At 36.1% G+C, this 288,358-nt stretch overlaps 5 protein-coding genes and 1 long non-coding RNA gene across 10 annotated transcripts; 2 read left to right on the forward strand and 4 right to left on the reverse strand.

Moving 5' to 3' along the window:
• Positions 1–24,683: 24,683 nt before the first annotated feature.
• On the reverse strand, positions 24,684–51,853 carry SULT1B1 (sulfotransferase family 1B member 1). Of its 2 annotated transcripts, XM_026509009.4 has the most exons (8): positions 51,352–51,853; positions 44,769–44,955; positions 44,356–44,484; positions 37,097–37,194; positions 35,023–35,149; positions 34,306–34,400; positions 30,516–30,696; positions 24,684–26,581 (listed from the first exon to the last, which is right to left on the reverse strand). In XM_026509009.4, the coding sequence occupies exons 2-8, from the start codon at positions 44,914–44,916 to the stop codon at positions 26,469–26,471; spliced, it is 891 nt and encodes a 296-aa protein (XP_026364794.2). In that variant the 5' UTR covers positions 44,917–44,955; positions 51,352–51,853; the 3' UTR covers positions 24,684–26,468. The 2 variants fall into 2 exon arrangements, with proteins under 2 accessions (XP_026364794.2, XP_026364793.2); XM_026509008.4 differs by lacking the exon at positions 51,352–51,853 and having other exon boundaries at positions 44,769–48,486.
• LOC113262556 (uncharacterized) lies at positions 50,593–129,992 on the forward strand. 2 transcript variants are annotated; one of them, XR_007187776.2, is made up of 7 exons: positions 50,593–50,712; positions 51,377–51,492; positions 77,565–77,662; positions 79,098–79,152; positions 108,998–109,118; positions 118,869–118,953; positions 129,778–129,867. It is a non-coding gene; the product is annotated as an uncharacterized LOC113262556 (long non-coding RNA). The 2 variants fall into 2 exon arrangements; XR_003318843.4 differs by lacking the exon at positions 77,565–77,662 and having other exon boundaries at positions 129,778–129,992.
• On the reverse strand, positions 72,455–107,755 carry LOC113262555 (sulfotransferase 1 family member D1). The gene is made up of 8 exons (XM_026509011.4): positions 107,626–107,755; positions 88,752–88,909; positions 82,402–82,527; positions 81,496–81,593; positions 78,863–78,989; positions 77,882–77,976; positions 75,148–75,328; positions 72,455–72,818 (listed from the first exon to the last, which is right to left on the reverse strand). Exons 2-8 carry the CDS (start codon positions 88,897–88,899, stop codon positions 72,706–72,708), a joined length of 888 nt encoding a protein of 295 aa, XP_026364796.1. The 5' UTR covers positions 88,900–88,909; positions 107,626–107,755; the 3' UTR covers positions 72,455–72,705.
• Positions 115,472–129,964, reverse strand: LOC113262557 (sulfotransferase 1E1-like). 2 transcript variants are annotated; one of them, XM_026509013.4, is made up of 7 exons: positions 129,817–129,964; positions 127,197–127,322; positions 125,969–126,066; positions 122,303–122,429; positions 120,341–120,435; positions 119,028–119,208; positions 115,472–117,139 (listed from the first exon to the last, which is right to left on the reverse strand). In XM_026509013.4, the coding sequence occupies exons 1-7, from the start codon at positions 129,962–129,964 to the stop codon at positions 117,027–117,029; spliced, it is 888 nt and encodes a 295-aa protein (XP_026364798.1). In that variant the 3' UTR covers positions 115,472–117,026. The 2 variants fall into 2 exon arrangements, with proteins under 2 accessions (XP_026364798.1, XP_057165899.1); XM_057309916.1 differs by lacking the exon at positions 125,969–126,066 and having other exon boundaries at positions 122,303–122,362.
• Positions 129,993–136,604: 6,612 nt separating the features above from the next.
• On the forward strand, positions 136,605–236,715 carry CSN1S1 (casein alpha s1). 2 transcript variants are annotated; one of them, XM_044380901.3, is made up of 20 exons: positions 136,605–136,762; positions 139,240–139,439; positions 220,999–221,378; positions 222,901–222,985; positions 224,393–224,455; positions 226,130–226,162; positions 226,630–226,650; positions 227,066–227,104; positions 228,218–228,241; positions 228,327–228,368; positions 229,077–229,100; positions 229,530–229,562; positions 230,347–230,370; positions 230,502–230,546; positions 231,383–231,424; positions 232,787–232,804; positions 233,282–233,323; positions 234,534–234,691; positions 235,255–235,296; positions 236,329–236,715. In XM_044380901.3, coding segments are annotated over exons 5-19 (597 nt in total). In that variant the 5' UTR covers positions 136,605–136,762; positions 139,240–139,439; positions 220,999–221,378; positions 222,901–222,985; positions 224,393–224,404; the 3' UTR covers positions 235,256–235,296; positions 236,329–236,715. The 2 variants fall into 2 exon arrangements, with proteins under 2 accessions (XP_044236836.1, XP_044236837.1); XM_044380902.3 differs by lacking the exon at positions 136,605–136,762 and having other exon boundaries at positions 139,355–139,439; positions 228,330–228,368.
• An 11,137-nt stretch (positions 236,716–247,852) lies between these two features.
• CSN2 (casein beta) lies at positions 247,853–251,945 on the reverse strand. The gene is made up of 6 exons (XM_026490790.3): positions 251,895–251,945; positions 251,081–251,107; positions 250,943–250,969; positions 249,879–249,902; positions 249,738–249,782; positions 247,853–248,449 (listed from the first exon to the last, which is right to left on the reverse strand). The coding sequence occupies exons 1-6, from the start codon at positions 251,943–251,945 to the stop codon at positions 247,853–247,855; spliced, it is 771 nt and encodes a 256-aa protein (XP_026346575.2).
• Positions 251,946–288,358: the final 36,413 nt, after the last annotated feature.

The raw sequence follows: 288,358 nt of genomic DNA on the forward strand, positions 1-288,358 counted from the left end.
TTAGCTTTCCCGTTCAGGTTTCCAACTATCGCACACACATGATCGTGGCAATCAGTGAAGGATTTCAAAGCTATTTAATGAAAAATTTGATAATCTTTTCTTCATCTCAAGCTTTCCATACTCCCCCGCCCCCATGGCTAATGTTAATCATTTGTCATGTATTTTTCCTGACTATTCACACACTCCTACACATATGTATCCACATACACTCTAATACGTATGTGTGTGAGGGCACGCATATGTGCATATAGATGCCCACAGATAATATATTTTTTTTTACGATTGGTTGACGTTGTTGCTGTCTATGACATGTTTTTATTAAAGTAATATCACATTATGCACATTATCTTGAGAAAGGAAAAGGTAGCCTTGGCAGCGGTCCTCTGGTCTGTCCTACCCCTATCACCTTGGCCATGTTTCCTATTGAGCACCGGGTCTCGCAGAACCAAAATCAGATGAGGGCTGTCTGTGACCGCCTAAGTGAGCAGAGACACGATCGCTCTGTAATCGTGTCTAAGCCCAGACAAAAAAAAGAGTACCGTGGAACAAAAAAAATGCAATATCCTCTGTCAGCTAACACGGGTGACTGATAGTTCTCTGCAACGACAGCTTTAGCCTCACTCCGTCCCTCCCACCACCTGAATAAAATATTAAGGCATTCGTTACGGAATGCAATCGCTTTTTTTTTCTAACCGGCCCAGGGCAAGACAAACCCCAGCTTCCCAACCCTTTCTCAAATCACCTAAAACAAACCCAAGCACTTTCTCGATGCAGTAAATAACAAAGCTGACTTTTTAAAAAAGTAATGCCTACACCCAACGTGGGGCTCACACTCACAACCCCAGGATCAGGAGTGGCTGCTCTACCGCGTGAGCCAGCCAGGCGCCCCAACGGATCTCACTTTTTTGACAGGTGGCCCTCAGCACTCCACGATTTGCTCATTAAATCTGCTGTACATGAGCCTCCTCAAGGTCGATCTAATTGACCTATTCTACAGTTTCGGTTTACCACAGTTTTTCGTACCGAATCCATACCAGTGGACAAAAATGCAATTTTTTGTTACCACTGCAAACAATGCTACGATAAATACACACTGTTGCCTCTATTTCTTTAGAAGGATTTCCCAGTAATGACATTGGTGGGTTAAAAATATGGTATTTTTAATTATAATAAATTTTCTTGGAAAAACCCTGTTATGGTTATATTCTTATCTTCCACAGTAGATGGCACAATAATTTTCTTTGTCATTATAAAGACATCAGGTGAAAAGATCTTGTCCCGTCTTACTAAGCGGTCTTCTGTTAGCATGCTTTCAAGTCTTTTTCTGTGTCCATTTGTTTATTTAGTCAATCTTATTTAGCACCTGCTACTTCTTATTTTACATGCTGAGCATAAAATAGTATGCAAGCAGATCAAGTTCCTACCCTCCTGGAGTTTATATTGTTGGGGAAGAGACAGACTCTAAACAAATAGTGAAATTAATATGCTTTAGATGATGATAAGTGGTGTGGAGAAAAATTAAATCTGGTGAAGGGAAAAGGAATTGGAGAGTGAGCTATTAGGTTTATAGAGTGTTCAGAGAAGTTCCCTAATAATTAATGACCTTTGAAACAACTGAGGGAGTGAGTCCTCTGGATGTCAGAGGCAAGCAGTTTACAACTACAGAGAAGAGCTCTAACCTGAGGCAGGATAATGCTTAAAATGCTCTAAGAATCTAAGAGGTCAGGCAAGACTGGAGAGGAGAATCAAGGAGCTCAGAGAGATCAAAGAAAAGATACATGGATCCCTGAAGGCTATTACAACAACATTAGTTTCTACTCTGAGTGAGGCATGCAGTGTTACAGGAGAGTTTTAAGCTGGGGGGTAGCAGTATTGGATTCATGCCTTTATGGGAACTTTCTTGCTGCTGGGTGGAGGGCTGAAGGGTGAATGTAGAGGGCAGGGCTGAAGCATAGAGACCTCTTAAGAAATTGTTGCTATAATCAAAGCCATTAGTACCAGAAGTTTGGGGAAAAGTATTCATGGGAGATGTGGGGAGAAGAGATCAGATTTGGGATGTATTTTGAAGGCAGTGCTGGAAATCTTGGGAGAAAGCTGGTAATGATTCTAAGGTTATTCTACCTAAACAACTGTCATGGCAGAGTTGACATTTACTGAAATGAGGCAGGATGCGGTGGAAGCACGTTTGGAGGTTGGACTCAAAAGTTCAGTTTAGGACACATATTTGACATGCTTATTAAACACTCAGGTAGACATACTGGGTATACTTTTGGAGACAGAAGTTTTAAGTTCGAAGGAGAAGTCCAGAATGAAATATAAACTTGGAAGTCATCAGCTTTTTTTTTTTTTTAAAGATTTTATTTATTTATGTGACAGAGAGACAGCCAGCGAGAGAGGGAACACAGTGGGGGAGTGGGAGAGGAAGAAGCAGGCTCCCAGCGGAGGAGCCCGATGTAGGACTCGATCCCGGAACGCCGGGATTATGCCCTGAGCTGAAGGCAGATGCTTAACGACTGCGCCACCCAGGCGCCCCTGGAAGTCATCAGCTTGCAGATGATTTTTATTTTTTTTCATTTTTTTTATAATAATATTTTTTATTATATTATGTTAGTCATCATACAGTACATCCCCGGTTTTTGATGTAAAGTTCGATGATTCACTAGTTGTGTATAACACCCAGTGCACCATGCAATCCGTGCCGTCCTTACTACCCATCACCAGCCTATCCCATTCCCTCACCCTTCTCCCCTCTGAAGCCCTCAGCTTGTTTCTCAGAGTCCATAGTCTCTCATGCTTCATTCCCCCTTCTGATTACCCCCCCTTTCTTTATCTCTTTCTTCTCCTACCGGTCTTCCTACTTCTTATGTTCCATAGATGAGTGAAACCATATGATAATTGTCTTTCTCTGCTTGACTTATTTCACTTAGCATTATCTTCTCCAGTGCCGTCCATGTTGCAGCAAATGTTGAAAAATTGTTCTTTTTGATAGCTGAGTAATATTCCATTGTATATACGGACCACATCTTCTTAACAAATAAATCATAAAATGGGCAGAAGATATGAACAGACACTTTTCCAATGAAGACATACAAATGGCTAACAGACACATTCAGTGATTTTTAAAACAATGAAACCAGATGAGCTCATCTATGAGTAAGTGTAGATAGAGAAGTGATCCTAGAAATGAGTTCTGGAAGACTCCAGTTTTTAGAGGTTGTCGAGATGAAGGGAAATCAGCAAAGGAGATGGAGAGGGAGCAGCCAGCGAGGTAAAAGAACCAACTGGGAAAACAGGCATAGCTCCTTGTATTGCACTTTGCTTTATTGTGCTTTGCAGATATAGCTTTTTTTTTTCTTTCTTTTTACAAATTAAAGGACTGTGGCAACCCTGTGTTGGGCGCCATTTTATAGCTGCTATCATCAAGTCTATTAGCAGCATTTTTCCAATAGCATCTGTTATGTGCCATATTTTGATCATTCTTGCAATATTTCAAACTTTTTCATTATTGTTCTATTTGTTAGTGTGATCTGTGATCAGTGATCTATGATGTTACTATTCTAATTGTGTTGGGGCACCACAAGCCACACCCATACAAGACAGTGAGCTTAACTGATCAATGGCCTATGAGTTCTGACTACTCCATCAACCAGCCATTCCCCCCACGACTCTCTGTCTCCTCAACCTCCCTGTTCCCTAACACGCAATATTGAAAGTAGGCCAATTAAAAATCCTACAATGGCCTCTAAGTGTTCAAGTGAATGCAAGAGTCAATGAGGGAAAGTTGATTGTCATCTTATTTTAATAAATTACCCCAGCCACCTCAGTCTACAGCAGCCCCCACCCTGATCAGTCAGCAGTCAACATTGAGGCAAGACACTTCACCAGCAAAAAGATGACTGAAGGACTCACTGAAAGGTCAGATGTTAGTTAACATTTTTTTGGCAATAAAGTATTTTTAAATTAAGATATGTACATTATTAGACATAATTCTATTGTACACTTAATAGACAACAATATAATGTATATATAGTATACATGTAATGTGTACCGGGAAACCAAAAAATTCGTTTAACTAGTTTTATTGGGATATTTGGTTTATTGCGGTGGTCTGGAATTGAACCTGCAATATCTCTGAGGTGTAACTGTAGTGTTCCAAAAGCCAAAAGGCAGCTTTCAGGAAGAAAATAGCAATTAACTGTGTCCAATGCTGATAATAAGACAATTAAGATTTGCCCTATAATTTAGCAATATGAAGGCTTTTGGTGAACTTGGCAGGAGCAGTCTGATGAAGTGATGGAGGTGAAAGCCTTACTGAGTAGATTCAAAGAGTTTGCTTTAAAGGGAGCAGAGAAATGAAGTGATTGCTGGAGGCTAATAAAGGGGAAAGAGATTTTTGTATTTTTTTTTTAACATGGAAGAAATAACATTCATGGAATAAGGAAGAAATAACATTCATGGGATAAGGGAATGATTGTGCAAGAAAGAGGGAAATACTGGGAGTGACATTCTTGAAGAGTCAAGAGAGTAAGTGAGCAAGGGATAGTGCAGTTCTGGAAGGGATGGCATCATATGGCCACATGGACAGTACATCCACAGGAAAAAGTAGGGAGAACATGAAGAGTTGTGCCTAGGCTGGTTGACTGGAGTCTGTGGAAATTCCCTTCCGATTGCCTTTGTCATGAAATAGGAGGTGGGTTTGGAGGTTTGACAACAGCACAGAAAGTAAGAAATCATTTTCTAGAAGAGTGGAGAAGTGATTAAAACCAGAATACTGTAGAAGTGTCAACTCTATAATCATGATTATGAATATAAATGATACTATTCAACATAATTGTGTGAGTCTTTCCGGCCCCCTTTTGCTGCCAAGATTGGGGTTTTGCCAGAGCAAAATGAGGAGAGGATAGAGGAGCTGACAAGTATATGATCAATACAACAGAGTGATTAATATAATGGTTCATGAAATCTCTGCTGGGTAAATAAGTAAATAAGGATGTGAGAGGACATGATGGACAGTGGCGAGTTGCAAAATCAATGGATTGTTTATCCCAGTGTGTTCAAAGATTGCTGAAATTATAATACTGGAGTGAGTTTAATGAACATTTGAATATCTCCTTCCCCAAAATTTTCTAGTCATATTCTTTTAAAAAAATTTTTTTATTATGTTATGTTAGTCACCATACAGTACATCATTAGTTTTTGATGCAGTGTTCCATGATTCATTATTTGCGTATAACACCCAGTGCTCCATGCAATACATGCCCTCCTTAATACCCATCACCTGCCTATCCCAACCCCCCCCACCCCTCTGAAGCCGTCAGTTTCGAATTTTTCACATTTTTTAAGATTTGTTTTGTCAATTTTCATATTTTTAGTAATAGTCTTTTAACATTCGTATGTGTTACAAATATTTTTAGTAATATAGTACATTTACCTTTTCTATTTTAAGAATACTTTCCAAGCACATTAACATGTATGCTTTATCATTCATTTCATTAGTTTCTGCTCAGCATTGCTCATTTCATCCTCTCCTATTCTGAGATCTTTATATTGGTTGAATTATTTTTGGTATAACTACTTCTAATAATTTCCTCAAAAAATGTAAATGAATGGAACACTTTTTGAACCATTAAATGTTACCAAAATATTTTACTTTGATCTTACAACATGAATAATATTTTGGCAAGGACTAAGACTCTTAGGGCACAAATATTTACTTTTCTAAAAAATTGTAAACATTATAGTTTCCAGCGTTACAGATGAAGACTCCAAAAGTGGTCTGATTTACCTCCCTTTGAAATCAAACCAACCAATCTCTTCTGACAGAACATAAACTTTTCTCTTCAAATTTTGAAATCTTTCCAGTGTGAGCCTTTGTTTCCTAAACTTGCCTTAAATTCACTGGCATATTTCATCTGAAATTTCAATTCATTTCAACACAAGAAAATATTTTTTAAGTAATTTTTTTTAATTATTGGCTTTGTTTTCCCATTTCTTTATGCTTCTGTGAATCCCTTGTTGTTCCTTCCAGAGTGCTCTTTATCTCCTCTCCATCCCTCCAGTACCTTATCTTGTCACTTATATTTTTCTTTTTTTTTTTTCCTTTGGTATTTTTATTTATAGGGTAGTTCTTTCACTTAACTTTTAAGATAACTTGATTTTCATGAATGTCTATTTCTGTTCTGCTGTTGAATTTTTAAATTTGGGAACTATAAATTCTTTAATTGTTCTTTGTCACATTTCTAAGAATTTTTTCATTACATTTTAAAATCTCCTGTTTTGTTTTGTTTTGTTTCCCCATCAAGTCTGTTTAAGTGGGATCTTCTTGCTCTGTAGGTTCTTTCAATATTACTTAAGGAAGGCCTTCTTGGTGTATTTTTCATGTGGCTTTCCTGCTTAAAGAGACTAAATCTCCAAAAGTGTTCTTTCATGACAACTTACTTATGCTGGTCAGGCTGCCCATTTTCTTGTAGCACTGTGTCAAGAATCACTGGCTAACTGGTTCCAGAAATATTTTGCTCTATTTTAGCTTTGGACTCTAAGTACTACGACATGTATTTCTTATTTTCTACACTTCTTACAGATGTGTTTTTCCAATCCCAAAATATTAGTTTGTTTGCTTGTTTTAAAATTTTACAGATTTGATTTTATCCTAGTTCTGTTCCTTATAGATTTTTATGATTATGTTATGCTTAATAGCTAAGTGAATGAGCTATCTGATTTAGTGTTTAATTGTTTAGTCTCTCCATTTGTAAAATGGAGCTAATAATGGACCTATTAAAAAGGGTTTGTTTTTGTTTGTTTGTTTGTTTTAAGATTAAATGAAATGATACAGGGTCAGTCCAGTGCTTGGCATTTGAAAGTAATCCATATTAGTTATTATTGTTACACTTAGGATTTTAATAAGCATATCCTAGAGACTTCAGTTAGTAAACACTTCATGATAGCGCATTCTAATCACCTCCCCCCCCTTGTTTCTTCATTCCGATTTGTTGCTTCTCTCACCCTTCGTCTTACTTGTTTTGCAAAATCCCAACCCTGATTAAATTTAACCTGTTACCTACTTTGTGCCCAAACAAGACTAGAGAAAAAACACACTATCATGGTAACAGGTCCTATTTTAAACTAAAGGCCAGGGACATGCCCCCAGCTGTCTTCCTCTACTTCCCTACCTGCCACTCTGGAAAACTATTTCACATCTCTTTTGCTGTTTACTTCTGCTCTACTCTCCATTTTATTTTTTAAACCCCCCCTCTTCATATTCCTTTTTGTTAAAATGTTTTAACTCATGTTATTCAGAGTATGGTGGGGAAGGTGTGTCAAGCGATATATTTAATATATTTAATCAACTCAATTACATGGCTTTTATAGCAAGTTTACCCAGGTTCAATTTTGTGAGGGCTTCATGGTGATGTAAAATGATTGTACACATTCAGGCTGTTTGTCAACACTTTGAGTAAGACTTCTTAACCATTAGGGACGCAAAATACCCGTAACACACCAGTTTACTCCGGATTCTCAAGGGACTGTTGAGAACTTACTTTTGCAGTCCTTAGTTAGATCCCAGGTCCCACGCCCTTGAATAAGCTCCAGAGTACTGAAGAGAACTGTTAAAATAAAATCATTATAAAAGTGGAAATTTACGTCATATGCCCTGTAACAACAATGGAAGTGCCTACTTCTCCTCATTGTTTTCAATGTAGATAAGGAGAAAGCACTTTTTTTTTTCAAATAAGCATTGTTCTGAAAACTAATTAGCCCAACAGATCAGCAAACTTCCCAGGTATGAAGATACCACCCCTCTTTCTTCATCTTTAATCAAGGGGGCACTTTATCACTAAGCTTTTATTTCTCAAATTTACCTTTAGCATTTTGCAAGATGTATATGATTTACGATGACACAAAGATGAGTCTTTCAAGAATTTCATAAAGACAAGTATTCATTGGCAACAAAAATTTTGAAAGCCTCAAGTATTCAGCCTTCAGGATTCTGACTCAGACAGAAGACCCCCCCAGAGCTCAGAGGCGTCTGGAACCAGACCTAAATTGGCTGGCTTCACCTGAATATCACCGTCCCTCCAGTTTCGTACTGTAGTCTTCTGAAAAGTTTCTATATATAGATGAATTCAAGTTAAATTGTACTATTTTAAACGGAAAAATTTTAAGTGGTAAACTTGTCTTGCTATCTCAGTGCAAGTGACCATGTATAAATCCGTCGTAGCCAAGAAATCCAATTGTAAATCACATATTTTAGAATACATTTTCTGGTCTTACTTGTTCTGTAGTTCTCGCCCAGCCTAAACAGAACACTTTTCCTAGGAATAATTAACTTCATGAAACATTGTGCATAACAAATGATTCTGTATGTCTTAATCACTGTGCAAAAATAACTCTCTGGAATGTGTGCTCTGTTCCAGGTTGGAAGTGCCAAGTGTGGTGGATGTCCCTATTGGTGACTGTACACCCTGTACCTTTTATTCAGACAAATAACAACACAGGCTGAAATATATTAAGATTTCCATCTCTACAGACTCATATATCAGGATAATAAATTAATACACCAGTGTGAAGACAAATTAGGAAAGAAGAGCCATTTTATAAATTACTATTTCTGATTTTTTACGAAATAAAAAAACAGCCTGGAGCTGGCCCACTCCTAACACTTGTGAGTCCAGAACAAGAGCACAAATGGGATCCCTGGCCCACAGCCCCACCTAGCTCCACTTAACCACCTAAAAGGCCTCATATAAATGTGTTTGGATGAACTAAGCATACAACAGAGGTCTGCCCTGGGGAAGACTGCCCTGGGAAGGACTCTTATAGATCTGAGAGTAAATGAGGACTACATGGGCAGGGAATTCCAGAGTTCAAGATTTCTAAGACATGATCTAGAAGGAGGGACAGATTCTTTGGCTCCCCAGACTCCTTGCTGTATAGAGAAAAGTACAGCCAGGAAAAGTCCAAGAGTATGGTTCTCTAAAGCTTGCGAGCAGGTAATGACCAAGAATATATTTCTTCCGGGGCGCCTGGGTGGCTCAGTTGTTAAGCGTCTGCCCTCAGCTCAGGGCGTGATACCAGGTCCTGGGATCGAGCCCCACATCAGGCTCCTCCGCTGGGAGCCTGCTTCTTCCTCTCCCATTCCCCCTGCCTGTGTTCCCTCTTTCGCTGGCTGTCTCTCTCTCTGTCAAATGAATTAAAAAAATCTTAAAAAAAAAAAAAAGGAATATATTTCTTCCAACTAAAGTATGACTAACAGGATGAAAATTCCAGAGGATGAAACATGTGGGAAGATGAAAGGAAAGAACTGTAGCTCCATGAAATCCCAGTCTGGTAGGGCAGAACTTTGCTCCTCCTTTGCCCAGAGCAAAAATCAGCTGTCTTACAACTTACCTGTAAATTTTTATCCCTAAGGAGAGCTCACAGCACTGTTTGCTGTGATTTCAATACTGGCTAGAAAATACAGGGGCAGTAATCAGTAATCCCTTCCTAAAGATTCCATTGTTCTTTTACTTAGAATCAATAGGAAAAAATTAAAATCTAATGATAGTTTTTATTCCAATGAGTGAAATAAAGGGAAATCAAGATTTCTGCTATAATAGGAAATTTTGTCTCAATATTTATCTTTGACACTATTGTAGTGGTTTTAGAAAAAATGGATGTAAATTTTTAATACTCATCTCAATAAGAGTGGTATTCTTTACCTTCCCTAGAGTGTGGGTAGGCTTGTGACTGGTTTAAACAAAAAACCAAAAAACAACAAACAAACAAACAAACAAAAAATTGGAAATAACACTAATTAACTTTTTTTAAAGGATTTTTTGAATTTATTTATTTGACAGAGAGAGAGGAAGTGCACAAGCGAGGGGATCAGGAGAGAGAAAAGCAGGTTCCCCACTGATCAGGGAGCCAGATGTGGGGCTCAATCCCAGGAACCTGGGATCATGACCTGAGCTGAAGGCACTTAACCGACTGACCCACCCAGGCAGCCAACACTCTTTAACTTTTGATGCCAAACCATAAAATGCTATGTAACTGCTACCTTGTTTACCAGAATACTTACTCTTAGAGCCCTGCACTATCATGTAAGAAGTTAAGCTACAATGAGGCTGCCATGCTGTGAGGAAGCCTAAGCCACACGGAAAGAACATGTAGCTCTCTGGTTTCCCTTACAAGTTGAGTGTGGTCTTCATGTCAACACAACCCAGGCTCCTAACCTGAAGTTAACAATACCTCAAGGAAATTTCGGCCCCCAGGTACTTGAGATTTGAGTCTTCCCAGTTGAGTGCCCTAACATCACAGAACAGGAAGAAGCCATACTCTCTTCATTTTGTCTGGATCCCTGATCCACAGTAACTCTGATGATAATATAGTTCTGTTTTCCACCAGTACATTTTTTAATAGTTTGTCACATAAAAATAGGTAATAAACAATAATTGCCTCAGTGTGTGTGTGTGTGTGTGCTGTGAATGTATGAATATATGTCAACTATTACAATAAGTGATTCAGCTATTTATAACTAGCTTATAGAGTCAAATGTATGTGTAACAAAATGGAAGGGACAGGAGTACACTAGCACTAATAATGTAGAAGAAGGGAAATTTGAAAAGAAAAGAAGAAAGAAGAAACTTTCTTCCATTTTAGAATGTTTACAAACAGCCCTTATTCATCTGTATCATGACTTTGCAAATCATTTCACATGGCATTTGATTATCAAAACAAAAAGAGAAAATATACATGAATTCAGTTTGAAAACCATTCACACGTCTATGGTGTTGTATTATATTTTCACTTCAGAAACTTGTCATATTGGCATTCCGAATCCAATAGTTCTTTTGGCTCTAATAAGTAAGTTGTGAAACATAAAATTTGACACTTGTTAATTTCAGGGGTTTCACGTACTCTTCAGAGGATTCATGTGGGAGTGTTAAAAGTTGGCTGCTATACCATTCTTTTTTGGCAATCACATCACAAAGTATCTCATTATTACTTATGTCAGAATGTTCTCACTATCTGGGAAATTTCATTGGAGAAATGCTTTCAACCAAACACACCTTGGTAGTTGAATGGGGCGGATTCAACACAGCTGCAAAACAAGCTCTTGCCTAAGGCAGGTCAGAAATGCCTCCCAGGTCCAGGCATACTTGTGTTTGTCTTCTTTCTTTTCTTTTGCTTTTGCTTTTTTGCTTTCTTTCTTTCTTCCTTCTTCTTCTTCTTTTTCTTCTTCTTCTTCGGAATGCGTTCTTAAGTGTACATTTACACTAGATTAATCACATTTACTTTTGTTTTCCATAGTATACCTATGACAAATGGATTTGATAAGACAATTATGAAGCAATGCTCTTTATATGTTTCCTTAAGCTTCATTTTCTTTCCTAGCTTTTTTCAGAATGAATCATCTGGACACAATTTTCTGTTAAAGGTTTTGGAATTCTCGCATATTAAATTTAAAAGTTGGAAACACAATTCCATCCATTACAATCCATTAAGAATTTAGAATTAAGATTTCAAATGTGGTTCTTCCTTCACAGTATAAATTAGTAGCATGGGGATTAATACTCTCTTTAATACTCATTTTCTCCATGGGAATCTACTGGCTCTGTTTGTATGAGAGTGTGTATTTTCCATTCTGCCATGTTTGTTTTAGGCACATTATCTCATCTTTGCTCTTAGAAAAAATATGTTGCTTTCAGAATTAAATGTGTTTTTGCCAAGCCAGTGTCTAAAGATAGCAATATATTCACTCTCTGAAATGAAATTCCCTCTGGGAATGAGGTCACTAATGAGAAGAGTATCTAACATTTATTGAGTCTTAGTATGTGTGAATCACAGTTCTAAGAGCTTGACATTTGTTTACAAATTTTATCCTTATCACAACACCATGAGTAAGAACTATACTTACGCTCATTTTTACAGAGGAGGAAACAGGCAGAGAGATTAAGTCACCTGACCAACATCATCCTCCCAATAAGTGGCATGGCCATGATTTGAACATAAACACTGAACTCCAAAGTTTATAATCTTACCAATTCTAACATACTGTTTCATTGAATAATTTCAATAAAGTACTACCAATATTAGCAATTACCATTTCTCATGTGCTTTTTATGTACTGTGCATAAGATTTTATGTATTACATAGGAAGTTTTGCATGTACCATGTTATTATTTCATTTTATTCTCAAATAATGTTATGACATATTTTTTAGTGATGGTGAAATGGAATCAGACATACTAACTAACTGGCCAAGGTTCTGTAGCTACTAATTGGAGCATCCAAATGCTGATCTAAGATTTTTCTTCAGAAAAATCTAAAGACTAAAATCATTTTACTTTTGAACTTTGCTGTTTTCTGTTATTTGTTTTATATTTGTGTGTGTGTGTTTCATGATAACAGGGAAGACTTTAGATGGTTAAATAAAATAATAGGTTTCAGCTTCAAATAAAAGATTAAATCTGATACTGCACTGTGCAAATAGAAAATATTGCTTTGAAGGGAACCATATATCTTAGGGAAAAATCTAGATGAGACATTTCTAGACAAGCAAAAAAGCCAAAATGATTTTTGGGGATTAGGAAAGTCACATAAATGTATAAAGCAACAAGAGGGAGTAATGGGGCTTGTGTTGAACTGGAGACTATATGTTCCAGCCACAGATATTCAAATTCTTAAAAAAGTAAAGATCAAACAAACAAAACCCCAGCACTAATAACAGCACCAAGAATTCTGCTGGCCAAACAAAATACTTCAAAAGTTAAATTCCAGACATGAAATTCTAGTTTTCCACCTCATTGCAGACAATAATCAATATCTCATTTTAAAAAGTGAATTATTATATTAAGGATCCAAAAACAAATAGATGAAAAGACTTTTTTTATCCATAAAAAGTATACATTTTATGTATAAATTCTTCAATGTAGTGACAGGAACACCAATTTATTTAAAATAACTTTATGTCTCCTATGAACTAGGGAGGGTCTGCTACTTCCCATGATATTCAAAATTGGTAACCATTTTGATTCAAGTGAAAATGATCACAAATGAAACCTATAAGTATAGATTATGCCCATCTTAGACCGCAATAACATAGGGGTAAAGAAAGGGTTATACACACATTATGAAAACACTATTTTTTCTGTTTTCATTTCATCTACTTTGTAAGAACTTTAGTTGCCCTTAAATTCCTCTGGGATTTTTCTGAGAATTGTCAGGGGATGTCTCTGGTCGAGTCCCAAACTCCTGTTATAGTTTCTGATTTCCTCTCTTTCATCCCAGCTCATGAAGGCATATCCCTTCTAAAGCCAGGTCCACACTGTAATCATTTACAGTGCCCATCTAAAGTCCAAGACTTCTGAAATCATCAGCATTTGCCAGTCTCCATATTCAGTATGCTGATGGGTGAAACCAAGAAGGAGTTTTTTCGGTTATATCTAACCTTGTGGTGTGAAATTCTGAATGGCAAGGATACAGGGAAATCCAAATGATAGTTCCCATGCAACACAAAGAATTTCTTCACCCCTCATACTCTGGCCCACTGTATTAACCAAAGTTTGGGCTTAGACTCTCTTTTGCTATTCAGTAAGCATATTTAAATCTTTAATGCCACTACAGACATAACTATGCAACTTAAATCTGAACTCACTATCTGTATAACCACATATTAGAGGTTCATTATAGTAGAAAGATTTCTGCGGGGGGGGGAGGGTATTTGCCAGTGTTATCTTTTCTTAGAACCTCTACCAATTAAACCCAGGAGATAAAGCTTCCAATTCATAAGTTACAAGCCAACCCATTTATGATCCTTATCAACAAAAATTTGAAAATGTATTTATCCCAAGGTTTAACAAAACAACAGCAACAAGACAATTGTCTTATATTCTAGAATCAACAAAACATATCAATAGTACCTATATCAATTTTCCAATTTATATTTGTAAAAAACTTTACAGTTTACATAAATATATTCAACAACCTTTTAGTGAATGCTTGGCTTGTGACTTTACTGTGCTAGGAACTGGGAAAAAATAGAAATAGATAAGATACACTGTCATTTATTGACAATTAAAACAAATTACTTATGTATCGATGCATAATCCAGAGTGGTAAGAAATACAAGAGGTTAAAAAATGTGTTCTGTGTTTCAACAGGAAAGGATAACGCAATTAACACACTATATGTACACGTATATGGATACTTTCATACTTAAGACTGTGACTTTCCTTTACATTTCCTTCTATCTTATCCAGAAATGTGTATGTGTATAATATGTGACATAAAAAAAGATGGGGTAGTTAAATCAATGGGGGAAGGGTGATCTGATCAATGAAATGGTATTGAGAGAACTATTTAGCTAGTTCACTGCCTTGAAAAAATCACATGCGTTAGAAATGTGGCTAAAAGTCCCAGATTGGGAAAAAAGCAGTAAAGAATGTGGGAACCGTTGTTTAATAGTTGTACCTGGCATAACTGGGAAAAATAATACAATTATGGAAACCAGATATTAAGATCTCTAAGTATACCCCAATATAAAGAATCCCTGTTCCCCACCTAAGTTCTGAAAAAGGACATAAAAGGTAAAGATAAAAGGTAAAATAACTTTATTATTGATTGAAACCAAATCAGTGGATTCAATTTTATATTTGTCAGACAAATGGGCTTGTTAATATTAGCCTTGAAATTAGGCAGACTTAGCTGCAGGTAATTCTGAACTGGGGTACGTCTCTAGGTCCATATGGGGGAAAGGGGAGTAGTCTATACCTGGAGAAGCAGAACAGAATATCTTAGTGTCCAGAGTAGCTGTAAGAAGGTAGAAGAGTACACCTGAACAGAACCTGCCCAGTTATTTTCCCCAAGTTTACTAATTAGATATATGACTTAACCTCAGCTTTAGAATTAATAAAGTAGAAGAAAGAGGCTTTGAGTTAACTATCAGAATTCCTGCCACAGAAAGAAAACACAAAGAAGAGAAAAAAACTCCCTACTAATACTCTTTCAGTATTTGTTCTCTTTTTTCCTTTGGCTTAATCATTAAACTATGAACTACTGGGGATAAGGTCATTCCTCTTGAATGAGGTTAGCAGTTTTATCAGGGCTATCCCAGGGCCGCCTTTGCAAAGCCACTCCTCCAATACCAGTCTATCTTTTGGGACTGCTGGTTGGAAGTTAGAGTTTACCTTTATAAACCTATGAAATTACCCAAACATCACATTAATGAAGTCAACTGAAAGGCCATTCTGTAATTTACCCCATATTCTATTTCTCAACTGAATTAGTCCAGCCTTACTGATTATCATCAGGTTATCAGAGATCCTGCAATGAAACTAAATGTATAATTAGGATAAAAACGCAAAAAAAAAATCTTAAAAAATGCTAATAGCATAAAGGTATCCCAAATTTGACTATGTTCTCACTTCTTCTGTCAAATTCCTAAGGGAGGTTAAAGGCTAAACATTAAATCCCATTGCAACTCCAAGTCCAAAGAAACTAAATACCAAGATAAAATTTTCTTGCCTTTCTGATAGAAGTCCATAATCCAAAGCCCAATTTTCTCTCAATTTGTAATTCTCAAGAGGCACAGCCAGATGGATTCTTAGTAATTTAATAGATCCTGTGGTTCTTTCAGCAGTTGTAACCTAAATTTTGTCATTAGAACTGACCTAGTTTCTTCAGGGTGTCAGAAAACCTAAGGAAAGTTTCTGATGTGCGTTACATTTAGAAGTTCAAAGAGTTAGTAGCACACAAAATAATACCATAATTCCGTCACTGCCTATACTACATTTAGAAAAGAAACTATGCCCTAAAGCAACTATTCCAGGCGAACTTGGGCTTCTGAACCCCAATATTTAGTATTCATCAAGACCTTAACAGAAACTCAATGGTATTCAAGGAAAGAAGAAATTATTCCTTGTTTTAACCTTTCCAGTGTGCCAATTACTTTATGCCAGTTACCCAGATACTATGTGAATTTTTCAGGATTCTCCAGGAAAAACAAAAACCAATATATGCATGTATATATGTGTTTATATTCATACATATACACACACGCACACGTATATCCCTAAATATCCATATATGTGGAAGGAAGTATGTGTGACTGTGGGTATGTGGGTGTGTAAAGAGATTTTTTTAAGCTTATTTATTTATTTTCTAGTAATCTCTGCCCCCAATGTGGAGCTCGAACCCATGACCCCGAGATCAAGAGTCATGCTTTTCTGACTGAGCCATCCAGGCAACCTTGAAGAAATTTATTTTAAGAAATTTATTCACATGATTTTGGGGACCAGCAGGTCCAAAATCCATAGGTTGGCAGACTAAAAATTAGGTAAGTGTTGATGTTACAGTCCTGATTCTGAAATCTGCAGGGGGCAGGTTGAATGCTAGGACAAGGTATCTATGTGCAGTCTTGAGGCAGAATTCTTTTTTAGGGGGGTACCTGGGTGGCTCAGTAGGTTAAACATCTGACTCTTAATTTTGGCTCAGGTCATGATCTCAGGGTAATGAGATGGAGCAGTACCTCGTGCTCCATGCTGAGCATGGAGCCTGCTTAAGATGCTCTCTCTCCCTCTCTTTCTGCCCCTCCCATTCCCCCTCTCTCACTCTCAAAAAAAAAAAATTCATTTTTTGGAAAACCTAGTTTTTCATTCTTAATGTTTTCAGCTGATTGAAAGGGCCCACCAACATTGTGAAGATAATCTCCTTTACTTCAAGTCAACTGATCAGAAACATTAATCACATCAGGAAATACCTTCACAGCACCATTTAGACTAGTGTTTGACCAAACAACTGGGCAACATAGCCTAACCAAGTTGACACACAAAATTAACCATCCCACCAAGCCCTGTAACCTTAAATTAAGCTGTGAACAAATTCCCAGAAAGATGTTGGTTTTCACACAAGTTTAGAGAGAGGTGACTACACGGGGGAATCCGTCTAAGCTTCCCCTTGTTAAATAAGTCAACAGCCAACTTAAAATCATGTCATAGGAGGAGCTTAGCCTTGAGTTTGTGTTCAGCACCAGATGGGTCCAAAGTTAGCTTTTCTACCACTCCTGCGGCCCTGAGAACAGAATAAACTTTGAGTTAATGGTTCTACCTTTGTCTAGATCCTGCTAGAACCTGATTTTTAGAGTATCTGCTTTCTAGAACCTGATTTTTATAACAAGCAACTCAATTGCTTTGCAGTTAAGAAGCAGCCAATACTGTTCTCCCAACCCATGACTAAAAAGCCTAAAGGGATCTTTTCTCTCTATGGCAGGTTTGTCTCAGCTGTTCCAGCTGAGGAAAAGCAGGGCCTGCTAAAGGACCTCAGGGCCATACTTTGTTAAGGCCCTATCTTGGGTGTTCTGTTGTGCCTACAATTGAGTCTTTGACTCTACTAAGACAAAGCAGAAAGCTCTGCTGGCATCTGCAAACTCTGTCTCGCAGGCCTCCATACATTCTCTGAGGCCAGTCATTCGCCTGCCTTTGGCTTGCATTGTCTTCTGGCTTTTACCAAGGCTGTTCTCTTGGACCATACCACCATTGCCCAAGACCTGCTTAAAAAAACCACTCACTTAAGGTTAAATCATATGTAATCTGTGGTTACCTCTAAGGCCCCTGTACCATATGATTGATACAAAGCTTCTCACCAAGGCTGCAAGTGTCAAAACTGGCCCAATACAATCCTTATTCAAGCACCAAGGTCACAAATCTCTCCCTTTATACCAGAGATTAAGGAACAGAAACAAATGCCCTTTCCATTCCAAAAGCCTCTCCTCATGTGTGCTTTATCTAAAATTTTGTTATTTCATTTTTCAATGTTCTCAGTCTAAGCACAACTGGGTCCTTTACACACCAACTAAGACTACTCCTCTTGGCCCAGCTTCTGTACAATATTAAGAAATAAAATAAATGATTAAAGATGAAGCTAAATTATTGCCATTATTATTGACAGAGGCCACGCTGAAAAATGTGACTTTCGGTCTTAGCCAAAGAGAATTACTAAACCACAGAGTTAGAGAGAATTTATCTCTTAACAAAGAGTACAGTCTCACTCCCAGGAGAAGAGAACAGCAATGAGCAAAACATGCCAGCCATTCTCTCAAATTTATTAGTTAGATAAGACACTTCACCCCACCAGGAGAAGAGTGAGTAAGGGAGAAAACAGCAACTCAAAATTAAAATTTCCTTCACTTTGAGGAAATCTCAGAAGTATCCTCATTATCACTGGGCAATACTCATCCATTCACTCACCTGCCCCAGCAGCTAATTTTTTATCATTTTGAGATTTTGGCCAGCGCTAAAGATGGCATGGCCCAATCTGACAGGGTGTTTCCTGGTGCTTAGCTGGAAAGCATGAGAAGCACCATTGTCTCCTGGGAATCACACAGTTGGGAGGAGTTTGGCAGTTCACATATTTCTTGGTTCCTAGTACTGCTAAATCCTTGGAAGGATACTTTTTGAACCTATAATCTAATTCTAATTGCATAGTTAAAGAAAAATAGATTTTATGAAGAAAAGTATCTGAAGAAAAAGCTATGGTGAATGAGATCTATTGGAATAAAATAAAGGGTCAAATAGGTCTTCAGGGACCATGTGGTAAAAGAGTTCCCATAGACCTGAGGCATAAAGTGTAAGAACTATATGACATTCCTCAAATTATTTTTTTGTTGTTATTCTTGTGAGCCCATGAGATTAATTATCAATTAAAAGGGGCACAGACAAACTGGGTCCAAAATAGCAATTTGAGAAATTGCAAGTAATAGTAACAAAAATGATAAAGTGAGAGAATGTTGGACACAGTCTGTAGCCAGTTGTTAGAGACAGATAACAAGGTATGGTGACAATTTTAAAAATCTTTTATTAGATTTCTTTGAAGAAGAATTATTTACTTTGAAGACGATATTTCTACATCTTCAGACTTTCCTCTAATTCTGAGCCCTGAGACTAATTATGAAGTATTATCACAAAAGAAAGAAATAGTAAGTGAGAAAAGAGAGTCATGAATTCACTGTGGGTGAGGTAGTTAGAAGTTTGCTTAGTACATAAGTTGTTTTCCTCTTCTGTATGCAGTCTCCAAGTTTTCTTTGGAATAGAAGTCATGTTTTCACTGTGCAATGTTACTTAAGAAAATAAATTAAGGCCTCGAATCCTCTCAATATATTCTCTGTTAGATCAGTTAAGGAAATAATTATTTCCACATATCTTTGGCAGATAAAAACATATTCATAACTTGTCATGTGCATGATCATGTGAATCTGTGTTTACATATTTTAGTTATTTTCTTACATAGTATTTCAGAGCTAAAAATGTATGCATCTGAACTTCTGAAGACCTTAATTTTTAGCCATGGTTGGCCTACATTCTGTCTGAATGAAATTATTTTAAGTAACATAATAGATAAGCCTGGGAATTGGTAGGTATACTTAGAACTCTTCTTGTGGTATATCTTAAACCTACACATATCGTATATAGTAGTTTAACCCTTAGGTTGAACTCAAGGAAAATGCACCAAAAATATGTATACCAAAAATATGAACAAGAATATTCATAGCAATAGTATGCATAAAAAAACAAACTGGAAACTCTTTCAATGCCCATCAACAGCAAATAAATATTTGTATATTCCCACAATAAAATACGTATAGTAACAAAAATGAACAAAAATCTAATAGTAGAAGCAACATGGATAAATCACGCAATTAGAGTATTGAGGGGAAAATGTCAGAAAACCAAAGAATCCATCTGTATAATTCCAATAACATAAATTTCAAAGAAAAGCAAACCTAACCTATAGTGTTGGAAATCAGGATTGCAGTTTTCATTGTGGGGAATACTGACTGCAAAGGAGTATAACGGAGGGGAAGGCTCTGATACTCTGATATTGTTCTGTTTCTTGAGATGTGGATCTGGTTACCCAGATGTGTTTACTTGGGCACATTTATCAGAATCCTTAAATTTTGTACACTCTTCTGAGTGTATGTTATGCTTCACAAAATGTAAAACTGTGTTGGCAATTGAAGATTCACATATTGTCCTAGAACTTTAACACTGAACATTATGCCCTTACCAGTAGGCTGCATTGAATTTTACTTACATCTATTGACTTTGATATGTATTCCTGCCTTTTTCTGGCTTACTTTCCTTGTGTTTTGGCTTTGTTGTTAGAAGCCCAGTGTGCTTCAAGCATAAGACCTCAAAATATATTAATAAGAACAATTCAGGCAAAAAAAAAATGTGAGAGTAGAGTTTTCACACATACCAATCTATTTAGAAATTCAGCTTTTATCCAACGGAAGGAATAATATGCAAGAAATAAGCAAAAATGTTAATGAAATGGAATTTGCACCAATTGTTTAAGCTAGTGTATAGGTCACACGTTGAGTAAACTGTGCTGGAAAAGTTACTAATTTCTTTTATTTTGAAACATAGTACACATCTGGCTAAAAGTGCATGGTAGAGCTGTATAATTCACTAAACTTCTCCCTTTCAAACTATATTAAATCACCATTTTAAAGTTTTATTTACTTAATTGTTGCATTTCCAAATATGAATCCAGTCAGTATAAAAGAGTGTCTTGATAGCTGTTACATCTATCTATCTATCTATCTATCTATCTATCTATCTATCTATCATCTATCTATCTATCTATCTATCTATATCTATCTATCATCATCTATCATCATCTTGTATTTCTATCTATCATCTATCATCTGTCTCTATCATCTATCTGTATCTATCACCTATTATCTATCTATCATCTATCTACCTATTATCTATCTAATCTATTATCTATCTATATTATCTATTATCTATCATCTATCTATCATCTATCTATCTATCTATCATCTATCATCTATTTATTATCCTATCTACCTATCTATCATCTATCCATCTGGTAGTTACTTGGAAAACAAGAATAGCTCATCTTCATCACTTGGAAGTAGCAATAGGTGATAGAGTCATTGAATTACCTTTGGTGTTTATATAAAATGCACAATCTGAGGTCACTGTCCAGGCTACCCTAGAATCTCTAAGGAGAACCACAAGAATTTTACTTTCTTTACAAACGCTTTCAATATGCTCAAGAATTTTGGCACTCCTGTTAATAGGACTAGAGGAAGAGAGGAGATATAGGGGATACAATTTACAAGGAAGAATTTTGCCTTTCTTTTCCTTTTCCTCCCCTATTCAAATTTGCATGAGAAGTTTCTCAACAAGATTTATGACAGCTTGTTCTCTTCCTCCCTGAATAGGAGAGAACAGGACAGAGTACAGTCAGTCCTCATCTTATGAATAGGCTGTATTACAAAAACTATCTTATTAGTCATGTATTTGGACTCTATGCATTGTACCAGAAACATCCCTTTCCAATTAGTGAGTTTTTAAATCAACACTCAAAACATACATTAATTTAGATGAGCTTGAACTGTGCCATCCTTTTAAAAATGATAAACAAATACCAATTATACCATAGTTTATAAGAGAAAGGCATTTACAAACCTAATCTTTCACAGGTTTGCAGGCAGTGTCCTTGCAACAGTATGTCTCTGAGTGTGGACAGAGCTTGGAACGTTTACATTGTCAGTGTGGGCATCTTTACTTGAATATGTTTATGATAGTATTTTGAGAGTTAATCTAACATCTAATATCTGAAGGAGATTATTTATATATAATTCTATATATTGTCAGAATTGTTAAGAATGACATTTTGGAGTAAAAAAGACTTAGATTGAATCCTAATTTAAAGTTGCAGTTTTCTCACTTTATCTTCTTCCAGTTTTATTAAGCAATAATGGACACACATCCCTGCATAAATTTAAGGCATACAGCATGTAGGTTTGATTTAAATATAATGTAAATGAGTCCAATGGGTCCAGATAAGATCCATATTCTCATATACATACATTGGAAAGAAAAGAAGAAAGGAAAATAAAAAGAAGAAAGGGAAAAAATTATCCTTTAATGAGAATTCTTAGGATATACTTTCCTAACAACTTTCCTATTTATCATAAGCAGTGTTAGCTATAGTCATCATGTTGCACATTACATCTCTAGTTCTTAGTTATCTTATAACTGGAGTTTGTACTTTGAGCACCTTCCTATAATTCCCTCTGCCACCATTCTCTGCCTCTGGTAACCACGAGTCTCATCTCTTTCGCTAGGGGTTTGTTTGTTTGCTTTTTCCTTAGATTCCTCAGATAAGTGAGATCATATAGTATTTGTCTTTCTCTATTTATTCCAGACCACTTGTTGAAAAGACTACCTTTTCTCCAGTGAATATACTTGGCTTCTTTGTCAAATATTAGTTGACCATATATGCTTCGGTTTATTTCTGGGCTTGCAATTCTGTTCCGTTGGTCTATTTGTCTGTTTTTATGCCAGTATCATACTGTTTTGATGACTATAGCTTTGTGGTATAGTTTGAAATTAAGAAGAGTGATATCTCCTGCTTTGTTCTTTCTCAAGGTTGCTTTGGCTACTTGGGATTTTTTTGTCATTCCATATAAATCTTGTGTTTTTTTCTACTTCTGTAAAAAATACCATTGGAATCTTGATAGGGATTGCATTGAATCTATAGACGGCTTTTGGTAGTATTTACATTTTAACAATATTAATTCTTGAAATCCAGGAACATAGGATGCCTTCCTATTTATTTGTGTCCTCTTTGACTTTCTTTCATCAATATATTATGGTTTTCAGCATAGAGATCTTTCATCCCTCTTAGACATTAAGACAACGTATTATTGTAATTACTGGGAAGAAAGTTCTTTCAACATCAGGTGGACTTCAATTCTTTGCTTTCAATACTTAAAAAAAAAGGAAGACCTAATAGAGTTGTCATCCAATAAAATGTTAACATTTTTTATTCTTTTGATGATTTTTGATATTTGATTTTTGTCACATAAATCAGAACCAATGGAGATATATATACACTCACGACATACATACATGTATATATGTGTGTGTTTTATACACATATGTGTGTATATACATATATGCACATACATATATATGTCTGTATCAAGAGATCTATTGCAAAGAGTTGGTCTGTATGATTGTAGGGCCTAGTTAGGCAAGTCTGAAATCTGTAAGGCAGACGCTCAGCCTGGAAAGTCTAACGCAGGAAGTGATATTGCATTCCTTAAATGGAATTTCTGAATTTCTTCCTCCTCAGGGATATCTCAGTTCTACTCTTAAAGCCTTTCAGTTGATTGGATCAAGCCCACACAGATTATCAATGATAAATTCCTTTATATAAAGTCAACTAATGGTAGATATTAACCATATCTACAAAATGCCTATACAGCAACACCTATATTCAAATTCGGTCAAATAGTTGGGTGGCATAGCCCAAACAAGTTGACATATAAAACTGAAGATCACATATGCCAACATCAAATGAATTAATATATCAATATAGTGTTGTGTTAAGAAGGAGTCTGAGACTATAATTTAATCCAGCATAGAAAAGTGCCTTGATCTATTAGTGCAATATATATATGCTATGTTTATTTAATTTGTGTCATTTAATGCATATTGAAATAGATTGTGAATTTGTAAAAAAAAAAAAAGAGGTTTACAAATAAACTTTATTAGATGAGTTCAAGTGACTCTAAATGTCGTCATTCAGAGTATGGAGCGAGCCAAGTACCTACAAAGCTTGCACCAAGCATTGTGGAAGTATGAAAAGGTAAAAGCCAGTCTTTATCTTCAATGAACATAGCTTAATTTGTTGATAGGTATGTAGCTTCAGAGAAATAATGGTGCTTTAGGGTAATGCCGCTTTAGTTAGTAACTGTCAGATAAACTATCCAGGGGACAAATACCAGAAGACTCGGATGGAAGGAGAAGTTTCTTTGTGAGAAGATGGTAAGAGAACTCTTCATTGAAGTGAAATTAGAATTGGGCTTTTAATCTAGGGATGTGGAAATATGACATTCTGGGTGTTTGTGGGAATGAGGTTGGAAGGAAAAAGGCCTGATGTGAACACAAGCACTGGTACAAGAAATACAAAGAACATTCAAGCACTGATGAAAACAGTTTGATAATGGAAGCAGGAGGCAAGTATAGCCACAGAGTTTTAGAATATGGAGGAACCACAAACCAATTACATTATTTTACAGGTGAGAAACTAAAATCTTATTTGCTTGGTTTTCTAAAGTTTAAGCATTTCATGAAAGGAAAACCCATGATTAAAATGTTTTCCCTTTGGGAGTTTCTGTGGCTCTTTTCCTTTTATCAATAGTGGCGCCTACTCTGAACAAGTGCTAGTACTTGCTTCAAATGCCGTGATGAGAAACAATTTTTTAAGACACATTTTGGCTTCTTGGAAAACAGTCTTTGAATTAATTAGTGAGGGGCCATTAATATGGGAGTAATCTCATCATTGCCAGATATTTGCTATTACTATCCTTACAGTATTGTTTTGGTAAGAGAAAAATAGAATGAGATTATTCTTTTTTTGTTGTTGTTTGAAAATTATACAGGTGGTTGTTGAATAGGAAAAATAATGATAAAAGCATTATTTTAGGAAAATTAATTTGGTGGCAGTTTTTTAAATGATTTTAAAGGATATCAGGTACTTCTGAAACCGGAATTCTAGCAGGAGTGCTACTGTGTGGTTCGAAACATGAGTTGATGAGAGTGAACAGGATGTTGGCATTTGGATCAGAGGCAACAACACGTAAGAAAGAAAAAGGAAAATCGAAATTCTGTTTGTTTCTCCACTTTATTTCCAGTGTCCAGAAAAATACCTGGGGCATAGTTAAAGCTTACTCAAACTTTTTGAATAAAGTCCAGTTACAAAAACTATTTCCACAATGGAAAACTAGTGAAAATAGAAATTATCCTATCATACTAGTGAAGGCAGTTAGTGTAGCCAATCTATTACCTAGATTAAAGATAGTTCAGAAAGACACATTTTTTCAAAAATAAACCATATAATCAAATGTATGTATCACATTAACCTATTAATCAATTAGTAAAGCAAATAGATCCATGATTGGCTTTACTTCCTTGTTGTCAAGAGTATTCTAGAAAACTGGAACTAGTTCACAGTATCCTTAGGTATTCAAGATTAACTACTACTAACCATATTTCTCAGGAACACACAAACAATTTCATACTCCGAAATAATTTATAATACATATTATAATAAACCTATCAAAACTATCTCCAAAATCATTCACTCCCAAGAGGTTTGCAGTTGGCATTAGATCAATCCCCTGCTGGGGCTAGTGAAGAGAGAAGATACATGCTACATGTTTGGGGTGCTATTCCAGCTTCAGATTCACCTGTGAAGGCAAAATACTGTCACCCAAATTATCGTAGCTCTCTCAGTTATGGCTCAGGGTGTCTATTATGTGTCAGAAATCTTTTGCAGAACAAGTAAGGCTCAGGGCACTTGAACCAAGCTTGAGTTTGGGAGCTTGGGTGTGGCATACAACTTGGCACATGCTGATAATATCTGCAGGCAAAAGATCTTGCTGCACATGAAGATATAGATAACTACATCCAAGGCAAAGTTGGAGCTGAGAAACAAATGTTCCAAGGAAGCATTTATCAAAGAGTCCAAATTGATAGGCATATGTGTGGGATGGCACACAGAAGGGATATGGAGTCTGGGAGGCATAGTGGAGATTCAGCCCAGACATTCCCCCTTAGGCACCAGTTTGGGAAATTCCACCAAAAAAATTCACAAAATTAAGTAATTGAAGTTTCTGAATGTGGATGAGACCAGGGCAATAGGCAATTCTCAGAATTTTGGAAAAGGCTGTTGAGATCAGAGGACTCTCCACAGAAAGCAAGTTGCGGTCTCAGTCCAGGCTCTCAGAGCAGAGCTGCAGTTCCCAAGGGAGAGCCTTAGGGAGACCAACGTAGGGAGACCTTTCTCCTGTGGAGACCCAGAAATTAGATACTCAGCAATTAAAAATTTGGATGCTTAGACATTAGGTATAGGAACGACATTTCCAAAATTTGAACTCCATCATCTGGGATATGAGCTGTGTTATCCAAATAGTGGCACTGCAAGAAGACAAGCTATGACTCAGGGAACAACTTGAGGCCCAGAGGACAGCAGTGGAACAGAGCGTCCTGGGTCAAGTCTTCAGCAAAGGGAATTGGGGCAGAGCTAGGAAATGTAGTGTCAGCGTGCAAACAGCACTTCTTGGACCATGTTACTAGGGAGGGGAACTTCATTCTAAGCCATAACACACAAAAGGTTGAGTAGGATAAGTACTTTATCTGTTGTCCATACTAGTCTAGGAAAAGGCAGGAATATGCTACAAAAAAGTAACAACTGGCCCTAAATTTAGGGAGTTTGGAAGCTCAGAGTCAGGAGCAAAACTGAGACCTGACTGATGACATGCACAGAAATCCATTTTAAAAGCACATTTTCTCCTTTATAAATCCATTTGACTGCCCAAGTCAGGTCATAACTACCCCATTTTAACAAATTACAGCTCTGTTCTTCTTCAGATTGGTCTCTCAGGCTCTTTAAATCTCTGTGCGGAACTGAAGCTCGGTTCCAGACATTTCTTTCTTGTAAATGACATCAAATTTCTCGTTTTGGGCCACTGTGAAGTGATTCTTCCAGTCACCTGCTGTCCCTAAAAATAAATAAGAAAACATGTGAAGGAATAATGTATTTCCATCATGGTAATGTATACCAAAACAAAAAGTTCAAAGTTAAAGACTTTCCTTGTATTTGAAATACTTTAAAATGCCATTTCTCCTTTACTGGTCATTCCTGCCATCTAGAAATGTGGTTTAGAGCTAAATAGAACCTGACTTTTTTTTTGAAATATAGTTGATATACAATATTATATTTGTTTCCATTGTACAACATAGTGGTTCCACACTTGTATCCATTAAGAAATGATTGCCATGATAAGTGGAGTTGTCATCTGTTACTACAATATTATTGACCATATTCCTTATGTTGCACTCTGTATCCTCATGACTTATCTATTTTATAACTGGAAGTTTGTTCCTCTTAATTCTCTTCACTTATTTTGCCTATTCCTCCACTCCCCTCCCCTCTGGCAACCATCAGTTTGTTCTTTGTATTTATGAGTCTGTTTCTGGTTTGTTTTGTTTTAGATTCCACATATAAGTGAAATTATATGATATTCGTCTTTCTCTGTCTGAGAGAGTGTGTGTTTCACTTAGCATAATAACCTCCAGGTCCATCCATGTTGTTGCAAGTGGCAAGATTGTGTGTGTGTGTGTGTGTGTGTGTGTGTATGTTTTATGGCAAGTAGTATGCCCGTGTATGTATATACCACATCTTCTCCACCCATTCGTCTATTGATGGTCACTTGGGTTTCTTCCATATTTTGCCTATTGCAAATAATGCTGCAGTGAACGTAGGGTTGCATATATCTTTTTGAATTAATGTTTTCACTTTGTTACCCAGTAGTGGATGACTGGATTATACAGTAGCTCTATTTTTAATTTTTTGAGGAACTTTCATATTGTTCTCCACAGTGACTGCACCGATTTACATCCCATCAACAGTGCGTAAGTGTTTCCTTTTCTCCACATCCTCGCCAACACTTGTGATTTCTTGTCCTATTGATACTAGCCATTCTGATAGCTGTGAAGTGATATCTCATTATGGTTTTTACTGACTTTTAAAGATACATTCTGAGAAGGGTTAATTTTCCTGTCTAAATTTATGGAACATTTAATAGTTTCCTGAAAGAGATTCTTTTAGTGTTTCTGTTTGTCATGGGTCATACGGTTACTACTGAACACTCAATCAATGGTCAGGGCAGATTTTATTTCATGAATTAGTTTGGGAAACTATTACAAACAATTGGTCATCAACACAACCATGAACTAGAAAGTTGATAAGTATCACTTCCTATGAATTTATTAATGAAGATGATATGATACTTGAAGGATACCATTTTCCCTGAGTTCACTAGACTTATACTGTATTTGCATTTTAGATGACAAGAATAGCATTTCAAGTCAAACATATAACATTCCTGAGCCATCTCTACAAAAGCAAAACTTTGGGGAACAAATTTGCATTTAATTTCTTATACTTGGATGTTTATAAATATTTATCTGAAAAATAAATTCTTAATATACTGTAAATGTGCTTGGAGATAAACGTTTGCTTTGTTATTTTATGAAATATTAAATATGTCCTGTTGAATTGCAAGCTACATTAACCCATGATGGATTGATGAAGATTTCAAATCTTTTTAATGAAAAACATCCCCATAAACAATGTTATTTCCCTGGTTATTATACCTTGATCTGTGTTCACCAGATGGCAAGAACTCTTTGAAAAGTGAGAGTAAGGTATATTTGAAATAGTCCATCTGTAAAGATGTCATTAAAAACAAAAAGCACAAATTAAACAATAAAGAGTCATATATAAAGTATTCTAATGATTTTCTATTTTGAGTGTTAATTATATAATATATATAATATATATATAATTATATAATATATAATATATAATATACACAAACACATTTGCTTCACAAGAGTAAAGGGAGCAGAATTTTTTTTTTTTTTTTGATAAAGTAAATGCTGGCCAAAGCCCAGATTTTTCTATTTTGTTGCAATTTGGAACATAAGATAAACACTGGACATCATCTGTCCTCTCCCTACTTTTACTATTGTGTGGTTAAATTATGACATTGATTTAGCCAACATGGCATCCCTCAAGACTGAGCGTACTCAACGCTTTGTTCACACATCACTTTGAACCGTGTTATCATCCATTTACATGCATGCCTCTTGCATTGCATTATGAGCTTCTCAAAGCAAATGCATGTGTCATCCATCCTTGCGTGTTCTAGAGAATGTGTGTTGCATACAGGTGTTCATGAAGAGTGTTTCCTAAACATAAATGAGCGAATAAATGGGTATTCTTTAAATGTTTATTGAATGCATGAATGAATAAATGAGTAGACAAATCTTAAGCTATTTAGATTAAGAAGAATGTGCTACTTTTTAATGTATTATTTACAGTCAGAAAAAAACATTTCAAATGCTTACATGTCATTTACCATAATCCTCCCCCAAAACTTATGCCACAGATCTTATTACTTTCTCCATATTTTCAGTGATGTAACCAGACTTCTGGCAGATTGATTAAATGTATTCAAAAACATAGATTCAGGGACTGGCAAAGCCTGGATAAACCCCGGATCAATCTGATGACAAAGGGTATGTTTTTTTATTACTTCCAGAGGGGATGTAAAGACCATCTCTATTATGAGACTAGCACGCAGTCTTTTCTGCTTGAAGTTGGAGAAACCATAGAACCCAGATACTGAGCTTGTTTTATCTACCTCTATACCCTAATGAAGTATCATGGGGTGGTATCAATTTTCATATGACTGAGAATAAAACCTTCCTGGAAGTTACATTCAGATAATCTGAAAAAATAAGTATTGCCTTGTTTAGTAAAGGAGGGTTTTTTCCCCTGATTTTTTCCATCAGCAAAATGTGCGTATGTGAGCATCAGGCTTTGTTTAGACACCATTTACAATGAAAAATTTACTTTGCCTTCTTATACCAGAGGTTAGTTTTGAGAAGTTAAATTTAATGTTTTTTAAAATAATAATAAAAAAACAATTTGAAAACACCAGGACTATTTGCTATTTTGATAAGTAATGTAGAAAAATGTTTTAGAAAAAAATTTAACCATATAACTTTTTGAAAATCAAAGGTTTTCAGCCATATGTTCATATGTACAGTACATTTCTAGGGTTATGTTTACTTCCAAGCACACCAATTGAAATCCTACCCCTTCATCTCTACTTCAACAAAGAATAGTGAAAATAGAGGGTGACATTATTAGGTGGATAGCTTCTCAAGTTTGTTTAAGTTAATAATTTGTTAAATGTATTATTTTTATCATTGATAAAATATTTTTGACACAAATCATATACAATAAGTCACAATATGCAGGAATTGCTTCAGTGGAATCAATAGCAAATGCCATATTCCTCTATTGTTATCTTTTTATGTTAAATTTAGATTCCATGTTTCCTATAATTCAGACAGTATCTTTAGGGAGCAAAATCTTCCCATAGGGTAAAGAAAAGTCCTTTCTCCTTGTGAACCTTTAACAAAGTGACCACTGTTTTCTAAGTAGTGTGGGGTCTTTAAAGTAGATGGTCCTGTACTGAGTGACATTAGTTTATCACTGAGGAGAAGAGGGAGTCCTATGCCTATTTAGGCAAAGATTTAAGATTTAGGAATAACAGTTTTGGAATGACTCACATTGGGATTGACAAAACTACTCCCAGTTAGTACCGTAGTAAACAGAAGAAGAAATATGCATCAAATACCCAAGATATTCTGGTAATGGGTTTATAATGCATTATTTCCTTTAGTAATTTCTAATCTAGTTCAACAACTTTTGTGGTAGGTATTTTTAGTGTCTTTATATTACAGATGAAGAAATTGGTGCCAAAACTGGCTAAGTAAATTTTAGAGATCATTACTCCTCATTTCAGAGTAATTCATAAGAAAATGAAAAGGGAAAATTAAACTCAGCAAAATATTTACCTTTACGCATAAATGAGGATTTGCTATGATCCATCATTGTACTTGGTAGATGTGTATAATTCACCAGAGGGTTATCCTTCATCATTTCAAATGAGGTGTGATGGATAATCTTATTTAAGACCTCATCATTCAAATTCTTCTCTAGAAATCTAACAATCTTCTTGACTTCCCGCTTTGGATCCTATCAATGGTTAACGAGACATACCCAAGAAAATGGTAAACAAAAACATAATTAATGTAATGTGAAATCTATAATATTTATAATCTGTTTCCTTAAATGTTGGTTCATAATATTCAATTCATATTTTGTTGGGTCATCAATGGTTTTTTTAAGTTAATCATAAAAATGAAAAAACCAATAATTTATGTTTGGCAAAAATAGATGAAATATTTTGTTTATTCTAAATTTCATATTTTTAGTTTCATATCAAAAGTGCAATAAGAACAAAGCTTGGTCTAAATATTAACAATATTTGGAGAAAAAATAACAGCTATTTTAAGCTCAAGTTGTAATCGATTTGAACAGTGAATATTTAGGGATCAAGTATTTATTCTTCTTGCCTTTATTTATTTGTTCTTAATCAAAATTCTTTTCTTGTTTTTAATAACAATATTTAAAAATAAAAATAATAAATTCGTGAATAACTTCAAGTATGTTTGCCTTAGAGTACTTATACCTTAGACCTTGTTTGGACATAAATTATTAAAAATAAACGCAGGGCCACCTGTATGGTACAGTTCGTTGAGCATCCAACTCCAGGTTTCAATTCAGGTCATGACCTCAGGGTCATGAGATTGAGCTCCAAGTCAGGTTCCACACTCAGTGCGGAATCTGCTTGAGCCTCTCTCTCCCTCTTCCCCTGCTCACACTCTTTCTTTCTCTCTTAAATAAATAAATAAATAAATAAATAAATAAAATCTTTAAAACAACTCCAATGAAAGTGCATTAAGTTATTCGTTAACTACAGAGAACAAAATCCAAGAAGTGAATCATTTTCCAGATTCTAATGACATTAACTTAATATCTGCAACTTTTAGGAAGCTAAACTAAACTCTATATGGATACGTAAGGAAATATTTTGAGAAGGTGATATCTAAGTTGAAAAAGATTTGTCAGAATATAGGATCTCATAATGTTTTGAAGGGAGAAATAAAAGCAAAGTGCTTGAAGTTAGGTTTGAGTTGTTCATAGAAATAAGAGAGGCTATAAAATTGGAAAGATAAATTGAGGAGAAAATGAGAAAATCCTTGGATGTCCCGCTGAAGGATTTAGACTTTATCTCTTATGCAGGGAAGCCACAGCATTTAATAATGTGTCATTAACACTGTGTGTGTGTTCATGTATACACATGTGTGTGTTTTGGCAGGGAGTTCCTTACAAGGAAAGTTCTGGCAATATATTATATCTCAGACCTTGAAGAGAGCAGAATGAGATGACTAAATAAGGAACATGAGTGCTTGAAATAAGTAAAAGGTCAGAAATTATGATAATGGAAAAAAGTTCAAAAGAAAAGTTAATAGTGGTAGTAGGAAAACCACAGATGGACAGCCAAATAGAGAACAATTTCTATTAGGGATTCGAAGTGTTTGGAGAACAATCTGGCCACTGTCAAAGTGTCAGTGAGTGTTAGTTTATGGTGCAGTAGAAGTGAAAGCAGAGTGCTGGTACCTACTGAATCTCCTTCTGCTGTATTTCTCTTTCACCTCATTGATTGAGAATATATGCAGACACTCAAACCAGTGTCAATTATTAGAATTCTCTTTGAATTTTATTATTGATATGTAACTATAATTTTGTTCTATTGTTGTTGTTAAACTTCTTAATATAACATCGTCTAAAAATAACTGTATGACAGGAGAAAAAGACCATCTATTAAGTATGATAATGTAGCAGGTTTGAGTGGGATTCAGAAGATCTAGATATGCTTATAAAGCTGATTAGGACAAACTGTAAATCAGTTTGAATGAGTGGATTTGAATAATGCATTTTAGCTGAACAGGAGAGAAATGGTTGACACAAGAGTGTCATGTGGGGGGCAGCATGATGTTGGACTCAGAATGTGGACACCAGGCTGGCCCAGAAAGTGTATTTCCCCATCCTATGGAGAAAAAGGGACTATATTTAGAAGTTAAAATTGCTGTTTTCATAAAGTTATTAAGTGCTGCTCTGGTGTCTGGAAAGTAAGGAAAAAGTACAGAAGGAGAATTTTCTCCTTATGAAGAATTCATGACTTAACTCCGGCTAATCAAATACTCAAGGAATATCACCACTTTTTACAAGTGTTTTCATAAAACCACTTCAGTTTCACAGCTGCATGTTGCCAGCAAATTGAAAATTAATTGCTCAAGCCCTGTATAAATGGGCAATCGTAAAGTTCTGACGGTAGATCTCTATGGGCTGCAAACAAGTGTGATGGAAGGTGGGAGCCTGGGCAGAGCAGAAAAATTCAGAGGACTCTTTTTGTTGAGATGTGAGAATACCTTGGGGGTTTCTTAGAAATATTTGGATCAAGGGAAATTTTACATGGGGCAAGGTTTTTGTTATGCAAAGGAAGACCGATGTCTCTAAGATGTTTGTTATTACTGCTTATTCATATATTTATTCATTCAAGCAATCAATTATTCATACAAGTGATTCTATGAGCCGCTATGTATGTGTAAGGTGCTATATTCTGTACTATGAACATAGTTACAAGAATGATAGATACTGTACCTTCCATCATGAACTGAAAGTCTAAAATGTATCCTCATTTGTAAGTCCAATCTTTTTCAAGTAGAGGAACTTGGTTTCCACATATTTCTCAGGGGTGTGTGTGTGTGTGTGTGTGTGTGTGTGTGTGTGTTTGTATTTGCCTAATTTAAGTAAAATGAATAGACCTGGAATTTTGCAGCAATATTTGAATTGATACTAGTTCATACAGGAGACTTGATGAATGCTTATGAATCCCCAAACTAAGAGGGAGATAGTAAGAGAGTAAAGGAGAGGGATTTGAAAGTTATAATAGGTAGGGCCTGTGAACCAATGGGCTGTTCACAATATAGTGGAACCGTATCCACTATGTGGATGTCAATGAGGACAATGTATTTTCAAATTTTGAAAATTAATGGACATGTATGTAAGTGATGAGTCACTAAATTCTACACCTGAAATGAATATAACACTGCATGTCAACTAACTGGGATTTAAATAAAAATTTTGAGGGAAAAAAAAATGAATGGACAAATAACATCATTAACCAAACACAGAATAAAAGAAGAAAAGGATTACATGTTGGAGAGAGAGAAGCAAGATGAAATTAGTTTTGAAGTGTTAAATTTAAAGGTCATTTTAATAAAAACATGGGTCTGAATTAGGGTAGAAGTTAAAATGGAGTTTTGGGGGATCATTACCACGTAAAGAGCTTTGTCAACGGTAGGCATGGGTACGATCACCAAAGTGTAGCATACAGCTTACAGAGAAAGCTGACTAAGTGACAGATGGAGATCCACAGGAAAGCCAGGAGAGTGTGATAGCCTATTAATGTTGGAAAGAATTTCAACAAGAGAAGGTGTTCACAATAAGTACAATGATTAAAAAGTATAAGAAGATAAAAATACCACGGATTTCACCATTAGAAGTTACTAATGATCTTAGCAAGATTTGGGTAAACAGCATTGAGAAGAGGCAAAATAATCACATCATTTTATTTATTTATTTATTTTTACTCCATAGATGAAGTTGAAAATAGATATTAACCTTTACCCCAGGATGTAATGGAGGAATTATCAGAATGAATTTCTACCATTTTACCTCTTTCATATCTTCATAGTACAAGAAAAGTATTGGGCGTTCTTCCTTTTTCTTCCACCAGCTCTTAACATGATTAAACCAGGAGCCATAAGCCACTAAAACCAGAGAAACAGTCTATTACCGTAAGCATTCATCAAATTAAGGTTTGTTTCTAAACAATAAGTTAAATTGTACAAACATTTTGTGGAATTCAGTAATCAAGGGAACTGGATATATAAGACCAATTAAAAATATATATAATCAGCCACGTATGGATGTACAGATTAAAAAATATAAAGAACAAAGGAAGCTTTTCAAATGAAAATACATTGGCCTCCATGTGGGTTTTATTTAGCCTCACATGGAAGTAAACCATTCTACAAAATACTCATATTAACTATTTATCTAAGTACTATAAATATATGTATACCTGATCAAACTAAGGATTTGGGCAAGTTAAACAATTCCCATTGTAACTGGAACTGAGAATGGATTTCTAGCAACTGGAAAAACATTTGAGAATATTTTCATCAGGCCAATGTTAAATACCAAATTTATATATTGATATCATAGTAAAATATTAGATACAGTTGATCAAATTCTTTTAATGCTATTTAAGTGTACTTTTTACCGGCTTGGAAAAGCAAATGTCTTGATAGGAAAAGTCACACCAGTGATAGTTATCAGTATTATTAAAAAGGAAAAGTACTTATTAATTTCAAGCCCAGGCCTACCTACCATTTCCAGTCATGAATCTCTCCAGATATTCTTCCCAGGGACCAGGCACAGGTTCCAAATTATTCATTAAGTCAAAATGGTAATATGAGACAGCAACATCCTTGGCATTTCGAGCCAGATAAATCATCTGCAGGGAAAAAAAGAAAACCGTATGGATTTGAAATCCATGAAATTAAAAACAGGAAAAATTAGAGAAAATTAATGAAACAAAAAGCTGTCTCTTTTTAAAAAAATGAACAAAATTTTTAAACATCTAGCAAGACTAACAAAAAAGAAGACACAAACAACTAATATCAAGAAAAAAACAGGAGGTATCACAACAAATCTTATAGCCATTAAAATTACAATGAGTGTGAAAAGATGCTCCATATCACATGTCATCAGGGAAGTGGAAATTAAAGCAACAATGAGACGCCACTCTTTACTTATTAGAAAGACTAATATCCAGATAACTGGCACCAAATCCTGGTGAGGATGTTGAGCAACAGGAACTCTCATTCATTGCTGCTGGGATTGCAAAAATGGTACTGCTACTTTGGAAGACACTTTGGCAGTTTCTTACAATGCTAAACATGATTTTACCCACAATCCAGCAATCACACTGCTTGGTATTTATCCAAAGTTGAAAAATAAGGTCCACACAAAAAACTGCAAGTGGAGTATAGAGCAGCTTTATTCCTAATTGCCAAAATGTGGAAGGAAACAAGATGTCCTTTAGGAGGTGCGTGAATAAACTGGGATACACCCAGACAATGGAATGTTATTCAGCACTAAAATGAAATGAGCTATCAAGTCATGAAAAGACATGGAAGAATGCATGTTACTAAGTGAAAGGATGCAATTTGAAAAAGCTACATATTGTATGATTCTAAATATATGACCTTCTGGGAAAGCCAAAGGTCATATAGTTAGACCTTCTAACGTATAGAAGGTCTATGTATTTTTTTATTGCCTCCATGAAAACTATGGAGGCAATAAAAAAGATCAGTGGTTGCCATGCTGGGAGGAGAGGGTGATGAATAGGTGGAGTACAGAAGATTTTTAGGGCAGCAAAATTACACTGTAGGATACTATAATGTATATATATGTCATTATACCTTCGTCCAAATCCATTGAATGTGCAATACCAAGAGGGAACCCTAATGTAAACTATGAATTTTAGGTGATAATGATGTGTCGATGTAGGTTCATCAGTTGTAACAAATGTACCACTCTGGTGGGGGATGTTGATAACAGGTAGCTATGCATTTGTTGGGGCAGGGGATATTTGGGAAATCTCTTTGCCTTCTATTCAATTTTGCTGTGATCTTAAAATTGCTCTAAAAATAAAATTGCTATAAAAAACACAGTCTGTTCAAAGAAAGAATAAGAAGAGAATTATGGGGGTGCCTTGATGGCTCAGGCAGTTAAGTGTCTGCCTTCATCTCAGGTCATGATCCCAGGGTCTTGGGATTGAGCCCCATATCAGGTTCCCTATTCAGCGGGGAGTCTGCTTCTCCCTCTCCCTTTGCCCCTCCCTCCTTGCTCTCTCTCACTCAAATGAAGAAATAAAATCTTTTAAAAAAGAAGAGAATTATGAAACACTTTTCGTTACAAAATTCCACAACTTAGAACTCCTCACACATTCCTCACACATCACAAGCTAGCAAAATAAGTTAAGTTGAAATAGATCATCAGAATAGCCCCACAAATATTGAAGAAATTGAATTTCAAATTTAAAAGTTCCCCAGAAGCAAATATCTAGGCACAATGGTTTCACTGGAGAATTTTACCAAATAATCAAATAAGAACTGACATCCTTACGTTGAGTTTTCAGAGAAGGCCAGAATATCTAGGGATAGCTGGGGAATAGCAGTAGCAATATTGTGCTGAGATGGGGATCCTGTTGTTACATACCTTTGGCAAACTTGATTATGTAGGTTTAGACTGAAATACATATATTTTTAATTGAAACACTCCTTATGGAGCTCAGTTCTCATGGTATCAAACAAAACATTTGAGCAATCACTTACTATGGGCATGACTAAAGGGATAGGGTCACATTAAAAAAAACGACTTGCAGTGTAGACTGTACCTTGCAGTTGTTCTCCCAGAAAGACTTAGGAAGGAGATCAATTGGTAGATGCGTCTTCACAAGCCGCGGTGATGGATTCTTCTCTAATTGTTCTATTCCTGGGGAAATTTTAGTTTGGTATATAGATACATTAGAGGCTACAAAGAGCTTGCATTTCCTGATTTTCTCCGACCTTTTAAAATATTTTTGAGCAGTATACCATGCTGCTAAATTTTGGACCAATCACAGGAATTATCTGGATTCTCGGAGGCAATATTGCATAATGGTTAAGGGCATAGTTAGCCTCCTTGAGCTCAAATCCTAAGTCTGTCACTTACACATTGTGAGACATTTGAAACTATGCTAGTCGCTGTGTTTCACTTTTTCTACCTCCAAAATGAGGGGTAATTATATCAGCTTTAGCAATTTGGAGTTTTATCGTAACTTGCATTATTATAAATAATTATGAAAATAGTTTGTTTCTCAAAGAGGTATGGATAATTACCAATTCTCATACAGCTATTGTTTTGCATCTGCTGTTATGGTATAGACAGTGTTACATCTGTAGAGCATCAGCTGTTGCACCTGCATTTTTTTCATTATTTCCTCTATGTGTCATATGTACATACATGCAAAATGAAAATGTTGTGTAACTTTTAGGTGTTAGCTGAACTCACCAAAGGCATACAACTAATATGTGGAAGAATCTGGCTTCAAATCAAGTCATTGGATAAGAGGTATGTCAACTTCCCTGAGACAAAAAATATCCATTTATTTTGTCTAGTCAGAGCAAAAATGATCCCAGGGGCCTGGATCTCACAAATAAGTGACTTGGCTAGTCTGAAGGCACTTCTGGGATAAAGGCACACTCAGAATTCCTGACACAGACTAGGAAGAGTGGGGCCAACCCTTTAAATTTAACTATTCTTTATATGCACTCAGTGGCCTTTATCATATCGCAGATATATCTTTTAATGATGTCATAGCCTATAGAGTCATCAACACCTAAAATCTCCTTCAGATTTCATATCCAAAAAATCTTAGAGTCTTATGCATTTTTTCCACAATATTACTTATATCCAGTCTAACCCCTAGATTACCTGTTAACCCTACATTATCTTCCCACCTTTTGCATACAAAGGCACACCTGCTCAAAATTGCATCTGACTCACTCATTCAAAACAATCTTATGCATCATTTGTTTACAAAAAGTTATTACATATGCTAAAAAGCCACTCAATCTCTATTAAAACATCCTTTAAAATATTCTATATAATACTTATTTTTGTTTCAGTGTATTTACTTGTTTATTTGTTTGTTGTCAGCTCCATGCTTCTTCCCCATCCCCACTCCCACCCCCAAACACACACACTAGAATGGAGATTCCACAAGCGCCAGGATGTAGCCCATTTTGAATGTTCTATAGAGAATAATGCATAGCACGGAGTTGTATTAGCACATAGTTGTATTAGGAAGAATCTCTTAATTTTAATGTGGATAGGGTTGACTGACTTAGGAAATAAAGATCAAGAATCCTAGTTAAATTTGAATTTCAGATAACAACAGATATCTTTTAGTGTTAGTATCTTCCATGCAATATTTGGGATATACTCATGCTAAACAAAATACCTACTTATCTGAATTTCAAATTTAATTGGGTATCTTGAGTTTTATCTGGAAACATTAACTATACACCTATAAAATTCCACCAGATATTTTATTATGCTACTACTAACCTGGTAACTACAGCCACTTTATCCAGCATTTAGAAATGAGAAATCATCATCTTCCACAACCCACTATTCCTCAATGCCCATGACATGAACTTTTACATTTTTTTTTAAAGATTTTATTTATTTATTCGACAGAGATAGAGACAGCCAGCGAGAGAGGGAACACAAGCAGGGGGAGTGGGAGAGGAAGAAGCAGGCTCATAGTGGAGGAGCCTGATGTGGGGCTCGATCCCATAACGCCAGGATCACGCCCTGAGCCGAAGGCAGACGCTTAACCGTTGTGCCACCCAGGCGCCCCATGAACTTTTACATTTTTTTTAAATGAAGTTTTCCCTTTATCTGTTGCTCTCTTCACTCCTTCAACTTCACTGAAAGATTTCCTAAACTCTAGGTTGTAATTGTTTTGCCATGTGAGGTCTTTAAATGAACCCTTAATTGCACGAATATGATTGTTAGGAATATGTAACGACATTACACACATTCATATTCAGGCTCCAGAGTAAATCTGAGTGACAATTTATCCTCTTTTATCTGCTGAATCTCACTTCCTCACTCTCTGGTGATGTTGCACAGACTCACTTCCCACCTCTAAACCCCCATCTCCCACCAGTCATCCCTGACTCCCTGCCCCGCTTACTTTGATTCTATCACTTTTTCATTTCCTATTTTTTATGGCTCTGGAGTCTTATCTCATTCTTGCACTCACTTTGTTTGCTTGTCCCAGAATAATTATTTTAGTTCCAAGATTCATCATTTGCTCTGACTTCAGGCAACCACACGGAAGGAATGACACCCTCACAGTTGGTTCTTCTCTTCCTATGGAAGTAACTAGCTCTGGAAGGGTAGGGAATTTTGATTTTGCTCTTTAAATTGATATAAACATTCACCACCATATTTCTGTCTTCCTATCCCAGGTTTCCAGTGCATTTGAGGGCCAGGTCTCACTTCTTGAGCCCTTTGCATTTGCCTAGAGGACACTATACCCTCTTAGATCACTGAGTAGTTCTTGAAAGCTACAAGCCCTTCATGATCTGTCCCTGTCTAGTCTCTAGTTGTTTTTTATCTCACTTTTCCCCTTTCATTGTTGTTTTCTTCCAGCTTTGTCCACCCTATGAGATTATAGCTCTCTCCCCCACCTTTTTTTTTGGTTTTGGTTTGGTTTGGTTTGATTTTCTGTTGTGGTTTCCAACCACTTCAGATTTGTCTAGGTTGTATTTTGCTTGGGTCATGGTTATTTTGGATTCTGCTCACTTGCTCACCCTAAGTATGGGCAAAATGACTATTAGGAGAAATTCACAACAAAAGAAAGAACCAGAGATGTTCTCTGCCATATTATTAATCGATATGGATATAAGTAAGATGTCAGAGATGGAATTCAGGATAGCAATTATACAGTTAATAGCTAGGTTTGAAAAAAGCATAAATGACAGTAGAGAATCTCTAAGGGCAGAAATGAGATCTAATCAGGCCAAACTTAAAAATGCTATAACTGAGATGCACTCTAAATTGGATGCTCTAACAGTTAGGGTAAATGAGGCAGAAGAAAGAATAAGTGTTCCAGAGGACAGTCTGATGTAAAAGAAGGAAGTTGAGGAAAAGAAAGAGACAATTCAGAGCTCATGAAGAAAGGCCTCAAGAATTTAATGATGCCCTGAAAAGAAAAAAATATTAGAATTATTTGGGTGCCTGAGGGGGTGAAGAGAGAGAGGGGTCCAGAAGGTATATTTCTGAGAACTTCCCTAATCTGGGGAAGGAAACAAGCATTCATGTCCAAGAGGCAGAGGACCCCTCCCAAAAATCAATAAAAATAAATCAACACCCCATATATAATAATGAAGTTCGCAAATTTTAGAGCAAAAGAAGTTATCCTGAGAGCAGATTGGGAGAGGAGGTGCCCTACATATGGAGGGAGGAACATCTTAGAATTACATCAGACCTATCCGCAGAAACCTAGCAGGACAGAAAGGGCTAGCATGATATATTCAGGATACTAAATGAGAAGAACATGCAGCCAAGAATACTTTATCCAGCAAGGCTGTCATTCAGAATGGAAGGAGAGCTAAAGAGCTTCCTAGACAGAAACTGAACGAATATGTGACCACCAAGCCATCCCTGCAAGAAATATTAAGGGGGATACTGTAAGTGAAGAGAGACCCCAAGACTAACATAGACCAGAAAGAAGCAGAGACAAACTACAAAACAGGGACTTTGCAGGCAATACAATGGACTAAATTCATATCTTTCAATAGTTACTCTGAATGCAAATGGGCTAAATGCTCCAAACAAAAGACACAGGGTATCAGGTTGGATAAAAGAGCAAGATCCATCCACATGCTGTCTACAAGACCTATCCACAGAATTTTAGACCTAAATACACCTCCAGGCTGAAGGGGTGGAGAACCATTTACCACACCAATGTATGTCAAAATGAAGCTAGGGTAGCAATCCTCATATCAGACAAATTAGATTTTAAACCAAAGACTGTAGTAAGAGATGTAGAGGGATACTATATCATTTTTAAAGGGTCTATCCAACATGGAGATCTAACAATTGTAAATATTTATGCCCTCAACATGGGAGCAGCCAATTATATAAGCCAATTAATAACCAAAGTAAATAATACCTATTCTTCTGAAGCTGTTTCAAAAAACAGAAATGGAAGGAAAACTTTCAAACTTGTTCTATGAGGCCAGCATTACCTTGATCCTTAAACCAGACAAAGACCCCACCAAAAAGGATAATTACAGACCAATATCCTTGATGAACACAGATGCCAAAATTCTCACCAAGATACTAGCCAATAGGATCCAATCCAATTAAAAGGATTATTCATCACAACCAAGTGGGATTTATTCCTGGGCTGCAAGGGTGGTTCGACATTCACAAATCAATCAACACGATAGATCACATTAATAAAAGAAACAACAAAAACCATATGATCCTCTCAATCGATGCAGAAAAAGCATTTGACAAAATACAGCATCCTGTCTTGATTAAAACTTTTCAAAGTATAGGGACAAAGGGAACATATCTCAATATCATAAAAGCCATCTATGAAAAGCCCACAGTGAATATCATTCTCAATGGGGAAAAACTGAAAGCTTTTTCCTTAAGGTCAGGAACACGACAGGGATGCCAACTCTCACCACTTTTGTTCAACATAGTACTAGAAGTGCTTGCCTCAGCAGTCAGACAACAAAAAGAAATAAAAGGCATTCAAATTGGCAAAGAAGAAGTCAAATTCTCACTGTTTGTAAATTTCATGATACTTTATGTGGAAAACCCAAAACACTCTACCCCAAATTGCTAGAACTCATACAGGAATTCAGCAACATGGCAGGATACAAAATCAATGCACAGAAATCTGTTGCATTTCTGTACACTAACAATGTGACTGAAGCAAAAAAAAAATAAGGAATCGATCCCATTTATAACTGCATCAAAAACCATAAGATAGGGGCGCCTGGGTGGCACAGCGGTTAAGCGTCTGCCTTCGGCTCAGGGCGTGATCCCGGCGTTCTGGGATCGAGCCCCACATCAGGCTCCTCCGCTATGAGCCTGCTTCTTCCTCTCCCACTCCCCCTGCTTGTGTTCCCTCTCTCGCTGGCTGTCTCTATCTCTGTTGAATAAAGAAATAAAATCTTTAAAAAAAAAAAAAAACCATAAGATACCTAAGAATAAACCTAACAAAGAGGTAAAGGATCTGTACTCTAGAAACTATAGAACACTTATGAAAGGAATTGAGGAAGACACAAAGAGATGGAAAAACATTTCATGCTCATGGATTGGAAGAATAAATATTGTGAAAATGTCTATGCTGCCCAGAACAATCTACATATTCAATGCAATCTCTATCAAAATACCATTGACATTTTTCAGAGCTAAGACAACCCTAAAATTTGTATGGAAACAGAAAAGACCCCGAATAGCCAAAGGAATGTTGAAAAAGAAAACCAAAGCTGGGGGCATCACAATGCATGACTTCAAGCTGTATTTAAAAGCTGTGATCATCAAGACAGCATGGTACTGGCACAAAAACAGACACATAGATCAATGGAACAGAATAGAAAGCTCAGAAATAGACCCTCAACTCTATGGTCCACTAATCTTCAACAAAGCAGGAAAGACTATCCAATGGGAAAAAGACAGTCTCTTCAACAAATGGTGCTGGGAAAATTGGACAGCCACATGCAGAAGAATGTGACTGGAACATTCTCTTATGCCATACACAAAGATAAACTCAAAATGGATGAAAGAAAGACCTAAATGTGAGACAGGAATCCATCAAAATCCTAGAGGAGACACAGGCAGCAACTCTGTGGCCTCGGCTGCCCCAACTTCTTGCTAGACACATCTCCAGAGGCGAGCAAAACAAAGGCAAAAATGAACTATTGGGACTTCATCAAGATAAAACATTTCTGCATGGCAAAGGAAACAGTCAACAAAACTAAAAGGCAACCTATGGAATGGGAGAAGATATTTACAAATGACATAACAGATAAAGGTCTGGTATCCAAGATCTAAAAGAACTTCTCAAACTCAACACCCAAAAAACAAATAATCCAGTCAAGAAATGGGCAGAAGACATGAACAGATACTTCTCCAAGGACGAATTCAAATGGCCAACAGGCACTAGAAAAAATTCTCCACATCACTGGTCATCAGGGAAATACAAATCTAAACCTCAATGAGATAACACCTTACACCAGTTAGAATGACTAAAATTAACAAGGCATGGAACAACAAATGTTGTCAAGGATGTGGAGAAAGGGGAACCTTCTTACACTGTTGGTGGGAATGCAAGCTGGTACTGCCACTCTGGAAAACAGTATGGACTTTCCTCAAGAAGTTAAAAATAGAGCTACCCTACAACCCAGCAATTGCACTACTTGGCATTTACCCCCAAAGATACAGTTGTAGTGAAAAAAAGGGGCACCTGCACCCCAATATTCATAGCAGCCATGTCCACAATAGCCAAACTGTGGAAGGAGCTGAGATGTCCTTCAACAGATGAATGGATAAAGAAGATGTGGTTCATATATACAATGGAATATTACTCAGTCATCAGAGAGGATGAATACTTATCATTTACATCTACATGGATGGAACTGGAGGATATTATGCTGAATGAAATAAGTCAATCAGAGAAAGACAATTATCATATGGTTTCACTCATATGTGGAATATAAGAAATAGCACAGAGGATGATAGGGGAAGGGAGGGAAAACTGAATGGGAAGAAATCAGAGAGGGAGACAAACTGTGAGAGACTCTTAACTTGGGGAAACAAACTGAGGGTTGCTGGAGTGTAGGTGGGTGTGGGGATGGGGTAACTGGATGATGGGCATTAAGAAAGGCACGTAATGTGATGAGCAATGGGTGTTATAAGAAACTAATGAATCATTGAACACTAATCGAGAACTAATGATGTACTATATGTTGGCTAACTGAATTTAAATTAAAAAGAAAATCTGGTTTTGAATTTTAAAAATTATAATTAAAAAAAATAATATTATAAAATTATAATTCTTAAGTAGTTTAAACTTACCTGAAGTTCTTAGTCCAGGGACTGCCATTTCCAACATTGGAACTTTAACTGTTATAAAATCCCGCTTACATTTTTCAACATCTCCATTATTTAGAACCATGTCCACAATTTCACTAACCCAAGTGGTTCCTATGGTGAAAGACAACATTTTTTTGTAACCATCCCTTGAATCTGGGAGGAAAAGTCCCTACACGTAGTCTGCCATCTTAATACATTCTATTAGAAACTTAATTCTGCAATTTTCCTTTCTGTGCCCCAAATGCTCATTTTAAATATACTCAAAAGTACATGGCTAAACTGACTGAGAGTAATATTAGTTTTATTTAGGATAATAATGATTTTATAGAGAGAAGTTGATTATGAGGAAACAAAGACTGAAGCCAGATCTGCATCTGTCAGTCCACAAAACTCACCTGATTTGGGGTAAGTGGCTATCACAATGTCATCTGGTCTGCTGTGGAACTGTTCAATCCTTTCCCAGTTGTTTGTAAAAGCGTAGGTCATGGGATAGCCATGAATCAACTTCAGGTTTTTTCTCAGGAAATCTTTTGGGGAAATCATTTTTGTACCAGGTTGTACAAATACTTAATAGAATGTTTTCTGACAGTCCAATCATGGGAAAATAAAGAAGATCAAAATCAGAAGCTGAATAACTAATACTATTCTTAAGACACTGTTACCTGATACAAAGTGAAATTGGCCTTGAACACTCAGCATGCGGAGATCTAAATACAAAGGGCATTTTTGTGGGTATAAAGTTGATTGCAAGAGCAGCAGCTGGCTCAGTGACAAGCAGTACAAAGGTCTTTACTGGAAGCTTTGTACAGAAATGAAACTGCACATCTTAGAATTGAAAATCAGATTTTACAGAAATATGCTAAGAATTATCTGGATTTAAGGCAAAATAAAACTACCAGCCATCAGTACACTTCGGTTGTACCTCATTTTTCCTTTTAGGAAATCCATTGCCTTTCTTACCTTTGTTCTTGTGTACGTAACACACATGTTTTCTCTGTCCACTTCCAAGATTTTCTTCTTTTTTTTTTTTTTTTAAAGATTTTATTTATTTATTTAACACAGATAGAGACAGCCAGCGAGAGAGTGAACACAAGCAGGGGGAGTGGAAGAGGAAGAAGCAGGCTCATAGCGGAGGAGCCTGATGTGGGGCTCGATCCCATCATCGCCGGGATCACGCCCTGAGCCGAAGGCAGACGCTTAACCGCTGTGCCACCCAGGCGCCCCTCTAAGATTTCCTTCTTAAATTATTTTTATTTGAATGTAGTTGACACACAATGTTACATTATTTCAGGTGTACAACATAGTGATTCAACTTCCCTATACTTAGTTATGCTCCCCACAGGAGTAGCTACCATCTGTCACTGTCCAACGTTATTATAATATCACTGACTATATTCCCTATGCTGGGCCTTATATTCCTGTGACTAAGAATTTTTTTCTATATCACTGATTTTGAGCAATACAATAATGATCTGCCTTGGTGTGGTCATTTGTACAAGTTTGCGTGTGTGCGTGTGTGTGCGTGTGTGTGTGCTTCAGGTTTATTGAGCTTCTTGGAATTGTGGGTTTTACAGTCATTTCTTCAAATAATTTTTCTGTCTCTCTTTCCTTCTGGACCCTAAGCCACCCGTGGTTAGCTCACTGACACTCTATTCGTTTTTTAAAATCTTTTTCTCTCTTTGTGTTTCATTCTGAATAACACCTATTGCTATGCTTTCATGTTCACTCACCTTTTCTTCTGAAATGTGTAATCTGATGTACCTCAGACATAGTTTCCCCCTCTAGACTGTCATTTTGGACATGATTATATTTTTATTGTCTCAACTTTTCATGCATATTGAGTACAGTTATAATGACTGTTTTAAAGCCTTTATTTGCTAATTCTAACATCATGTTAGTTCTAGGTTGCTTTCAACCGAGTAATTTTTTTTATTATGATTTCTTTTTTCTGCCTCTTTGCATGCCTGATATTTTTTATTGGATGCCTGCTATTGTCTCCATGAAGCATGGCCTGGGAATTCCTTCAAGGCAGTCATCTGGGGAAATTACACAGTTCAATTTTGTTTGTTTGTTTCCTATCCACTATCTTTCATTTGGTTGCTTCATGCAAAAGGGTCACTCTAGTTCCTGTTACTCCATCTTGCTCAGAAACTACGATGGTTAATTTTAGGGATCAACTTGACTGCACCAGGAGATGCCAAGATATTTGCTTAAATATTATTCTGAGTATTTCTGTGAGGGTGTTTTTGGATGACATTAATATTTAAATTGCTATATCGAATAAAGCAGATTGCCCTTCATAAAGTTGAAAGCCTGAATAGGACAAAAGGGCTGACTCTCCCCCAAATAAGAGAGAATGCTTCTTGCCTGAAAATCTATGAATTGTGACATCAGCCTTTTTCCTGTCTTCTTCAAAGTGGAACTAAAACCTTGACTTTTCCTGAGTCTTGTACCTGTCAGCTTTCAAACTAAAACACCATCGGCCCTCCTGGTTCTTAGGCCTTCAGTCTCAGACTGGACCTAAATCATCAGCTGTGCTGGATCTCCAACAAGACAGCTTATCCTGTTGGATCTCCAACTTGCCTGCCTATAAAACCACATAAACCAATTAGGTATAATAAATCTCTTTATATATATATCCATATATACATGTGTGTGTGTATATATGTATATGTGTGTGTGTATGTATGTACATGTATATATATACATGTGTGTGTATATATGTATATGTGTGTGTATGTACATGTATATATGTGTGTGTGTGTATATATATCCACACACATATAATGTGCATTTGTATATATGATAATATATATTATATAATGTACATATGTATATATAATAAAAATTGCAAACTCTTTAGTAACTATTCTAATCATAATCATACTAATAATATTAACTCTGACTTAGAATCTCATTGCTCTGCTAAGTCTTCCAAAATTTTTGAGTCCTGGGAGGAAACTATATTATTATTCTCTATTCTCTAGAGAAACAGACCAATATTACATATTATTTGAGAGAGAGAGAGAGGGAGAGAGAGAAAATTTATTATAAAGAATTGGCTCACGCAATTATGAAGGCTGAAAAGTCCGCAGATCTGTAGATGGCAAACTGGAAACCCAGGATTGCTAACGGTTTAGTTCTAATCTGAAAGCCAGCAAGTTTGATACCCAAGAACAACCAGCGTTTCAGTTTGAGTGTGAAGGCAGGAAAAAAGGGATGTCTCAGCTGAAAGACAGTCAGGCAGGATGAATTCTCCCCCATTCCCAGGAAGGTCAGCCTTTTTGTTCTATTTAGGCTTTCAACTGGTTGGATAAGGCCCATTCACATTAGAAAGGGCAATCTGCTTTGTTCAGTCTACCAATTTAAATGTTAATCTCATCCAGAAATACCCTCAAAGACGTAGAATAAGGTTTGACCAAATATCTGAGTTCCCTGTGGCCCAATAAGGTTGACACATAAAATCAACCATCACTGAGGGCGACTCATTGTTTATTTTTTCCACTTCATCTCCACTGAACTTTGTAAGTGAAACTCTAACTTTGCTTTACTACAGTTTCTCATTTTACAACCCTCCCCACACACAGACAGAATGTAAACATCCTTAAAAATAGAAGGAAATGTAAAATATAGAGGTTATAGGATCCTTCATAATCTATTGTTCCATTTATTTCTAGGATTCTGTCAATCAACAATAATACATAATATATACTACATATGAATAGAGTTTAATAACAATCTGAATTATATAATATCTTAGATGAACTCTTATTGCTGCTAGTAAAATAACTATAACTGGACTTCAAAGATTGCCAACCAGAGGTTTTATCACATAAATACTTTGTAAGTAATTTGGTGATTCCAAAATTCCTTGAAGGTACTTTAAACAGTGACTGTGCTTATTAAGCTTTCAATATTTACTTGTATAACGCGAGCGACAAAGTCACTAATTTAAAAGCTAGCTGCTGCTCAAACTGTTATCCCTAAAATTAGTTTGTATAGAGAGAGGTATGTTTTTGATTAGGAAAATTCTGTTGATACAACTACCTGGTGTTTTAGAGGTAGTTCTTCCACACACCCCCTAAAAAACAGTCTAGAAGAAAGAAATCTGCACATAGATTTCTTCATTTTACATTGTAAGACATGCATTGTATATCATAATTTTATATCTTGTAATTAATAGGTATGCACACAAAAATGTGTGTCTTTTTGTTTCCCCAGTAAAAGTTGTTATTAAATTATGGGTTTGTTCTTAAACATATGGCATCTTATGCTAGAAAAACAGTAAAAATAGTTAGAATTTTGCATCTTGGGGCGCCTGGGTGGCACAGCGGTTAAGCGTCTGCCTTCGGCTCAGGGCGTGATCCCGGAGTTATGGGATCGAGCCCCACATCAGGCTCCTCTGCTGGGAGCCTGCTTCTTCCTCTCCCACTCCCCCTGCTTGTGTTCCCCCTCTCGCTGGCTGTCTCTATCTCTGTCGAATAAATAAATAAAATCTTAAAAAAAAAAGAATTTTGCATCTTTATTATTCCTCATAAAGTAAAGGATCTGGGTCCTTCAGAGGCCTGAAGAATATATTGATGGAAAAGCAGAGGCTCAGCATAGGTAGACACACATAAATTTAATGCAGACAAGATTCTGAGGTGAGATGCTGATGAAAACTGAGTGGCCAGGGCATTTTAGGAAAATTATATTAAATATTCCATATCGAATTGTTGCCTTCTGTATGCTTCTTAATTATCTTCTATTTTGTGGTAAATGGTTGCCTTAGCAGTCCCTGTTAGTACAGGGGCAGAGTTAGCAGAAGAAATTCTCCAGCATGAGTTACTGTGGAATATGTCAGCAGCCTTAGAAGGGAACAAATAATGTGGTTGGTCAGGAACTCAGAAGAAGCAGGAAGTGGAAAGAACTGAAATTGAGTCTGTAAGCTCTGTACTTTGAATGAAATAGATGTTGAATGAACTGAATGAGTGAATGATTGAAACTGCATGTCCCACTTGGAATCTTATAAGATCTTGGGGACAGTGTTACTGGAGATAGATCTATCTCCAAACTGGGAAGTAACACTATATAAATAAATATATATATATATGAATGAGTGACAGCAGAAGTCAACATGGTAAATTTGGATATTACATCTGAGTTACATACAATAAATGAAACAATTTTCCTTGAAACATTTTGTTCTACAAATTTCTTAACTAATTGTTTCTTCCCAGATTATATAAAGGTAAATATTGATCCCAAATATTTGAATGCTTTTGTATGCTGAATTAATTGAGGAAAAGAAGTGAGGCTCTCTTTTTCTTCTCCGGCTCCAGAATATAAAATTTGGTAGTGGTATAATTGCACTAACATACAGATTATTAGGGGAAAGCAAATAAATATTGAGGACACAGTTCCTATTTTTTATACTATCTGCTACAAATCATGTGGGCAAATTTGTTCCCCATTTAGTGGGTGGTTAACATTATTTTATACATTTATAACATCATTCCTGGGTCCATTCATGTCTTCACTCATCCTTCTTTATTTCCTTATTAATTTTGATTTATTTATACTATTTTATATTTATGTAATCAATTCACAATTGCTATTCAAATACAGTTCAGGTACAAGCAACATGTACTATTGGCATTACCTGACAGCTTGTTAGAAGTGCAACATCTCAGGCCCCAATCCGAATCAGAATTTATATTTTCACAAAGTCCCCAAGTAATTGGCATGCTCAAGAAAAGCGGGAAACATGACTCTAAACCACTTTTCATCTACTCTCTAACAATATACGGTGTACATAAATGATTTGCCAAAATGAATTAACGTCTTCTAGAAAATAAATTGTATTGACTGTGCTACCCACCCTGATGATAAGTCTTACTTTCATTTTGTGCATGAGATTAAGGAACAAGTTCAGAGAGTCTGCTCCGAGACATATGACAAGTGAATGGCAACCAGAAATAGACGAGTTTCCCCAGCTCTGAGCACTTGGTCATACCGCAAATCTACCGTGGGCGGGCCTGCACCAGAGTCAAGTGTCTGTGATTTCTCTCATCCAAATCCGTGTGCTCACAATTTCTAAGGAAATCTTACTTTGACAAAGCAAACTTCCTCTGACAAAAACCTCAAGCTTTTCATGTCACAAAAATGTTGTCAGAGAAGCATAGATATGAGTAACAAGATGAAAATAAGGCGGCTGGTTCTGAACACATCCTAGTCACATCTGGGAAGTGGGTGTAACCGATTTAGGAATCTAGGAGTAGTAGTCCTGAACTGCACTTCTCCTTGCGACCCAGGGATGATGATGAGTTCAGAATTACGTGGGGACACGGATGCAGGCGGGTAAGGCTGGAAGACAGAGCATAACTAATGTCACTGAGCCAGATAGTTTATGAGTGATATTTAAAATTATAAAAATTAGTTTATAAAAATCTTTTAAATATTACCAAAAACGGGCAATTTTATGTGGTTATATATGATAGTCTACATGACACTGCGGGTCTTCCTAGTTGAGTGATAGGCTGGAAATTACAATGTCTAGAAGCAGCTTCTAAAAAGATCGATGGTAAAAAAGAGAAAAATGAAAAACAACACCCCTCTTAGGAGAAACTAACCGAGATATCTGACGTTAAAACCGAATGGTTCTTTTAATGAGAAAAGAATATTTTTTCCTTTGTTTCACCTTAATAAAGTCCAATTTTATTCCCTTATGAGGCTTACAGTTTCATAAAAAGACCCCCCAATCCTGGCGTGCTTCAGAAAAGTCCAGTTGAACCTAGAAAAATAAAAGTGATCGCGGAAAGCCTGATAGATTGTGCGCAGCATAAACAATACCGAGTTTCCGGTGGGAAAATAGGAATTCAGCAAAAGCGCTTGAATTGCAAGCATGTGTTCAAAACGGAAATCACTCGAGACACGCAAATGTTCTGCAGATGTCAGACAAAAACTTTAAGAAAAGAGATTTTAAAAAGCAAATTTTACCTCACACTTTAATCTCCTTTTTCAGTTTTCATTCTCAGCCAGCGACGCTGGTGCTGACAAGAACCCTGGGAGCCGGTGGTAGTCCCAGGAAGGCAGGGCCCGGCGAGACTGGGGAGGCTTGCTTCCGTCTCCAGGAGAAAAGTAAGTTCAGGATTTGATGTGAACGTAGTAGTCAGTGTCTTTACAGGTAGTTAAGGTAGAACTATATACACGTACACACACAGAGGCAGGCGCTGCTGTTTCAACAGCTGGCGGAGCCAGGAAGCGCTGAGAAGGAAATGGATCAGGGTGGTGGCCAGAAGCGAGCGCAGTCAGAGTGCCTGGATTTGAAGGTTTGCACAGGGTTTCAAAGGGTCTGCGAGAAATGCACAGGGGAAGAATCTGAAGCATCCATGTATGGAAACCTGTTGCTTCTCTGCAGTTTATAAGAATGTCTTCTAATAATTTTGATCGTGATGAGAAGTCATTGTGTGCGTGAGTGTGTTTGTGCTCATCTGGAAGAAACCTAAGTTTCCAATGTCGTGGAAAGGGCAAATATATACAATTACTAAAGATAATACTAAACGATTTCAGCAAGAAGAAGCAGGGTAGAACTGATAGTTTCTGACACTCTAATCATCTCTACAAACTCTCCGGTTTTGGGGTTTTTTTTTTTTTTTTTGTATGCTGAGTCACATATACACAAAGAAGGATTAAACAAGAAGCTTGTATGTAGAGGGGAAGAAACTTTGCCCCAGAAATATGATCCTGTTCTCTACCCCTGTTATCTCAGCCACCCTGTGAGATTCTCTTATGGTCTAGTTGCTGTAATCAACCCTTTAGGTAAGGGCCCTTAACAAGACAGATACAGCTGTAACCGCCAAGCCCTTGCCATGGAGATTATACCTATGCAGAGCTGGGAAATACAAAAAAGCCCAGAAGGAAACTAGCACGCTCTTTAAGACCCTCCATTTTACTTACAGATCTTTAAGGACATTTTAAAAATGTGTTTGTGTCTTTAAAACATGTCGCCAACAGATTCCTAGTTTTCTTTGAGAGCTGGTGTTTCATTTTTGGTTTGTGTGGAGGGTAGGCGTGTGAGAAAACAGGGAGAAAAAAATGTTCATGTGCAGGGGGTATAGGGCGTCAGGTACACCAATCTGGAGAACATCGAGATGGAGCATAGTAATGCTAACCTGGCTCTCTTTGACTGGGGATCCAGAATTCTGATTTTTCTGAGATCTTCTCTGAGCTAGTTTGTCCATTTTTTTATATGATTTTATGACGCTGTAAGCTAAGGCTTGGATTTTTTTTTCCTTTTGATGACACATAAAGCCCATAAAGCCACTGATTCCCACAAATCACCTTCCCTTCCTGCCACGCTTCGTGTAATCAAATGACACGTTCCAAAGATACAGGGTCAACACAGTTCTTCCACTTGCAGCAGTGGACCACCAAAAACAAAAGCTAATGTCATTGTATTTTCTATTAGGTATACAGATCTATGATTGAAAATGAATTTATTGCTGTTAGTTAAAAACCAGTTAAATAGACAAGATAATAATGGACATCTAGACAACCTGGAATCAGGCAAAATTTAGAGAGCTGTGAAATGGTACCTCAGGAATTATAAGAATTATACCTGCATTTCTTAAATGAACTTATCAGTGAAATAGATGACTGTGCTATCCCAGCTGCAATTAGTGAAGCTATGGAAAACAACATCAGGCAAATTGAAAACAGTGGGAGGAGCAAGAGGGTGGTCTGCAGAACCAGACTCCCTGGGCTTTAAATCTCCAGCTCAGTAATCCACCAGCTTTGTGAATAAGCCCACAATTTCAACCTTTCTGTGCCTCCATTGTGCCATTGGGATGGAGAATGCCATCTTCTTTAGCTTTAGTTGTGGGAAAATACACATCATATAATATTTACTTTATTTATTTATTTATTTATTTATTTATTTATGGAATAAATGGGCAGAGGGAGAGCGAGAGAGAAAATCTCAAGCAGGTTCCATGCCCAGTGCAGAGCCCAATGTGAGGCTTGATCTCATGACCCTGAGATCATGATCTGAGCCAAAACCAAGAGTCTGATGCTTAACCGAGTGAGACACCCAGACACCCCTTAATAATTTTTAAATGTATAGTTCAGTAGTATTAAGGATATTCAACATTGCGGTGTAACCAATGTCCAGAACTTTTTTTCTTACAAAACTGAAACTCTATACCCATGAAGAAACAGTTCTCCACTTCCCCCTCCCCAAGCCTCTGGACTACTCTTCATTCTATTTCTATGAATTTGACTACTCCAGATTTGACATGACACTTACATGTGAGTGGAATCATAATATTTGTCTTTCTGTGATTGACTTATTTTACTTAGTATAATGTGCTCAAAGTTCATTTATATTTAGCATGTGTCAGAATTCTCTTCCTTGTTAAAGCTGAATAATATTCCATTGTATGTATAAATCACATTTTGTTTATTAAGTTATCCTTTGATGAACACTTGGTCTGCTTTTGTCTTTTGCTTGCTAAGAATTATGCTGCTATGAACATGGGTGTGCAAATTTTTCTTTGAAATTCTACTTTCAATTCTTTTGGCTATATACCCAGAAGTAGAATTGCTGGATCATATGGTAATAAATATTTAAAAGTTTTTGAGGAGCCACCAGACTATTTTCAGTAACATCTGTACCATTTTACATTTCCTCTAACAATGCACAAGGATTCTAATTTCTCTATATAGTTCTTCTGATTATTAAATGAGCCCACACAAACAATGTGCTTAAAATCAATCCTGACGATGGCATCTTTCCAAAAAACTTTATTATCATTAACATGCTTGTTAAAATTTCGGCATTTGTTATTACAGAGATACAAATGAGTTGAAACCTTGGCATCTGTCCTGTGAGAAATTTCTAAATAATACCTAATATAATCATACTACCAACAGCATGTAAAATCCAGTCATATGAAGCTTAAAGGAAAAAAAATCACCTGATTTTTTTGTAATTTAAAAAAAAATTAAGGCATAGCATTAATACAAGAAAAAAATTCTAAAAGAACAAATTAAAAGTTGCTTAAGTATTACTTGAAGTCCACATTAGAATGATCTTATGAGTTCATGCGTCATAAGATTATAAGGGAATGGTGGGGCTCCATGCTATAAACATGGGCCATGCTATTGGGGCAGCACAGAGAAAGACGTGTCCATTAGCTTAGTCTGTTGTGTCAAATATATGAGAAGAAAAGAGTACTGGTAAAGAAATTTTCCATATAATAATTAGGCTTTTGTCATTCTTGTTTGTATGTTTGTTTTCGTAAAAAGTGTACAAACTGATAAATATGTGTACATTTGCCCTGATGTAATGAGGTTTTGTACAGAAACCAAACCCTGTGGGTGGGGAGCTTTCACCAAAACCACATGCACACTGCACCCAGAGCCACTGCATGCCCTGTTTCTCAGTGTTGCTCTGTATCGACAAAACCATTGACACGGTTCTACGCTGATGCTCGTTTGGTAAGGTTTCTGTATTTTGGCGGAATTCTCAGTTGTTTGGTTTTGTTTCCACACACAAAAATAATGTTCCAACAAAGAACAAATTTCTAAAACAATACATTAATTTGTCTTTACAAAGCATGTTTATTGAACTTTTATTTATTTTTTTTTTTAAAGAAAAATCTCAATCAACTGCTACAATGCAAATCTAAATTTTGTTTGGTTGTTTTGTATGGGAAAATTGCTGCAAAACAAATTAAATTACAGTTTTGAAAGAAAACTGATTGTGGAAGCTATGAGAAGTTTCAGATTAAATTTAGAATAAAGTAAAGAATGGTATCATCCACAATCTTCCCTTCCTGAAAATATTTTTTATGAATATTTCTAAAGAAAATAAAAATTGACCCATGGGTAACGTTTTAGTAACATTAAAGCACGCCTGAAAGGTCTCCACTTAATAATTATGCACCACTTCTGGCAAATCCTGGACATTTAAGTTTAGGCCTCGTCACGATCACCAAACCAGTAGAAATGATATTTTAACTCTTATACATGTATTTACAAAAGCCTGTATTCTCAAAATATTATAATGCCCAACTATGGAAGTTAAATTGGTTGGAAGTTTTAATCTGTTGTGTATTCTTTTCCAATTCAATTCAGCCAAACTTCTGAAATAGATTCAATGCGAGGAGTCATACCCAATACAATGGTATTTCAACTGATTGAAATAGATTGCAGACAATTTTGTCCTTTTGTCATTTTAAAGCCATGTCTTTTAATTTTAAAATATATATTATGATGTAGAATTAAAATTTTACATAGAATTTAAAACTAAATACAATACTTTGTTTATTTTTATTTTTTATAAATCTTATATCTTTTTAAAAAATTTTTTTATTATGTTAGTCACCGTACAGCACATCATTAGTGTTTTTGATGTAGTGTTCCATGATTCATTGTTTGCGTATGACACCCAGTGCCCCATGCAATACGTGCCCTCCTTAGTACCCATCACTGGGCTAACCCTCTCTCTTCACAGATGACATGATACTTTATGTGGAAAGCCCAAAAGACTCCACCCCCAAATTACTAGAACTCGTACAGCAATTGAGTAATGTGGCAGGATACAAAATCAATGCACGGGAATCAGTTGCTTTCCTATACACTAACAATGGAACTGTAGAAAGAGAAATTAGGGAATCAATTCCATTTACAATAGCACCAAAAACCATAAGATGCCTTGGAATAAACCTAACCAAAGAGGTAAAGGATCTATACTCTAGAAACTACAAAACACTTATGAAAGAAATTGAAGACACAAAAAGATAGGGAAACATTCCATGCTCAAAATATAGCATTTTAAAGACATTGTATTCTTGGCATACATGATTTAGGCTCTGCTTCTAAACTTGCCCTCTCTTCTCTCCCCATACCTAGGATAGCATTTACCTTCATCTTTTGTTGGAGGATTTCAATATTAACTTTGAAAAAGGATGGTAAGTCTGGAGTTGTAAAAGCAAATACCTATGAATAGGGTGACCTATAATTTATCATCCAAATCAAGATACTTTGGAGACAAAGGGAAGACTATGAATAATTATGTGGGACAAAGGTATAAACTGAGTGTGTCCCAGACAAACTGGAAAAATGAGTCACCCATGCATTCATAGACAGTTTGTGAAACAGCTTGAGATTAAGAAAAATGACAGTTCAAGCAAGATAATAAATAATACTCAATCTCTGGAGTGGCAGAATAATGTGGTGATGATGCTGGAGGAGCTAAGGTCCAGCATGTCTTGCCATGCAGAAAAAGAGAGCAACATTTTTTGAGATCTAACTTCTTTTTGTGAAGTGTCTGAATGCTTAATGTTCAAGTATTGACAACCAATTACATGCACCAAATAAATGAACACTTTTGTAAGGCATAGGGCAAAGAATGCAATTTGCAAACTTTGGCATTAGGTGTTAATTTCAGAAGAATTTTACATAGATGGATTGCCTGGCACCTACGTTATCAATGAACTCATCAAAATCCAATCAGTACATACTAATTGAAAAGCAACCTAAGTCAGAGATTTTTAAATTTTAGCATGCTTCAGAATCATATTGGAGGGCTTGATAAAATGCAGATTACTAGGTCCCAATCCCCAGTCTCCAAGGTGTAGCCTGAGAATTTGTAATTTAAACAAACTCCAGGGTGAAGTTGATGCTACTTGTTTGAAGACCATACTTTGAGAACCATGAATAAAAATTTGCTCCTGCTTTCAAGGAGATACTAATATTCTATGGTCAATTCATTCATTAATCCATCTATCCATTCATTGATTTATTTAGTTTCCAAAACTATCATGTTCTAGACACTAGATTAGGGAAAAAAAGAAAGGGATTGTGTTTGCCTTGCTGATTTCTAAATAATTATTGTTTAGGGCAATCTTAATCTGTTAGTAACTCAAATTTTACCTATTAGATTCAGAGATCCTAAATCATTTGGCTAAGGTCTTACAAATAATGTATAAAAAATCAGCTTCAGAAAAGAATTTGTGACTTCCAAGTCATGTAGGCTTAAATAATAGAGATGGTAGAGAGATTAAGAAAGTTTGTGGAAAAGATTCACAGTGAATGTATTCTTTTTTCCTTGAAATTGATCCTGTACATCAACCATTCTAAACAGAAGTTTTTGAGAAATTTAGATTCTTTCAGTGCTACTTTCAGTGCTACAGGCTCTTTCAGAGCCTAATAAAATAAGTAAGTAAGTAAATAAATAAATAAATTCTATGAGGTGTTATAAATATTAGGAAATTCGTTTATGGCAGGTGGGAAAGAAAAAAATTTGAGAGGCACTTAACATTGTATAATAGTTGCTTTTTGTATTTATGAAAATAATATTTGCATATTGCAAAATAATTCTAGAAGTTACAGAAAACATGGACTTAAATTTGTTCTAAATTTCACTTACAGAAACAATCACTATTAATATTTGGGTATTTAAAGAATATTCTAAAAACCTAGAATATTCTTTAAATCCTCCCCAAAATGAAATTATATTATACACAGCAGTTTAAGCTGAATTTTACTTTTTTTTTTTTTTTTTGAAAGAGAGAGAGAGCCTGGGGGTGCATGTCCAGTGGGGAGGATGAGAGGGGAAGGACTGAGGGAGAGGGAGAGAATCCTAAGCAGACTCCATACTGTGTGTGGAACCTGACACGGATCTCCATCTCAGGACCTTGAGGTCATGACCTGAGCCAACATCAAGAGTCGGTTGCTTAACTGACTGAGCCACCCAGTCGCCCCTAGTTTTACTATTAAGAAGAATTATTTCTTCAGAAACATTTTTGGAAGCAGAATTGCTAATCAAAGGTATGTACTTTGTAAAGTTCCTACTAATTTAAATACTCATCAGTAGAACACCAATGCACCTTTTATCCACCCTAGTGGCCAGCATTTGATGTGGCGAAACTTTATGGGATTGTATAATCTTATAGGCAAAAATTGTCAGTCATCTCATTGTTTTAGCTGATATTTCCTTACTTATATCAGGGCTTGACTTTTTTTAGCTTTCCTGATTTAATGTTGTTTTTAAGGGGGTAGGTAAACTTATTAATCTTTTCCGGTTTTTCTATTAAAATATTTATGTTCTAATCATTTTAAGATCTCTTTATATATTAAGGATAATAATCATTTTTCTTCCACAAATAGAACAAAATATTTCCCAAACTTGGCATTTTAATTCTATTTATTTTCTTGACAGGAATTGTGGCATGCAATTTACCTTTGCATAATACCATAATGTTTATTAATAAATTTCAGGTTTTTATTACTTATCTTATAAGAAGGTAAGTTCCTCAAAGACAAAGAATGTGTCTTATGCTTTAAAAAATTGCATGTGCAAAGCAATTGAAAGGAATGCTGAATAAATACTTGCTTTTTATATCAGCATTGATAAGGAAAAGAGCCTCTAAATTGTAACCACACATGCTTACAATGACCGCAATGCACGGTATTCTTCACTGCATATTTAAAAAAATAATATTCTCAAATTGTGAGCCTAGTGATACTGAATAAATGTTCTAAAGTTTTTATTTTTTAAAAAATTTTAAGGATTTTATTTATTTATTTGAGAAAGAGAGCCCCCAAGCATGAGCAGGGGGGAGGGACAGAAGGAGAGGTTGAGAAGCAGACTCCCCACTGAGCAGGAAGTCCCCCATGCATCACAGGGCTGGAGCCCAGGACCCTGAGATCATGGCCTGAGCCCAAGGCAGACACAACTGACTGAGCCACGCAGGTGCCCTAATTTTTCTAAATTTTTTAAAGCGCAAGTTCAAAAATGGAAAGTGAGAGGGAATGTTAGAACTGGAAATGCTTTTTTTGTGATACTTAACTCAGGGCAATGACAGTTTTTCTCAGATTATGTTGTTTTTCCTAGTTTTCTTTTAAACTTTGACCACACTTGTTTTTATTTTCCTTATCCAAGACTGTGCAATTTAATATTCGAATATTTATGTTCCTCAATTTCTTTGTTTTTATTCAGTGGTTTCTGCATGTATATTTTTTTTAGTTACCTCTCTTATGAATGTGTGAGTCCAAAGGAGAAGCCAATCTTTTGTGCAAATTTGCTTCCCTGTAAATTCTTGGGCATAGAGCCATCTTTTCCTTCCATGATAGAAATAATGGTAAGAGTCACTTCCTTGAAATTCCTTGTGTCATCATAGCTCATTTACCTGAGAAGGCAGGGATTAGGAGGGAGATGAATCTATTTCCCTCTCTGAAGGTAGGTTACACTGACATGTCACCAGATGCTCTCTCCTCACTTCCTTCTTCAGAACTGAAGAAGTCTCTCATCTGAATATTGACATCCCTGTATACTCAGTCATCTTTAATGAGCAAGAAGAATGATAGCAGTAGAAGGGTCATTATTCGATAAGAAATATCCACAAGAAATAAAAATTATTGACATTGTGAACTAAGTGAAACTATCCCAAAGTGGGCTGTCAGAATCTGGATCTTCTTTCTTTACATGTCTTCAAAATCAAAGTCATCCACTTGTTCAACACTAGTCAAAGTCCTTTGATGATGGCAAAACCTGGAGCTTACTCCTCTTCATAAACTAATTGTCTTTCAGGGTTTCACTTAGGGACACCAGGTGGTGCACTGTAATATGAATGACCCAGAATTGTGGAGCGCACAACATAAACAACTGTACTTGCTGGTGCTATAGACTAGCACTAATCCCGACCTTTAGAATGCACTTGGTAGGGGTGCCTGTGTGCCTCAGTCAGTTAAGCATCTGCCTTTGGCTCAGGTCATTATCCCAGGGTCCTGGGATGGAGCCCCAGATTGGGTTCCCTGCTCCATGGGGAGCCTGCTTCTCCCTTTCCCTCTGCCTGCCGCTCTGCCTACTTGTGCTCTCTCTTTATCTCTCTGTCAAATAAATAAATAAAATATTTTTTTAAAGAAAGAATGCACGTGTTAAATGTTTTGATGAATGAAAGGCTTTTAGATTTATGTTAATAACCATAGTTAGATGATGTACTATATGAGTTTTTAGTCCTAAATACAGGAAGTGAATTAGTTTTACTTAGACAATTGTGTTTGGTAAATACTAGCATATAATTAATCTCACAATTATTTTTACCTCTAATTGTTAATGTGGCCTAAAGTGTAAGTAATCAGCCTTCAGTGGGAACATAGTACAGTGATGACATCATGAACTTCTGTATCTGGAAGATAAACGAGTTCAAATTCTCCCACTTACTTGTCACTTGTTGGGTAAACCCTGCTGAAACCAAAATGAGCACAGAAGTAAATTCTCATATATAACTGCCACCAATCAAATATATATTCTCTTCTTCCTCAAAAAAGGGAGGTTTTTTGGTTGGGCAAGACAAGGTTCTTGGGGCTGTGTGTATGGATATGTATTCTTTCTTTTTCCTTTTTTCTTTCTCATTGTTAATAAAACTGATTTTACAGAACAATAGACGGTGAATGTCTCAGCACCAAAAGTTGCAATCTTGGGTGTTACCGGAGTGTTCAAAGAGAAAATCCCAGTTTCACAGCTGTGGTTTTTGTATATCACCCTGGCCTTCTCTTGCCCCCGGAGAAGGAAATAAGAAAACCTCCTACCTGATGTCTGGTCTTCTTCCCATTTATCCACACCCCACCCCACCCCACCCCACCCAACACACACACACACACTCCCTTTCTAGGCAGAAAGGGAGGCCAAGACAGCTGCTTTCCTGGGAACCAGGCCAACACACACACACTCTGACTCACAAAAATACAAGGAGCGTAATCCCGCTCTTGTTCATCGTAATGTTAAAGGGCTTGATTTGAAGACCTTCCCTCCTCTTATTCCAAGTGGGGGAAGAAGCAGGTAGAAACACAGGTTAACTCTCTTTTCTTTAACAGACCTGGGAAAGGTGAGCAATTGCTTCCACTGTCCATACTTCTGCCTGTGGCTTCCATTTCTTGAAAAAGAAAGAACAAAAGCTCCCTTGAGGAAGTGAGTTTTTGGCCTGAGACCTCATAGCTGTCTCAGCAAAACATGGAAATGATGTTTTCTGTTAATATTTAATTTGCACTTTAATATCCCAACCTTCGCCCCATCACTTCTCCCTCTCAGATCTGTACAGCTTTGGAAACACCTGCCCCATATCTGAACCTTGTCCACTCTCAGCCTCAGGAAGCATGTGGCTGGGCGAGAGTCCCTACTGAAGAGGATGCATGCTATACATTTTTTTAAAAAATGGATATTTAATAATTTGTGTTTTAGATTGAGTAGTAGTTTTTTGGACATACATCAACAACTGAGTCAAAAATACTATACAACCAATTTTTAAAGATATCTTTAGAAATTATAATTCATAGCTGAACAAGTTCTTAGAAAAGTTTTCTGCTGTCTCTTAATCACCTACCTTCTAGATTTTTACTCAAATTGCTTTTGCAAATAATTGCCATCATTCACTGCTTTAGAAGAAGTTGTATTCTTAATGTTTTTAGGAATTTTAGCTTTCATAACTTGAGGTAAACATATCAAAGAGCAGCTAGTCTAAGATGTTAGCCTTACAACTATTTGAAATATAGAACAAATGGCTGTTTTTATTTTACCTTCATGAAATAAAATATATTTTACCTTTAAAAGGTATATCAATAAAACTTGCATTTTGCTTTTGGTAAAATCAGGGTGATACTATATCTTATAGTTATTGAACTTTTCAAAGTTCAGATTCATTTGCGATCTGTGAGGCCTTTTATGGTTTTGTATATCTCTAAAGAAATAAAGAGCTTACTGTCATGTCACCTGACTATATAGTGTATGAATTGATGCAGCAATTTGAATATACATCCTGTAAATATCTCAATGTACTCAGAAAATAATAAAGAAATTTACTGGGATGTACTATATGGTGACTAACATAATATAATAAAAAATCATTAAAAATAAAGAAAGAAATTTAACCAGGAAGTTAACACAGAATGGTGATTCAAACTTCTGTAAATACGCATGGCTCATGTATTTGCTATCCTGGTATCATTTTTAACTTTTCCTGAAGAATTGTAACTGAGATAGCCTGACTACACTGAAAATCTGTAAGGGGCAAAGGCATAGAAAGCATAGAATGGTGTATTATAACTCACATCCTTACCTCATTCACATTGTCTGAGTCTCTTTTGTCCAGGATATAATCTGTTTTGTTGTGTTATGACCTCATTTTTAAATCCTCTTCACCAGGGCACCTGGGTGGCACAGTCGGTTAAGCGTTGGACTCCTGATTTTGGCTTAGGTCATGATCTCAGGGCTGTGAGATCGGGCTGCAGGTCAGGCTCCATGCTCAGTGGAGATTCTGCTTGAGGTTTCTCTCCCTCTGTCCCTCCCCCTGCTCTCTGTCTCAAATAAATAAAATAAATCTTTTAAAAAAATAAAAAAATAAACAAATCCCCTTAACTATCTGGTCTGCACCATTTTCAGCCAATTACGTTAGAGATTTAGAGCTGAGGGTCAGAACTGAAGATACTTTCTAACCTGGTCTCTGTCACTCTGCTAGCAGGATGGCCTGGGGAATATCCCTTAAATTGTCCAGTGCCAATTTTCTAAGTTAAAAGCACTAACGTTGATCAGCATGAAGTAGGATTGTATAGCAAAGCAGAATTGCCTAGATTTAAAATGGCAGTTCTCCTGCTGGCCATTAGGGAAGCTATATACTATCTCTATATTTCAGTCATGTCTTATACAAAAGGGGACAATACTGTACTAAATTCATAAAGACAATGTGCACATTTCAGAAAGTGTCCCTGAAGTGCTTCATACTGTGCTCCAGTGATAGGCAGCGCTAAGCGAGTATGAACTTTTATCATTATTTTTCCTGCATTCACTTTCTAATTCAATGGCAAGGTAGGCTGGAGCTATGGATATGGCTTATGAGCAGTGACTAGACAGAAATGAGCTATTTCTCTGAATTTTTAACAAGCCAGTTGCAGTTCTCCTCAGAGTTTTATGCACAACAAAAGTAACTTTATTCCACGGAACTGCCATCCACAGCTGGCTTCCCTCTCAACTCTGCTAGATCTACTTTGCTTTAGAGGGCAGTCCCTAGAAATTATGTTTAGGGTTTTCCATTCTATTGTCTCAGGAAGCTCCATCAGGACACCCAACATTGCTACTATGTATCGATGTGTGCCATTAAAGCGTCAGTGCATGTCTGCATTCTTTCCCCTCCTTAGTTTTCTTACTGTCTTCTTTTATCAGCCCAACCCCCAAAACGCAGACACCATAGGAATCCACTGCTCCCTACGCTGTTCACATCTGCTCTTACCAAATTTGTTCTCAGGAATTTTGAAGCCCTTGTAGTGCTTTGGACATAGAAGCTCTTACTACAGACACAACAATAAAAATTGTAACTTCTGTTTTTATTGAGAATTTATTTGCTTTGCAAAGCAAAGCATACCATGGATTGCTGAGTTAAAATATGATTTTGATTATCGGGTCTCATGTTCAAATCTTTAGCAGATATCTAACAAGGTAATGTAAGTGGAGCATGCTTATCAGTGCAAATTATTTGACTGTCCCAACCATATTGGCACGGATGCTACTCTTTTCTTGACATTGCCTTAAATGAGGAGTGTTTGTAGTCTGAGAGTGAAACAGAACATAAGGCTTCATAATTATTAGCAAGAAGTCACTTGTTTAATACAAAACTGTTTCTTTTCTTTTCCCAATTTCACTCCAGCTGAATACTAATGGAGTCTGGTTTCACAGGCACATTTTTTTAAAAAGATTTTATTTATTTATTTCAGAGAGAGAACGGGAGGGGAGGGTCAGAGGGAGAGGAAGAAGCAGACTTCCCGCTAAGCAGGGACCCCATGCGGGGCTTGATCCCAGGATCCCGGGATCATGACCTGAGCAGAAGGCAGACATTTAACCAACTGGGCCACCCAGGTGTCCCTCACAGGCACATTTTTGGGAGTGTGTCTTACAGTAAAAACCACCACAATCTATCATTAAACTCCACAGTGCCGAAGCCAGTGCTGCTTCAAATTGCATTTTTTAATTTTTTGGCAAAGAATGCATAAAATCTTTTATTTTGTGCTATTACGTAGTAACCTCTAGTCACCAGGAGTTGTTAGAAATTAGAAGGAGGGGCGCCTGGGTGGTGCAGCGGTTAAGCGTCTGCCTTCGGCTCAGGGCGTGATCCCAGCTTTACGCGATTGAGCCCCACATCAGGCTCCTCCGCTATGAGCCTGCTTCTTCCTCTCCCACTCCCCTGCTGTGTTCCCTCTCTCGCTGGCTGTCTCTCTGTCAAATAAATAAATAAATAAAAATCTTTAAAAAAAAAAAGAAATCAGAAGGAAAGAATGGAAGCACAAAACAGGATTTTTAACAATGGCAAACTAACATTCAAAAAATCTCTCCAGGATAAAATAAAATTTACCACAACAACTATTGCAGAGCTAATGAAATCAGAGAAACCCAACAACGAAAGATGTCTCTTTGGTAAGACTGTGAGTTGATAATATTAATAATACTGCACTAGAATTTGTTACCATAAGCCTGCCTTCATGTGAGTATGTGATCAAATGGGCACTATTTCCAGACCTGCATAGACCTCCAAAAGCCCAGCTATTAAAGCTGCAATAAAATGATTTCAGGTTCGTAGTGGCCACTGATGCCTGAGAAATGCAAATACAAATATTCTGTAAAGAATAATGTCTTAACTATGGGTCTCTCGGGATTCCCATACGTAAAGTTCACCCAATTATTACCTCACAATAAAATTGCATAGTATAGGAGGAAATAATCCACTACAAAAAAAAAAAAAAAAAAAAAGATCGTGGAAACAAAGATGATGGATCTAAGTCTTTCAATATGTGAAGTGTTGGTTTTATCAGATGGAGAGTTTAAATTAATTATGATTAAGTATTTTAAGAAATAAGATATCAATAAAATTAAACTATTAAAATGGTTATGCAGCTGCAAGAAAACACTGAAACACAATTTTAAAAATTAAAATCATAGAAATACAAAATTCAATAGATGGACATACAACAAAATAGTACAACTGAACAACACTAAAAAACTGAACAGTCCTAAAAAAGAATGACAGCAAGAGAGAATATGAAAGAAAAGAGTAAAAGAACAGAGATGTAGAAAATAAGATAACATGGGAAATTCTAACATATGTGTAATTAAAGTTCCAGCAGGAGAGAATAGAAAGAATAGGGGAAATAAGTTATTTAAAGAAAGGATGGATGAGAATTTCCGGAAATTATGAAATGTGTGGCTTCCTAGGCTCAAGATATACAGCATGTTGCAAACACGATACATATTTTTTAAAAATCCAGTTGTGAAACTGCAGATAACAAAACGAAGAAAATACCTTAAAAACAAGAAAAAAGATGAACCGTAAAGGAGTAACAATTGGACTGCCAATCAAATTCACAATCAATGATAAGAGCTGGGGTCAGTAATATAACACACTGAAGTGTTGTGAAAAAATATCTGTGCAATTTGAGTTGTGTGTAGCAAAATAATTTTTTTAAGAGCCAATTATTAAAAACATTTTGTGCCTTTAACTAAAAGCTGAGAGTTTATCACCAGTGGAACTTCACTACAAGTTAAAGAATAAAATTCAAGAAGAAAGAAAGCAATCCTGGTAGAAAGTTCTGAGGTTCAAGAAGGAATGTTGAGGGACACCTGGTTGGCTCAGTTGGTTAAGCGTCTGGCTTCTGCTCAGGTCATGATCCCAGGATTTTGGGATCGAGCCCCACGTGGTGTTCTCTGGTCAGTGGGGAGCTTGCTTCTCCCTCTGCCTGCTTCTCTCCCTGCTTGTGCTCTCTCTCGCTCTCTCTCTGACAAATAAAAATCTTAAAAAAAAAAAGAAGGAATGCTGAGAAAACATGATGATAAATATAAACAAATTATGATTGTGTAGAACTGAAACAACTTGGGAAGCATAGGATTAATAATAAATGGCAAAACTTAAATACAAGACATATTAGTTGAAGAGATGTGTGGATTGTTACACAGGATTCTAAGTTTCTTTTATTACTTAGAAGGGAAAGTTCAAGATTTTGATTATTTTTAAAACTTGTTAATTATCCATGAAAAATTTTGAGAGGAGTTACTAAACTAATAATAATGATAATAAAGCATATAACTTCCAAACAAGTAGAAGTGGAGGCATGAATAGGGAAAAATCAATCCAAAAGAACCAAGAAATAAGAAAAAAGGTGAAAGGTGACAAAGAAGGAAGATAAGAAAGAGAATAAATATAAGTATAAAATAAAATGGTGGAAATAAATCCAAATGTATCTGCATTGTAACAAAAAATGGGTTAAATTTACCATCAAAATACAGATGACTAGATCAGGAAAAAAGATGCAGCAAAAGTCTTTCACAAGAAAATACATAAAGCATAAAGAAGAGTAAGACTAAAAATAAAAGGATGTTAAAGATATACCTGCAAAATACTAATCAGAAAAAATTATTAGGCACATTAAGATCAGTTAAAACAGACTTGAAGACTCATAGCAATTCTAAAGAAAAGCAAGGCTTGGAAAAGTGATATAAATTTTGTTCTAAAACTGCAAGTTACTAGACACAGACCTTAAACCTTTTAGAAAAATTAACTCAAAATGGATCACCTACCTAAATGTAAAATGAAAAGCTATAAACTCCTAGAACGTAACATAGGAAGACTATCCAGATGAGCTGAGCTGTGGTAACAAGTTTTTAGGTACGACACACCAAAGGTACAGTCCATGCAAGAAAGAACTGATAAACTAGAATTCATCAAAACTAAAAAACTTTTTTGGTCCTTGAAGCACACAGTCAAAAAGAATGAAAAGACAAGCCACAGAGTGGAAGAAAATATTTGCAAAAGACATATCTGACAAAGGACTATTCTCCAAAATGAAACAAAAAACTGTTAAAACTTAAAAGTAAATAAACAAACAACCCAATTAAAAGGGGCCGAAGACCTTAGCATGCACCTTACCAAAGAAATTATAAGGATGGCGAGTAAGTACATGAAAAGATGCTCCACATCATATGTCATCAGGGAAATGCAAAATAAAACATCGGCGAGATACCACTAAAACACCTATCAGAATGACCAAAATCAGGAATCCTGACAACATCAAATCCTGGCAACAGGAACTCTCATTCATTGCTGGTGAGAATGCAAAATGGCACGTCCTCTGTAGAAGACCATTGAGCAGTTACTTCTAAAAGTAAACGCACTCTTATCACATGATCCAACAATCACAGTCTGTGGCATTTTCCCGAAAAGGTTGAACATTTATTTCTACACAAAAATGTGTGCAGGGGTGCTTAGCACAGCTTTATTCATAATGACCAAAAGTTGGAAGCAGCAAAGATATCCTATGGTAGGTGAACGGATAATTAAACTCAGACAATGGAGTATTACTCAGCGCTCAAAAGAATTGGACTACCAAGCCACAAAAAGACATGGAGGAAAACGAAATGCTTATTACTAAGTGAAGGGAGGTAATGGGAAAAGGCTATCTACTATACGATTCTAATTATATGACATTCTGAAAATGGCAAAATTATTGAGACAGTAGTAAGATTGGTTGTTGGTAGAGGTTAGTTGGAAAGGAGATGAATAGGCAAAAGAGGATTTTTAGGGCAGTAAAACTATTCTGTATGAGAATGATAGATACATTAATATATGTTTAATGTAATTATATACAAAAATTATATACATGTGTCATATATTTTATATGTAAATATTATACCCAGTTTATATATAAAATGCAATCCATTTTTTAAGTAATCTTAAAAAAATAAATCTGGCTGTGACAGTATTGGTTAAAATTTTTCAGGGATTCCCCCATACCTTTTGGTTAAAGTTATAAACCCTTACATTTTCACAAGAACTTTGTTAAAGTCCTTGGCTGAGATAAAAAATTTAATATTTTTCCACTTTCTTCAGCATAGTATATATATGTTTTCCCATTTCAAAAAATAAAAATACAGGACATACTAATGGACAGGATTCATAAAGCTAGTTTATTTTTGGTTTAAACTGCTCAAGGAATCACATGTAATTCTATACTTGCTAAAAAGACTTCGAGAGAAATACTGATTTTTTATATTGAAAAATTTTATCTCCCTAAAGAATTGGAAGCGATTGAAGGTAAGTCTCTTTCCCTCTTTGGATGCAGTAGTCTTATAGGAGAGAGACCACATTTATAAAATGGAATTCTCTCTCTCATTCTCTCATTCTCTCTCTCTCTCCTTCTTCTTTCCCTCCTCCTTCTCTCCCTATCTTACTAATTCTTTAAAACTATTTTAATGAATTCTTCCTTTGTTTTCTTTAACATTTAATATGAAAATTCTGGTCCATATCTATTATTGTTTTGATTCTAATAATTCTCTCGACATCTTCCCACTCCCTATCTTTTGGCACAGAGACCAGTGATAGCTAATCGTTTAGAAAGTTCTAATTTATAAAATTCTAAAGAAAAATGCCCCCCCCCTTTCCTACTAGAGACACAAACAATGTTGACAGGCAATATATACTCTGTCTCTCACAGCTGAAAGAATTATCGTATCAGAATTTCAGAGATATTTCATATCTGAACAAGACAATTTAACACTTAATATGTAGTCCTATATCTCTCTTTGACTTATTCATTTGTAAGCTCCCCAAAGAAAGAAGCCATGTGCTCTGCATTTGTTTTTTTGTTTCTAACACTGATTAGTGTAGTGATAGAAACACATATCCCTGTGTTCATTAATTGGTTGATGGAAACCACTGAAAACTAAGTACAGGAAAGTGTGGTTTAGAGAAACATTCCCTTTAATGATCCCTTAAGAATCCTATTTATTTTTATAGTTTTAATTTTTCTAAATGTTGTTGTTCTGAATAGAATATGCATGAATTTGAATCGTATGTATTTTTATTTATATTTCTCTTTCCTAGGAGCAGCTCCAATTTCTTCCTTTCTTTCTTTCAGCTGTATATAAGCAATAAGGCTTCCAAGATATAACCTAGGATGGTACACACATATTATAACATTATGTAGTACAATAATATGGTATTACAATTTTATAATTGATATAATTATTAACATATAATCTTATAATAATATATAGTTACTGAATTTATGAAATACTTTTCACACTTTTTAAAATTATATAATCAACTAGAATAGGTCTATTTATAATTATGTATCAGTAGGATATTAGTTTGCTAAATTAATATGAAAAGAAAAGTGAGTGCATATCATTCACTGCAACATAAAAGCAACCACCTACAGCTCTAATCTTGAATATCTTTTCTTTTTCATTTTACTTTCAAAAGTGTCACATGGCTCTGTCTAGCGTAGTATCACAGCAATTGTCTTATTTGTTTTAGGTGAATGTAAGGTACTCAAAGTATAACTACCACATTTTCTAGTAGAGATTACGAACATGCCAAGCTCACTCACTCAACTACTAATTTACTAATTTCAATAAATTGAGATCCCCTCTCTTCAAATTAGAAGTCTTGATGGTTATTATAAAATTAGAATAGTTGGGAGTTAAAAAGGACCTGGTTGATGAAATCACAGGAGATTATAGTATTTATCAATAAAAAGACCCTTCACATTATTTATAGGTCAAATGGTTTACATCAAATGTAGATTTTAGTTAAGTCCACTTAAACTTTCCATTTCAACTGAGAGTTGTGAGTAGACAATATTTAATATTTTTAAGGTCCAAAGTGTTATTTTTATACTAAGTCAAGAATTACAAGTGCAGCGCTAATGTTTTCTGAATCAAAATACTGGCAACATGATCTGAAAATCGCCTTCACATATATGAGAAAAGGGCGAAATATCTGAAGTGAGAACTGTTATGAAAATCCAGGGTATGTGATTACTGTAGTTCATGGCATTGTTTTCCTTATCAAAGCCTGCTGTGCTTATAGTTGCAGTATTAATATTGAATAGGAATTATGTTTTGTCCACATTTGCATGCGGGCTATGTTTTTTAGAAATTTGAAATGTGTTTGATTCTCCACTGTTGCTCTCCAAAAACAAAATAAAACAAAAACCCCAGAAAACTAGCATATTTTAAGCCAAATATAATATATCTTGATGTATTCAAAACACAATTTTAAATCTTCTTTTTTTTTAATGTTTTTTTTATTATATTATGTTAGTCACCACACAGTACATCCCTGGTTTCTGATGCAAAGTTCGATGATTCATTAGTTGCGTGTAACACCCAGTGCACCATGCAATACGTGCCCTCCTTACTACCCATCACCAGTCTATCCCATTCCCCCAGCCCCTCCCCTCTGAAGCCCTCAGTTTGTTTCCCGGAGTCCATAGTCTCTCATGCTTCATTCCCCCTTCTGATTACCCCCCCTTTCTTTATCCCTTTCTTCCCCTACCGATCTTCCTAGTTCTTATGTTCCATAGATGAGAGAAATCATATGATAATTGTCTTTCTCTGCTTGACTTATTTCACTTAGCATTATCTCCTCCAGTGCCGTCCACGTTGCAGCAATCTTCATTGAATAGGGGGAGCATAGGACATAGAGGATATTGGCAGAAATTTGGGATGACCACTGGTTCATTGATGACATTGTACTGGAAAACCAGTGTCAGTTATTTGTATTATAGAACAAATCTTATTACTTCCTAAATTTATAATTTGGGGAAAATCATTTAAATTCTTTGTGATTTTCTCTATCTTTAAAGTAGTCATAATTAATATTATTTTTAACTATTTTTTATAAGAGCAGGGGGAGAAGCAGATGGAGAGGGAGAGAAGCAAGTCCAATGGGGGGCTCCCAATGTGGGGCTCAATCTCACAACCCTGAGACCATGACCTGAGCCGAAATCAAGAGTCAGGTGCTTAAACAACTGAGCCACCAAGGTGCCCCAGTCCTAATTTTTGAGAATATCTATAAGGTGAAGAAAAGTGAGGACACTTTAAGATCTACAGTAAGTCAAAATAGGAAATAAATATGGATTAAAAGAAATTTGAAAACTCAGTTTGGAGCATCTAATATAGATTCTTTTATTATTAAATCTCTACTATGTGTATATATCATAGTCAAGAAAAAAATAAAAACAAAATCCAAGAATACTTATTATTTATTCTAACTTGAAGATTTTTGAAACAAAGCAGTTTCTCTTATTGCCTCAAAATGTATGAAACTTGAGAACATCTGTTATTTTCCCCATCAGAGAAGATTTTCAGTGATCTTTGTAAATGTAACCACATCTGGGTTAGCTGGAAGTCATGAGGTATGATTAACATTCAATGGCAGGGATTTGAGAACATGGAAGAGGGAGAATACAGGATAAGTTAGTGAGGAATATGGAGATAAGTGTAAATGACTGTTTAAAAAAGATCAGAAACCAAACTGTCCTTTCTTTATACTTTTACTCAATATTTGACATGTGTGGTTAGGGGCACTGTCAGTTTACTAACTAGGAAAATTGGGAAAAATGAGAATATCTTTAAAGAATTGAATGAAGATCAGTTAAAGTAAAGCCATGTACATCGTATAGCATGGTGTTTGGCACATAGTAAGCTCTCAGTAAATATCAGCTCTTGGTATTGTGGCTCTTTCTTATGTTCTTCTTACAATTACTTCTCTGTATATTCTTTTTACTGCTAACCTGTCTTAAAGTTCTTTGAATTCAGGATCCATGTTTTATACTTTGTTTTCTCTGAGGCACATTATTTATACACAATTTATTAGTTTGATATTATGATAACTGGTGATTTTGTTTCTCTGACAGTAACTACTGCATTATTATGCAAGCAATACTTTGGTAACGTTTGTTGATTACTTTCTTGTTGCTGTTTAAGATCATTAACATATAAACTGTAGCAGGAGACTAAGATTGATTGATAAACTATCCAAAATGTAATCTACAGTAAACCATTCTAGGGCAATACTTTTCAGTGAACTCCTTGCACAAAAATGTCATCATCCTTGTATTACACTGGCATCATTCTAAGCATATAACTAGAGAAATTAAAGTCTTTTTAAGGGAATATTTTGGTTCTAATCTATCCATCTTGAAGATCCCCCTAATTATCTTTTTTGCAAGTCCAATGACCCAGAACTTGAATTTAAAAAATAAAGCAGGTATATTTATAGATTTTAAACTTCATTTTATTATTCTGTCTTTAAGAACATTGTCGAAGGTGATTAAAATCATAGCGACAGTATTGGTTTTTCATATGTAGACTTTGAAATTCTTTGAATATTCTATTACAAAGCATAAATATTAGTAAATACAGAAATATCAACATACAGAATTTTTGTCACTAAATGCTCGAAGGAATTGTTTTTCTTTTAATTTAAGTGCCAGCTAAAGGAGTCAGAGAAAGAACAGGATTTCTTAAATCTCTGAACGAAACCGCAGTGTAGACCCTTTCATTTTCTTTTCATAATCTTTTTCAAATCTTTCATACTGGGCTACAGTGAACTGGTTTTTCCAATCTCCTGAAATACCTGTAAAGAAAGATAAAGTGGTACGTTTGAGACTACTATAAAATTTCCTTCTTAGATCAGTTTTCGTTTGAATTCCCACAAGTGTGTTTTTAAACCTTTAACTTTTTCATATCTGCTCCATAATTCCATTCCTCACTCCCAAACTCTTGGACCTTCTTAGTTTTCAAAAAACAAACAAACAAAAAAAAAAACAAAAACAAAAACAAAATCATGGATTTTTCCAGTAGCTTATATAAAGAAGTAATCCCTTCAATATTTCAAGAAATGTCACTGGGAGAAAATCCAGTGTCTCAAAATCTTTATTCTTTGGCCTCAAGAGCTTTGTTACCAAAAAACAGAGAATTTTTCAGTCCTTTTAAAACTATATTTTCCAGTGTCAAGTGATAATTTATGAAAAAAAATTTCTATGATCAAGCAAGATTTGGAAATGAGTGGGTTAAATGTAATTAAACATATATATTATTACAGGATAGCTCAATTTTCAAAAGACTAACCGTATCTTAAAACCTTGAAGGAAGGACAGAGGGTGTAGCATTTGCAAAGAATATCTGATAAAAACAATGCCATTTCTCACAGGTAATCTAGAAGTCATTTGCAAGCCAAGTTTTAGGGGGAAAAAGGGGGCAGGGAAGAAAACATGCCAAGATAACTTTGTTAATCCGTTCCAGAATTTCTCAACTTTGGCATTTTATTTTATTTGTTTATATTGCTGCTGTTGACATCGGCAGCCAGACTGTTGGCTGGGCGGACGTGAGACTGCCCTGTACATTACAGTGTGATTAGTGGCATCCTCAGCCTGTACAGATCAGATGCCTACAGCACACCCTTAGTCATGACTCTCAAAATGTCTTTGGATGTTGCCAAACATTCCCTGGGAACCAAAATCATACCTGGCTGAGATCCAGAAATTCCTAGAAAGACTTGTCCATGGCCTACTTTCTAACTTTCTAAAAAAAAATAAATGAAACAAATCTCTGGGATGCACGAAGACACATCATAATTAATGAAATTACCCTTAATAGTCCCTATATAAGCTGTTACCAAAATACTTGTTTCTCCAAAACTGTCTTAGATTATTTTAATAATTATTCACTCTCTACTGTAAGATTTTACACTTTGCCCACTGACATGTGTTGTGTGATTCCTCTTTGCCTCATTAAGTTTGGGCTTGGATTTTGGATATGCTTTGGTTAATGGAATTTGAATATGTCCAATATATACCACATCTAAACAGAAACTTTAAAGACATTGCAAGTTTCCAACGCCTCTCCTGCTCTTCCTGTCTACTATGATATTGGGCATATCCCACAAATGGGTGCCTTTTTCAGCCTGTGTTTCAGAAAGAGAAGACGTAAGAGGCTGAGACCATGAAAGTCAAGTAAAACTGATCAGAATCAAAAAGAGCAAACAAAACTGCCCCAGCCACTGGTGGCCAACATTCAGCAACATTAGACAAAAAAGAAAACTTGTGGTTTTAAGCCACTGAGATTCTTGGAGTTGTTGTGGGTTTTTGTTTTTTTGTTTTGTTTTGTTTTGTGGCTTTTGTTTGTTTTTTTTTTTTTTTAGATTTTATTTATTCATTTGAACAAGAGAGACAATGAAAGACCAAAGCAGGAGGAGGGTCGGAGGGAGAAGCAGGCTCCCCGCAGAGCAGAAAGCCCATGACCCTGGGATCATGACCTGAGCTGAAGGCAGACACTTAACCTACGGAGCCACCCAGGTGCCCCTTGGAGTTGTTTGTTTTATAGCAAAACAAATACATACACAATTAACAGAACATCTCCTTCTCTCTCTCTCTTTTTCTCTCTCTCTCTTACATACAATTCAACACATCTTTATTAAGGGACTATTTTTGGCCAAGATGCTAGCTATACATTGAGATAATGTTGAGGATGCAATGATTTACAATATCATAACAACCTCAAGGAATTGACGCTTTTCATTATTCATTTGGTATGCTTAACATCATTTAAGCTGGCTACCCACCACAGCAAAAATTTTAAGGAATATGAAGCATATCTAGAGAGTTCAGACAAATGGAAGGCATTCTTCTGATACACCAAAGGATGCCAAGACCCATGCTTATCAATGCATAGGCTCTTGAGTAAACATTTCTCATTAGAAGGTCTGTCTTACCTGTTAGGCTTATAGAAATTATAGTTTATTTGCCACAAATTATTTCCCTTAAGGTTTTTTTTGTTCCTATTTTTTTTCTTGCCAGCATACTCAATCTCTTTCCTTTTCCTATAATATTGCTCTTTGCTTCCCACCTACACTCTCCATAACTGTAATTAGCAAGTTGTATAGAAACTAATATATGATTTCTCACCCTTTCTCATGAAGGGAGATACAGAATGATCCATATCAAAATCTGGTACAGTGCTATAATTTGCACTTGGATTCTGCTTCATCACATTGAAAGAGCTATGATAGAGGATTTTATCCACTGTTTCTTCTGATAGATCTTTGTCTAGAAACTTCAACAACTTCTGAATTTCATGCTTTGGATCCTAAAAAAATTATAAAGAAAAAGAATTATTTCAGGCAGATTTAGTCATGAAATAGGCAATGTATTTAATAAAGTTCTACATATGTCAATGTGGTGAAAGAAAGGATTTTGTATTTTTATGTGCACTGTTCATTTTGCTTTCCAAAGTACACATCCTATTCTTGGCCAGGCAACCATCTGCTAAAAGGAAGAGTAAATTTTGTTTGTTTGGTTTTTTTCTTTTTCAAATTTTTATTCAAATTCTAGTTAGTTAACATAGAGTATAATATTGGTTTCAGATGCATCTCTTACATATAATACCCAGTGCTCATCATAGCAAGTGCCCTCCTTAATACCCATAATTTTGTTTCAAAAAATGCAAAAAAAATCTTTCACACTCAAATAAGAATTAACCTGTAGGATAACAAATGGTAATAAAGCAAGCTACTATTATCATAAGGTATAATTTTCAAAATTCTTGATCTCCTTTTTTAAATCATATCTAATATGAAGAATAGATCACCTACCAAACATTTTTTTAAGATTTTATTTATTTATTTGAGAGAGAGAGATAGTGAGAGAGAACATGAACGGTAGGAGAGGAAGAGGTGCTGAGGGAAAGGGAGAAGCAGACTCTTTGCTGAGCAGGGAGTCAGATGCAGGACCCTGGGATCATGAACTGAGTGCAAAGCAGATGCTTAATGGACTGACCCAGGCACCCTTACCTACCAAACATTTAAAGAATAATTAATACCCATTCCCATGATTCTCGAACTCTTCCAAAAAGTAGAAGAGGGAGTAATAATTCCAAAAACATTTTACAAGGCCAGCATTACCCAAAACCAGATGAGAACAACACAAAAAAATAAAAGGCTAATATCTCTGATGAACATCAATGCAAAAATCCTGAATGAAATGCTAGCAAACAAAATTCAACAGCACATTAAAAGGTTTGTATACCATGATCAAATGGGTTTTATTCCAGTGATACAGAAGTGGTTCAATATCAGCAAATCAATCAATGTGATATATCACATTAACAAAAGGAAGGATGAAAATCTTATGATCATTTCAAAAGATGCAAAAAAGCATTTGACAAAAATAAAACAGGCCATATATGACAAGGTCACAGCTAATACACTCAATGATGGAAAGCTGATAGCTGTTCCTCTAAGATCAGGAACTATAGTATGTTTCAGACTCCTTAGGATAGCATGTAAGAACAGTGAAAGAGTAGCATTCATGCCAAATAGTTTGTGCCCTATTACCCATTGGAGAGGTGATCTTCTTGGTGGCCCAAACCAAACTGAGGTTGGGAGCCAGAATCTTAGTAACCTCGTGAGATCAGGCAGAAAGGTAATCTGTTTAGCTTTATTGAGGTACCCATCCGAATTCATGGAAACAGAACCACAAAGTTTCTATAGTGGCTCTAAAAGAATCTGTTTCTTGTAGAAACAGAAATGAACTTGGTGGAAATCAGATACACATCTTAATTATTCAAGGGGAAGAATCAATCACAGTGAAATCCCAGTTGTGTCAGGTCTATCCTGTGAAAGTTAAATGGAAGAGTGTTGGGGAAAAGGTACATTGCGCAGGCTTGGAATGGGAATATTCGGGGTGGATTTGATGGCACAGTGACTCTGGAACTCTTGAGTAATTTTGAGCCTTTTCCACCAACAGATGTAGATTCTCCTTCCATATTTGAGGAGACTAAACTTCTTTTGCTTAAAGACCTTATTATATCTAATGTGCGAAGATTTCTTTCCAGATAACACCTATCCTCTTCAAGATCCTCCCCAACCGCTACTTGTTGCTTCTAGACACATAATTAGGGTAATATGTCACCCCTTAATCCAGAGTGGCAGGTAAAAAAAATGCTTTAAACAAGATGTAGAAGAAGCTGGGAATTTAACTAACAAATCTGACAGAGGGGGTCACCTTAGCTGGGTAAAGTGGTTTCCCTAGAAACTATAGAACAGATTTCCCAAATAAGAAATGAAGGGTAGTCATTGTTATCTAAAGGAATTTAGGTGTGGACAAGCTTCCTGAAACATTCAATTTAAGAGACATGGAACATTTCTTAAATAGACTATTTAAATAATCAGATCAGGATAAATTTTTTATCAAATTAGAGAGTGAATTAATTTTCATGCTAATAACCAGATAGAAGATGAAAAAATAAAAACAAGATGTTTTATAAATTAAATTACATGTTTTCCCCACTCTAAATTGTCTTAATGATTTTGTATTTCATGTAGAGGCAGAAATCATTGGCATATTTGAAGAAGGCAGTGGGCATACTCTCATTTAGGTTTCAAGATCATTTTCTCTGAGTGGACAACTGAAGGAAAATGAGGTACTCCAAATAAGTCAAGTTAGATGCCTGAAGTAGAGCAGGAGGCAGTAGTACTAGAAAAAAAGTAGTTGAGTAAAAGATCCATTTTCAAGGCAGAGTTACCAGGAGAGTGGATTAGTAATATTTATAGATTAAGAAGAAAGGAAAATGATTAAGAACAAAAAAAAGATGAATCTTAGGTTTCCTTAAAAATAATAAAAAAATTTATAATTGCCTCACCTCTTTCATGTCTTCATAGAATAGGTAAAGGATACGATAATCATTCCTCTTCTCCCACCAGCCCTTCACATGGTCATACCAAGAACCAAAAGCCACTAAATTGGAAGATATAATGTTTGGAAAATTAAAACTATTCACATAAAGAATTGTTAGATATTATTCCAAGTCATCATTATCAACACAAACACACTTATTAGTTCAAGAAAGAGGGATGGCAGGATAATCCCCCCTGTTCTTACTGAATTTGCAATCTATTTGGAAAAGAGTGGCAGGGAAGTTCATAGAAGAAAGAGAAAGGGAGAGAAAATCATAGGGATGTAGAGGTTAAGAAAGGGTTGCAGAGGAAGAAGAGTATATTTGGATCTAAGAAGAAGAATTGGGTTTTGATAATAATAAGAATAAGTAGACATTCTATGGACAGAGAATAGTCCAAGAAGCATTGGGAGTAAAAATTTGCAAGATATTATTGAGATGTTCTTGCCTTGAAAAGATAGTTTTTATAGAAGAATGTTTATATGAAAACTTTAAGTAGAGCTACTACTATTGGCATAAATATGTTTCCCTGAAAGAGAGAATGTACAGGTAGAGAAACAGAAACTTGAGGATAAAATCTTTAGCCAAGAATTTTCAGTGTATATAACAAAAATAAGGGAATGGTAGAGAAAAGAGAGTCCAAGAAATATGCGTAAAATCAAAACAATACAACAGATGCACAGTAAGAGAAGAAAACGGTCGTCACTAAGCACTAACGAAACAATAAGACTAAGAACTGAAATATTTGCATTACATAGTCCCCAAAAGTTCTTAGAGGGAAGAGACAACTATGTATTCTGCTTCCTCTATAGTCTTCCTAAAACAGTAGTAGAGTGTTGGGCACATATTAGGTTTATAATAAACACAGATTTAAATTTGACCTTTCTATCTCTTTGAAAAAAGACTCTTCATAGAGAATTCCTTGATTAAAGTAAGAGTTGGACCCACCATTCCCAGTGATGAATTTATCCAGGAACTCCTCCCAGGTGCCAGGCTCTGGGTGTAATTTTGCCATCTGGTAGAAATAATAGTAAGACACAGCCACGTCCTTAGCATTTCTTGCCACATAGACAATCTGTGGGGAGATATGGGAAGTCATCATTTCACTTATATTATTTAATAGTTTGTAAACTTTTGCTTATCTTGAAAGAATGCTTATTTCTCTTTTGTATTTCCTTTTTAGATTTTGAAAAGAATATCTCTTAAAACACAGAAAACCAAGTATCATAAGAATTACAGTAAGTATTAAATTAACAAAAATGAGCTAATATTGTTCTTAAATTTAGAATATTTTTCTGTATCACTTATTAAAACATACAAAAAGAAACATAAAAGTTACAAAACAAAAAGATAAACTTTTTAAAAATTTTTTCATTATTAATTTTTTTTAAAGAGAGAGAGAGAGAGCATGTGCGCATGAATTGGGGGGAGGTGCAGAGAGAGGGGAAGAGAGATAATCTTAAGCAGGCTCCACGCTCAGCACAGAGCCCATTGTGGGGCTCCATCTCATGGTCCTGAGATGACATGAGCTGAAATCAAGAGTTGGACACTTAACCTACTGAGCCACCCAGGTGCCCCTAAAGTAAAATTTTTAAAGCTGAAAAATGCCCTATTTTTAATTGAAAATAAATTACTATTTGGGTACATTTAATCAATAATGATTAAACCTTCTTCATTCTGTTCATGATCACATAACAAGCATTGCTGATTTGGTGTGATATTAAAATTTATTTTATTATAGAGCCCTAAAATCTGCTTGGAAACAGAAATTTTGAGCATATTTCCCAATAGATATGACATTGTTATGTCTCAGTGGTGATTAGGTTTTCAGACAAGTCCACTGAAATCCATTAAGCTTACTTCTCCCCTAAAGTACATCTAATAATACTGAGGGCCCAGGCACCCACGCAGTAAATAAATCCCTAAGGGAAAATGCATTCAGGAAGAAATCTCCTTTCCTCTAATTAGAAACAGTTTTCTTCTTGTCTTCCAGTTGATGGGAAAAGGAAATGGGAAATTTTATATCCCCGAGTCACTGATAGTAGTTCTCATTTTCTGGGATAAGAAGGGATTGGGTGGAAAGAGGTCTTTCGAAAGATTGAGTATAGAGTTCTAAGAGTTGAGATTGTTGCTGATGTAATTTCTTGAGATAAACATTTCCAATAACTTCCTAGTTTGATACCAAGAGACTATGGTAATGAGCCAACTGTTTTCTTCTAATATCATCACCTCTAAGTTCTTTAGTGAGGACTGCTTCCACTTGCCTCAGTGTAGATAGAATGTGCATTGAAGTACTATTTTAGTTACTGACAACTAGCAACTACCCAACTGTCCATTGATAGTCCTGTGGGTAAGTTGGTTGTGAAATATTCACGTAGACATAATGGAATTCCTTATATTAGTGGTTCTCAAACATGAGCATGACTCAAATTCACCTGGAGGTTTTACTAAAACTCAGATTTCTGGACCTCATTCCCATGATCTTTGATTCAGTAGGTCTGAATTGGGCCTGAGATTTGCTTCTCTCACATGCTACTTTTGCTCAGGGTACCACATTTTGTGATCCAGCAGGCTACATTAAAAACAAAACAAAACAAAACAAAAACAGGGTGACAGCATGATAAGACTTGATCTCATAAATATTGTGTTAAATGAAATAAGTTAAATATTCAAGATTACATACTTTCCTATGACAGGCAAACTATAATAAAAACATTCAGGATAGTGGTTATCTTTGAAGATAGGGATTGTTGCCCAGGGTGTGAAGAAGCAGGGCTGTTGGGGTGCTGGTAATGTTCAATTTCCTGATCTGGGTGCTGGTTTCATGGGAATGCTTACTCTGTAAAAATTCATCAAGCCGTAGGCCTAAGATTTATGTACTTTTCTCCATATATGTTATACTTGAATTAAAATGGTTATTTTAGGGGCGCCTGGGTGGCACAGCGGTTAAGCGTCTGCCTTTGGCTCAGGGCGTGATCTCAGCGTTATGGGATCGAGCCCCACATCAGGCTCCTCCGCTGTGAGCCTGCTTCTTCCTCTCCCACTCCCCCTGCTTGTGTTCCCTCTCTCGCTGGCTGTCTCTATCTCTGTCAAATAAATAAATAAAATCTTTAAAAATAAATAAATAAATAAATAAAAATAAAAATAAAATGGTTATTTTAAAAAGAAGCCTAAAATGAACCCATTATATATATAAATAATATAAAATATATATAATTATAAATCCATATTTGTAAATTATAATTATATTGAATTCATGAAGAAGCAGTTCTAACATTATTTAAATATTTGGATGTTAAATATTTAAAAGTAGATACTAAGTAAAGAGATTTAGACAGAAAGACAGACATTTTAGCGGACAGAATACCTGAGAGATTCTCAGTGCTTGGGCACTAAGTCTATATCTATATATCAATAGCACTGGTGTCCGTCGGTGTTATTTCAATCCTTGGGTATAGGGACCATACTATTATTTTTGCAGTGATTTATCCAGGGATTGTAATATCCCATCATAATTTCTACATAATGAGCAAAGGAAATTTCAACACAAATAAGGATTTTTTTTCTTTAAATGTTGCTACCTTGCAGTTATTTTTCCAAAATGAAGAAGGGAGAAGTTGAACAGGCAGGTGTGTTTTCACTAATCGAGGAGGCTGCATTTTTTTCAACTCCTCCACACCTACAAGTGCAAAAGTTAAACTATATAATAAATGTGGAATCATAGAGGTCAATTACAATAAAATCTAAGACTTTGTAAACATTAACCCCACTGTATGGCTTGAAATAACTATATGGCTTCAGATACATATAAAATCTACCATGAGATCAAAACTGATAAATTCTGGTTAGTGATGCTGTTTTATTTCCTATGTAGAACAGACAATAACTGTCTGTAGAATCTTCAGATATAACACCTTGCTGAGGTAGAAACAGCAATAGGCCAATATCAAGACATCCAAATTTTTCCTTCATTTATCTTTCTTTTTCTCATTTACTATATGGGAAACTTGAACTAGAAGATTTCAAAATCCCTTTCCAGTTTTCTTATATTCAAATTATAAGATCAAAGTAAGCCATGAAGCTCATAACTAATTTTTAAAATTTTAGTAATGCAAGACCATCCATAATTCTGTTTCTTGACTCTGTGAACATCAACTAACAAGCAATAGACATGATTTTATATTGGATCAAACCCTGAATTTTCTGTATATAATGATTGTACATTTAAATGTTGAAGACTTCCATCTGTGCAATTAAGAAAAAATATATACTCATCAAAATCTCCTCTTATGCAGATATTATCCTTGGGTGCAGAAGGACTATAATATGCACATTAGTACAACCGAATTCTTACTGTTCTATTATAGACACTTAGGATTCACTGTCCAAGCTCTGTATATAGCAATTCCTATCATGACTCCCCCAAACACCACAAAATGATAGGAGGATTTATTCCTACGGTAAAAAGGAACATTCAGAGAAAATACCATTCTCGAGTCCAGGAATGATCAATTCCATGAATGGCACTCGTTTGTATATTGCGTCCCGCTTACATTTCTCCGCATCCCCGTTGTTATAGATCAAATCCAATATTTCACTGACCCAGGTTGTTCCTAAGGGCAAAAAAATGAAACAACTATAAACTTTGTCAAAAGGCTGTAAGAGGTTCAATATAAGATCAAAAACAAGGGGCGCCTGGGTGGCGCAGTCGTTAAGCATCTGCCTTCAGCTCGGGGGTGATCCCGGTGATCTGGGATCGAGCCCCACATCAGGCTTCTCCGCTAGGAGCCTGCTTCTTCCTCTCCCACTCCCCGTGCTTCTGTTTCCTCTCTCGCTGGCTGGCTGTCTCTGTCAAATAAATAAATAAAATCTTTAAAAAAATATATTGAAAACAAAACAGTGCTCTTCCTTTCCATCCTCCTTTTTTCTTCCCACTTTTCTGAGGAGACATCCTTATCTAACTTGAACATATACATATGTGTTGTGTGTGAGAGAGTGAGACTAAATTTAATTAAAATAATCATAAAGTAAGTCACAAAAGGTAAGTGAAACACGGATAATTTAAGAGACAGTCATGTAGCACACCCTCCTGAGTGGAATGCAGAGGGAAGGAGCCAATTTCAAGAAATCTGACAGCAGCAATTTGTACAGTTTTTATTAATGTCAAAAATGTGATTACACTTTGGGACCGAAGAGTAATTGAGGCAAAAACATTCCGTGGAGGTGTGAAAAAAGGATAGAAAGAGAACTTTGTGATTGCATCTGTGGAGCCTAGGTGCTACTCAGAAACAAAAGACCATAGATCCTAAGTGAGCGGAGTTAGATGGAGTCCCTGTGGTCGTTATGAGATTGTGTCTCATTAGTCTTGAGAAATGGATCTAAGGTACAGATGGTCCCTCCTTTTTTAATGATAATTTTTTATTATGTTATGTTAGTCACCATACAGTACATCCCAAGTTTTTGATGTAAAGTTCCATGATTTATTACTTGCGTATAAACCCCGTGCACCATGCAATACGTGCCCTCCTTACTACCCATCACCAGCCTATCCCATCCCCCACTCTCCTCCCCTCTAAAGTCCTCAGTTTGTTTCCCAGAGTCCATAGTCTGTCATGGTTCATTCCCCCTTCTGTTTATCCCCCTTCCTTCTTCCCTTTCTTCTCCCAATATTCCTACTTCTTATGTTCCACAAATGAGTGAAACCATGTGATAATTCTCTTTCTCTGCTTGACTTATTTTGCTTAGCAGTATCTCCTCCAGTCCTGTTCATGTTGCAGCAAATGTTGAGAAATCATTCTTTTTGATGGCTGAGTAATATTCCATTGTATATATGGACCACATCTTCTTAATCCAGTCATCTGTTGAAGGGCATCTCAGCTCCATCCATGATTTAGTTATTGTGGACAATGCTGCTATGAACATTGGGGTGCATATGGCCCTTCTCTTCACTACGTCTGTATCTTTGGGGTAAATACCCAGTAGTGCAATTGCTGGATCATAGGGTAGTTCAATTTTTAACTTTTTAAGGGACCTCCACACTGTTTTCCAAAGTGGCTGTACCAATTTGCATTACCACCAACAATTTAAGAAGGATCCCCTTTCTCCACATCCTCTCCAACAATTGTTGTTCCTTGCCTTGTCAATTTTTGCCATTCTAACTGGCGTAAGGTGGTATCTCAATGTGGTTTTGATTTGAATTTCCCTGATGGCTAATGATTTTGAACATTTTTTCATGTGTATGTCATTTGTATGTCTTCATTGGAAAAGTGTCTATTCATATCTTCTACCCATTTATGATTTGTTTATTTGTTTCAAGTGTATTGAGTTTGAGAAGGTCTTTGTAGATCTTGGATACCAGTCTTTTATCTGTAGTGTCATTTGCAAATATCTTCTCCCATTCCATGGGCTGCCTCTTAGTTTTTTTGACTGTTTCCTTGGCTGTGCAGAAGCTTTTTATCTCGCTGAAGTCCCCAAAGTTCATTTTTTTCTTTTGTTTCTCTTGCCTTTGGAGATGTGTCATGAAAAAAGTCGCTGTGGCTGATGTCAAATGGATTACAGCCTATGTTCTCCTCTAGGATTTTGATGGATTCCTGTCTCACATTGAGGTCTTTCATCCATTTGGAATTTATCTTTGTGTATGGTGTGAGAGAGTGGTCAAGTTTCATTCTTTTGCATGTAGCTGTCCAATTTTCCCAGCACCATTTATTGAAGAGACTGTCTTTTTTCCACTGGATGTTTTTTTCCCTGCTTTGTCAAAAATTAGTTGCCCAAAGAGCTGAGGGTCCACTTCTGGGTTCTCTCTTCTGTTCCATTGGTCTATGTGTCTGTTTTTGTGCCAGTACCATGCTGTCTTTGTGATCACAGCTTTGTAGTATAGCTTGAAATCCGGCAACTTGATGCCCCAGCTTTGTTTTACCTTTTTAACATTTCCTTGGCAATTCGGGGCCTTTTCTGGTTAGTCTTATTCAAAAGAATAGAGAAAGGACCCAGATTAATAAAATTGTGAAATAAGGGGAGAGGTCACAGCCAAACCAATGAAATAGGAAAGATCATTGGAAACTTTTATCAACAGCTTTATGCCAATAAATTAAACAACCTGGAAGAAATGGATGCCTTCCTGGAAACCTATAAACTACCAAGACTGAAACAGGAAGAAATTGATTTTTTAAACAGACCGATTAATTATGAAGAGATTGAAGCAGTGATCAAAAACCTCCCCAAAAACAAGAGTCCAGGGCCTGACGGATTCCCCAGGGAATTCTACCAAACATTCAAAGAAGAAATAATACCTTTTCTTCTGAAGCTGTTGCAAAAAAATAGAAACAGAAGGAAAACTACCAAACTCAAACTATGAGGCCAATATTACCTTGATCCCCAAACCAGGCAAAGACCCCATCAAAAAGGAAAATTACAGACCGATATCCCTGATGACTATGGACACCAAAATTCTCAACAAGATCCTGGCTAATAGGATCCCATAGTACATTAAAAGGATTATCCATCATGACCAAGTGGGATTCATCCCTGGGATGCAAGGGTGGTTCAACATTCACAAATCAATCAGTGTGATAGATCATATCAACAAGAAAAGAGTCAAGAACCATATGATCCTTTCAATTGATGCAGAAAAAGCATTTGACAAAATACAGCATCCTTTCCTGATTAAAACCCTTCAGAATGTAGGGATAGAGGCTACATTCCTCAATTTCATAAAAACCATCTATGAAAAGCCTACAGCAAATACCATTCTCAATGGAGAAAAACTGGAAGCCTTTCCCTTAAGATCAGGAACACTACAAGGATGCCCACTCTTGCCATTATAATTCAACATAGTACTAGAAGTCCTTGCAACAGCAATCAGACAACAAAAAGGGATAAAAGGTATCCAAATCAGCAAAGTAGAAGTCAAACTGTCTCTCTTCGCAGATGACATGATACTGTATATGGAAACCCCAAAAGACTCCACCCCCAAACGACTAGAAGTTATAGAGCAATTCAGTAATGTGGCGGGATACAAAATCAATGCTCAGAAATCAGTTGCATTTCTATACATGAACAATGATACTGAAGAAAGAGAAATTAGGGAATCCATTCCATTTACAATAGCACCAAAAATCATACGTTATCTCGGAATTAACCAGAGACGTAAAGGAGCTATATTCTAGAAACTACAGATCATTCTTGAAAGACATTGAAGAAGACACAAAAAGTTGGAAAAATATTCCATGCTCATGGATCAGAAGAATAAACATAGTTAAATATCTATGCTACCCAGAGCAATCTACACTTTCAATGACATCTCGATCAAAATACCAATGATATTTTTCAAAGAACTGGAACAAACAGCCCTTAAATTTGGATGGTCCCCTCCTTATAATGATTTGACTTACGATTTTTTGACTTTACAATGGTGTGAAACTCATAGGCATTCAGTAGAAACTGAACTTTGAATTTTAAATTTTGATCTTCTCCTGGGTTAGTGATAAGCAGCAATCTGAAGGTTTCTGTCATGAAGCTGGACAGCAGCAGCAAGCTGCAGCTCCCAGTCAGCCAGGCAATAATGACGATAAACAACTGATACACTTACAACCAGTCTGTACCCACACAACCATTCTGTTTTTCACTTAAGGTGTAGTATTCAATAGATTACATGAGATCTTCAGCACTTTATTATAAAATAGGCTTTGCATTAATTTTGCCCAATTGCAGGCTAGAATAAGTATGCTGAGCACATTTAAGGTAGGCTAGGCTAAGCTATGATGTTTGGTATTAAATACATTTTCAACTTATGATGAGTTTATAGGGAGGTAACATCATCATAAGTCATAAGTATATAAGGATATGATCTATTTAATTGTCTACAGTATTCAATGATCAGGTTATTGAGGCTGGGCTGAAAAAGCAATTATAAGATAGGAGAACAATATCTTCTTAACTCTTCCCATCCCCTTCCTCTTTACCGAACATGTAATGAATGATAGTCTCTAAATTGAATAATCATGGGTGGAAACTAAAAAATTAAATGAAGTAATTAATCTATGCACTGCATAGATTTTTGGCCAATGAACTGCACAAGGATATACTTTTGGATTGGTTCCATAAATTAGAATACTTTAGGCCTTTTTAGTCCTTTCTTGTGGACAATTCTTCCTTTTCATCCCTAAATCATGAATATGAGACTATCTCCCTCATCCCTTTAACACAGACAATTACAGTGCTAAGAAAAAGGTGAGTCAAATTAATACTATCCTTGAAGATTTTGTTGCCTCATCTGGCTTAGGCTTAAGGAATGATTCATGGGGAAAAAAAGAGACCTAAATTCTAAAGTACAACAGAACACATTTCGTTTCCTGTCAGTGAATGGTTCAAATTATGGCCACTGAAATCTGATAGAAAGAAATACCATTTTAGCTATGCTTCAAATTGGCAATGTTTATTTTCAATAGTTTTTGAAAAAAAAAACCACATGATTTACCTCATATAAGGAGTAAGTTAGCTTGGATCCTTTACAACAAAATTAACAGGGAAATGATATATTATTAACTTTAAGACATGTTCTTAACAGTTTGTAAAGAGAAAAAAAAGCAAAGAAAAAAATGACCAAGAGTATATAATTACTTCATGTGTAGCCATCAAGCCACCTAGCTTTTACTATGTCAGAAGAAATCCAGCTTCAAAGACCACTTTCATAAATAAACTATTTGTATAGTGGTACCTTCCAAAGATGGTCTTCATGGTTCTCTGCCTGTGAACATAGTTTTTAAAATAGCAAAACAAAAAGAGCGTGTACATTTTCAGTAACTGCCCTACCTTTTCTAAAGTTGTATCTCCATAAGGAGATACAGAGTAGTTTTGGTTCCAAACAATTTGGGATTGGTGAATTGCTCAAAGAGCAATGTATGTAGTAAGAAAAGAAAGAAAAAATAAGCTTTTGCCAAAAGAAGCTTGTTTTCTATTTCTTCAAAGTTCTGTATTGTACATTTGTTTATTTCCTGACAGGATCTCTGTGTTGTCATACAGTGTTATAATCTTGACATTAGAATCTCCAAAAATTCAGGTGTTTTCTTCCAGGCTTTGCTACATATCCCCATGAAGTAATTTTAATATTTATCATATAAAAAGATTAGTACTTATTAAAAACTTCTTGTCCGTCAGTCCTTTAAGAAATGAAGCAGAAATATAAAGAAAAGTTGACTTTAGGGAATTTAGCAATTGGAACAGTTGATTGATTATGGGCTCAAGTTAATTAAGTGGATAAAAGGCCAGAGAAAACCCATTCTCTGATCTCTCTGTACATCTATCACTGAGTGAATTGGAAGACTCTGTCATGAAAAGATTTGGAGAAATTAAAATTATGGATTCTTACAGAGGCATCTTAAATTCTCCTTTCTGAGATCATATACTGAGGTCAGCAGCTGTTTAACTTTATAACAAAATATTTCTAAATGCATTTATAAAGTGTTTAAAATAATAAAATATTAATATTTTATGCAGTATAATTAAAATACAATGAACAAAATATGTAAACATTAAAATGCATAGAATGACTATAGATATGCAAATATTCTAATGGACCCAAATCATTTTAGATAAGCAGTTTTAATAATTTTTATTTCAATTTAAAAAGGAAAATAAAACAACAGCATTAATTTTCCCTCAGGTTAGCTCCCATTCAATTGCAGCCTTTTGACAATAAAAAGTGAGTTTATCTGATTTGCGACAAAACTGTCCCAGCAAGTGCTACTGTGTTCCCTTGACCAATGATCAGAAGATCAGTGGGCTTATACATATGGATCTATAACCAATCAGTGAGTAGAAATACATAAAAAGATCTTACCAGATTTGGGGTAGGTTGAGATCAGAAGGTCATCTGGTCGACTCTCAAAGGACTCCACCTGGGACCACTGCTCAGCAGTGCTCCAGAAGAGGGGGACACCCTGAACATCCACTAACTCCCTCCTGTAGACATCCAGCTTCTTGTCCATTTTTCAGAAACTAGATTTTAAACAAAAGGAAGCATGTTAAAAAGTCTTTGTTTTAATAGCATTAATAATAGGGCTCCTGGGTGGCTCAGTCGGTTAAGCATCTGCCTTCGCACAGGTCATGATTTCAGTGTCCTGGGATGTAGGCCCTCATCAGGGCTCCCTGCTCAGCAGGGAATCTGTTTCTCCTTCTCCCTCTGCCTCTCTCCCTCACCTGTGCTCTCTCTCTCCCCTCTCTCTCTCAAGTAAATACATAAAATCTTAAAAAAATAAATTGATATTTTATTGAATAAATTAGTATTTCATTACTATAGATCCAACAGCACTAGATCACTTTCCTGTGGATTATGAATCAGTAGAAGAAGAAAGAGTATACAAACTAAAAAGGCCTTGCAGGATTGATTTCATATACGCTGTTTATATGTGAAATAGCAACACTTTCTTTTGGTATATTGAATTGTACACGATTCCTCGGGCAAAGATTGCTGGGATAGATGAAGAAGTATTGGACTTTGGAGTCAGGGGAGTGTAACCACAGAGCTGCCCATTCATTGCTGGGGAATTTAAATACGCCCTATAATGCACTGGGCCTTCTTAACTGACAACTGAAGAGTGGCCTAACATAGGGTGGGAAAGAGGAACTAAATGACAAAAAAGGCTGGGAAAAGAAACAAACTGGAGGTAGGTGTAGCATCAGAGAGATTGCTCTGATGAACTTTTTAACACTGGCAACATGTGTCATTTTCCATTCTGAGCAGGGCTCTAATAAAGGTAGTTTTATGTCTCTTTAACTATCATATATAAAAAGTGGGTGAGCTTGAAATAGACATCCTAAGTCCTATTTCAAAACATGTTGTTATTTTCCCAATTTTGCAGGGGCCGAAGTAGTTATTTTTCTTTCTCCGAAATTCTATAAAAACAGAGACTATCTAACAAGCTCAGGTTTATAAGACTTCATGAGGTCCTCCGGCACTTACTAAACTTCTCTTCAAGAATTAAAATCAGAAGTCTCTGGAGTCGGTGGCTATAATATAAACTGCACCTTTCCTGATGTGCAATTTCTTACCTTTTTTTTTTTCAAGACCTCTCAGCTCCACTTCTACCCTGCCCCATGCAAATACTTTTTATTTTAAAAGGTTATAAAGTTGCAGGATACAAAATCAATATACAAGAATTTTTGTGTTCCTATGTGCTAACAAACTATCAGAAAAATAAACGAAGAAGACAACCCATTTATAAATCCATTTGCATCAAAAATAATAAAATACCTCAGAATAAATTTAACCAAAGAGGTGAAAGAACTGTACACTGAAAACTATAAGACATAAATGAAGAAGACATAAATAAATGGAAAGATATTCTGTGTTCACGGATTGTAAAAATTAATATTGTCAAAATGTCCATACTACCCAGAGTCATCCCAGCTATGTTCTCCACTATGTCAAAGTGTATCACAGAACAAAAGACAAACTGTACAAGTCCTTGCTTGGCTAGCTACCAGGTTTTTGTTTGTTTTCTAGAACAAGGTGTTGTTGTTACTGATTTTGTTACTTGTTTTGTTTTGTTTTTCAATACACTTGTACATAGTAACATAAAGGACAATGTCGTGAAGGCAAAATTAATTAATTCAAAAATATTTACTGAATATCTGGCTGAAACTGTGCACTGGGAATCTAATGAATATAAAAACTTGTGGCTATCTTCATGGTGCTTAGAAGTGAGGGGGAAAGATAGATACCGACTAAACAATCATACCAATAAATTGAAATTTTCATTGGAGGTAAGGGCTATGAAACAGAGATATATCTATAAATAAAAGGAACTTGACAGTATCAAGCTGCTTAGAAAAGTTTCCCCTGGGAAATAACTAAGAGTTAATTTGGAGAAGAGGCCAACTTCCCAGCCAGGAAAAAGCATGTGCATAGATGCTAAAATGGGAGAGAGAAATAAGGCCTATGAGCGTGGAGTGCTGATGAGGAGGAGTGTGTAAATACTTGCCAAGTTATGTGGTAAGACACTAGAGACTTCAGGATTTTTTCCACGTAATTAAGTGTGTCTGAAATATATGGGGTTTCTGGCTATTCTCTACCCAAACAAGGGAGTCCGCTGACCCACCATGATGTACAGTTTCAACCATAGTTCTGTCCTAATATGAAAGGGTAGTGATACATTAGTGGTTCTGGGATGTTCGTGAGCATCCCTGGGGAGGAGTATATATTCGAATATTATTATTATTCTGCTTTTACCAAAAGTCTTGGGATTTATAAATACCATAGGTTTGCTATACTTCAAAAGTAAACTTATGACAGCACTGGGTTATGATTTGATGGTATTGGTACTATCATATTTCCTGTTAATATTTGCTAATTTTCATGGATATCTGTCTGTGAAAAAAAAGCATAAAAAATGTAAGAAACATAAAGTTTTAAAAGCTCGTAGTAGATGTTGCCCCCGTTCTCCCCCCAGTTGCTAAATAACAAATTCCGATTTTTTTTTAATAGTATTTGCTGGGAAGTTCTGGGTACCACAAGCTGTTTGCAGACAAGAACTGGGGCAGAGAATATGCCATACATTCATAACAACTTTCTTTCTTTCTAAGCACAGAAAGTATATTTTTCAATCCCTCTTGCAGTTGGAGCGGGAGCATCTGACTAAGTTCTGGTCCCTGGGCTATGGGTGATGTAAGTCCTTTCCTTGACCTTCCACTCCTCTCTTCCATGGTCACAGAGCCCTTCTAGTCTGTGCGTTCAGATGCCTAGATCCAAGATTGAGGTGGTTTTCCCACCCTTTATCAGACTGTGACAGTGAAAAGGAATTCTTCATTATGTTAAGCCATCGTATTCCGGTGTCTGCATTTTTTTTTTACTATGGTATAGTCTATATTGTACTTTCCAACATACTGTGGATGCCACAGGAAAATTTGCAGATGAAATATCTATTCTAATGGAGCTTACAGTCCATGTGGAGTTAGACAAAGGAAGAATAGGCATACTATATGGAGATAAGCACCATGAAGAAAAATAGAACCTGGTAAAGTGATAAAGAATGAAGAGTTGAGTAGTGAGAGAGAAATGATAACTAGACTTCATACAGAAAGGACAGATAAATGAGTGTCCATACCTTAAATATGATAAGCCTCAAATGTAGCTTCAGCCTCCTCATCTACTCTGTGAACCCTCCCTATGCTGAGCTACACATGTAAGTGTCAGTATCACCAGCCTGACAAAGACTTCCAGATTCTGAACATTTCCACGAGTGTCCCAACTGCTGCACAAATTTAAAACATTTCAATCCGAGGTCATTTCTTTCATCCCAAATATGTTTATCCTACTGTGTTATCTAGGCCCTACCTTAACTGCAAATCTCTTGAGAAACTCACCAGTAACAACATAAGGGAACGTCTCTCTACTTGCCTGATGGGAGGCTACCCAGTTCATGAATCATTTAATAAATTAGATCTTAAGACATGCTCAGTTGAATTTTGTTAGCAGATTTGAGATCCAAAATGAATGACATTTAGGGACAACTAGAAACAGGGGTGCAGCACCTGCAAGCTCTTTTGAGTCCACTGTTTTTCTTGCCCTTTTGGAGGGCTGTCGGTAAGTCCTCTTGGTTTCAGCTCTGTTTTTGCATTCAAGCTACTGATCTAATTGGCTTTCCAGTCCAGGGTTAGCGAGTCAGTCTAGACTCACAGGAAGCTCTAATGGCGCACCTCCTGAGCCCTTGGTTCAGTCCACAATCCCATGTTGGAATCCCTTCCCCATTCCAGTCTGAGATCCTTATTTACTGGAGTTTGCTGGTTTAGTCCTTTCCCCATTTCCTGTCCAATGGAGTCTGCTGGTTTAGTCCACACTGGGGATGGCTGGTGGTGTGCATGGGGACTTCTCTTGGCCAGCCCACAGTGACATGTTTTGCTTACTGCAGGTGTGTTAAGGTGTACATGTTTGTTTGTCTTATTTTGTGCAAGTAAAGGCTATTGCTAGAGGGATCTTGGAGGCCAAAACGCTGAAAAATTAGTGGGCACAGGTTGAGGTAGAAGACAGCAAAAGGTAAAAATTCTTTTTTTCTTTTTCTTTTTTTTTAAATTTGGATTCAATTAATTAACATATAATGTACTATTAGCTTCAGAGGTAGAGTTCAGTGATTCATCAATCTTATGTAATACCCAGTGCTCATTACATCGTGTGCGCTCCTTAATGTCCATCACCCAGTTACCCCATCCCACACCGCCTGCCCCCCAGCAGTTTGTTTCCTATGATTAAGAGTCTCTTATGGTTTGTGTCCCTCTCTAACTTCATCTTGTTTTATTTTTCCCTCACTTCCCCTGTGTCCCTTGTTTTGTTTCTTAAATTCCACATATGAGTAAGATCATATAATTGTCTTTCTCTGATTGACTTATTTCGCTTAGCGTTATGCCCTCTAATTCCATCCATGTTGATGTAAATGGTAAGCATCCTTTCTGATGGCTGAGTATATTCCATTGTATATATGAAACACATCTTCATTATCCATTCATCTGTCAACAGATATCTTGGCTCTTTCCACAGTTGGCTATCGTGGACATTGCTGTTATAAACCTTGGGGTGCAGGTGGCCCCTACAGATTACTACTTTTGTATCTTTGGGGTAAATACCCAGTAGTGCAATTGCTGAGTCAAAAAGTAGCTCTATTTTCAACTCTTTGAGGCATCTCTGTGCTGTTTTCCAGAGTGGCTGCACCAGCTGGGATTTCCAAGGGTAAGAGGGTTCCCCTTTCTCCACATCCTCATCAACATCCATTTCCTGACTTGTTAATTTTAGCCATTCTGATTGGTGTGAGGTGGTGTCTCATTGTAGTTTTGATTTCTATTTCCCTGATGCTGAGTGATGTTGAGCATTTTTTCATATAGTTGTTGGCCATTTGGGTGTCTTCTTTGCAGAAACATCTTTTCATGTCTTCTGGCCATTTCTTGATTGGTTTATTTGTTCTTTGGATGTTGAGTTTGATAAGTTCCTTATAGATTTGGGATACTAGCCCTTTATCTGATAAGACATTTGCAAATATCTTCTCCCACTCTATCAGTTGTCTTTTGGTTTTGTTGACTGTTTCCTTTGCTGTGCAAAAGCTTTTTATCTTGATGAAGTCCCAATAGTTCATTTTTGCCTTTGTCTCCCTTGTCTTTGGACACATGTCTAGTAAGAAGTTGCTGTGGTAGAGGTCAAAAGGGTTGCAGCCTGTGTTCTCCTCTAGGATTTTGATGGATTCCTGTCTCACATTTAGGTCTTTCATCCATTTTGAATCTATTTTGTGTATGGTGTAAGGAAATGGTCCATTTTCATTCTTCTGCACGTGGCAAAAGGGAAAAATTCCTATCAGAATGAGTTCTTCTTTTTCTTTTTTTGATATTTGCATATAATTTTAATAAAAGATGGATTCCAAATTTCTATGACAATATATTGAGTACAAAAATAAAAAAGACAAGGGGGCAATGTTCATAATTTATCATAATGAATGGCATATATCGTATTCTTAAAAATTACTATTATATACCCAAAATTCTGGTATCTTCTACTTGGCAGTAGTATAATAATCTTGCTCAAAAATCATCATGCCATAAAATAAGTTAACATTAATATTGCAATCCCTGTATTTTTTTTATTTTATTTGTTTGTTTGTTTGGTTGGTTTGGTTTCAAGTTTTTATTTAAATTCTGGGTAGTTTACATATACTGCAATATTGGTTTCAGGAGTAGAATTTAGTGATTCATCACTTACATATAACACCCAGTGCACATCGTAACAAGTATTCTCCTAATACCCATCACCCATTTAGCCCATCCCCCTGACCACCTCCCTTCCATCAACCCTCAGCTTGTTCTCTATAGTTAAGAGTTTTTTATGGTTGACCTCTCTCTCTTTTCCCCCATTCCCCTATGTTCATCTGTTTTGTTTCTTAAATTACACATGTGAGTGAAACCATATATTTGTCTTTCTCTGACTCTTATTTCTCTTAGAATCAATTTTTCCTAATGTCTGCTCGTAGTGCTCAGTAGAGATTACAAAATAAAATGTCACATTGACCTTTTCTTTCCAAATCCAAACCCACTGTTAATTGAATTTTTCTATCCCAGGGAGAGCTGTGGCCTTCTTGCTTGTCTCATTTTCATAATTGTGCTTGGCTTTCTGCTTGCCTGGAACATGCAGGTTGTTGGGGTTTTTTGTTTTTCTTGTTTGTTTGTTTGTTTTTGTTTTTGTGGTGTTTTGTTTTGGTTTTAGGTTTTGATTTTGGTTTTGGGGGGTTTTTTATTTTCTTTTTTTTGGCAATTTTTGTAAGTGCCTCTGGTTTTTGAGAAGGTAATATTTTTTGAACCATCTCTGGGACCCATCTTACATCTGACGGAGATATTCAATATTGCAGAAATATTTAAAATTAAAAATAAGGCTAAAACCTTAAAGTTGTGTTAAATTAAATGATGAATTAGGTTAAATTAATATCTAGAGGGCCGCCTGGGTGGCTCAGTCAGTTAAGCGTCTGCCTTCGGCTCAGGTCATGATCATAATAATTTGTGATCTAATTTAATGAAGTGCTATGAAACTTTTTTAATATTTTTGACAAACTTCTTCAAATGAAATTCTAAATGAAGTCATTTTTCGCTGTAATATTTCAAAGGATTTTTAGATTAATCAGGCTTATTTGATATGTAAATTACATGAGAAGCATTGTCAAAAAGTAATACTAAGCCTTCTTTATACTGTATTTGTAAGATTGTGGCACTTGTACGTAAAGTCCATTCTGTTTCTGCAAAAACTGACCCCTCATGGTCTGACTTTTGCCTTCCTGATGGCCTTGAAACAAGGCAATGGTCTATTCCAAAATCAGAAATTTAGATGAGTAAACAATGGCTGTAAATTAAAGAATGTCAGGGCTCTAGGAAACCCAAGACACCTGTTTGGTTCTCTCCAGCTCCCTGACCAACCCCATTTTTCAGTTTTTGCATTCTTTTACCCACCATAATGCATTTAAGATGACTCAAATTATAAACAGACATTAACGGAGAGATTTCTGCAAAACCGTAAAAATAGCCTATCAACAATGTCTGACTTGTCAGGTCCGTAATCCTGGAAAAACAATCTGTGTCTCCAGAGGCCTCCGACTCCTCCCTCTGGACCCTCTGGACACCCACATCTGGACTTCATTCTACTGCCACTTAGTGTGGGTTATCAACATGCTCTAGTTACTGGATGAGTGTTTCCCAGATGGGCTGAAGCTTTCCCCTGCTGCAAGGCTAATGGCCCCACTGTACACAAGAAACTGTTAGAACGTGTATTCCCCACTCGGGGTATACTGTGCATGATCTCCAGTGATGGAGGAACCCACTTCACCAGACAAATCATATGAGCCTTAACAAAAACCTTACAAACGTCTTAAAATTCTTTCAGTGTACAACTTCCTGCTGGTCCCTCACCATCTTATACTAGCATGACCAAGTACTATAAGTCTCTAATGTCTTATGCTCAAGCCTATCATCAGCATGTTGAAGAAGGCTTTTGGATCTAAATGCATAGGGTCCTGCTGGTCATAGTCTGGCTCCTAATGGCTGGGTATTGTAGAAACATCATCAGAGGAAGACCCATCAGAAAGGACCTTACTGAGTGATCCTGACACTGACACTGCTACAAAACTAAAAAGTATTAAGCCTTGGGTACACATCACACAGCTAAAGAAGGTTGCATGTGTCACCTGGTCCCGTAGAGACACTGAAGACCTCTAAATCAAATGGATGAAGAAGAGAAGTAGCTGACATTGAGGTAGACTGCTTCCACCCAAGACAACAAATCAAGACCTCATACTTTTAAAATGAAACCTTTTCTCCTTTTCCTTTCCTTTACTCTGACCCTGGAAAGATAATGCCCTTATCTGTATCTCCCAGGTCATTGCTAAGGCGGGGAAGGACGGATATAGGTAAACATTCAAAAAAAGAAAAAAAAAGTTTATATTTCAAACCTGATTGAATATAGTAGCATAAAATAATGTTTTTACAAAGATTCAAAAAAGAAAGACAGCAAATGTGGGACATTAGGAAAGACCTGGAATGGTATAATTACATTGAGGTAATATGTGAGGGGTTAGTAGTGTTTTAATGAGCATAGACATTAGGATTATTCATGACAGTGTGCAAGCATGAACAACAGTAAAGGAGAAGAAAAGTATGAGATATGTTCAGGAGAGGATGAGCAGGTCACATTGACTGAAAGTTATACATGTTTAGGAAGTTGCCTCATCCATTCATTGACTTCTTTAATGATAACTGGGAAGTGCCAACCATGTGCCAAAAATTGGCCAGGCAAAAGACTGTAAAGCTTTTTCTCTCCATAAAATGTGCTATCTAGTGGATAATGAAAGACATGGCTGAAAAATTGTCCCTATTGTGGACAGCCGTGAATATTGGAATGCCAAGTGTGTATTCAATTAATAAAGAAACAGAAGGCCACTTCAGATTTTGAACAGAGGAATCATGTAAATGAACTAATAAGGAAATGTGAGGAAAAGAAGTGACAAATGTAAATAAAGAAATTTATATAATTCTCCTTATAACTTGCCAATGCCCTTGCAATGATCAAATACAATATAAATGATTAAATCCGTATGTTCTTCTGAAGTTCTCCTCTCTTGATTTCCATGTTATCACATTCTGACTGATATCCTATCTCTTTGTTAATTCTCAATTTTCCAAAGGAATATTTCTATGGATTGAAGCCAGAAGTGTTGTTTTTCTTTGGATTCCTGTAGTCAGTTCTCTTCAGTTTCCCAGATGTTTTTCAACTTTTTCAAATTCAGTAATCATAGTTGAACTCATTAGCCCTGCTCTCCACTGAACCAGTTCTTGTCCTGGATTTTTTGTGTATCTCATATTCTAGTGATACCGCATTCATCCCACACTCAAGTCAGAAGTCTGTAAGTCATCCTAGATTCTGCTTTCTTCTTGAAGCTCCCAAATCCAGATGGCTCACAAATCTGATTATTTTTATCTTTCAAGTATTCTTGCGAAAAGCAGCTTCTCTTTATGAACTAGCTTAGTGGTTTAGACTGTAAGGTCTCTAGATTCAGAGTTCATATGCCAAATCTGTCATGTACTACCAATTGGACTCTGGATATATCATAAACCCAAGTTTCAATTTCCTAATCTTAAAACAGAGGTAATGATTTATTTAATTTATAGAGCTAGCTTGATGGTGAAATAAGATGATGGATATAATGTGTATATTGATAAAACATGGGATACATTTGGTAAGAGGTAGCCATTATTAATATTATCATTATTATGATTGCCCCCAAATTTGCCTTTATTTATATCTTTTTCATCATCCACCCTGTAGTGTGGCAATGATCTTAAAATTAGTTTTAATTTCTTATCTCCAAGCTCAGTTCCTCCCCTTCCACCTGCCAACTACCAGTATGATCTCTATAACCTAATCACAACCCCAAAGTCGAAAGGATAAAGTTTAAAGAGCTTTTCCCTGATTTTCACATTTAATCTCTATGACTCTGCTTATCTCTTCCTCACTTGGACATTAACCTCCAACAACAAGACAATGAAAAAAGTATCTCTACCTCTATATCTATATCTACAACTATATAGATGGCTCCACCCCCTCACATCTAGCTATTGCACCTGCATTTTCTGTCTTTGAGCTGATACTCCTCTCTTGTGCATCTGGAAAACTCCTATTCATTCCTCAAAACCTTGCACAAATTTCACATTCTCTGAGAAGCCTTCCTAGTGACCTAAGGACAAAATCAATTACCGTCTTTTCTCCATTTCTAAATCCTGAATAGACTGATACTCTTTTCTATATTTCAGTGTGTTGCTATTATCTGTTTACAATATCTGTTTCCATGATTAGAATTTAGATTCATTGTCCCAATATTGGAACATATATTTGATGCTGTAATCCCAAAGCCTTTACTTTATGGATGTTAATAAATGTATATTGAAATGAAATAAAACCTCTGCAATATTCTAGGTGGAATAATCAGGGATTAAATTATTTTATCTTGCCACTGTAATTATAGTTATGAAGCCAGCACTTTAGGATGTGCTGAGAAGTATCAGTAGGTCACACCCAATCAACAAGGAGCTTACATTCTAAATCATTATTCAAAATGCACACACATTTATACACATGTGCACAGACACACACATGGACACACACACAAACACACACAACCCTGCTTTTAGTGCATGTATTTTGTTATTTAATCCTCATAAAAATCTTCTAAGTTAAGTCCTATTATACCCATTTCTCAAGGGCAAAATTAACATAGAGAAACTTTAGTAACTTGCAGAGATCACACTGTCAGTAAGTGGCAGGACTGGGTTTGAACCCAGATAGTCTTGACTGCAAGGCCAGCGATCTTAATTGCTATTCTATCACTACCTTCTAAGTACAAACACTGAAGACTTAACTCCTAATACAAGATGACATTTAAAAGTGCCAAATAATGTGGAGGTGGTCACCTAATCTATAGTACAAGTGGTGTGATTTGATTTTGACCATGAGGTTTGGGTAATTAAAGATACAGAAGAATATTCTAGGTAGAAAAGAGAAAAAACAGTATTCCTTTTTGCTCAACATCTCACACACACTAAAAGTACTTTATAAATACATAGAGATGTCATCTACTAAAATGCATATAAAATGATTTTTAGAAAAACTGAATCTTGCTAATGATTTCTTTTAATAATGTTTATTCTCATTTATTCATATATTTTATCCGATTGCATAAAATTTTATTTGGAACCATTTCTAAAGGGAAAAATTGTACATTTTTAGCTTTGTTTCATCTATGAAAACTGTATAATGAAATGTTTTAATTTATATACAATTTTTTGTTACTTTTGGAATATTTGTGTTTGTAACAATATTTGGCTGTTATAGATTGTACATTAAAGGTGATGTAATCAATGGGTGTATTTTAATATTTCCTAAATCTGATTCAGATTTTGCATGAGTTTAATATTCTAAGTTGGCATCGTGACTCCTAAAAAGCCCCAAGCAAAAAGTATTTGTTGTAAAACATGCAGTCAAATTTAACTTACCTTTAAACTCCTGAGAGCTTTCAATGAATATCCTCAAGTTACGAATCAGAGCCAAAAAATCATTAAAAGAATGACCCCTTTGAGTTGCATATAAGTTACTATGTGAGAGAACTTGAGTTGATGAGAGCTCAGGACATATGGGAAGGTGATTGTTTCCCTTAGGTCTCTTTGTTTGCTTCTCTGAAAATGTCCCTTGAAACATAACTTCCTCTGGAAGATCATTATAACCCCTTGGAACTATTTAATACTCTTCTCACTGATAGAAGCCAATGTTAGTCCATGTTAACTTGAACAAAACAATTGACTTTCATGCCCATTCATGAGTTAAAATAATGAAATATCGTACCTGAGCATATGTTGTGTCTTAATCATAAAAATTAATATTAAACTCACAATAATCAATACATTATTCTCCTTGAAAGTGATAGTATTTTAATATTCAACAGATTCTGACCTTTTGGGACAGATTTTATTAACTCCTTTTTAAATGTGTAAAAACTCAACTGTTTTGACAATACAAATGCTGTATTTGTGGGGCTCTTTGCAGTGCAGCATTGAGAACCTGAAGAGTGACATTTGGGCACAGCTCACTCACAGCTCTCTCTACACCAGCAGTAGAGCCCTGAGCTACTCACCTCATATTTCTGAGCCATGTTTTACCTGTCTAAACAACGTGGGAAATACACAAAATGGTCACTCCAGGTGGTTTCACCTCTAACGTTACACAATTCTAAGTAAAATGAATATTCTTACCAATATGTATGCTTTATGTCACCACAGTAGAAACAAGAAAGAAGGGAGATGTGTAACACAACCCTCCTTATTGCTAGAAAGAATTCCGTTAGGGTACTACTAATTAAAATGCTGCTTCACTTCTATCACAATTCAAAGCGCACATTTCTAAAAACTTCTCATTTATGAAATCTCAAAAATAATACGGAGTATTCTGCATTTCTCACATGATCTTGGCAATTTATCTCTGTAAGAAATTATCCACTTATGTGTCTTTTGACTGTTGTTTTTTGTTTGCTTGCTGTGTACGTACAAATGAGGCCATGTTCTTTTCCCACACGTTGTATCTTATAAATGATCTTAGTTTATATTATCAAATTAAATGGCTAAAATAACATGGATTAACATTAAGGCGTAATATATGAAGAATATTAAGATTTATGAGCACTTACATTCTAATTTCCACATTGTATATTTCCATTTCAACTTAATAGCTTTGACATTCATATTATCATTGGAAATTTTCAGAGTTTAAGCAACTTGCCCTATGATACAAAATGTATATATGGTAAAATCAGATTTCAAATCCTGGGAATACACATCTAATGGTAAAAGCACTCAGCTTTGTTGCTGGAAAAGCCACTGTTCGAAAAATCTCGAACTTACCAACTACGTAGCTTTGGGCAAGTGAACATTTTGTGAGCATAGAATATTTCATATGACCAGATAGCATCCATTTCATAGAATCATTGTCATTGTGTCTTTGTCAGTGTTATAATCTCAAAAATGGAACTAACTGAAGTTTAAATAAAACTTGAAAAAATCTCACAAATGAAACAATTTAAAGTGTATGAAAATGCCGTATGTTGTCTGGCATGTATTTCTAAAAGTGTTATCATATTAGCACCATTTATATCAGCATAATCTCAAAATTCATCCTTTTTGAAAAATTTCAACCCTGACTCAAATCAGAAAAGAAAAAAATACATTCTCTTTCACCTGGAAAACTTCTCTATCCTTGATTCAGTCCCACAAAAAAAGATTATGGGCTGAAGTTTTTACATTTAATCTATGCTTTATAATCAGTCTTGAACAAGTCATCAACCCTAAAAGTGCTTGGCAACTTTAGCCTTTAAGTAGAGATAATTGCACCTGCCTGTCTCCTCCACCTCATACAGATATTCCCAAGTTAAATGTACCCTATTACTTGATATCCTCAGGCAATTCTTTGTACATAGGCAGGAAGTACCAGGCACTCTCTTATTGCCAGGATCTTTTATATTAGTGAGTATTTGATGGTGAAGAGTTAATTATACTCTTCTCCATTTGGGATCCCCAGGGCCTAATAAAATCCAGAAAACAGCTCTCCAGTACCATAGCAATGGAAGAGATTGGTGAAGTCATTGTCTCAGTTCCTGAAAGCATAAACAACTCTGCTTTATAATGAGGCCGGCTTGTTTGAAAGCCTAAATGAAATGTGAGGAATAGGAAAACAAACATGTATCTTCCTTAAAAATGTAATTGTGTTGTGTGTGTTTGTATATGGGTTGTTTTTTTCTTTACCTCTATTTTGTCTTTGTTTCTTTCTTTAAAATTTGGTTTTTCTGTCACCATGGTGCTGTAGGATTTCACCTGAAAAGTAGAAGATTTGGATTTCTCCTGCAGAGAAAGTCAGTATCTGCAGAGTTGGTTAGAGAGTTGAACAAGTTTCCTATTTTGGAAGATCAAAAGTAGGCAAGGGCAGATGGGAGAAGGCAAAGAAAGAAACATTTAAGGAGCACCTACAATGGATTGGAGCCAGTTTTCAAAAGGACCTTTCAAGTGTGATTTTGAATAATTTTTGTAAATTTTCTTTGCCAGATTACCCTCCTCTGTAAAATATGAATCATTTTACATCCCACCATGTTGAATAGTCATAAGAATTAAATAAGTAGGGTGCCTGGGTGGCTCAGTCGGTTGACTATCTGCCTTCATCTCAGGTCATGATCCTAGGGTCCTGGGATCAAGTCCCTTGTCGTCAGACTCCCTGGGAGGCTGCTTCTCCCTCTGCCTGCCCCCCAAGCCCTCCCCTGCTCCTGGTCTCTCTCTCTCTGTTTCTTAAATAAATAAATGAAATTTAAAAAAAGAGAGAGAATTAAATAAGTAAAGTACTTGAAACAATGCTTGACACAGAGTAAAAATCAATAAATATTAACATTAAAAATAACTTTAATAATAATTTACCTCTATAGCAGTATTTGAGATAGATATTATTTCATCCTGTCTTTCAGTAAAGGAAACTGAAACTTGAAGGTATTCTAAGCAATTCCCAAAGTCAAACAACATGTACGTAGTGAAATAGAGAATCATAACCATGGGCAGTAATTTCTCTGACATCAGCCATAACAACATTTTTCTAGATATGTCTCTTAAGGCAAAGGAAATAAATCCAAAAACAAACTATTGGGACTACATCAAACTAAAAAGCTGTTGCACAGCAAAGAAAACCATCAACTAAAACAGAAAGTCAACCTACCGAATGAGAGAGGATATTTGCAAATGATATATCCAATAAGGGGTTAATATCCAAAATATATAACTAATTTATACAACTCAATACCAAAAACATAAACCAACTGGTTAAAAGATGGGCAGAAGACCTAAGTAAACATTTTTCCAAAGAGGACATACAGATCCCTAACAGACACATGAAAAGATGCTCAACCTCACTAATCATCAGACAAATTCAAATCAAAACCACAATGAGCTATCACTTTCCACTAGTTAGAATGGCTAAAATCAAAATGACAAGAAACAACAAGTGTTGGTGAGGATGTGGAGAAAAGGAACCTTTGTGCATTGTTGGTGGGAATGTATATTGGTACAACCAGTGTGGAAAACCGTACGGAGTTTCCTCAAAAAATTAAAAATAGGCATACCATATGATCCAATAATTCTGATACTGGGTATTTTCCCAAAGAAAATGAAAACATCAGTTTGAAAATATATATGTTTATCCTATGTTTAGTGCAACATTATTTACAATAGTCAAGATATGGAAGCAACCTAAGTGTCCATCAATAGACAAATGGATAAAGAAGATGTGGGATATTTCTCAGCCATAAAAAAGGATGAGATTATGCCATTTTAGACAACATGGGTGGACCTAGAGTGTATTATGCTAAGTGAGATAAGTCAAAGAATACCATATGATTCCACTCATAAGTGGAAACTAAAAAAAAAGAAAAGGAGTAGAGTAAAAAAACAAAAGGCAGAATCAGAACTATAAATACAGAGAACAAACTGATGGTTGCTAGAGGGAGGGGTGTGGGGTTGGGCAAAATGGTGAAAAGGCAAGGGAAAAACAGGCTTGTAGATATGGAATGAGTGTATCATGGGAGCTAAAGGCATAGCATAAGGAACAGGCAATGATATTTTGATAGTGATGTAACAGGACAGCTTATAGCTACACTTGTGGTGAACATAACATAATGTATAAACCTGTCAAATCACTGAGTTGTATGCCTGAAATTAATGCAACACTATGTATCATCTGTACTCAGAAAAAATCATAACCAATTTTATGGATTCTGAAGACCATCCTGTTCCTTTTTTTTGTTTTTTGTTTTTCAGTTGAATAATTAGGGTTTTTTTTTTCCTTTGATTTAATATGAAAGCATTTAAAGTTTTGTATTTGTCCACAGTCAGTTTTGGCCAAAGCCCAGAGACTTTAATAATTTTCAGTTTTTATTGTTTACTATATAATTTGTATTTAATTAAATGATAACTGCTAACCCAACAGATTATTTTAAAGAAAATGTATTTGATTTGCTAATTTAATTTGTTGCATTTTACAACACTTTTTAATTACATAGTCTATGTTAATTTGCTGGTCTAGAGAATGTAAACATCATAAATTTTGTATTTTATATCTGATTGTGATTTTGTGTCAATAAATGATCATTTTGTTGCAAATGTTTGTTGCAAAATGATCATTTTGTTACCTATTGGTAGTATAAGCAAAAATGTGTGTATTTATATATGCATATGTACAAATTAATTCAATATCAATATATTTTTAAATCTTTAAATATCTTTTTTAAACAATCTATCAGATAGATTCATATTATGTAAGATTTCCCTCTGTACATGGTTTTTTTTTTTTTTTAAAGATTTTATTTATTTATTTGACAGAGAGACAGCCAGCAAGAGAGGGAACGCAAGCAGGGGGAGTGGGAGAGGAAGAAGCAGGCTCCCAGCGGAGGAGCCTGGTGTGGGGCTCAATCCCAGAATGCCTGGATCACGTCCTGAGCAGAAGGCAGATACTTAAGGACTGAGCCACCAAGGCGCCCCCCTCTGTACATGTTTCTATCAATTTCTATCAAAACTTTTAACATACACTGTATATGAGTTTTTCTTTTTATTTTGAAAATATGCTCTCTAAAAGATAAAATTATGATTGCGTTTATTATGGAATATGATATTTATTATCATAGATTGACTTAACACTTGATCATTTTGTTTTGATTCCTATCTTATGAGACAATAGTATTGGTATTTTGGGGGGGTTTTTGGCCTATATCTGTTATCTGTTTCTTAACTCATCATTTAAAAAATTGATATATATGTGTGAGAATTGAAATATTGGTATATATATGTGTGTGTGTGTGTATACTGATATATGTGTATATGTATACACACACACATGTTTTTTCTGTTTTAATGTTTAAAATAATTTGAGCACTTGTGTTAACAGAAGTATTTCATCATTCTCCTTTGAAATGTTTCCTTCCTCTTCTGCGTGGTTCAGTCAGTTAAATGTCTACCTTCAGCTCAGGTCATGATCCCAGGGTCCTGGGATTGAGTCTCCCATTGGACTCTCTGCTCAGCAGGAAGTCTGCTTCTCCCTCTGCCTGTAGCTCCCCCTGCTTGTGCTTGCTCTCTCTCTCTCTCAAATGAATAAATAAATAAACAAATAAACAAAATAAAAAATAAAGTGTTTCCTTCTTGCCTGTCTTCAACTTCTATAAGTACTGTAATTTTTATAGCACAACTTTTTTTGGAGGCTGGGATACAAAATTCAGTGTCTTTGAGAAATAACAACATTTATATAGGCTGAAAACATTGATTTCTGCTAACTTGAGAAGACTGGAGTTAGATCAAACCTTAAATCCACATTGCCAAGGGCACAGTGGTCCATAGTGGGCTGGATCAGACCTAAAGAAATGTATCTGAGGAATGTCACCAAACCTTCTCCAAAACAACGAATTTCTTTTCACTAGAAAAGATTAGTGTTCTCTCCACTCCTCCTCTTCTCTAAAATCTATTCTCAGGATGTGGTGCTATGAGATGTGATGTGACATGTACATTGTGAAGCTTAGTAAAGCTTCAGTTCTTCACAAGAGCAGATGGTTTTGCCTCACTTGTGCATAGACAGGAACATGTTAGGTTCTGCCTGGACACAGATCCTTGAAAGTATTCTGCAAATTCACAAAAGCTTTGGAAAGCTAGTTCCAAATGACTTTTGAAATCAGTTTCAAACTCTTTTAAGTTTATTTCTATCGTTTCAGAACACAAGAGGAAGTTGCTCTTAGATGCAGTGAAGAAAGATATAAATTTGTCCACATTCCAGAGAAAACAGAGAGTCTAATTGTTGTTGCAAAATACCCTCTGCAGACTCTGAACCATCGGGAGATACTAAATGAGTCATGTGACCGCAAATGAACTTTTTTTTTTTTTAAACCACATAAAATACCTCTTTTAGTACATCTGGAAATGTAGGTATCATATGATACTAAGGCTTCAACTACATTATCCCCAATTTCGGTGGGGGATGTAGTGATTTTAAAGTTCAGTATAGACTTATACATGTTGATAGCTAACAAATCTACATAACATTAAAGTAAAAATATAACTTGGAACATTTTCAGAACAATGGCTTATGAATTTTCATGTATCTGAGGAAAATATTTGTATCTTTTTAGAAAAAAAAGTGACTAAACATTTATCCATTGAAAAACTTGCATTATTTAGGTCAATGTTAATTTAGGTTAGGTTAATAATTTAGGTTAGTCCAACCTACTAGAATTACTTTAATTTAAAATATTTGGATTTAAAATGTATTAAGCTTTTTTGTCTGTTGTTAAAATATAATGCTAAATATTCTCATTACTACAGTAAGAATTTAATGGTATCAAGCAGCTCTTCATTCATTAGGACTTTCTCTACTGATGTGGTGTTCCTAGAATATCCCTTTGATAATAAATCCAAGGTAAAAGTCAAAGAGATATAGAAGAGACCATTCTCAAGTGATTATTCATTAAAGTGACAATAGAAGGGTGCATGTGAAAAAAAACATAGCTCAAATTTTGTTTCAAAACCTTTTAGGAAGTAATAAATTTCTAGAAATTGAAGAACACATCACAGTAGTGGTTCTCTAATTTAAAGATAAAGAAAGATCATACATGTATTGCAGTGAAAAACATGCTATGTAGTCAAATTATTTTTGAAAAAAGGAAATAAAGCAGTCATCAATGGAAAATGCATTTATCTACTATCTATACAATACAATTCTTTGGGAATCTCAAGAAGTACACAAAACCTGACTTGTATCTCTGCCTAGCAGTGGACCATACAAGAATATTCCTTTCAACTAAACAGAAATACTAGAAGGTGGAAGACTAATAACATTTAAAACTAGTTTTTAGCTTTATGAAGCTGAAGTTAGTAGACTACCTCAATGCAATTTTAAATATGAAAAATAATCCTGTGAATTTCTGCTAGAAAACCTGGACCTAAGAATCCCCAAATATTTCTCTTTGTATACCAAAACATCCACACTAGAATTTTCCATTTCACATTTTCTAATTTTTCACTTGTGAAATCCAGTTCTTTACAAAATATGGGCACTTTAAAGACAGAGTTGATAAATCACTTACCAGATGCCTGTCTTGAGGAACTGGAGGTCCAGATTTTGTTTCTACAGGAATTGATTACTGAAAATTTCCCTCTGTATGTTGTTCAGTCAACCAAGACAATCCATCTAAGCATTAGGAAGGCAAACAATGAAGTCCATAGAGCTGTATGAGGTTAATGATTAACTGTAGAAAATCTATTATTGGCTTAAATATTAAATGCTTAAGGACGGCTTTTCGTTGTTACTTGTGGTGGTAGATAGAAACAAAGAGCCCATGGAAATCTCCTAAGCCTGGCATCCGGAATTAACTGCTATCCAATAATTACATGTAGTAAATGGAGGCCCCTTTATTTTACTTTTGCTTCTGATTTCAACTGTAAAAGCCACACAAAACAGACACGTGCTGTTTCATGGCTCCAGTGCTCTTATTAGAAACCCTCACTTAAAGGTGATTTATCTGTGCCTCTAGAACTGCATGGACAAGTTAGACCAGCAAGAACATGGTCCCTGTGTAGGAGCAAAGGAAAAGGCAGGTGGAGCCAAGAAAATTTGTAGTATATTCTGTTCCTTAAATGATGCCTGCACTATCCAGAGGCAGATCTGTAGATCACTTTTAAGCCGCCTGGTAATAGTGGTGACTGTGTAAAAACTCTGTTTCAAAAATAGAAAAAAACTGGTTTGAAACTCTTGCCATTTTCCATATGATCAAAATACGGTTCCTTTTTGTCTCTAGGTCTTTATATTGTGCTGCTTTATATTGTGCTGCTGACAAAAGGCAAAGTTTTTTAAATCTGTGAGTTTATCAATCTGTACAAAAACAGAATTTGAAGTTGAAACCTCTCATTCAACGAAGTATAAAGATGTAATTAAGTATAAAGATGCAAAGTATAAAGATAAATTATCATCCTCTGTGAACATCCCAAACAGTATCTTTGACTCTAAATCTTAAGATTTTATCTTGTAGTAGGTTTCAGGGAAGAAACTAAGAAACAACCTGAATGTCACACTGCTATGGAATTACAGGAAGGCAAAACAACTGGAGACAATTAGATACTTTTTATAGATTAGTCTGAAAAACAGGGAAAAATATTTCTAGTTTGCCTTCCCCTAGGCTTTGCAGCTAGAAAATGATCCTCAGGTTCTTATCATGTCTCCAATTATGTCCCTTGAAAGAGATTGGAGGTTTATGTTCTAGAAAAAGTGTAATTTAGGGATTCAGGATTTAGGGTCACTAGATATTGCTGAGGAAAATGTGTCATTAATGAAAAGAAGGGAATTAAGTGATGAGACCCTTCAAGTTAGTTTGATAAAAAGTATGCAGCCCATTTAATTTGATGTCATAGGAAAAACCCAGGGAAATAATCAACTTAACTTCATTCTCCTTCCTCCCTCAGATCTCCTGCCAAATACAAACCAGAGAGCCCAGCATCTTGTTGATGTAATCCATACACATCAGCCTCCCAGGGCAGAAAACAGGATGGAATCTGGAGGGATAAGCCAAAGATATCCAGCGTGGTAAACTTGCTCCACTTTTCAGAGGGTCTATTTTCCCAAACTCTAATTATTACTTGTCTAAAAAGCATTGTCAATTTGATTGCTGAAACAATATTTTCAATTTTCTTTTCTGCAGGGATACATTTCATAAATAAATATTGTTTAGAAATAAATTTTACAAATTTGCAGAACTTTGTGCATGTATGCACATATAAATGTGTACATATACATACATATGACTATATATAACATCTCTGTGACTATGCACAAAACATATACAGACATAAATCATGATGAAATAAATGTAAAGACATGCTTTAGTCTAAAGATGAATTATACAAAGCATGAGACTATAAGTGTTTGAGGGATGGTGGTAACACATCAGTGGATTTCATCCTACCCTACCCTCTTGGACAAGACTGAAACTTAAGACAAGATATCTCAAAGTTTAAATCTCTGGTTTCTCATACCTGTGTTAGTATGTATGTAATATGTACTCTGGATGATCTTTAAGGTATGGAGCAAGGTATGTATGATAAGCTATGGTATGATAAGGTACAGTAAGGTATGGTACGGTTAAGGTATGGTATGGTAAAGTATAGTATTGGGAATTTCACAGGCCTTTATGTGATGAAGTCAGTGTTATGTGATGAATTCAGCATTTTCACCAGAAGAAAATAAATAACTGACTGAGCTTTAAGTGTGGCAGGGGGTTAAGAGCAAAACTGGGAAATGCTTGAACTCTTCACTATGAAATTCTTCCTGTAGGATATCAAATCAATGTCAACAGTTTTGGTAATAAAAGGCTGTAAAAAGGGGAGAGAAGACCATGGGAGTTGACTATATTAATGTGGGCAAATATTCACTATCCTCTACTTTGGTTATGGAAGGAGGATACTTTCCTGCCCAACAGGAGTAATAATTTCTAGATAAATTATACTAATTTAATTAATTAATTTTTTTAAAATTTAAAATATATATATAATATCGCCACATTTTCTTTATCCATTCATCCATCCATGAGCACTTAGGTTGTTTCCATAGCTTGGTTATTAAAAATAATGTTGCAGTGAACATGGGGGTGTAGATACTTTTTGAGTTAGTGTTTTTATTTTCTTTAAATAAATACCCAAAAGTAGAGTTGCTGCATCAAAAACTCCAGTTTTTGAGTTTCCTCAAAAACTCCATACTGTTTTGCATAATGGCCGCACCAGTTTACATCCCACAACAGTGTATAAGCGTTCACTTTACTGCACGTCCTCCACCAATACTTGCTATTTCTTGGTCTTTTTGACAAAAGCCATTCTAACAAATGTGAGGTGATATCTCGTTATGGTTTTGATTTGCATTTTGCTGATGAATAGTAGGTACCATTTCATATAGCTGTTAGCCAAGTGTATGTGTTCACTGGAAAAATGTCTATTCAGATCCTCTGCCCATTTTTTAATCAAATTGTCTGGTTTTTGACCACGGATATTTTGGGTATTAGTTTTTTATCAGATATATGATTTCCAAATATTTTTTTCCCATTTGGAAGGTTGCCTTTCCATTTTGTTGATGGTTTCCTTGCTGTGCAGAAACCTTTTAGATTGATGTAGTCCTGTTTGTTTATTTTGCTTTTGTTGCCTTTGCTTTTAATGTCAAATCCATAAAATAATCACCAATACTGAAGTCAAGGAGTTTACTGCCTACATTTTCTTCTAGGAGTTTCATGATCTCAGATCTTATGTTCAAATTTTTAATTCACTTTGAATTAGTTTTTGTGTATGGTGTAAGATAGTGGTCCAGTTTCATCCTTTTGCATGTTGCTGTGCAGTTTTTCCAACACCATTTATCAGCATGGCAGCTTTATTTCCTCCTTTACATATGTTTAATTTTTATTTCTTTTTTTCTTGCCTTATTGCAGTGTCTAAAACTTCTATTAGGTTTGAGAACTTAAGTGATGAAAACGGGTATTATTGCCTTGTTTCTGGTTTTAAGATGAAAGGATTCCAAGATACCCTTCAACAGACAAATGGATAAAGAAGATGTGGTCTATATATACAAGGGAATATTACTCAGCCACCAGACAGGATGATTACCCAACATTTGCATCAACATGGAGAAACTGGAGGAGATTATGCTAAGTGAAATAAGTCAGGCAGAGAAAGACAATTACCACATGGTTTCACTTATTTGTGGAAAATAAGGAATAGCAGGGAGAACATTAGGAGAAGGAAGGGAAAAATGAAGGGGGCGGGGAACAGAGGGTGAGATGAACCATGAGAGACTATGGACTCTGGGAAACAAACTGAGGGTTTTGGAGGGGAGTTGGTAGAGGGATGGGTTAGCCCAGTGGTGGGTATTAAGGAGGACACATATTGCGTGGAGCACTGGGTGCTATACACAAACAGTGAATCATGGAACACTACATCAGAAACTAATGATGTACTGTATGGTGACTAACATATCATAATAATTTTAAAAAAAAAGATGAAAGGATTCAGTCTTCAACAACTAGGTATGATGTTAGCTGTAGATTCTTTTTAGAAATTCTGGATCAAGTTGATGTAGTTCTCCTCTATTCCCAAACTGCTGAGAGTTTTTACCATCACCAGACATATGAACTGCATCAGATGCTTTTCCTACATCAATTGATATGATAATTCTTCTCTAGCTTATTAATATAGTGGGTTATACTGATTGATTTTCAAGTGTTGAAACAGCCTTACATATCTGACTAAAATTCCAATTTGGCACAGTGTGTAATTCCTTTTATACTATTAGATGCAGTTTGCTAACATTTTTGTTAAGGAATTTTGTGTGTAAGCTCATGGAAGGGAGTGGTCTGTAGTTTTCTTTCTCTGTACTATCTTCATCTGGAATTTGTATCATGGTTATGCTGGTTTTATAATATGAGTTGGAAATTATTCTCTTCTCTTTTATATCCTGGACGAGCTTATGTAAAATTGATCTCAACTTTTCATTAAATCTTTGGTAAAATTCTGCACTGAACCATCTGAAAATGGGCATTTCTTTTTTGAGAGTATTTTAATTAAAAATTCAATTTTTAAAATGGTTGAGGACTATTCAGGTTATTTATTTCATGTTATGTGAGCTTTTATACTTTATGGGTTTTGAGTAATTTGTTCATTTTTTTCTATGTTGTGAAATTTATGAGCATAAAATTGTTTCTAGTGTTTCCTTATTATTCTTTCATTGGCTGTAAAATTTGTGATGATATTTCCTGTTTTCATTCTTGATATTGGTGATTTACATCTTGTATCTTTTCATCTTAGACATTCTTCCTAAAGGGATATCAGTGTTATCTATTTAAGATCTAGCTTTTGATTTCTTTAATTTTCTCTGTTATTTTCCTGGATTCAATTTCATTTAATTCTGATTTTAGTTTTTATTATTTCTTTTTCTCCACTTCTTTGAGGTTCATTTTACTTTGGTGAACTAATGATAAAATTTTAAAATCCTGGGCCAAAATAGGGAAGAAATAGAATCTACAGAATTAAACTCTGCTATTCTTATGGGCCTTTTTCTGATTTTCTAAAAGGTGACTGAGAAGCTGAACAGAGCTTTTGAGAGCCTGTGGGTTTAGGAATATAAAAGTTGGATTCCAGGTCCCAGAAAAAGATGGGATTGGAGGGGAAGGCCTGTATAACCCTGTGTTTTAAATGAATCCTGAAAACCTTAGGCCACAAAAGTATGCAAATTCCTCATTTATTTCTTTCCCTTGAAAGTGGTAGCATTGCTAAAGGCTAAGAAGCTACTGGGGTCCAGCAGGCAACAGCATGCTTGGAGAATGAGAAAGTGACAGTGAGACCAGAGGTCAAGTAGGGGGAAGGACAGAGAAGGTGGCCAGCATGATCATGGGGTTGGGGGAACTGAGCAAGCAAACAAGTACATTAAAGATGGAACAAATATACAATTTTGGAAAATAAGAAGGCTAGACAATATCCTTGAGGCTTTGGATTGAAATTGTAGGTATTGATATAAACTTGTATTTTTTATAGTATATATACTAGACTTAGAAATAAATATATATCTATATTTATACAAATGCATATGTGTGTATGAATATGTATGTTCTTTGTAAATGCTTAGTCAAATAATTTAATGAAACATTCAGAAAAAGACGCAGCAGGAGAAGAGGAAAGTGAAATACTGGATACAGTGATAATAGATAATTCTCAAATGCTTCCAATGTAAAAGAGAACAGAAAAATGTAGGACTGTCTGGAGGATACTTGATGCAAATATTTGTTTTGTTTTAAGATATTCCAGCATTTTTGCTGATGGGAATTGATTATGCAGGAAGAGAAAATAATGAGGTTACAGAGGAGAAATATCAATTGCTAGAATAGATGACAGTTGAAGAATTCAGGGCACAAGTAGAGAGTTTGCATTATTCAGATACGAAAGACTGTTCATCCTTAGTAAAGGAAATTTAGATTTTTAAGGAAAGAGACATATTTGTTGTTGATGGTGGAGGATCTTTTTTTTTTTTTTTTAATTTGGGATTAGAAGGAATAGGAAAAATCTCTATAGTACCCTTTGTAATTCCAGTACTTGTACTTTTAAAAATGTGATGATTAATTTTGGTAGAGATTAACTCTAGATAAAGATTTTAACTTCCAACAGTTGTCTTAATATACCTGTATACTTAATATAAGCTAAAAGACACTTGCTTCTAGCAATGTGGTTATGAAGATATTTTGAGAGACAATCAACAAAGAGCAAGTAAGTTATGGATAAAATATACCATTTGGTGCATTCCTAAGCCTTCTAAAAATGGAAGGTGTCTCTACACTTCTAAAAATGGGAGAAAGAAAAATTGTTTTCTAGAGGAGAGCCTGGCAAACTATGGCCCTCAGGCCAAATCTGCATTTCCATTTGTTTTTGTAATGAAATTTTGTTTTAACAAAGTGACACACTCATTCGTTTATGTGTTGTTGTCTATGGCTGCCTTCAAGTTACAATGACAGAGTTGAAGAGTTGCAATGATGGCCATATAGTCAGCAAGTTGGAAATACTTACTATGTGGACTTTTACAGGAAAAAAAAATAGTTGCGGAAGAAAAAGAACTCCAAAGAGTTTCTGTATGTTCGGCATTCATTTTCCCTCTTATTAAACTCTAATACTTCCATGGTACATTTGTTACATACTAATGAATCAAAGTTAAATCATTATTATTTACAAAAGGACATTCTTCAGTAGAATTTTATAAATGTTAGCTGAGTTTATTTTCTTGTCCCAGGATCACATCTAGGGTACCAAGTTATACTTAGGAGTCATGTGTCTTTAGACTCCTCTTGACTATGACAAGATTCTCAGATTTTCTCTGTACTTGATGACCTTGATAAAACTGAAGGGTCCTGGTCAGGTATTTTTTGTATTGTTCTTCCTTCAGTTTGGTTTTATCTAATGTTTTTTCTATGGTTATACAATGATGGTAGGTTTTTTGCAAAAAGATCAGCAAGGTTAAGAGACATTTTCATCATATACCAAGGGTATTTCTATGAATACATCTTATCATTGAAAATGTTAACCTTGATCAACTGGCTGAGCTAGTATTTGCCAGGTTTCCCCACTGTAAAGTTACTCTTCCCTCCTCACTCTGGCCTTCATCCTTTCCATACTCTTTTGAAGGAAGTCACTATTGAGTCCTACACTTACGGGATGGAATGGGGAGTTATACATAGCTGGAATTCTTCTTTATGGGATATTTGTATATGTTCCCACACTTAATTATTTATTCAATTAATTTATATCAGCATGGATTCATGGATATTTATTTTATACAGTGGGTTATAATCTAGTACTATTTTATTTATTTTGTTGCCCAGATTGAATTCTCAGGTGATTTAGTCATATAAAGGAACTCTATAGCATGGTTCAAGTTATTATGCAGTTGAAGCCGTCATAAATAAATGCTTACTAAGCACTTTCTGGTCTTAACATGGCATCAATCAGTCAGTCAGTCAATAAGCATTAGTATTTCTAAGTATCTAGCACTTGTCCTGAAGGCATTGTTCTAGAGATTTAATTATTGGGAAACCTTAAACACTAAGGTAATGAGAAATTTCTAGTTTTCCTGGAAGCCCAGAACCAAACCTACCTTGGCTATCCCTGTGACCCCACCACGTGATACTGTCCAAGGCTCTCAATTGTCTCCAGCTCACAGAGATGTTAAGCCCAGCTCAGGGAAGATGACAAAGAATCTCAGAGGGTTTGAAGTTCCTATTTGAATTGTAAACTAGATCCTAGTCTCTTCCTTTCTCCAAAAATATTACAAAGATTTCTGGACAAGCTGTGGGGAAATGTGATTGGTCTAAATTTCAGTCAGGTCAATTTGGAATACACTGTTTCACTAAACAACTAAAGTCAGAAAGATACATGAGTTTATTCTTGTTTAGTTAGATGTAGGCAACACCAAACATCAGTTTTACAAACCAAAAAATTAAAAAGCTATCATTATAAACTGTAATGTTACTGAAAAATAAATCATGACAAAATGGGTATTTAAAAAATAACAACTGTTCCCTTCAGAGATTGAAATTCTACTTCTCATCTTACCCCAACCAAATCTTAATAGTTATCAAGACTCTCCAATTTTTGCATAGTGTGTAACTATGTTATACTTTTTTTAAAAAATAGTTTTGATTCTGAAAAATCATAATTACTGAACAGAGTGTTGAGCAATCTCTAGACTTTTTTCCAAGGTATAAGATTACAAATCATATCAACTTATCCCTAGATTTGACTTTTTAGTTTAGTAATTAAGGATATATAATATCTATAATAGTCTACTAAAGGCACATAGTGAATTTTTCATGACCTTGTGTGTCTTCTGATTTAGAGAAGGGAAACATTGAGTATTATAATAAACAGTATAGAAAAGAAAATCACCATAAAAAAACAGAAAAATAGGAGACACAAGGCAAAACAACATTGCTTAAATAGAAAATAATAATTATTCTTCCCTTACTTTTGTTTTTGTTTTGTTTTACTGGCAAATATCACATTCTTTAAAACTTTAGTTTACAGAACTTACATTCATTACATTGTATATAGGACAGGGGGACCTCTAGAGCATAAATGTTGCAAATTAGTTGAAGATATTCAAGCATAAATAGTACTCATTGGGATTATTTATATACATCTGGAAATCAGTTCTGTTCTGCCCACACTTTATATTAGACTAAGGTAAATTCCAAACTAAGCCATTTTGCAGAAAATGAAAGTAAATCAAAAAGGAAATAGTAGGTATAGTGGTGCCTCCGAATGTATATATTCTTTAGTTTTTCCTCCCAAGGTCTTCAAAGTCCATGCACAGTTATTAATATACATATTTATGCACGTATGTATATATAAACATATTCATATACTAAATGTACTACTAATGAAAAAAGGATTCACAAAAATAAAGAATTTGGAGTGCTTTGTTATTTTAAATGAGATTCTGACAATTCAAACTATATGTGTGTTCCTACATCATACACATACATCATAGATTTGTAATAATTTATAGATTATAGATTTGTGTAATATTTGTAAATAAAAAGAAAAAAGAAAACAAAAAAGATCATAGCAGGGAAAAAATCTTCTTGTTTTTATATGAACATCTTAATAATCATGTGAATCTGATCATGATCCTTCATATGACTTACTTACCAATCTAATTTTTTTTTAGAGAGCCAGCATGAGTGGGGGGAGGGGAAAAGGAAGAAGGAGAGGCTCTTAAGCAGGTTCCACGCTCTGCGCAGACCTTAATGTGGGGCTTGATCTCACAACCCTGAGATCACGACCTGAGCTGACATTAAGAGTTGGACACAACCAACTGATCCACCCAGGCACCCCTCTACTAATCTAACATTTGAAAACAGTGAGGAATGATGAGAAGAAAGCTTTAATCTCAGATATATTAAGAAAACTCTTCTTAGATCTCAGTTCTTAACTTCAGTGTGGAGCCCTTCATTTCCTGCTCATAATGTATATCAAATTTCTCATTCAGGGCTACTGTAAAGTGATTCTTCCAGTCTCCTGCAATTCCTGTAACAAAAGAGAAAACAGTAAATATTATGTTTTCCAGCCAGAATCATGAAATTTTCTAATATTCATTACTTTCATTAACACCTAATATAATCTTCAATTATAAAAACAAAATATATACCAGTGTGTGTGTGTGAGTGTGTGTGTGTGTGTGTATTTGAGCTTGCAAAGCAAGGTTTGTCCTGATTGTTAACAAATAAACAAAACCCAGCAAGTTTATTTCTCTGACTCTTTCCTCTTATGCTACTTTACTTAATTTTTCTTCTCCAATTGCCCCTGAAATGTTGGAGCTCCTAAGATGAGATCCATGTTTTGCCACACTTCCAAGATATTAAATATCATCTTCATACTAGCACTTAAACACAGGCTTACGTCTCCATAGCCAACTGCCTACATGATATTGCCACCTGCATTCCATGTGAGTATCTCAAATTCAACTAGTTCAAAATTAAATCCATTTTCTTTCCCACAAAATTGTGGGCTTTTTTTTTCTGTACTTTTCCATAACCTGATTAATGGCAGCACCAGGTATCCAAAGCATTAATTTGGAAGTTGCCCCTCAAGCACAATATCTAATTTTATACTCATTCAGACTTTCTTCCTATCCATTTCTTCCATTCCATTTTTTGCTGTCACTGACAGGTAAGCTTCTCAGCATCTCCCACCTTGTGCTATTTCAAGACTAGCAGGTCCTTTTCTTTTGCATTCCATCACATCCAACCTTCCCCTGGCAGGAGTATTTTAAGTTAGTAGTTCACTTGCCCCCTTAGTTCAAGGAGCTCTAACCTTTCCCAGTGAAATAGTCCCAAAAGACAGAAAATATGTATCTTGAGAATTAGATAGGCTCTAAGTGTTTGGCACTAAGCAGCCCTTTACAAGCATGGCAACTATTTTAAGTCCATTCTGTTATCTTAAAAGTACATGTGGACCTTATGAAAAAGAAGACTGAGATCATCTGAGAACTAAACAATTAAAATAAAATCCGTATGTTAACTCTTTTTTCAGGGCTTTCTGTGGGTGTCAGTGACAGGTTTGTTATTCTTATTATCTTAAAAACTCCTGACTCTGTCACTGAAAACTCAGCTCAAAGGGCAAGATTTTCTCTGTTCTGTTTCTGCTTCACATATCAGTAGACTGATCTCCCAATACTCTACATATTCAACATGCCTTTGGATTTGTAAACTGATCACATCTCCTCAGAACATTCCTCCTCCCAATAGAATGTCAACTCATTGTATGTTGATATTTTGCCAAATACTGCTGTCTTTGCTAGTAAGTGCTTTGAAACTTTTAAAACAGTTTTAATGAGGTTAACTGATATACAAAGAACTGTACATATTTGCACAATTTGATGAGTTTGGATATTTGCCACTCGGTCTTGAAAAATGTTTGCCATTTGTTCAAGGAAAAGCTAATTGTTCTAGGCTTGTTTCTCATCTCAAAGTAAGATAATAATAGAAATTTTCTTTTGAGTATCTGATTTGAATTTCAAGAGGATTAGAATTTTAAAATTATATACATTTATATTACGTACCAAGGCACACAGACTTTATAAATGACAGCTAGTAGCGTGTGGTATTATTGCTGACAGTGAGGCTGGGGTGGCCGCTGGCCATTCTTACTATGCTGCATATACTAAGTAATCAGCAAGTAGTAGCAATTTAGTACTAGTAGTAGTAGTAGTAGTAGTAGTAGTAGTAGTAACACTACCATTTTAATGCCTCTACAGAACTGGTAACTCAGGAAAAAGATTGCTCAAATGTGAAACAGCTCTGAAGAAAACACACTGGATCCGCAGGCAAGAGCAGACTTCAGTAAGTTTTTGCCTTTAACTATTTCAACTTGTGACTTCCTGTAGCAATCGAGGCAAATTGCATGACTATCTCACCCTTTCTCATGAAGGGAGAAACTTTTTGGTTCATGATTTCATCTGGTAGTGTTGTATAATTGGTAGATGGATTGTTCTTCATCTCCTGGAATGAAGTATGTTGTACAATCTTGTCCACAAGCTCCTCTGATGGCTGCCTTCCCAGAAATTGTATCACTTTTATCACCTCTTTTCTGATATCCTAGGAAGAAAAAATATTTTGAAGACTCAATTACTAAAGTTAAATTCATTACTATTTGGATTTTAAAAAGAGAAAGAGAAAAAAATCTTTCCCCTTTTGTCCCGATTGGTATTGGAATTAGGCTTCTAATGAGGAAAAACGTCTTAGAGAAGTGGTATTTTTTTTAACTTCTCTAGGCATAATTTCCCTTATCCATAAAATGGATATAAAAGTTGCTTCAAAGAGTGTTAGAACACTAAATGAGATGATGTTTATAAAATATTTATTGTAGTCCTTGATGCTTAGCACATGCTCAATAACTGTTATCTATGAATATGAATATATACTCTCAAAGAGTAGCGTCCCCTGTGAAAGAATAAGTTTGGGGCTGAAAATATGTAGATAGTTTTCATTTTTTCTTCTAATTTATTGGTGTACGTACCAAGAAACAAAGTAACCAAAAAGATTAAGAAAAGGTATAAAATCTCAAATATTCAACGTGGAACATCTGATGTATGTGAACGATAGCTACAAACATCCCCATCCCTATATCACTTCTATAGTGTGCCCTATTATCCAGCTCAATCGCTCAATGCAAGTATTTGCAATACCAACTATAATGCTGGTATTGGTACATAGCTCCCTTTACAAAGAATGTTCTTCTCAAATTTTCCATCCTACAAATTACAACTTGCCTGTCAAACTTCACCTTAAGTATCACCCTCTTTGGCATGATTTCTTTGACTATTCCAATTTGAGTGAGATGACCTTATTTTTGCTCTTGTAAATTCCCATGTAAGTCTTTATTCTCATAATTTATTTACTTGTTTGTCTGCTGTTTTGTTTTATTTTATGAACTCAAGTTCTTTCAAATTTTATCTTTGGAATTTTTTTCAATATATTCATTCACAAAAGAGTTTTATTTACTAGCTTCAAATCTGTGCTAAAATATCTGGATTATTGTAACTTTTAGAGGTGGTTCCACCATCTATTTAAAGACAGACTTTTGTATCTAGAGGGTTGTTAAATGCTAGTATTTTAGAAATTACTAAATTAGGCATTTGTTTTCTTTTTCTTCAGTGTTTATTTTATTAACATAAAGTGTTATATTAGTCTCGGGGGTACAATAGCCCATATGTTTTCAATTTCTCACCTCCTTCATGTCTTCATAGAAAAGAAATAGCACATGTGGATTATTTCTCTTTTCCCACCAAGATTTTGCATGTTTATACCAGGAACCATACGGCACTAAAATCAGAGATAAAAACAACGTAAAGGAATCTTTACACGGCTTGAAAATGAGTATTCAAACAACAGTAGCAACAAATAAATATAAAAAAAGGATCACAGAATGAAAACTAGAGATTAGCCTACAGCTTTTTTTTTTAATTTTATTTATTTATTTGAGAGAGAGAGGGAGAGTAAACATGGGAGAGAGAGAGCGTGAGCACCAGTGGGAGGAGAGGCTGAGGGAGAGGGAGAAGCAGACTCCCCACGGAGCAGGGAGGCAGATGAAGGACTCGATCCCAGGACCCTGAAATATGACCTGAGCTGAAGGCACACACTTAACCAACTGAGCCACTCAGGTGCCCCGCTGTCACACATCTTAAGCAAATTTCTCTGCAGCAAGAGAGGCAAAGTATGCTGAGTAATCCACGTACAGAAACATATCCTACACTTTCATCATTATGACATGGTTTATGACACAGAAAAGGTGAAGGTAATCCCCCTCCCATTAACTTGATTCAGAGCTTATAAGAGCATTTTTGAAATGTGTGTGTGTGTGTGTGTGTGTGTGTGTGTGTGTGTAAAGTCAAGCTGTCAGTGAAGAGAGTGGAGTGAGTGGAACTATAATGATCCTATAATCCGAATTCAGTCTAGGTCTGAAGTTTACCATTTACAAACTATCTTTGGCAACTAAAGCCAGGAACTATATAATTTTTTATTATACTACTTGCAGTTTATATAGTAGAGGTGTTTTGTTAGGGACCCTTAGTGTTATCCTCATTTCAAAAAAGTTAGAAGATTTTGAAGATGATATGATATGCTGAAATGCTGTCTCTCTGTCTCTCTCTTCCCTTGTCTCATGCATATCCCAGTGTTTCACTCAATAAAAAGCTGACAGAATAATATAATGTTGTCTGAGTCAAAGTATTCTGCTTTGCATTGTCATCACCTACTACTGTTCTTTGACTCTATTGACAATTGTTCCTAACAGCAAAAGTTATACCATGATATTTATAGTGCCTTATTCATCCATTTTGCAGAGATGCAACATTATCTTTCTCTGCCTTACAGTGGGGGTTTGGACGGTCTCGAGGTATTTGTTTAATTCCTGATGCTTTAGCATAACTTTTTCCAAAATGCAATAAACATAAAGTACATATATTCCACTTTCATTAAGTCAATATTACCTTCTATGGATATAAAGATGGTATTATTATCATTTTTCTTGCAATTCTTACTAGAGGATAAGAATGGCCTTCTTCAGGTAATAGTGGACTCCCCTGAACCCTTTCTTCCTCAACTTTAAATAGTTGCTGTAGTCAACAGTTTAAAGAAAAGTTAAAATTTTTCTGCTCAAGTAACTCTTGTATGGATCTAAGAAATCGAGTTGAAACATTCAGACTGTACCCTGGTGGAAAGAATAAGAACTTTATAGATATTCAGACTTCCTTGTGAATTCTGACCCCAGAAAGCACTTGAAATTTTCCTTGGAAACAGATGGGCATTCTCTCTTCTCTATTTCTTTGACCCCTTATTCAGTAGTGTTGTAATGCTGTGAAATACTTTTCTAACAAAAAGAAATGAGAGAAAAGTGGACACTGAATCTCTGTTGCAGAGAGGAAAACCTGTTACCTCCAACCTCCAAACACACTTTTATATTTTTATTTTTAGGCACTGAACTGGAGTGCCCAAATTCTGCAGTTAGCCATCCACATCTGGAAACCCTGTGCTTGCTCTGGAGTTCAAGGGCTTCTAGAATTTCTGTGTTTTAGTTAAGGATCAGAGAGGATAACAGACCAGAACAGACAACAAAAGTTTTTGCTCAGAAATGTCATTTGTCTTATATCATTTACCTTGAAAGAATTGGGAGTAAGGAAGCTGCTCTTACCTTCTCCATCCATGAATTTTTCCACGAACTCTTGAAAAGATCCAGGATCTGGATGACCAGCTACCATTTGAAAGAAATAATAATAAGAAACAACCACATCTTTGGCATTCCGGCAAAGATAGATCATCTAAAAGGGTGAAATTGTATATGAAATCACAAATTTTTTTCAAACATAGTCTCATCAAGATGTAAAACGAAAACATGTTTTCACCTACAAACATAATACATATTTATTGTAGAAAGGGTATAAAATATATGACAATATAAAGAAGAAAAAGTCTTCAGTAACCTGAAGTGAGAGCCTCTTTTGTGCAGTTGTGGAGGGTTAGTTCTCACTTTTCATTTTTCATGCCATTTTCACATATAATAACTCATTTTAAAGTCACAAATTTCATGCAATCTTAGAGGGAAAAACATGTTTATTGAGGGTCTACTCAAATGCACATTTATCTCAGTAAAAATATAATTTTCACCAACATTGGTGAGTTTCCGTATTACACATAGAACTGCCAGTCTGGCACTAAAAAGTTCTATCATCTTGTGCAAAGCACCAATTTTGGTTCTAAATGTTCTAGCCAATAAACAAGTAAGTTGGCATCTTTATGGTCTCTTCTAAGTCTGATGCTCAGTGCTGCAGGAAAAGATCTGCAGAAGTAAACTCCAATATCCCTGTGGTCTCCACTCCCGCCCTCAAGCACCTGAGCAAAGCTATTAGGGAAGGCTGCTTATGACCCTTCACTATTTCCTGGGTTTGAATTGACTCACTAGCTTGTCTTCACTCTTCAAGTTTCTACACTTTTCAAACAATTTCAATGAAATCTTCTAGTTTATTTTAAGAACTATGGCTCTTCTCTATCTCTGTCACTCTTAAATAAATAAATAAATAAAATCTTTAAGAAAAAAAAAGAAAAAAGAAACATGGCTCTCATTTTTAAGGTCCTGCTAGAAAAACCTGAAATTGCTACCCCACCAAAAGTGAACTTTCTTTTCTTATCAAAGCTATCATTAGCCACATTGAACTTTTCCAATCTAATTTAATATTTTTCCTACTTTTTTGCATATTAGCTGAATGGAACTCTTTGCCACTATATCCATGAATTTACTTCAGAATTTTCACCCCTTGCATTTCTTCAGGCTGGTCCCTCTGTCTTGAATATTCTCTACATCTCAAAATGTGTCTTTTTAAAGCTTGGCTCCAGGTCTCCATGAAACTTTTTATTTTCCCAGATGGTGTTAGGGTGTGAACAAAACTAATCCTTCTTCCCCTAAACTCCCATTAGTTTCTCTTATCTCCATTTTAGCAGATACTATTCTAACTTTTTACCACACATGCTTTTCCCATCTTCGAGGAAAATCTAGGTCTTTCCTAAAGATAGGATTTTGCCTGCAGCTCTCTGAAGTCAAAGTTGCTGGTTTACCCACAATTCACTTGGAATCATAATCCTTTTTAAAAATCCTGCACTTGAAAAGCCCTTGTTCCTGTGATTCTCAGTTCATACCTCTCCCAGCTAAAGCCTTTCTAAACTTGTGGTCCTTCCCTTGCTTTAATTGAAAATGGGAACATCTGCCTCACAGTATTATTCTCCATTCCTAGTCTTGGCTTCATTCAGCATAATTTTAGTATCTGTATGCATGAACCACTTGATTCTCCTGGTTCTGGTATTCATTGATTGTTACTTTTATTTTACTTCACCTAACCACTTTCATGACCAAATCATGAATCTTGTCAGCACCCTAAGGATTTCACTTCTGAAGCCCTATTCTGGAGCATCGTGTTTTCTTCCAAGACAGTCTTACTCTTCCCTTCGTCCTTATCAGTTATTCCCAATATACTTGTCCTGCAACAATTCCAAGACCTCAAATTTATTGGCCTCAATTGTTTCTCTTATCTATTAGTTTGATCCCTTCCCCTTCACACACTTTCTAAAAATCACTTATAGCTTCTGGCTCACCACTCCAAATTCACTTTTACTCATAGTTTCAATCCATCTATCTTCCTGTGCCCCAGTGAATTAGCCCAGAAATAGTCAGGACATGAATCCATCTAACCATTTGATGAATCTCTGAGAAGATAAGCAGTTTTGTGAAGACTAAGCAGTTTAGAGAAGACTAAGACTATTGTAAATGTTTCTGTTTTCATTTGAGAAATGAAAGCGCTACAACCCATTCTCCAAAGGAAAAAAGTGACTTGGTCGAATCTCTTGAAAAAATGGTGATTACACATCTCTTGCAAAATACATAAATGCCATTAACTAGTAAGAGAAAATTTATGTATGGAATGATGTCGGCATGATGTATGCGTTCTATCTAGAATTGCTTTTGATAAAAGTTAAAAAACAAAAAAAAAACATTAGAATCTTCAGAGTTTTGGACCATGGATCACCAGAAAAATATTAAATACACCATGTAACATTAAATAAAAAATAAAAATGTTTCATAATAGTGATAAACCCTCTATTTTGTTATTAAGGCTACATATAGTACATTAATATCTCATATGTATAGGATATATGGGTCATAGTGTGTCCTAAAAAAGCTGAAAAGGTCTTGAGAAACAGCATGAATGATCCAAGACTTAATGTTTTAGGGTCACATGTATCATTCTTTGTCAAAAGCAAAATTGATCATGTCAATCATCAACTTAAAATGCCTGCAACTCATTACCATTAAATAGAGTTCAAACTTTTTAACTTAGCTTCAATGTCTGTTGCCATCAAGTCCTAGCTTATCTCCCTTCATTTATCCAGGCAATGTGTACACTCAACCTTGCAGCTCAACAACCTGTTTCAGTTCCCCACTGGGGTTGCCTCTGGGATTATACAGACTAACTGCTTTACATCTTTTAAATATCAGCTGAGATGTTACTTGCTCTTAGGTACCTCGCCTGCCCTCATTGTCTGGGCTAGAATTCTTCTCCTTACTTAACCTATGACACCTTCTGCATTGTCTCCTTATTTGCCCCTTTCCCCCACTGGATCACGTGATCATGAAGAAAGGATTGCCTGGGTCTTCTTAACCGCTGTATTGCTGGCACATAATAGGCACTCAGTAAATAATTATTATATGATACTATCTGGTTTATCTTTGTCTAGTTCACTTGCATGCTTCATAATGCAAAGCACAATGGTTTGCAAAAAGGAATACATTCGAAACCGTCAGTAATAACAACAAATATAGGGGCACCTGGGTCACTCAGTCAGTTAAGCGGCTGCCTTCAGCTCAGGTTATCATCTCAGAGTTCTAGGATCGAGCCCCACAATGGGCTCCCTCCTCGGGGGAGAGTCTGCTTCTCCCTCTGCCCCTCCCGCTGCTCGTGTACACTTGTTCTCTCAAATTAATAAATAAAATCTTAAAAAAATATATAAAAGTAGCTACCGTTTATTGAATATTTACAGTATACTAGATACCGTGTTAGGTACTTAACAAGCATTATATCATTGAATCCTTATAACACTCCACAAGTAAGATGGTATCATAATCCTTCTCTTACAGATGAGGAAGCTGTGGCTTAGAGTTTACTTTTTTTTTCCAAATCACCTCTAGAGTTGGAGTGAAAGCTAGACTCTGACTATACTGACCTTAATCCACATTTATTAAATGTCTGTAGATTCCATAAAAGTACAAATTAACAAATGCGAAGTTTTAAGAATACTTGACTCTGGTTACCTTACAGTTCTTTTCCCAAAATGAGGCTGGAAGAAGTTCAAGTGGCAAGTGAGTCTTCACTATTCTAGGAGATGCCATCTGTTTTAATTGTTTTACCCCTGATTTTTAAAAAATTAGAGGTTATATAACTTCAAAAATTATAAATATTTATATGGATTTTTATAGACATTTAAAAAATAAAAGTAACTTTAAGATTCATAGTAATAACAATATATGCCATGACAAACTTAGATAGAGGGAATTATAAAGAAAAAAAGATAAAATAAAATTTCACCATTTGGGGAAAATTTTTATTAACATTTTGGTAACATATTAACACAATCATTATTAACACTCCATATAAATACAGCTGACCCTTGAGCATGTGTTTGAACTGCACAGGTCCACTTATATATGGATTTTTTACACTACATTACTATAAATATAATTTCTCTTACTTATTATTTTCTTAGTAACATTTGCTTTTTTCTGGTTTACTTTATTGTAAGAGTACTGTATGTAATACATATATAACATACAAAATATGTGTTAATCAACTGTTTATGTTAGTGGTAAGGCTTCCAGTCTAATAGTAGACTCTTAGTAGTTAAATTTAGGGCAAGTAAAAACTTCTATACAGATTTTTATTGTGTGAGGTGGGATCATCTCTAACCCCACCATTGTTCAAGGGTCAACTATGGATCCATATGACCAGACTAAGAACCATCTAACTACCACACATGCAGATGGAATTTTTAATACTTTCTAATTGATTTTTCTTCAATATATTATACTGAAATAGAAGACGTTCTAAAATTTTTAATGATTTCATAAAGTTATTATGTCACTTTATTCTTCTGTTGATTAACACATTGTTTCTAATTTTTCACAATATTAAAAGAATCTGTGATGAATATCCTTTTGGATATATTCTCAATAAATTTATGGATTTTTTTAGTTTTTAATGTATTATCATATTCAGCCATTATAGGAATAAATGCTTAAATATTACTGGGCTCTACTGAAGGCATATAAGGGCTATTCTCATTCACTCTAGTTCAAACCAATGTTATACCATAAACTCTGCCAAAATTTAAATTTAAATTTACATGCTTTCCATAGAGAAGACATAATACTAATTGCCACTCTTGCTTACAGTCTCTTTCCTTGCACCGTCTATATCTACACTTTAGAATATATGTACATAGCTTTTAAAATTTAAAGTTAAAAAAATCTACTTAAACATCACCATTCATTATCTCTTCTTTTCTGCATTCCAAATAGGGTACTCGATTAAAAATGACATCTTCTTTGCATTTTTCCACATCACCCTCTTTGTAGATCATGTATACAATTTCACTAACCCACGTTGTACCTGTAAAAATTAGACAAATCTCAGGGTTCCACTGACCATGCAGGGCTGACAATACAAGCAGTGTATTTATAGCTGGATAAGGTAGGAATGTCCTAATGCAATATTATTTGAAAGATGTCCGAATAGCCACAGACACCAAGAAATATTTCTTCTCATATTTCATTTTATAAGACCCAAAAATAACCTCAATAAATAGAGATGAACGTTGTAGTAAGACACACCTATGGTAGGAGTCCAAACTTGTCCACGATGAACTGGGACATTGTGCAAGCTGGTAACAGTTTGGGATTTAAATTTTTACATCTAAAAAGTAAGGAGGCTTGAATTATTGAATTCTTACTACACGGAAAGCATTGTATTTAATTAGTCATTATCAGGAAAAACAAAGAGGAATAAGATGTTGTTCCTGACATCTAGAACACATCAACAATAAATATATTTCAGCTGACTAAAGTCGTGCAAGTGAAAATAATACACAATTGAATGCTGAGCTTAATTCAAAGAAAGGAAAGATGAGGATTGGAGTAGGGAGGAGGCTCCCACATCCATGTATGTGCTATTTCTTCAGCCTGGAACACTCTTCTAGGAGCTAAATCTCTCATGTCTCTGCTTTGCTTACCCTAAGAAGCCTCTGAAGAGCTCCAAGAAAGGTGTTCCTGCTATATGTTCTCGCGATACCCTAGTGGACTTCCTTCACCCACAGCCCTTTCATACTGTACTGTCGTCTGCCACTTTACCTACTTATATTCCCCACAGGATTGTAAAAGCTGAGAAGGTAGAGATTAGATGTGTTTTATTCACTATTATATCTCCAGTGGCTAATATCACACTTGACATATAGCAGGAACTCAATAAAAATTTGCTGAATGAATAAATGAGAAAACAGAAATGGAAAAAAATGCAAAGACGTGGTGAAGAGGCAGATCAATGAGACTAGATGGTCCCTACTTCTGGGGGGATAAGGTGAATAGGGAGGTGTCATTCATTCATTCATAATTTTCAACACATATATATTGAGTATATGATAGTCACTATGCTAAATGCCAAGAATACACAATTAAACAAGATATAGACACTACATTAGTGTTCCATCTGTTATGGAGACTTATGCTCCAAACACATAGTTTGAGCATGGATTTGGACTATCTTTTCTGTCTAATAGATACCTGCAAATACTGTACCAAAATAAAAATGTTAATTTTGAAAAAAGAAAAAGAAGTAAGGAGACTTGAATAATAGGTGATTCATTCAAGCATGCTTCAACCACAAAGTTTACTGATAGCTTCTGATGCCTCAAGCTGAGCCTCAGTAGAGAGAATACAGGAAAAAATAGATCTGATCCTTGCCTTCTGGTGCTCAAAGGCACTTTTAGGGTTGGAAACAGTACACAATAATTACAATACTTCTTTTTCCCAAGATGCCATAATACAGGTAGGCACAGGAATTTAAAGAACTGCAGAGGAAGAACATCTAGCTCAGTGTGCTGCTGCCTCTGTGATGTTTCAACAAGAAATGCCTTCAAGACGACATGAGAATTAAACTTAGACCTTAACACATTATTGACATTGGTTCTCCAGTTTTGTAAGGTGGAAAAGGATTCTACCAGGCACAACTGTCTTTTCTTTTTTTTTTTTTTTTTTTTCAATCAAAGGTCAGATACTTAAGAATAGTATAGTGGTGAGGAAAAGAATTGGAAATAGATTATAAAGCCTAAATTGAAGAAGAAATGTGTGGGGAGGAGGCTGCAGAGGCAAGCAGATGGTGAGCATAAAATGCCTTGGAGTTCATCCTAGAGTTCGAGTTTTTGAAAAGTTCTGGAAAGGCAATGACATGCATTAAGCAAGAGAGCAAGATTATGAGGGTTATGTTCTGGAAGAATTCCTCCAGTGGCGAAGTAAGATAACAATGGAGTGAGACGTATTTAGTGTTTAAGATATGGAAGTGTTAAATGTAACAACCAGACGGAGAAGTCTAGGTCAGATCTTCCTGATTTCTAAAGGTCTATGATCGTGAGACTCCAAAACTTTGATTAACAGTTGAGCTCATCTCAGGAAAAAAGACGTTGCAAAAAAAGGGGTTTGGGGGCAGACTTAAGGAGGGAGAGCTAGTTAACTGAAAAATAATTTTTTAAAAGTTTACAAAAATTGCTTATACTTTGTTTTTACAACAATGAAAATAATGACATGAGGTAAGCACAGTCGGTAGTTTGAAATTTTAGTTATGCTTCTGTATTCATCCATTTATACTACATAATTTTCTAAAGGCATCAACAATACCCTTCTGTCAATGTGTGCCCAAGTTCCAGGTACAGACTGTGCTCTTAGAATAAAGCTATAATATCCACTTCTTCTATGTCTTTACCAAAACTACTGTGTCTGTCTTTAATATAAAGAATGAGTGTGGAAGAGGTAACGAGCTTAATACTTACCATTCAAGGTGGGTTTGTCATTTCTAGGTGAAAAGAGAAGAGCGTTGACATAATAAGGAAACTTACCAGATTTGGGATAGGTGACAATGACAATGTCATCTGGTCTTGCCTGGAATGTCTCCACATCATCCCAATATTTCATAAAGTCTTCATACATTAGAATTCCATGGACTTTGCCAAAGAATGTACCATAGCCGGATTTAGAAGAATCCATCCTAAGGCTGGTGCACTGAAAGGAAAAGGTATGTTTTTCCACTTTATATGTACTTCAAAGTGTTTTAAAATTAATAATAGCTCTGTACATTGAGGCTCTCTTGGGTTTCTAGCATTTCTTAGCTATTGAGCATATAGAGGAAGGCATGTTAAAAAAGTATATAACATAGTTTTGGTGCTTTAGAATCTCTAATCCTATTCAGAAGGTAAGTCTAACAATATAAAAGAATAAGAGTGTATAAGACACTGTAAAGTGTTTTTTTTTTAAGATTTTATTTATTTATTTGACAGAAAGAGAGGCAGCGAGATAGGGAACACAAGTAGGGGGACTAGGAGAGGGAGAAGCAGGCTACCCGCCAAGCAGGGAGCCTGATGCGGTGCTGGATCCCAGGACATGGAGATCATGACCTGAGCCAAAGGTAGACGCTTAACGACTGAGCCACCCAGGCGCGCCATTAAAACTATGTAAAAAGTAGGGGCGCCTGGGTGGCTCAGTCTGTTAGGCGTCTGACTCTTGGATTCAGTTCAGGTCATAATTTCAGGACCCTTGGAACAAGCCCCAACTGGGCTCTGTGCTGAATGCAGACTAGTCTTGGGATTCTCTCTAGCTCTGCACACCCCACCTCAGTCTCTCTCTCTGTTTCTCTTTCTAAAATAAATAAATAAATCCTAGAAAGAAAAAAAAAACTATGTAAAATATAATGTGAAGCATTTGTATTATATTTATTTTTGTAAGGACTTTAAAATCTGAGCCACCCAGGCACCCCTGGATAATCTCGACGATTTTTAATAATTTTATTGTACCTTCCTCCATGCACCTAAAAAAACACCATTAGGGACATTTGAGGGGCTCAGTCCCTTAAGCATCTGCCTTCCACTGAGGTCAGGATCCTGGGGTCCTGGGATCAAGCCTGCATCAGGCTCCCCGCTCAGTGGGGAGCCTGCTTCTCCCTCTACCTCTTCCCCTCCCCACCACTCATGCTGTCTCTTGTTCTCTTTCTCAAATAAATAAATAAAATCTATTTTAAAAAACCCATATTTCATTGTCCATCAGTACTTGACAGATAATACAAAATTGTGCATTAATGCTACATACGCATGTGAGTTTGAATTATTTCAGAAGATCAATTTCAATGAATGGTGCCTAGAACTATTTCTAGAAATAGAGGTAGAATACTTTTGTGTGCAGAAATAAAGAAGTAAAAGACTTCTAAAAAATTGTATTATATTTATACATAATATTTATACCTAGCAAATTCCATGATGAATAAAAACAACAGAGCCTTCCATTTCTTTGTCAAAATTGATGGGGTATATAGAAAGACTAAGAGATTCAAAAATACAACAATATTTTGGCAAATAATCACTTAGATTAATGATGTATACATTAACTAACAATAGAAGATTGATGGCCACATTTGATAGCTACTGCCAGATCTCAAAGTCATAGCTTCCTTAATTCCTGAATATGTTTCATTTAATGAAAAAATTCAAATGCTTGGTAAGTGTATTCAAAAGATGAAATTAATGACACTGTAATAAATATATCTAAGAGATGGATTCTTGAGGGTGTAGTAGATTCCTCTGGGACCTCTCACACTACCTTGACTTTTCTCTCTCATTTGATCAGTAAAGTAGTGGATATTCTCATTGACTGACTTCTCTGAAACATATAAGGTTAAACAAGATGGTTATCAATGATAATTCATTTCCTGATCCCATGACAACCCACTTCACGTTCAGGGTTGGGCATAGAATTTTTAATTAAGCAAGCTTTACTTCTTCCACTGTCTTTCCTTCTCCATTCTGAGTTTGTGATATAGCATCTCAACAAATTTTGTCCTTCTTTGTTATTAGATCTCCTTTCTAGATCTCCTTTAATTCATCCGTGTGAACCAGACTAATGCACATCTGCCATGATGACTGCTCTGTGACCGCAGCCTTCTTGAGCACATCACCTCCCCACATGCTTTCCTTTTGTTTAACCATATCCTTAAGTACACCCTCGAGGCAAAATGCCCTTGATCTGCTCTGGAGATATGACTATGACACACACTTATTCTTTCCTTTTTTAAATTTTTTTTTTAAATTTAAATTTTGGGTTGTTAACATACAGTGCAATACTGGTTTCTGGAGTAGACTCGGTGATTCATTACTTACACACAACACCCAGTGCTCATCATAAGTGCTCTCTTAATACCCATCACCCATCTAGCCCATCCCCGAGACACCTCCCTCCATCAACCCTCAGTTTGTTCTCAATTGTTTAATGAGTCCCTTATAGCTTATTTCCCTTTCTCCTTTTTTCCTTTTTCCGCTTCCCATATGTTCATCTGTTTTCTTTCTTAAAGTCTACATATGAGTGAGGTCATATGGAAGTTGTCTTTCTCTACTGACTTATTTTACTTGACGTAATACACTTTAGCTCCATCCATATCATTGCAAATGGCAAGAGTTCATTCTTTTTGATGGCTGAGTAATAGTCCATGATATATGGACATTGGAGATTTTGGCTCTCTTATAGTTTGACTATTGTCGATAATGCTGCTATAAACATCAGGTGCATGTATCCTTCAAATCTGTATTTTTGTATTCTTTGCGTAAACACCTAGTAGAGCAATTACTGGATCATAGGGTAGTTCTATTTTTAACTTTCTGAGGAACCTCCATACTGTTCTCCAGGGTGGCTGTACCAGTTTGCATTCCCACCAACAGTGTATGAGTGTTCCCCGTTCTCTGCATTCTTGTCAACAACTGTTGTTTCTTATGCTGTTAATTTCAGTCATCCTGACAGGTATGAGATGGTAGCTCATTGTGGTTATTTTATTTTTTTAAGATTTTATTTATTTGCCAGAGAGAGAAAGAGAAATACAGAGCATAGGCAGGGGGAGCAGCAGGCAGAAGGAGAAGCAGACTCCCTGCTGAGCAGGCAGCCCTATTCAGGACTCGATCCCAGGACTCTGGGATCATGACCTAAGCCAAAGACAGACACTTAACTGATTGAGCCACCCAGGCGTCCTTCATCGTGGTTTTGATTTGTATTTCCCTGAGTGATGTTAAGTATCTTTTCATGTATCTGTTAGCCATCTGGATGTCTTCTGTGGAAAAGTGTTTATTCATGTCTTCTGCCCCTTTCTTAACTGGATTATTTGTTTTCTGGGTGTTGAGTTTGATAAGTTCTTTGTAGATTCTGGATACTAACCCTTTATCCGATATGTCATTTGCAAATATCTTCTCCCATTCTGTAGGCTGCCTTTAGTTTTATGGATTATTTCCCTTGCTGTCCAGAAGATTTTATCTTGATGGAGGTCCCAATACTTCATTTCTGCTTTTGTTTTTGCCTATGGTGATATGTCTAGTAAGAAGGTGCTACGGCCAAGGTTAAAGAGGTTTCTGCCTGGACACACACATTCTTAAACATTCTCCTCTTGGGTGGTCCCCTATCAGTACTCCCAGCCTCTAGGGCTACCAAAGCAAGTCTTAAAAGAGGTGGGGTTGCAGAGATCTACTCATCTTCTATGACCAAAGACACACTTCAGTCATAAGTCCCCTTAATAAAAACATTTCTTGCGAAGCTGGAGTTGGTCTTTTTCTTCGGTGTTATGGATCCTTCAGCCTTTGGAGGTTGTTTTCGTATACCTCCCTTTCACAAACGTCACCTTGCCCAAAAAGCCACCTGGTAAGTTATATGCTCATACATTTGTAATGGCTATGGCTTTTATTGTCTTTTCCAGAGAGCCTGTAGTATAATAGGAGCCTTCCGGAGGTAGTAGTTCTTTTAGTCACTTAATGTGCTTCCTTTGATACAGAGCATCCCAATTCATGAGAAATGTATTATAAAAAGAAAATGAAATTACAATTATTGTAACAGATCGATTATCCCAACCTAAAAATTTTAGGAAGGTATACAATTTTAGGAAGATAAATCCTACAAATTAAACCAAATGGTTAGACCATTGACTTATTCTGAAGGCTTCTTCCAGTCATGTTTTCCCCACGATATTTCTAGGCTGCGCATTACAGATGGAGACTTTCAGATGTTGCCTCCTAACTCCCCATCACCAGCACCTGACACTAAGTCCCACGGATTAAATCCCTGTCATTTCCCTTGTTTTTCTATATTTGTGCACCCTGCCCTCATTCAGAACCTCTCCCAACTGTTGATTGAATATGAGAGTAGCCTTTCAGCTGACCTTACTGTAAAAAGTTCAAATCTCTTCTTTCTACAACCACCAGAAGAAAGGGAATGGACATTCTTTACTAGGCACTTAGTTTGTGCCAGATTTGAAAAGTTTTCTTTTAAAATCTTATTTATATGTCATAAAATTCTGTGAATGGGGCACCTGGGTGGCTTAGTCAGTTAAGCATCTGCCTTTGGCTCAGGTCATAATCGCAGGATCCTGGGATTGAGCCCCGCATTGGGTTCCCTGCTCAGTGGAAAGCCTGCTTCTCCCCCTGCTGTGCTCTCTCTCTCTCTCTCTTTCTGTCAAATAAATAAATAAATAGAAATCTTAAAATAAATACATACATACATAAAGAAACTAAAATTATGTGAAAAAAGCAGACATCATTATCAATTAGGTTAAGTTTGTCCTGTACCAGACCTTGAAGACAGAAACCATATTTGTTTTACTGAAGGAAAGGCAAATATGCACATATTTACACATACACCTAGGTGTGCTTATATAAATATCCTTATTTTTGACACATGATTGGTGAAAACAAATGAAACATTATAGAGAAAATAAAAATGCTCTCTTTATTCTACTCTCAAAAGATAATCACTCTTGATAGCACTGTATTTATGCTTCCAAATATTTAAATGTGTATAAAGCCTACACACTTACATATCTAATTTAATTTGTATCATATTTTACAAGGCTTTTGCACTGTAATTTTTTGCTATATAATGTGAACATAATTTGGTGTTAATGCATAAATTCTGCTTTTATTCTCATAAATGACATGTGGCAGTCCATAGTATGGGTGTAGCATAGATGACACAATTCTTTACTGATGGAAATTCCTGTTTTTCCCAATTTTTTTAATATAAGTTGCACTGTAATGAATGTCTTTGAGTATGTCTTTTCACACTATCTTTGCAGTGACAATGGAATTGCAAAAATAAAAATTATGTGCATATAAAATATTGTTAAATATTTTTTAATTGCCAAAATTATACCAACTTGCACACTGTATGAAATTGCCTGTATTCTCACATCCTCACTTGTATTGGAAATCATTTGTTGTAATCTTTCATTATTGAAAATATGTATTTAAAATTGTATTTTAGGGGCGCCTGGGTGGCACAGCGGTTAAGCGTCTGCCTTCGGCTCAGGGCGTGATCCCAGCGTTATGGGATCGAGCCCCACATCAGGCTCCTCTGCTATGAGCCTGCTTCTTCCTCTCCCACTCCCCCTGCTTGTGTTCCCTCTCTCGCTGGCTGTCTCTATCTCTGTCGAATAAATAAATAAAATCTTTAAATAAATAAATAAATAAAAATAAAATTGTATTTTAGGGATATTTTATAATTTTTCATGTTTTCATCTTTTATAAGTTAATTGGTTATTTTAATTATTTTGATCCATTTTGTCCACCAGGAGTGTTGCTTTTTCCTAACTGACTTATAGCTAGCAATTTATTGTTGATTTTATATTGAAGATACATGTGGTTTTTCTGTCTTACATACCAGTAATCTTTAAACTGTCTTTTTTTTTTTAAAGATTTTATTTATTTATTTGACAGTTAGAGAGCACAAGCAGGGGGAGTAGAAGAGGGAGACGCAGGCTCCCAACTGAGCAGGGAGCCCCTCATAGAGGGCTTGATCCCGGGACCCTGGGATCATGACCTGAGCCAAAGGCAGACACTTAACCGACTGAGCCACCCAGGCACCCCCTAAACTATCTTAATAAATCTTTTAGTAGCATTTCATAGAAGTCTATTGTTCACATAATCAAATGTGTCAAATTTTTCCTTATGATTGGTATGGTTGCCTAAATATTTAAATGTGCTCATACAATGAGAAACATATATATGTGTTAAAAGTTTTAAATTAATCCTATTAATTTAAAGGATTAATGTGTACATAACAGAGAATAGAATATAGTTATGAAGAGTGTGGGTCCTAAAGTAGACCACCTTGTTTATATCCTAGCTCTGCTATTTGAAATTATATGATCTTGGCAAATTACTTCAGGTCAGCTGTGCTCCATCTTCTCATCTACAAATAAAGGTGATAAAATGATAATACTTACTTGAAACACTGAATGGGTATTATAAATTCCCATTATAAATGCTTAATAAGTATGAGCTTCTATTGTTATTATGCCAAATCCTATATTATGGAAATAGATTATGTTATTACGCCAACTACTATATTATGGTAATATAGAGGAGTGTGGAGAGCAAGATGGAGTCTCTCATGTCAAGCAGGGCCCTGTGTCAAGCAATGACGCAAGGAGGTGAGGTACTGCAGCTAGGAGATATGCCAGGACCAACATCAGCTGACACCCCAGAACTGATAACGAGCAGAACCAGAGGAGGTCTGCCAGGACCCAAGACCAATTAAATCCCTTTAAAAAGGGGAGGATTTTGGCAGCAATCTGTCAGACTCTTCAGACACGACCTCTCTATATCTGACCACTTTAAAAAGGCAGCTGCCACCCAAGGCTCTGGCCCGCTTGCTCTCTGAATAGAGGGACATCCTTCACTGCTTGAACATAATAAGCAGTGAGTGCCAAGAGCTGACCAGACTACACCAAGGCCTTGTCTCAACTGTGCCCCCACAAACTGACTGCAGGTTGGTTCATTAACTTCCTACACCCTTCTGTTGTGTTTTGTTTTTTTTTTTAAGAGAGAGAGAGAGAGAGAGAGAACAAGTGGGGGAGGGGTGGACAGAGGGAAAGGGGGAGAGAGAATCCCAAGCAGGCTCCGTGCTCAGTGAGGAGCCCGACGCGGGACTCAATCTCCAAACCCTGAGATCATGTCCTGAGCAGAAATCAAGAGTCAGATGCTCAACCAACTGAGCCACCCAGGTGCCCCACCATTCTGTTATCTTGTTTGTTGTTGGCTTGTCTTATGTTCTGTTCTATGTGCTGTGTAAAAAGCCAAGTTAATCTCATGGTGAAATCTCATTGAGTTTGAAATCCTGAAACTGTTTTATAATTGTGATTAACTTTGCTTTATGATTGAATAAAGCTGGCATTACGTGTCACCTCATAGCATGCTCATGATAAGGCACTTTGCACCCTCTCAGTTAGAAACAGTACACATAACAGGGTAATGTCTCCTTTAAAGCAGGGAAATATGTGTTGATAAATTCCCAAGAATATATTTCATAAATATAAAATTATCTGGAGAAACTGATAATCAGTAATCTGTGTTCCCACTGGAGAGTGTAAAATCCGTAAACGTACAACGATTTTTACACAAATCTGTAAATTTCCAGTATCATTTTGACACAGCATGACTTCCATTTGCTTCTCTAAAGTTCTTTTGGACAACCCAATATATTTATTTCATTTTGGCCTCAGATTACGCACCAGAAGAGAGACACAATGAAAGAGAGTTATTCATTTGTTTGTTTTTGCCTAAAGAATGTCTTAACATGTGTTTTGGAAACACAGAACAACACTAGTCCTGCATGTTCTCGCTAAATGAAAAAAATACCAGTCCCTAATGGCAGACTCAACTCTTTGAAGACATCCCTCTCAAATATGTTAGCTGTAATCTCATCGAAATTATGAGATTTTGATTATGAATCAGTCTCGTTAATAAATCACCTTGTTGAGCACCTGGGTGGCTCAGTCTGTTAAGCATCTGCCTTTGGCTCAGGTCATGATCTCAGGGTCCTGGAATGGAGCTCTCTGTTCTGGCTCTCTGTTCAGTGGGGAGTCTGCGTCACCCTCCCCCTCTACCCTCCCCCTTGCTCACACTCTTTCTTTCTCAAATAAATAAATAAAAATCTTTAAAAAAATAAGATTAAATTAAATTAAAGGAAAGGAAAGTAAATCAGCTTGTTCCCTAAACCTTCCTTGCTCTCAGAAAATAGAAATCTTTCACTAGAAGAAATGTGTGTAACAGGTGTTACTTGCCCAGCCTATTGATTTGTTTATTCATGTGAACAACTTTCTTGGTGTTCTGCCAAGTTTGCAAATATTGGCTTACAGTCCATTAGGAGTAGCTGCTTTATCATTGGGCACTTGGCTGACTTCTAGCTGCCCCACTCATGGTCAGTTTTGGTGTCAGAGTTAAACTGAGTGGCATATAATTAAATCTCTTTTCTTACTAACTTCTCTTGTTAATTATCTCATATCACAATGTGTGGACTCACCCTTTAGCTGCTCTCTTCTTTTTCAAAAGATGTATTTCAGTTAGAAATTGTCAATTTTATTTTCTAACTGAGTATAAAGGTTACTGTTATCTAGAAACATCAACCAAGAAAAATTGTTAAAGCTGTGCTTTATAAATTCAATTGAATTCAGAAAGATTTTTTCTTTTTCCTCTTCATTTCTTCTTCCCTTCCTGTTTTCTTTCTCCCTTTCTCTATCCTCTCCTTGTCCATCCCCTAGTCTGCCTCTCCTCCAGCAAATACTCTCTGTGTGAGCACCTACCTCATTTCCAGATACAGTGTTAAGTGTCAGAGATACACGCTGAGCACGGATGCATAGAGCTCACTTTCTCCTCACCATCTCCTACTTACTCAGATTTGGGGGAAATGGTTGAAAGCAGGGAACATCCAGCCTCGGCGCTATGTCACAAGGCAGAAGCTCAAAAATAATTGCTAAATGTAACTGCTAGATCAAATCTCTCTGTGCTTTCTCATTTCTATTAAGGACTCCTAGATAAATAGCTACTCTTTTGCAAATAATCTACCTGCCGATGATTGGCAAGGACTTGGATTTCTGCTGTATTTTTTTGATGTCTCTCATCTAAAAGTAACAGTAATGTATAAAAGGCCCATGGTGATATTGGACTGCTTCTGTCACATTTCAAAGAAGCAATCACACTAGAAGTCAGGCTCCCCTTTAACTGTTTCTACCCTGCTGGCTCTGTTTCCTCCTTAGTGAAATGGAGAACATGTCCAGCATTCAGAACTTACCGGGTCACTACGATTCCAAAGTTTTATGTTAGAATTCTTTAAACAACAAAGCACTATATAATCCAAGATTTATTTTTAATGACAAGTGATTTAAAAAGGCTTCAAAATGCTTGACATTATTAAGTAACTAAGTATTAACAACGACTTTCTTCTCTCTGAATTTCCTTTTTTAACAGCTTTGCGATATATAATTTGCATCTAAGTTTCCTATATCAAAGTCTAAATATTAACATCAGTAATGATCGTAAAAATACAACCTGTCCAGATGATCCTGGGGAAAAAAACTGCGTGATCCAGTCCAGTTTTCTGCGATCTCCACTCAGGTTTTAGCCTGCCAAAAAAGATGAGAACCACTTGATCATCTGAAATGTTTCTGGTGAGCTTTTATTCCCAATGCCAGAGAAGGAGGTGGAGGTTCATTGGTGGGTTGGCTTTCTAGAGTCTATGACCCAATGGGGTATCGCAGGTACGGATACATAACCTCTGCTGCATTTAGCCATGGAGTCGTGCTCATTCACACAGAGATGCGGAAAGCCTCTGGTTTATTTCTCATTCTTGGCTCATAATCAAATTCCTAAGTTTGCCAGTAGTAATCAGTGGGTGGGGGAGAGGGAGGGAGAGGAAATGAAGGGGAAATGAGGGAGAGGGGTTTGGAGCAAAATATAAGAGAGCTTGGAAGGGGGGGCTCCTTTATTTACTCACTGATGAATAATAAAATGAGATTGACCTTCAAAAGAATTAACTTCCTGGGGGAGTGAGAGGAGAGAAGAAAAGGAGGGACAAAACAGGAGGGCAGTGAAGACCCTGGATCAGGAGACCTAGCTCAGTTCACTGAGAGCTGTCAAGGAAGGCTTTGTAGTGCCTGGTTGTGTCCTAACAAGTCAATCAGAAAACACCTCCTACTTAAGATCTTTGCTTTTAACTCTGAAGCAGCCCTGAAAATCAAAAACAGATGACAGCTAAGGAAAGAATGTAGACATCATTCACCTTTGGATTATTATTTTTAAAAATCTCACTTCTCTCTGCACCCAATCACATGCGTAATAGGATAGTGTGGAATTTCCGTGTGAAGTTAACCATTGATATCACTGGAATTTAGATAAGAGAATATGAAAAATAAAAATCTAAAGGTTTGTGGAGCCCAAAATTCTCCCTTGCTCCCACCCCTCTACCCTCATCAATACCTCCAACCCAGATAGTTCCAAACCTGACTCTTTCTCATTTGTCTCTTGATTTTAAGGAGATGGCACTTCCTTTAAAAGGCCTGTCATGACTCTTGCTGACCTGACCATCCCTCTAAGTGGCCTTCAGACCCTACACTCTACTCATTAACACTCAGTCCACTGTGTTGTGATTAGAATTTATTTGTGCACCTTCCTAATAGCAGGTTATAAGTTACAGAGAGGGTTTTTACTCAGTAATTACCACACTAGCTGAATGAAAGCGGCCGATGTGTTTGAGACAGAAGAAGTTAAAAAAAAAAAAATTGTTAGCTATAGAAGTTACAAATATCTAGTCCTACCAAAAGTAAAAAAGAACAGTTGAGTGGTTTTGAGAAATGAGGCTTTTCATGATACAAAATCAAGGTATAGCAGGAGTCATAGAGGCTTGAATATAGATTTTAGATTATTTGGTATTCTGTAGTTGTCACTCTCTTTTGTTTATTTTTTCGTTAAATAAAATGTGTGTTAAAAGCATTTGATCATTCTAAAAATTTAATTAAATATACACATTTGATATAGATGATCATTTTTAAACCTGTTGCATAGCTTAACTTTCCATTATTATTTTTTAATAATAAGGATCTGTAAGGCTTCCTTTATTGTTTGCCAAAAATAATCTTTTATCCAAGCAGTCAGGATACAAATACAAGCTAACCTGAGCAGGTTTAACCTTCAGACATCTCTCTTATCTTTCACTTGTAAACAACTGGCCACAGGGATGTTACAAATGTTTCAAAACCATGTGATGCTGGTCAACTCCAAAGACCAAAACACATTCAATCCTAGAAAATCTTATAAATGATGAGGATTCACTTGCTGATCACGATAAAACAATGGCACAATGGCCACTTAACTAACCTTCATCCTCCTCCATGAGCAAGGAGAACAGAAGTTACAAAGTGATTGGGTCTTTGGTCTGAGCTTTCCTCCTTTGTACCCTCATTCTCAGAAAAAATAAAAATGCAGATAAGGACCTATTTTCTTAAATGTCTATCTTGACCCGTAGCATTTGGGCAGAATTGGTATCATACCACTGTCATTCTCCAAAACACCGAAAACAAATGCAAGATGGGCATATCTGTGTGACAAAATGTTCCCAAGGCAATGGTTGTTCCCGACGTGTGGCTGCTGAGCTTTTTCTTTTCCTTCTGTATCACATACTTATTTCTTTTGGGTCAAGTTTGACAAGGTTTCAGCATTAATTGTGAAAAAAATAAATGACTTTTTAAAAACTATTTTGTTAATAGACTTGATTTTTTAGAACAGTTTCGGGTTTACAAAGAAATTGAGCAGATAGTACAGAGAGGTCTCATACAGCTTATCTGCGCTGTACGGTTTCCCTTACTTATTAACATCTTGCATTACTGTGGTACGTTTGTTAGAACTGATGAACCGATAGTGATACATTACTATTAACTGAAGTCCATAGTTTACAGTCAGATTTCCTTTTTGTATAGTAAAGTTCCGTGGGCGTTGACAAATGCGTAATGTCATGGGGCCACCACTATGGTATCATTTGGAATCGTTTCAACCCCCTAAAAACTCTTGGGCTCCACCGATCAATCCTACCTCCTCTCCTCTGAACTTCTGACAACCACTGATCTTTTTACTGTCCCTGAAATTTCACCTTTTCCAGAATGTCACAGAGTTGGAATCAAAGAGTTATGCAGCCTTTTCAGACTGGCCGCTTTGACTTAGCAATATACATTCAAGATTCATCCATGCCTTTTGGTGACTTGATAGCTAGTTTCTTTTTATTGCTCAACATCATCCAATTGTCTGAATACACCACAGTTTGTTTATTGCTTCACCTATTGAAGGACATCTTGGCTGCTTCCAGGTTTTGCAATTATGATCAAAGCTGCTATTAACATTAATGTGCAGGGTTTTGTGTGGACAGAGGTTTTTACCTCACTTGGGTAAATACTTAGGAGTTCAATTGCTGGATTATACGGTAAGACCACGTTTAGCTTTGTAAGGCACTGCCAAAACGGCTTTACTGTTTTGCATTCCCACCAGCAGTGAATAAAAATTGCCGTTGACCCACATTGTCACCAGCATGTAGTGTTCTCAGTTTGGGATATTGTGTGGTGTGGTGCCACAGATCTCAATTTTCTCTAATGTCCTTGTTTTATCTCCCCTTTTATGAGACAGAAAGGCCAGAGGGGCTGTTTTATGTGCTCCCCTTTTTCCAGGTTAGATAAATCTCTGATAATATATTTTTCCATAGCAAGACTTTGTGGTGGAGAACACTCTAGGTTTATTTTTAAATGGTTACTCCCCCCACCTCCTTCTGCCTGAAGCTCAGGGGGAGTTTTCTCCGTTCATTCTTCACCATGATAAGCTGATGAGACTCCCAGAAGTAAAACTCAGGAAAGCACGGAGCCCTTCTAAGACTGGGTCCCCTGGAGTTCTTAACTCTTAAACTCAATCACACTCAGCCTCCAGCATTTCACCAGTTACCACTAATTACTCCAACCAGTTTAAGGTTCCAGTGGCTTCTACTCTCATTGGCTCTTATTCTCTGATTTCTGCCTCACCAGTTTTGGGGGCTGCAGTCTGCCCTGTGACCTCCTTTCTCTGATAAGTCTAAGAATGGTTGGTTTCCACCGCTGTTTCTGTCGTTGTTGCAAGGATGGAGGGACTATTTAAAGCTCGTTATGTGTCAGAGCTGAAACCAGGGGTGTGCCTGTACTCTGGTATATCGATGTAGCCTCACTCTTTAACATTCTGTGAGCTTAAAAAAGCAAGTGACTACAATCTTCTCTCACTCAGAAGAAGTCCCTGGGAGTCATATCACAAAAGAAAGACATAAACACTAACTTTTTAGTAGCACGTAATTGATCACATGGGTACTTTGAAATGCCAGATACATTAATGTCGGGAATTTTTAAATAATTTACAAAACTCAGCATCTTTGTTTAATCTTGGTAGAAGAAAATCTTGAATTCATATATTTTCAAGGTCAAATTTATTAGTTTATCTGTTCATTGTCATTCCTATCAGATATAGTTTTGTTATCCAATCGTTAGAGTTAGGTGTCTTTTTTTCTTTAAAGATTTTATTTATTTATTTGAGAAAGACAGAGAAAGCATGAGCTGGGGAAGCGGCAGAGGGAGAGGGAGAAGCAGACTCCCCACTGGAGCCTGACACAGGACCAGTGCCAGCCAATCCCAGGACCCTGAGATCACGACCTGAGCCAAAGTCAGATCTTTAACCAACTGAGCCACCCAGGTGCCCCTAGAGTTAGTTTTAAAGCTAAAAACAGGAGTTTGCCCTAAAAATTATATAGTTAATTCCGAATTAGATTTATCCAATTATTTTAACAACCTTGCACATTTAAAAAATAATAAGCCACGTGTGAATTAGACTATAATTCATATTCTTTTATTACCTGTGCCATCACATAATTAGCGTATTATTCCTATATCTTAAAAAATGGCACTGATCATTTGGTAAAGACTTTTGAAAATCCTCATATTATCACCTAATTTTTTTGTGGATCTATTTATTTTGTGGGCATTTCTTTCTCTTGAATTCAAGCAAGTATCAGCAGGTTGGAAGATTGTGAAATCACATTTTTCTTTTATTGTTTTGATTCCTTTCCTCCTCAGTCAGTCTAATTCACAAAGATGATACCAATACGTAGGTTTCAGTTTTTTTCACTTTAACCTTTCCTGAACTCTCTACTGCAAATCCTTGGCAAATTATAAAATATTTTGAAAAAATATTAATAGTATACTTACTTTGTAATAACTCAACCGTGTTACTGGTAACATGTTAACCTATATCTAGTTACTGGGCTCTTTCTTTACTCATGCATCTGCGGCAGCAACAATGACTGGAAGAGGAAGAAATAGAAATATACCTACTATATGCCATGCAGTTTATGTATAGTTACCTATGATCATCACATTTCTCATATGGAGGTATGTCCTAGAACTGTGTTCTGAGACTTGCTCAGCAGGTGGATCCTGGAATGATGATACTGTGATACTGGAATCCAGCTATAAGAAGAAGCTTCAGGGTAAAGAGAGAGATGATGGGCTAATCATAAACCCTTTCAATAGGTATCTTCTTCATCTTTAAGATAATATAGATTTGACTTAGATATCTTGATAAAAATAAGTAATAATGATTACACAGCAGATAGGCAGAAGATGCTAGGATGGTGGAATGGAGAGAACATGGTGTAATAGGTAATAGCTATGTGGGCGTCAGGAGTCAGGAATTGGAGCATGGAAGAATCTGTGGTATTCTAAGGGTCAGGCAGTATGTGGACAGCCGCCAGACAGGTTAGGAAAGTACTAAGCAGGTGGTAGAGGTGTTGCGACAAGCCTGGAGCTCAGGAGCCGGACTAACAGAAAAAAAGCAAGTCAAATTCCTATCTGAGAGGAAATAAGGTACTCAGATGAAGATTCAGATATGTGAAAAAAATATGTGAGGAATCTGGGATATAAAGCAGGTTTGGGGTCATGAGAAAAAGTCCCTTGTTTGATTTGTTAAACTGTTAAATCATAACTGAATAATCATAATGATATCTAATGTTTCACAAGGGCTTATTGCTTCTCAGAAACTGCTAAGTGCTGTTCACAGATTATCTCTTTTCATCCTCATAATAGCCTTGCAAACTAGTACTATTATCCTGACTGTAAGACAAAAAAAATGAAGCCCAATGAGGCTAGTTATGTTGCACAAATTTATAGCCACCATGGCTGACTTGGGTTTTGAACCTAAATCAACTAATCCAAGAACTCAATCGTAGACCCCTGTGCCAAAGGACTGAGCAGCTAAGTACCCTTAATCTCCCTGCACCACCCCTAGCTTCGTCCCTCTACTTCTCACTTCCTCCTCAATCCTAGCAGGATTGGCATCAGGGCATGGGAAGACACCAAAGCTGTGGAAACCGGGAAGACACCAAAGCTGTGGAAACCGGAAAGACTTGGACTGGGATTTAAGTGTGTCTTTATGGGACTTCTTTCAGATTCTTGTTGCTAATCTCTGCAGTGATAGATAAGAAATCCTTTTGGGGGATGGGAGGAGATTGCTTCTTAGACTTCTTCCAGTTGCTTAGTCTCGTCCAGTAATTCTCAAACCTGGTGGTATCTGGTGACATTTAAAAATATTCAAGTGCTGCATCATGTCTTTTATATTTTTCCAATTCCCTATAGTTCTATCTCTGATGAAATCACCTAGTTAGACTTGAGTTCTGAAAGGGGCAAGACAGAGCATTAGAATCATTCTCACCTACCTAAGAGCTTTTGCTTCCATATGCAGAGACTTAGGGATAATTCCCACGTTTGAATTGCACCCTCCCTCAAGAATCTTTCCTAGAGCCAACAAGATCAGGGGACTGGTACTCCAGGGGCAAGTCCTGAAGATCTGAAGCTATGGAAATAGCTTACACTCATGCCGGTCCACAGCACCTGTGGATTTCTGCTCTGATCTCCACTCCGTAGTCGGCCCCACTTTCTCCTACTTCACCCACTTCTTAGGAAAGGATTCCATTTGAATCTCAACCCATTCTCTACTTCCTCAATTTCTGGTAAGTTTTATAGTTTATACTTTTGAAAGGTCAGAGACAGGGCAGAAGGAAGAAAAATGGTGCTAGATTTATAATTTGTTTATAAGTGGGGATTCCCCTCCCTACCTGTTATAGGTTGAATTGTGTCTCCCCAAAATAGATATTAAAGTTCTCACCCTTAGTACTTCAGAATGTGACCTTAGGGTCATTACAGATGCAACTAGTCAAGATAATATCCTACCGTAGTGGGAGGGGGTGCTAATCCAATATGATAATGTCCTTATAAGAAGACAATAGTAAAGACACAAGGCAAGGACTCTATGTGAATACAGAGGTAGAGACTGGAGTGATGGACTGCAAGCCAAAGAACACCAAGGTTAAATGGACGCCACCAGAAGGAAGGAATGAACAAGGAAGGATTCTGCCCATAGTCTCAAAGGAAGCATGGCCTTGCTGACATCCTGATTTTGGACTTCAAGCTTCCAGAACTGGGAGAGAATAAATTTCTGTTGTTTTAAGCCTCTCAGTTTGTGATACTTTGCTATGGCAGTCCAAGGAAACTAATGTACTGCCCTTGCTACTTGCAGGTAGAATATAGTTCTCCACTCCGATAATCTTAGAATTGACCACATAACTTGCTTTGTCTAATTGAATATGAACAGAAATGACAATAGGCTATGTCTGAACAAAAGCTTGGAAAATCTTTGCCTGTTTTGGCTGTCACCTTTGTTCTAATCATTTACTGTAAGAACATAATGTCCCAGATAATAGTTCTTCCTTCACCTTCGGTACCCCAATGAGAAGACACATGAAATTCAGCAGAGCCCAGCTATGCCATAATTGAGTGGCAGCCCTCAAGCAGCATGGTCAAGAAATTAATTTTTCTCATTGTAAGTCACTGTTTTGCAGTTGTGTGTTTTTTCCAAAAATGCCAACTAAAAAAGGAGTCCTAAAAAATTAAGTTAAATTTTTCCAAATGAACCTATCTAATTAAATAAATAATGGTTATATCAACATAGATCATGATATGTGATGTAGATTAAGGGAAGAACACTGCATTTTAGCAAAATAGTACAAAAGACACGAAAGTAATCAGGACTTCTGTGCTTTTTGTTCTCTTCTTTTATCTAAGGTAGGGAGCTATAAAAGGCTATGAAAGTTCAGGGCTGATACTTTGAAGATTGGGCAATAGCAATTAATCCAATATTTAGAGTTAAGAACATAGGAATATCAAGGTCAGATTAATATTTCAAAAAAAAAAAAGCATTGGCCCAGGTAGTGACAGGGAGAATGTTCTTTCTAGATTGTAATATTGTAATGTCAAAAAGAACCTCTCAACCCAAGTAAGTAAGAAGGGACATAGTAAGAAGGGACGTTATTTGAAAGAATTATTGCATGCTGCTGGGGCCCTTGGTGGGAGAGGGACTATTACACTAGGGAGAACATTGAGTTCTGTGAGATTAGCAAGCATTTTAAGAGTTAGGCAAGATAAACACTATATGATCTTACTTATATGTGGAAGTGAAAAGTCAAACTCATAGAATCGGAGAGGAGAATGGTGGTTACCAGGGTCCTGGAAGGTAGGGGACAACGGGGAGATACTGGTCACAAGGTACAAACTTCCAGTTTATAAAATGAATAAATTCTGGGGATCTAACGTACAAGATGGTGACTATAGTCAATAACACTGTATTGTACATTTGATATTTGCCAAAAGAGTAGATCTTCAGTGTTCTCACCAAGCACACAAAAAAGGGGGGATAACTGTGTGAGGTGATACAAGTATCCATTAGCCTGACCGTGGCAATCACGTCACCGTGTATACTTATAACAAATCATCACATTGCACACCTTAAATATATACAATTTGTATTTGTCCGTTATGCCTCTGTTAAACTGACAATGGGGTGGGAGGGAGTTACACAAAAGGGATTCTCTTTCATACAAAGAAGTCAACAAGGCTAGAAAGAACCATGCATGGAGAAGTGGGGTGAGAGGATGGCATTGAGGGAAAGCAGATAAGAGAATGTTTATCCTGAGGCCAGCCTATCTATTCTCAGAATGGGCTATTAAGGAAGGGGTTTTAACTGATTCAAGCTGAGGGTTAGCGAGAGTTCAGAGTCCAGGGGGAAGGCAGGAATCTTTTTTACCACTATTGCCAATTTATTTCAAAGGGTATTTTAAAGGAGGTCTGGAAGGGTCTTGAGCATAAGAGCTTCTGTCCCCGTGGATTTGAGGTGTGCCCCCTCCCAGTAGGTGACTGTGTTCCCAACCTGGAAGCTCTATGAACCTGTACTTTCGGGATTTTTATGGAGACTTCATCACTTAGCTGTGATCAAGTATTAACTAAATTTCCATTCCTACCTTCCCTTCTAGAGGATTGGGGTGGGGGTGGGGGCTGAAAGAGCCAAGCTTCTAATCATGGCTTTGTCTTTCTGGTAACCAACCCCCATCCACGAGCCATCCAGGACCCACCCAGAGTCACCTCATTAGAAATAAAACATGCTCCAATCACCCGGGAAATTCCAGTGGATTTAGGAGATGCTTCTATCACTCAGGAAATGATAAGGGTTTTAAAGGTTTTGTGCCAGGAACCAGGAGCAGAAACCAATATATATTTTCTATTATTTCATACTGGAAGGAAGGAATCTTAACCAAAGCTTAGTTAAGAAATATTTTCTTCCCATTGATAGCCGGACACCTGGTCAGCTAATCATTTACATGACAAAGAATAGGAAACTGGGATGTCTGTGTCTGGCCTTGTCTGTAAACAAGGGGCCATCCCTGAGTATCATCTGAGTCCTATGGGGAAGGGTGTTTCTTTGCAGTAAGCCTTTTTCTGGGACACAAAATGGTGAAGGGATTCCTTCAACCTCCCCTTTTTCCCAGGAACGTGGCGTTCAGGTAAATTTCAACATCGTCAGCAGTGTCACAAAACTGTAAATACACTGAGATAAGGAATGAAATGTTCAAGAGGTCACAGTGCCCTCCATGGAACACTGTACAACACAGGATAGTGAATAAGAGCGACCTGATAATGAGGCTGCCCGCCCTGCTTACTATGAACTGAGTGATGCAAAGTAATTACTTTAGTATTTCTTAATATAACAGATTATACTATTTAGCCCCCCTATAAGTGGAAAGGGGTAATTATTACTAAAATTTCTGTAAACTGAAAAACATCACACATGTTATTTTAATATGCGTAGCATGAACGTTGGCTGAACAGAAGAGTGAACGCAGAGATGCAAAGGGACAAGAAGAGCCCCATGTTCTTTCTTTGCTAGTTTGTTAGAACACATTGCTTCCTCTGCCCAAGCTTGCCTCCACATCTTGCTCGAGCAGAAAAGTAATTAAGTTTAACTTGCTAGAACTAGTAACTTTGAATTCTCTGCTGTCCAGTACTTCTCAAAAGCCTGGTTATGATAAGCAATATTTATGGACAGTTGTTTGAAGGGAGTGGATTCTATCTGTTCCTCTGGGTATTTAAAATGTTACCCTTGGATTAGGCCAGGCCACCAAGGAGCTACCTACCTAAACTGAATGATTTGAGACTGAATGCTTCCTTAGCTACCTTAGGAAAAATTGTCAGGTGTATGAGTTTGTGTCTTCCTGTGCAAAATCATAGAATCTTTCAATTACTCAAGTCTTCACTTGCAGCCTTCTGCAGGCTTCATGGTGTTTTCCACAAAGTCTTACGTGATTCCAGCAGTTAGTATGTACAGTGACAAATCATGGTAATAGTGTATGTCCTTGATATGCTGAAATGAAAACAGCACTTAACTGGTGCGGTGCTCCTCCCCAAAACTCACGGCTCCAGTCTAATGATGAGAAAGCGTCAGACAAATCCCACATTCTACCTTCTACCTGACAATTATTCCTCAAAATTATCAAGGTCATCAAAAACAAGAAAAACGGTTACAGCCAAGAGGAGCCTGTGAGACATAAGAGCTAAATGTCATCTGGTATCCTAGATGGGATCCTGGAACAAAAAAAGACACTGAGGAAAACTAAGAATATCTGAATCAAATACGAACTTCAGTAAATAATAAGGTATCAGTACTAGTGTATTAACTGTAACAAATGCACAACCGTCATGCAAGCTGTTACTAGAAGAGAAAATTGGGTTGGGTTATGTGAGAAATCTACTATCTTCACAATTGTTCTATAACTATGAAACTGTTCTAAAATTAAAAGACTATTAAAATAAACAACTAATGAGATAATTCAACTTAAAAGTTAGAAAAAAGAATAGTATATCAGTAAATTTCAAGTATGCAGAACTCAATTACAAACAAGAGTAGAAAATGAAAGACTACTTAGAGAAGAAAAACAAAGGCATACAATCTTTCTCTTTAAGATAAAGATTAAAATGGAAGAAATCAAAGCAAAATGAACAAAGATAAAAATATCACACGTATGAACAATATTGGAAATGCGAACAAGTGATTTATAACACGGAACTGACAAAAACATCTGTGAACAGCTTTGTTTTTGTCAGTAAATTTAAGAAGCAGATGAAATGGAGACATCCCTGACAAAATGATTCTAATCAGCAACAAATACAAAGAAAACATCAAAACATTGTTTTTATTACATTTCTTGATGGTTCTTGAATACTGTGTTACCACGACCTTAAGAAATTTCATAATTTAATAACCAGTTAAATAATACTATAGCCTTTGAAGAAACTTAAAAAGTTATTTAGTACTTTACAGAAAATAAGCATCAGATTTGACAGTTTCACAGGAGAGGTCTATTAAATATTTAAATTAAAAATAATTGTTGATATTTCCATTTCTGATGGTGTTGAAAGTGATGTTCTCTTTAGTTCCAGTAGGAGGAGGTAAAAACCTAAGGATTTTAATCTGAAGCAGCAGAGAAGACACATTGAAAGCTAAGGGCAAATCCAGACTTCAAGATTTAATTCCACACACCTTTGTGAAACATACTACAGGTGTTGAGGCGGGGCCAAGTTTTGCGTTCTAGGTTAGGTGTTTCCTGACCCTTCTAAATGAAGATGTTTGAATTTTGTGTCTGGGGAAGAGTTGTGGTGGCAAAACAATGTTAAATGAATGGACTAAGGGAAACTGCAAAGGATTACCTCTCCTCCCTTCCACTTCCTTCTCCTTACCTTCTCTCTCTCTCTCTCTCTCACACACACACACACACACACATGCGCGCACACGCATGCGCACACACACACAACCAAGGGAGACTTAATCCCCTCTCTACCCTCTAGACTTGAGAAGGGGCAATAGATCTATTTTTATTTTGATTCCCTTCTTTTCAGGAAAGAGGTACCCCCTTTGGGGCACCTGGGTGGCTCAGTCCTTAAACATCTGCCTTTGGCTCAGGGCGAGATCCTGGCGTCAAGGGATCAAGCCCCACATCAGTCTCCTCCCCTAGGAGCCTGCTTCTTCCTCTCCCACTCCCCCTGCTTGTGTTCCCTCTCTCGCTGGCTGTCTCTATCTCTGTCAAATAAATAAATAAAATCTTTAAAAAAAAAAATCTTTCCCAGAAGTGGAATTGCTAGATAATATGGTAGTTCCATTAAAAAAAAAAAAAAAAAAAGAAGTACCCCCTTGATCATTAGGTGGCACCAAAGAGCAATATAATATGCTCAGATAAATGTAAAAGAAAAGCTGAGCATGTTCAGCAATAAATCATCTCTAATTAGGCAGGCAGGACTGGACTGAAATAATATTGAACAGATTTATTACAATTTTCTGAAGGATAACCTCTCAATCACTAAAGATCATAGCAAAATACTTCAGTTAAAAATTCTACAAAGCCTATATGACTATCACGTGAATTATTTTACCTTTGCTAAAAAAAAATAGGCATCGCTAATTGGAATTTGCCTAGATATTTCTATTATCAATGGATCGGGTACTTGATATTTAAAATCATTAGTTACTAGACATCAAAATGCACAAATGAATTCGTTACCTTCATGCATGTCCTTATTCGTTGTCCTGAGTTTATGTCAAGGCTATGGGGTTAGGGATGGATAGCTAATTCAATTTCAGTTCAATTTCTATTTCAAGTGCTAAAGTTGCTGAGGAAACAGTGATGTCTGTCCTTGCCCTCCAAGATTTCACAAATAAGAAGGGAAGACAAAAGTACAAGCAAGCAACTGGTGCTGATAGATTACAATGCTGACCACATGGAAATTAAACACTGTCCAAAAGACCTCAAGGATGGGTCACTTAAACAGTGCAGGGGAAGTGGTAACGAGGCAGTGCTCAGCCAGGAAGAGCAGGGAAGCAGTGCTGTCATAGAACATGGAAACATTCCACGGGGAGGAAATTACGTGCATAGGGTCGGAGGAGTAAGAGCTTCATGCACTCTTGAAAGCACAAGAAGATTGTTGTGGCTGTGTCCTTCAGAAAAGACGAGTGTGCTGGTTGGTGAGAGGTGGCGCTGAAGAAGTCAGCAGTGCTCATATCACGCAGGGATTTATAGGTAAGTTTAGGTGATGAACGATTATCCTATAAGCAATGGGGAGCCAGTGGAAAAACAGGTACCATGGTCAGCTTTGCATTTTGAGAGACTCGTTGTTGCTCAGGTGTGGAACACAGATCAGATAGGAACAATATTAGACACAGTGAGAGGAGTGAAGAGACAACCGCTCCAGAGAGTTGATGGTGGCTTACTGTAGAGAGCAAAATGGAGTCTCTCGTGTCAAGTAGGCTCCCGAGTCAAGCAATGGCTCTGCAGCTACAAGATATTGCTGGGGCCAGCATCAGCTGACACCCAAGCAGAACTAGAGGAGGTCTGTAGGGACCTGAGACGCGTTAAATCCTTTTTAAAAGGGGAGGATTTTGGCAGCTAACTGTCAGACATGACCTCTCTATGTCTGAGCACTTAAAAAAGGCAGCTGCCACCCAAGGCTCTGACCACTTGCTCTCTGAAAAGAACAAAGTTCCTTCACTGCTTGAACATAAGAAGCAGTAAGTGCCAAGAGCTGACCCGGACCAGATGACAGAGGCCGTATCTCAACTGCGTGCCCACAGACTGACTCTGCCTTGGTTCCTTAACCTGCTGCATCCTGCTGTGCTCTCCTTTGTTGCGTGGTTTGTCTATGCCCTGCTCTGTGTGCCATGCAATATGCCAAGTTTCACCACGTGGTAAAATGTCATTGAGTTTGGAATCCTGAACCTGCTGTATAATTGTGATTAACTTTGCTTTACGATTGAATAAAGCTGACATTGTGGAAAGACACAATTCCTGTGTGCGCCTTCACAACTCCTGTGTGCTCATGACGTTCACCGAGATGGGGGACATTTGGTAGGTAGCCTCAAGTCCATTACAGCTAGATTGGCAGTTGGGGAAAGAGATAGAGGTGTCTGACCTGAGCAATCGAGGGAATGATCTAGAGAAACAAGAGCCAGGCTCAGGCAGAGGTGGTGTGTTCCTTCTAGACACCGAGTTTGATGTGCCTATGAGGCCTTCCTCATCTTTTCCTGAGTTGGCTATGTCAGTGGAAGGCTCTAACATCCACGTGTGTGATATTTCCCTTACCCTCCTTATCATTGCTGCAAAGTTCAATCCACATATTCCTCTCGGAGGTCTCTTTAACCTGTCCAGTTCTTTCCATTCCCACCAACCTTCTTATTTAAATATTATCATCTCTTATTTGGATCACTTCAAAAGGCTCTGAACTGGTCTACCTGCTTTCACTCCTCTCTGAAGCCAGAGTGAGCTATTTTTAGTACATAAATCTGATCTTCCTCCCACCATAATCCTACTTAAAACCTTGCAGTAGCTTCCTGTTGTTCTCAGGATTAAGGCCAAATCCTTAAATTGGCCTACAAATCCCTGAATGGCCAAGCTCACATATCACACATCCCCTTTCTGCTTCCCATCCCCCCAGCCCCCTCCACCCCAACAAACAGCCAGTCTGTCAGTCCTCAGCTGCATCCTGATCTTCCCTCAACAGGCTTCGCTCCTCAGGCTCTATTTTTGCCAGAAATGCTCTTCAATACTCATTTCAGCTCTCTCATTCTATTGACTAAAGCTTTAAAAGCCAGTTCCTCAAGAACTGACCTGTCTAGATCAAGCACCTCTGTCACGGCACCCAGAGCGCCATGCACCTCTGCTTTGTGAACTTGTCAAAACTGCACTTTTGCATGTGTTTACACTGATCCTGTCTCCTGACCCACTAAGGGTCAGCGTTCATGAGTCTGATTTCAGCTAATCTTTGGGTTTCTAGAACCTAGTCTGATGTTGGCAGACGGTGAACACATGCTTCTTACTTGTTAAGTGGAGAAATGAACCAGCGAGGTACAGAGCATACTTTATATACAGATGTGAAGATTAAGAAACACATCTGCATGGGTCATATAATTTAGGTGTCTTTAGAATAAAAATAATAATCACAGTCATGGAAATGAATCAGATCACTCGAGAAATGCATGCAGAGTGGAAAAGAAGAAAGATAGGAAGGGAAGGAAGAAGGAGGAAAATCAAGGCTGTATTGATCACTGTTCTCAGTTGCTGACATAAAACCCTATTCTGTGCTTTAGCAGGAAAGGAATGTATTGAACGATTTTTAGGAGTTTACAAAGTTTGGTTCAGAGATCCAGGTCTAGCACTAGATAAGATCAGTGCTAAAACCTAAAACATGATTTTTAGGAGTTTACAAAGTTTGGTTCGGAGATCCAGGTCTAGCACTAGATAGGATCAGTGCTACAACCTAAAACATGGCATTTCTAGGGAAAACACAAGCTCACACAGCATATGCCAGTACCCTGGGGATTTATAGTTCGTATAGACGATACTGGAGAATAAACACCAGAAGGTCTGCCACTCCAGCCAGCAAAGAGCTAGAGCCCTCAGCCATCATCCTCACTAAGAGGTTAATTTCCCAGATACCTGCTTGTTCGTGTTCACTGGATTTCCAACTATAGGACCTCAACAGTGAATCTGACGGGCCGAACCTAGGTCATATGCCTGGCAGTAGTAGCTGGGGGGGCTCACAAAGTACATTTTTAGGTTTCCACCATGAGAAGATGAGGACGCATAAGATGAGAAATTAGCAAAATATAGAGATGGCATTCCAACGAAGTTAAATATCACTCACACATAAAAAGTATCTCCTACAATGGCTCATTAAAAAAAAAAAAAATCCTGAAAATATCAAAATATAAGAGATGGTTAAGGAAATAGAGCCAGAAGAGGAAATCAGAAGGATGTGTTCTTAGGGATGACATATGAAGACAGTGTTCTTTGAAAATAGGAGAATCAGTGACACAAATATGCACAGAAATTTAGCAGCATAGTCTAGGAGTACCCATTGCGAACCAACCAGAAGGAAGTCATTATGGCCCTGAAGGAGGCAGCTCCCGGGGATAATGAGGCAAAGGGCAAATTTATGGTACATAAGGAATGGGAAGTAAGAATGTAAGCAGGGTACGTGTAGGACATTATTCCAAGAAACTTTTGGAGCCCTAGCAATAGAATATGGTATTAAAGATGCCTTTGTTGTTGTTGTGTCTTCCAAAGAAATTCACAGTCCTGGAAAAATAAGTAAATAGACAATATAGCGAGATAAGTGTTGTGATAAGGATAAGCATGAGAGGTTAAGAGTACAGAGGAGAGGCACCTAAATAGCCTTAGGGATTATGGAAGGTTTAGGGGTTTAGGCAGGAGAGTTACATTTTCATATTTAAGCTTTAGAAACATCACTGAAGCTGCAGGATGAAAAGTGAGGTCCAGTCAGGAGGTCACTCCAACCAACCAAGAGAGATGGAGCCTGCGTGAAGGTGGGAAGAAGGGAATGGAGAGGAGGCTGATTTGCAAGAGACTGAAAGGGTAGCTCTGATATATTTGTATTTAATTGAATGTAGGGGTTACAGAAAAGTGACAAATCAAAGATCCCTTGGCCTCCTGAGAACATTCATTGTTAAGAATAGTATCAGCATCCTTTCCTGATTAAAACCCTTCAGAGTGTAGGAATAGAGGGTACATTCCTCAATCTCATAAAAACCATCTATGAAAAGCCTACAGCAAATATCATTCTCAATGGGGAAAAGCCGGAAGCCTTTCCCTTAAGATCAGGAACACGACAAGGATGCCTACTCTTGCCACTATTATTCAACATAGTACTAGAAGTCCTTGCAACAGAAATCAGACATCAAAAAGGGATAAAAGGTATCCAAATCAGCAAAGTAGAAGTCAAAATGTCTCTCTTCGCAGATGACATGATACTCTATATGGAAAACCCAAAAGAATCCACTCCCAAACTATTAGAAGTTATAGAGCAATTCAGTAATGTGGCGGGATACAAAATCAATGCTCAGAAATCAGTTGCATTTCTATACATGAATAATGAGACTGAAGAAAGAGAAATTAGGGAATCCATTCCATTTACAATAGCACCAAAAACCATACATTACCTTGGAATTAACTTAACCAGAGATGTAAAGGACCTATATTCTAGAAACTATAAATCACTCTTGAAAGACATTGAAGAAGACACAAAAAGATGGAAAAATATTCCATGCTCATGGATCGGAAGAATTAACATAGTTAAAATGCCCATGCTACCCAGAGCAACCTACACTTTCAATGCTATCCTGACCAAAATACCGATGACATTTTTCAAAGAACTGGAACAAATAGTCCTTAAATTCGTATGGAAACAGAAAAGGCCCCGAATCGCCAAGGAACTGTTGAAAAGGAAAAACAAAGCTGGGGGCATCACAATGCTGGATTTGGAGCTGTACTACAAAGCTGTGATCACAAAGACAGCATGGTACTGGCAAAAAAAATGACACATAGACCAATGGAACAGAATAGAGAACCCAGAAATGGACCCTCAGCTCTTTGGGCAACTAATCTTTGATAAAGCAGGAAAAAAACATCCGGTGGAAAAAAAGACAGTCTCTTCAATAAATGGTGCTGGGAAAATTGGACAGCTACATGCAAAAGAATGAAACTTGACCACTCTCTCACACCATACACAAAGATAAAATCCAAATGGATGAAAGACCTTGAGGTGAGACAGGAATCCATCAAAATCCTAGAGGAGAACATAGGCAGCAACCTCTACGACATCGGCCAAAGCAACCTTTTTCATGACACATCTCCAAAGGCAAGAGAAACAAAAGATAAATTGAACTTGTGGGACTTCATCAAGATAAAAAGCTTCTGTACAGCCAAGGAAACAGTCAAAAAAACTAAGAGGCAGCCCACGGAATGGAAGAATATATTTGCAAATAATGCTACAGATAAAAGTCTGGTATCCAAGATCTACAAAGATCTACTTCTCAAACTCAATACGCGAGAAACAAATAAACAAATCATAAAATGGGTAGAAGATATGAACAGACACTTTTCCAATGATGACATACAAATGGCTAACAGACACATGAAAAAATGTTCAAAATCATTAGCCATCAGGTAATTCAAATCAAAACCACACTAAGATACCACCTTACGCCAGTATTAGAATGGCAAAAATTGACAAGGCAAGAAACAATAATTGCTGGAGAGGATGTGGAGAAAGGGGATCCCTCCTACATTGTTGGTGGGAATGCAAGTTGGTACAGACACTCTGGAAAACAGTGTGGAGGTCCCTTAAAAAGTTAAAAATTGAACTACCCTATGACCCAGCCATTGCACTACTGGGTATTTACCCCAAAGATACAGACGTAGTGAAGAGAAGGGCCATATGCACCCAAATGCTCATAGCAGCATTGTCCACAATAGCTAAATCGTGGAAGGAACTGAGATGCCCTTCAACAGTTGACTGGATTAAGAAGATGTGGTCCATATATACAATGGAATATTACTCAGCTATCAGAAAGAACGAATTCTCAACATTTGCTGCAACATGGACAGCACTGGAGGAGACAATGCTAAGTGAAATAAGTCAAGCAGAGAAAGACAAATATCATATGATTTCTCTCATCTATGGAACATAAGAACTGGGAAGATTGGTAGAAGAAGAAAGGGATAAAGAGAGGGGGGTTAATCAGAAGGGGGAATGAAGCATGAGAGACTATGGACTCTAAGAAACAAACTGAGGGCTTCAGAGGGGAGGAGGGTGGGGGAAGGGATAGTGATGGGTAGTAAGGAGGGCAGGTATTGCATGGTGCACTGGGTGTTATATGCAACTAATGAATCATCGAACTTTACATCAGAAACCAGGGATGTACTGTATGGTGACTAACATAATATAATAAAAAAAATTTTTAAAAACAATAAAAAGAATAGTATCATAAAGAGGATGCCTGGCTGGCTCAGTTGGAGGAGCATGTGATTCTTGATCTCAGAGTCATGGTTTCAGTCCCACATTTGGTGTGAAGATTACTTGAAATAAATAAATACAATTAAAAAAAAAAGAATAGTATAAAGGATATCATTCACTAACCCAGCTGATTAATATAATACATGATTTTCTTCCTTAAATTTCTATTTATTTAACATGTTATATTATGTTGTATTAAGATGTAATTCCTCTTATTTCAAATGAGTAATTTAATGTTTCACAGGAGAGGTTCAGAATATTTCAAACTCTTGTATGTTTTGTTTGTTTGTTTGTTTGTTTGTTTGTTTTTATCACCGTCAGCTGAGAATTCAGGGGAGTGGGAGGGTGCTATTCATTTCTAAGAAGAGGGCTCAAGAGATGCTAACAAACCAGATGAGAAAAGTATAAGTCCTTGAGTTGTTGAGTTGTGATGGACTTGTATTTGAATGCTTTCTCTTTTACACAGATAAAAGAAGTTGCTATGGAAAATACAGTCATTATATATCATGGTAGTGTTAGCTCTGAGGCTGCATATCTAGGTTCAAATCCTGGCTCTGCCACTTTCTATCTTGCTGTGGACAAATTGTTCAACCTCTCTTAGACCCAGACTGAACATCTATAAACTAGACATAATTTCATAGGTTGTTGTAAGGATTAAAAGGCATAACTTATATAAAATACTTGGAACTTTAATTATTCAACAAACACGTATTATTATTTTAATAAAAAATCTAATGGTGTTTTTCTTAGGTGCATGGAAGAGAATACAATATAATCATTAAAAACCTTTGAGGTTTTCCAATAAAATTTCCAATACACACACACACACACACACACACACACACAAGCACAAGTGATTAATATCAATATAACCTCTCTATCTATATCTATAACACACACATGTAAATTACATACATTGGCATATACATATATAATTATCATATAAATAAACCTAAATTACTTTCATCTAATGCCTAACACTGACAGTCTTACAGAGACATAACAAGATTTACCTTCTCAATGTAATTCAATAATATCTACCTACCATTACTTGCCAAGTTTCTGTTCTGATTCTATCCTGTTCATCAAGCTTTCTTGAATATCCTAACTGGAAATACATTCTCTCTATTCTCTATGCTGATAAGATTTCTTGGAATTCTTACCTTCCTCTACTTTCATTATAGCTGATGCTGTGCTCATTTACCTCCCTTCCTATACTCTAGTCTCCACAAAAATAAGGCCCATATTTAAAGTATCTTTGTATAATTTGTACAATAATTTGCACAGTCTAGATCATTAACACGTATTTTTGAATATATAAGTAGATAAATAGCACTTTAGTGGGGCTTTGTGCAGACTCAAACTTCTATGGGGCTAGGCAGTTAACAGCAAAAGGAAATGAATGAAGCAGACTGAGTATAACTTAGAAGGGTCTAGTGGTAGTGTATTAAATGAAAGTGCATACCTGCTATAAAGAGCACACTCACAACCCACTTTCTGTCAATTTAGCCCTGTAGGAATGTAGACCCAGTTCTGTCAAGTTTGCTATATCAAGAGAGGCAACAACTATTGAATTATGTATGAGAGTTTTTTAATGTTGCAAACATTTCAATGTTTCAAGTGAAAGAAAATATCCAGCCTTGGGGATACTACGTAGCCATCTCAGATACTGTAAACTATGCTGAGTAAGCCAGAGGCTCACAAATTTATCTTCCCTATTTCCTCTCCTTCTGCTTTCCCCCCATGACTCCTATTCCTGATGCTCATTTCCTCTAAATCCCCACGTCCTCTCACATTAAATTCCCCTCTATTCGCACCCTTGATATTTTCGAGTGTGAGCCCAAAGGCACGGGTAAGCCTAATGAGGATCGGTATGATCATTTTAGCCACTCACAAAATCAAATACCTCACCTGCAAAGGGGTAGTTACAAGAGGAGAATTTGAGGACGAAGTCTCAGGGGATCAAGGAAGACTTGGGATCATCAGCTGAACTGGGGGGATGAAGCATAGTACAAATTTCATCTGGTCAGTAATGGGAAAGGATACGTTTGAACCCCATGGACCCAACAATGAGATCAGGACAAAATACATTTTAAGAACGAAGAACTAACCGACGCCTGGGTGACTCAGTCAGTTAAGTATCTGCCTTCGGCTCAGGTCATGATCCCAGGGTCCTGGGATGGAGTCCTCTGCTGAGCAGGGAGTCTGCTTCTCCCTCTCCGTCAACCCCTCCCCCCTGCTTGTACTCTCTCTCTCTCAAATAAATAAATTAAATCAGAAAAAAAAAGGAAAAGAAAGAAAGAAAGAAAGAAAGAAAGAAAAAGGAAACTAAGTCCAACAGTGAAAACTCGGTGAAACTGATTTCTGGCTGAGACAGCCAAGGACAAGACAACCAGCTTCTGTGGTTCCACGCTAGCCACTTACTGGTTTGATATTTACTGGTTAGATATGATCTATGGTTGCTAATTAGAAATTTCAACCATATTTAACAGCACATTTGTCTTATGAATATTAAATATCAATATCACTTTTAGAATTATATTTTCAAAAGGCAAGTGTCTTTTTCCCCACTACCTAAGCCATTGATCAGTGCCCACATTCATATCATGAGGCATAATAGTATTCTCTATTATGATCAACATTTTTCTGTGCCTCTATTTCTTTTCCAAATATTAAAGACTTAAATACAGATTTTTTTTTCTGAGCTCAATATGGCTTCAAATCCTGAGAAGGATAAGTATTTATAAAGTTTGCCAAATTATATTTTTAACTGAGAACTGATATATCAATATTAGCAGAGCAGTAGCAGAACTGAATTCCATTACACTATATCATTCAATTAGATAATAATTTTCTAGTCCTTTCCTCTCCAATATTCTGACATTCCAAGTTTAAAGAGCACCTGTGAAATGATTACAGTCTGCCTTTAGATTATAATTTAATTAGCCTGTGTTATAGAGTCAAAGATGAGTGTATTATCATGTTTACACATTAATCTTGGCTGAAGAAAGATATTGACACCGTAGACCTCATGTTTCTGAAATATGCTTAGCAAAGAATTCCCTGGTTCTAAGTCTACCTTTATTTAAATAGTTGCCAGTTAGTTCAAAACATTTCTTGCGGGGCGCCTGGGTGGCTCAGTGGGTTAAGCATCTGCCTCCTGCTCAGGTCATGATCCTTGAGTCCCGGGATCGAGCCCCACATCCAACTCCCTGCTCAACGGGGAGTCTGCTTCTCCCTCTGCCCCTCACCTCACTTGTGCTCTCTCTCTCTCAATAAATAAATACAATCTTAAAAAAAAAAAAAAAAGCATTTTTCAGAATTGTACGGTGTTTCTTTTCCAGGCAGTTTATCTGTGACATCTTAATTTCCCAGTGCCTTGTTTTAACTTTTTTTATTATTTCAAATTCATGAATGATTATATGCCAAAAAACATACACTATTTTCTTCATCATTTATCTATATTTTAACCTTTTTTAAAAAAACTCATGTTATTTTATAAAGAAATATCTGTAAACAACATATTTAGAGATCACAAAGCAATTAAGTGTACTCCTGAAATGTACACATCTAACCACTAACTTTATTTTTTTAAGTTTTCATATAAATTCCAGTTAGTCAACATACAGTATAATATTAGTTTCAGGTGTGCACTATACTGATTCAACACTCCCATGCATTACCCACTGCAAAACACTATTGAAATCAATAGCAGAAGTCAGAAAGAGAAAACTAAATTTGATTTCTTTTCTAGTCTGTGCGTTCAGATGCCTAGATCCAAGATTGAGGTGGTTTTCCCACCCTTTATCAGACTGTGACAGTGAAAAGGAATTCTTCATTATGTTAAGCCATCGTATTCTGGTGTCTGCATTTTTTTTTTACTATGGTATAGTCTATATTGTACTTTCCAACATACTGTGGATGCCACAGGAAAATTTGCAGATGAAATATCTACTCTAATGGAGCTTACAGTCCATGTGGAGTTAGACAAAGGAAGAATAGGCATACTATATGGAGATAAGCACCATGAAGAAAAATAGAACCTGGTAAAGTGATAAAGAATGAAGAGTTGAGTAGTGAGAGAGAAATGATAACTAGACTTCATACAGAAAGGACAGATAAATGAGTGTCCATACCTTAAATATGATAAGCCTCAAATGTAGCTTCAGTCTCCTCATCTACTCTGTGAACCCTCCCTATGCTGAGCTACACGTGTCAATATCACCAGCCTGACAAAGACTTCCAGATTCTAAACATTTCCACGAGTGTCCCAACTGCTGCACAAATTTAAAACATTTAAATCCGAGGTCATTTCTTTCATCCCAAATATGTTTTTCCTACTGTGTTATCTAGGCCCTACCTTAACTGCAAATCTCTTGAGAAACTCACCAGTAACAACATAAGGGAACGTCTCTCTACTTGCCTGATGGGAGGCTACCCAGTTCATGAATCATTTAATAAATTAGATCTTAAGACATGCTCAGTTGAATTTTGTTAGCAGATTTGAGATCCAAAATGAATGACATTTAGGGACAACTAGAAACAGGGGTGCAGCACCTGCAAGCTCTTTTGAGTCCACTGTTTTTCTTGCCCTTTTGGAGGGCTGTCGGTAAGTCCTCTTGGTTTCAGCTCTGTTCTTGCATTCAAGCTACTGATCTAATTGGCTTTCCAGTCCAGGGTTAGCGAGTCAGTCTAGACTCACAGGAAGCTCTAATGGCGCACCTCCTGAGCCCTTGGTTCAGTCCACAATCCCATGTTGGAATCCCTTCCCCATTCCAGTCTGAGATCCTTATTTACTGGAGTTTGCTGGTTTAGTCCTTTCCCCATTTCCTGTCCAATGGAGTCTGCTGGTTTAGTCCACACTGGGGATGGCTGGTGGTGTGCATGGGGACTTCTCTTGGCCAGCCCACAGTGACATGTTTTGCTTACTGCAGGTGTGTTAAGGTGTACATGTTTGTTTGTCTTATTTTGTGCAAATAAAGGCTATTGCTAGAGGGATATTGGAGGCCAAAAAGCTGAAAAATTATTGGGCACAGGTTGATGTAGAAGACAGCAAAAGGTAAAAATTCTTTTTTTTCTTTTTTTTCTCTTTTTTAAAAATTTGAATTCAATTAATTAACATATAATGTACTATTAGCTTCAGAGGTAGAGTTCAGTGATTGATCAGTCTTATGTAATACCCAGTGCTCATTACATCATGTGCCCTCCTTAATGTCCATCACCCAGTTACCCCATGCCACGCCCCCTGCCCTCCAGCAGTTTGTTTCCTATGATTAAGAGTCTCTTATGGTTTGTGTCCCTCTCTAATTTCATCTTGTTTTATTTTTCCCTCACTTCCCCTGTGTCCCTCTGTTTTGTTTCTTAAATTCCACATATGAGTAAGATCCTATGATAATTATCTTTCTCTGATTGACCTATTTCGCTTAGCGTAATGCCCTCTAATTCCATCCATGTTGATATAAATGGTAAGCATCCTTCCTGATGGCTGAGTATATTCCATTGTATATATGAAACACATCTTCATTATCCATTCATCTGTCAACAGATATCTTGGCTCTTTCCACAGTTGGCTATTGTGGACATTGCTGTTATAAACCTTGGGGTGCAGGTGGCCCCTTCAGATTACTGCTTTTGTATCTTTGGGGTAAATACCCAGTAGTTGCAATTGCTGGGTCATAAGGTAGCTCTATTTTCAACTTTTTGAGGAATCTCCATGCTGTGTTCCAGAGTGGCTGCACCAGCTGGGATTTCCAAGCGTAAGAGGGTTCCCCTTTCTCCACATCCTCATCAACATCCATTTCCTGACTTGTTAATTTTACCCATTCTGATTGGTGTGAGGTGGTATCTCATTGTAGTTTTGATTTCTATTTCCCTGATGCTGAGTGATGTTGAGCATTTTTTCATATAATTGTTGGCCATTTGGGTGTCTTCTTTGCAGAAACATCTTTTCATGTCTTCTGGCCATTTCTTGATTGGTTTATTTGTTCTTTGGATGTTGAGTTTGATAAGTTCCTTATAGATTTGGGATCCTAGCCCTTTATCTGATAAGACATTTGCAAATATCTTCTCCCATTCTATCAGTTGTCTTTTGGTTTTGTTGACTCTTTCCTTTGCTGTGCAAAAACTTTTTATCTTAAGGAAGTCCCAATAGTTCATTTTTGCCTTTGTCTCCCTTGTCTTTGGACACATGTCTAGTAAGAAGTTGCTGTGGTAGAGGTCAAAAGGGTTGCAGCCTGTGTTCTCCTCTAGGATTTTGATGGATTCCTGTCTCACATTTAGGTCTTTCATCCATTTTGAATCTATTTTTGTGTATGGTGTAAGGAAATGGTCCATTTTCATTCTTCTGCATGTGGCAAGAGGGAAAAATTCCTACCAGAATGAGTTCTTCCTTTTCTTTTTCTTTTTATATTTGCAAATAATTTTAATAAAAGATGGATTCCAAATTTCTATGACAATATATTGAGTACAAAAATAAAAAAGAGAAGGGGGAAATGTGCATAATTTATCATAATGAATGGCATATATCATATTCTTAAAAATTACTATTATATACCCAAAATTCTGGTATCTTCTACTTGGCAGTAGTATAATAATCTTGCTCAAAAATCATCATGCCATAAAATAAGCTAACATTAATATTGCATTCCCGGTATTTTTTTAATTTTAATTATTTATTTGTTTGGTTTGGTTTCAAGTTTTTATTTAAATTCTGGGTAGTTTACATATACTGCAATATTGGTTTCAGGAGTAGAATTTAGTGATTCATCACTTACATATAACACCCAGTGCTCATCATAACAAGCGCCCTCCTTAATACCCATCCCCATTTAGCCCATCCCCCTGACCACCTCCCTTCCATCAACCCTCAGTTTGTTCTCTATAGTTAAGAGTTTTTTATGGTTGGCCTCTCTCTCTTTTCCCCCCTTCCCCTATGTTCATTTGTTTTGTTTCTTAAATTACACATGTGAGTGAAACCATATATTTGTCTTTCCCTGACTCTTATTTCTCTTAGAATCAATTCTTCCTAATCTCTGCTCGTAGTGCTCAGTAGAGATTACAAAATAAAATGTCACATTGACCTTTCTTTCCAAATCCAAACCCACTGTTATTGAATTTTTCTATCCCAGAGAGAGCTGTGGCCTTCTTGCTTGTCTCATTTTCATAATTGTGCTTGGCTTTCTGCTTGCCTGGAACATGCAGGTTGTTGGGGTTTTTTGGTTTTTTTTGTTCTTCTGGGTTTTTGTTTTGGTTTTGGGTTTTGTTTTTGGTTTTGGGGGGGTTTTTTGGTTTGTTTGGGTTTTTTGTTTGTTTGTTTGTTTTGGCTAATTTTGTAAGTGACCCTGGTTTTTGAAAAGGTAATATTTTTTGAACCATCTCTGGGACCCATCTTACATCTGATGGAGTTATTGAATATTGCCAGAAATATTTAAAATTAAAAATAGGCTAAAATCTTAAAGTTGTGTTAAATTAAATAATGAGTTAGGTTAAATTAATATCTAGAGGGCCGCCTGGGTGGCTCAGTCAGTTAAGCGTCTGCCTTCGGCTCAGGTCATGATCATAATAATTTGTGATCTAATTTAATGAAGTGCTATGAAACTTTTTAAATATTTTTGGCAAACTTCTTCAAATCAAATTCTAAATGAAGTAATTTTTTGCTGTAATATTTCAAAGGATTTTTAGATTAATCAGGCTTATTTGATATGTAAATTACATGAGAAGCATTGTCAAAAAGTAATACTAAGCCTTCTTTATACTGTATTTGTAAGATTGTAGCACTTGTACATAAAGTCCAATCTGTTTCTGCAAAAACTGACCCCTCAGGGTCTGACTTTTGCCATCCTGATGGCCTTGAAACAAGGCAATGGTCTATTCCAAAATCAGAAATTTAGATGAGTAAACAATGGCTGTAAATTAAAGAATGTCAGGGCTCTAGGAAACCCAAGACACCTGTTTGGTTCTCTCCAGCTCCCTGACCAACCCCATTTTTCAGTTTTTGCATTCTTTTACCCACCATAATGCATTTAAGATGACTCAAATTATAAACAGACATTAACGGAGAGATTTCTGCAAAACCGTAAAAATAGCCTATCACAATGTCTGACTTGTCAGGTCCGTAATCCTGGAAAAACAATTGGTGTCTCCAGAGGCCTCTGACTCCTCCCTTTGGACCCTATAGACACCCACAGCTCGACTTCATTCAACTGCCACTTAGTGTGGGTTATCAACATGCTCTAGTTACTGGATGAGTGTTTCCCAGATGGGCTGAAGCTTTCCCCTGCTGCAAGGCTAATGGCCCCACTGTACACAAGAAACTGTTAGAAGGTGTATTCCCCACTCGGGGTATACTGTGCATGATCTCCAGTGATGGAGGAACCCACTTCACCAGACAAATCATATGAGCCTTAACAAAAACCTTACAAACGTCTTAAAATTCTTTCAGTGTACAACTTCTTGCTGGTCCCTCACCATCTTAGGCTAGTATGACCAACTACTATAAGTCTCTAATGTCTTATGCTCAAGCCTATCATCAGCATGTTGAAGAAGGCTTTTGGGTCTAAATGCATAGGGTCCTACTGGTCATAGTCTGGCTCCTAATGGCTGGGTATTGTAAAAATATCATCAGAGGAAGACCCATCAGGAGGACCTTACTGAGTGATCCTGACCACTGACACTGCTACAAAACTAAAAAGTATTAAGCCTTGTTACACATCACACAGCTAAAGAAGGTTGCATGTGTCACCCGGTCCCGTAGAGACATCAAAGACCTCTAAATCAAATGGAGGAAGAAGAGAAGTAGCTGACATTGAGGTAGACTGCTTCCACCCAAGACAACAAATCAAGACCTCATACTTTTAAAATGAAGCCTTTTCTCCTTTTCCTTTCCTTTACTCTGACCCTGGAAAGATAATGCCCTTATCTGTATCTCCCAGGTCATTGCTAAGGCGGGGAAGGATGGAATGAGGTAAGCATTTAAAAAAAGAAAAAAAAATGTTTATATTTCAAACCTGATTGAATATAAGTGCATAAAATAATGTTTTTACCAAGATTCAAAAAAGAAAAACAGCAAATGTGGGACATTAGGAAAGACCTGGAAAGGTATAATAACATTTGAGGTAATATGTGAGGGGTTGATAGTATTTTAATGAGCATAGACATTAGAATTATTCATGACAGTGTGCAAGCGTGTACAACAGTAAAGGAGAAGAAAAGTATGAGATATGTTCAGGTGAGGATGAGCGGATCACATTGACTAAAGGTTATACATGTTTAGGAAGTTGCCTCATCCATTCACTGACTTCTTTAATGATACCTGATAAGTGCCAACCATGTGCCAAAAATTGACCAGGCAAAAGACTGTAAAGCTTTTTCGCTCTATAAAATGTGCTATCTAGTGGATAATGAAAGACATGGCTGAAAAATTGTCCCTATTGTGGACAGCCGTGAATGTTGGAATGCCAAGTGTGTATTCAATTAATAAAGAAACAAAAAGCCACTTCAGATATTGAACAGAGGAATCATGTAAATGAACTCTTATGGAAATGTGAGGAAGGGTTAAGAAATGACAAATGTAAATAAAGAAATTTGTATAATTCTTCTTATAACTTGCCAATGCCCTTGCAATGATCAAACACAATATAAATGATTAAATCCATATATTCTTCTGAAGTTCTCCTCTCTTGATTTCCATGTTATCACATTCTGACTGATATCCTATCTCTTTGTTAATTCTCAATTTTCCAAAGGAATATTTCTATCAACTTAGGCCAGAAGTGTTGTTTTTCTTTGGAGTCCTATAATTGGTTCTCTTCAGTTCCCCAGATGTTCTTCAACTTTTTCAAATTCAGTAATCATAGTTGAACTCATTAGCCCTGCTCTCCACTGAACCAGTCCTTGTTCTGGATTCTTTCTGTATCTCATATTCTAATGATACTGCATTCATCCCACACTCAAGTCAGAAGTCTGTAAGTCATCCAGATTCTGCCTTCTTCTTGAAGCTCCCAAATCCAGATGGCTTACAAATCTGATTATTTTTATCTTTCAAGTATTCCTGCGAAAAGCAGCTTCTCTTTATGAACTAGCTTAGTGGTTTAGACTGTAAGGTCTCTAGATTCGGAGGTCATAGGCCAAATCTGTCGTGTACTACCAATTGGACTCTGCATATATCATAAACCCAAGTTTCAATTTCCTAATCTTAAAACAGAGGTAATGATTTATTTAATTTATAGAGCTAACTTGATGGTAAATAAGATGATGGATATAATGTGTATATTGATAAAACATGGGGTATATTTGGTAAAAGGCAGCCATTATTAATATTATCATTATTATGATTGCCCCCAAATTTGCCTTTATTTATGTCTTTTTTATCATCCACCCTGTAGTGTGGCAATGATCTTAAAATTAGTTTTAATTTCTTATTTCCAAGCTCAGTTCCTACCCTTCCACCTGCCAACTACCAGTATGATCTCTATAACCTAATTACAACTCCGAAGTCCAAAGGATAAAGTTTAAAGAGCTTTCTCCTGGTTTTCACATTTAATCTCTTTGACTCTGCTTATCTCTTCCTCACTTGGACATTAGCCTGCAGCAACAAGGCAATGAAAAATTATCTCTACCTCTATATCTATATCTACACCTGTATAGATGGCTCCACCCCCTCACATCCTGCTATTGCACCTGCATTTTCTGTCTTCGAGCTGATACTCCTCTCTTGTGCATCTGGAAAACTCCTATTCATTCCTCAAAACCTTGCACAAATTTCACATTCTCTGAGAAACCTTCCTAGTCACCTAAAGACAAAATCAATTACCGTCTTTTCTCCAATTCCATATCCCGAATAGACTGACACTCTTTTCTATATTTCAGTGTGTTGCTATTATCTGTTTACAATGTCTGTTTCCATGATTAGAATTTAGATTCATTGTCCCAATGTTGGAACATATATTTGATGCTGTAATCCCAAAGCCTTTACTTTATGGATGTTAATAAATGTATATTGAAATGAAATAAAACCTCTGCAATATTCTAGGTGGAATAATCAGGGATTAAATTATTTTATCTTGCCACTGTAATTATAGTTATGAAGCCAGCACTTCAGGATGTGCTGAGAAGTATCAGTAGGTCACACCCAATCAACAAGGAGCTTACATTCTAAATCATTATTCAAAATGCACACACATTTATACACATGTGCACAGACACACACATGGACACACACACAAACACACACTACCCTGCTTTTAGTGCATGTATTTTGTTATTTAATCCTCATAAAAATCTTCTAAGTTAAGTCCTATTATACCCATTTCTCAAGGGCAAAATTAACATAGAGAAACTTCAGTAACTTGCAGAGATCACACTGTCAGTAAGTGGCAGGACTGGGTTTGAACCCCGATAGTCTTGACTGCAGGCCAGAGATCATAATTGCTATTCTATCACTACCTTCTAAGTACAAACACTGAAGACTTAACTCCTAATACAAGATGACATTTAAATGTGCCAAATTATGTGGAGGTGGTCACCTAATCTATAGTACAAGTGGTGTGATTTGATTTTGACCATGAGGTTGGGGTAATTAAAGATACAGAAGAATATTCTAGGTAGAAAAGAGAAAAAACAGTATTCCTTTTTGCTCAACATCTCACATACACTGAAGTACTTTATAAATACTTAGAGATGTCATCTACTAAAACGCATAAAAAATGATTTTAAGAAAAACTGAATCATGCTAACGATTTCTTTTAATAATGTTTATTCTCATTTATTCATATATTTTATCCGATTGCATAAAATTTTATTTGGAACCATTTCTAAAGAGAAAAATTGTACATTTTTAGCTTTGTTTCATGTGTGAAAACTGTATAATGAAATGTTTTAATTTATATACAATTTTTTGTTACTTTTGGAATATTTGTGTTTGTAACAATATTTGGCTGTTATAGATTGTACATTAAAGGTGACGTAATCAATGGGTGTATTTTAATATTTCCTAAATCTGATTCAGATTTTGCATGAGTTTAATATTCTAAGTTGGCATCGTGACTCCTAAAAAGCCCCAAGCAAAAAGTATTTGTTGTAAAGCATGCAGTCAAATTTAACTTACCTTTAAACTCCTGAGAGCTTTCAATGAATATCCTCAAGTTACGAATCAGAGCCAAAAAATCATTAAAAGAATGACCCCTTTGAGTTGCATATAAGTTACTATGTGAGAGAACTTGAGTTGATGAGAGCTCAGGACATATGGGAAGGTGATTGTTTCCCTTAGGTCTCTTTGTTTGCTTCTCTGAAAATGTCCCTTGAAACATAACTTCCTCTGGAAGATCATTATAACCCCTTGGAACTATTTAATACTCTTCTCACTGATAGAAGCCAATGTTAGTCCATGTTAACTTGAACAAAACAATTGACTTGCATGCCCATTCATGAGTTAAAATAATGAAATATCGTACCTGAGCATATGTTGTGTCTTAATCATAAAAAATTAACATTAAACTCACAACAATCAATACATTATTCTCCTGGAAAGTGATAGTATTTTACTGTTTAACAGATTCTGACCTTTTGGGACAGATTTTATTAACTCCTTTTTAAATGTGTAAAAACTCAACTGTTTTGACAATACAAATGCTGTATTTGTGGGGCTCTTTGCAGTGCAGCATTGAGAACCTGAAGAGTGACATTTGGGCACAGCTCACTCACAGCTCTCTCTACACCAGCAGTAGAGCCCTGAGCTACTCACCTCATATTTCTGAGCCATGTTTTACCTGTCTAAACAACGTGGGAAATGCACAAAATGGTCACTCCAGGTGGTTTCACCTCTAACGTTACACAATTCTAAGTAAAATGAATATTCTTACCAAAATGTATGCTTTATGTCACCACAGTAGAAACAAGAAAGGAGGGAGATGTGTAACACAACCCTCCTTATTGCTAGAAAGAATTCCGTTAGGGTACTACTAATTAAAATGCTGCTTCACTTCTATCACAATTCAAAGCGCACATTTCTAAAAACTTCTCATTTATGAAATCTCAAAAATAATACGGAGTATTCTGCATTTCTCACATGATCTTGGCAATTTATCTCTGTAAGAAATTATCCACTTATGTGTCTTTTGACTGTTGTTTTTTGTTTGCTTGCTGTGTACGTACAAATGAGGCCATGTTCTTTTCCCACACGTTGTATCTTATAAATGATCTTAGTTTATATTATCAAATTAAATGGCTAAAATAACATGGATTAACATTAAGGCGTAATATATGAAGAATATTGAGATTTATGAGCACTTACAGTCATTCTAATTTCCACATTGTATATTTCCATTTCAACTTAATAATAGCTTTGAAATTCATATTATCATTGGAAATTTTCAGAGTTTAAGCAACTTGCCCTATGATACAAAATGTATATGGTAAAATCAGATTTCAAATCCTGGGAATACACATCTAATGGTAAAAGCACTCAGCTTTGTTGCTGGAAAAGCCACTGTTCGAAAAATCTCGAACTTACCAACTACATAGATTTGGGCAAGTGAACATTTTGTGAGCATAGAATATTTCATATGACCAGATAGCATCCATTTCATAGAATCATTGTCATTGTGTCTTTGTCAGTGTTATAATCTCAAAAATGAAACTAACTGAAATTTAAATAAAACTTGAAAAAAATCTCACAAATGAAACAATTTAAAGTGTATGAAAATGCCGTGTGTTGTCTGGCATGTATTTCTAAACGTGTTATCATATTAGCACCATTTATATCAGCATAATCTCAAAATTCATCCTTTTTGAAAAATTTCAACCCTGACTCAAATCAGAAAAGAAAAAAATACATTCTCTTTCACCTGGAGAACTGTTCTCTATCCTTGATTCAGTCCCACAAAAAAAGATTATGGGCTGAAGTTTTTATATTTAATCTATGCTTTATAATCAGTCTTGAACAAGTCATCAACCCTAAAAGTGCTTGGCAACTTTAGCCTTTAAGTGGAGATAGTTGCACCTTCCTGTCTCCTCCACCTCATACAGATATCCCCAAGTTAGATGTACCCTATTACTTGATATCCTCAGGCAATTCTTTGTACATAGGCAGGAAGAATCAGGCACTCTCTTATTGCCAGGATCTTTTAATATTAGTGAGTATTTGATGGTGAAGAGTTAATTATGCTCTTCTCCATTTGGGATCCCCAGAGCCTAATAAAATCCAGAAAACAGCTCTCCAGTACCATAGCAATGGAAGAGATTGGTGAAGTCATCGTCTCAGTTCCTGAAAGCCTAAAAATCTCTGCTTTATAATGGGGCTGGCTTGTTCGTAAGCCTAAATGAAATGTTAGGAATGGGATAACAAACATGTATCATCCTTAAAAATATAATTGTGTTGTGAGTGTTTGTATGTGGGTTGTTCTTTTCTTTACTTCTATTTTGTCTTTATTTCTTTCTTTAAAATTTGGGTTTTCTGTCACCATGGTGCTGTAGGATTTCACCTGAAAAGTAGAAGATTTGGATTTCCCTTGCAGAGAAAGTCAGTATCTGCAGAGTGGTTTAAGAGTTGAACAAGTTTCCTATTTTGTAAGATCAAAAGTAGGCAAGGGCAGATGGGAGAAGGCAAAGAAAGAAACATTTAGGGAGCACCTACAATGGATTGGAGCCAGTTTTCAAAAGGACCTTTCAAGTGTGATTTTGAATAATTTTTGTAAATTTTCTTTGCCAGATTACCCTCCTCTGTAAAATAGGAATTATTTTACATCCCACCTTGTTGAAGAGTCATAAGAATTAAATAAGTAGGGCGCCTGGGTGGCTCAGTTGGTTGACTATTTGCCTTCATCTCAGGTCATGATCCCAGGGTCCTGGGATCAAGTCCCTTGTCGTCAGACTCCCTGGGAGGCTGCTTCTCCCTCTGCCTGCTGCCCCCAGCCCTCCCCTGATCCTGGTGTCTCTCTCTCTCTCTCAAATAAATAAATGAAGTCTTAAAAAAAGAGAGAATTAAATATGTAAAGTACTTGGAACAATGCTTGACACAGAGTAAAAATCAATAAATATTAACATTAAAAATAACTTCAATAATAATTTACCTCTATAGCAGTATTTGAGATAGATATTATTTCATCCTGTCTTTCAGTAAAGGAAACTGAAACTTGAAGGTATTCTAAGCAATTCCCAAAGTCAAACAACATGTACGTAGTGAAATAGAGAATCATAACCATGGGCAGTAATTTCTCTGACATCAGCCATAACAACATTTTTCTAGATATGTCTCTTAAGGCAAAGGAAATAAATCCAAAAACAAACTATTGGGACTACATCAAACTAAAAAGCTGTTGCACAGCAAAGAAAACCATCAACTAAAACAGAAAGTCAACCTACCGAATGAGAGAGGATATTTGCAAATGATATATCCAATAAGGGGTTAATATCCAAAATATATAACTAATTTATACAACTCAATACCAAAAACATAAACCAACTGGTTAAAAGATGGGCAGAAGACCTGAGTAAACATTTTTCCAAAGAGGACATACAGATCCCTAACAGACACATGAAAAGATGCTCAACCTCACTAATCATCAGACAAATTCAAATCAAAACCACAATGAGCTATCACTTTCCACTAGTTAGAATGGCTAAAATCAAAATGACAAGAAACAACAAGTGTTGGTGAGGATGTGGAGAAAAGGAACCTTTGTGCATTGTTGGTGGGAATGTATATTGGTACAACCAGTGTGGAAAACCATACGGAGTTTCCTCAAAAAATTAAAAATAGGCATACCATATGATCCAATAATTCTGATACTGGGTATTTTCCCAAAGAAAATGAAAACATCAGTTTGAAAATATATATGTTTATCCTATGTTTAGTGCAACATTATTTACAATAGCCAAGATATGGAAGCAACCTAAGTGTCCATCAATAGACAAATGGATAAAGAAGATGTGGGATATTTCTCAGCCATAAAAAAGGATGAGATTATGCCATTTTAGACAACATGGGTGGACCTAGAGTGTATTATGCTAAGTGAGATAAGTCAGAGAATACCATATGATTCCACTCATAAGTGGAAACCAAAAAAAAGAAAAGGAGTAGAGTAAAAAACAAAAGGCAGAATCAGAACTATAAATACAGAGAACAAACTGATGGTTGCCAGAGGGAGGGGTGTGGGGTTGGGCAAAATGGTGAAAAGGCAAGGGAAAAACAGGCTTGTAGATATGGAATGAGTGTATCATGGGAGCTAAAGGCATAAGGAACAGGCAATGATATTTTGATAGTGATGTAACAGGACAGCTTGTAGCTACACTTGTGGTGAACATAACATAATGTATAAACCTGTCAAATCACTGAGTTGTACACCTGAAATTAATGCAACACTATGTATCATCTGTACTCAGAAAAAATCATAAGCAATTTTATGGATTCTGAAGACCATCCTGTTCCTTTTTTTTTCCCACTTGAATAATTAGGATTTTTTTTTCTTTAATTTAATATGAAAGCATCTAAAGTTTCAAATTTGTCCCCAGTCAGTTTTGACCAAAGCCCAGAGACTTTAATATTTCCACTTTTTATTGTTTACTATATAATTTGTATTTAATTATATAGCTGCTAACCCAATAGATTATTTTAAAGAAAATGTATTTGATTTGCTAATTTAATTTGTTGCGTTTTACAACAATTTTTAATTACATTCTCTATGTTAATATGCTGGTTTAGAGAATGTAAACATCATAAATTTTGTATTTTATATCTGATTGTGATTTTGTGTCAGTAAATGATCATTTTGTTGCAAGTTTTGTTACCTATTGGTAGTATAAGCAAAAATGTGTGTATTTATATATGCATATGTACAAATTAATTCAATTTCAAATCTTCAAAATCTTTTTTAAACTTAATTTATCAGATAGATTAATATTATGTAAGAGTTCCCTCTGTACATGTTTCTATCAATTTCTGTCAAAACTTTTAACATATGCAGTATATGAGTTTTTCTTTTTATTTTAAAATATGTTCTCTGAAATATAAAATTGTGATTGTGTTTATTATGGAATATGGTATTTATTATCATAGATTCAACTAACACTTGATCATTTTGTTTTGATTACTATCTTATGAGACAATAGCATTGTTATTTTTTTTTTCACCTCTACCTGTTTTCTGTTTCTTAACTCATCCTCTAAAAAACATATGGGAGAGAATTGAAATATTGGTGTATATATATGTGTGTGTATATATATATATATATATACATATATATGTATAACATATATATATGTATAACACACATATGTTTTTTCTGTTTTAATGTTTAAAACAATTTGAGCACTTGTGTTAACAGAAGTATTTCATCATTCTCCTTTGAAATGTTTCCTTCCTCTCCTGTGTGGTTCAGTCAGTTAAATGTCTACCTTCAGCTCAGGTCATCCCAGGGTCCTGGGATTGAGTCTCCCTTTGGACTCCCTGCTCAGCAGGAGGTCTGCTTCTCCCTCTGCCTGTAGCTCCTCCTGCTTGTGCTTGCTCTCTCTCTCTCAAATGAATAAATAAATAAAAAATAAAGTGTTTCCTTCTTGCCTGTCTACAACTTCTATAAGTACTGTAATTTTTATAGCACAACATTCTTTGGAGGCTGGGATACAAAATTCAGTGTCTTTGAGAAATAACAACATTTATATAGGCTGAAAACATTGATTTCTGCTAACTTGAGAAGACTGGAGTTAGATCAAACCTTAAATCCACATTGCCAAGGGCACAGTGGTCCATAGTGGGCTGGATCAGACCTAAAGAAATGTATCTGAGGAATGTCACCAAACCTTCTCCAAAACAACGAATTTCTTTTCACTAGAAAAGATTAGTGTTCTCTCCACTCCTCCTCTTCTCTAAAATCTATTCTCAGGATGTGGTGCTATGAGATGTGATGTGACATGTACATTGTGAAGCTTAGTAAAGCTTCAGTTCTTCACAAGAGCAGATGGTTTTGCCTCACTTGTGCATAGACAGGAACATGTTAGGTTCTGCCTGGACACAGATCCTTGAAAGTATTCTGCAAATTCACAAAAGCTTTGGAAAGCTAGTTCCAAATGACTTTTGAAATCAGTTTCAAACTCTTTTGAGTTTATTTCTATCGTTTCAGAACACAAGAGGAAGTTGCTCTTAGATGCAGTGAAGAAAGATGTAAATTTGTCCACATTCCAGAGAAAACAGAGAGTCTAATTGTTGTTGCAAAATACCCTCTGCAGACTCTGAACCATCGGGAGATACTAAATGAGTCATGTGACCGCAAATGAACTTTTTTTTTTTTTTAAACCACATAAAATGCCTCTTTTAGTACATCTGGAAATGTAGGTATCATATGATACTAAGGCTTCAACTACATTATCCCCAATTTCGGTGGGGGATGTAGTGATTTTAAAGTTCAGTATAGACTTATACATGTTGATAGCTAACAAATCTACATAACATTAAAGTAAAAATATAACTTGGAACATTTTCAGAACAATGGCTTATGAATTTTCATGTATCTGAGGAAAATATTTGTATCTTTTTAGAAAAAAAAGTGACTAAACATTTATCCATTGAAAAACTTGCATTATTTAGGTTAATGTTAATTTAGGTTAGGTTAATAATTTAGGTTAGTCCAACCTACTAGAATTACTTTAATTTAAAATATTTGGATTTAAAATGTATTAAGCTTTTTTGTCTGTTGTTAAAATATAATGCTAAATATTCTCATTACTACAATAAGAATTTAATGATTTCAAGTAACTCTTCATTCATTAGGATTTTCTCTACTGATGTGGTGTTCCTAGAATATCCCTTTGATAATAAATCCAAGGTAAAAGTCAAAGAGATATAGAAGAGACCATTCTCAAGTGATTATTCATTAAAGTGACAATAGAAGGGTGCATGTGAAAAAAAACATAGCTCAAATTTTGTTTCAAAACCTTTTAGGAAGTAATATATTTCTAGAAATTGAAGAACACATCACAGTAGTGGTTCTCTAATTTAAAGATAAAGAAAGATCATACATGTATTGCAGTGAAAAATATGCTATGTAGTCAAATTATTTTTGATAAAAGGAAGTAAAGCAGTCATCAATGGAAAATGCATTTATCTACTATCTATACAATACAATTCTTTGGGAATCTCAAGAAGTACACAAAACCTGACTTGCATCTTTGTCTCACAGTGGACCATACAAGAATATTCCTTTCAACTAAACAGAAATACTAGAAGGTGGAAGACTAATAACATTTAAAACTAGTTTTTAGCTTTATGAAGCTGAAGTTAGTAGACTACCTCAATGCAATTTTAAATATGAAAAATAATCCTGTGAATTTCTGCTAGAAAACCTGGACCTAAGAATCCCCAAATATTTCTCTTTGTATACCAAAACATCCACACTAGAATTTTCCATTTCACATTTTCTAATTTTTCACTTGTGAAATCCAGTTCTTTACAAAATATGGGCACTTTAAAGACAGAGTTGATAAATCACTTACCAGATGCCTGTCTTGAGGAACTGGAGGTCCAGATTTTGTTTCTACAGGAATTGATTACTGAAAATTTCCCTCTGTATGTTGTTCAGTCAACCAAGACAATCCATCTAAGCATTAGGAAGGCAAACGATGAAGTCCGTAGAGCTGTATGAGGTTAATGATTAACTGTAGAAAGTCTATTATTGGCTTAAATATTAAATGCTTAAGGACGGCTTTTCGTTGTTACTTGTGGTGGTAGATAGAAACAAAGAGCCCATGGAAATCTCCTAAGCCTGACTTCCAGAATTAACTGCTATCCGATAATTACGTATAGTAAATGGGCCCTTTATTTTACTTTTGCTTCTGATTTCAACAGTAAAAGCCACACAAAACAGACACGTGCTGTTTCATGGCTCCAGTGCTCTTATTAGAAACCCTCACTTAAAGGTGATTTATCTGTGCCTCTAGAACTGCATGGGCAAGTTAGACCAGCAAGAACATGTTCCTTGTGTAGGAGCAAAGGAAAAGGCATGTGGAGCCAAGAAAATTTGTAGTATATTCTGTTCCTTAAATGATGCCTGCACTATCCAGAGGCAGATCTGTAGATCACTTTTAAGCCGCCTGGTAATAGTGGTGACTGTGTAAAAACTCTGTTTCAAAAATAGAAAAAAACTGGTTTGAAACTTTTGCCATTTTCCATATGATTAAACTATGGTTCCTTTTGGCTCTAGGTCTTTATATTGTGCTGCTGACAAAGGGCAAAGTTATTTAAATCTGTGGGTTTTTCAATCTGTACAAAAACGGAATTTGAAGTTGAAACCTCTCATTCAACGAAGTATAAAGATGTAATTAAGTATAAAGATGCAAAGTATAAAGATATATTATCATCCTCTGTGAACATCCCAAACAGTATCTTTGACTCTAGTGGAAAAATCTTGAGATTTTATCTTGTAGTAGGTTTCAGGGAAGAAACTAAGAAACAACCTGAATGTCACACTGCTATGGAATTACAGGAAGGCAAAACAACTGGAGACAATTAGATACTTTTTACAGATTAGTCTGAAAAACAGGGGAAAATATTTCTAGTTTGCCTTCCACTAGGCTTTGCAGCTAGAAAATGATCCTCAGGTTCTTATCATGTCTCCAGTTATGTCCCTTGAAAGAGATTGGAGGTTTATGTTCTAGAAAAAGTGTAATTTAGGGATTCAGGATTTAGGGTCACTAGATGTTGCTGAGGAAAATTTGTCATTAATGAAAAGAAGGGAATTAAGTGATGAGACCCTTCAAGTTAATTTGATAAGAGGTATACAGACCATTTAATTTGATGTCATAGGAAAAACCCAGGGAAATAATCAAGCTTAAATCTCTGGTTTCTTATACCTATTTTAGTATGTATGTAGTACGTACTCTGGATGATCTTTAAGGTATGGAGCAAGGTATGTATGATAAGTTATGGTATGATAAGGTACGGTTAAGGTATGGTATGGGCAAGTATAGTATCGGGAAGTTCACAGGCCTTTATGTGATGAAGTCAGCGTTAATGTGATGAATTCAGCATTTTCACCAGAAGAAAATAAATAACTGACTGAGCTTTAAGTGTGGCAGGGGGTTAAGAGCAAAACTGGGAAATGCTTGAACTCTTCACTATGAAATTCTTCCTGTAGGATATCAAATCAATGGCAACAGCTGTAGATTCTTTTTAGAAATTCTGGATCAAGTTGATGTAGTTCTCCTCTATTCCCAAACTGCTGAGAGTTTTTACCATCACCAGACATATGAACTGCATCAGATGCTTTTCCTACATCAATTGATATGATAATTCTTCTCTAGCTTATTAATATAGTGGGTTATACTGATTGATTTTCAAGTGTTGAAACAGCCTTACATATCTGACTAAAATTCCAATTTGGCACAGTGTGTAATTCCTTTTATACTATTAGATGCAGTTTGCTAACATTTTTGTTAAGGAATTTTGTGTGTAAGCTCATGGAAGGGAGTGGTCTGTAGTTTTCTTTCTCTGTACTATCTTCATCTGGAATTTGTATCATGGTTATGCTGGTTTTATAATATGAGTTGGAAATTATTCTCTTCTCTTTTATATCCTGGACGAGCTTATGTAAAATTGATCTCAACTTTTCATTAAATCTTTGGTAAAATTCTGCACTGAACCATCTGAAAATGGGCATTTCTTTTTTGAGAGTATTTTAATTAAAAATTCAATTTTTAAAATGGTTGAGGACTATTCAGGTTATTTATTTCATGTTATGTGAGCTTTTATACTTTATGGGTTTTGAGTAATTTGTTCATTTTTTTCTATGTTGTGAAATTTATGAGCATAAAATTGTTTCTAGTGTTTCCTTATTATTCTTTCATTGGCTGTAAAATTTGTGATGATATTTCCTGTTTTCATTCTTGATATTGGTGATTTACATCTTGTATCTTTTCATCTTAGACATTCTTCCTAAAGGGATATCAGTGTTATCTATTTAAGATCTAGCTTTTGATTTCTTTAATTTTCTCTGTTATTTTCCTGGATTCAATTTCATTTAATTCTGATTTTAGTTTTTATTATTTCTTTTTTTCCACTTCTTTTGGGTTCATTTTACTTTGGTGAACTAATGATAAAATTTTAAAATCCTGGGCCAAAATAGGGAAGAAATAGAATCTACAGAATTAAACTCTGCTATTCTTATGGGCCTTTTTCTGATTTTCTAAAAGGTGACTGAGAAGCTGAACAGAACTTTTGAGAGCCTGTGGGTTTAGGAATATAAAAGTTGGATTCCAGGTCCCAGAAAAAGATGGGCTTGGAGGGGAAGGCCTGTATAACCCTGTGTTTTAAATGAATCCTGAAAACCTTAGGCCACAAAAGTATGCAAATTCCTCATTTATTTCTTTCCCTTGAAAGTGGTAGCATTGCTAAAAGCTAAGAAGCTACTGGGGTCCAGCAGGCAACAGCATGCTTGGAGAATGAGAAAGTGACAGTGAGACCAGAGGTCATGTAGGGTGAAGGACAGAGAAGGTGGCCAGCATGATTATGGGGTTGGGGGAACTGAGCAAACAAACAAGTACATTAAAGATGGAACAAATATACAATTTTGGAAAATAAGAAGGCTAGACAATATCCTTGAGGTTTTGGATTGAAATTGTAGGTATCGATATAAACTTGTATTTTTTATAGTATATATACTAGACTTAGAAATAAATAAATATATATATTTATATAAATGCATATGTGTATGAATATGTATGTTCTTTGTAAATGCTTAGTCAAATAATTTAATGAAACATTCAGAAAAAGATGCAGTAGGAGAAGAGTAAAGTGAAAAACTGGATACAGTGATTATAGATAATTCTCAAATGCTTCCAGTGTAAAAGAGAACAGAAAAATGTAGGACTGTCTGGAGGATACTTGATGCAAATATTTGTTTTGTTTTAAGATATTCCAACATTTTTGCTGATGGGAATTGATTACTCAGGAAGAGAAAATAATGAGGTTACAGAGGAAAAATATCAATTGCTAGAATAGATGACAGTTGAAGAATTCAGTGCGCAAGTAGAGAGGTTGGCATTACTCAGATACCAAAGACTGTTCATCCTTAGTAAAGGAAAATTCAGATTTTTAAGGAAAGAGACATATAGTTGTTGTTGATGGTGGAGGAGCTTTTTTTTTTTTTAATTTGGGATTAAAAGGAATGGCAAAAATCTCTATAGTACTCTTTCTAATTCCAGTACTTGTACTTTTAAAAATGTGATGATTAATTTTGGTAGAGATTAACACTAGATAAAGATTTTAACTTCCAACACTCGTCTTAATATACCTGTATACTTAATATAAGCTAAAAGACACTTGCTTCTAGCAATGTGGTTATGAAGATATTTTGAGAGACAATCAACAAAGAGCAAGTAAGTTATGGATAAAATATACCATTTGGTGCATTCCTAAGCTTTCTAAAAATGGAAGGTGTCTCTACACTTCTAAAAATGGGAGAAAGAAAAATTATTATCTAGAGGAGAGCCTGGCAAACTATGGTCCTCAGGCCAAATCTGCATTTCCACTTGTTTTTGTAAGTAAATTTTATTTTAACAAAGTGACTCACTCATTCGTTTATGTGTTGTTGTCTATGGCTGCCTTCAAGATACAATGACAGAGTTGAAGAGTTGCAATAATGGCCATATAGTCAGCAAGTTGGAAATACTTACTATCTGGACTTTTACAAAAAAAAAAAATAGTTGCAGAAAAAAAGAACTCCAAGGAGTTTCTGTATGTTCAGCATTCATTTTCCCTCTTACTAAACTCTTATGCTTCCATGGTACATTTGTTACATACTAATGAATCCAAGTTAAATCATTATTATTTACAAAAGGACATTCTTCAGTAGAATTTTATAAATGTTAGCCGAATCTATTTTCTTGTCCCAGGATCACATCTAGGGTACCACGTTATACTTAGGAGTCATGTGTCTTTAGACTCCTCTTGACTATGACAAGATTCTCAGATTTTCTCTGTTCTTGATGACCTTGATAAAACTGAAGGGTCCTGGTCAGGTATTTTTTGTATTGTTCTTCCTTCAGTTTGGTTTTATCTAATGTTTTTTCTATGGTTATACAATGATGGTAGGTTTTTTGCGAAAAGATCAGCAAGGTTAAGAGACATTTTCTTTTTTTTTTTTTTTTTTAAAGATTTTATTTATTTATGTGACAGAGAGACAGCCAGCGAGAGAGGGAACACAGCAGGCGAGTGAGAGAGGAAGAAGCAGGCTCCTAGCGGATGAGCCCGATGTGGGACTCGATCCCAGAACGCCGGGATCACGCCCTGAGCCGAAGGCAGACGCTTTAACGACTGTGCTACCCAGGCGCCCCAAGAGACATTTTCATCATATACCAAGGCTATTTCTATGAATACGTCTTATCATTGAAAATGTTTCATTGTATCATTGAAAAGATTTCATCAACAATGTCTAGGTTTTGAACCAAATCTGCTAGAGCTTGGTAGAGGAGAAAAGGGTTTTAATTATTTTTCTCATTTTAGGTTCTTCCTTATGTTGAAAAGGAGCTATCAGGTTCAGAATGGAGTCACCTGTACTAAACACTTTGCTTGGAAGCAAACTAAGACTTACTACCTCAGCTAATTGCACTTTCCACCTCCCCACCCGCTGCCAGGAATGTAACTTTAACCAGTCAACCTGGAATTACCTTGTAGCACTAGTGAGGTTACCCACGCCATAGGGCCTCCATTCTTAGGAAGGCAACCTTGCCTGAAACAATTCATTCATTGCAACTAATGTCCTTTTTCTGCCCCTTTTGCACCTTTGAAAGTCTTTCCTTTTCTACAGCTCCGTTTTCTACAGCTCATTGCTAGATGGGACGCTGCTAGATTCATGAATTGTCGAATAAAGCCTATTTCATCATCAAATTTAATCAGTTGAATTTTTGGTTTTTCACACTCAGAAAAGTTTTTTTTTTTCTTTAGTCACAGTGTTCCTGCAACCTTTTCCATTAACCTCAAAAGTGTGTTTATCCATAAGAAGCTACTTCTTCCATAATCCTTATATTGAGACTGGTATTCTGTGCTGAACTTCAGATTAACTGGAAGAGATTCTAACATGTACTTCAATTCTTTCCCCTTGTGAAGGAGATAGACCCAGTGCTTTCCCTAGGCACTCGTATTAGTAGGAAAAATCCTTTTTCAAAAAAGGATAGACCTTGAACCCCAACACCCCACCTTCCCCCAGTTTACAAATATCATCAGTATTGGAGATCCCCACCTAAAACCCTCTTCCCCCACGGGTATGGATACTGCCCACAACCGCCTGCCAGTTTGTGCCACTCCCCTGGACTGTGCCTTGATTTATGAACACTCATCCAGGAGGACAAACCTTGCACAGGATTCAGTTCCCTTAATCCTGTGGTTATTCTTCTATTCCTCCCGCCTCCCAGCCTGTTAGAACAGGAGTTAATGTGGACTGAATGGTAAGGAAAGCCTTCATAAAAGAGATAGCCTTGAACAGGATTTGAAAGGCCAACTCAGATCTCTTAAAAGGGCAAAGAGGAAAGTGAGAAATAGCATTCTAATGAGGGAGAAGAGCAGACACAAGACATCTAATGACTTAGTACTTAAAAATAATGATGTGTATCTGTTGAAGTAAATTTTTTCCGAGATATTCTTGAGCGACAAAAACTGGGGGAAAAACAATTCAGAGTATATTCTCCTTAATTTAAAATAAACAAAATATTACATATTTCTTAATATGTGCATATGTGTCTTCGTGTATGTATACTTACAAGCAAATGTTCGCAAATTGATCTTCAAGGACCACCAAAAATGATGTGAAATTGGGTGGCATCAAATAGTGACTTTGCTTTATCTGATTGCTTGAATTTATATATTGTGATAGAACAGAATTGTGGGCGTTGGGGTGTGTGTGCTAGTGTATTCCTTGGGAAATCAAGAACACCTTGTAGAGAAGAAAGAACAAACATTCGCAGTAGAAGAAAAGAGCATAGATAAAAAGATGACCGGATGGCAGGACGGTAGAGAAAATAGTTATATATTTTTGTGTGGTTAAGGCTTTCTGAACAAATAAATCTAGGACCTAGGTTAGCAAACAAGGCTTGGAAGTTAAAAAATGACTGAGTAGAGAGTGGGAACTAAGATTCACTCTCCCTTGGGTATATGTGTTTACATTTCAAAGGGGAATAAAATCTGGAATCAGAAACTTTCCAGGGTTTGCAAAACTACAGGACTTGGCCTATTTTCCCCCTGGAAATCCTTTACGTTCCAAAGGATAAGTACCTGGAAACCCTCTTATTCATGTCCCAGTTATCGTTTGTTTAGATTGGGGAAATTAAGCTTCCTTGTATCACTCAGCACCAGACAAGGATGACACACACACAAACTCCCAAATGTATCCTCTTTTGAGTTCTTCTCCTGTAGTGTGAAAATTGCCTTTGCACTTGTAGTCTGACCCCTTGTTTCAGGAGAAAGGCAGAGAGCGGGGGCCGAGGGGGACTGGTAAGATTGTCACCGTAAGAGAGCCTCTGATCTCTGCACCAAGAATTTCATGTGTACTTTCAGAACACAAACAAATATAGGTATTAAAGACTTACCACAGCACTAATATTCATTCTACTGAAGAGTGAAACTTCTATGGCAGGGTTGAAGGGGGCTGTCTCCCAGCTGGTTTTTTAAATTCCATCATTTTCAGTACAGAGATTAAAAGACACTATTTTCACTTGATTTATTTCATATGTATCTATTAAGGACCTCGTAAGCACCAAAAAACAGGCCTAGATCTAAATCTAAATCTTTTCGGATGAGGCAGACAATAGACAAACAAGTAAACATTTACAAAGTCAAATAGTGATTAGCTTTAATTTTTAAACTAAGGCAGGATAGTAGGGTGAGGAGTTTATTTCAAATATGGTGGCCAGGAAGGTCCTTTCTGAGGATGTCAAATTCCAACAGAGATCCGAATAAATAGAGTAAGCCCTAAAGGTATTTTGGGGAAGAGCATTTCAGAAAAAAGGTCACAGCTAAGGCTGTGCCAAGTCAAGGACGTGGCCAGTATGTTTGGGGAACAGCAGAGTTAGTATGGATGTGGGAGGAAAAGGGACAAAAAGGAGGACATGAGGTAGGAGAGATGGGAAGCCAAATGCAGAGTTTTGTAGCCCAGGGCAACTTTTTTGGCTATTCTGGAAGAACTCATCACAGGGATCTAAGCAGAGGACTACGAGATCTAAATCCTACTTTAAAAGATTTACCCTCCCAACTGTGTCGAAAACAAAGATGAGCTTGGAGGTGGGATGAGAGAAGAGCAGAAAGAATAGTTGGAGCTTTTGCAACTATCCAGGCCATGGTCCATTTACTTGGACAAGAATTAAAGTGAGGAATTTGCTAAGAAGTGACCATAGGGCTAATGGGATTTGGGAATGGTAAGTGACTTGTCTGGAGGACCAGGCAGTAGGCCCCCTGTAACCATGGCCTTGGGTTGTGACTTGGCAACGGCAGTTCCCTGTTGGCAGCAGCCCGGGCGACGGCTGACCCCCTCCCATGATGCCACTCCTGGCATTTTCTGCATTGTGAGCTGTTGCCCAAAAGGCAGGACCTGACACCATATGAAGGGGATGAAGCAATTATGATTCTAATCTTTTCCTATAGCTCAATCCAGTTTCTGGTGTCCGAACATTATCAAACATTCACTACTACAAAGCTGGGGGTTTCTGGTTACGGGCACAGATTAATAACTGGACCCACCGAGATATGACACTTATCTTCTTGCCATGGTCAGGGTACCTAAAATCCAAGTGAAAGGGGAACATCCCAAATAGGAATGATCTGCTATGGTGTTGCTGGGGCAATGATAACACAGACAGTATCCTATGCCTTTGATGTAAACGTGGGCGAATGCAGTTAGGAACTGTTTGACCGAATCTGAAGTGTTTTACCATGAGAGAAACCAATGAACCATGTCTACGGAGATCATAGAATTCCAAAAAGATGATAACCTGCTTTATCTCTTAATGACATTCATGGCATTCCCTCATAAGCTTGGCTTTTACAGCATATGAACTTATGAAGCAGTTTTTTCACCATGACTAAAAACAATATCCTGTCTCCCAGCCCACACCCTGTTAATGAACTGTCAGAAAGAGAAATAAGATGTTACTTTATAAGATGTTATTTAGATGGAACATTTAGTTAGATATTTACCAGGTTGCAAGAACCACTGCTATTTTATGGGTTTTTTTCCTTTTTATTCTTCCTTTCTTTTTTCCTCACAAATCAAACTTATTTCCTATACTTTTTGGATTCCAAAAGTTGCAGTTTAGGATATTGAAAAATCCTTAAGGCGATGCCAGGTAATTAGGCGTTTTTCTTTGTTTGTTTAAGAAAAGAGTTTTAAAGTGCTATGTGGAAGTAGAATTTCAAAGTGTGGCCATTAGCAGATAATGTTATTCCAAGATATTCATTGTAGTCACAATTCTTTAAAAATTCTAATGTTGTCTGTTAATATGAAAATAAATAGGTTTGGTTATGTTGCCGCAGAAATATGAGAGCTGAACAACAAAAAAATGTGAGAGCTGAATTTTTAAGTTCAGGAAAACATAGTTTAGAAACCACCATTGAAATACTGTTCTTAGTTTTCATAATTGTACTTCACTAGATAAAAGAACACCTTTTTAAAAAAAAAGTATTTTTAACATTTTTAACGAAAGTAAATGTTGCTTTAAAAGGTAGGCAAGATCTCCTTCAAAAGGTGACTTAATAAACAAACTGTGGCACATTCATACCACTAAATATCATTCAGCAATATGAAGAAATGAGCTTTCAGTCCATGAAATGACATGGAGGAAACTTGAATTCCTGTTGCTAATTGAAAGAGGCCAGTCTAAAATGGATGCAGCTTGTATGATTTCAATTATATGAGGATTTATTGGAACTCTGTGTAGTTTCTGTGCAATTTTTCTGGAAACCTAGGAATTCTCTTTGAAAAGTTGTCCATTATAGCTTTGTAGAGATTCAACCACAAGTGATAAATTTTTGAGTATTACTCAAATCTATTACCAGTTACTACAGGTGATTTACATATGTTTTTGAAAGTCAATGTATTTTCCAAAGGCAGTAATAATAAATACTAAATGCCTTTGCTCTCAAGATAGAGATTAACATTGTCAAATTTGTCCTTGTTATTGGAAAGTTTGGTATATGCTAGAAGACATAAGGGAATTTTTAAATATCCATAACACAGTTGTATGAATGCTAAAGAATGTTTCTTAGGCATACTACCACCATGATAGAACTAGTCTTTCATGTAAAATCATTTTAATGCAATATTAACTTAAGTAGAAACGTAATAGGATTAAATTATGCTTTAAGAAAATGGTTTAACTGTAACAAATCTATTTATCATATTCAGAGCCATTTCTTACTATTGACATGACTGGTTGGAAGGGGAATAATGTGATTTGTAGAGTTGATGTTATTTTAAGACATTAGAAATCTAAGTTGAAAGTAGTTTTTCTCCTTCAGTTTTTATTCTTCCATAAATTCTTTCTTGCCATTATGTTATTAAAAATGTCATGAACTGATTTCATTGAAGATATGTATCTCGTATGATCTATAAATATACTAGTGGGTAGAAATACATGTATTCCTAAAACTATTTTTATTTTCATTTCTGGGATGCATTATAACAAAATAGTAGCAGATCACAAGAAGACTTGATTATATAAAATAAGTATCCCAACCATGTTACCAGTGACAGAGAACTCAGAGTATTTTTAAGGAAAATTTGTATTCTATGTAATAAAATACATAGAACAATTAAAAATAATTTTCCATGTTTCAATAACAGTGATGAAAGTAGTTGATACTGTTCTAGATAAAAAAAAAAAAAAAAGACCCGAGAAAAAAAAGAGTGAGATACTAAAAATGGAACATATTTGAATCCTGATTTGAAAAATAGATTCAAAAAATGACTTTTTAAAGGTTATCAGAAACATTTGAATAAGTACTTGACATTAAATGATACTAATAAAATATTGTTAACTTTCTTGAGTGTAAAAATGGCATTGTGGTTGTCTTAGTCCATTTTGGCTGCTATCACACACTTCCATAGACTGGGTGGCTTATAAACAACAGAAATTTATTTCTCACAGCTCTAGAGGTTGGGAAGTCCAAGATCAGGGTGCTGGCAGATTCGGTGTCTGGCGAGAGCTCTCTTCCTTATCACAGATAGCTGTCTTCTTGCTGTGTTCTCATGTGGCAGAAGGAGCAAGAAAGCTCTCTGGGGCCTCTTTTATAAAGCACTAATCCCATTCTCCAGGGCTTCTTCCTCCTGATCTAATCAATTCCCAAAGGCCCCACCTCCAAATGCCATCAAGTTAGGAATGAAAATTTCAACATATAAATATAAACATTCAGTCTATAGAAGTGGTTATATTTTTTGAAAATACTTTTTAGAGATGCACACTGCAGTGTGTAGTGGCAAAATGGTATGATATCTGAGATTTGCTTTAAAATACTCAAAGAAAAATTGGGGCATCTGGGTGATTCAGTCAGTTAAGTGTCCAACTCTTGATTTCATCTCAGATCATGATCTCAGGTCATGAGATCGAGCCCCACATCAAATCCCACAACCTGTTCCAGGCTAAGCAGGGAGGCTGCTTGGATTCTCTCTCTTTATCTCCCTTTGCCCCTCTCCCTGCTCTCTCACTCTCTCGCTCTCTCTCTCTCTCTAAAATAAATAAGTGAATCTTTAAAAAAATAAAATTCTGCAAGAAAAATCAAACTGAGGTTGGGATAAGTGAAACAAACTTTGAAAAATGTTGATGCTGAGTCTGGGTGCTGGGTAGATGGATCTTGTTGTATCTTTACTTTTGAGTATGATTTAAATTTTTCATATTAAATACTTCAAAAAATCTTTGGTGTTTAATTCTTTCTGTAATATGTTTCAGTCATTACTTCAGTCATTACTTCAGCTTTACTTCCAATGCACTTTCCAAAAATCTTACCTCCCTTTGATTTGGTATGCTCTTAATTTTGCACAACTCTTGTTGTTTTCCTGATTCTACACCTATGTTTGAGATTTTTATATGTTTTAGAACACCTTCTTAGGTCTTGTTTAGGCTTGTGTTGGAGCCTCTGGAGTCAACTGCACTGACAGTTATCTGTTAACAAAGTTATTAATTCAGAAGGTGTAATTGAACCTCCTTAAACATTTTCCCCAGAACTCTGAACTCAACTTGATATGTAAGCTTACTCTTCCCAGTCCTAAATTTGTCTAGAAAGTCATCTCAGATGCTTGAATCGGGGAGTCTTTGCCCTTCGGTAGAAATAATGGTAAAAAGACCACATCCTTTACATTCTGAATCACAATAGATTATCTACAAGTATCAAGAAAAAAAGCCCTTGAGGAAATGCTATTATATATTCGGTCCCAAATGAAAAAATTTGCAACCAATGGGAGACTGCTTCTCAAGACTGATACTGAGACTATATTTTATACTCAATGTGAAGCACTTGTAATTTTATTTATTTCCAAGTATGAATGTAGAAGAAGAAAAATACTATAAGTTGTTTTGTTTTGTTTTGTTTTGTTTTGTTTGTTTTATTTTGTTTAGGGGAGACTGAGGAACAGAGGGTAGAATCAGTTAGAATGTATAAAAGCATGGTCAAAGCATTAAAATAACATGAGATTTGAAATGGAAAGGACGAAGGACATGAACATATATATGATGACTTGTGGTGTGGTGTGGTGGTGTGTAAGTGGGAAAAAGTCTCATGTTTTAAAAAGAGAAAAGGAGTCTGGAAAACAGTATGGAGTTTCCTTAAGATGTTAAGAATAGAGCTACCCCACGACCCAGCAATTGCACTACTAGGTATTTACCCCAAAGATACAGATTTAGTGAAAAAAAGGGGCACCAACAACCCAATGTTCATAGCAGCAGTGTCCACAACAGCCAAACTGTGGAAGGAGCTGAGATGTCCTTCAACAGATGAATGGTTAAAGAAGATGTGGTCCATATATACAATGGAATATCAGCCATCAGAAAGGATGAATACCCACCATTTGCATCGACATGGATGGAACTGGACGGGATTATGCTAAGTGAAATAAGTCAAGCAGAAAAAGACAATTATCATATGGTTCCACTTACATGTGGAACATAAGGAATAGGATAGAGGACATTAGGAGAAGAAAGGGAAAAATGAAGGGGGAGAAATCAGAGGGAGAGATGAACCATGAGAGATTATGGACTCTGGGAAACAAACTGAGGGTTTCAGAGGGGAGGGGGATGGAGGATTGGGATAGGCCGGTGATGGGTACTAAGGAGGGCACATATTGCATGGAGCACTGGGTGTTATAAGCAAACAATGAGTAATGGAACATTACATCAAAAACTAATGATGTACTGTATGGTGACTAACATAACATAATAAAAAGAGAGAGAGAGAGAGAAACGGAACACAATATTTAGCTAGATAGTAATAAAATTGTTTGTTAAATGGTGAAACAACTGACCTCTAGATTAAGCTGTCTAAGATTACCTGGAAGCCAAATCCTTTTAGAAATAAAATTGGGTGATTACTATTACAGCCCAATTATTTTACAGTAGTTCCAGTTGGCAAGGGGCATGCATTATGTCCCAAAGCATTGAACAGTGTATTTAAGCAGAATGAAAAAATCAGTCCCATCAGCCTTTGTATGTCTTATGTCCAGAATGTTAAAATATTTAAACATCTGGAAAAGAATGAACATTTTTTGGGTCAAGAAGCCTGATTGAAAATGTATCTTCATGTATTCACTTTCCTTGAATAATATTGAAATCATAGAAAACCTATAAGCACACATCCCACCCCACCCCCCAAATTCTGATAAGCACCAAGTGACCAAAATAGGGACAACTATCTGGAATATATAAAACAAGTGAGGTTACATTGTCAGTAGAATTACAATCCCCTGGAGACAAGAAAGAGTCTTCAGAGACACTGAGTTATCTCAGCAGAACAGGACAACCTCAAGATCAAGACGGCAGAAGCCAGCAGAAAGAGATCATCTGTGGAGGCAGCTGTGCACTTAACCTGTGGGTAGCCAAATAGATGTCTAATGCTTCTGATTCTGGAGATTTCTCCTGGACAAAAACTGGGAGTGAAGCTATCTAAAATGGGATTTTCTAACACAAATTTCAATTGGCAACAGAATTTACAATAACCAAATTTTAGTTGGAAACAGAAATTTCCAGAACAAATACTATAGATGGAGAAGTTCAACCCTGGCAACTTAAGACCACTGAGGAAAGCAAACTGACTTTGTCAAACAGAAGTTAGATGTACACCATCAAGAAAAGCACACTGAATACATGTCTTGCTCTTTCTAGCTGATAATTGTGCAACATACCTCAAGAATACTGTTAAATATACTTTAGAGACTGATGATATGCAATCTAGGGAATCATGCTCTGGTATAAACAAACACCCAAAAGCATGATAGAGAGGCACCCAAGTTACAAAAAGAAGCATAATACTTGAAGAAACTGGTTTATGCAGAAAACTCAAAAAAAACTTTAGAAAATGAGTAATTGGCATACCCATCATTATTCAATAGGATATTATATCTATTTTAAAATCGACAGTTTTGAAAAAGGAAAAATTATTACTTTAGAACTTAATAACTTGATTATTGAAATAAATTTTCTGGATATTAAAATATCAAATCAGCCACCTAGGAGATGAAAGAGAAATGTTTTTGAACAGATTAGTGCAAAGGCCAAGAAGACATAAACTGTAGGAGAAGAATTAAACTGAGTATGTATCTAGATATTCAAAAGCCTATTTAATAAGTATTCCAAAAAATAGACATGAGAAAATGCAATGCAAAGAAAATAGAAAAATAAACTGAGGCAAAACAAGTTTTTTTAAAAAGAGTCATTTAAGTGACAAGCAGTAAAAATGAAAAAAACAAGCAGAACGAAACAACTTATCCACATCTTGCTAAGCAAGAAACGTCCATTAATATATAGAGAAACAAACGCTTAGATTGTTCACAAGGACGTTCACCTCTCTTTTTGCTGATGAGTAAGCATCTTCTGTTAAGTCTGACCTTTGTCTCCATGGGAGACAAAGATATATAGAAATCAGAATGGCAAAGTATAAATCACGTTGTAGACTCTGTGACATTCAAATACAGAAGTCTGTTAAACTGCCTTTAACGGCTAGCTAGAAAGTTAATTGCTCTCTGCATAAGCACTTTTAGCACACCCACAGAAATGTTTTTTCCATTGTGAAATTTAAAAAAAAATAGCAATGCATATAGAAGAATTATAAACATGGACACAGATGTAGGGCATCTGAAGGGAACCAAGGAGAAAATTCAGAGCAGAGAGCCTTGAGGGCATCAGGGTAAAGGGTAGAGCCCAGTGTACAACATTGTAACTTAAGACTTGGCGCTGGGATAACTTAACTACACTTTGGTGAATGGTGGTGCTGGAATTCTTCCTCAGGTCGAATGACTTACAGATCTGCAAGAGCTCAGCCCAGGAGAGGTAAGTGATTCTAGAATTCAGTCTGCCGAAGGATCCAGGCTGGAAGAACAAGAAAAGAGATTCTCCCAGCTCAGCTTCATTTTTGGCATTTGGAGAAAAAAACAAAAAACAAAGAAATTCAACATATTCAAAGTCGCATAAATACTCAAGTGGTAAGATACGCAGGCTCACAAAATTGTAAATGCGGACAAATATGTGTTTATTTTCTGAAAGAAGTCCTCTTTGCAGCTGTTACCTGATGTTCATTTCCTTTCAGAAGAGATATTCAGACATGTACACAGGTAAATTAGTGTTAGAGATTTAAGATCGAGCCATGCACAAGGTCGGGTGATTTCTACCTGGCGAACTGAGAGTCATGCAGTAGGTGAGGTCCGAGCCAAGAATCGGCATCGAAGGCTCTCACCAATCGCATGGAGAATGGGAGAGAAACAGCATCCCAGACCGTGAAGTAGGGTGAGTAAGGAGCCGTGAGGAAAATAGACCAGGGCATAAAGGGAACTTCACACAACTTGGATCAGTATAATGCAAGACAAGGCTAGTGAGTCTTAGGGGCAAAGACAAAAATGTGAAGTTGTCTGTGTGTATCTTGCAGGCAGGAGATTCAGGAGAGTTTTATGATTTTTAAACAAGAAGTTGAATGTTCAGATTGACATTTTAAGTGGCTCTAGGACCAATTTCTGGATAGAATAGACAAGTTGGAAGTAGGAGCCAAAAGGCTTGACCCTTACTCATTTGTGATGTGATTGTGGGTTCAGGGAAAGAGCTGAGATCACTGGGCACCTTTGACAGAGGGCTTTCTCTGGAGCAATGGCGAGAGCAAAGCTTGAAGAGTGAGTGAGAATACAGAGAACACACCCATTACAGTAACAACATGTCAGGATGGTTACCTTGCAGTGTTTCTCCCAGAAGGTCATGGAAACGGGTGAATACGATAAGTCTTTACAACACTCTGATATGGCATTTTATTCAAAGACTCCATACCTTAAAAGGTATCCATGAATTGTTAAAGGATTGTAGGATGCCACAGGTTTCTCATAGTCTTCCCACATAGTCTTAACCAAAGGGTTCTCAAAACATGATAACCCTGGACCAGAACCATCAATATCATTGACTGATTGATTTGAGAAATGCAAATTCTCAGACCCTGCCCCCAAACCCAATGAATCATATACTCTGAAAGTGGGGTCCATAACTTGTGTTTTAATTAGCCCTTGAGGTGAATTAATTCCTCAAGATGATTCTAAAACATGTTAACTTTGAAAACCACCAGTCTAACTCATTCGAAAGATCACATCAACAGGTAAATTATTAGAGGAACTAATTGAGGCCTAGTATCAATCCATTCAAGGCATGACCATAATATCTTTTCAGCAATGTCACAATTGGTGTTATTCGTAAATGTCTATATCGTATATCAAGTCAAATTATATGACATCACACAGCTCTGTAAGGACAAGCTTGAGTAAAACTTACCATTTGCAATTTCAGGCATAATCAATTCCATGAATAGAACTTGGTTATAAATAGAAATCTTATTTACATTTTTTTCCACATCTATTTTATGAAGAGTAAAACCATGATTAGTAATCTGGTTTATCATTTTATTTACCCTGGTTGTCTTTGAAAAATAAAAAGAAATCAAATTTATTCTTTTTCTGGGATTTACTAGGAAAACATACTCACCTAATAGCTTTCCCTTTCATTTTAATGAGACATTACCACTATATTATATTACTATCTAACATAGATTGAATGTTACCATGTGCCAAGTACTATTTCGATCTTCAGAAAACTCTATAAAGTCAAGAGAATTATCATCTACATTTTGTATATAAGGAAATAGTGGCACAAAAGTGATAAAAAACGCATGCAACATTCTTCACCTAGAAGGTAAGAGAGCCAGGATGATTGTTCCAGAATCCATAGTAGTGGTTTTTCTAAATGATATTTAAAATTCTTTTTTGTTTGTTTTGTTTGTTTAAATCAGGTTTATTGAGGCATAGTGTCTAGAAAGTGAAATTCACCATCTTTTATGGTCCAATCACTGCCCATAATTCATTCTTTTCCTTTACAGCAGTGGTTCTCAAAGTGTGGTCCCCAAACTAGCAGTGTCAGCACCACTTGGAAACTTGTTAGTCTACCCCAGTCTTACTGAATCAGAAACTCAGGAGGCGATGAGAGCCAAAGCACAAAGCATGTGTCATATTTGCTAAACTTAGTATCTACAGTGACAAATCATGGTAATAGTGTATGTCCTTGATATGCTGAAATGAAAATAGCAGTTAACCGGTACGGTGCTCCTCCCCAAAACTCACGGCTCCAGTCTAATGATGAGAAAGCGTCAGACAAATCCCACATTCTACCTTCTACCTGACAATTATTCCTCAAAATTATCAAGGTCATCAAAAACAAGAAAAACGGTTACAGCCAAGAGGAGCCTGTGAGACATAAGAGCTAAATGTCATCTGGTATCCTAGATGGGATCCTGGAACAAAAAAAGACACTGAGGAAAACTAAGAATATCTGAATCAAATACGAACTTCAGTAAATAATAAGGTATCAGTACTAGTGTATTAACTGTAACAAATGCACAACCGTCATGCAAGCTGTTACTAGAAGAGAAAATTGGGTTGGGTTATGTGAGAAATCTACTATCTTCACAATTGTTCTATAACTATGAAACTGTTCTAAAATTAAAAGACTATTAAAATAAACAACTAATGAGATAATTCAACTTAAAAGTTAGAAAAAAGAATAGTATATCAGTAAATTTCAAGTATGCAGAACTCAATTACAAACAAGAGTAGAAAATGAAAGACTACTTAGAGAAGAAAAACAAAGGCATACAATCTTTCTCTTTAAGATAAAGATTAAAATGGAAGAAATCAAAGCAAAATGAACAAAGATAAAAATATCACACGTATGAACAATATTGGAAATGCGAACTAGTGATTTATAACACGGAACTGACAAAAACATCTGTGAACAGCTTTGTTTTTGTCAGTAAATTTAAGAAGCAGATGAAATGGAGACATCCCTGACAAAATGATTCTAATCAGCAACAAATACAAAGAAAACATCAAAACATTGTTTTTATTACATTTCTTAATGATTCTTGAATACTGTGTTACTACGACCTTAAGAAATTTCATAATTTAATAACCAGTTAAATAATACTATAGCCTTTGAAGAAACTTAATAAGTTATTTAGTACTTTACAGAGAATAAGCATCAGATTTGACAGTTTCACAGGAGAGGTCTATTAAATATTTAAATTAAAAATAATTGTTGCTATTTCCATTTCTGATGGTGTTGAAAGTGATGTTCTCTTTAGTTCCAGTAGGAGGAGGTAAAACCTAAGGATTTTAATCTGAAGCAGCAGAGAAGACACATTGAAAGCTAAGGGCAAATCCAGACTTCAAGATTTAATTCCACACACCTTTGTAAAACATACTACAGGTGTTGAGGCGGGGCCAAGTTTTGCGTTCTAGGTTAGGTGTTTCCTGACCCTTCTAAATGAAGATGTTTGAATTTTGTGTCTGGGGAAGAGTTGTGGTGGCAAAACAATGTTAAATGAATGGACTAAGGGAAACTGCAAAGGATTACCTCTCCTCCCTTCCACTTCCTTCTCCTTACCTTCTCTCTCTCTCTCTCTCTCACACACACACACACACACACACGCACGCACGCGCACACGCACGCGCGCGCACACACACACGCCAAGGGAGACTTAATCCCCTCTCTACCCTCTAGACTTGAGAAGGGGCAATAGATCTATTTTTATTTTGATTCCCTTCTTTTCAGGAAAGAGGTACCCCCTTTGGGGCACCTGGGTGGCTCAGTCCTTAAACATCTGCCTTTGGCTCAGGGCGAGATCCTGGCGTCAAGGGATCAAGCCCCACATCAGTCTCCTCCCCTAGGAGCCTGCTTCTTCCTCTCCCACTCCCCCTGCTTGTGTTCCCTCTCTCGCTGGCTGTCTCTATCTCTGTCAAATAAATAAATAAAATCTTTAAAAAAAAAAATCTTTCCCAGAAGTGGAATTGCTAGATAATATGGTAGTTCCATTAAAAAAAAAAAAAAAAAAAAAAAAAAGAAGTACCCCCTTGATCATTAGGTGGCACCAAAGAGCAATATAATATGCTCAGATAAATGTAAAAGAAAAGCTGAGCATGTTCAGCAATAAATCATCTCTAATTAGGCAGGCAGGACTGGACTGAAATAATATTGAACAGATTTATTACAATTTTCTGAAGGATAACCTCTCAATCACTAAAGATCATAGCAAAATACTTCAGTTAAAAATTCTACAAAGCCTATATGACTATCACGTGAATTATTTTACCTTTGCTAAAAAAAAATAGGCATCGCTAATTGGAATTTGCCTAGATATTTCTATTATCAATGGATCGGGTACTTGATATTTAAAATCATTAGTTACTAGACATCAAAATGCACAAATGAATTCGTTACCTTCATGCATGTCCTTATTCGTTGTTCTGAGTTTATGTCAAGGCTATGGGGTTAGAGATGGATAGCTAATTCAATTTCAGTTCAATTTCTATTTCAAGTGCTAAAGTTGCTGAGGAAACAGTGATGTCTGTCCTTGCCCTCCAAGATTTCACAAATAAGAAGGGAAGACAAAAGTACAAGCAAGCAACTGGTGCTGATAGATTACAATGCTGACCACATGGAAATTAAACACTGTCCAAAAGACCTCAAGGATGGGTCACTTAAACAGTGCAGGGGAAGTGGTAACGAGGCAGTGCTCAGCCAGGAAGAGCAGGGAAGCAGTGCTGTCATAGAACATGGAAACATTCCACGGGGAGGAAATAACGTGCATAGGGTCGGAGGAGTAAGAGCTTCATGCACTCTTGAAAGCACAAGAAGATTGTTGTGGCTGTGTCCTTCAGAAAAGACGAGTGTGCTGGTTGGTGAAAGGTGGCGCTGAAGAAGTCAGCAGTGCTCATATCACGCAGGGATTTATAGGTGAGTTTAGGAGATGAACGATTATCCTATAAGCAATGGGGAGCCAGTGGAAAAACAGGTACCATGGTCAGCTTTGCATTTTAAGAGACTCGTTGTTGCTCAGGTGTGGAACACAGATCAGATAGGAACAATATTAGACACAGTGAGAGGAGTGAAGAGACAACCGCTCCAGAGAGTTGATGGTGGCTTACTGTAGAGAGCAAAATGGAGTCTCTCATGTCAAGTAGGCTCCTGAGTCAAGCAATGGCTCTGCAGCTACAAGATATTGCTGGGGCCAGCATCAGCTGACACCCAAGCAGAACCAGAGCAGGTCTGTAGAGGCCTGAGACCAGTTAAATCGCTTTTAAGAGGGGAGGATTTTGGCAGCTAACTGTCAGACATGACCTCTCTATGTCTGAGCACTTAAAAAAGGCAGCTGCCACCCAAGGCTCTGAACACTTGCTCTCTGAAAAGAACAAAGATCCTTCACTGCTTGAACATAAGAAGCAGTAAGTGCCAAGAGCTGACCCGGACCAGATGACAGAGGCCGTATCTCAACTGCGTGCCCACAGACTGACTCCGCCTTGGTTCCTTAACCTGCTGCATCCTGCTGTGCTCTCCTTTGTTGCGTGGTTTGTCTATGCCCTGCTCTGTGTGCCATGCAATATGCCAAGTTTCACTACGTGGTAAAATGTCATTGAGTTTGGAATCCTGAACCTGCTTGATAATTGTGATTAACTTTGCTTTACGATTGAATAAAACTGACATTGTGGAAAGACACAATTCCTGTGTGCGCCTTCACAACGTGCTCATGACGTTCACCGAGACGGGGGACATTTGGTAGGTAGCCTCAAGTCCATTACAGCTAGATTGGCAGTTGGGGAAAGAGATAGAGGTGTCTGACCTGAGCAATCGAGGGAATGATCTAGAGAAACAAGAGCCAGGCTCAGGCAGAGGTGGTGTGTTCCTTCTAGACACCGAGTTTGATGTGCCTATAAGGCCTTCCTCATCTTTTCCTGAGTTGGCTATGTCAGTGGAAGGCTCTAACATCCACGCGTGTGATATTTCCCTTACCCTCCTTATCATTGCTGCAAAGTTCAATCCACATATTCCTCTGGGAGGTCTCTTTAACCTGTCCAGTTCTTTCCATTCCCACCAACCTTCTTATTTAAATATTATCATCTCTTATTTGGATCACTTCAAAAGGCTCTGAACTGGTCTACCTGCTTTCACTCCTCTCTGAAGCCAGAGTGAGCTTTTTAGTACATAAATCTGATCTTCCTCCCACCATAATCCTACTTAAAACCTTGCAGTAGCTTCCTGTTGTTCTCAGGATTAAGGCCAAATCCTTAAATTGGCCTACAAATCCCTGAATGGCCAAGCTCACATATCACACATCCCCTTTCTGCTTCCCATCCCCCCAGTCCCCTCCACCCCAACAAACAGCCAGTCTGTCAGTCCTCAGCTGCATCTTGATCTTCCCTCAACAGGCTTCGCTCCTCAGGCTCTATTTTTGCCAGAAATGCTCTTCAATACTCATTTCAGCTCTCTCATTCTATTGACTAAAGCTTTAAAAGCCAGTTCCTCAAGAACTGACCTGTCTAGATCAAGCACCTCTGTCACGGCACCCAGAGCGCCATGCACCTCTGCTTTGTGAACTTGTCAAAACTGCACTTTTGCATGTGTTTACACTGATCCTGTCTCCTGACCCACTAAGGGTCAGCATTCATGAGTCTGATTTCAGCTAATCTTTGGGTTTCTAGAACCTAGTCTGATGTTGGCAGACGGTGAACACATGCTTCTTACTTGTTAAGTGGAGAAATGAACCAGCAAGGTACAGAGCATACTTTATATACAGATGTGAAGATTAAGAAACACATCTGCATGGGTCATATAATTTAGGTGTCTTTAGAATAAAAATAATAATCACAGTCATGGAAATGAATCAGATCACTCGAGAAGTGCATGCAGAGTGGAAAAGAAGAAAGATAGGAAGGGAAGGAAGAAGGAGGAAAATCAAGGCTGTATTGATCACTGTTCTCAGTTGCTGACATAAAACCCTATTCTGTGCTTCAGCAGGAAAGGAATGTATTGAAAGATTTTTAGGAGTTTACAAAGTTTGGTTCAGAGATCCAGGTCTAGCACTAGATAGGATCAGTGCTACAACCTAAAACATGGCATTTCTAGGGAAAACACAAGCTCACACAGCGTATGCCAGTACCCTGGGGATTTATAGTTCGTATAGACGATACTGGAGAATAAACACCAGAAGGTCTGCCACTCCAGCCAGCAAAGAGCTAGAGTCCTCAGCCATCATCCTCACTAAGAGGTTAATTTCCCAGATACCTGCTTCTTCGTGTTCACTGGATTTCCAACTGTAGGACCTCGACAGTGAATCTGATGGGCCGAACCTAGGTCACATGCCTGGCAGTAGTAGTTGGGGGGACTCACAAAGTAAATTTTTAGGTTTCCATCATGAGAAGATGAGGACGCATAAGATGAGAAATTAGCAAAATATAGAGATGGCATTCCAACGAAGTTAAATATCACTCACACATAAAAAGTATCTCCTACAATGGCTCCTTAAAAAAAAAAAAATCCTGAAAATATCAAAATATAAGAGATGGTTAAGGAAATAGAGCCAGAAGAGGAAATCAGAAGGATGTGTTCTTAGGGATGACATATGAAGACAGTGTTCTTTGAAAATAGGAGAATCAGTGACACAAATATGCACAGAAATTTAGCAGGATAGTCTAGGAGTACCCATTCTGAACCAACCAGAAGGAAGTCATTATGGCCCTAGAGGAAGCAGCTCCCGGGGATAATGAGGCAAAGGGCAAATTTATGGTACATAAGGAATGGGAAGTAAGAATGTAAGCAGGGTACGTGTAGGACATTATTCCAAGAAACTTTTGGAGCCCTAGCAGTAGAATATGGTATTAAAGTTGCCTTTGTTGTTGTTGTGTCTTCCAAAGAAATTCACAGTCCCAGAAAAATAAGTAAATAGACAATATAGCGAGATAAGTGTTGTGATAAGGATAAGCATGAGAGGTTAAGAGTACAGAGGAGAGGCACCTAAATAGCCTTAGGGATTATGGAAAGTTTAGGGGTTTAGGCAGTAGAGTGACGTTTTCATATTTAAGCCCTAGAAACATCACCAAAGCTGCAGGATGAAAAGTGAGGTCCAGTCAGGAGGTCACTCCAACCAACCAAGAGAGATGGAGCCTGCGTGAAGTTGGGATGATTATATTGAAGGGAATGGAGAGGAGGCTGATTTGCAATAGACTGAAAGGGTAGCTCTGATATATTTGTATTTAATTGAATGTAGGGGTTACAGAAAAGTGACAAATCAAAGATCCCTTGGCCTCCTGAGAACATTCATTGTTAAGAATAGTATCATAAAAAGGGTGCCTGGCTGGCTCAGTTGGAGGAGCATGTGATTCTTGATCTCGGATACATGAGTTCAAGTCCCACATTGGGTGTAAAGATTACTCAAAATAAATAAATACAATTAAAAAAAAAAGAATAGTATCATAAAGAATACAGTTTTACTAACCCAGCTGATTAATATAATACATGATTTTCTTCCTTACATTTCCATTTATTTAATATGTTATGTTGTATTAAGATGTAATTCCTCTTATTTCAAGTGAATAATTTAATGTTCCACAGAAGAGGTTCCAGAATATTCAAACTCTTGTATGTTTTGTTTGTTTGTTTGTTTGTTTGTTTGTTTTTATCACCGTCAGCTGAGAATTCAGGGGAGTGGGAGGGTGCTATTCATTTCTAAGAAGAGGGCTCAAGAGATGCTAACAAACCAGATGAGAAAAGTATAAGTCCTTGAGTTGTTGAGTTGTGATGGACTTGTATTTGAATGCTTTCTCTTTTACACAGATAAAAGAACTTGCCATGGAAAATACAGTCATTATATATCATGGTAGTGTTAGCTCTGAGGCTGCATATCTAGGTTCAAATCCTGGCTCTGCCACTTTCTATCTTGCTGTGGACAAATTGTTCAACCTCTCTTAGACCCAGACTGAACAACTATAAACTAGACATAATTTCATAGGTTGTTGTAAGGATTCAAAGGCATAACTAATGTAAAATACTTGGAACTTTAATTATTCAATGAACATGTATTACTATTTTAATAAAAAATTTAATGGTTTTTTTTTAGGTGCGTGGAAGAGAGTACAATATAATCATTAAAAACCTTGGAGGTTTTCCAATAAAATTTCCAATACACACACACACACACACAAGCACAAGTGATTAATATCAATATAACCTCTCTATCTATATCTATAACACGCACATGTAAATTACATACATTGGCATATACATATATAATTATCATATAAATAAACCTAAATTACTTTCATCTAATGCCTAACACTGACAGTCTTACAGAGACATAACAAGATTTACCTTCTCAACGTAATTCAATAATATCTACCTACCATTACTTGCCAAGTTTCTGTTTCTGATTCTATCCTGTTCATCAAGCTTTCTTGAATATCCTAACTGGAAATACATTCTCTCTATTCTCTATGCTGATAAGATTTCTTGGAATTCTTACCTTCCTCTACTTTCATTATAGCTGATGCTGTGCTCATTTACCTCCCTTCCTATACTCTAGTCTCCACAAAAATAAGGCCCATATTTAAAGTATCTTTGTATAATTTGTACAATAATTTGCACAGTCTAGATCATTAACACGTATTTTTGAATATATAAGTAGATAAATAGCGCTTTAGTGGGGCTTTGTGCAGACTCAAACTTCTATGGGGCTAGGCAGTTAACAGCAAAAGGAAATGAATGAAGCAGGCTGAGTACAACTTAGAAGGGTCTAGTGGTAGTGTATTAAATGAAAGTGCATACCTGCTATAAAGAGCACACTCACAACCCACTTTCTGTCAATTTAGCCCTGTAGGAATGTAGACCCAGTTCTGTCAAGTTTGCTATATCAAGAGAGGCAACAACTATTGAATTATGTATGAGAGTTTTTTAATGTTGCAAACATTTCAATGTTTCAAGTGAAAGAAAATATCCAGCCTTGGGGATACTACGTAGCCATCTCAGATACTGTAAACTATGCTGAGTAAGCCAGAGGCTCACAAATTTATCTTCCCTATTTCCTCTCCTTCTGCTCTCCCCCCATGACTCCTATTCCTGATGCTCGTTTCCTCTAAATCCCCACGTCCTCTCACATTAAATTCCCCTCTATTCGCACCCTTGATATTTTCGAGTGTGAGCCCAAAGGCACGGGTAAGCCTAATGAGGATCGGTATGACCATTTTAGCCACTCACAAAATCAAATACCTCACCTGCAAAGAGGTAGTTACAAGAGGAGAATTTGAGGACGAAGTCTCAGGGGATCAAGGAAGACTTGGGATCATCAGCTGAACTGGGGGGATGAAGCATAGTACAAATTTCATCTGGTCAGTAATGGGAAAGGATACGTTTGAACCCCATGGACCCAACAATGAGATCAGGACAAAATACATTTTAAGAACGAAGAACTAACCGACGCCTGGGTGACTCAGTCAGTTAAGTATCTGCCTTCGGCTCAGGTCATGATCCCAGGGTCCTGGGATGGAGTCCTCTGCTGAGCAGGGAGTCTGCTTCTCCCTCTCCGTCAACCCCTCCCCCCTGCTTGTACTCTCTCTCTCTCAAATAAATAAATTAAATCAGAAAAAAAAAGGAGAAAGAAAGAAAGAAAGAAAGAAAGAAAGAAAGAAAGAAAGAAGGAAGGAAGGAAGGAAGGAAGGAAGGAAGGAAAGAAAGAAAGAAAGAAAGAAAGAAAGAAAGAAAGAAAGAAAGAAAGAAAGAAAGAAGAAAGAAAGAAAACTAAGTCCAACAGCAAAAACTCAGTGAAACTGATTTCTGCCTGAGACAGCCAAGGACAAGACAACCAGCTTCTGTGGTTCCACGCTAGCCATTTACTGGTTTGATATTTACTGGTTAGATATGATCTATGGTTGCTAATTAGAAATTTCAACCATATTTAACAGCACATTTGTCTTATGAATATTAAATATCAATATCACTTTTAGAATTATATTTTCAAAAGGCAAGTGTCTTTTTCCCCACTACCTAAGCCATTGATCAGTGCCCACATTCATATCATGAGGCATAATAGTATTCTCTATTATGATCAACATTTTTCTGTGCCTCTATTTCTTTTCCAAATATTAAAGACTTAAATACAGATTTTTTTTCTGAGCTCAATATGGCTTCAAATCCTGAGAAGGATAAGTATTTATAAAGTTTGCCAAATTATATTTTTAACTGTGAGAACTGATATATCAATATTAGCAGAGCAGTAGCAGAACTGAATTCCATTACACTATATCATTCAATTAGATAATAATTTTCTAGTCCTTTCCTCTCCAACATCCTGATATTCCAAGTTTAAAGAGCACCTGTGAAATGATTACAGTCTGCCTTTAGATTATAATTTAATTAGCCTGTGTTATAGAGTCAAAGACGAGTGTATTCTTATCACGTTTACACATTAATCTTGGCTGAAGAAAGATATTGACACCGTAGACCTCATGTTTCTGAAATATGCTTAGCAAAGAATTCCCTGGTTCTAAGTCTATCTTTATTCAAATAGTTGCCAGTTAGTTCAAAACATTTCTTGAGGGGCGCCTGGGTGGCTCAGTGGGTTAAGCATCTGCCTCCTGCTCAGGTCATGATCCTTGAGTCCCGGGATCGAGCCCCACATCCAACTCCCTGCTCAACGGGGAGTCTGCTTCTCCCTCTGCCCCTCACCTCACTCATATGCGCTCTCTCTCTCAAATAAATAAATAAAATCTTAAAAAAAAAACCATTTCTCAGAATTTTCCGGTGTTTATTTCCAGGCACTTTATCTGTGGCATCTTAATTTCCCATGCCTTGTTTTAATCTTTTTTATTATTTCAAACTTATGAATGATTATGTGCCAAAAAACATCCACTATTTTCTTCATCATTTATCTATATTTTAACCCTTTTTTATAAACTCATAATTTTATAAAGAAATAATCATAAACAACATATTTAGAGATCACAAAGCAATTAAGTGTATACCTGAAATGTACACATCTAAACACTAACTTTTTTTTTAAGTTTTCATATAAATTCCAGTTAGTTAACATACAGTATAATATTAGTTTCAGGTGTGCACTATAGTGATTCAACACTTCCATGCATTACGCAGTGCAAAACACTATTGAAATCAATAGCAGAAGTCAGAAAGAGAAAACTAAACTTGATTTCTTAGAATAAGAATAAGTTTATAAAGTATGGCATATCGGTAGAGGGCAAAATAACCTTTATATTATATAAAAATCTCTAAATTACCATTTGGTAACGATGTTTTATTTTTTTTAATTATTGAAATTCTATGTATTGGCTATATACTGTGGGTCAGGCACTTTTTTAGGTAGTTAGGATATATTAGTGAACAACGCTGGCAAAAATGCCTATCTTGTAGTGCTTGAATTTTACAGGAATGTAGCAGAACATATGCTTTTAATAGACATAATACAAATTCTACATTATATTAGAATATGGTGCAGGCTGTTGGGAAAAAAAAGGACTTGGGATGCCTGGGTGGCTCAGTAGGTGAAGTGTCTGACTTGATTTTGGCTCAGGTCATGATCTCAGGGTTGTGAGATCCAGCCCCACCTTGAGCCTTATGTTGGGCTCTACACTCAGCTTGCTCAGCTCAGAGCCTGCTCGAGATTCTCTCTCTCCCTCACCACCACCCCCCAACTCCTGCACGTCTCTCACACGCGTGCGTACACATGCTCTCAAATTAATTAATTAATTAAATCTTTTTTTAAAAGAATAGGAAAGAACAAAGCAGGCTGGCGGGGATCAGTATGGTAAGATGGTCAGGGAAGAAGAAAGCTGCTAAGGCCTCTCATGAGAATAAGGCACCTTGCACACAGAAGGCATTTGTCAAACGGCAAATGTAATTCCCTTTGCTACCAATTTATTTATGACTTCAGGTAACAGAGTATTTCTGTAAAATTAGGTTTATTTAACACCAGGGTAAACAACATTTTCTGAAAGAATAGATTTGATCACATGGACTCATACTTCAAAACACTTTTATTTCATTATTTCCAAGTTCTAAGATTACGTATATGCATGTGAAATAGTATCTGCTTCGGGGCGCCTGGGTGGCACAGCGGTTAAGCGTCTGCCTTTGGCTCAGGGCGTGATCCCGGCGTTATGGGATCAAGCCCCACATCAGGCTCCTCTGCTATGAGCCTGCTTCTTCCTCTCCACTCCCCCTGCTTGTGTTCCCTCTCTCGCTGGCTGTCTCTATCTCTGTCTAATAAATAAATAAAATCTTTAAAAAAAAAAAAAAAAAAAAAAAAAGAAATAGTATCTGCTTCATGTTAAATAAATACTAAAGGGCTGTTACTGTTTATCTACCACCCTAACCTAATTCTGAGTGGCAAATTTTTTGGCCAATAGCACAATTCAGATTTTAATTAAGGTATCATCAATTGGGTTTATCTCTGCAGTTCAACTTTTTAAAACAAAATAGATAGACGCTCTTCATGGAATGCTGACTAGAATTTTCAAAAGTCACCGTGGATTACTTCTCTCCTCTTCTTATTATTTTTTGTATCCCTTCTCACCTTATTTTCCTGTTCTGTCTCTTCACTGCCTAACACACATACCAGGTTTCAAGTTATTCATCATTAAATGATTGAATTATTGAATAATTCTGGTTGATAAAAATGACAGGCACTAAAAGGGGAAAATATGTGAATAGCTATTGTTTGCACAGTATCATCACATTCGCTTTACACCTACAAGCTCAAATCCATAATTACAGATTGGTAGTTGCTGTCTCTAAGACACAAAAATCATGGTATATCTCAACCCAGGAAATGTAATACTTCCAAGTTTTTAATATATTTATTTCCATATCTGTTTAGAAATATTGCATCTCTATTAGATGCAACATACTTTGAGGGTGACAAGAATAAATAATAATGTTTAAACCTTCAGGGAAAGAAAGAGAGAAGAGGAGAAGAAGGAGCAGGAGGAGGAGGAGAGGAAGGGAGGGAGGGAGGAGAGGAGAGAAGGGGAAGTCTGAAGAAAGGTTACACAAAACTTATCATTATAAATGTTACAGTTCTTTAAATACCTTAATAGAAGTTCAATGTACTATAAAAGTTGAAAGTGAGCATAAGCTGCTTCCTCCTGAAGCAATCAGGGAGATGAGAACACAGCATTCTTCAAGGGGAAAGGAGGAGTGAGGAACAATGAATCTAAAGTTATGGAGCCCTTGCACATTCACGATATAGTTGCAAATCTTTCATCTTATTTCCCATCATCTGTATAACAACATCATTATCCTCACCTCCATTTTTCAGTGAAGATTCATAAACTTTAACTTCCCAAAGTCACACAGTGACTTTTCTCTTTTTCAAAGACTATTATCTTCTCCAAATATCTTATGGAGACACCATAAAATCCCATCCTGTGTCACCATAGGAAATTGAGACCCCACCAGAATATTGCTGGTGGTTTTTCTAAACATTTTAAAATCCTCATTCTGAACTGTTGCTCTTGGCATCAACCCTGGTGATTGCATCAAAACTTCTTCATGTTGGATTCTTCTTACTGTATTACTTTCATCCAAGCATGAACACACACTTCCTCTGCTCCCAGAGATGTAGCTTACACAAGGCTGTTGACTTTGTCAGAATTCCCTTACTACTTAATAATGTCAAAGGGGAAAACAGTGCAGAGGAAAGAAGAAACAAAAAAACAAACCAACTCTGAAACTAAATGATCATCAACGACCCTGACATCCATTAGCTAAACTCCAACAGAAAGTCTTTCGCAGGACTTCGTCTGTCTTGGCACCAACCAGCTGTCATAGGCTGTCGTTTGCCTCATTTGAAATCAGAGTTACTCAAATGCTGTCATACTTAGCTAGATTCAGGGCCCCCGCAATCTGGTCCTAACGTGCCTAATGGAAGCCAAAAATGAACTAGCAGGTTACTGTTTTCCACTTTTACCAGATGTTCTTTTACATCATTTTACAAAACAGTTCCACACCTCTTGAACCTAAACTTTACCAGTCAAGATTTTGCTAAGATTTCACACAACTAAACGAAACTAAACACGTTTTTAGGAATGACAAAGGAAAGAAGAAAGGTCTGCACTTAATTTTATATGAAAAACAACTTTTCTGTTGGCCTAACTATGCCACACCATGGCGCTTGATGCTGAACTGAGGTCTATGTTGTTTCAGATCTCATTCTTTTTTCATGAAGTTACCTCTTTCACATAAAGGTAAGTATATTTCAGTAGTTTGGGAAAGAGTCAAAGGCAGAGAGGTGGAAAAAACTAAGGGTAAGTTTGAGAAATAGCAATAGGCCAGTTGAATGACACCCAGGTTCTGTTTAAAACAATATTGTGAGAATTGGTTGGAAAGATAATTTCAGTTTCACTCCATATGTGAACAATTAAAACTAAGATATTTGAACATAATTCACCAGGTGCCATGTAGCCAACAAAACGGAAACTTGGGAAGATAGAAGAAGCTAGATGTCCAAGTTCCACTGCCTAATGTACAACATGGAGCTGTATCAGTTGTGTCCACACCACCAACTTGGAGCAATGTCTGCTCATCCGCGGCATCCGAGTGACTGCACGCCGATCCCAGTGCCTTTGTTCCAACTTTTGAACCAGTAGTCTATGTATTGTCTAGACACTAGTGAAATGTGCTCTTTTGGGATTTAGTACCTATTCTATCCTTGCCAGGGTAGATTGGGGGATTCAGAGTGTCCTTTGCTTCCCAAGATTGCCCCGGACTACGGAGCCAGTAGCCTTGGACAGAAAATTGAATAACGAATGAAACAGTGTGCCTTCATTTTAGGAAAGTGATGTTAAATTAGTATGCTTCAATGTTCAGTTAAATTTTTTTTTAAAATTTTGTCTCTGAGAATTTTTTTTATCTCTTTAATTTTTTTCAACTATGTCTTCTAGTTTTCCTCAGGATGGCTCTGTGTGCTCTCTTGTTTCATTATATTCCTTATCCAGTTTCTTTACCTACTTTTTTTTTTTTTAAGATTTTATTTATTCATTTGACAGAGAAAGAGAAACAGTCCATGAGAGAGGGAACACAAGCAGGGGGAGTGGGAGAGAAAGAAGCAGGCTCCCAGCGGAAAGAAGCAGGCTCCCAGAACTCCAGGATCACACCCTGAGCCGAAGGCAGACGCCTAACGACTGAGCCACCCAGGCGCCCCTCTTTACCTACTTTAACTATAGAATGAACCGGGCTCAAGCACAGATATATATCCCTGTTTTTGTTTATAATTTTAAGTACTCCCCTTCATTGCTCTAGTTCTTTCAGACCTCTTACTTATAACACCAAAATTTGGAGATGAAATTGTATTCTTTTAATTCAGCATAACATACACAATAACGTAAAGAGCCAGGATTAACTTTTCTACTTTTCCCATCCCAGGATATATGCCAACAACACGATCTTCATCTTAATGCCATCCAAAACTTCAATAAAGCCTCTGCCATTGCTGCTTTGTTAGAAATAAACAAACAGGGGCGCCTGGGTGGCTCAGTCGTTAAGCGTCTGCCTTCGGCTCAGGGTGTGATCCCGGCGTTATGGGATCGAGCCCCACATCAGGCTCCTCCGCTGGGAGCCTGCTTCTTCCTCTCCCACTCCCCCTGCTTGTGTTCCCTCTCTCGCTGGCTGTCTCTCTCTGTCAAATAAATAAATAAAATCTTTAAAAAAATAAAATAAAAAAATAAAAGAGAATATATATGTGTGTGTCAGTGATTGGGGGTGTGTGTGTGTGTACATAAACATATGTATTTTTTTTCTTAGTGTTCTTTGTGAAAAGGGGAGTATTACGGTCCTACCAGTAAGCTTAGACATTTATGCTCTTGATCCTTGTTTTTTGTAAGATTTGTAAGATTTCCCATTTCAAGACATTGGAAAGTTAATTACTAAATTCCACATTTAAAGAAATTAACTAACTCAATGGTGTAAAACCTAGCAATCTTGTCAATGTACCTTGGCAATCCAGGTACATCTGGTAGATCAGAAAATTTCTCCTAAGAAAAATATGATCATTATACAATGTTTTTTATTTGTGTGAGTTTATGGATATTACTTTTGAAAGGAAGATCAGCATTATCTCTGCAATATTTGCCAGAAAACTTTGTGGGTTTTTTTTTAAAGATTTTATTTGTTTATTTGAGAGAGAGAAAGCATGCAAGTGCACGAGCAGGGAGAGGGACAGAGGGAGGAGGAGAAGTAGACACCCCAACCAGCAGGGAGCCTGAGACAGGACTCAATCTCAGGACCCCAAGATCATGACCCTACCTGAAGGCAGCTGCTTAACCAACTGACCACCCAGGTGCCCTGACTTTGATAGTCTTTAACCAACACTTACCAAATATATTTAATCACAGATCTTTTTTTTCCCCTTTACCTGGTAACATTTTGCAAAGTGCTGTTTAGTTTACAAAATGCAGATTCAGAGTTATCAGCTGAATTCTGCAGAGAAATATATGTCAAATTCCTCAAGATTGCTAGAAAACCGTGAATTGTTCCACAACTTTATTTCAGGCAGGATCTTAAAGAGAAATAACCCTGACTACTAAGAAAGAAGGCCCTTCTTGTCTCAAACCTTGTAAATTTTTCAAGGGTTGTTAATCTTCTTGGAATTTGGAGAAAACCCCATCTTACAGTTATAAGGATAAAAAAAAACTTTCCATAATAAATGCAATATATAAATACTGTGTTAGTGATCTCTTTTCATAGATTTGAAAAGCAGCCACATTTATGCAAATCAAAGCACTTCCTGAGCACTGTTTCTTACGGGATTGAAAGCCAGAAAGCCAGAAAATCATATATGATTTGTAGGGACTTCCAGTTTAATTAAAGTACTTAGAGTGAGAGTATTATTGCATTATATGAGAAGAACTCAGAATATGAAATTCAAAGAACTTATTATTTATTTCCTATCTATCTGAGGAGCTGCATGACCTCTGTATCTGGCACATACACATACCCTTCCGAGCATGTTGCTAGGTACTAAGATTAAGACATTCGAGTGGAGAATCCAGGAAACAAAAAGCAAATAAATGTATATCACGATTAACCGATATAAATAACATGCAGATATATGTTATCTATATTAAAATTTCCTTATGTGCTAGTTACTCGCTTTACCGATAAATGCAATTCTAGCTATAGCTTATGCATCCTGATTTGTTATAATGCATCAAATATAGATGATTCTAGAAATATAAAGCTACTTATTATTTGATTTATCCATACAATTGAGATCATTTCCATCCATGTTTAAGTAGGGTTTATAGTATGTAAATCTTCAAACGTCCACTTTTAAATAGTTCTCTGAATTCCTCTTGGAAATATTTCTTTCCTCAATTGTACGTAGTCTTAGTATGAGGGCATGTGCACATACCTGATTCTCACTATAGAAGCTCAAAGAACCAGATCCTAATTCTTTATGTTTTGTTATAGCCAACATGACCCAAGTGGGATAATCAGAACTCACCTAGAATTGTGAATCTTGATTGAATAACCCCAAAGGGAAGACAAGTTTATATATTTTGGTCCAGCTGCTGTATAGGGGTCAGACTATTCCAGCTAGATAGCCTTGCTGTTCTATCTTCTAGCCTTAGAGCTACCTGGATCACTTAATATTACTATTAAATTATCCTTTAATTCTGAATCCTCCTCTTCAGAAACTTTTTTTCTCAAAGTATCCAGAGTTGATTTCAGGGGTTTGCAACCAAGAACCGAATCCTCCTGGCATTTGAAAAATTCCTGACTCCCTAGTTTTAGAACAAATACAGGGAAATTAAGATGCAAAGAAAGAAATGATGACTAAGGTCCTGGAATTAGATAAAATGATGAAATTTCAAGTTAGACACATTTCTAGTCTTTCTCTGATCACATAGGTGACATTATTTCACCAATATCAGCAAACACGGAATAACTTCGTTACCCCAGGACCTCCCAGAGCAGTATACCCCCCACAAGTCCACACAATCCAGCCACTTCCTTCTACTGCTAACCTTTCAAAATCTTTTCCTGTCCACCACACTCCAGGTGTCCTAAGGCTCTCATTGGTATACCTCTAATTTCTTCTAAATTACCTAGCCTAAAAAATGAAACAAAACAAAGTTTACTGCATATAAAAAATTAATCTATATCTTAATAGATGTGATTAGTTGAAAGATACTACCTTTACCAAAATTCGGAATTTAAAACAGGTGAAGTTGTAAGGGGGGGAGAGTCCATTATTATGCCACAATATTATAGCTATATAAAGCTTGCTTATTTATTATATGTCTTTTGTTTGTTTAATAAATTTGGTATTTACATATGCTTTCAGTACTAATCCTAACATTTCTATATTTATAGGTCCCTTCAACCAGAATTTCGGATGAAAGAGAGTAAAAAAATTAGAGTAACTGAAAATAATGCAAAAAAGCAAGGACTATGGGTTAACCATTGGAGAATAGAAGGGAAAAAAACACAACTAAAGAAGATAAAAAGAAGGAAAGCCTTTTCACAAATATAAATTCATAGCCCATTTAATCCTTTTAAAAATTCTTCTTTGGTTATTTTTATCCCTGTTTTCTTTCATTGCTTCTTTCTAGCCTTCATTTTAAGAATTTTCCTTTCTCATTTCTGTTCATATTAATGTACAAAACAGTTAAGCTCATGGGGTCCCTAAAACTTAATTCTGACTGACCAAAATGTGATATAATTATGTACAAAACTGAAAGCCTTGATTCACAACTTTCTGAAGAGTTCTGATAACTTTTTTGAGTAATTTCCTGTTTAAAAATTTTATTAAATATTAAATTGTCACATTTACCGTATTAGTTTCTAGATGCCAAGAGATTGACAATTTCTGGAGTCCTACTGAAAAACCCCTTTACTGGGTTTATTGATTTGGTGCTGTCATATCAATAATATTACAAAACACTCAGGGCAATTATTTATATGACAATTATCATTTTGCAAGGTAAATTGACTTTAGTCAATGACAAAGAGCGAGCTTTGGCATTCTAGTCAGGTGGACCCTTCAGTCTTGTGTTTTGCTCTCTCTCTCATTATTTTCCTTTTGTTTATTTTTTTTTCCAGAGTCATCCATCAGAGAAAAGCTTGACCTCTTTTTAATGGTCTTTCTGGTATTTGTCTCCTTCCTTAGTTTCTTCTTTTCCAAAATCAAGAGCCCAAAACAAGATCTGCAAACTTAGCTTGCTTAAAAAGATTCCCATTGAGTGGACTCTTAAGTACTTCAAAATGTCTCCAACTTCAGGTTCAGAAACTTCAAAGGATCTGTGATTTTTATCCTCCCTGTATGATAAGGAGATAGCCTGCCACAGAGATACCACAGAAGACACTAGAATCCTGAACACAAGACAAAAAACTTTATTACACACAGCAATCACCATAGAATCTCAACATCTGCCTGGTTCCTCCTCCCCATTTTCACCGTGCTTTGTGAAGAGGGGCGGGGATACCTGAGTACACAGCAGGTTGTGTTACAGGGAAGCAAATCTGCAAACTTCAGGAATGCAATTTTTTCAAAATGAGCAAGTAACCTTACCTGACATTTATTCCGGAGAGAGCCATTACTTTATTAGAACAGCAAACAAGCCTGCCTTTTATTCTGAAGGAAGACTATCTTCCTAGGATGTTTGCTATAAAAACATTCTTGAAAAGATTGTTCAGAACAAAGGCAGCCAGTATCTCTACTTGCAAGATATTCAGAAAACTAAGGGGTCCATGGGGGACTGTCCCTTAGTCTTCTAGGAAGATAGACTCGTTTCTGATTTTTCCTCTTTTTTTGTAGGGGGGGAGGGGCAGAGGGATGTGGGGCTCAATCCCACAGGGCACTGAGATCATGACCTGAGCCGAAATCAAGAGTTGCACCCTTCATCAACTGAGCCACCTAGGCGCTCCATGACTTTTCCTCATTTTTCTCCTTAAAAATTTATTTATTTATTTATTTATTTATTTATTTATTTATCCGAAAGAGAGTTTAGGGGAGGGGGCGAGGGGGGAAGAGCAGAGGGAGAGGGACATAATACAGAAAAAAAGAAACACCAAACAACAAAAATTTGATTTGTTTATCTAAACATTGAAAACTCCTTGACATCAAACCCATCATAACACAAAAAGGCAAACTGCATCTGTGAAAACATGTCCACAAAATTAATGACAAAAGAAAAATATATTTATGATTAAGTTAATATCTACAAAAATATAAAAGCATTCCCCAAGGGAAGAACAAATGATAAGAAATAATTCAAATGAGTAGACGTGGTATACATGTTACAACCATATGTACATATAATAGCAGAAAACAAAAACTAAACTCTGAAAATATAAACGCCCCTTTGAGGGTAGCTAAATAAATTGTAATGTGTCAATAAGATGAAATATTGTGGAGCCATCATAGAAGATTACATAGAACTATGGTTTTTCTATCTGTGGTCCATAGAGCCTTAAAAGAGTCCCAGGGAAAGAAAAGGAGAATATTCCATCAGGTGGGGAACTATTCCTACCAAGTAAATTCACATTTATCTAATTTAGGTTTTGAATTTTGAAGAACAGGATCAACTGCTTAAAATGTGTTCAATATTATAATGTCATCTATAAATCTAAGGCAGTGTGGGAAAATGATGAGATAACAAAAGGTGGAAAAAACAGTTTATAAAATCAATGGAATTTACTATACACAACACTCATACATATAGCCAGAAACAAACTCCACATTCTTTTTTTTTTTACTAATGATTGGTTATTTGGGCTGTGGGTTAATGGATTTTCGTTTTTCTTATTGATTTTTTAAAATTTTGTAAATATTTAAATAGCCACTAAACTTGAATCTGCAACTGTCCTACAAAAGCGAAAGTTGTCACTCAAAACTCTGTATCTCACCTTACAAGCTGAATGTCAGAAACCTGTAAAACTGACTTCAGTGTTTCATTAATCTACTTGTTTATAAAAATTTAAATAATAAAACACAGAATATGATAAGGTCATTTGTTGGATTCTTAGCTAGAGACCAGAAAGTCTTGGGGGCAAATTTTTAACAATAAAGCACAGTACTGAAGAGGGGGCAATTTGGAGTAAAATAGCCCTTTCAAGCAGGGTTAGCCATTTTTGTCTTAACCCAAGAAAGTTGTGTAACTATCGGAAGCCTTAGTTTCTCCATCTCTAAAATTGAAATAAAAATAATATTCACTTTCTTAGATTGTCATGTGAAAAATCTTCATAATGAGCAAATCTTTAAAAAGTGCTAACACACACTATACATTAACTAATTGGAATTTAAATAAAAACTTAAAAACATTTTTTAAGAAGTGCTAGGGCAGTGCCTGAGTGCCTGGCTTATTAAAAGTGCTCAAGAAATGTCAGGTTGTATTACTGTCGGAAGAATCTGCATGCATTAGAAGACCGGCTCTATAATCAACAGTACAGGGTAGTGAATGTCCTTCCTTGTCTCCTCAGCAAAGTGCTTAGAAAGGAGAGAACCTGAAGGCCAGAAACCAAGCATGTGATTGTTGGACCAGGGCAGGACAGAACTCCTCTACCCTTCTCAGAGAGCTTGCAGGCAGAGGAAGAGGAAGGCCCTGGAGGTACTTGGGCTGGGACAAGCCATGACCATCCTGATCTGAAACAACAAGAGGAAGTTCATGACATCCTGGAAAGAGCTGGGGTGGGAAGGGCAGGGCAAAGGTGAAGAACACTGCAGAGCTTCACCGGGGAGAGAGTGCCAGCCTTTCAGGCTTCTGCCTTCCTCCTAAGAAGGAGAGATTCTGATTCTCAATATCAAGTCCAAATTCCCGTTGGTACTGTGTAGTCTTCCGTGTCCTGCTTGCAGTGGACACGGGTCACTTCCAGCCATGGCTATTAACATACTTTCCGGCCTCCCCTCTTCCCTCACCTCCTCAGCTAACACACTTCTACTCATCTTCCAAGTTTCCTTTCCTGATCTTTTCATGTCAAAGAGAACGCATCCTCTTTTGTGCCTTCAATGTTCTTGTATTCCTCAACAACTATAGCACTTTTCAATACATACAATTTAATAATTTATAAGTTTGTTTCCCCACAGCGTTATTTTAGAGTTTTAATTCCTCCATCCACGTGTCATTAGCACCGCCCTCATCTGTCAGCCTCTCTCACTTCTCAGTTTTCCAAATCTTACGCAGATATTAGTAGTCGTTTTAAATTTTTGACCACTTCATCCCATCATATGCCATCAGTCTTCTGGACTTCTGTTGTACCTCCCATATTGTGTCAGCCGTCTAGAAATTAGATCCTAAAATAACTTCTACTTGCTGTTCCACACTGGTATACCCCTCACGGCTGTAACTTATTCACTGACCATGTTAAAAATCCCCCACTTGCTCTCTGCTCCTCCTGACTTACCTCAGAACTATCTCTCTTCTGAAATACTCCAGCTCCACAGCCTCCTCAGGGTCCCTTTCACTGAGTCTACAAGAATTCAGTTATATTCTTAGAAACTCCTTCACCTCCTTTGCTTCCAGGACAGAAATTTGAACCTGAATCCTCCCAGATAAAAATACCCTATAACTCTCAAGGCAGAGAAGGTGCCCCTTCCTGTTTGCCACCTCTATCTGGAGGTAGGAAAGAGGAGAAGGAATCGTCATTCCTCCACCACTTCCACTTCCTGAGGACTTTCTGCACTGACTATACCAGGGCCCTCGGGACCTTGAAGTCTGTTATGCTCTAGTTCAACCTCGTCCTTGTCTCACTGCTGCCATCTACTGTCCTTCCGGCTCCCTAGTGCTACCCTTACTCAGAGGTTGCGTGTCATTCCATCTTGAAACCTGTCACGATCCTGGGCTATGTAGTACCCACACAAATAGTCCAATCCAACTCCTGACCTCTTTAACTTAAAAGACTTTCACCTGGAAATAAGTCAGACACAGGAAGACAAAGACCTTATGACTCCACTTATATGGGGAATCTAAAAAACAAAACAAAAGAACAAACCAACAAAAACCAAATAGACTCTTACCTATAGAGAGCAAACTGGTGGTTGCCAGCAGGGAGGGGAGTGGAGTGGAGGGAGTGGTGAAAGAGATGAAGGGGGTTAAGAGGTACAAACTTTTAGTTATAAAGTAAAGTGATGGAGATGAAAAGTACAGCATAGGGAATGTAGTCAAAAATATCGTAATAATGTTGTACGGTGACAGATGGTGATACACTCTTTGTGGTGAGCTTGGGAAAGGTATAGACTCGTCAAAACACTATGTTGTACACCTGAAACGAATATAACATCATATGTCAACTATATTTCAATAACAAACGATAAAAAATACCTTCACCTCACTTCACCAGTTAGCCTCTTACTGCCATTAGCAAGAATTTCTTTAAAATTTTTCGATTCTAAAATTTTCCTCTCTGCTCTAATTTTTACCTTTAGGCACTTCTGTACTTCCATATGAGTGACATTCTTACCAACTATTAAAGGCTAGCTAATCGATGAAGAAACATTAATACTGATAAAGGTGTAGTTATTAAAAGGAAAAAGGATCAGAACAATGTGGTTGGATGATGTTAGAGTTAGGAAGTTGCATATCTGACGGTCTGCAGACTTCTCCTGAAGTAATGTGAAGTTTGTCTTTAGCATGACTGTGACATTTTGTTTATTCTGCTAGTTCCTCTTACTCACACTGTCCTCTGACGGCTTAAATCAGTTCATCTTACATGCATGCTATGCATTCCTCTCTTGCTAGGATTTCACTTTCTCTATCGCCTATCTAAAGATAAAATACCTTGTATACATCAAGTGCTCCTGTTGAGTGCTATATTAGTAAGACACAGGCTCGCATGTTGGAAGATCTGAGCCACCGTTTACGCATTAATTGATGTATGACCTTGTATGGAAATCAATTTACTTAACTTAGAGAAGGTTTGGCTTGCTTATCTTGCTTTCCCTACGTTGCATGGTTCTTGTGAGGGGCAAATAGAATAATAACTGTGAGACTTTAAGCATTGTTAAGAACCATATAAATTAATAAATTAATATATTCCATTCTATTGGTGGATGCCTTATTATTCTGTCTGGGAAACTACAGTTGTTTCTAGTAGGTAATACAGTCTGTCAAAGCCATTATACGTCTACAATAGCATTGTTAAACAAGGACATCTAATGATTAGACCCAGTAAAGCATATCAATAATGAAAACTATGTTCTGTCAAGTCAGAGGAAGATCTATTTCTGAAAGGCAAAACTCTCTTACACATCAAATTTCCCTGTCTTTTAGAAAGAACTCACTAGGTAGCATTTAGTTAAATTTTAGCTCAATTTTCCCAGATGTCTTGAGTATGTAAAAGCCTCATTAGTGGCAAAATGAATGAATTTTGGTTGGCTGTGGCAAGGAGGTGGTAGTATTGGTATTACACAGACAAACTTACTCATAGAACATCCTACCTACAAAAAGAATCTAGGGCTGAGTAAGAAAATGCTTTATTCTGGACATTGTTATGAAGGTAAGCAATCTCATGGAAATACAATTCAGTGTTTTTTAACATCTGGTTTTGCTATGTATGTTACATGTTTTTACAATTTTACCATGCTGTTAAGTATTTTTTTATTTTTTTATATGCAAATTTTCACTGTTGGTAAGTTTAAAGGTGGACACTATACATTACATTTTCAAATCTCCTAGTTGCTTCCTACTCAAAGTGTGTCCCGTGGATCACCAGCAATGACATCACCCAAAAACTTGTTAAGAATGCAGGATCTCAGGACACACCTCAGACCCACTGAGCGTGAATCTGAAATTTAACACGATACTCTAGAGATTCATAAACACATTAAAATTTGAGAAGCACCTCGTAATTCACTGTTCTGTGAAAATTCATATAGGACAAGATTTCATTAGTAAAAACTCTAAACTCTCTTTTCGACTCCCTTGTCATACCCCATCCCAAACGTTCTTTAGCTGTGGTCACTATTAGAAATTTTGTCTCTACCTTTCTGCATATTTTCTATGCAGATACAAATATTAAAGTGTAATTTATAAATTCTCAAAAGTTTACAAATCTATGAGGTAGGAAGATAATTTGGGCACAAAATCATTAGTTGAGGGCTTTAAAAAATCATGTTCCAATAATGGATAATCTTAAATAAGCCCCTTGTTTCAGGTACTGCACACTTCGAAGTGTGTAATCTCATTTTTTTTCCCCTTTCATGTAGGAAGTGAATGTTATTGAACAGTTGGGAACATTGAGGCACAGTGATTTACTCCAGATAACAACAAGTTATGAGAGCCGAGATTAAAACTTACAGTTTGACCCCTGAGCCTTGCCTTGCAACCACCACTTATACCACTTTACTCAGATAAAGTGTGTTTTGTTTTATTTTAGCTCTCCGGAGACTATCGACAGGCCCCTGAAGAATTAAAAAGGAGATTTTTCTAAATACAAATACAAAAGTAAACATAGGTTCCATATTTCCACTGATATCATATATTCATAGTAGACAACAACTTCCTGAAAAGAACTCTATTTTATTTCTGGGTGCCAAGGTTCTGTTCCTACAATATCTGAGAGCAGATACTAAGCATCCTTTGTGAATCCTCTGGTACGTTCCAAGTGACGTGTGGGTTTCCAGAGAAAAGCAAAAGTATCTTTCACATTTCTCGGTAGATTTCCTTCTGGAAGTTTAGATGTTTGTCACATAGTTAAAGGACACTTTCCTAGAAGGCTCACCAGCCACGAAGCCAATGTTCCTGAGAGAATTATGACAAACTAATTTAGGAACTTTTTGTTCTGAATTATTGACTGTCTCATACAAGTGAGTCCTCTAAAGGAGATGTGAGTCTGGACCAGAACAAGCTGCAACAATATACATAACCTCACATGGTAAAGTTTGCCACTTAGCAAGTTTTCAAAATCTATGTCTATTGCTATGATATTTCTTTTCATTTTGTGCTAATTACTTTTACTAATAAGTACGAATTCAAGAAAGAAATAATTTTTCCGACATCGAAAAACTGGAAAACAAGGAAGCTTTCTATTTAGTTGTCCCTTAACTAACCTGCTTCCACTTTTCGTTTATTTAGGGACTCCTGGAATTTCCAAATCAATTGTATGGTATCTTTAGAGTGGCCATGCCATGGTGCGCCTAAAATAGTCCTAGTTTATGGCTGTTTTTGTATTATAATTACTAAAAGCAGACCATTTCATTATTATGAATGTTCATTGTTGAATGACCCATTATATGTTCACCTTACATGTGACCCTATTATAACAGAAAATTGATATTCAGGTAATAATCTGAATATCTCATAGGGCAAAGCCTCATCAGACTATAAATGGTCTAAATATGTGTTTCAGATCTGAGCTTTGTTTTAGTGACTAGAACTAATCAAATTTAACTGATAGAGCAAACAAAAAATATCAATAAAAGCAAGTGAATTTAGACTAAAATTTTGCAGGACTTGGCATTGTACAAATCTATAATGAACACATGAAACCATGTTTTCTCAAGTTATAGTAAACAGTTATAATTTAAAATGATAAGAATGATTATTAAAAATTACAACCTAATTTACTATCTTCAATACCTAATTCAGACACAGTGGAGATTAATCTGTATCCATTGGGGATTATAGATAGAAAAATTTGAATTTTGAGTTCATGAGAAGTCCCGTGGTAGATACACAAATTCACTGAGAGGTGCTTTGTCTTATGCACTTAGACACTTCTAAAAGTCTGATTGTTTCCTTTTGATGACAAGCCTTATTATTATCAAATATCCCCAAAAGTATGGTCTCCAGACCGAACTGTTCATAGGTACTCTGGAGGTCTTGTTCAAATCTCTATTTTTGGACTATCCAAAAATAATAAAATTATTTGCTTTTTGCATGTTAATTACCCACCATAGTACTTGGCCAGTGATTTTGTCTTGCTCAGCTTTTATATCCCCAGTTTCTTGCCCAGTTTCTTCATCTCCGTGAATAAATAAGTGAATGAAAATAAATAAACAAATGAAGATACGGTAGCTTTTTATAAATTACAGTAGATTTTTGTATAGTGTGATTCTGAGTAAGGCATAAAATAAGTCAATCATTCTGTATACACTACGGAGAAAAGACCAAAATATATAATGCAGCTGAGACTGCTTGCCCTCACTCCCCAGAATCAGAGTACAGGCATACCTCATTTTATTGCATTTCATGTTATTGTGCTTTGTGGATATTGCATTTTTTACAAATTGAAGGTTTGTGGCAACCCCGAGTCGAGCAAGTCTATCATGGCCATTTTTCCAACAGCATTTATTTGCTTCATGTCTCTCTGTTACATTTTGGTAATTCTCACAATAATTGAAAATTTTTCCTTATTACTATATTTGAATTGTTGCAATCTCATGATAAAATTTAAACAGATGAAGAGTTGCTTCTAATGGACAAGCGAAGAGAGTGGCTTCTTGAGATGGGATCTGCTCCTGGTGAGGATACTGTGAAGATTGTTGAAATGACAACAAAGGGTTTAGAATATTAATAAACGTAGGTGATAAAGCAGCAACAGGGTTTGAGAGGATTGGCTCTAATTTTGAAAGAAGTTCTCCTGTGGCTAAAATGCTATCAAGCAGCATTGCACAAGACAGAAAAAACATATGTGACAGAAGAGTCAACCGATGTGGCAACACTGCTAAAGCCACTCGAACCCTTGACAGCCACCACCTTGACCTGTCGGCAGCCGTCAATATCAAGGCAAGACCCCTCACCGCCAAAGGATGATGACTCGCTGAAAGGTCTGATTATGGTTAGTATTTTTTAGCAATTAAGTATTTTTTAAATTAAGGTATATACATTAGTTTTTAGACCTAACGCTATTACGTACGTAACAGACAACGGCATCATGTAAACATAACTGCTATCTACATGTACTGGAAAACCCAAGTTTATTTGACTCGCTTTATTACAATATTCGCTTTATTGCAGTGGCCTGGAACCCAGCCTGTAGTATCTCCAAGGTACGCCTGTAAATAGAAAACACTAGTAGGTTGTTAAAATGGATACGATGTAGTCAGCAAGGAAGATACTATGTTAAGAGAGCTTCAGTATGAAAAAACACAGTCTCCTCTTACTCTTGTTATAGAGAGACTGAACCACTCTGGTATTTCTTTTACCTCAGAATAATGTTCCTGTATTATGATTGTGACTAGCCTGTAAATATCGTTATAGTTTTTGTTTTTTAATTTTAAAATATATAGTATGTTCATTTAGCCAGCATATAGTACATCATTCGTTTTTTGGAAGTGTTCAATGATTCATTAATTTCATATAACACCCAGTGTTCATCACCACACATACCCCCAACAATAAAATTACTTCTCCAAGTAAAAAAATAAAATAAAATAAAATAAAATAAAAGACATGTAACACACATACATACACAAACACACACACAAAATATATATGATTCCTTTCTAGTAAAAATGCACTGATAATCAACAATATTCTCTTCAGCATACAAGATCTTTTCTAAAATGTATGATGCCACTTCATTCTCAGAGTAGAATTGGGGATTAGAGAGAGGGGCTTTCATTTTTTTTCCTTTTATTTACTTTAAAGGATGGAGAAATCACAGATACGTTTTACTTTTTACAACATTTAAAAATTTAATTCTTGAATAATTATTACTTTTAATTAAACAATCTAATAACTAAATTAATGAATGCTATCACAACTAGTACTCCCAAAATAAAGCAAACAAAAAATTATGTAATGTACTTAAAATGCCACCGAAATTTATAGGATAATTTTATTTCTTTTTTGGAAGAAAAGATTTGAGCACATACAATGTAAGTTACCCCATAATGTGAATAATTAAAGTAAATATTATGTGACAAATTGAGTTTTAAAAGATGAAATAAATAATGAATTATTCTCATGATCTAGTATGTTGGTAAAAATTGAAAAATTTTGAGGACCTTAATTTGTCCTAAGAATTTTCTTTATAAGTATTGGGTTTTTCAAAAGATAAAAAAGACAATTTTATTGATATATTAGTCTTTCTGATTATCCATTTAACATAAAACCATGGTCCTATCATAACCGTAAATCTAGAAATTTTTGTATTTTAATTTCAAATCTGGTTATTCCATTTCCTGTATAATCTGCTATCATAGTACGAATCACTCCTTTGTTGGAAACTCTCCTCAGAATTTCTGGGGAGAGAAATTAGACTGAAAATTAATTTCCCTTTTGAGAGAATTCTTAGAATTTAAATAAACCTATTGGTTGAACTGAAACCACAAAATTAGCATTTTACTTATCACTAGGTTTAAATAGCTGTGGAACAAAAACATCTGCCATCACCTTGATCATCAACCAAGGTTGCTTCTTCTTCCCAGTCTTGGGTTCAAGGTATTGTCTTTACATTTGGCAAAATTACTATGATTCCACATTGTCTAATCTTTCTTTCACTCTTCATTTAGATGCATTTGTAACTTTTCTATGTGTTTGCAAACATTGATACCTTCTTAAGGTATACTGGTAGGTTAAAGATGCATTTGCAAATTTTGTCACTATCCATCTCAGATCTTTAGGTGAAAAATTCATATAGTGTTATAAAGACCAAATTATTTTTTGATGACTTAGTAACTGAAATCTCACATATTGAAAAAGTAGATCCATCCTTTCAGTAGAGACTTGTGGGGAAGTAGTTTAAATTATTTTGCCCAATCCCATTGAAACTCATTATGCAAAATAGTTTCTGCTTTTTAATTACTGTAACAAAGACCATTTCTGGTAGAGTATTTCAAGGTCAGTTTTATTTCATGTCATTTGGCTAATTGAATTAATTCTATAAAAGGTATGTCAATGATAGATATAAAAGACTACTTTTTGTAAAGATGGTTTAATTTGGATATTTGGAAGGATGCAAATGGATAAAGATAGTAAATTCATTTTAGGTTTATAAATATGCCTTCTTTACTAATGTGTTTGGATTGTACAGTTTGTAAACCGAAGCAGTATATATAAAAAATCAGTATTAGTTTGTTGACTGAGGCATAAAAAATTGCATGTATAACATGATTTATTTTAAAAAATTCTCTGTAAGCCATTTTCCTACCACATTTAAATATCAGTAGTTGTAGATCATTGCAATTTGATGGAACTCTGGAAATCAAACATAACAAGATATCTGATTCTTATGATTCCGTCCAATCATCTTCATACAGTCATGTCGTGGATATACATTGCAGCAAAACATGAAGTGATAGCTAGATTCTTTTAAAAAAATAACTGATGGAGGTTAATAGTTTCTACATAATGCACTGATATCATTTCTCATGAAGATTCTGAAAGAGCAGGATGGTCTGAAATAGATTTAAAGGAGGAAGACATTTTCTGAAATTTTCAGATAAAATTAAATACTAGCTCTTAATGGATTTCAGTTTATTACTCCCCAGCAAATCTGATGATCTAGAAGGAAAAGTTCGAGGTTTTTAAAATTGTATTTAAATATTGATTATTCTCTGTTCCTCTGACAAAATCATATAACCATATTCAAGAATCAAATGTTTTGTTTTAGAATGTTAGTGGATAAAAATATTGGTAAGAAAATTGTATTTCTTAAAATAAGCACTGAGCAAGATAACTGGAATCAGAAACTAAACTTATATTGAATAGCAAAATTTTAAAAATCACATTAATTAAAATACCACCCCTCAAATGAATGTATTTTAGCATAAATTTTCCTTTGTTGGAAAATCGAGGATTTCTTTTTCATTTCATTAGATCTAACTCCTTTTTATTTCTCTTACATAGGCCTTGACAACCATGAAGGTTCTCATCCTTACCTGCCTTGTGGCTGTTGCTCTTGCCAGGCCTGTGAGTATAGCAGAGAATTTAGAAGATTGTAGATTCTTGTTAGAAATGACCTGATATCCTATCAAACACAAAATATAGAGAATAATGATCTTAAAGCATGGGATGATCTCTAATTAAAGTCTAGATATTAAAAATGTGGTAATGTTTAACTCTAAATAAAATGTCTGACTTGAAATATAAACACCAGTCAATAAAAAAAAAATAAAAATGAAAAGTGAAAAAGAAAAGAAAAAAGAAGGTATTGCACAACATGATAAGATCAAAGAATGGAATTGGGCTCTTTCCCTGGGTCCATCACAGAAGTAGCATATTTGTAGACATATAATAGGCCTCAGTATTTCCTTACCAAATATAACATAAAGACACATGTTCCAGTGTATTTTACTTTTGGAACCAAAGTCAACCCTCATTTGAGACAGCCCGGTCAACAAGTTTTTTCCCAACATATAAAAAATGAGGCTGATTCTGCTGATTCAGAGCTATTGTGGTCACTGCAGACCATGAAACTAGATAATATAAATGAAAAGAACTTTTCTTCTCAAAAATAAGTAAAAAAGAAGGAGAAAGAAAGAAAGAAAGAAAGAAAGAAAGAAAGAAAGAAAGAAAGAAAGAAAGAAAGAAAGAAAGGAAGGAAGAAAGAAGAAAGAAAGAAAAGAAAGAAAGAAGAAAGAAAAGAAAGAAAGCTATTCCATTAGTTCCATGAAGCAACATGTTATTCTGTTCCCTTGTGATGTGGAGCTGATGAAGGAGGGAGGAATAAACAAGGATCACCTGACGAGAAAACAACTCATAAAATAATGATCTGGGGTATTTGGACATTGCAACTATCAAATACAGAAGCAAAGTTTCTGAAGTGCTGACCCATGATTCTACCGATGAGACTCTCACTCTCTAAAACCCTATTAGGATAATGACGAATCACCAGTAACTCGACTTCTCACCCAGCAGAATTTTGTTTATGCTACACTCTAAGCACCAATAGAAAGAAATCTTTGACTTAAAGTTAGGGAAAAAAATCCACATCCTCAGAAATGTGTCTTTGGAGTAGTTCTTCTCTTGTCCTTTCATAAATGAAATGAATAAAAGTTCCTCAGAAAACAGGTTCTATCCCCCTATTCCAAAGAAAACATCAAGATTGTTTTATGCTATCATTTAATCAACCTAAGCCTTGTCTCCAGAGTCAGAGTGCAGATTGAGAAAAAATTGTTAATAATGTAGTTGATGATAAAAATAATATCCAAACAACATTTAATTAGGAAAATGTACATTTTGCTCCACAAATTTATAATGGTTTAAATTACCTTTGGAGCTATCATGTAATATAAGTAATTCAGAAAACTAAATCGCTTATTTATCACTCTGGATTAATTTAAACTAAGAATTTTTTTTAGTCTTTTTACATAGTTTTCTCAATTTTCTGCCATATTTTAAGGAGAAAATAATTAACCTATTTTGCTTTGATGTTTGTTAATAAAATAGTTATGGTTCCTTTTTTTTCCCTTTTTGTTCCCAGGGAAACTTGGTTTCAGATAAATTTAGCTATTAAAATATGAACCTTTCTTAAATAGCGATATTTAAATTCATAGTATATGTGTATTGTGATATTGTTATTTCTGTATTTTGATTGCTTTTTCTGTTTTGTTTTCCTTTACAATTCTCTATTGTTTTTCACAGAAACTTCCTCCTAGACACCCAGAACTCATTCAAGTGAGTATTCTGTTTTGTTCCAAGAACTCTCTCCAACTATTGAATTTAAGTGATGATGTATTGATAACACATTGACTCTAGAACTGTTCCTTTCTTCTTTGTAAAAACAGTTACACATTCACTGAGATACAATATCTTCAGTTCACGTGCTGACAAATTTTGATTTGTTTTCATAAACTTTGTTAGAGAAGAGGGCACATGGACTTAGATAAAAATTTATGGTTAATAAAAACCTTAATATTCAAGAGAAATAATTAAATAGAATATGTTAACATGATTTATTTTATTGTGTTCTTGCTTCTTTCCCTTCTGCTTGCACTCTAACGTGATTTATAATTTGATTTCATTTTGCACACTGGATCTTGAATTAGAAACTTCTACCACACGTTTCTGCAAGAGCCATTGAAACTCCACTGTGTCCACTGATTGAACTAATACCTTTTTATTAACTTTTTTATTCTTTGCAGAATGAACCAGACAGCAGAGAGGTAAGGTTCTTGCTTTACCCCCTCTTCTGGCCCCCAGCCCTTTCTGCTACCTGTGATGAATGGTGAATGTCTTCTTCACTCTAATTTTTATTTATCTTCAAATATATCCAAGTACTCAGCTACTTGGATTACTCTCTCAAATTTTTGTTTTGATTAAATCCTTATTCAATTCCTCCTTCAACATTTTGTTAAGCATAGACTTACTAAACTCTAGGCCTGGTAAAAAAGGAAACAAATAGGGTGTCTCTTTAGTTTTAAAAATTAGATCATAAAACTAAAACTAGTTATCTTTTCTTCTACCTAAGACCTATGTTGGCTTACCTAATTAAAATTGATAACACATTTAAATGTACAAACATGCTCCTTTTGGGGTATGTTTTTCATTTTTTGAATCATTCACAATTTAATTCTACAGGAAGTTCTCAAAGAAAGACAGTTTCCCGGGTTTGCTTTGGTGAGTAGTATCCTTTTATTCTTCTTAAAAAACAAATATGTTTTTCTGGGAAATTTACTTTAATTTTAGTTTATGAATGTTTTTTCACTTGGCTTGATCAAATCTTTCCTTCATTCAGTCACCCAGGCACCCACAAAGAATATTAAAACCAGATATTCAAATATTAAAGAGCTGTTTTAAATTTTAATTTGTACAGTGCATTTGCCTCTTGGCAAACACTCATGCTTTCCTTTGCATAGACTAGTCAGAGCACATAATTTCCACACACATCCTCTATCTCTAAATAATACCCATTTACGTATTGTGTTTTCTATAGTTTTGTGACTTAATTGTCGAATAAAACACAAACAGAAATTTTACTTCAAGACCACTATTCTAAAAGTTTGATAGGCAACCCAACTTTGCCTGAGTGATTTTTAACATAACTTTTCTTTCCTTCTTTTTTCTTTCTTTTTCTTTCTTTCTCTTTCTTTCTTTCTTTCTTTCTTTCTTTCTTTCTTTCTTTTCTTTCTTTCCTCCCTCCCTCCTTCCTTCCCTCCCTCCCTCCTTTCTCTTTCTTTCTTTCTTTCTTTCTTTCTTTCTTTCTTTCTTTCTTTCTTTCTTTCTTTCTTTTTCTTTCTCTCCTCCCCTGCCCCCCATATCTCTCTTTCTTTTCTTCTTTCTTTTTTTTTTTTTTGTAGCCTACACCAAGAGAGCTAAGAGAGTTAAGGGAGTCTCACACAAGATACAGTGTCGAATTAACCCAGAGAAGCAAGGGTTGTGCTGTCCACTTCTTTATAGCCATTTTATGGAAATAGATGCTAGGCTTATTGAACCAGATAAATGAGATAGAGAGAACTCAGAACTCTGACTAAAACAAGATGAAAGATAACAATAAAATGTAGTGGAACAAATTTTTTTTATTAAGTTCATATTTACATACAGCTTAACAAAGAAAGCTTAGCAAAGAGAAACTAATGTTAGAAGTGATATAGCAAGAAATATTAGTACATTCATAAAAAACTTATTTTTTAAATTGCAGCAGCACAATGCAAGATACATTTTCTTATAGATGTTCATTCATTTATGTCCCTGCTCACAAATGTTGTTTCTCTTTTCTTTTCTATCCCTAAGCAATACCTCAGTGAACTGAGCAGGGTAAGGAACACCAATGATATTTAAATTATTTGAAAAGTTTGTCCTTTCAAAATAGATTTTATAAGCTATACTTTATTTGTTTCAGCAGAGAGAACTTCTGAAAGAAAAACAGAATGATGTACTCAAGGTACCAAAAATTTTATTTAAATAATGTGGCAAAAAAAAAAAAAAAATATATATATATATATATATATATATATATATATATATATATATATATATAGTCTTGCAGTAGGAAAACTGTTTTAATTTAGAAAAAAATTAGTTTTTCTCTGGCATTTATAGTTTTCTTGAATTTCAGTCAGACATTCAAAATACCTAATGAATTCTGCTGAGAATTCTAAAGAATGCTGATTTTATTGCTGTTACTTTATAGCTATGAGGAGACAAAACATTAGTGTGAATGAATCAATGGATGGATGAAGGAAGGAAGGAGGGAATGTGTGCGCGTATGGAGGCACTTCTGGCCTGGCCAGTGGTTTGTACTTGTTGCCTAAGCTGAAGAAATGCTTCATTGGGGCTATTACCTAAAGCAGTATATCTGCTCCAAGAATGTTTTACGTAGTCACAATTGATATTCACTTTATTTAAACATGATTTTTAAAATCTGGATTGTCTCCTAGATTTTTAATAGATTTGGTATTAAGAGACCACACAGGTGCTCAAACTTTATCCCCTATCCTTTATACCTGAATGATTAGCTTTTCTTGGCAGAATACTAAGAATAAATCAACTGAAGAGTGATCCTTTGTTTTGAAACTATTTGGTAATTATTATTTTACATTTGAATATTTATCATGAAACATAACATTAATTTTTTTTTTCCTTTCCCAAGGGACAGGCCGTGGAAGACCCTGAGGTAAGACACCTTGATGTTTATAAACACTGCACTTATCTATCATATGTAGGATATGCTGTATGCTTTATTTTAACAAAACTATCTTCTCAAAGTGAGCACGATTAAACTTCTCAAACAGTCCTATTATATCCAAGAATGTACAATCAAACTTCATTTTTATCACAAAAATCCATACACATTTTGCATCCTACTCCATCATATATCTGTGTTTATTTTAATAAAAACACTTTCAGCTATTGGGTAAGTTATTATCCTCTTCCCCCCATATATTTTAAATGAAATTGACATTCCAAAAAAATACAAAAGTTTTTCATACTGCTTTTTTCAAACCTGAAACCAAGAATTAGCAACCCAGGATGAAAGTGTAAAATTAGTTTCCTTCTAATTGAAAAGTCCCCTGGTCAGTAACACTGGTTTTCTTTTTCTTAGCAAAGGCAATCTAGCAGCAGTTCATCAAGTGAGGTAAATGATTTCGATGTTAATTCAATATCCCAATTAGTTAGGAAACATTTATGAAAGCTTGTTGTACCATGAAGGTTACATATTTTATAAGGTCCCATTAGGTTCTATGTATGTGGCTTTATTCCAATTTTGACTCATATGAATATCAGCCCAACAGGGTTAAGAAAACGACTATTTATAGGAGACAAAATTACAGAATTGCTTTTGGGCAAACAATTATATTTGTGGTGTCTAAGCATTTTTTCCCTAGTTATTTTGCCCTTACCATATTTTGGTAGAACTCAATCTTGTCGTTAAAAATTACAATAATGACTAAGCTTCCAAGTCAATTATGGAAACATGTTACATCCTGTGTAAAAATCAACCAATTCTAGGTTAATTAATCACAAATTCTTTGCCCCTTGTTAATCTAAAGAAAAAAAAATGGCAGGCGTAGAAGGTGTTGAGTTCCTGCCATTAACTTTGGGACAATTTCATCTAAATCACAAAATAAAACCAACCCAATTACGTGGAGTTTCTGTGAATTCAGTAAAGGCGAATATTTTATATTCACCTTCAAATTCTGAATAACCTCCCTGGTGGAAGCAGGGAGAAGAGAGAAGGAAATCTTGATATAACATGTACCTCAAATTATTCATCTTGTCTCAGTAACACAGGAATTTGTGGCTAAAATCAGTTAACCACAGTTATTTAATAATAGTGTCTCATTAATTAGTATTCTTACCTTAGATATAAATTAATAAGTTATAAAATTAAAAGTGTGCCTGTTTCTATTTTTTTGAAGGAAGTTGTTCCCAGTACCACTGAGGTGAGATATATTTGTTAAATTTAAAATATACTATTATCCAAGATATGTTACAATTTACATACATATATATATATATATATATATATATATATATATATATATATATATGTTTTGTTTGTTTGCTTGTTTAGCAGAAGCAAATTCCAAGAGAAGACATACTCAACCAACGCTATCTGGTAAAATTTCATTAAATGTACCAAGGAACAGGAATGTTATATTGCTAAATTATTTCTCCTTCTCATTATCTGCTAAAATTTAATCCATAACAGATAATCTGATGGACTCTAGATATTGGCTGATTCCTCTCTGAAAATAATACTAACAATTTTTTTTATCCCAAGTCTTTAATTCACACTTTCATTTGAATATTTGTATTGTATAGTCTGCTTTGGATCTGAATAGCCTAGTATTTAAATGACAGTCTATAGGTTTAGCCAGACTTGAATTTGCCCCTAAGTTTTACCCTTTCCCAACATGTGATGTTAGACAGTTTATCTGCTGTAAGTCTATAATCTAAATTCTAAAGTGACAATAATAATAAATATTAAATGATGTGAAAACAGTTAATACAATCCATAGTGTAAAGTAAATGATAAATGAATGTGGCTAATATCAGAAACATCATCATTTTTCCCCAGTTCATCTAATATTTTTATTTCATTTGACCAAGGTTAAATCTTTGGCCAGAAAGCAAAAATCTTTTTTAACTTTCTTAGTAATTCTGACACAAGATACTTTATAATAAAATTGCCTGAATACTTGCTTCTATCTGACTGTACTTTTATTTTAAATTTAAAATAAGTTAAGAAAGCAGTTTTTCTAATGTTTTAAAAAGAAATAATTGATTTAGTCCAAATTATTTGTGGTAGAAATAACACTGAAGTAGGATTAACAGTTCCTCATTCTTTACTTCTGGGAAAAGCTTTGTAGGATTCTAGCTTCATTACTTGAAAATGATGGGGTTGTACTGAATGGTATCCAAGCAACTGAGAATATTTTTTCTTTTAAATAGGAGCAGCTTCGTAGACTGAGCAAATACAACCAACAACAGCAGGTAGTATTTTATTTATTATAACACAAAATCATATTCTGCAGAATTCAAATACATTAAATTTTAAGTTGGGTTCACTTCAAAAGATGTATCTGTTTTTCTCAAGAAATTATTCTAGCCTTGGTAGTTAATAATAATTGAAAAACTATTCATATGATTGCCTGTATATTTACCCTCAAGGCCATTTCTTTCTATTTATTCCTAGACTAATGCTGTCTATCGTATCCATAATTACTAACCGCGGAGAAATTTACTTTGACTAAATTACACATCAAATTCTTCTATAGTCTCTCTGATGATGCATTATATTCAGGACTTTATCATGTGTATATTTTCCCAAGTCCAGCCCTGGTTGGGAATTCCATAAACATTCCTGCTCATGAAAGCAAAGATGTGCCAAATAAACTTTCCATTTAAGGAAAGAGTATAGACTCTGTAGGAGGAACCAGGAGTCCTAGACATTCAAATTGTTTTTGTCAAAGCTTTCTCTAAGAAAGAATGGTCAAGTCGAACTTAATTGTCTCTGGACCTGTTTCCTTATGTATGTGAAATGGAAACATAGTTATTCTCTCTTCCTAGTGTTACCTTGAATATTGTATTAGCAGTCTCCGACTCCACTAGCCCTGGGTTTGCTTGTAGCAAGTCCAATAAAATGTTCATTCCTTCTCCTCTTGCTCCCACTTCTCAGTCTATAAAATTTGTTGTGCTCATTAACTTCTTGACAACATTATGAAGGTCTTTTATTAAGATGTACATTTGAACTATAATGCCTTAAACTCTTTATGCTGATTGTATGACTAGATCAGAAACATACCTATCAGCACAACCATTTAGTTTTGATCCTTTTGATTACTATAAAGTCATTCACTTGGGAGGGGGAAATAATGTTTCTTTTAGGTACAGCAAATCAACTTAATTAGGACTTTAGGAGAAAAGACCTATCCTAGTTTAGCAAAATTACGTTTTTCATTTTCTTCTGTTATCAGTATAGGAAGAGGAAAGCCAATAATGAATTTAATTTGGACCCCAATTGTTACTCTTTTATCAGTGTCTGAGTTGCTTGTGTTTAAAGTAAAGTCCAAATAAATTTAAATATATGAGTACCCCCACTGAAATTCACCATTACTGATCTAAGAAATTACCGGAATGATATATTTTATTGTTTTAGCTATGATATGGCTAAGCTGTAACCTTTGCAAGTATTATTACTGTATTGGTCTTGTTCATCGTATCGTCACATTTTCTGGTCGTGTCCTCAGAGCTTAGCATACTCATCCCTGAATGAATGAAAATACCTAGTAAGTGTTTGTTATTCATAAATGAACAAAATCAATATACTAAAATAAAATGTTTTCTCTTCCTTAGGAAACTACCCATGACCAGGTAAGACTATTTATTAACTCTAGAATATTTTAATATTTCCTTCATGTGTTATATTTTTATAATATGTGCTTTTCTTTTTTTAACAGAAATATATCCCAAGAGAGAAATTGTTCTACTAACCATACCTGATAATATTTTAAAATTTACCAAAGATCAAACTTAAATAAATGATTAATAAAGAGCCATGAATAGAAAACATGTAGTCTTAGAAAATTGGTAGGTTATTTTCCCCCAGTATATGAACCTTACAAATTCTTTACTTTTCCAAACGATAGTAAGCCTAGCTTTACTTTTTACCTTCCTTTTTTTCTAAAGTTGCAAAATAACAAGTGTTTTGATACTTCTTCATAATTCTGGCATAGAATACAGCTTATCCTAATTTCATGGATAATGTTATATTCTTGATGCATTGTAAAAGGAACGTGTTGTACCAGATGTCCAAGTAATTCAGAATGTACTTTATTTCCTTTTGTATAGCAACAACTTCCTGGAGTGAATGAAAACAACCTCCTCCAACTGGTAATATTTTGCTTAATAAATTACACAGTAATGATATACCGTCAAGTTTAAATGTGCTTGTTTTTAAATAGCCTCACACTTTGGAAGTGATTGTTTTCTTCTCCAGCAGTTATTTCTCACTCCCAACTTTGGTGGTAATTTACATTAATTGATCTGAGGGTTTAGAACTGCTTCTCACTATTCTTTGGAATGGGAGTTGTGCCAGTCTGTCTGTCTCAGCTGATGGGAACATTGTATTTATAGTCCTAAGCACTACGACGTGTTAATCTCCATGGTTACATTAATTTCTCTTTTAACATACTTCTTAATTTTCTATCTTTATGCCCATTATCTGTTTCTAAAATTCAGTTTAGAGGCACCTGGGTGGCTCAGTCAATTGAGTGACTGCCTTCAGCTCTGGTCGTGGTCCCAGGGTCCTGTGATGGAGCCCCACGTCGGGCTCCCTGCTGAGTGCAGGGTCTGTTTCTCCCTCTCTCCCTTCTCATGCTCTCTCTCTCTCTCTCTCTCAAATAAATAATTAGAATCTTTAAAACAAAATTAAGTAGAATAAAATTCAGTCTATATTTAGGAATCTCAAACTCTCAAACTGTTTGACATACTTTTCTCCTGAAGAAACCATCTGGAGAGATACTGAATGTCTCTGCCAAAATACTCTCTGATCTTGTTTTCTCATCTGTGAAATGAGATTGTCAGTAATACATAACAGATGTCAGTTTTTCCCCTGCCCTAAATTCCATTGATTCTGCAGTGTTCCTAGGGATTCTGATTTCATTTTTAAGGCAATAAGCAGATACTTTGAACTATGTGTTGCCATAGCAGTTCTGGGCCCTGTGAACGGTCAGGTCAATTCCATACCAGCCATGGAGCCCTCCAATCACTACTTGACATTTAGTGAATCTTATAATGATTGTTGAGGATGTTCCATATGTCTCAGGAGAAATTGACTCCGGGTAATATGATTGGCAAAATCAGTGTCGCTTCCCAAATCTCTAACATGAGAAGTATTTCAAATAGGTTGCTTCTTCCAACTTTGAAGCTTCATTCAGCCTTCGAAAGTAACTCTGATTCTTTTTCTTTCCAGGGATCTCACAGAGTAATCATCTCCTGTGTTGCTAATAGCCATGTCAGAAATGAATGAAATGATTCATTTTCAGAGTTCAAAAGAGCAATTGTTCATACATTGTTGCTTTTCAATGGTCTTTCCTTCTAGCCTTTCCAACAGTTCTACCAACTTGATGCTTATCCCTTGGCTGCTTGGTATTATCTTCCACAAATCATGCAGTATATTGCTTACACACCATCCTACGACATCATTAAACCCATGGCCTCTGAGAACATTGAAAACGTTGATGTTGTGCCAGAGTGGTGGTAAGTTCATTTAAATTACTGCATATTGATGTTCTACCGAAAGACATAAAGAAAATCATTCATGGAACATATCATAGAAACAGATGTAGAATCAACATGGCAAATCAGTTTAATGCCTCATACTGAAATGTTAAATTGATGATCTTCTGTGGCATCTATGGCTAATGTTAACCCAATAGGTCATGTGGAGCAGTGCTATCAATTCTGTAGTTGAAATTCATTCTTGATGAGGGTAGGAAAAGAAAGCTTTTTCTCCAAATGAAAAATATAAAGAATTCTTATATAGAACTCGATTTCATTCTCCTTACATTTTTATTAATCTTTGAATGCTTTTCTTTTGGTTATACCCATATATGTAAGAATAGAGCACAGATATGGGTATCCAGTAGTCCTAAATTCGAATCCTGACTTTTTTGCTTACTTAAAATAATATAATCATCTTTGCAAAGTATAGTGATGGGAAAAAAGACACAGAAAATAAGTAGCAGCCATTTTTTTGAGCTAATAAAATTTTATTGCTGACTACCTTGATCACATAATTTTAACAATTTTTGTTCTTTCAGAAAAATTAAGAATTCTCAGGAACTCCACAATTATGGCTATTGGTAAGTTTGGAAGTTGCCTGTCTAATCATTAATCCCATTTCCATTTGAAGACAAAGTACAAAGCTATGATTGTAGGCTATATTTTTTTTTTTATTTTTGCTGAAGTCTAGCTACTTGTGAACACATTAGCACTTAAATAATTGCATTGGCTTAGAAATTTGCAAATTTTTGTTTCCTGATCATGCTATATTTGAACAGCAACTTAAAAATTACCTAATTTTAACTAATATAATTTATAATACTGAAACTCCTATACAAGTATAGGAGTATGGATGTTACTAATTTTCCATGACGATGTGACTGTGAGACTCAGGTGAACCCAACAATTGTATCCTGTTCTTTGTGATCACTGCAGTAGAAGTCCTTAGCAAGTCACACAGTGAAACCAAATGATTATCTCTCAACAGGCAAACAGACTGAAATGTCAACAGATTTTTTTTTTTTAATTACCTTCATCCACTATATTGGAGCTGTGTGCATGTGTGGGTGTGTGTTTCCCTTCACAATGGTGGAAACTTCCTTTCAACAGATCAAACCAAAGAAAATGATAAAATTCTTACCCTTGTGAAAGCTTTTTCTTCTAATTGCCTTGCCATATCTTTTATATTACTGCAAAGGAAAATACTATCTAGTAAATTGTTTTCAAAACTTAAAAACAGGGGCACCTGGGTGGCTCAGTTGTTAAGCGTCTTCCTTCAGCTCAGGGCATGATCCCAGAGTCCTGGGATCGAGCCCCACATCAGGCTCCTCCACTATGAGCCTGCTTCTTCCTCTCCCACTCCCCCTGCTTGTGTTCCCTCTCTCGCTGGCTGTCTCTTTCTCTGTCAAGTAAATAAATAAAATCTTAAAAAAAAAAAACTTAAAAACAGGAGCAATGGATATATTTGTCAGCAACATGAAAACACAAATAACATTGTGAACTTTATATTAAAATGAAGAGAAAATGACAATTAAAATATGCATATTATAAAAGTGTCTTTTCAACTCAAAATATGTAGTAAGCTAACCACATATTTCTTTTTCTATTTACAGATGTGACTGAAAATTCCATTCTCTAAATTTCTCCTGTCTACCATGTAAAACCATCCTATCCAAAGGCTTCGACTGTTTTTGTAGAATAGGACAATCCCAAATTGAGGGCAATCTTTCTTTTTCAGTTCTCTACTGTGTATTAGAATTATCATTATTTTCCTTAAGCTAAATTTTCCTAACAGTTTAGTGTCTAAATTCCAGTTGTATCATGCCAGTATGAAGGCCACTGAATCAGAGGGTATTGAAGTCTTTACTAAGTTTCTATTATGGAAATTTTGTTTAAAAAGTCTTTGAATTACTTCTCCTGTAAGTGCCATCATTCCATATAATTGTGTGCAGTGACAGATTTTTTTCCTTTTCTTTTCAATAAATTAGAATTTTAAAGCACAATCCATATTTTGTCATTATTCCACTCACCAGCATTTACATAATCCGCTTAAGAGTATGTATTTAACATTTTGTTTTCACTAAATTTTTTTATGATACTTTCAATCACATTTTAATGAAAAAAAAGTTAAAATGTCACTTCTGACTGATGCTAGCAAATTATAAACATGGTTCAAGATCTTTCATTTGAAGTCAGTTGTCTACAGAATATTTCCCATAAGCACATAGGTGTGGCTGGAGAGAGGACAGCTGTGTGGCATTTGTGGGTACACTGGGAATTTGAACAACCTGGTTATACAATTTTTTATGCCATCAGGACCTATCTGGCCCAACCCCCCTGATTACAGCTGAGTTTATAAGTAGGCAGATTAGATCATAACCATTTAAAGAGTCCCCTCAGCACACGCAGTCACCCAGTAGCGACGGTGGGCTATTCAGTATCCTCCAGAGCCCAAGGAGGAGCTCTTTCTCAAAATGACAATTGTTACTTGCTCTGATATCCTAAAAGCCCCAGTGAGATGTACTTTCTGGGGTGTATTCTAGATTCCCAACAAACCCAACATAACATGGCCCTTTAAGAACCACTGTATGTACCAGGTGAGAACATGCAAGTGCGAGGCCTCCCGTAGCATGGCCTAAGCCATCAACTGCTCTGCATCCTAGCTATACTATATATTATATATGCATAACACCCAAACAGGATTTTTTTGCCTTGAAAACAAAAAGAAAGCCATTTAGCATTGGGTCTTCCCGCCTTCTCTCAGTGTTGAGAAGTACATGGTGAAACAACTTGTTTCGTTTTGTTTTTTTTATCTAGAGAAGGTTTGTCACATACTCCGACTACTGGACCTGCAAGAAATTAATGGAGAGTGTAGGCCCCTGTGTCTTCCTAAAATTTATCTACCAGCTTCTGTCATCGTATCACTTCCCAAGTCCTCAAGGATACTTGATATATCTTGCGTCATGAATCCTATAGAAATAAGGTCATCAAGGGCCCTTGGATGGCTCAGTCAGTTGAGTGTCTGACTCTTGTTTTCCACTCAGGTCATGATCCCAGGGTTTGTGAGACTGAATCCCACATCAGGCTCCGCGCTCGGCAGGGAGTCTGCTTGAATATTTCCCCCTTCTGCCCCTCCCCCTGGCTCTCACTCTCTCTCTTTCTCTCTCAAATAAATAAATAAATCTTTTTTAAAAAAAGAAATAAATCATCAATTTCATGCAGGCGCCATGAGCCATGGAATAGGATACTCATGTTTCTTGCAGGCTAAACTGTGGTGCAAGATTAGAGTAGACTTGTCCGTAAAACTGTTCCATGAGGTGTAAGCTTCTGTTTGAAAGATGAAAGCAAACTGTTTCTGATATTGTTTTCTTTTTCTTTAGTTTGAAAGGCAGGATGGAGGGAAAAAATGGGAGTATCAGGGATTTATGTGACACCATATTTAAAATACCACCTATAAGTTGGGTGGGCAGGATGGACAAAATGAGTGAAAGGAGGGGGAGATACAGGCTTCCAGCCACAGAATGAATGAATCAAGGGGACAAAAGCTGCAGCACAGAGAATATAGTCAATGGTACTATGATAGTGTTGTATGGTGCCAGGTGGTAGCTATACTTGTGATAACCATAGCATAATGTATACAGTTGTCCAATCACTATTTGTGTACCTGAAACTAATGTAACATTGTGTCAAATATACACCAATAAAAAATTATAAAAATTAAAAAATGAGTTGTTACTACCTCATTAAATTTGTAATAATCCATTGTTACTTTCCAAGAAACCATTGAAAAGGCCAAATGGAGGGATGCCTAGGTGGCTGAGTCTGATAAGCATCTGCCTTCGCCTCAGGTCATGATCCCAGGGTCCTGGGATCGAGTTCTGCATCAGGCTTCTTGCTCAGTGGGGAGCCTGCTTCTCCCTATTCTCCCTCTGCCTGCTGCTCTCCCTGCTTGCGCTTGCTCTCTCTCTGGCAAATAAATAAATGACATCTTAAAAAAAAAAAAGGCGAAATGGGGAAATAGAATAATGATACAATTCACTTTCCTTACATCTTTTAGACTTTAACAGTTGCTGCAATTTCCTCAGAGATGCAAAATTATCATTTTTTATAGAAGGAGACATAAGAATGGTTTCTATTCAGTAATTTTTGAACTTTTTACTTCATACACAAGGGAAGTAATATGGGGATCACACCAGTTTCTAAATGTATCTATTCCCACTCTAAGCAGAGGACTTAACATTAATGATTTGGACTAGGCTCGGAAGGAGGCTAACTTGGGAGCAACATCAATTATTACTTGACTCAAAGAAATCCCAGTATGAGCCACAAATCATCAGGACATTCCCCAACTAATGAGTGGTAAGACAGAGAATGGATCCCAGAGCCTGTAAGAAGATCAGCTAGTTTCTTTCTTTATGTAAATGCTCCATAACTCAGAGCATGAAGACAAGGATCAGGATTGGGAATATGATGTTATATAGTGGGATGCTTCCTACAGAAGTTTGACTTTTCCTACATTCAAGGGTTACAGATTCATAAATTAATTCTTATTCAGAAGTTGGGGTGGATCTTCACTCTCTGTTGGTAGCTTGAGCCAGAATTCTGTTTACCAGACATGTTGTATTCACCAAAATATTTTTATATTTACGTGTAAAAAATAACCCTGATGAAACTGCCATTAGATTTTTCTTAGGGATATGATTAGTTCCCACAGATGTCATTTCTGCTTTGACCATTTGTCATGTTATAATTACCACCACCACCCCTCCTCCACTAAATCTCTAAAAATTTTAATTATCGCCTTACTTCAGGAATTTACTTGCTATCACTTTGGTGACTGGACTCCTTCCATCTTCCCTGAGGTCAGAAATACAATTTTAATTATTGTGTGCCTCCTAATAGAGTTCTCAGTCAACAGTGGTTAGAGGAAAAAGACTTTTTATAAAAATCCATTCTTAATGGAAAAGGTTAAAGGACAATCATCTATGATTTGTCTGTAGACATGGGGGAAGTGGTGGGTCATTAGAATTAAGCATACCTATCTACAGATATTTTTTGAATGTTTCCCGTTTTATTATTATTACAAACCTTCTAGAACTCAGCAGATAACATGAATGAGTGGGAAAATGGGGGTGGGGGGAAGTGATGCTGACAGTGAACTGGAGTATATGCCTTCTCCTTCTGCTACTCCTTCCAATCTCTTGTTGCCATGCATAATACATAGATCAACTGTGACCAGATATTGGGACTCATAGGAGAAGCTAGAAATGTGAATTGGTGGGTAAAATTACCTGACTTTTAATATGGTCTAGTTTTTTTTAATATAAAATGCACAGTCCCCTTCTCTTTATTGCCCACACTCAGCCCCTAAGACACTAGTGCATATACTCTATTGTACATTAAGGAAAGAGCTTTCTAATTTTTTTCTATTCTTACTGCCGAGCCATATTAAGGTTGAAGAAAAGTGAGAAGTGGGAAATTAAGATAACCATTATCTATGGTAAACAAAGAAATCATGATTTCATCATGAAAAAGAGGCACAATGAGAGTTTCGGGAGCATTTGGGAGTTAGAGACGCTCAGAATCTTTCATATTTTCCAAAATATTTTATTGTTTCCTAATAATTGCTATCTCACTTTTCTAAATTTCACATGAAACCTACAAGCTTGTAAATTTGTGTTATTCTAGTTACTATAGATTGAATGTTTGTGTTTCCTCTACATTGATATGTTAAAACCCCTATCCCCAATGCGATGGTAGTTGCATGTGGGGACTTGGAAGGCAACTGGGTCATGAGGATGGAAATTTCATGAGTGAGATTAATGCCCTTAAAAGAAATGATTTGAGAGAGATGCCCTCTCTCTCTCTCCTTCTCTCTCTTTCTCTCTCTCTCTGCCATGTGAGTATCGAGCAAGAAGGTGGCTATCCGCAAGCCAGGAAGACAGCTTTCACCAGACACAGGATCTGCTGGTACCTTGAACTTGAGCTCCCAGCCTCCAAAATTGTATGAAATAAATGGTTGTTGTTTAAGCCATTCGGTGCATGGTATTTTGTTATGGAGACCTGAACTAGAGCATTCATTGTGTAATTAGAAAACTCAACCTTGAATTTTTTTTTTCTTCAAAAATTTAAGCTCTGTGGCCATGAGCAGTAGAAGATCCATTATCACAGAACTATGACATACAGGAATTTTATTCTATTCGGTCAGGAATATCATGGCACCAAGTGACATAATTAAACCTTACCTCAAATTAATGGAAAAAAAAAAAGAAGGGAATTTATTAGGGTGTGTAACTAAGAGTGAAGTACAGATGGATTTAGGAACTTGAAGGTGATCACCAACCCTTTTGTTCATCCTTCACTTTGGATTTCATCTTCTTTTGACTAACTTAATTTGCAGGAGATAAGAAAGATGGCTTGCCCACATCTCAGGGCTTCGTGGTTGTTCAGATCCTAAATCCCACAGGAAATGACTACACCGCAGGTTCCCTACGTGTTCATGCATCAGTAGAAAAATGTTAATTGGCTCTGCTTGGGGCAAGGACCTCTCCCTTTGGGTATTATGACACTCCCGGCTTGGAGTATATGCTCACTTTTTTATCTTGTTGAGGAAAAATAAGAATGAGACTGGTGAGAGACCAAGTGACATTCGGAGAAATAGGAGAACTCGGATTTATTTTATGCCAGCAGACCCAGATGAGCTTGTGCTCCAAATTCTGGGCCCCAGGCAACAGGGTTACAGGGCTTTTATAGGGGACTGCAGGCAGTCAGGTTCCAAGAGCTATGCTGACTGCTGGTAGGTGGGTTTAAACTGGGGGAGTAGGGGCTGCTTTAGGCAGGAACAGGAGTGCAGGGAGCCTGTGCAGGAAGCCTGTTTACAGAAGCAGAAACAGCTGGTTATCTCTTGCTCCCCGTAGGGCTTCTGGTTCTCTCTAGCTTATTGTTAGTAACGTTCCATCTTCTGGGGCCTCTTGGCCTGGGCCTGCTCTGGTCAATTTTCCTCTTTAATCTGAGAGTCATTAAAATCTTCTAAAATTACATGTTAAAATACACCAAATTGGAATTGTAGTTCAGAATTAAGTCATACACTATTCGAGCTTTCACCATTAAAGAATTTTTTCTCCCTTTGGGGACTAAATTTCAACATCTTCCCATGTACAAGCTTTGCTTTCAATAATTTCAGTAAGGCAGAAATTTTTCAGTTCTCCATTTTTAAAGTAACTTATCAAAGGTTTTCAAATGATTTGTAAACAAAATGTAACCCAAATCTGTATGCTTTGTTTTACTAGCTTCCTAACTGCTATAACCAAGTACCACAAATTGGGTGGCTTAAAATAACAGAAACTTATTCTCTTGTAGTCTGGAGGCTAGAGATCTGAAATCAATGTGTTGGTAGGGCCATGCTTCCTCTAAAGGCTCTAGAGATCCCTCCTTGGCTCTTCCTAGCTTCTGGTGGTGGTTGGCAGTCCTTGGCATTCCTTAACTTGTGGCTGCATCTTGTAGCTATAAAACTCCAATTTCTGCTTCCATCTTCACACGGCTATCTTTCCTCTGTGTATGTCCATGACCACATTTTCCTTTCTTATAAGGATAATAATCATTGGATTAAGAGCCCATCTAACCTAGATTACCTTATCTTACCGTAATTACATCTATAAACTCTATAACTCCCTATATCAAGTAAGGTTACATTCATAGGTACCTGGGTTCGGACTTAAATATAACTTTTGTGGGGATAAAATTATGCCCACTATACTCACTTCTGCAGAAAATTTAGTATTTTTGTAGTATACTTAAATTGGTTTTCAGATTGGTTCTCTCAAAAGTTTCCTAAGTCCAATTGATAATTGTTAAAGAGAGGAATACATTCTTATTGACATATTTTGTTAAAGTCGATATCAACTTTGTTGCATAATTTTACAGTTCATGACTTTGTATATATGTAAATATTTGTAATTTTCTACAACTTCAGCTTCTACTTAATTGAAGTTTACTTGGAAGCAATTATGAATTATGTAAATGTTTTACGCCCTAAGTAATTGGAAGTAAGGAAAGATGCAAAGCGAGGGGAGAACCACGTCACTACAAGTTGAAGGATATCAGCAAGTTTGCTTTCTCAGCACACAGGTTTTCTCCAGAACGGCTGTGCATACCATAGCATCAATCTCAGTTGGTCTGCATGACTGTGTGCTTATCTCTGGAGTCACTGACTCTTGGCCAACACCATGGTACTTAATAACTAAAGGCAAATGATTCTATAACCATATGCCTGTGTTTTGCTTTGGGCAGGATGTACCAGTTGTCAGGACCAGGTTTCAGCGGAATCTAGGAGTGGGGAGTGAAGCGGGGATGGTTTTCAACAGTTAAAGTCTGGTCCTGTAGCTAAAAGATGCCTGCATGACAAAGCTTTTGTGAGAGACCCTCCCAACAAGTGGTTTTGAGCTTCCTGGTAGGAGGTGTTCCATGCAGCCTCCGTGGGTGGCTTCAGCTACCCCGGGCTACCCAGCAGCTGGAGGACAAGCAAGTTGCTCTTGAGATCCTAACACCTCTTTTACTGAGTATCCTTCCCTTGCTGTTGCTGTCTTCTGTTTGTTGCCCGTAATAAAGCTGTCTTTATTACAATATAACTGCTTGAGTCCTCGAATCCTTTCAGCGATAAAAAAATGAAGATGATTGTTATGTAATGAACACAGGCTGCACAGAAAAACTGCACCTCTGGATAGTATACGGAGAGAAAAACGAAGCAGGAATCAATCTGCAAGTTCTCTCCCATCTCCTGTTTCCCATATTTGAAACGTCACCCCAGTAGGGGCTAAAACCATACATTTTACAGTAGCGTTATGCAGCCATTCCGTAGCTTCTGAGGATACTCGGTCCACTGGCCTAGTGTGGAATTATAGTTAAGTCCAGAGGTGGAGAGATGATTCCACACCGGGGAAGCTCCGCCTTTAGGGAAAAAGAAGGTAGGCAAGAAGGTGATGAAGAAACACTTGATTTTACATGTAATACACATTTACATGTTTAAGCAACAAACAGGCAAATAGAAAAGCGCACACATTAAAATCTATTATCATAAAGTACCCATTCTCCAGGGTAAGGGAAAGAACATCACTAGCAACTGAAAGCAATACATGTTCCCTATCAAGTTCTACTTCCCCTCAGATAACCACTAGTCTAACTTAGGACTCTAGAAATTAATTTTCATAGATTCTAATATGTAATATTTATGGTGTGTACAATTTCGTATATTTGTGTCTGGCTACCTATCATTCAATCCTTTTTATGTAAAATTCACCCATGTGGTGCATGTGTGCCAGTTGCTCATTCACGTTAATTGCAGTGTAACATTCCACTCTATTGTATATCACAACTCATTTACACAAAATACTGTTGATTCACATTAGTGTTGATTTTAATTTGGGGTATTAAGAATAATGTTGCTAAGAACTTGGGTACTCATTTTTAGTGCACATACATGTGTTTTCTGTTGGCTATATTCTTTTTTTAAAGATTTTATTTATTTATTTGAGAAAGAGTGAGAGAAAGCAGGAGAGGCAGAAGCAGACCCCCTGCTGAAGAAGGAGCTCGACCCATCAGGGTTCAATCCCAGGACCCTGGGATCATGCCCTCAGCCAAAGGCAGATGCTTAACAAACTGAGCCACCCAGGTGCCCCTCTTGGCTGTATTCTTAAGAGTAAAACTAGTGATAAGACATGCAGATGCTGATCTTTGACAAAGACTGACACAGGTTTCCAAGGAGCTCCCGCCAGTTTACATTTACATCAGCATTGCTTAGCAATTGTTTGTTTTTGCCAACACTCCCTAAGGACATTTTTTTTTTAAATTTTAATCATTCTGGTGATTGTGTCATAATATTGTGTGGTAGTTTTAATTAGCATTTTCCTGAGGACTGTTGGTGTTCAGTACCTTTTCATATGTTTATTGACCGTTAAGAAACTCTCTTTTGGTGAAGTGCTTATTCAAATAAGTCTATTGCCTCTGTATTATTGTATCATTTTATCCTCTTACTGAAACATGCCCAATTAAATTTGAGCAATTCACAGACTGGATCCAGATGAAGAGTTATGCTTGCTCATGACAGATTTGGGATGTTAATTAGATACTTGGGTGTGGAGGCCAAGAAGGCAAATTGAGTGTGTGAGTTTGGAGTTAGGAAAGAATGAGCTCAGAGATACACATTTAGAAGCTTTCAACCCATAAATAGCCTTAAAGCCATGGAACTAAGCACTGCCAGCCAGGGTAAGAGTAAAAACTCAGGGTGCTCCAACACTTAAAGGTTGGAAAAAGAAATGCCAGAAAGGAGACTGCAAAGAAATGGCTAATGAGCTAAGAGAGAAGCCAAGGGTTTTAGTCGGTTTAAGATTTCAAACGAAGAGAAGTACGGTATTTCCCAAAAAAGGGATGATCAACTCTACCAAATACCTCTGAAAGGCTGGGTAAAGTGAATACAGATTAGCAAGACAAAAGTTGTTGGTAACTTTGGAAAAAAGTGATTTCCACAGGGACAAAACTTTGATGGAAGCAGGTTAATGAAAGCATAATCTATTCAGTATGGATAGTTCTCTTAACAGTTGTATAGAGTAGCCTAAAGGACTGGGAGGGGTTTGGAAGTCTATTGTTACAAGATGGAATTTTCTTTAAAAATGAAAGCCATTATAGCATAAGTTGTCTCACACTTGATCCTTAGGCGAGGGAGTTACTGAGAATGGCAGGAAAGATGGCATAATTGCTAAGGATGAGTTGCCGTGTAAACTCAAGGGGATGAGATTGGGTGTACGGGTGTTGTAGTTGGTGGGGGATTATTCATTACAATGAAACAATTACTCTGCAATTAAAAAAAAATGGGTATTAGAGTCTCCTGTTAAGTCTTATTTCTTGGGCATTACCGGCCAAAACCACATAACCCAGTTCATTCTGATTGTGACACTGGCTCTTGCGGCTCTGGTGTACTGAAGTCAGTAATGCGGAACTCTAGGGAGCCATTGTCCTGCACCTGTGCAGTGCACTCCGCATATTAAAACTTCAGTAGAAACCTTTGAATTGCCTCTTGTATAGATGTGGAAATTGAAGCTCTGAAGGACTGAGTAACTCCCACAGCACCGCTTAGTTACACGTTGTTGAACTGTGAATCAGCTTTCACATTTGAAGCTTTTTTTTTTTTTCCATAGTGACCATAACATTTAACATCAAATACTGAGTACGTTTGAGAATGAAAGGCATAAGTGTACTAGTTTAACTGGGCAGTGGGTGTACACCAAGGCTTTCTAGAGCACACAGAGTGTATGATCACCCTACCTTTACCGCCACTTTTTGATAGTCTTTACCATTCAATTCAAAGCATTCTATGTAATTTCAATTCTTCCATGGCTATTTTTAACACCAATAATCTTAAATTGACAATAATCTTAAGGCCAACTCAGGTTTAAAAAAATTATAATAAAGACAGAAAAACGTAAATATGCCTAAAGGATTAATTTATTGAAATGACCGGTTAGGAAATAGATATTTAAATAATAACAAACACAATTCCAGAAATTATACATATTTTCCCATGTTTAGGATATTTCCAACTCAAAATTAAATTTCTATGGTATTATTGAATTAAAATTTGGAAAATGTAGAGTTTATGAGTCAAATTCAGATTAAGATGAATGTCATATAGTACATAAAATAAATAAAGGAACAGATTTTCATTTTTTCCACGTAGATTCATTTAAAAATTATTAATTTTTGCTATCAGGATGCCGAGTGAAAAGATGCCACATTTCCAGTCGCAGTCAATTCTGTAGAATATAAAGAACATATAGAATTAGTTATGTTATGTGCTGTGACTATTCATCCCTCCTCATTTGTAATTTTGGTGTGATTAATTTACAAGACAAATTTTGTTAAAAATGCAAAATGTGGAGCCCTACCTTGGAGACATATGACAATTCTTGTATGATTAAATATCAGCTCACCTGGTATTGTTTTAGTGAAATGTCTAGACTATCATGATCACAGAGTTGCATTTTATGAATCCCAAAGCTATATTCTCTCCTCTTTTTAAACCTCATACCTGGAATAATTAATTTTATCTTGACTCATGAATTAAAGAATAATATGTAAATTTTAAATGAGATAAAAACAACTGAAGTTATGAAGCTTAAGTTAGAAATGAGAATGAAAGTGATCTTTCAAAAAATCTCAAATACATTCACATAACAGTAGGAGAAATTATTTTCAGTTTTTCCTAAAACACGATGATAATCAAGCATCAGAGCATAGGCACTTGAATGCAAACCAGTGAAATCTGTCAATGGCACATAATTAAATTTTGATACATACTTTCAGGTCAGTAGATGTTAGTCAACCCTTGAGACATCCATGACACTTTGATCATTAATAAATAAGTTGGTATATTGATAAAGTTTGTCACTGTCTTGGACTTATCCAGGAGAATGAAATGTAAAAAGATATCATCTATAAAAATGATCAGTGTAATCTCCATACTCCCAAAACTTACCAAAGTGGGGAGGGGACATTAACTCTGAAATTCTCTTAAACCTTAAAAATGAAAAAAAATTTAAAAAGCAAAATAAATAAATATACAATTCACATTTTGGCAAAGACACAAAGACACTTTCCCTAACAATTCTTTGAGTAATAAAATAATCATCTCAATTGTTTACCATCATATGTGCATATGTCAAAAACAAGATGTGAAATAAGGCATCTGCCCAATAAACATGCACAAGAAAAACTTCGGAATTGTAGAAAATAAAAAACCTTCTTTATTCCAAGCCCAATCAGACTATCAAATTTAATTACAGCTTTAATAAGCCTTAATCCTCTTTATCCAAATTCTCAACAGATCAATTAAATCAGAATCTCCTGAAATAATTTTTTCCCAATAGTATCTTCTACATAGAAGATCAGAACAATTGTATCAGAATCTCTGCAGGTAGGCCCAGACATTGGGATTTTGGAAAGAAAAAGTTCTACAGGTTATTCTATTACATTGTTAGTACTGAGAATCACCGATCTAAAACAAAGAATGCATTTTAGATCCGTTCATTATTCATTTATTCTTTCATGCTAGAGTTCTCACTTACTTCCTTTATTGCCATATTCATGTCATAAGTGAGACAGCAGAATTAGTAAGTTTGGACTTACAACAACAGCAGAGCTGTAAACTGGGGCAAGTGGTTGAGTCACAGGGTGGGCCTCATGGCTAGGCTCCTGGTACAGCAGAAAGGCTTGTGGGGGCATGTCTATCTGGGGGAAGGGCATCACTTGCTGGGGAAAAGCCAGGACTTTGGACTGTGGGATGGACAGCAGTGGCTGAGGAGTAAGCACGGGAGTCTGAGGAAGAGGCTGGGGGATCTGGTGCATCAGGGGCTGGAGCAGAGACAGAGGCAGAGGCTGAGGCTGGGGCTGAGGGTGAGATTGAGGAAAGTGCGGATTTTCAAGATCAGTGAGGCTCTGGATTTGGCTGTTCAAAAGGGGCACTATTGGAGATTTAAGGAAGGGCATCACTTTGCTCCTAGGAAAGATGTTCTCCTTAACTTTGGGGACTTCCATTATTTCAGGCTGAGGGAAAGGCAGCACCACAACAGGCTGAGCAAGAGACAGGACATTCTGTGGAGGGATGGCATAAGGGATGGGATCAGCATTAGGATAGACTAGAGACTGTTGCTGGAATGGGGTGTGGATTTTATTCTGGCGTTCATTCTGGAAAGAAGGAAAAGAATCTTTGAGTCCATGATTCAGCCATAACAGTCACTTGTGATGAATTAACCTCCTGTCTTTTGAACAATCGTAATTGAGTGAAAAAAGAGAAGGAAAATCTTTTACTGATTTGATTAAGACATTATTTTCAATCAAATGAAGACTAATGAGTAAAATGCTCATTGAGGGATTTCTCATTAACTCACTCCCTTCATAGGTGAATTTACAGATCAAACAGAAATCAATGTTTGGAGATTTCAAGAGTTGTTTCAATTTTTTTCTGAATCTCCTAGATAGCTCTAGCTGTCCACTTTGGTCTTCATAGGCATGGACATGTCAACATAATGTTTTGATAATAGAGCAAATTGTGTTTATATCAAAGATCTATTTAGAAAGACTCAGAGGGATAACTCCAAGATTTATTTGTTGTTGCTGCTGTTATTTTAATGAAAATTACTCTTACTTTGCAGCTTAAGTCAAGGACTTACTTCACACCAGCCCCCTTCTAGCACTACTTCCCTTGGGAGAAGGTAGTCTTTCGAGAGACACCAATTTGTAAATTCATTTTGATTTAGGAAATATTTCGTGTAAGTTCCAAATAATACAACTTCATCGATAAAATAGGGAAGTTGAAATATTACAATTAAATAAATATGTTACACATGTAGCTGGGTTAAATGAGGAATTTTATGTTGTCGAAGAAAATCCTCAATTTTAAGCAAGCTCTACAACTTAATAACTGTGATATTGTCAGACAATTGTGTACTCAATTGTTCTGTACCTCCCTTCTCTCATCGGTGTAATGGAAATTCTTTTAAGAACTTCATGTATTTGTAAATGTTAATATAAAACCTACAAAATGTTATATAAAATCATTGAATATTCACTGTGTGCCAGCTTATCAATACTCGGGGGTCAGGAATAGTCTTGGTTTACAGAAAAGGAAATTAAGTACGGAGAAACTCGGGGCCAAAGGTATACAGCTAACGAATGTGCCATATTGCCTTATTCTCGTTCATCAGAATAACCACCTTGAGACTAAGGGGAACCTAGTTCCCCAGCTGGAAATGTGAGTAAATCAAGAATTATTCTTAGGTTTTGATTCTATACTCTGCAAATTGATTGAGTTTGAAAAATGCATTTATGTCTTAAAAATATTTTGACTTTGTCAAAACTTAATTTCTGCACTGGCATTTATTTTATTATCATTCTTTAGAGTGAAAATACACATATTTTGAATGTATTATGTTTCACAATAATTTTAGAAATGAACTTATCATGAGTAAGTTACCTCTCTTTGCTGCTGTTCCTCACTCTTAAAATTCTCAAGTTTCTGCTAAAAACCAAATCACATATAAAGAAATGTTACCACTTATAAAAATTAAATGTAGGAAATTTTGAAAATAAGTACATTTAAATATGAAGATGTTACCTTGTTGACCTGTGTAATGGATTCCTTCATAAAAATAAAAATAAAATTAGTTTTAGTTTTATGAATGTTCCTTATTTGTCAATACAAATCAGAAAATTAAGACACATAATAGGTTAATGTGGACACCTTGTTTGATAATATTAAAAACTCAGGATAATTGCTGAAACTTAGATGTTGCATTGTTCTGCATAAGCTTGTTATATAAAAGAAAAATGAATGCAGTTACATAAGAGAAGAAAATCGGGGAACATCGTACAAAAAGAGGTATTTAGTAAATGCTAATTTCTCTCCATCACCATGCTCCTTTCCGAGGACAACAAATCATTGCTAATACCCTATCTGATACTAAAAGAATAATATTCATTGATAATATGAATTCTATCTTTTAATTCTTTTAATCATTTTAGGTTACTTATTATGTTAACACTTCAAATTAATTATAAGAAATAAATGCCTCCCTTAAGGGTCTGATAGCCTTGTAGAGAGACAAAGTATACTGATGTACAATTTAACAGGTTAACTAACATATCCAAAAAGACTGGTGCCAGGGTAAATACCTACCTGATTCTCCTAGGCAGATTTAGGACTACACTACGTCTCACCATCTCTTACTTACTAAAGTGACTCTTGTAGTTGCAAAATGTGTCCATTTGCATGTCAGCTCTTTACTATAGGCATCCCTCTTTTCCCTTGTACCACAGCTCCTAGTCAGTGTCTGATCCACAGACAGCACTCAATAAATACCAGTATAGGGGATGAGGACAGGGTAAAGAGAACTCAAGACAGAAAGCAGGACTGTAGAGTTCATTACAAAAAAGAGGGTGTCACGACACCATTTCAAGTAGCGAGCCAACTTAGAAAGTGCTAGAATACTGAATTCTCCAGATATTTATTCTGTCCTTACGCATATGCAATGGAAAAAAAGTATAATAGAAATTTACATCAAAACTTATGTCAGAACAGAGTTGCTTTGACCTAACTGTCCTAATGTAACACAATAGAAAGATAGTACAGCATTTTACTCTTCCAAAACTGGGAAATTTCCTCTGAAAACATTGTCTTACCTCACTGCTTGAAAGGCTTTCCACAGTCTGTAAAAGAAAAACAAAGCAATAAAACAATCAACAACCGGCTTTTCCTAGATCATTGCAGAATGTTAATATTTATGGCTGGAAATTTTTTTGTGAATAAAAATATCTTACCTCAGTGGATACAGTGAGTTCTTCCTTCTGTAGCAGGAAAAGACAAAAAAACAACACAAAACACCATTTTGGTTTCCATAGGTAACTCATTATTAAACATTTTTCCTATTTAAGTTTTACCTTCTTTATGCAGAGCTATCTATTTCATAAATTTGAGAAACAAAAAATGCTTATTGAGAGTCTTGAAAGGTAGTTGTTTTTATGTCTTTTATATTTAGTAACTTTATTGATACATTTTTATCCTATGTGAATAAACAGTTTTTGATGGGTGACAAAGTTATTTAACTTTGTTTTATTTTATTTATTTATTATTTTTTATTTTTTTACTTTGTTTTTAACAGTTTATTATGATTACAAATATATTTATGATTATGATTATTGCCTGACACTCCATCCTCTCGATGTCTTTGGATAGACACAGGTAGAATTGGGCCCAGTGCCGTAAGGTAAGAGATACATATATTTGATCACTGGAAGAAGAATTATTTATCTAGGTTGCACATGCGTGCAATCATATCTGTGCAATATTATTATTGTCATTTTTCTATCTGTTTCTTTTGTTCTGTCTGTTTGCTTATCTGTCCATTTGCTTTTCCTTTAGGAACTGGTGGCACAGTGACATAGAAAGAATTTGACCCAGATTTATGCCCCTACAGCACACTGTTGAAAGTACATGAAAGTAAATGATTTTCTAAGAAATGCAAATGAATCTGTTGCAATTCTGCTTTATTTGTACTGTAACAATGTTGCTGATGTTCTTCTCTAATATAGGCAGATACTCCATTATATCTTAATTATTTAGACATTTGCTTACCTCTCTTGCAAGAGCAAGAGCCACCAGGCAGGCAAGGATGAGGACCTTCATGGCTATCAAGTCCTGTCAATGGGGAAATGAAAGAATGGTAATATATTGGTCTCTCTATTTTCTTATTTAGCTAGGATTACTTTCCTTTTAAAGAAACTAAAGATAATAAGTAATAAAAATAACTGCATTTTGGAAAAAATACTAATAGAGGCTTTATTTTATAGGCCGGGTCAGTGTCTACTATAGCTCCTTACTCTTACATATCATTTTCATACTTAAGAGTCAGCCATTCAGCTTTTTTCAGCCATCGCCTCTACCCTACCTCACTCTTTTTCATCTCATTCATAGCGCTATAGTTGGGTTTTTTTGTTTTTTTTTTTGAAAGACAGGAAAAAGTTATAAGTATTTACAGAAACATTTATTAATCAATTCATTCATTCAAAAATATTTATTTAACACCTTCTATTGCGAGACACGGTCTAGGTGCTGGGATGATAGTGCAAACAAAATATTAAGGTCTCAGCCCTGATAGAGTCTCAGTTCTATCTGGAGGAGACTGATCAAAGAAAATATATACAAAGAAGATCATATTTTTTTTTCTTTTTTTTTTTTACTAAACCAAATTATTTCCATGAATATTGTTTTTTTGATTATTTCTCCTTATTTCCAATTAGACTGAGATTTTCATTGGAGCATTTCCTTTATTTCCTCCATTTATCCTGATGCTCACTGATTGGTTTGTCTCCTCTCCATTTATAACCATGACTCAGTCCACATCCCTACACATCTAATAATGTCTCCTCTCCTTTGTGCCACATCACTTTAGAGATCATACACTATATTTTTTTCTGTGATTTCTTGATGATTTACCCAACTGTCAGGTCCTCTTGCCCAATCCCCACTCCAGGCTTCTTGTAGTATAACATAATATACATGTTAACCTTTTTAATCAAAATGTGCTAAATGCTTGATTTTGTTTCATTTCTATTAATTTCTTATACAAAATGATGTTTGTGCCACTAATATCACTTGGCATACAATCTTCAATCTCAGATATTTAAACTAAATTTCTGAACTAAAAACATTTCATGAAAAAAGTCCCTAATTCATCTGCAAAATATCCTTTCCAATATTTGAAGCCTGAAGATTATGCTCTTTCTTCGGGAAAAGATATTTTTTTCTAGATCTTTCTCATGGGTACTATATAAATCTTAATTTTGCTTTGCCTAAGAGCTTCATAAGTTTCCAAATAATTTCTTATTGTCAGGACTCAAAAAAAAAAAAAAGAACTTGATATCCTATTAGAGATCATATGTAGGAAGGATCTTATTGCATTTTCTATATTTTATGATTAATTAGCATTTTATATACTAATTTTCTAGCCAGAACCTCATTTTGACCAGTGGATTCTAAAGTACTTTCTTTCTTTCAAATCTTCTCTTTCCTTTGCTTTTGTTTCCAAGTCATCTCTGTCCCATCTAGAATTTTCTTACAAAGTAAAACATTTTCTTTGTAACTTAATTCTTACTTCATATGTCTATTTTAATAATATTTTGAACTATTATAAGCCAAATGATAAAGTGGGACATTGGAGGCACTAAATAAGTTTGATGAATACATACTTCTGAAAAAATATTTATGAACATTTCAAGTAATGCACATCCCCAACACGTCCTGCGGTTTCTTGTCTCAATATGCTCCCTCTAAAACTACTGTGGGATAAAGGTTTCCAATTAATTATTCAGATCCTCAAACAATAATTTAAATATGTCTTCTTTTATTGTTGCTGTATGTTTAACCAAATTGGAAGACTTATGAATTCAAGAAATAGATTTTTTAAATATACCCTGTTAATTGGTCTTGTTACTACATTTTTTAAGCTCATGCAGTCATAATTTGTACCCAATCTCTATAGACATTTCTATTTTTTTAACCTAAGTGTTGAAAATAGTGTCAGTACTACTTTAAATACCCTTAATTCAAAGACTATATTTTAAGCAATTATTTTCTTCATGTATCTCAGCCTAGTTTGAAATAAAGGTGAAGAGAGAATACATCAAATTTAAATCTGAAATTCTTACCTGTTTTCCAAGGTGGAGGACAGGAAGTGAAGGCGAAGCTAAGTGGATGATGGTCTGTCTGCTTTTGTGGTGGTTTATATACTGTATTTGGTGGTATGCTAATACTGTGGTTTGAGATAAAATCAATAGTGAGCTTCAATTCCAAGAAGTCCACATGATTAGAATATGATTTCTGCCTATTATCTGTCCCCAGAAATTCTGGGGAGCATTTTAACAAGGAGCAATTCACAAGCCAGTAAAGGAAATCTGTCCAGGAAATGCAATTGTCTAATAACTTAAACAATAACTGGAAGACATTGAGACTCTGGCTCAATCCTCAACTTATTGTGGATGCAGTTAAGTCTCGTTAGCACTGGGTGGGTCCTCAGGATATTAAAGTGGGGGAGTTCTATATGAACATCAGAGATGCACAAGGGCTTCACAAAGGCCAGTTTCACGCTAACCTGAGCAGTTGTTAGTGTTCTAAGCTGCAGTGGAGAAACCGAAAAGATAACACGTCCATGATGGTAGTTTAGTCATGTAAGGCAAACTGCTTAGCTCCCAGGACCACTTGATTTGGGAAAAATAAATCGTTCACTTCAAACCAATTTTCTGTACACAAGAGGAATAAACCTTCCTCTGTAATGAAACATCTCAGAAAAAGAATCTATCTGGATAGCTGGTATAGTTAAAATCCTTGGTAAATCTGTTACAAAAATTTTATAAAGTGTCATGGAGACTTATTTACCTGATAAATATTGATTACCTTTTTCTATTTGAGGCATAATAATAACCTTTACTTTTTATACTTAGTATCACCCCTATTCCAAGCACTGCGCATTTTACAGACATTATCTTGTGTAATCTTTACAAAAACATCATGACGTAGCTATCCTCTCCGTATTTTGGTTGAAGAAATTGAGACAACAAGAGATAAGCTCCCTCTAAAACTACTGTGGGATAAAGGTTTCCAATTAATTATTCAGATCCTCAGAACCTCATTTTGACCAGTGGATTCTAAAGTACTCTCTTTCTTTCAAATTTCTTTCAAAAGAAATGTTGCTCAAAATCATATTGCTTGTTAATGGCAAAGATACTATTTAAAACTTGATCTGTCTGACTACATGTGTGTCTGTTTGATCATATGCAGTATCCATGTTTTAACTCCCTTTATAAATTCTGTTATAAAATTTAGCTCTCAATGTAGCATTTGCGCTTAAATGTGTAGAATTAAATTATGCCTGAATTGGAGGAAGGGGGCATTGGTGCTGAGTGTGGGCGGGGGAACTGGTCATTCAAGAGCTATTATTTTGGTTAGAACTTAAAAGAAAAAGTAGAATTTTAAGAGATGATGAAATGTGAATAAAGTATTTTGGCTGAAGGAAAGACAGGAGCTTGAAGAGAAAAATACCAGGTTTGATGGGTTCTGTACTTCAGGATACACAGAAGGTATAGAGTATAAGATACTACTGCAGGGGTTTGATGGAGTCAGATCATAATGCCTTTGAATTTCAAAGGGTGACATAATTCACTGGAAATAAGGGAAGATATTAGAGATTCAAAAGAAGGAAGGATTGTGAAATTTTCATAATTTTATGACTTTATGGCAATATCTCAGGGTAACCTAGTAAAGGAGGTTTTTATAGTAACATATAATAAACATGTTATTACAATAGTCGAAGACAGACATCATAATGACATCAACTAGAAAGATGGCACTGGGCATCTTAGGCAATGAGAAGACAAATGTGTCATTAAAATATAAGAAATGGGAGAAATCAGGGAAATGAATGAATAACATGCCTATGTGATTAAAAAGTTGGTTATATGGTAAAGAAAGATAAGAAACCAGGCTGAAATTAGGGTTAAACCTTGAGCATGGTAAGTTTGGTGTCCAGAAGGTATTGTCAGTTAAATGTAATGCTCAGAGAAGTCATAAGTATAACTGTAGAGATTTTTTTTCCAGACAAAGGAATAAATGAATTCCCTAGGGTAAGTTTGCAAGTGAGAAAAGAAATTGTCTAAGGATACAACTCTAGTGTTCCCTGTTATTCAGGGGCTGGTAGAGCAAAAGGAAATAGGAAAAATACAAAGTATCAAGGAGAAGAGAATAAAAGGTCATGGAAGGAAATAGCTAGAAGAAACAAGTAAAGAGTGAAAACGCAACATACACGGCGACTAAAGTGGAAACAAGGAGGAGGTTTTTGGACACAGGGAGTCATTATCACAAACCATTGGAATGCACTGAAAGTGGTTAAGAAACTAGTAATGGGGGGGAATTATAAGCAGCACTTCTGAGATTTTAGAAGAAGAAGTAAGGACACTCGTGGAATGGTATCTGTAACAATAGGGACAACCAGAATCACAGAAAGGCCGTTTTAGGATAGAGATTTGTGGCTCAAAATAAAGAGGCCAATGGTGAGAAAGTTGAAAACCGCCAAAGGTGTGGGAATAAATTGATGAAGCAAATTCCAGTAGCATTGGAGTCACGGCCAAAAGAATTAGGACTGTACAAAGTGTACCAGTTTTCCTGAAACAGGAGAAGAGGAGAAGATGAGTTGATATAATACATACTTTGAAATACATGGCAGAGAACTTGAAATTAAATGATCTTAATTTTCCAGTGAGGTGGAAGATAGGATTCTCAACTGACAGTGAGGTAAATAGTTATGGGTTTGGGATATTTAAAAAGGGAGAAAATTCTGGCTAATGTGAAATAAAAATGAATAAAAGTATCCATAGCAGTAATACTCAGATGAGATTAGATATCAAATTTTTTTCTTTACCCAAGTAGATGTATGGCAAGATTGTTGCAACATAGTATCCATAGGTCAAGAGAAGTGTCAGGGTAAGGAGAGGAGGTTGACTGTGTTTGGGCCGAAATGACTAACTGTGAAGTATTAGTTGAGCTAGGAGGCAGAGAAGCCAGTCGTTGAGGAATAAACCAGAACACTAAACGGGGTTTGAATGACCGTACGTAGGAAAAAAGGCAAAAACCAGGCCTAACGAGAGTAAGCAATCTCTGGAAGTACAGGCAAGAACTTTCGACCAGATGGGAATTTCCGCAATTCTAGAGCAGAATTTCTTTTTCTTTCTTTTCTTTTCTTTTCTTTTCTTTTCTTTTCTTTTCTTTTCTTTTCTTTTCTTTTCTTTCTTTTCTTTTCTTTTCTTTTCTTTTCTTTTCTTTTCTTTTCTTTCTTTCTTTTAATTTGACAGAGAGAGACAGCAAGAGAGGGAACACAAGCAAGGGGAATGTGAAAGGGAGAAGCAGGCTTCCCGCCAAGCAGGGAGCCCGATGTGGGGCTCTATCCCAGAACCAAAGGCAGACAGTTAACGGCTGAGCCACGCAGGCACTCTTAGAGCAGAATTTCTGAGTGATGAGTACATTCAGAGGATAGTCATGCATGCAGAATGCTGAAGATAGATGGACATGTGGTTGCTGAAGGTAAAGAAAATGTATTCCGTATTAAATGTCTGTGTTTTGCCAGGCATTTTGCTAGTTTCCAAGAATGCAACAGTATATAAAAAGGTGTAATTCTCGTCCTGAAGGAGATTAGAGCCTTCGTGGGAAAACAAATATGGAAACCCACTTGTTATGAAATGTAGTAAATATTTTAATGGAGCTATCATAAGGTATAATAGGCACAAAGGAAATACCTAGTTCATTTTAGCTGATGAATGGGGGAAGGAAAGAGGTTGGAGCCGTGAGTCCTGAGCAGAATCTTGAAGCCAGATGAAGTGGAATTTGACCTGAGAGGGGAAGAAAGTTTTAGGCTAAAAGGAAAGGAAAAATGGATGTGAGAAATGAGTAATACAAGTTAATCAAGTAGTGAATTTGGGAAATGAAGTGCAAGGAAGGCGATAGATGGAGATGAGAACAGAGAAAGAGGAAGACGTCAGGTAAGGAAGGGCAAAGCGTCCTGGGCTCCTAAGGAAAGCGAATTCTATTCTGTAGACAATGGGGATTTTTGAAGGGTTGTAGGATGGAGGGTAACATTTAGAGAGTAACTACTTCTGGAGAACGAATGCTAGCAGCACATATTTATTACAATGGGACTGCTCAGGTGTGGCCCATTATCTTCTGCAGTAAGTCAAAGTTTATCAGTTAATGCTTGTGGAAGAACAGAAGATGGAAGGAAAAAAGGAAACTGAAGCTCAGAGTGGAGCAGGATTTGGTGGAAGTACTACAATGGAGTCTGAGACAGGCCTCAAAAGTACTTACTATGTACCTACTTACAAAAGCAGTCTTGAAATTTCTTTGCCTCTTTAGTGGTTGCTGTTCACACTGTAATTGTCTAACTGTGTATAACACTACTTATTTTTACAATGTTCTTTTTTATCATTAATAGATAGTAGATATATTCAGGACCTTAGCACGGATAGATGCCCTTTACAAGTAAACAAGGGGAGTACTAGCATAATGATGATATAACTTGCTTTCCTAACACACTACGTGTATGAGGGATAGGGACACTCCTGATTGTCATATAAGTTTTATATGCTTAGAAAACTTAAGTCAATATCTACTGTATATTTGAATTATTTAGCTAATATCCATTCTAAGAATATGTTCATACTGAACTAAGAGGAAGCTGTAAAAAGAAATGATGAAATGACCCCAGTGTCATAGGTCTAAGTAGAAAAGACCTTGGCTGCCCAGGGTACTCTTATGTATTAGCCCTCAATTGCCAAAGCCACTGGCAAGAAAGTGTAATTTCTAAGAAAAGGAATAAAAAAGCAAGCATGCCATACCCACTCAACATTTCCTCTTTATTTTCTTAGCAACATGCTGGACATATTGTGCAATAAATACAGCCTTTCCTTGTAACTCTCCCTCACCAATTTTGAATTATAGTAGTCAGTATACTTATGGACACAGTTGGGCCAGAAAAATAGGCAAGTGATCAAGGAAATCACTTAAAATACACTAGGGAAAGAGGCTTGTCCAAGGAAAAATGGAAAAGCCAGAGATGTAAGATAACAGCTGAAGCCACCATGCGGTGAGCATAAGAACACAAAGGCAAGTAAGGAGCAAAGCACCATGTGGGCAGCCCCAGCTTTCCCAATGTATAACTTAACAGTTGTCAATTACATAAAGTAAAATGAGAATTTCATCCATTGAAATTTTATGTGACAACCCTGGCCGAAGAGCAAGGTACAATCAAAGCAAGATGTGGGGTGCTTGGCTGGCTCAGTCCATAGACTATGCAATTCTTGATCTCAGGGTTGTGAGTTCAAACCCCATGTTGGGCATGGAGCCTGCTTGAACAACACAAAACAAAACAAAAGCAAGATGTGAGATGTTCTAGGACTATTTGTCATAAACAGAATTTTTTCAGCTAAAGTTCTTTCCTATATTGGGTGATGAATCTGAAATATGCAAGCATGAGATTTCGGTGAGGCACAGAGATAAGCAGCTGAAACCATGTGAATAACATCCTGAAGAAGAAATACAGATAAAAAAATAAAACAAAACAGGATAAAGAGTACAATAAAGGAACAAAAAATGTTCAGAAAGTAAAAACTGGAAGAGACTCTAGATATCATTCATATGACATTTAAAATATAATTTACAGACAAGGAATCTTAGGACCTGAGAATTTGCATTATTTCCTCAGGATACTATAGCTATTTAGAGATAGAGCTGATCCTAAAAACCTTTTTCCTTAGTAATATTTGAGAACCTGTTTAACAACTTCCAAAAAACAGTTACAGTTGGGGGAAGGAAAATAAAATAACAGTGTGGATTTGTATAATGATCCAGGTTTATGAACCATATAATGTATAATTGATTAACTCTAACAAATCATTACATTAAAAATAGATATCTTAGCATTATTTATTTAGATGGAATATTTTAATTCTTTCCATGAGATTATTTGAATATAATAAAAAATTGTCTTTCTGTCATTGCTTAGGCTAAAAAATGACTAGTCATCTTTGACTCCTTTCCTTTTATTTCACACCCACATTTGATCCACTAGCAGATACCTTTGGCTTTCTTTTCTTTTTCTTTTTTTCTTTTTAAAGATTTATTTATTTATTTTAGAGAGGGGAAGGGGCAGAGAGAGAGGGAGAGAAATTCAAGCAGACTCCTTGCTGAGCTCAGAGCCTGACATGGGGCTCCATCTCCTGACCCTGAGATCATTACCTGAGCTGAAACCAAGAATTGGGCACTTAACCTACTGGGTACCCCCTTTGGCTCTATTTTCAAATGGTATCCAGAATCTGACACTTTTCATACCTTCATTGTTACCACTATGGTCAAGCCACTATTATATCTTGCCTGAATTACAGAGATAGGCTTCCAAATTGTCTCACTGATTCTTCCCTTCAGGCTATTTTTAAAGGACAAGTCAGGATGATGCCCTTAAATGCAATTCATAGTATTTCACTCTATTACTATACATTTTTCCATTGATTTACTGTCACTCCCAGATTAAAATCCAAAATCATTAAAATTACCTAAAATAACTTACTTCATCAGGCCCCCTGATGCTTCTCCGACCTCATGTTCTATGTTCTGCATATACTTCCAGCTCTTGTCCTGCTGGCCTCTTTGCTATATCTTGGGCTCTATAAGCGAGCTGCCACCTGAGACCTTTCTGCTTGCTATTTTCTCAATCTAGAATTCTTAACCCATTAACAGTCTCTCGACGGTTTGTTTCCCTCTTTTTTTTTTTCTTTTTCCCCCTTTCCTATATGTTCATCTGTTTTGTTTCTTAAGTTCCACACGAGTAAATTACACGGTGATTGTCTTTTTCTGACTGACATTTTATTTAGCATAATACTCTCTAGCTCCATCCACATTGTTGCAAATGGCAAGATTTCATTCTTTTAGTCGCTGAATAATATTCCATTGTATATATACCACATCTTCTTTATCCATTCATCAGTCTGTGGGCATTTGGGCTCTTTCCATAGTTTGGCTGTTGTTAATAATGCTGCTATAAACATTGGGGTGCATGTACCCCTTGAAATCAGTATTTTTTTATCCTTTGGGTAAATACCTAGTAGTGCAATTGCTAGATCATAAGAGAGTTCTATTTTTAACATTTTGAGGAACCTTCCCCATGCTGTTCTCCAGAATGGCTGCACCAGTTTGCATTCCCACCAACTGTGCAAAAGGATTCCCCTTTCTCCACCTCTTTGCCAGCATCTCTTGTTTTCTATGTTGTTAATTGTAGCCATTCTGACTGGTGTGAGGTGGTATCTCACTGTGGTTTTGATTTGTATTCCCTGATGATGAGTGGTATTGACCATCTGTTCATGTGTCTGTTGGCCATCTGGATGTTTTCTTCAGAAAAGTGTCTGTTCATGGCTTCTGCCCCTTTCTTAACTGGAGTATTTCTTTTTTGGGTGTTGAAATTGATGAGTTCTTTATAGATTTTGGATATCTAGTTCTATTTTATTAATTTAAATCACTTACCTGGCCTCTACAGTTCCTTGAATTTGTATTTTCTGATTTAGCATCTTTCATCTACAGAATAACATTTTATATTATAAACATTACTGCTAAACTTTGCAATAACATGTACACACATTATGTATATATTGCCATCATCTTATAGACATAAAAATTGAAGACCAAGATTATTTTTTCAATCTGCAGTGCTAATAAGTAGGGGATATGAGTCCTATTATATTATGTGGCTTGTCATTCAGGCAGATATATTTTGTAATTGGCAGATGGCTACCAAGCTTCAGTTCTCCACTCGTGAAAATAATGAAGCACATTTATTTTTATAGGGATGCAATTTTATTATCTATCCAGATGATTTTCAGATACATGTTCAGAGAAAATTAGAAAATACATCTGGAACATTCTTTTTGCATACAGCCACCTAAATTTATACACATAAGAAGTTGAGGCCAAGAGAGAATTAAGAACTTCCTTAAGACACAGGACTAGATCATGGCAGAGGGGAGCCTATGTAAAAGCAGAATGCTAATAATCAATACACATACTAACATCTTAATTTCTTGTTACCATGTTCTGAATCATCCTGTATAAAACACTCCTTAGAATATGTGGGTACAAAAATTAGGCAGGAAAAATAATAGGTGATCATAGTAATTTTGTAGAATCCAAATGAGTTACTGGTATTTTAAACCACACAATGACCATATTATGGAGAAACAAGGTTTAAACAGTGTTGAGATTATCCACTGCCTGGACTTTTTGTCTTCCTTCTAGAAAAAAACTTTTTGTCTTCCTTTTATATTTTCATACATCTTTTCTCTTATACATTTTACCTATGAAAAATGTCTATACAGCCAAATAATATTACTTAGCAGAAAAATACAAACAATATTTTTTAAGTTACTAAAATTAGATATTTTTAAGAATATTTTTTCTATTTAACATAATACTCTTATTTGTCATTCTTTATCAGGCTTTTTTTTTTTTTCTTAACGGAATTGACAAATAGAAACTGGAACCAGTATATTATGTTGGTTTTATTTTATTGTTATGTTCCAAGATCTTGCTTTTCAATGGCAGGGCATTAAAAATGAAGATTTTAGAAATTCATCTGTAAATTCTTCATCTGTAAAACAGTGGGAAAAAATCTACCTTACAATAGTCTCATGCAGATAATACACATAATATGTCTAGGACAGTGTCTAGAAGAATGGCAGATGCTCATGGATTAGTAGATCTTTTGTTTTATTTTTTAAACCAACATTTTAATAATATTTCCTTGTCATTTTTTCCTTTTTATTATTTATTTATTTGTTTATTTATTTAAAACTTTTATTTAAATTCCAGTTAGTTAACTGGATTTCAGGTGTACAATTAGTGATTCAACACATACATGCAATAGCCAGTGGTCAACACAACAATGTCACTTAATTTTTTATAACACAATTTATTTCATTAATACAAAGGAAATGCCTAACTACAGGCATACCTGGCAGATAATGCAGGTTCAGTTCCAGAGCAACACAATAAAGTGACTATTGCAATAATGAGAGTCAAATGAACTTGTTTGGCTTTCCAGTGCATACAAAAGTTACGTTTACACTATGCTGTAGACAATTAAGTGAACAATAGCATTATGTCTAAAAACCAATGTGCGTTCCTTTATTAAAAAGTACGTATTCCTAAAGATTGGTAACCATCATCTGAGCTTTCAGTGATTTGTCATCTTTTTGCTGGTGGAGGATTTTGCCTTGATGTTGATGGTTGCTGACCGATCCTGGTGACGGCTACTGAAAGCTGTGCTGGATGTGGCAATTTCTTAACATAAGATAACAATGAAGTTTGCCGCATTGACTGAATTTCCTTTCATGAATGATTTCTCTGTAACATGTGATGCTGTTTGGTAGCATTTTACCCATAGTAGAACTTCTTTCAAAATTGGAGTCAATCCTCTTAAAACCTGCTGCTGCTTTATCAATTAAGTTTATGTAATATTCTATGTTCTCTGCTGTCATCTCAACAATCTTCACCAAGAGCAGTTTTCATCTCAAGAAGCAAGAAACCACTTTCTTTGCTCATCCATAAGAAGCAGCTCTGCATTCTTTAGTTTTATCACAAGATGGCAGCAATTCAGTCTCATCTTCAGGCTCCACTTCTAATTCTAGTTCTCTTGCTATTTCAAGCACATCTGCAGTTACTGCCTCCACTGAAGTCTTGAACCCTCAAAGTCATCCATGAGGGTTGAAATCAACTTCTTCTAAACTCCTGTTCATGCTGATATTTTACCCTTTTTCCATGAATCACAAATGTTCTTAATGGCATTTAAAATGATGAATCCTTTCCAGAAGGTTTTCGATTTACTTTGCCCAGATCCATCAGAGAAATTACTATTTATGGCAGTGAGAGCCTTACAAAATGTATTTCTTGAATTATAAGACTTGAAAGTTGAAATTACTTCTTGATCCACGAACTACAGACTGGATGTTGTGTTAGCAGACATGGAAACAACATTAATATTATTGCACATCTCTATCAGAGCCCTTGGGTGACCTGTTGCTTTGCCAATGAGACCCAAGGAGAGGGAGAGAGATGTTGGAATGGCTGGTTGGTGGAGCAGTCAGAATGCACACATTTATTAAGTTCATATCATATACGGACGTGGTTCATGGTGCCCCAAAGCAACAACAAGAGTAACATCAGAGATCACTGATCACAAGTCACCATAACAAATAACATATAATGAAAAAGATTAAAATATTTCAAGAATTGCTAATATGTGACACAGAGACACGAAGTGAGTGAACACTGTTGGAAAAATGGCACCAATTGACACTCGGTGCAGGGTTGCCACAAACCTTCAATTTGTAAAAAAAACACATAATATCTGTGAAGTGCAGTAAAATGAAGTATGCCTGTAGAACGTATTGGGAATAGTTACAGTGAATAAGCTTATTGCCCATCATTAAATGTCAGAGAATGCTAATGACGTTCTTATGAAAGTGTTCTTTGTTATGTGAAATATAACCCGAATGCATATCGTTAGGGAAAACACCATTTTAATTTGTGTACTTAAATTTGCCTATATAGGAGCACCTGAGTGGCTCAGTCACTTAAGCATCTGATTTCAGCTCAGGTAATGATCTCATGGTCCTGGGATCGAGCCCTGTGTCAGACTTGAGATTCTCTCTCCTCTCCCTCTGCCCCTCCCCCTGCTCTCACTCTCTCTCTCTAAAATAAATAAATAAATCTTTGAAAAAATGTGCATATATATAATCATGTCAAAACTGTCTAATTAATACACTACTTAAGAAAGAGGAATTATGCAGCTTACCACTTAGAAATTATTTTGCCGTGCCAATCTTAATTTAGACAATTGAATGCCTGTTCTTTCACAGCCTCCAGTTTGTCTTAAGTATGGGTAACAAACATTTCAATTCTTTTAAGGGGAAAAATCTTGTTCTTTCAAAATATGATTTTTTAAATGTTGATTATGAGTAATGAAATATCATTGCAAAAGATAAAGAGGTTAAGATGACTTGATTTTATATTTCACTCGTTTTTCCAATAAGTTGTCAAAGTTGAGTGGAACAAGGGAGAGAAAATACATACACACTCTTCTAGTGTCACTGTCTCTTCCTTGAAACTCATAAACCTTAGTAATAGTTACTCTTTGAGCCGGAAGAGATTTTAGAGATAGAATTAAATGTCTCATTTGCTCAGTTAAGTAACATGAGGCACGGTGATGTTCCCTGATTGTTCAAGCTTCTGCAGCCAGTGCAAGGTAGAGCTGGATAGAGGACTCCTGATGCCCTACCCAGCATTATTTCCACCTGCTATTTCTCCTGTGGTAAAGCCAGACCGCCTATTTTGGCTAACCTGAAATCTGACTTAAAAATGAATTTCTGGGGTGCTTGGGTGGCTCAGTCTAAGCCTTTGGCTCAGGATGTGATCCCACGATCCTGGGATCAAGCCCCACATCAGGGTCCCTGCTCTGCTGGAGCCTGCTTCTTCCTCTCCCACTCCCCCCTGCTTGTGTTCCCTCTCTTGCTGGCTGTCTCTCTCTGTCAAATAAATAAATAAAATCTTAAAATAAAATAAAAATAAAAATGAATTCTTGTATTTTGAATTCTTACTTTATCATAGAGATTAAATTATTTATTTGTTTGTTTTCTGATTCCAACTTCTTATTTAAATTCTAGCTAGTTAACATACGTGGTAAAATTGGTTTCGGGTGTAGAATTCAGTGATTCACTCACATACAACATCCAGTGCTCATCACAACCAGTGCCCTCCTTAATCATCCCGCATTTAACCCATCCCCCAAGTAGTCACATCAAGAAAATTATTTCAGCTTTCAATTTTGACTTCTGTATGAGAGGAGATAGTCACTAAATATTATTACCTGACATGTAAATGATAGAACGAAATGAAACATGTTTTCCCCCGAAGAAGTTAATATTATATCTAAAGCATTTCAGAGTCTTATGGCACGTTTACACACATGCCATTCTCTATTCAAAATATGTGACAAGTCGATTGGCTTCATTAAAATCCCAAAGGCCCAAACTATTATAAAAAGTAAGAAATATATTAAGGAGAATAGGTTTTACTCCATTATAGACTTCTGAATATTTATATAACAGATGACTTTGTAAATGAACACACATCCATTAATGTTTCCCCTGGTAAAATATTGCGAAGGTCTTTCCCATTAAATAAAAACAAAACCAAACCCACAGACATTCAGTTTGGCTTTATGAATAAACTGAAAAATTAAATATTTTTCTTTTTTTATTTGTATCTAGAAAAACATAGAGGTCTTCTCCTCTACTGAGATAAAGAACTTCATTAGCAATACGATTTTCTGGCACTGAGTAACAAATATTACATTCTGTGGGATTCAAGGTTCAATTATCACAGAGTATAGCAAATTTGGGGAGGGGAGGCCAACAACGTATGCTTATCAATGTATCAGATCAGTTTGTGCATTGTCAGAATCCTCGAAATTTTCCCCTCGAATTCTTTGGGGTCATTTAATAGTAGTGATGTCTTCACTCAAGCCGTCATGTTAAATACATCTTGTAAACAGAGACAAAGTATAAAACAAGATTCCTGTCTTTCTGGTTTCATTAAAGAGTTAATCCCAATATCCTGAAGGATTTGTCTCATTTTTGTGCTTAAATGCATTATCTCTAAAATAGAGGAAATCAATTTGAGGAAAAATAAAAAATGTCCTCCCATAGTTCCTGCTGATTTTTGCCAACTGTGCTGTAATTATTTCCACTGTAGCTCAGCCCGAGAAGAGAGTGAGTCAGCTCTGCAGAATATAACAAGTTAGTTACCTAGAAAAAATTGGACTTAATACTATTAAAACATTGACTTTATAGTATGGCCAAGTTTACACAAAATAGGGAAAATGTTTTACCTGGAGTTTCCAGATAAGGATTGTGGTTCTGTGTTTCTTTTGAATGTATGGGAAATAATGAGAAAGTAAGTCATAAAAAGTTTTTTCCCTAAGGAATCTGCCAGCATCTTCCAGGAACTCATAACATATTTACATTACAAAAGTATTTAAAGTAGGTGGGGTTTTTTGTGGGGTTTTTTTTTTTTTTTTTTGGTAGTTTCAGAATTGTCGTACTAAACGTAATTTATTTTGCGGAAATATAAGTGGGTCAGGAATGTGAACATTTCTTCCCAGTCAGGTAAATTTAGTTTTCATTACTTTTAATTTTTGATTTGATGAGGTGTATTTTATTCCAGTAAACAGAAATGACTTTTTCACGCACCCAGAATGAGTGTTGGTTTTTGTACTTGAGTGTGAAAATGATTGTTTCATTGCCTTATGAACCACAGACCTATGTGGAGGGATCCTAGGCAAGAAAGCATGCTCTTGGCCATCTGAGAACCACCCCGTCACAGCAAAACTTCTCTAAAAGGTTGTTAAAGGTCCACCACCTTCGTTTGTTTTTCTCAATTCTGTACTCTTTTGGTCACAGTTCTGTGTTTTCCTACCTACTATTTTATACCAAAGAATACTACCGTGGCATTTCTGTATATGATAATTTGCTCTTAAATCAAGAGTTAGTCCAATAAAGTGGTTTTTCTTTCTTTTCTTTTCAGAAGGACATTCACTCCACATTCCGTGAGGTACAACACCTTGACTCATACCATCATAATATGAATTAAAAACATTACTCTCATTTTTAGCTGGTTTTAAATTGAGGTAAAGGGTAAAATGTATAAAAGACAAAGCAAATTCGAAACCAGGACCTTTTGTCACATTTAATTAATTTATTCTTTTTACTTTACTTTAGGTATTATTGTCTTTAATTTATTGTCAGAAAGGCTGAGCAACAATATTTTTCAGTCAAGGATGTTATGCATATTAGACAGAACATCTGTAGGCTGGGATAGGAATCTTGATTCTTCCAGGAAACAAATCTTTATTAATCATTTGGATAAAGGGTCAGGAAATGTATGTGTCCAGGGCATACAAATACTTGGCCTTCATTCTTCTTTCCCCTTTTTTCTTCCCACCTGCTCCATAGATTTAGATTTTGTGTTTACTTCTCACACATTTGCCGTAAAATGTAAAGCATGGGTGGGTAGCTATAGCCTATTATTAGTTCTGACCCACAAAAATATGTTTGTTTAAAAACATTATTTAAATTGTTGAAAAATATCAAAAGAATGATAAAGTTGTGTGAGACGTGAAAAGCACATGAAATTCAAATTTCAGTGTCTATAAACAAAGTTTTGTGGGCACATAGCCATGCCTATTCTTTTATATGTTGTCTACGGTGGCTTGGCTTTTGTGGCTCTGAGAGCAGAATTGAGTACCTGACAGACACTGTATCTACAAAGGATGACCCATTTAGTATCTAGCCCTTTGTAGAAAAAGTTTGCTGACTCTTCTCTAAAACAAAGTCATATTTTTTATCTGATGATTTTCTAATTCTAATTCTGGACATGAATTCTACCCCAGATGAATGCCACTCCAGAACTAATAAAAGCCATTAAATACTCTTTTGTAAATATTTGCATTTTTTCTAAGGAATAAAAAAGCAGTGTGTTCATCAGAACTGCATAGAAGTCTGTGAACATATGTAAGTTAAGAGCCTGTGATCTAAAACTACTCTTACAATTGGGAAGAACTAAGATGGTATACTTATTTTTGGTGATAGTACCAATGTATGTATTCACATAAATTATTGAATGTAGATGTGTGCATAATCTTTTTAAATATATACATACCAATTGAAAATTATGTTTTTTTTTCTTTTATAGTATAGTCTGCCATCTAAATAATAGGGATAAACTTAAAACAGGTACATTTTTTTAGCTATGAGGACAACCCCGCCCATCTTCTTTTGGTTTAATTCTTTGAATAATTCAATTAACAGAGGTTTATTCCTGCATAGCTCCGCTAATCATCTAACTCTCTAATTCTCTAAAGCAATGGAGATCTTGCCATTGAGTGGGCTGCATAACTGTAAGCTTCTGTTACCCCAACTTGACATTTCAAATGTTTGCCATATGCATTCCTTGTCTGAGCTATAGTCAATGAATATTTTTTTTTTAAGATTTTTTTATTTATTTGACAGAGATAGAGACAGCCAGCGAGAGAGGGAACACAAGCAGGGGGAGTGGGAGAGGAAGAAGCAGGCTCATAGCAGAGGAGCCTGACGTGGGGCTCGATCCCAGAACGCCGGGATCACGCCCTGAGCTGAAGGCAGACGCTTAACCACTGTACCACCCAGGCGCCCCTATTCAATGAATATTTTTAACTTAATATTTTTTAAATAGTTTATTTTAAATAGTAACTTTATATAATCATACTGAGTCACAGGTTTACTATGTAGTTATGTGAATATTTTTCTAATACGTACTAACATAAAATTTTTTAAAAAATCCTTTTATTCATGTGCTACCTAAAATCATCTTGTAAATGTGTTTGCTCACATAACAAATATTTATAGAGCATATGCTGCATGCCAGACATTATTGTAATGCTCTGAAGATACAACGTTGTGCTAACTGATAAAATTTCTGCTATCACAAATAGTAATGAAGTTATTTTTAAAAAGAATTAATTTCTCTCTTTGTGATAAAAAGATGCACTCTATAAAAATGTTATAGGAATACTAGGCTTAGTTTTTCTTTTGTTTTTTTTTTTAAGTGAACCCCAAAGAAGTTGGATGATATGGTAAGTCATTTCTGTTTGTGAAAATATTTTAGAAGGCTATAATAACTTATATTCTTAAAATCTATTTGTAATATTTATAGTATTGTTAATAAACTAGATTCCTAAATTGCCTTAAAAATGGAATTACTCCCTGCCTTTTCCCACCAAATACATCCCTTCTCAATTGTCCTGAATTCCTTCAGTTATAGCTCTTTCACTAAAAGTAATGTGTTTGTTATTTCTTCTCCCTTCCTTTCCAAAAACAATTAATAATCAAGAAATAAATAAAAGGATTGTGTTGACTTTCTGAGCTAAAAATATTAATTCAATCTTTCCTTTTGCTTTTTACACTAATGATTATGTTCATAACATGAGAAAAATTTCAAGTCCCCATGATATTTGACAAATAATGCTAAGATTTCAATATCCCTTGGCACCTGATTTTAACTTCTAAAAAATTCTTAAAGGAAACTTCTAATAGCTCATCTACTGAGGTAAGACTTCTTCAAAGAACCAATAAATAGAGAGTACTTATTTCCTGTTATTGTGTGGTGCCATGTTGCTAATTTTCAGCTAAACCCAACTTGCAATCAGGACAAAGTAACACAGAAGCTATTTAAGCCACATACACAGAACCATAGTTGAGTCGAGGGCTGAAATTGGGTATTGGAGTTCTATTCTCACTATTTCATATTCCATGTTTGTTTTATTCTCTGCTTTTTGGCAATAGGTGTCTAAACTATGACTTTGAGCTTGTGCCCTTCAGTGGCAATTGCTTTCACTGGGACACTTTCTTGTTATTGAATGAAAGAGTGGGTTAGTAGTCAGGCCACCTACACAAACGCCTGGAGGAGAAGTAGCCAGGTGGTTCAACACCATTGTAAAGGGTGTTTCAGGACAGGCCCAAAATCTGTGGTCTGTGTCTAAGGGCTTCCTGTATAGAAATTAGTGAACACACTTTACCTTTCCTCTAATTTGGAGGCCTTAATCTGAGAGTCTGTGGCCATATATAACTGGCAGTTGTCATTTTGGAGAGGACATGCATTTCAGCTGCTCCACACCCCCTTTTGCTCATTTAATTCTCCTACCTGTCCCCTGTGACTATTAAACATTGTCTAAATAATGAAGAATTTCTTCTGACTTTAAAACAAAGTTCAGTGTCATTTTCTCAATCTAAAGTAAGGGTCATATAACGAAAATTTTAATATATTTGATTCTTAGTAAATGCCTCTCTTGGGTAAATTAGGCCTTAATTTCTGAGTGGGAATGGTTTCTGATCATTGACATGGTATTTTGGAAAAGTATTTTGTTGCAAATACTGGTACATCAATGAAGTAAAGTTGTTCCTTATCTTCTTTTCCTAAGGAATCTGAAGAAAAAGTCACTGAGATAATTATTTTTCATTCACTAAAATTAATTCAATCTTATATAATACCTTCTTGTGTGTTTTTATAGCCTGTGCTTTTTTACTCTTAACAGAACATTGAGCTGACTGAGAAAAGACTACCTAAACCAGCTGGTTAAATTCAATTACACTTTGTAATTTCAGTTAAAAGATTTTACATCTGTTTCCAAATGACCAGTGACCTATCACTCACTTTTTCCTATATGACCTCTTCAATTTTCATAGTTTTCATTGTAACCAGTCATCAGAATATTCCTAAATCTTCAGCTCCATTCTAGACCTTTTCCACCCAAATTTAGAATACCCTATTAAACACTCTCTTGGACTCTTCCATCAGTGGTCATCTTTTACCTTGTCTGTTTTGCAAATGACAAGATGTCTCAGTCAACTAAAGCTGCTATAACCAAATGCCATAAACTGGGTGAAGCTTGGGAAGCTTGACAACAGGGTGCCAGCGTGGTTGGGTTCTTGATGCAGGCCCTCCTCCTGGCTGGCAAGTAGATGCCTTCTTCCTGTATTTTCACATGGTAAGCAGAAGAAGCTCTAGGGTCTCTTTTTCTTCTTGTAAGAGTACTAATCCCGTCATGGGGGCTTTCCCCCCATGAACGCATGTAAACCTAATTACTTCCCAAGGTCCCAACTTCCTAATACAACATATTCAGGAGTACAGCTTCAACATAGGAATTTGGGGGAAAACAGACATTCATAACATAAGGTGAACCCCTAAGGGCAGGAATGGGAGATTATCACTTTGTTTTCCCAATGCCCCAGAGGTTTGATGTCATCTAGTAAGCAGTCATATATTGTTCTATATTTGTCCATTGCAGTATTTTTTATTTTAGTAATTCACAAAGGAATACAACAACGTTTTTTTAGTTAAATAAATAAACATTATTGATTATGTCATAGACTGTAAACCATGTTTTTATTGTAAGAGAAATGAAAAAGGAGGAGAAACAATAAGAGGAAAAGGAAGAGAAGGAGGAGGAAAATCTAGCAAAAATACCACCATAAATACCAATTCACAGGCTGCATCCTTATGCCACCAATTTAATGCCACACTTGTGATATAGCAATAGCTCTTTATTGATATTTCCCTTGTAAATGTAAACCCTGGCACTTCCAAGCAGTATGGTTGGTTATAGAGGAAATGATATCTGTTTTACTTAACTATAAAATATCAGGACATGTTCTGGTCCATCAATATTCTAAAATGACCTACTGTCCCTGGAGGAAAGCAATATAACTACACAAGCAGGCTATTTCTGTGCTTATAGTCCACCTTCTTGTTTCTCACTGTCACACATAATCCCCATGCTTCCTATCATGTTGAAGCAGAAAGTGATGGGTGGAATAATGCCTACATTTTGGTTTCTAAACCTAAGATATGTCTTAATTGTAAGTTTTATTTCTTTTTTTTTAAGTCGCCTCCATGCCCAGTGTGGAGCCAACATGGGGATTGAACTCATGACCCTGAGATCAACATCTGAGCTGAGTGAGATCAAAAATCACACACTTGACTAACTAAGCTGCCCAGGTGCCCCCTAATTGTAGGTTTTATATGTGTTTGTTTGTTTCTCTATTTTAAAGATTTTATTTCTTTATTTCAGAGAGAGACAGAGCATGAGTAGGGGGAGGAACAGAGGGAGAGGGACAAACAGACTCCACACTGAGCTTGGAGACTGACCCGGGGCTTGATCCCACCACACTGAGATCATGACCTGAGCAGAAACCAAGAGTTGGATGCTTAACTGACTGAGCCACCCAGGCTCCCCTAAATATGTATATTTAAATGTGTATATTAACATCTATTTATTTTCACTACCTGGCTGTTTGTTTTGTTGCTGGTGTTGTTTGATAGCACCTTTGGAGCATTTGTTCACTTTTTGTTCATGAGGCTATGAATCTCATAGGTCTATTAAAATAGTGCCTAGTAACACTGCTTAAATGAATCCATAAATACATAAGTGTGGGAAGAAAGTAAATGAGAAATGGAGGGAGAGGGGAAAAAAGAAGACAAAAGGAAGGAAGTCATATGAAAATTCCAAAATAAGTAAGCAGGGCTTATTTTTAAAAATCAGACTTTCTATGTTAGTACCCTATATATCTTTTTCCAATTGGGAATATAGTAGAGATTGGATGTATTTGTAATTGAGAAGTGACTTTATATCTATGAGGCTTAGGAATCAATGAAAAATATAACAATGATTTAATTGAATTTCATTTTAATTCTTTTTTTGCCTTAATAAAATATACTTTGTATACTACCCAGAGAAGAACAATAGTTTCTAATGGAGTTAATCAAATATAGCTTAGAAGATCTACCTTAAACATAAATAAACATTTTCTTAAAACACCTGTTAAAAATGCAACCTTAAGTTTTTATTTATGGGGCCAAATCTATTGAAAAATAATACATTTATGAGTCTATCATGTGGGTTTTTAAAATTTGTGGTACACAAATAATCACCTGGAGATACTGTTAAGATGAGATTTCTAGCACATGTCTGAGATTCTGGTGCAATAAGTCTAGAAAGAGACCCTATAAATTTGTATTTCCAACAAGCTCTCAGGTGATACAGATTCTTACAGTCCCACATACCACATTTTGAGTAACAATGGACTAGCACATAAAATTTAGCAAAACTCTAATGATTTTCTGATATTCAATTCAATATTCTGAGTACATTGAAATAACCAACTGGTAGCAAAGAGGTACATTTTTATAAATTTTGACTGGGGATTAGTGAAAACAATTTTTCCTTCTAGGGTAATCAATCATATGAACACAAGGCTTCCCCTGGGGAACATGAGCCCCTAAAGAATCAAAGGAAGTATATTAAATTCCAAAACATATGCCTCCAACTACTATGTATAGTGCTGAGCTTCTAAGGTCATTTGATGTGAAAATAAGAAGTATTTTATCATACAATACTCGAAAGATTACAGAATTCTGGCCAACATGCATTAAGACTTACAATATCTCACAGTTGGTAGAATAAAAGCACATTTTAATAATTTGTAGGAAACATATTTAAAATAAATGATGACTCCTATTTTATTATGTCAGTTATTACCACTTATTAAACACAGAGAAATTTTTAATAAGATGGTATCGTTTTTGGCATAGAGTTGTTCCATATTGGACATGCATTTGTTGAAATAGGATGAAGGGTGTTCTACAGAAACATTTTACCATTTACCATTTCAATTCATTTCTATGCTTGGTTTACTCTACCATACATTTCCCTTTGTCTTTTTCACATATGCCTAGACTAACACTGGGATTAATATTGGATGGGTCCATTTGTTTCCTGGTCATCTGCTTTACAATCTTCTATTGTAAAATCACTGTGTTCAGTTTATCTTGGTTTCTGTGGGGACAGATTTTGGGCATTACTTTCAGTTCTATAATATGACCTCACATTTGACATGATTTGGAAAAACAAATGGAGGATTTCAGTGTATTTAAATACATCAGTACTCAGGAAAAGCACATCATCTCCTAAGGCTTCAGAATCTTGAGTTCTCTGACTTTCGAGTCTCTTCTTGGATAAAAGGTAATATATTCACGTACAATCAAATATGATCTGATTCTAATCTTTGGCTTTCTAGAATAAGTCGAAAACCATTTATAAAATGTCTATTACTTATTGAAAATATCTCACAAAGAAACAATTTAAAGAAGTAACGACTTGATGGTTGGGATTTGAAGGTGAGTTCAGTATTTCAGTGCCTCTGAATTGACAGGATCATGTTACAAAGAGGATGATGTGCAAAATGGAGGAGATGTGCTCCATCTTCTCTGCTGGTGGGATTTTCTAAAAGCCTTTTTATTCCCTTGACTTATTATGTCACATTGATTTTATTTACTTTTACCTTTAACTTAAAGTTGGAGTTTAACTTTTATAAGAAAATGATCTCTTGAGTAGCATAAGCTCTCTGCTTGCAAATGTGTATATTATTTCAAAAATTAAAAAAAAAACCAGACTCTTAATTAGAGAGAACTAATTGATGGTACCCAGAGGGGAGATGGGTGGAGGTTGAGTGAAATAGGTGAAGGGAATTAAGAATACACTTATCATGATGAGCACCCATCATGTACACAATTGCTAAATCACTATATATTTTGGTTTTGTTATTGTTTTAATAATTCATTTTTTATGACATGTTATCATTTTATTTGTAATTTGGCTGAGAAAAAAGTTTTTACTATTTCAAAATTTTACTATTGTGTTCTTTCAGAAATATTTTTTCAAAGCCTTAATCAGTCAATCAATCTATCTATCATCTATCTATCTATCATCTATCTATCTATCATCTATCTATCTATCTATCTATCTATCTATCTATCTACTGTGAATTTCTCTCAATCTTCTACTTTCAATAAAATGCCAGGTATAAACAACAGTAAAAGCTACATCCTACTTTGTATCATAACATGACTGAATATTTGCTTTAACTAGTAAATGATAGAAAAAATTAACCAAGAAATGTTTAATTTTTTAAAAGATTTTATTTATTTATTTGAGAGAGAGAAAGCACACGTAGGATGAGGGGCAGAGGAAGAAGCAGACTCTCCACTGATCAGGGAGCCCTGAGAACTCGGATCATGACCTGAGCCAAAGGCAGACACTTAACCGTTTGAGCCACCCAGGCACCCCAAGAAATATTTAATTTTCATAATTTGTCAAATGCCACAGTCCTCAGTTTAAGCCAATGAGGCTAAATAAGCAGAAAAGAACAAGGAAAATGCCATCAGGCCTGAGTTCTGCTTCATACGTTAAAGGTTCATTTAGCAGAAGAACAGTCTCTTTGTTCTCCACACATAAATCGTTACTCTAAAACTCTACCAAACCTGGTGGTTAAGAAAAAAATGATTTTACCTAATATTTACCTTATAGTTTAAAAATGTTTTTATTTATATGTCTTCAATTCAGAAATGAATAATCTACTCTATTTATTTTCAACAGCAATAAAATTGGGTTCACTTGCATAGAAAGAATTATAAATACATGTCAAAGAGTCCAGATTATGTTAATTTGGTTGAAGAAGATAATTTGGAAGACTAAATCACTTTTATTGATTCAATTTGTCAACGTATCTACAGATATTGTTCCTGAAACTTCTTTTCAATTTGATTTTTCTCTGCCAAGTATCATTCATTTTCTAATACCAGGGTCACACCATCTACACCATTCTCAAACCGGAAAACTGGTTCATTTTCAAATACCATTATAAAACCAGTCCCTGTTGCTTGTCATTCTATCTTCTAAACATTTCTTTACACTCTGCTTTAACTCTCCTCATGTCATTCTGTGAACCCCATAATCTCACAACAATCTAAGGGGCCAGCCTGACTCCATCACTGTCCTCCTTACATGCTGAAGGATGTCACTTCCAGCGTGCTCTCCTCTCCTCCTTTGTGTTTCTCGGCTGTCTTGCAACACCTCTCCTTACTTACCCTATATAATCTAGCACAACCTTAGCTTGTGCTTTACTTTAATGTCCCCAACCTTTTGTTCTCTAGATGTCCCTTTTGGGTGTTTCTATAGAGCTTTCCTATTTCCAAATCACAGCACATATCTTTATTTAGCAATGTCCCCTACCATTGTAGGTCCCCGAGTTCCCTGATGTCAGGCAATGAGTTTCCATTGTCTTTGTCTTTCCTCTGTGTTTCCCAAGGCTTGGACACTGTTGGTCAATAAATGTTTGACTTGTAAATGCGGGAATGAATGCGCTACTGATTTTCACATATGCTTTCACAGGACTCAGCCAAACATGAAGATCTTTGCCTTTGCCTTTATCATGGCTCTCATGGTTGCCTTGATCGTAAGTATATTAGGAAATTTTGAACAACATGTTCTCAGTAGTTATCCAAAGATTCTCCTTATTTCTTGGTTTCTGGCCTATGTTTGCATTTCCATGAACATGGCTTTTTATATGGACATTTTCCTTGAATTAACCTAGATAAGTTCATGAGGGATTTAGAATAAACCCTAGGTACACACACATAGTAAGCATACACAAACACTCAATTGTAATTATTTTAATGTAAAAATAAAATTTCTAGAAGAGCTCCATAAAGATGTGAGATTGAGAGGCACTTCAATATTTCAAGCTCTGGCCGAAGCAAACGGCAGGAGCTCCACCTGTATTGTCACTTACCTGTGCGTCACCAGGTGAAATTCCATGTCTCTGCAGCCATTTCTTCCTCTTTCACCTCCTGCCCATGATTTCTTTCTTACTCTGTTAACATTAATGGTCTCCTTCACTTTGGTATTCTTACTGTTCAGTTACTGAGAAATTAATCAAGATATATAATAATACTTCAGCTAATCCTTCAAGTTCTAAGGGATGTTTCAAGATGTATCGGTTAACACAGTTTATCACATTACTTTTAATAAATAATTAGAAGTGGAAACAATGAGAACCTAAGCAGAGAGAAAAACATAATACCAGATTCTGTTAGCACATAAAACATTTGAATGTGAGTAGTTTTGAGCACCTTGAAACATATCCATACCAAAAAAAAATCTGTTTTGAAGAATTCCAAAGCTTAGCTTTTGAACTTCACTCTAATTCACACATGATACATTTCCTCCCTTTCACACACACAAAATAATTTATGCCAGAGTGAATTGCTATTAAAATGTAGCAAGTTTACCCTCCCTTTGAGGGAAAATTGAATGCGACAAAACCGGAGAGGGAGACAAACCATGAGAGATTCTGGACTCTGGGAACCAAACTGAAGGTTACAGATGGGAGGGGGGATGGAGGGGGGTAACAGGTTGATGGGTATTGAGGAGGGCATGTGGTGATGAGCACTGGGTGTTATATGCAACTAAAGAGTTGTTGAACACTACATCAAAAACCAATGATGTACTATATGCTGGTTAATTGAACATAATAATAAAAAATTAATTAATTAAAAAATGTAGCAAGTTTAATTATAGAAAAAACTTACTCTTCACTTCTGTTAACGATGTCATTAAGCAAAAAAACTAGATTATCAGTTACTAAAACTTTGCCCCATTTTGTTTAATCATAAATGTGGCAACTAATGCATTTTTACATTCAATTTGGAGTTATAAAATGGAGATGTTCACTTTTGTTGTTTTGTTTTGTTTTGTTTTTGCAAGGGAGCCGATTCATCTGGTGAGGTAAGATATTTTCATTCACTGGAAAACTTGATCAGAAAGCATAAATTACTCAGCCATCAGAAAGTATGAATACCCACAATTTGCATCGACATGGATGGAACTGGAGGGGATCATGCAAAGTAAAATAAGTGAAGCAGAGAAAGACAGTTATCACATGATTTCACTCATATGAGGAATGTAAAGAATAGCACAGAGGACCACAGGGGAGGGGAGGGAAAACCGAATAGGAAGAAAATAGGGAGACAAACCATGAGAGACTCTGGACTCTGGGAACCAAACTGAGGGTTACAGAAGGGAGGGGGGTGGGGGGATAGGGTAACTGGGTGATGGGTATTAAGGAGGGCACATGTTGTGATGAGCACTGGGTGTTATATGCAACTAATGAATCATTGAACACTACAAAAACTAATGATGTACTATATGTTAGCTAACTGAACATAATAAAAAAAAGCATATATTAAAATTTTAATCTGTTCTCTATTTTAATAGAAATTTGGTCGGCATAAAAAACATCATGTAAGTATTTTTCTGATAAAGTGGTATAGTACAAATTATTTATATGGTCATCTCTGAGTATTTATTCTGGAAGGAGAATCAATCTCTTTGGGGAGATTTGGAGAACATATCTCTGAAACATATCTATATAATGAATGGTAAAATACATAGTGATTTTATTTTATTTTATTTTTTATTTTATTTTATGATGCACCAAAACGTCTTGTGCACTAGTACTATTTAAATGGAAACTCAGAACTCCATCCTGAAGAAACCAGAACTTAAGTATATTTGGCTGGCAAACAATTGTGTTGGCCTAAAGAATACTTAAGTTCTAATTCTATTAAATATAATATATGCCTACTGGAGAAAAGAGGCTGCTAAAAACACATAGAAGATGGCAAGTTTCAACCTTCTGATTTTTTGGAGGGTGATGAACTCATTAGGGTGAGTTAACGACCATGTTAGATAAGAAATCTCATTTCTTTAACATTTTTCTTAATGAAGTATATCCTTGATATCTCATATTATTTTCACATGTCATCTCAATGTGATAAGCTCTCAAAAATTCTTAATAATACAGTAAATAGATGCATTTGAAATTGCACCATGTAAGATTCAAGACCAGGGATGGATGATATTTGGAGTGAAAGAGGTGAATATTAAAGAATATGGAAGTTCTAAGAGAGAACAAGATTACTAGAAGTCAAGAGTGAGAAGCAGCGGTTCCATCCAACGTGGAATTCATAAATTACCTCCTTCCTGGGATACTCAAGGACAGAGAAAGTAGGAGCTTGGAGGCAATATTATAAAGAATATGTCAGCCTCTTGCGAGTGGCTGCCTATAATCAGTGACCCCACATGTGTTACAAACAGCAAAATGAGCAACAAACAATAAAAATGTGAATGCTGCATCATTTCTATCTTCTTTTAAACACTTTTCTTATAAAAAGTGAGAAGCTAACCAAAAGTTTGACAAAACAACCATATAGATGAGATATGAATTCCTACCAATTTTAACAACCTGATTTTTCATCAAAATTATTGTGAAATATTTATACTGTCATTGTCTCATTTCTCTGCCACTGTCCCTTTCCTTTTGTTTGTTTGCAGAATTACCATCATCAGCACTATTCAAAACATCAGAGATACTATGACGATAAGTAACCTCACAAGGCTGCACGGTAACCCAGGACAGGATTACAGAGGTAAGCTGGGTCTAGTGACATTTTCTACTCCAGAAGTATCAATGGGGACAGTGTGAACAAGAAAAAACAAAAGCAAGGCATCAGACCAAAAACAGCCCCAGTTTAGGAAATGGAGCCTGGTGCAGCTCTCCTAAGGGGTAGCTGTTTCTGTTTCCAAAAGAAAACTTCTGTCCTGGTGTGGTTAAAGGGCTGGGATTGGGGATGGGAAAAACGGTGTTTGTATCCTGGTCCTGACAACCATTATATTATGAGCTTAAATCACTCCTAATCTTTTATAACTTCACTTTGTCATGGGCAAACTGGCATTATAATGACACTTAACCAAGTTATAGAGTTGATGAGACTATTAAAACACAAATTACATAAAAGGCTTTGATTAGAATTGTACGTAAATGTCACTCGAGGCAGCCCTGCTACTAAATCTGTGCCTACATGTTGTTTAAAACTTTTCCTTCTAAATCACAATCTTTGGAGTAGCTGCAAAAACACCATCTGGGAAATTGTCAGAAATGTAGAGTCTGAAACCACACCCAGCCCTGTTGAATCAGGATCTGCATTTTACTAAGATCCCTACATGACTCATAACACAATAAAGTTTGAAACTTAACCTTGGGGATTCTGATGACCAGTTAGAACAGGGACCACTGTTCTAATATAATACCAACAAGGGGAAAGGAAATATTAGCAATTTACTTTTGAATGTCAATTTTACCTAATATAATATTAAGTATTCCAAATTCAATAAAAGATTCAATATTTCACTATAAAATAAAGCAATATTTTTGGAGAAAGATAAGACTGTCCTACAATTCAGAGTTGAAATAGTTCCAAAGCATTTTACTATTTTTAAATGCACGTGGAGAATTCAATCACATTGAATTCCCTGTTGCCATTAATGACAGAACAAGGAATCTGAACTCACTCCCTAAGCATTAGGTAATAGCAAATAATATTTAATCAAGGAAGGGTACACTAAAAATATTGCTTGGGAGAGATTAACATGGAATAAATGAGTAGGCTATAATTAAGCGGGAGGTGGTGGAATTGAAATAGCTTGGTGATAGAAAGACTCTGGGGAAATATGAGAAAGAGACCCTAAGAAAAAGCAATCAGTAGGTTTAGAGTTGAGTCGAATGAAAGACTACAGCGGGGAAGGTGACAAAAAAGAAATGGATGCAAGTTGTCAGAGTGGATTAGGATTCAAAGCCTTGAACACTATGTCTTTCAGGAAGAGACAGTGCTCTGCTGTTACCCATCAGGTTCTTGGTCTTTGTTTTTTCCCTTCAGGGAATTTTCCTTTGTGCATGTGTTTTGCTTGGTTTCAGCAGGGATATTAAGGACAATTTGGTTATGTTAAGTTTAAAAAAGAATAGCATTCAAATTGAAAAGCCAAGTGAGCTAAAATGCAGAACTAAACCACTGAACCTCAAGTGAGAAGTGACAAAGGGAGAAAAAAAGATGACAGGAACTCCTTTAATCAATTTTTCAATATTTATTCAACTTTTTTTTTTAACTCTGTGAAGTGCTGCAGCCCCTGCAGACATAACTACCACCAGCCAGAGTCCCTGCACTCCACAGCTTATTACCTAGTTTTAAAGATGGGTATAAAAACAAGCAACCAGCAGTCAGAACATCATTTCATAAGGAAGTGATGTGAGTGGATGGGTTATCTGGGCCTGTTATGCCAAGAGGTCTATGGCAGTTGACAGAAAGGGTTCTAGAACATGAAGAAGGCCATTGAGAAACTACCAAAACAATTGGGGATGAGAAAAAACAGCTTGAGGGAAAAAAGAAGTCATTGAGATAGTAGCAATTTCCTCTACTGTAGACTGTGTCAGTTCTGTAGAATAATTCTGGTCAAGCTTTTTACAGTGAATGATTTTAACCATGGAACAATTTTTGGTCAGGCATCTTTTGTCATGTCAAATCAAAACAACCCCAAACTTAGATAGGAGAGACTTTCTTCAGAACAAAATCCATTGTATGGGGAGAACACTTAAATCTCAGAAATCTGTGAGTGTCTCAAAATCCAACAGAAAAGGCTTTTCTTTTACAGACTAAAGAGAAGTCAGCAAAGATAAACAGAAACTTTAGAGGGGAACTTGGGCAAGCAGCAGGAAAGGACCAGTAGGATGTGACACAAAGTGCCCACTGTGGTTAGCCAATCCTCAGGGTCAGTGGATAAAGGGCACACGCCATCTTTAGTGTGTGTTCAGACTGGGGGGCAAGCAGAGCTCAGAGCCTGTAGGAAGGAGAGAAGCCTGATGAACATTTAATCTGGACCAAGAAAGGGTAACAAATGGGCACCTGTGAACACTTGGCCAGCCTCAGAGGAATGTAACTAGATACAACTCAAAACCAGGAAAGCATAAGGGTATTAACAATGACTAGATGTGTGGTCAAAATTTAATAAGAAGGATGTTTTCTCTTTCTCCACAGGCTTGGCGGATAGTCCTATTTTCTCTCACTCATGATGATTCTTTCAGTTCAGAAATCCTTTACCCATCTAGTCACATTTATCAGCCCCAACACAATAGATACAGCAAAGTACTTATAAAATCATGTTTTGAAAAATAATTCAAAAAAGTACAATTTTATTTGTATTATGTATTATACCAGAATTTAAAAATAATTAAACCCATCAATAATTGCTATCTTTACCAAAACAAAATGAAATCTAATCAAATAATGTTATAGGAACAACACACACTGGAAATTAATGATCAATATTTTTAAAATAGTGGTAATAGTAGTCTCTGAACTATTTGATTTTCCCCCTACTTTGTTCTCTGTATTCATAGCATTATAAAAAATTTTTAAAAAATGGTCACACATAATAAATTGATTCATCAAGCATTTATTTGTTCTCTCATTGTATCTGTTTCCTTGGATGCCCATAAGAGATTGTCAAAATTGGTGAAAAACTAGAAAAATTTATGATCTCTTAGTTCTGGTGGCAGACCCTTGCTCTTTCTGACAGCTCTAGGGTACAATCTTTCTTTTCTTCTTCCTAGTTTCTGGCATTTGTGGCAATCCTGGAATTCCTTGGTTTGTAAATGCATTATTTCAATCCCTGCCTCTCCTGTCTCAAAGCAGTCTTCTCCCTCTGTGTGTCTTTCTTCTTATGAAGACACCAGTCAAGTGGATTAAGGGCTCACTCTACTCCAGTATGAACTCATCATAACCAATTACATCTGCAGTGGCCCATATTTCTAGATAAGGTCACATTCTGAGGTCTTGGGGTTAGGACTTCAGTATATCTTTTGGGTGAGGGACACAACTGAACTCATTTCACCCATCTTTATTTCAATAACACCTTTCTGCAACTATTATATGCCAATACTAATAATATTTTACATTATGTCAACATTTCTAAAGAAAAGACATGCAGTGCTATTTCATAATCTTCTGGGACAATGATTATGGAAGACAGTAGTTTATGACATATTTGAGTGGCTATTTAGGGGCATGAAAATCACCTAAGCAATCTCATTTTAACTTTGAAATATTCTATACTAGACGACATTCCAATTCATGCAATTTGCATGAATCGCTGGAATACTAATCAAAATATTGTCTTTAATTTTCATTGTTCTCATAAAGAAAATGGACGCAATGTTTGTAAATATTGACAGCTAAAAGTTTACAACTTATGATGAATTACGATTTTTATGAGTTCTCATTTGGTTCACCAAAATTCACGGATACAGGGCTTCTCTTCCAGAAAAAAACAGCCAAGACTTAAGGCAAATCCCTAATCCGCAGAGAGTCGCACACAACAGAGAGAACCATGGTGGGACCAAAGGCATTTGCAAGGAACAAAAGGAGGGTGCCAGGACTCAGAAGCTGAGGAAAGAACTGGAGACAAAGTTGGTGGTAGAATGCTGAGCTGTGTGTGTTGTGTGCTCTTCTAGCGACTGACCCGCTCCCTTTCATGCTTGGTGTGTAAAAGACTTCTGCAATTTAACAAAACAAAACAGAACTCTTTGTTGAGCCCCTCCTCCGGTCTCAGATTATTTCATGGTGGACTTGCTCAGATTAAAAAACCTAAGAATAGTCATTAATTTTTTTCTCCTCTGCCTTTCATTCTTTTTTTTTTTTTTTTTAAGATTTTATTTATTTATTTGACAGAGAGACAGCCAGCGAGAGAGGGAACACAAGCAGGGGGAGCGGGAGAGGAAGAAGCAGGCTCATAGCAGAAGAGCCTGATGTGGGGCTCGATCCCAGATCGCCGGGATCACGCCCTGAGCCGAAGGCAGACGCTTAACCGCTGTGCCACCCAGGCGCCCCCTGCCTTTCATTCTTTACATATAACCGGTTTATACCTGGTAGGCTGCACCTGTAATACGTATGCTGCAGGTATATGCTACGTGTATACACACACACACTCACACACACATTATAGACACTCATTATTTGTGACCACAAAGAAAGTTTTATTCGTAACGTGGTTCAGGCACGTGCAGTTGCAAATACGTATGTCTCAATACAGCATCGTTAGTACATTTAGGCACTGAGAAGTAACTCTGCGCTGTGGTTTTCTTTGAAAAAGGCTACTGTCAAGTACCAGCCAGCCTTCAAGAGTCTGATTGGTGGCCTAGCACTCAAGTAGACACCCTTACATGTACATACTTTTTAAATGTTTTTAATCCAGGCTCTCTCCCTTTCTGGTGACACGATTCTCTTGTGTGATGACAGTCTAAAGGTATGACTAGAAGAATTCATGTAGTAACATACATAAATACAATGCCTGACATAGAGCAAATGCTTACAAATGGCAGCGAGAGTGATGACCACTTTCTATGCTTGAGAACTGAATGTTTTCTCAGAAGTAATTTTGTTAAATCTGTACACGATCCTCTTGAATCAATCTGATTACATCCCAATAAAGAATCTGACACTGGAGAGAATGAAGTTACATGTCAAATCACACAGTTAGTAAATGGTTAGAGAAAAAAGATCAATAAAATCTGGTCCACTGGATGCCGAAGCCCAGGCTGTAAGACTCCCACACCGCCTGATTTAGTTTCCTGTTGCTGCTGCAACAGATAACTATGGACCGAGGGGCTTAAAACAACAAACTCATTTTTTATATCTTAAACCATTTTACTGAGATGAAGATTGACATGGAAAAGCTGTACCGGGCATCTGGATGGTTCCGTCGGTTAAGCATCTGCCTTTGGCTCAGGTCATGATCCCAGGGTCCTGGGATCGAGTCCCGCATCGGGCTCCCTGCTCAGCAGAGTGTCTGCTTCTCCTGCCTCTCTCTCTCTGTCTCTCATGAATAAATAAAATCTTAAAAAACAAAAAAAAAAAAAAAGGAAAGAAAAGCTGTATGTATTTACCATATATAACTCGTTGAATTTGGGGATAAGTACACACCCATGAAACCATCATCACCATCCAGACTGGAGATAACATGCATCACCTCCCGGTTTCCCCCCCCCCCCATTTTATTTTGTTATTACAACTTTGTGTGCATGTGTGTGGTAACAACACCTAACATAAGATCTACTCCCTTAGCGGATCTTAAGCAGACAGTACAGTTTGTTAGCTGTAGACACTACGCTGCCCAGTAGGTCTCCAGGACTTACTTACCACGCAGGACCGTAATTTAGTACTTTGGGATCATCGTCTTCCCATTTCCCTATCACCCAGCCCCTGGGGCAAGCCTTCTACTCTATGCTTCTTTGACCTTGACTATTACAGACTCTCCAAATAAGTTGGATGTTTGTTTTCTTATGTCTGGCTTATCTCACTGAGCATAATATCCTTCAGGTCCACCTACATTGTCCCATATGGCATGATTTCCTTTTTTTTTTTTAAAGCTGAATAATTTTGCAATGTGTGTATATACACCATTTTCATTTTGTATGCATTCATCAAAGCACTTTTATTTCTACAACTTGGCTACTGTGAATCATCCTGTAATGTACAGAGAAGTGCAGGTGTCTTTTGATCTCCTGATTTCAATTTCTTTGGATATATTCCCAAAGTGGGTTACTGAATCACATGACAGCTCTATTTTTAATATTTTAATATATTGGACAATAATTGTATAATTAACATATTACATTATATTAATATCAGGTCAATCCTAGTGGTATTGTTGGATCACATGGCATTTCTATTTATATCTTTGTGATGAAACTCCTTCCTGTTTTCCATAATAGCTGTACCAATTTTTCTTTTCTTTTCTTTTCTTTTCTTTTCTTTTTTCTTTTCTTTTCTTTTCTTTTTTCTTTTCTTTCTTTTCTTTTCTTTTTTCTTTTTCAGAGAGAGAGCACAAGAAGGGAGGGGCAGAGGGAGAAGTAGAGAATCTAAGAAGGCTCCATGCCCAGGGCAGAGCCCAATGTGGGGTTCAATCTCACAACCCTGAGATCATAATCTGAGCCAAAATTACATGTGGATGTTTAACCAGCTGAGCCACCCAGGGGTCCTAGCTGTGCCAATTTACATTCCTCCAGTGCTCCAGGGTTCCCTTTTCCCCACATCCTCACCAACAGTTGTTTTCTTTTTTTTTTTTTTTTTTTTTTTTAAATAATAGCCATCCTGAAAGAAACCTTATAGGGTAGACTTCCCTTTCCCTCTTCCACCCTTTGTGGTGCTATTGTGTTACACGTTATTTTTGTTTTAAAAATATATTCCTTTTAAAGAGTTTTAAGATATAAATAATTAAGATGATTCATTTTTACCCCATTTCTATATTTTCTTTTTTTTAAATTTTATTTATTTACCTGTCAGAGAGAGAATGCACAAGCAGGGGAAGTGGCAGGCAGAGGGAGAAGCAGTTCCTCACTGAACAAGGAGCCTGATGTGGGACTTGATCCCAGGACCTTGGAAACATGACCTGAGCCAAAGGCAGACACTTAACCAACTGAGCCACCCAGGCATTCCAGCCATTTCTACCATTTCTAGTGTGCTTCCTTTGAGTAGTGATAGATTTCTAAGTTCTATCGCTTCTGCCTGCCAGGATTTCCTTTAAAGCAAGTCTGCTGGAATCAGGGACCAGCAGTGACTCTGAAAGAGTTCTTTTGTCTTCATTTCTTTTGTCTTCATATGTTTACCGGTTATAGAATTTATCTGACGGATTTTTTTCTTAGTACTTAAAATTCTTTTGTCACTCTCCTCTCACTTTCATTTTTTTTTTTTTTTTTTTGCAAAGTCAAGTCAGCTGTCATTCGCATCCTTGCTAGTCCGGGTATTTCTAGGTGTTTTCTTCACAGCTGCTTGTAAGCAGTTTGATGATGATGTTCGATGTAGTTTTTTCATGCCCTTGCACTTGTCATTTGGTGGTGCTTCTTGATCTGTGGTGTATAATATTCCTAATGTTTAGAAAAATTTCAGCCATTGATTTATTCATATATTATTCCTTCCTCTTCCTCTTTTCTACAATTGCATATATATCCAGACAAAGTTTTCCCACAGATCATTCAAGCAGGTTTTTTGTTGTTGTTCACTTTCTTTTTCCACATTACTCCATATAGTTTTACTGCTATATTTCCAAGTTCACTACTCTTTTCTTCTAGACATGCTGTTACCAATATTCAGTGTACTTTTCATCTCAGGCATCATATGTTTGAAATATGCTCATGCTTTCCTCTACTTAAACATATAGAATATAGTTACAATTATATTTTTAATATGATTATTTACTAATTCTATAATTTGTGTCACTTCTGACTCTGTTCATATCAACTGAGATTTCTCTTCATTGTAAGTCATATTTTTCATCTTTGCTCCATGTCTGAGAGTTTTGATTGGATGCAAGATATTGTCTTTTGCCTTTTCTGGGTGATGGATAATTTTTTAATCCCTTAAATGTTACTGATTTATATTCTGGGTCACAAAGGATTTACTTGTAAACAATTTATCATTCTAAAGGCTTACTTTTTTTTAAAGATTCACTTGTTTATTTCGGCAGGGGGTGACAGAGGGAGAGAATCTTCAAGCAGATTCCCTGTTGACTGAAGAGCTGGATGCAGGGCTCGATCTCAGGACCCTGGCACGTGACCTGAACCGAATCAAGAGATGGATGCTTAACTTACTGAGACACCCAGGGACCCTGTAGAGGCTTGCTTTTAAGCTTTATTAGGCAATCAGGGCATTTGGAGTCTTTAGAGCTAAATTAAGCTCCTATTAAAGCATTCTAACAGTGCCATGTGGTTTACAAGCTAGTTCCACTCGGGCTGGACTTAACCTGGTTTGGCTCCACCCCATTTGAGCTCCAGGAATTACACAACATGCTACTTTTTTGATGTTCAGCCCCCAGCCTCATGGGGTCTCCTCACATTTATTTGCACTATTCAAAACTCAGCAGAAGTTTAGGAGCAACCCTCTGTAGATCTCCAGAAGTCTTTTCTCTGGGCAGTTCTCTCCTGCCTTTGAAATGTTCTCCTCCTCAGTATTCTGCTACGTTAGTTGTAGTCCCGTGCCTCCAGTGTTCTCAACTATTTCTCCTCAACTCAAGGGAATTACCTATTCCTTTAAAGCCCCACATTCTCTTTCCAGGTAATAAGCTGTGACAATCACAT

Source organism: Ursus arctos, unplaced genomic scaffold, assembly GCF_023065955.2.
Source record: "Ursus arctos isolate Adak ecotype North America unplaced genomic scaffold, UrsArc2.0 scaffold_9, whole genome shotgun sequence".
In the NCBI taxonomy this organism is placed as follows: Eukaryota; Metazoa; Chordata; class Mammalia; order Carnivora; family Ursidae; genus Ursus; species Ursus arctos.

What these genes read in the sequence shown, in the direction of transcription:
- SULT1B1 (XM_026509009.4), bottom strand. Translation starts at nt 44,916, where the DNA reads ATGATTTCCCCAAAAGATTTCCTGAGAAAAAACCTGAAGTTGATTCAT. An exon ending in CCCTGGACTAAGAACTTCAG is followed by an intron (nt 37,195 to 44,355) that starts GTAAGTTTAAAC and finishes AAATTTCCCCAG; the next exon opens with GAATAGAACAATTAGAGAAG. An exon ending in ACTATGAAGATATGAAAGAG is followed by an intron (nt 30,697 to 34,305) that starts GTAAAATGGTAG and finishes AACCATTGATAG; the next exon opens with GATCCAAAGCGGGAAGTCAA.
- LOC113262555 (XM_026509011.4), bottom strand. Translation starts at nt 88,899, where the DNA reads ATGGACAAGAAGCTGGATGTCTACAGGAGGGAGTTAGTGGATGTTCAG. An exon ending in CTCAACCTACCCCAAATCTG is followed by an intron (nt 82,528 to 88,751) that starts GTAAGATCTTTT and finishes TTTTGCCCTTAG; the next exon opens with GAACAACCTGGGTCAGTGAA. An exon ending in CATTCCTGGACTCGAGAATG is followed by an intron (nt 81,594 to 82,401) that starts GTATTTTCTCTG and finishes TTGCACTTGTAG; the next exon opens with GTGTGGAGGAGTTGAAAAAA.
- LOC113262557 (XM_026509013.4), bottom strand. Translation starts at nt 129,964, where the DNA reads ATGGATTCTTCTAAATCCGGCTATGGTACATTCTTTGGCAAAGTCCAT. An exon ending in TCTATGAAGACATGAAGGAG is followed by an intron (nt 119,209 to 120,340) that starts GTGAGAAATTGA and finishes TTTTCTTCCTAG; the next exon opens with GATATCAGAAAAGAGGTGAT. An exon ending in TTCTCCCTTCATGAGAAAGG is followed by an intron (nt 117,140 to 119,027) that starts GTGAGATAGTCA and finishes CTTTTGTTACAG; the next exon opens with GAATTGCAGGAGACTGGAAG.
- CSN1S1 (XM_044380901.3), top strand. Translation starts at nt 224,405, where the DNA reads ATGAAGGTTCTCATCCTTACCTGCCTTGTGGCTGTTGCTCTTGCCAGG. An exon ending in ACCTCAGTGAACTGAGCAGG is followed by an intron (nt 228,242 to 228,326) that starts GTAAGGAACACC and finishes TATTTGTTTCAG; the next exon opens with CAGAGAGAACTTCTGAAAGA. An exon ending in AGGCCGTGGAAGACCCTGAG is followed by an intron (nt 229,101 to 229,529) that starts GTAAGACACCTT and finishes TCTTTTTCTTAG; the next exon opens with CAAAGGCAATCTAGCAGCAG.
- CSN2 (XM_026490790.3), bottom strand. Translation starts at nt 251,945, where the DNA reads ATGAAGGTCCTCATCCTTGCCTGCCTGGTGGCTCTTGCTCTTGCAAGA. An exon ending in CTCTTGCTCTTGCAAGAGAG is followed by an intron (nt 251,108 to 251,894) that starts GTAAGCAAATGT and finishes TTCCTGCTACAG; the next exon opens with AAGGAAGAACTCACTGTATC. An exon ending in AACTCACTGTATCCACTGAG is followed by an intron (nt 250,970 to 251,080) that starts GTAAGATATTTT and finishes TTTCTTTTACAG; the next exon opens with ACTGTGGAAAGCCTTTCAAG.